Raw genomic sequence first — 288,358 nt, 5'->3', positions numbered from 1 at the left:
AACAAACACATTTTCTCCTAGCCTGGATCAGGTGGGCTCAGTGTGGGCTTGTGCACACATGCATACAGCTCTCTGCCGCAGGCTGCACTTTAACTAACCCTGCCTCCAGCTGTAGCTGGAGTGCATTATTTCTTGTTTTTTTATTACCTCTGTCTTTTATATGTTTAAACACAGCATCCTTTACACAATATTATAGAACACAGCAGTGTTGACCACCACTAACACACCTCTTTGGCCCATTTCCTACCATAAAACTAGAGGGGATACCAAATACTAACACTAAATCAAATTCAATTCAAAAACAGAAGCATAAAATGGAGAATAAGTCACGGTCACTGAATAAAGTTTTATTTCTTCACATAGTTTAAGTTTAAACATAGTGTACATGCTAACAGAATTATCTTGTATTTTTTTCACATGAAGTATTGATGATTAAATAACGTTCTGTCATGTTTATAAAGTTCTACTTGAGATTTCTTATGACTGAAACTTGTCTCTGGGTCTTTAATGTCCAAAGTCAGTTAGCATGCATTCACAAAATAATCATGTGAAAATAAACTAGAAAAGCATTTCCTGAAGAAAATGCAAGTTTGATTGCCGCAGCTGAAGCATTGCTTTGAGTGCTGATGTGAAGGATTGCTCTGAATTGCTGGAGAATCTGCAATCTGAACTTAATTTGCTGAAACACGGTTAAGAATTTAAAAACATGAAGCTCTTATTTTGAAAAGTAGAAAATCTTTGAATATTAGGAAGATATGAAAAAGAAACAGCTGAAGACAAGAACAGTATGAAGTCATGACCTTAAAGAATAGCCTGTGAATATACCATATAAAGGGTCTGAGGGTGGAATAATACCATAAGACTATAAGAAGCTCAGGCTGTGTGATTTGAATGTGGAAAAGTAGTATACAGCTGAAGTATGAGCAATATAATATACTGCTTAAAGTCTGATAAAGACTACAAATATGGCTGATGTGTATGTTTCTTGTGTCAGCTTGTCACCATGGTAACAGCCCTCCCTGCCTGCCTGTATCCATGGCAGCCTGAATGTTCATTTGTAAAAACACCCTCTAAACAACAGCTGTGTTTGTCCAAACCGAAGCCTTCAGACAAAAAAATATGGACACCGTGAGAATCACAAGATATTGCTCTACAGGCGGTGCAATTTTTATGTCTATGATGTCAACGATGTGGAGATGGGGGTGAGTTAGAAAATATGGCTGCTCTGCTTTTCTGTTTTTGCTTTTACATTATGTCTTAATGGAAGAGTGGCCGCCGGCAACAGCCATCAGAAATTTTAAGGCCAAAATTCAACAAATTGAATTCAGATTGCAGATTCTTCAGCAGTTCAGAGCAATCCTTCACATCAGCATTCAAAGCAATGCTTCAGCTGCGGCAATCAAACTTGCATTTTTTTCAGGAAATGGGGGGGGGGGGTAGAAAAAAAATAATTCGTTTTATTGCCGTTGCTGTGCAACTTCAAGTTTTCAAATATTAAGTATTTTGGTGTCATCTGCCAAATGTATCTCCTCCTACAAATTTCAAGCTACAGACCATTTTAGTCTTGAAACGCTCATTAGATGCTGCTCTATCAAACTTGTATTCAGAATTTTCTAATTCCGGATCATTTCTGCACGCCAGGCTCTCAAAGTTGGAGTGGTTTTTGAGGTCTCCTCTGCTGTTACCATGGTGACAGGCTGACACAGAGGCATATGGCACATGGAGTGAAGATCAAAGGGTTCCGTTTCTATGGTTACTGGACAAACTTCCTGCACCAGATATTATACCTGATGGTACTGCAGCCTGCTGACAACCATTATAAGGACTTTCTTTCGCTCAAGAGCTGATAACAGGTGCCCAGCAAGCAGGCTGAGACTGAGCGTTCAATACGTGCTGCTGGCTGGGATCCAACAAGTTTCTACTCACAATTGCAGCTGACACAAGGTGAGTTTGGAAGTGTATTGTAAAAGAGTTATTCGGTTTTTCCCTGAAAGCGTTATTTAAATCACATGTGTCAAACTCAAGGCCCGCACCACTACGTCCAAAACACATATGATCCGGCCCAAATCTTTTTTGTAAATGTAAGATTTAAAATTTTCATATAAATTTAAACTTTCCACAACATTCCGCTGGATAACACCACAGTACTATGAACAAAAATGATTTATTTTGTGCAGCAAAAATAATGGCAAAGATCAAAATTAAAATTTTAAATATATTCAGTAGGCCTCACGAAGTCTAATAATCATTAATTATTATTAATTAACAATTAAATAACAACAATTTACAACTGTTAATTAAATTGGGCTATTTTGAATCATTTTGTTTCAACAACACATTTTTACAAATTTTATGCCTGATTAGCCACAAAAACAGAAAACTCTTTTTTTTATTTTTAAACTGGAGTGCCACTGAGTGTGTGTTAAGGCTTCAGGTGCCTTTGCTCATGATGTAGGCACTTCTCTGTGCTGTGCGTCAAGTGCGCAGGTTAGTTTTTCAGGAAAGTTCTTAGAGCCACAGACAGAAAAAAACATGCTGCTGTGTGACGTGAGGGATTTCAGGTTTCAGAAAAAACGTTTAGCACCCACATTCTGGCAACAGACATGCCAAATGATTTAAATGGAAATCTGGAAGTATTTCTCTTTATGCACACACAGGCGCACAAATGGGGCCATCATTGTCCTGTCTTTTTGCACTTTGAAGTTGGGTGTATATTTTCGGTTCTGTCAGGCGGTGGCAAAGGGAGGAGGAGAAGAAGAAGGAGAAGGAGCCTAGGTGACAGAGAGGAGAAAGAGGTGTTGGAGAGAGCCATCCTGTCTCTGAGCTGTGCCGACCCCTGGACTGAAGTTGCCCAGGCGGAGGAGAGGGACAGTGTCGTCATGGACAACAGCAGCATCAGCAGCAGCTGCAGCTCCGTCAACCAGGACGACAGTCTGACCAGCCTGCAGTGGCTGCAGGAATTCTCCATTCCTGGTGCCAACGTGCCACAGCATGCCCACCATCAGCCACACCTGTTCGGCCACCAGCTAGTAGGATCTAATGCCCCGTCTTTCCCTCTGGCCGGGGACCCTGCCTCCATCCGGATGCCCCTGACCCTGGAGGAGCTCACAGCTGCGGCCTACAGCAGGATGCAGTCCCTCCCTGGAATCGTGGCGTACGGTCACTGCCCAGACGAGGTGGACTACAAGACCAATGCGCACATCAAGCCGCCCTACTCGTACGCCACCCTCATCTGTATGGCCATGCAGGCCAGCAAGGAGAGCAAGTTCAACCTGCCCTACATCTACAAGTGGATCACTGACAACTTCTGCTACTACCGCCATTCTGACTCCAACTGGCAGGTAAAGGAGCACACACAGTCACACACACTGTTAGGAAGCACGTGCGGTTTCTGACACTGTCCACTATTTCAAATAGGTTTCTCACTTTTTCCTGCGCTGTAGTGAAATCACAGCTGAGAGTTTCTATTTTGCTCAGTGAATACATTTCAGAGAAACACAATAGGTCTGGGCCTGCTGCCACACTCTGAGGACTTGGCTTTGTGGGAACACTTCACCTAAATGTACAAAACCTTAACAGAAAACATGAATTATGCTTCACATTCTATTTACATATTCTCTTTTTTTAAAGCACAGCCAACAAACTGAGGTGATTCAAAGTGAAAGGATGGGCACCAGACTCCCACTTGAAACAGAAAAGTTTCATTTTGCTGGATAAATGATTGATGAAGCTGTACTTGTAAGGCAGTACATGGGGCAGATAATATTTAACAAAGGCCACTGGGTCACTGCTCCATCCAGACGTCAGTGAAATGGGAGTGGGGAGTCGGGGGGCAGCTAGATGAACACATGGTTGATATATGATGCTCTGCAGCTGTACTTCCTGTCTTAAGTGGCATGGTAAGCCTACACTTACAGTCCGGCATCCTAAATAGGCATTTGTTTAAAGCTCAAAAGAATTGATACAACATTCTGTTTCCTGCTATATCTAGGACTTTGATTTTTCAGTTATAGATTCATATAAAGACCACATTTCAGTCTTGTCTCATTTTCAACCCAGGAGTGAATTATTTCTCAGATATATTCATTTCAAATCAGGTGTAGGTCACAAAGTGAATTAACTATGTGGGCTTTCAATTTACATTTCTGTTTTCAGAACTCAATTCGATACAACCTGTCATTCAACAAGTGCTTCATCAAAGTGCCGCGGCAGAAAGGCGATCCAGGAAAGGGTGGATTCTGGAAGATTGACCCACACTATGCCGAACGCCTCCTTAGCGGTACCTACAAACATAGACAAATGCCACCTGTCCGGATCCATCACGCCCTCCAGAACAGCCTCCAGCCCCAGTCCACAGGTCCTTGCAGCACAACAGGGGTTCAGGAAGGCCTGTGCATCAACCCTGAATCCCAGCAACGTCTCCAGGAGATTAAAGAGGAAACTTTAGCTGACTGGTGCAGCGACCGCCATCTAGCTGAGGGTACCATGCAAGGGTCATGGCCGGTAGTCAGGGGAGGAGGTCCAATCCAATCCAATCCATCTTTATTTATAGAGCGCTTTTAAAAACAACAAGGTCAGCCGAAGTGCTATACACAGCCTATCAAGTGTAGAAAAATACAATAAAATAAAATAATAATGATAAAACACAGGAATATAAAACAATACAATAAAAACACCAGTCAGGAGTAAGAACGATAAAACAAATAAAAGTCAACAACTCAAACAAAGTTAAAAGCCAGAGTAAAAAGATGTGTTTTAAGTGATGACTTTAAACACATAAAAGAATCCATCTGTCTAAGGTGCAAAGGCAATTCTTCTACAGTTTAGGACCCGCGACAGAGAAGGAACAAGCTGTACAAGCTGCAATCGCAGTGCAGTGCCTTGTTCATGCTATGTTTTTTGTTCCTGCCTTTTTATGCCATGTGCCTGTTTTCCTTAATCAAGTTTTGAAGTGTGAATTTTTAGTTAGTTATTTTGTACTTTTCCTTTTGACCACACTGAGTGAGATTTTTGGTTTTTGTTCATTTTTGCCCTCCTGGCTTTGAATAAAGGAGCTTTTGTTAGTATTAACCACTCTGTGCCTCTGCATTTGTGTCCTCCTCCTGACGAACCCTGACATTACGAACTAGCCAGAACTGGACGCAGCAGACCATGGAGGAACAAGTGGAGGTAATATTTATGTGGGAGGACATTAATGAAGAGAAGGCCCAGCTCCAACAGGCCGTGGACTGCATAGACCACATGTCGTCTCCTCCTCTGGAAAAAACGGAGGTTCGGCGGTTGTGTTCCAACCGCGTCTGTCTGCTGCAAAAGCTAGGGGCCCTTTAGAACGCAACGCAGAAACCACGGGCTCGTATAAAAGAAATCCTGGTTGTCAAGCCTTGGATGAGAATAGACTATGAACCCGTGTTTGAGGAAATGGATAATTTTCATTCTCCGGTGGCTCCGGTGCTCCCTGCCTGGGCCGTTCGTGACATCCTGTCACTGGAGATTCTCTGGAGACGCTCTGACCCAGAAGGACCTTCAATCATAGTGATCCTTAGTTCTGGGTTCCAGTTTAGGCCCTGGAGAGCCTTTGTCTCCTGACTCTAGTTTTGGCTCTGAAGGGCTTTCATCTACAAGTTCCTGCCTCGACCCTGGTTGGCCCCCTCTTTCAGAATCAGAATCAGAATCGTGTTTATTGCCATGTAAGTGAAGGGGGTTCACATTACTAGGAATTTGCCTTAGTGATTGGTGCATACAAAGAACATATAATAATTGACATGCAATAAGATAAAAACTAAGATAAAATTAAGTAAATAAACTACAGTAAGGCTAAATTTACATGACAGACATGGCGTAACAGACATACAATGAACAGAACATAAAATACTTGGCGGATGAAATGGTAAACATAGACCCTTATATGAACGAATGGAACAGTGTAATAATGTAATAATGTAACAGGTACCACATGGGTCGGTGAGGTGGTACTCGTGTGCAAGTAGTGCAAGATGGTGTAAACAGTGCAAATAGTCGTCATTGTGCAGTGACTATACTAAAGTGACCTTCTGAAGACTTCTGCAGAGCAGTGCATTAATTACAGTTTAACAGTCCAACAGCAGAGGGGAAGAAGCTGTTCTTGTGGCGTGAGGTTCTGGTCCGAATGGTGGTTACATTACAATAGTGGTTCAAAGAGTCCGTGTCCAGGGTGAGAAGGGTCAGCTGTGATCCGACCTGCACGCCTCAGAGTCCTGGAGACGTACAGGTCCTCGACAGATGGCAGGCTGCAGCCGATCACCTTCTCAGCAGAGCGCACAACACGCTGCAGTCTGTGCCTGTCCCTGGCTGTGGCCCCAGCGTACCACACTGTGATGGAGGAGGTGAGGATGGACTCAATGATGGCCGTGTAGAACTGAACCATCATCCTGGCTGGCACCTTGAGTTTCCTCAGCTGCCGCAGGAAGTACATCCTCTGCTGGGCCTTTTTGATGAGGGAGCTGATGGTGAGCTCCTACTTGAGGTCCTGGGTGATGGTGGTACCCAGGAAGCGGAAAGAGTCCACTGTGGAGATGGGGGTGTCTGTCAGGGTGAGGGGGGGTGATACTTCTAAGTACTATAGCTTCGACCCTGGTGGTCTTCCGCCGCCCGAGCTCCTGTCCCAATGCCGGTGGTCCTGGTCCAGTCACTGGAGGGTTCCCTGCTCCGGTTTCCTGTCCGGACCCTGGAGGGTCCCCTGCCTCATCCTCGGTTCTGGTTTCCTGCCCGGACCCCTGAGGGTCCACTTCCTCAGCCCTGGTTTCCTGCCTGGACCCAGGAGGGTCCACCTCCTCAGCTCTGGTTTCCTGCCCGGACCCCAGAGGGTCCACCTCCTCAGCTCTGGTTTCCTGCCCGGACCCTGGAGGGTCCGCTGCCTCGTCTTCGGTTCTGGTTTCCTGTCCGGACCCTGGAGGGTCCGCTGCTTTGTCTTCTGTTCTGGTTTCCTGACCGGACCCTGGAGGGTCAGCTGCCTCGTCTTCAGTTCTGGTTTCCTAGAGGGTCCGCAGCCTCGTCCTCGCTGGTGTTCAGCCCGGACCCCGAGGGGTCCTCAGCCCTGTCCATGCTGTGCTTCAGCCCGGACCCCGGGGGGTCCCTGCTGTCCATGCTGTGCTTCAGCCCGGACCCCGGGGGGTCCCTGCTGTCCATGCTGTGCTTCAGCCCGGACCCCGGGGGGTCCCTGCTGTCCATGCTGTGCTTCAGCCCGGACCCCGGGGGGTCCCTGCTGTCCATGCTGTGCTTCAGCCCGGACCCCGGGTGGTTCCTGTCCCCTCTGTTACTGACTCTGCCCCCCAAGCACCCCAGACTTTTCTTTCACTGGACCTCTGTCTCCGCTTCCCCTGTTGGCCCATGGCATGGGCCTTCATGAACTCTGGGACCTTGAGTTTTTTTTGTTTCTGAGACTTTGAACTATGGCTCCCTGTATTTTAGTTTGAACCCTTGTTTTGTGTTTTAGGAACGTCTGGGAGCTGTTCCTTGAAGGGGGGGGGTTCTGTCACGACCTGGTGTTTAGTTCTGGTTTTGTTTCCTTGATTTGGGTTTTCTGTTTATCCTGTGTCCTGTTATCTTTGTTAGGTTGTTGTTCTGTTTTTGTGATGTTGTCTTGTGCTTCCTGTTTTATTTTGATAGCCTTGTCCTCCTTGTGCATTGTCTTGTGTTTTACTTCCTGTGTTTTCCCACCTTGTGTGATCCCCTGCCCTGCACTAATGTGTACCACCTGTGCCTCGTTGTCTTCCCTGGTCCCTTTGTATATAGTCTGTGTCTTCCCCTCTGTCATTGCTAGTTCGTCTCGTCCAGTGTAGGGTTTGTTTCTGTCTATGTCTTGTCCATGCCATGCCTTGTTCCTCGCTTACCATGCCATGTACTTCTGCCTGACCTCGGGGTGCTCTAGGTAGAAGCCTTGTTCATGATATGTTTTTATGTTCCTGCCTTTTTACGCCATGTGCCTGTTTTCCTTAATCTAGTTTTGCCATGCAAAGTGTGATTTTTAGTTAGTTATTTTGTACTTTTCCTTTTTACCACGCTGAGTTAGATTTTTGGTTTTTGTATTGTTTTGCCCTCCTGGCTTTGAATAGAGGAGCTTTTGTTAGCTTCTGCCTCTGCATTTGTGTCCTCCTCCTGATGAACCCTGACATTTGCTGCTGGCAGACCAGTGACACTGGTTGCCACAAATGGTTGGTTAATGGAACATTTTTGTAATCATGTGTATATTTAATGTAAAGTTGACAGCTCCAGGCATGTCAAGACAGGTCTTTACAGCAATGCTAGACCAGAGAACCAAGCACTTTGGGTCGTTTTTTGTATTTGTATTGGTTTAGTGTTTTGTAAATGTTACCTCCTTTACATTCACTTTGACTAGTGTTGATTTACTTGTCTAAATTGTCCTATTTTCTGCTACACTATAATTCCAGGTAGGCAAAGTTAATGCAGATACCTTCCAAAGGAGCTTTTTACAGTATACATACTGTACATTTCAAGAAAGGCAGCTTATTGGGATGAGCCCTTTGTTTATCCAGCCTGTGTTCCTGACCAACTGGTTGTTTCTCTGGATGGGAACATAAAACTGTACCGTTTCCAAAGTAGAATAAGTGATAATAATTGCTGAATACATGTAAAGATGTAAATTAAATTAGATGCTTTTAGCATGATATGCCATGTGATGAATATTGTTCTTGTCACAATATTTTGGATTCATCTGCTGTAATATTTTTTTCTCAGGGATGAGCAACCTGGATTTTTTTTTTGAAGGACTGTTCTTTGCAAAGGATATTGATGTCTCCAATTTTGTTGCTGTTGTCAAGGGTTTAAAAAAAAGATTATTATTATTAGAGATAAAGAAATATTAAATGAAATTTGTCATTTTTTTCTTTATGAAAATAGTCTCATGGTTAAGACGTGTGGGGACTCACAGTGGACCGCAGCAGAGGTGACCTCAAAGCAGAACAGCAAATTGGATGAAGAAGGTGTTGAGATGTCTGTAGGCAAGAACTGATGGAGGAATCAGAGGAAGAACAGGACTGGCAATATGACAGCAGCTCTGGTGGAGAAGAAGATGATGATGCTATAATGATGATAATAATAGTGGCAGTGTTGGTGATCATGAGGTGTAGACTGTGGAAATGGGCAATCTTGTCATGCTTTGAACTTTCTGATGGGTTTTTGAACACATGAGGTATGACAAAACGGAGCATAAGGCAAACACAGAGATGATGTTTTATCACAGCCACATTTTTGCCATTTAATTGCATGTTTTCCTGACAAAAAAATTCTACCAGCTTGCTGACTGCTACAAATGTATAGTGTATAGTTGTTAAAAGATTGATTGATTAAATTTGATTACAGTTCAAAACCTTCATGATTTTCCTGTTTTCTGCTGTTTACCATAATAGTATCACATTGTCAGGACTCAAATCAATTTAAAGTTAAAGTAGGATTGGATTCAACATGTTTTGCCTTCTGTGGTGTTTTTTGTTGTACGTGCTTGTGGACCTCTGTGGGTGGACCTGTTTATATATGTCTATATGAGCCTGAATTGTCTCAAGGCACTTTACAGACCCCCTTAAGAGCAACAGTAACAGGAAGAAACCTTGAACAGGACCTGGCTTATAAAGAAGAACCTTCCTGCTGATGACCCTCATAGGGCAGAGAGGATGAAAGAAAGCGAGAGAGGAACAAACATGCAACAAACAAAAATTTGCAAAGAACAAACATGACAGGTTGTTGATGTTAAGCAAGCTGAAACTTTATTGTATTTATGTTATAGCTAAACAAAATAAACAAAGATGAACAACAGAGACTGGTGCCGACAATAAGTATTGATTTGGTCAGAGGCCAGGCTGCAGGTGAGCATACAGATGTGGAGGGAGAGAGACCTGCAGAGAAACACAAAACTACGAGGAAGATGGTAAAGAGTTATTGACATGAATCTAGCTGATGAATAAAGTGGAGCTACTTGCGGCTGCAGCAAAGTGCACAAGTGACTATCAATACCTAAGTTCTCTACACACTACTACTAGTTATACACCTGACAGCTGAAGGCCTGTCCACCCATTCTAGTTGACACATCACTATATCTTATGTTGGTGATGTTTTTTTTATCCTTTGTATGAATTCTGAATTATTTATACAGGTCAAATATGTTGCTGACCCAAGCTTCCTAAACATCAGACGGTGTTGCATTCCATGCATTTTCATGGCCTTTGTCAGCTTATTGTCTATTCAGGGAGGTGACCCACAACAAGGTGCTGCAGGCCTGTTTCTGCAATGTGTGGTATAGTTCTCCAAGAGCCTTCAAGAACACTTGGGCCAATGTGGTGTGGTGTTTCAGGGTGGCCTTTTATTGTGGGCAGTTTAAGGTACACCTGTGCACTAATCATGATGTCAGATCAGCATCTTGATGTGGCACACCTGTGAGGTGGGATGGATTATCTCAGCAAAGCAGAAGTGCTCACTATCACACATTTAGACAGATTTGTGAACAATGTTTGAGAGGAATGGTAATATTGTGTATCTGGAATGAAGTTTAGATCTTCAAGTCCATCTCATGAAACATGGGAGCAAAAACAAAAGTGTTGCGTTTATATTTTTGTTGAGTGTATTTTAAGCTTTGAATGGTTTTTCTATCTTGAAATTTGTAGGAGTAGCATTTTCCAGAAGACATGCTTTGAAGGGCTCTCTCATTGACTCCCATGTTAATTTGAGGGTGGAAAATGTTTAATGTTTTTAATATTATAATGTTTTTAATTATTATTGAAGGTTTCCGGGAATGTCCTGAATGAGCTGAATCGTTTGATATTTGAACGGTTTGAATCGCTCGATGCATTGTGAAGACAGGCCGAGCCAAAAAACGTACGGAATAATAATAAAGACGTAGAATCTGCTTTGCAGCAATCAAACTAAAGTGGACCTTTCAGTTTAAAAGATTCAAAGTTTGAACTGATTATAGGAGCATTATACAGGGATCTCCGGTTGTGCTAAAAAGAAACCAATGCCAAAGAGCAGGGCAAGATTATACATAATGTAGTTTATATATTAGTTTGTTTATGTGTCTGTTTGTGTAGCGTAATCGGACAAGGTAGTAGTTTTTAGTTTATGCTTTTATTCTGAAAAGGGCGGACGGGACATCCGGCTGTATTAACGTCGAATTAAAAATGGAAGCAAACATACATTGGGACTGCTGCTAAACCCGGATACCACAGTTTCAACAAGGTAAGGGTGAACAACAAATTCTTTAAGAACGCTCTAGTTGGGAATATATGGCACAATGTCGTTCTGTATTGTAATGGGAATCTTTAAAAGACTTTTCTGCTTAACGCTAACTCGAGCGCTTGAGCCATACTACAAATTAGCTAGCTAGCTAGCTAGCGAGTTACCGAAGTAACAGCCAAGAAACTTGTTTTTCCGTAGAAACGGGCGATATATGTGTTAGATTGTGTTGGCTTGGTACGGCAGACCACTGCTCGGGGCCTGACAGCCGACACATTTTACATTATAAAAGTAGTAATGTGCGAAGTTTGCTATGACAGTAGGTTACATCCCTAAAAAGGATCCCGCCTGTGTATATAGAATAGAATAGAATAGAATAGAATAGATAGACATACTTCGTTCATCCTAAACTGGGAAATGTCGCTGCAGCAGCAATATACAGGCACTCACACTAACATATACCTCGAACGGTAAAAATAAACAGACTAAACATTATTTACAGCATATATATTCTATACTTACATAAACTATAAGTATAGCAACAAACGTGTGGAATTTGAGATGTAAAATATAAGTACCAAAACAAGAGAGTGCAATTTGAAGTTAGACCTTGTGCAAACTGTCAGTACAGCAGTCAGTCAGTCAGTGTTATCTGTAGCACAGAGACGAGGAGTTATACAGTCTGATTTCTTGAAGAGGAGGAATTATACAGTCAAATCATTCATTGCAATTTCTTTCACAGTTCTCATGACAACGAAAGCCAAAGTAAAAGAAGAACATTTTGAAAGCAATGGCCTGTATCAGTGTGTCTGTGTACGATGCAGTGTGAGACTTGGCTTGTAGAGTCCCCATAGAACTCTGTGTTAAATGACCATTACTGCAGAAATAAGTATGTTTAGTCTGGTACACACTATTGGCCCGTATATATCGATGATTCTCAGATTTTTACACACCATATTACATAAAAAATCACCAACATTAACTTAAGTTTTATGTCTTACATTCTAGTTGGAAAGACTCCGCCTTTTAATAACCTCTGGTCTGATGTCATGGATGCTGCTTCCATAGTTACATAATATAATATAATATAATATAATATAATATAATATAATATAATATAATATAATATAATATAATACTTGACTTTTGTGTTAACGATATCATTTGTTAACTTTTATCACCCACAGCTATGAATTACAAAGGGATAGCAGAGATTCCCCATCATCTCTCACTAGAGGGCGACACAGTTTGAGAACCATGGCTATAGATAATATTCAATTCTTAGCAAGTTGTAATGAACTGAACTATCCTTTTCTGTGTACACAGAGATATACAAAGAACATGGATGTCCTCAGCAAACTGGAGGTCTACATCCCAGTGGAGGCCGAGGTAAAATGCATCCCTCTGCATAGCTTACCAAATTCAGTGCGCCGAAGAATTGGCCTCCCCCTCTCTGACTCTAAGAGTCTCACAGACCATCCAAATGGCATATGGATTTGTCCGGCAATCATAAGGAAGAAGGGCCAGAAATCCCCCTCACACACAGACAGCAGTGTCGGAGAGAACCTCTCCTCAGCACTGGGCACAGAGGTCCGAACTAAGCCAGGCCCCTTCCGAATGGCTTTTGTTGCATCCAACCATGCAGCTTACACAGTGCTGAAAGACATTCCTGGAACAACAGCATCACAAGCAGCACCTTTACCTCACGGCTCGGCACCACGAGTCAACCAAGATTCTCTTGTCATCTACCGTGGACGCATTTACCTGTCCATCAAGAAGCACAGTCAAAGCCAGAACCAGCGTGAACCAGGGTCGTCCTGCTCTGCTGTTTCTTCCACATCAGACGTCTCATCTAAAAGCCAGAAGGTAACGAGATTACATTCAGTGTCACAGCAACATGGAAACATTCACTTCAGCTTTGGAAATGTGCACAATTGTATTTGTGAAGTTGATCATCCCTCCCTAAATTTCTAATAGACAACGTTGTCCAGTGCTGTCAGGTATGTCAGGCTGATGTTTCAGCTGCTGGATTCCAGTTGTTTCTGTGAATTGCAACAATTCATTTGCTCCTTCTCTCGTTAAATTTCAACAGTCTGTAAAACCAGATCTCAAATATCTTAAATCTATTTGTGCCATGTCACACAACAGCTCTTCACCTTTTTAGATTTGTTTTTGATTTCTTATGGGCCACAGCAGCACATTGCTGCCACTAAAGTGACTTAAGCATCCTCGGTTAAACATTATTCAACATCTGTTGACTCCATCTGCAGCCTAAAACTGTTAGTGGGGAAACATGGATAAATGTGGTGGAGGACCTCAGTGGGTGTGTGGGTGAAACAAACAAAAGCTCTAATAGCCTCATACTTACCTGTGTTGGTCTGACTGATGTGACTGACTGTGTGTCTGGTGTGTCGAACGACCATGAGACTACAGGGGGGCTGTGGTGGTGGGACAGGTCGACAGACCTTTGTTCTTGCTGTGAACATGCGACTTGGAGTGAAACTTCCTGGGAATGGATGGAAGCACTGCATTGTATGTGGTAGAAAGATGACGTCTGAGTCCACCAGAAGGTTCTTCCAACTTAACATAGATGGCTTCCTTGACCTCTCTGTCAAACCAGCAGATATCACTCTTTTAGAAGACATCAGTTGGTGATGGTTGTGAAATGGTTGTGAAAGACATCTTGATTTTTTTCTATGTTACTTTTGTTTACCTTAACTTAAAACTGAGCCCAGTTTTTATTTCACCTACCGAAATAGTGGTGGAAGCGCATGCGACGTAGGCCGCCGTCGGGGTCAATTGTTTTAATGCAATTTCCCCATTGTGGGACTGATAAAGGTTTCTTAATCTTGCTGTAGCTCCAATAGTTGCTGCAGCAAAAAATGTACCTACTCTGCATATAGTCATGCACAGTAATTTCCATGGCCCTCAGACACCCACAGAGCCAATAGTAAATAAGAAGCTGCGTGTCACAAACTGCGACTGCAAATTTTTAAAATGAAAACAAAATGTGCTGTTTAGCAGTATCAGAGTCCGGATTAATAGTGGAATACAAGTGTCCTTTAGCCAAGTGCTTGCTGAATAGTTAAACTGTACTGTTTACTTGAGACAGGATTTTTTTTCAAAGTTTTGTTCTGATAGTAGACTGGTTACACTGTGTGAACACAACACTGCCTTCTTCTTTTTTAAGTCACGACACAGTTCAATATAAATAATTGAGTCAGTATGCACCAGCGTACTAGAAATCTCTGTTGTTGACTGTAGACTTTTATTTTGTCCACTCATACTTTTTATGTTATTTAGGACCTGCCAAAAAGCAAGAAGACGCATTCCTCAAGCAAAGTGATGCACCATGGGAACAAGGAGAAAGTTACACACAAAGGAGATGCATCTTCATCCGTTCACAGTCAGCCCACCGTCACCGCGTCCAGCCAGTGTCACAAGGATACAAAAGAAGAGCCAGCCTCAGAGCCCGAGGAAGATGAAACACCAGAGCTGTGCGCCGGAGACGCCGAGGACACAGGCATTGACATGCAGACTGAAAGCAGAGAGGTGGATCAGAGAAGAATCAGCACAGAGTTTCTGGGTGCAGCCGGTACCTACACCTCAGCACAGAAGAATTTTGACTTTAACGCACTGGAACAAGAGGAGAAGATCGCACGACTGAGGGCCATACTTAGGCAGGATGAAGCCGCCGTCAAAAACCTGCCTTCTTATAAATAGTTCTTTGCTTACTGACAAATGTTAGATTAGTTTGAAAGCTTTTCACAGGCTATTAGACTTTTCCTTACATGTAAGTCTGATGTCTTTGTTTCCCTGAATGACCAAAACTGTCATGGCATGACAGATGGCTTGTCTTTTTGTTATCACCTTTTCCAGATGGCAAACATTTCTGTTTCATCTACGATGTCTATTAGCACTACAGTCTAGACAATGACAGAATACATAGTTTTTTTTCTGGTATGTGGCATAGGAACTATTAAACACTGCAGCAAGCAAACACCAGGGCTACTGAAAGTGAAGGTGATTCTCTTTATTATTTGCTTTTGTTTTGCCTGTTGGCTGAGCTTTCAAGCCCTCTAGCCACTGTAGTCTTACGGCTATAGTACATAGAACAAACCACTGTTCTTTAAGTGAAGTGAGAATGCAAACACACACACATGTAAGTAATGTTTTGTCTTAACACTTGAAAGCATCATGGCAAAAAAGAAAAGTGTAATAAGTAATAATAATAAGTGTAAACTTGGGCGTATAACCCAAAGAACACAGTCAATCACAGTGGTGGCAGTATGATGCTGTGGGGGTGATTCAGTGCATCAGGACCTGGGAAAAATCATAAAAAAGACCTACAGAATTACCTTTATGAGAACAAATTGAACCTTACTGACATTTTTTGGGCTTTAATCTGTGGAGGGGACTCAAGACCAGGGTCCATGCCATCAAATCTGAGGGGCCTAAGAGATTCACCAAAGAAGAATGGACCAGGATTCCTCTGGAGATGTGGCTCAAACTTGTTGATTTACATCAAGTGACTCCAGAGTGTTATTACACCAAAACACACACACAGCAAGCTCTTTGCATCAGATAGCTTCATCATACTGGCCTTATTATTTTTAACTTTTGGGAAATAGGTTAGCTTCTGTGTACGCAGTTTAAATTTTGTAAGCTAACTAAATCAAACCAGTAGGTTTGGAAATGTGTTAAAATGACTTTTCTCCATTAAAGGGAATGTGGAAATATTAGAAAAAAGGATGACATTCATACAAAGGGGGGTAATAATTTTGTGTATATATATCGTGACCTCACAGATGGAAACATTACAACTTATATGAATTATATTCTTCTCCACTGGGTGGCGTTAAAACAAGCATGCAAACTGGTCAAAAGTTGGTTCCGGTCCTTAGAAATGGGTTATGTTACTTCATGTTTGCTGAAGATCTTCTTTGGGGCACAACACAAGCAGAACAAGTTCATCTGCTGTAAAGTTCTTTGATAGGAGCTCTGACTAAGATCTGAGGGGCAAAGGAGGGAGGAGATCTGACTGCTGCAGTCCTGCCCTCCTGCCGCCTCACTATAAGACCGCTGCTGTCCTGACACTCATCCACACAGTCAGGATGCGCTCCTCGTGCTGCCCCCCTTCCAGACCAAGAACACTGAAGGTAAGACCCTTTTGCATTCAACTGGCACTGCTTCAGCTGACACTGTTACAGTAAGGATCTGATTTATATCAAAGTTTTGCAAGAAAACATGCTTTATGGAATATTGGTATAGCTCAGTTAATGAATGAAATACAATATTCACTTAAGTTCATGATTGTTCAGTAAAGTTCATGAACTCATTGCAAAAAGCGGAACTTAATTTATTATTGGAAATAAACGCCAAATAATTATTGTATGGATATTAATGAAGCTTCTACACTTTATTTTGGAATCACTTGTTGGGTTTAGTATGGATTCTTTTTGTGTAAGGACAGATTGTATTATCTCAGCACAATTTAAGATGCATTAAAAAAAAGGCTATGAGCGTAAACACATATTAATTTGTCCCTTGCTCATACTCTGCTGTGGAAAGACATACAACAGTGTGTTCCGTGATATCATGTGCTCTGCTTTAAGTTCAATAACCTTTGAATCTAAAACTGCTTCACAGACAGGAAATGTGCAGAAAAAGGTTGAAATGATATGAGATTTATATAGACTTCCTCTGTTTACAATATAATATTTATTGATTGCACTGTGTACTTAACGTTTCGTTTTGCGTTGCACACCATAGTTGAGGGGGAACATAAGTAAAACTTATGTTTGACTTGGAACTTGCAGATTAAACAGATTAAGGGGGATTATGAGCTATGATGTTTATCTGTTGTATCTATATCTGCTGTACTGTACTGTGCTGTCTACTCTGGACTGTGTGATTAGAGAGCAGTGTCTCTTCGGGTTCTTTGTACTCTTAACTTAATCTCTGGCCTATAATGTTCCACTTTATTTAGGAAATTTGTGACTATATCAAAGAATATATTAATGACATGTAATCAGTTGTAGTGTGATGGAATGTCTCCCTTAATCTGGCAGATAAAAAAACAAGAGGAAAATGATTAAATTGATTGTTATGCTTCTATTAGTCACACCATAGTACAGGAAATGAGGGAAGATGCTGCAGAATGAATATATAATAGGTATATATAAAAAATAAATATATAAAAGGAATATAAAAGTCTGGTTCAAAAATAAATATATTATCTGATGCCAATGTGAAGCTTCACATTATTCAGGTTTACTGTTTATTGTCTTGCAGGTGTTGTGCGTTAGGATGTGCATGCTCTACTTCACCATGTGTCTGGCAGGATGGCCTCAGTCCTCAGAGGCAGCCAGACCCCGCTGTGGCTCCGACCTCCTCAGTGACCTTATATTTGTGTGCGGGGATCGCGGGATCTATCTAGGTGAGTGTCAATCCTGTACATTGTGCATTGTGACTTCTAAGGGAAACTTACGGTGTCAGGCTATGCTCTGAGAATAGTGTGAGCTGCAGCAGGTGCTGCTGATCATCAGTCCTTGATGAATTGATCATCAGCAGGTGTACAGACCTCTATAAAAACAGACCTTTTGACAGTTTGCTGCTCTGGAACATTCAGGTGTGTGTTAACACAATGCCAAGATTATTTAGTAAAATTGAAGCCAAAAACAAAAACAAAAACGTGTGCAACTAACCTTCACCTTTATCAGCAGGAACTTTAGTCATGGTTTCCTGTATGACTTCATCAGTCTCTCACATGATTGTGGAAGAATTTTGGTCCATACTTCTTCACAACATTGATTCAGTTCATTGAGGTTTTTGGACATTCACAGTGCTTGAGGTGGTGACATGGTGGTGAACATTAAGACAACTCCGCTTTGGTCTCATGTGTCCATAGGACATTGTTCCACAAGTGTTCTTTGTTCAAATGCAGTTCAGTGAACCTCAGTCCTGCTTCCATGTGTTTTTTTAGACAGAAGAGTCTTTCTCCTGGTAACCCTTCAAACAAACTGTACTGGTTCAGTCTTCTTCTAATTGTGCTGTCACATTAACACTGAGCATGCTCAGTGAGGTATGTAGGCTCTGACATGTAGCTCTTGGGTTTTTTTTGTATTTCTCTGATCTTGGGCTGAATTTGCTGGGACGTCCACTCCTGTGAAGATTGACAGCTGTCTTGAATGTTTCCACTTGTGAATAATCTTTCTCACTGTAAAACGCTTAAATACTTTGAAATGGTTTTATAAGTCTTTCAGGTTGACTTCTCTAACACCATTGTTTATGTCTTTCTCTCTTGACAATACACAACATACACTGACAAGCTGCAAGTTGGACTCCAGATTTCAGATCTTGAGTGCTGTGTAGATAATATAGTCACCAAGTAGCATAGGAAAAAAGGCTGCTTGTTAAAATACATATATAATTTGGTAAGCGCAGGCACACAGATTTCTTACTGTACATTTACAAATAAACATTATGAAGTTTATTCTACGCTACATGGGCAAAGATGTACAACACAGATATGATCATGGTCATCATAAAAACACAGCAGTACCTCAGACTTACTTTGTTATCAGTCCCACAGCAATAACAATGAAGACCAGTCACAACAGGCCTCTGCAGGACTGCAAGGTTTTTACTTGATGCTAATATCATCTGCTGGATTTGATTCCACTCTTTTTTAATATAATGTTTAAAGACATTGGTTATTATTTGCATGCTATGAAATATACAGTAATCTCTCTCCCATAGGCCCTTTCACCTGATTACCTTTTCCCTGTTGTTCTGACCAAGGCCACCATCTGCGTCTGCTATCTGACCGGTGGCAGTCCAGCAGAATAGCAGCAGAACACAGTGCCTCAGTGTGCGATAGCCTTGTTAAAACACTTGCTATCTGAGAGCAGCTCAACTCCCTCACTAATAACTAAGAAAAGGTGCAGAGAGGGAGCAGCAGCAGCATGAAGGCTGTTTAAGGACAAGTGTGCAAAGTCCAGGAACCTTCAGGCAGTCAGTAGTCAGAAACATTTCTTAAACCAACACACTGAAAATAATAGCAGTTTAGCCAGTTGCTAATGTTGGAACGTAGTTTATACAGCACAGTATGTGTGCTTACTGTGCACAAGTGTTTAAAATTGCAGTTCACCACTTAGCCTCAAAGGGCTTGCTTCAAAAGTCAGCCAATGGCCATACACTCCAATGTTAAAATGTCTGACATTTCAACAGAAATAAATATGTTTACAGTGCGAAAACCAGGAAAAAATGAGGTTATTAGAGAGATATTCAGCAGTCCTTCGTGCAGCTAGGATGCCATGACTGACTGATTAGTTGCAATATTCTGCAATTTTTTGAGCTGATCTGCAGGTCTTTTAGAGTTGGTGTTCTTAGAGCAAAAAAGTCTTTGTAACACCTGTGGACAAATGTTGTACATGCTGATGCCTGTTCTTTTACCTTTTTGTAAAGATCTATAATCAATGTAACCTTTTTAGGGTCTTAATACTGCTCAGTTCTCTCTACTTGCAGCCATGATTGTTTCCATAAAGGTGCAGGACTTTAAACTGCACTGTACGATGAACCCACAGAGACTGAAAATTCTCAAGATCTTTAGAAATAGCCACCCTGTTATTTTTCAATAAAAGGAAGATACTGAGCTTAAAAAGGCATCCCCTTCTCTCCCTGCAGGTAAAGGCTCATGGTCCGGTTACAGAGCTCGGCCAAGGGGGAAGGGGATAGTGGACCAGTGCTGCAAATCTTCTGGCTGTGAACTTTACCATCTGGAGAAGTACTGTGCCAAACCCAAGAACCAGAATTACACCACAGCTTCCCCAACCACGACCACAGCACCGCATTCCACCACACCACTGGTCATGGTGAGACCTCCGCTTTTCAACCTTGTTTTTTTATTTCCTGGGTTAAGTCTTAGTTACTAGCATCAGTGTGGACCCATGCAGCGCTCACGACATGTCACATCCAAGGACAAAGACTGCCCTTGGTCCAAAAAATAACTATTCAATCAGGTTGAGACTAGGAATAATAACTGTGATGTATAATGGGAGTCTTTGGGTCTGTTTCTGCTGTTTCCATTGCTATCACCCAAAAGTACACATTCCTGATCACCACACAACTTTAACTGTTGACCGACTCTTTGTCCTTTGCCTTGCAGTTCCAAGCAGTGTTCCAGAAGAGACTTGTAGAGCACCTGGGGACTCCCAACAGTCCAAAGAGGGAAGCTTACAGAAAGAAAACGCAGTCTTCACTTCCGCGGAGAAACAAATTGTCGTCATCACGTAGAAGGAAGAACACACAAAACACAACCAGCCAGCCTGCTTCAGTGTCCCTCTCAAAAAGCAGTAAAGGATTTAAATCATGACCTAGAACCTTGTGGAAAGCTCCATATTCATATTTCCTGGACTGGACTCAACAAAGTCTGAGAGTTGATGACCAGGAGAACTTCTCTTGATGAGCAGAGATCAGAGGGAAGGAATGTCACCTTTAGGTTCCTGAGAGAGCCGTTCTGAGTGACCATTGCCATGTTGGCAGCATCACAGAATCCTAATACAGGCAAGGAGGTGTACTGTAACTGTGGAAGTCAACAAAAATAACCTACACACTTATTTTAAGACTTAAAATTGCGCTTAATTATGGGCATTGCTGTTTTGAGTGACAGCCCGGTGCTATATCACAGCTTTCCGCCTTCAAAGCCGCTCCCTCAACTTAGCTCCACTCTTTGTTCGCATTTGGAGTTTAGGCAGACTGTGACACTCAAAGGATCCCAGATCCTCCCAGATCCTCCCACAGGGACACAAAACAGGACTTTAGAAACCAGCAGGTTTCCGTTTTACTGTCACAGGCAGGCAGCAAGTGCTGTGATTTTGCTTCCGGCTGTCACTCAAAGCAGCGACATCCACAATCATTCACTGATTACTTTGATTTTGTTTCACGGATCCAGATCCATTTAAACCACTTTAACATTTATACCTTATATATATTTTATATATATATATATATATATATATATATATATATATACACATTAAAATTACTTGGTTAGGTTTAAAAAAAAAACGTAGTTTGGGTCTCCAGATCTTTCTACACAATGATTTGGTGTCTGAAAACATGGCACCTGATGGTGTCGGTTCCTGCTGCTAATGCACTTCCATTGAAGTCTACCAGACTACTATTCACACTAAAAACTGATGCTACCTTTGGCCTCATGATGCAGATCTGGTGCAGTGAGACCACTTTCCATTACTGCCCCACATCTACAAGATGGCTGTAGACACCACAGATACAGGAGTGTTCCTATTATATCAGGCCGCTGGGCGTCCATGTGTCTTGTATATACAGTGAAATTGTATAGTCCACAATGATGCACATTTTCTTCTTTTCTGGTCATTTCCCTGCACATTTAACTGTTTTTATATACTTTTAAAGACAAATTTTATAGATGCAGGCTGTAGTGTGGTTGTGGTTGTCATTGCTGTGTGTTTTCATGTCCACACACACAAAAAACACAGAGATCTATGTTCACCCTTTGGTGACGTAGACCTTTTTACACTTGTGAATGTAGACAGTGCAGAGTAAGATGTATCCCAAATGTGTGGTCACCTTATTAAAATAGTTATTTATTCATATAGCAGCTATGTAGCATGTAGCATTTGGAGTAATGGGTGTGTGTGCTACCTATGGAGCAGATAAGATAATAGTGTCTTTGCTGTAAAGTAAGCTTATAATTAGCTTCATCATGTCATATGTATAATTTGTGATACTGCCTTCATTTAAATGCATTTTGTTTTAGCACTTTTGACTGACTGACAGTATGTCCAGTACTTTAACCTTGTGTTTTGGGTCCAGATAGATGTTTATGTACTTATTGAATAGCTCTGATTTATGTATGTATGAACAATTTTATTTATTTCACATTGTGCAACTTTAATAAATATAAACACTTCTTAAGTCCATTCATGTTGTTATGACTGCATTTAAATCCACTACAGAAAACAAAAAAAAAAATCAAAGTCATTTGAAGTTTGACCACAGCATTGTTTTTAATGTCATAACGTTTTATACAAATATAATAACAACGCTTGACATGACATTCAGCTTCAGTGCGATTATAAACAGCCGGCTCATTGACATGGCTGGAGCTATCACGTCTTTCCAAGTACCCTTAAGGCCATCATGGTCGGAGCAGCCTGATAACACAAAGAGCTCCATGCTTAACACGCATTATTCAGAGATTAGGGAGTAAATTCAAAGATCAGGCAAAGAATACAAAGGACAATGCAGTTTACAGTCATGATCAAAATTTAGGCTTAAAACAGGACAGCCATCGATCCTAAATAAATTGGACTACATTGAACTCCCCAGGCTTTGTTTACTGTGCAGCTAATAGATTTGGGAAATTCAAAATGACTTTCTCTGATTTATACATTTATACATGAAAATTAGGGGGGTAAAAAATCAATTAAATAAATAAATAATCAACTGAAATGTTGTCTTTCTCTCAGTACCCTACTGCTCGCACAGTACATTGTGACACCACTACAAATAGCCTTGCAAAATTTCAAATGTAATGTTCAAACTTCCAGATTACAAGGTAGAAAGTAAAAAAAAATGCATTTTAATTGTTCATTTTAGACTCAGGGGGTCATCTGAGTTCAGAGGTATCCTCTCTGATATGAGCATCTAAACCCCCAGCTGTGATGTAACAGCAAGCTGACTCATACTCAGAGGAGAGTTGTGTGCCTGTGTGGGTGCAGAGCAGATTTACCACAGGATATTGTTTGGATTTTTAAGGAGACACAGGTTAGACTGCAGGGCAGCGGTGGCACCACACATTCTTCAGACTGCACCATAAAAGGCTACAGATGATGAATGCTATCAAATCCCTGTTTGTGTCACACAGCGGAGCACAGAGCAGGTCAGTGTTTCTGCTCACATTCCTTTGCATCAGTTATGTCTGTGCGTGTGTGCATGGTTTATGACAACAATGTAAATGCAGATATGATTTATCCTTAACCTCAGTTAAATACATGTAATTAATATTATTAATAATAAAATTAATAATAATCAGTGCTGCTGAGGAATGAAGGGGTAATGGAAAAAAGGAATAAGTGAGGGTTAAGGGGATAAAAAGATTCCAGGAGGAAAGACTCTGGGTTGGGTCTCTGGTGGCAGATCTTTACAAACTCCACAATTAACTTTCACCTTGCATCTTCATCTTTTCTAGCTCACCTTTCTGCCCCTGGTGTTTCTCCAGCTTGTCTGTTTCTCCTTCTTTCTGAAGTCATTGTTGCTTTGGAATGTCACTGCGCCATTTTTTTTCTGTTTTACCATCACTTAAGTGCAGCTTAAAAAAACACCTTATTTTCAACACCACCCATTAAGTTCCAGACTTCACAGAGCTTCACAAGTTTGCATCACTTTTTAGGGGTCCCCTCTTTCACATTGTGATCATTTGCACCTGCTGTTAAATTGATGTTTTCTTGATTTCATGCTGTTTTGTCTACCTGCAGTGTTTTCCTAAACTGTAACTGTTGAGGTTGAGGGACCTTTGCAACGGTAAATATTGCACATTTTAGGAACAAGGACATACAGAAGTAAGAATGCGAAGATACTTTGTATTTATCAGCTTTTTTCGCTCTCCCTTGGCTGAGAAAATAACAGCACAGCACAGTAAGCCCTAGCTTACTGTACCACAATGAGATAAATACAGCTGGACATACAGCCCCTAGAAGCCCTGGAAGTATCGATTTGCAATAATAACGTGAGGATTGGTATCTTGCAGCACACGCAGTATAACATGTAACATTTTAACATGTTAACACTTGGGAAGTAAGTAATGAATATCTTGAAAGAAAGCCTAAGGCAGTCTGCAGAAACAGTGGGTCTTGGTCATTTTCTCTTTCAACATGACAACAACCTTGTTATGTTTGGTTTTCAGGTGAACCCACAAGCAGACAGCAGCTTAACAGTTATCCTAATCTAGCTGGATTGACTTTCTCCAGTGTGAACGGGGCCTAAATCTCAGAAGTACGAATCCTACTGACCCGTACAAAGTCTCAAATCTACCGTATTTGAAAATCTGTGGAGTGGACCAAGGACCAGGGTCCATGCCAGGAGACCATCAACTCTGGAGGAGCTTGAGAGATTCCAGAAAGAATGAGCTAGGGTTCCGTAAGGAGACATGCATTAAACTTATTGAAAACTACACCAAACAACTCCAATTATTAACTTTAAAGGATACACAACTGACCGTTAGCATCAGGGGGGCTCACAATTTCATTCAAGCTTCCTAAATGAAACTAGTATGTTAAAAACCTAAGTTTCTTTGTTCTTTTAAACAGAACGTATGAATTTTGTCTCCAGCTGTAGTTGACACCAGTCAGATGCAATTTATTTTTAATCCACTGTGTGTTTTTTTTTGGCTTTGAAGGAGGAAAGCTTCTGTTGCTTCTGCCCTTTTGACTCTACAACATAGTAACAGATGTTCACAGCCGGCCTGATAAGACATGAAGGGAACCTTTTCTCCTTGTGGCTGCTCACGTCAAAGCCAGATAGTGATATTTACTCCCAACGCTTCTCATGCTGAACTCCACTAATAAAGTCCCCACTCACGTTTGTTTCTCATGGCCATGACTTGAGCTGTTGTTGGGTGCAAGTGAGGACTGGTAACAATTTGTGCACAATATATTTCTGACAAGCCAAGCACATTTTTTAATGAAGAAATACAGTAACCACACTCTGCAGCATCATCATTAGTCTATAGAGTGGATGGATGTTTCTATCTGCTGTCACTGTTTTCCACAATTTGCGTTTGTTTAATAACAAATAAATAGTAATAAGCCATGATCTACAATGTTTTGTAAATATATATTTTTTAGATTTGTAGAGTAATAGTGGAATCTTCAGTTAACATATCAAACTAAATTCAAGGGCAAACAGACAGAGATTGTATAGTTGGACATTTGGATGTCTATAAGAATTCAGTCACTTTTGGTGAGAGCCCCCAGTGGTCATTGGAGGGACTGCGGTTTGTGGCTTTAATGCTCAGCTCTGGAGGTTGCACTTATGAAAATCTAATTGTTTACTTTACTGTCTGTAAAAAATATGCTCACTTTGAAATGGGACAATCATCGTGCTGATTATGGGTGGGGTCAGCAGGGGCCAAACCCAGCGTTCTTTACACATACATACACAGATACAGACTTTTGTTAGTGACATTTGACTACTGGTAAATCCTTTCTCAGACAGATTTGTTTTGAGCACAGAGCCTGACTGTTAACAGATCCATCTGCATATGACCACACAAATCCACTGTGACTTGTGTTGTGTTGAGGTTAATCAAGGGCAGCAATACCCATTAGATGTGTCTAGTCTGCCTTAAATCAAAGAAGAAAAAGATGGTTACTTAAGGATCTGGGTGCTCTTCTGTTTCCCTGCTGCCATATCAGCAGGGCCATATCTGCTGCAGGGAAGCTGCAAACATAGCAGCTAACAGCCAGCACACACCGAAAACACTTCATCACACCTGGGTGTTCATCACCGTGTTCACCACACAGGTCATCCATTCAGTTCTGCATCAAATACAACAAGACAACACACTCATGGACTGAACTAACCCTTATCTGTCACCTGCTGGACTTCTGCCTGACCACAACTTATTTCCAGTATAATGAGAACTTTTACAGACAGAAGAACCTGTGTCACCAATTGTGGCCAACATCTACATGGAAGAAGTGGAGAGAAGAGCCCTGAGTTCCTTTCCTGGAACCACCCCCACTGGTTTAGATATGTGGATGACACCTGGGTCAAAATCATGAAGAAGTGGAACGGTTCACAGAACACATCAACGCAACAACAATATCAAGTTCAGTTGGGAGGACACCAGGGACAACAATCTGGCCTTCTTGGACTGCACAGTACACATTGACAGATTGAGCCTCAACGTGGGAGTATACAGGAAACCCACACACACGGACCAGTACCTGTTGTTTGATTCACACCACCCATTGGAACACAAACTGGGAGTCATCAGGACCCTGCAGCACAGAGCACAAACTGTACCAACCAGCTCAGAGGGGAAGAAGAAGGAGCAACACCACATCAGGAAGGCCCTGCAAACCTGTGGCTACCCAAAGTGGGCACTCATCAAAGTCACAAAAACAAGACCCCCCAACAACAAGAAGAAGGACAACAGCCGACGGAGAAAGAATGTCTCCATTCCATATGTGTCAGGAGAGTCAGAGAAACTCCGCAGGATCTTCAACAACCATGACATCCCGGTCCATTTCAAACCCTTGACAACACTGAGACAGAGACTGGTTCACCTCACTCCCAGGGAAGTCACATGTTCACAGCAAGAACAATGGACTGTCCAGCTGCCCCACCACCACAGCCACCCTGAAGTCTCATAGTGGTTAGCCAGTCGGTAGACACACTAGGCACAGTCAGTCAGACCAACACATTTAGTGCTTTGTTTGGCTGTTTTACACAGACCCACCCAGAGCCGTCGCAACACGGTAGGCAAACCAGGCAATTGCCAAGGGCCCCGAGCATGAGAGGGGCCCTAAGATGGACGGTCAGTTAGCGCCACCATTCATCTACAGCTGTTTTGATGCATTGACACATTCAGACTCCCCCCTCGCCCCCCGGGGCCCTGTGACAGCTGCTGGAAGCAGAGAGGAGCGGCTCCTTCAAAATAAAGGAAGCACACACTCTGCAGGCTGCAAGGGAAGGAGCAGAGGACAAACTGGGAGAGAGGTAAGAGTCTGTGACACAGCTGAGCATCATCTTACTCCACCACTGTTTGTCTTTTTCACATTTTGTCACTTAAACACTTTTAGAGACGCAGGCTTCACGTCACTACAGCCTCCTTCATGCTGCAGCCTGAATGTTAGCTGTGAGTCGCTCTGCGTACAAACGTCTGCTGAATGAGTTACAAACGTCAATATAATGATGTGATATAAAACGTAAATGAAGCTGTAAAGTAGCTTGTTAGCTCATGCAGCAACAGTGTGTAGCTGCTATGCTAATGCTACTTTAGCTTGTTTAGCATTAAGCTAAGTGCTGCTGTTACAACTTACTGTTAGAGTTAATGACCTCTAAACCACAGCAGGAAAAACTAATGTATGTATTTAGTCTATTTAGTGTTTATTAATGCTCAGGCGTTTCTCTTTAAATGACAAGCTAGTTAATTATTGTCATTTGTGTTATTTTATGGCTTTTTTAAATTCTGTTTTCAGGTGCTGTGCTTAAACACCTGTCTGTGTCTCCTCATGAAGATGCCACAGCCTCCACAGATAAAGGTATGTGATGAATAATCTGGATTATTTACAGTGTTAATTATCAGGCTGATCATTATGGTCTTATACCACACAGGTCATGTGGAGTCCTGTGAGGAAACTCCAGAGGACGTCCCAGCAGCAGTCCAACACCTGAGAGCCTCCACTCCTTCCTCTGCTCCTCCAGCACCTGACCTGGTAACAGAGGAAGGTTCCAAGGTGTCCAGGTCTCACTGATGATCCTGCACTGTGGACAAACTTAATAACAACAATACTAGTCATATCTTGTGTTGTCAGTGGTGGAGGAAGTACTGATGTTTAGTACTTAAGTGAAAGTACAATTACCCAGCAAAATATATACTCAAGTAAAAGTAGATGTGCTACATCAATGATCCTACTTAACCAAAGTCTTAAGTACTTACTTTTAATTTCCAAGAGTTTAAATTGACAGGCAACTATCAAGCAACGGCTCTGGACCCACCCACTGAGGTCCTCCACCACATATAAACCATGTTTCCCCACCAAACAGTTACTGATAAGGCTGCTTGGATGAGCAGAGAAACGTCTTCAAGTAAACTCTACAAGTCTTTGCTTCTACCTTTGTAATGAAAATGACCCTGATGATTGAGAATCTTCATCAACATGAAATCCAACAGAAAGCTGATGTGAAACTTAAATTTCCAGAAGTAAGAAAACCTCATCCTACCCTCTCTTCCTCTTAGTTTAGTACTCCCACAAGCTGTCCTCTTGCTTTATTTAATTTAATTTGACTTTCACATGCAACCAAATTACTCCTCCTCATCATTCTCTATCAGCAGCAGGGCCTATTGCCCTGTCTTTTGTGCCTGCAGTGTAGATGCCTATCACTTAGTGCGTGCACCTACAGTATGAGCAAATGACTGTACAGTACATGACTGATAGTTGATGGTTGTACAATAAATCAAATGAAGTATGTCAGAAACTTCAAGTCTTCCAGACACAGTAATATTGTTTTCCTCATGTAAATAAACACCAGTCAAATGACAGCAAATTAAAAATGCATCATCAAATCAAACTTTATCTATATAGCACCTTTTATACAAAACAACACAAAGTGCTTTAAAATAGGTTAAAACCCCAGATACACACACCCAGAATAAGCACCACACACATATGCACATACACACTTCTACTTGTTGTATAAAATAAAAGAAATAAGAACAGGATAAAACATACAGACCAAGGTTTGTTTTTAAAAATGTCCACACTAGCTGCTGTTCTCAGGTCCTCAGGCAGGCTGCTCCACAGACAAGGGCCATGGAAACAAAAAGACGACTCGCCATGCGTTTTTGTTAAAAGGACAGTGCCAAAGGACCTGAGGGGTCTAGAGGGTTCATAGGTTAAAAGCAAGTCAGAAGATGGGCTAAAACCATAAAGAGATTTATTATTTACCTTCCTCTTCACCTTCAGTGGGACTACTTTGTCCAGGGTAGCTTGTAATTTACTAGTAAAATTTTCCACAGTGAAATCACATGCAGAGGGTGAATCATTAGATGGAGTGTTGTGAAGGCTGGTTGATGTGTTGGGTAAAATTCATGCAGTCCTGAGGGAAAGATTCAATGTGGAGATTAAAATCACCTAAAATAGTTTGCTCACAATAATAGTTTGTATGAACAATAGACAGCAGCTCAGAGAAATCAGATCTAAATGATGAACATCTTCCAGGAGTTCTGTTGACTGTGATGCCAAGAATAGGAGGGCTGCTAAAAACAATGTGTCTCTAAAACCAACAGATGCTGAAAGCATGGATGCTGCCCCACCACCTTTCCTGCCTTTCCTGGCCATGTGTGTGAAAATGTAATTTTTCTGGAGCTGTTTCATTTAAGGTGATACAGGCATCTGTACTGAGCCATGTGTTAAAAACATACAATCAATATTTGATTCTATCTATCAGGTCATTGATCAGACAAGATTTATTTAGGAGTGATCTGACATTCAGCAGTGCCATGTTGAGGGGAGCCGAATTAGCATTCCTTAAATTACTGGCTGGCTTGTATTGACCTGGGATTAGTGACATTTCTACCGGAGTGTTTAGGGACAACCTGTGTTCTGTCTGCGATAATGGATTGTATGGGGGAAAGAACAGGTGTTCAGCGGGTACGGAAAGTATTCAGACCCCTTTAAATGTTTCACTCTTTGTTATATTGCAGCCATTTGCTGAAATCAGTTCCTTTTTTCCTATACACACAGCACCCATACTGACAGAAAAACACAGAGTTGTTGTCATGTTTGCAGATGTATTAAAAAGAAAAAGTGAAATATGCCATGGTCCTAAGTATCAGAGCCTTTGCTGTGACTCTTTCTGATCATCCTTCAGATGGTTCTACACCTTCATCTGAGTCCAGCTGCGTTTGATGATACTGAGTGGACTTGATTAGCAAAGACACACACCTGTCTATTACAAGACCTTACAGCTCACAGTGCATGTTAGAGCACATGAGGATCATGAGGTCAAAGGAACTGCCTGAAGAGCTCAGAGACAGAACTGTGGCACAGATCTGACCAAGGTTACAAAATAATTGTGCTGCACTTAAGGTTCCTAAGAGCACAGTGGGCTCCACAATCCTCAAATGGAAGATGTTTGGGATGACCAGAACCCTTCCTAGAGCTATGTCCGGCCAAACTGAGCTATCGGTTAAGAAGAACCTTGGTGAGAGAGGTAAAGAAGAACCCAAAGATCCCTGTGGCTGAGCTCCAGAGATGCAGTCAGGAGATGGGAGAAAGTTATAGAAAGTCAACCATCACTGCAGCCCTCCACCAGTCACACTTGCAGAGTGGCCTGATCTGCGTTCACAGGTGGTTCCTCAGTAAGACTTCAGTTCAGTCTGTCTGTCTCAGTTCTGTCTCGGCCTCTATCATGTCTGTTCTTTGCTTAAACTGCTGTGAACTAGAATCTGCTGTGTTGATGTCTTTTTTAGCCATTAAACTGTAACTGTGTGTGTGTGTGAGTGTGTGTGTGTCATTCTTACTACTACCAACAAAAAACAAGTCTTAACAAGCAAAGAGGCATTTGAAAGAATTTAGAAAGTGAGGACTGGTAAATAAAATGGTGTCCTTGTATTTCCTCTTTTAGTTTAAGTTGCTTTGTTGTGACTCCTTGTCTGTTTACTTCCTCTTGTTTCCTTCCTCATTGATTCTCTGCTCCTCCCTGATTGTCTTGTAAGTCCTTGTGTATTGAAGTGCTGTGCTTTGTTTTTGTCAGTTCATCCTGTGTTCCTGTTGCTGACCAGAATTAAATGACTCCTGTGTTTGGGCATCTACTGATGCCATGTTCTTCTTTTGTGGTTGGTCTTTGTTTGTCTCTTGATTCTGATAGTTTTAGGTGTTTTGCCCTTTTGTTTTGTTTTTTGCTTTTTTGTCTGCATTTGGGTCCTTCTTCTCTGAACTGCCGAACCATAGCAGTATTGTCTGCACAACTGCATGTACCAAACCTTGTTACACTACCTTAGTTGAGGACAAATGTGCACCGTAACAAAGAGTACAGTAGATTGTATAAAGTGTTTGCAAAGCCTCTTCAGATTAGCTCATATCAAAACACAAACACACGATAACAGACTGTAAAGAGGAGAGAGTGTATCATCTGCAAACATTTTTCATTCACCGACCTCTCTTTTATCTGCTGCTTGCATAACATCTACTAGACATCTCTGGATATCCAGTGGAAGTGATGTCACTTTTTATTTCACACTGAACTGAAGCTGCAGGAGAGGAAACCATTTCTGATGACAGTTCACAAGTGTCCACATGTTTTGTTAGTGACATGTTTAGAAAGCTGTTTCACACAAAATGAATTAATTATGAAAGAAAGAAATGCAGCATTAAATAAATTAATGGGATTATAAAAAAAAGTGGTGGAATACTTAATTTTAACAAATGTATTGCCATGTGTATTTATTTAAGGGTTAATATTGACTATTTTATTTATTTTATTTTATTATTTAGCCTGAAATGTCCCTCCATAATGTGGTGTAAGTGCTGACAGTGTTTCAGGATTAGACTGTACATTCACAGCAACTTTTCTGTGTTAGTACCAGTAAAAAAGAATGATAAATGAATATGGATAACTGACTGTGGCCTCTCTGTGTTACTGCAGTTGTTTGAGCTGACGAGTAAATGAAAGATACAGTCATGTTATATCACACCATATCATAGCCCTGTTGTTTTATATCCAAGTAGTGTAGTATGTCTGACCATTTTTTTTAATGATATAGCACATCTCTACAGGTGTTTGATTCTGATGAGCGCCACCTACACTCTGAATCCATATGATAGTATGTGTCTTGAACAGGAGCTATCAGCTGTGATGTAACAGAGGCTCTGCTGTCTGATGTGATCCTATGTTTGAGCTGAATATCTTGTATGATTTATCATGACATGCGCTTAGTGTTCCATGATGAATGTGGAACAAGGACTTTGTGATTAGTCCTTGTCTCTGACCTGTTTCTCTACAACGTCCAGACTGTGTGGCTCTGAATGACGTTCTGATCCACTATCACATCTGACAGCACCGGATGATCGACAGGAACGAACACATCAGTCTGAAGACTCGACACTGCCGTTATCACATTATTTGGATTTTTTTCTCTTTTCTATCTGTACGCCTTACTAACCTATTACCCCACACAGACGATGAACAACCTTCTGACCCTCAATGATCGCCATCTTGGCATCATAGTGGAAGGGAAGGCATCACCAGCTATTTAGCAGTAAATTAGCTTTAGAATTAGTATGCTGCTTCAGGCCTATGCTGTCGTCGTTCCTCTCTCTCTCTCTCCTTCATCCTCTCTGTCCTGTCTACCTCTTCTTCTCCTCCTACCCTGTCGACTGTCAGCAGGAAGGTTCTCCCTTATCCATCAGTAAGTACCAATATACTGTTGTTATCAGAATGCATTATTATGTCTATTTGTAAACAAAAAATATAGCAGCTTGCAGTTGCTAATGTTCTTTTCTTGTAAGCACACTACTTAACCTGTTCAATGTGAGACAACACTACCATGGCACAGAAGCAATTTGAGCCACAGCCCAGCCAATTACACTGTGTACACTGTTGATCATAAAATCTGAATGATTTTGTGATTTCTTTTTATTCCTATTTTAATGTTCATAGTGACGTGTTTGAAATGGATTGATCAATAAAGTTTTGAGAAGATATACACTTTATCTATTAAGAATAAATAACATTGTCCCAGTCATTTCATGAGAAGAGGTGAAAACAAATATTTCATTCCAACTTTTGGGGCATCGGTGTATATGACATACAATAGACAACTGCAGTCTTTAAGTGTCAAAACATTGAAAATAACTCATGCTGCTATTTATACTTTAAAAGCTAAACACATTAACTTCATTCTAATTTATGGAAAATAAATGTTGTGAAACAAAGAAAGCACATGCTGGATTTCTCATTAATCTATATACACTGCTCAAAAAAATAAAGGGAACAACACGATGTAACTCCAAGTCAGTCACACCTCTGTGAAACCAGCCTGTCCAGTTAGGATCAACACTGATTGTGAATCAGTTTCAGCTGCTGTTGTGCAAATGGAACAGACAACAGGTGGAAATGAGAGGCAGTTATCAAGACAAGCCCTATAAAGGAGAGGTTCTGCAGGTGCTGACCACAGACCAGTTCTCTGCTCTCATCCTTTCTGCCTGATGTTTTGCTCACTTTGCATTTTGTCAGTGCTCTCAGCCTTAGAGGCAGCATGAGGCGGAGTCTACAACCCACACAAGCTGCTCAGGTAGTGCAGCTCATCCAGGATGGCACATTTGGTGACCGGTTTGGTGGTGCGTCAGTAATGGTGTGGGGAGGCATTTCTTTGGAGGGCCACACAGCCCTCCATGTGCCATTAGGTACCAGGATGAGATCCTCAGACCCATTGTGAGACCATATGCTGGTGCAGTGGGCCCTGGGTTCCTTCTGATGCATGACAATGCTAGGCCTCATGTGGCTGAAGTGTGTCAGCAGTTCCTGCATGATGAAGGCATTGATGCTAAGGACTGACCTGCCCATTCCCCAGACCTGAATCCAATCCAGCACATCTGGAGCATCATGTCTCGTTCCATCCACCAACACCACGTTGCAGCACAGACTGTCCAGGAGTTGACTGATGCTTTAATCCAGGTCTGGGAGGAGATACCTCAGGAGAATAGGGTTAATAATTTTGATTTACATTGATCATTGTTATGTTATTTTATCCTCAACATATTCCACTATGTAATGAATGAAGATTTTCAACTGGAATATTTCATTCATTGAGATCTAGGAGGTGTTATTTTAGTGTTCCCTTTATTTTTTTGAGCAGTGTATATAGGCAGGCTTTTTCACACAACCAATGCTAAGAATTCCAGGGACAGTGTCAGATTATCCCACCAGATGGCAACATTCATCTATCCATCCATCATCTGAACCTGCTTTGTCCTGCAGTGCAGGGTCACAGGTGGTTGGAACCTATCCCAGCTATCTACGGGTAAGTATCATTATAATAGTAAATAAGAAAAGACAGGGATTCGAGAAGGTGAAGGTTATGTTCATTTTTATATATATTTTTCCCCATGTATCAGATTGAGCATCTGGACAGGTGACATTCATTCACTGCATGACTATAAAGAAGATATCTGATTTGGACCAGCCTTTTGAACTGACTCAAATCAGATTCTGATATCTAGGCAGATGATCAGATTTGTGTGTCTAGACAGTCCTGTCTGTGCAGACTACATGTATAGTTAGTTAGAGTTGTAATTAACATGAAAACCAGAGAGCTGTGTGGGTGAAAGATGGGCAAGTGTGAAGTTAAAATCAGTCAGAGCCATTGCACAAACATTGGCCACAGTCAATTTGGAATGTCCTGAGGAAGAAGTGACGAACCAACTATTAGTGACATCAGCGACCTCCAGAGGGCAGGAGTGATGGTATCACAATCTACTCTTTGAGAAAGACTTCATGAACAAAAGTTCAGAAGCTACACCAGAATATGCAAACCCCTCATTAGCAAGAATAGGAAGGCCAGGCTGGAATTTGCCCAAAAGTACAGAGACGAGCCTCAGACATTCTGGGACAAAATTTTATCAACTGATGAGACAAAGATGAACCTTTACCAAAGTGGCGAAATAGCAAATGTTTTGGAAAGAGAAGATCTGCTCATGATCCCAAACACATCTGTGAAACACAGTGGAGGTCATAGCTCAGGCTTGCATGACTTCTTCTAGCTACAGGCTCTTTAATCTTCACTGATGATGTCAACAGCAAAACGACCTCAGAAGCCTACAGAAACATTTTGTGTGCCAATTTAAAGAAAGCTTCAACCACACTGGCTGTGAGATCCTTTCTTGGGTCCAAACAAGGTGCTATCTTCTAAGTTGTGTACCAGATCTAGATGTTAATAACTGAAAATAAAAGCTCAAATGTCAAACCCAAATGTTTTCAGTCTATAGCAAAAATAAAGGAATCGGCCTCACTGTTCCAATACCCCCACATGACAGACATGTTACTGATTATCATGAATCATCCACTAGAGTCTACTAAAGTATCTACACACACATAAGATTTGGTCATATCCTCTGATGGACTATTGATTTTATAGTATTTGTCAATCTATGCACTAAAATCATAGCTTCAAGTCAGAGCTAGAGACTAGCTGCTATGAAGCCATTGACTAGACATAAGAAGGACTGAGTATATTCCAGATTATATTCAGATTAACATCAAATAAAATGCATTTGAGCTAATCAGACATCACTCATATGAGTGTCTGACAAAAACACTTACAATCACTGCTGTTTTAAAGTGTCTTTGAATGTCCTTTGTTTGTCTTTAGCTGGGAACATGATATGTGAAACACTAATATATGTAAATTCAACTAGCAGCCTCTGTGTAACTACTGCTGTATTATAAAACAACATCCTTATTCAATTCCAAATACTACATGGAAGAACTTGTTTTAAAAGCTGATGAGCCGGTTTGATAATACTGGACACACACATGCACACATGCACACACACACACACACACGCACCCATGTGTCTCTGTACTTTGGTTCAATACTGAAAGAGGAAATCCTAGCCTGTGACTGAAGTCCGTCAACTGCACATTTCAGCAGCTGCACTTCCTCATACACTTGTTTTACTACTGTGAAGCAGCAGCATATGCCGTGGCAGCTTTAAACTCCTGATTACAGGAGGAAAAACAATGGAAATACAATAAGACGTATGGAAAAGATACATTAGCACTGGATCCTGTGGGTAGATACACTTCAGCTCAAGTGGAGACAAACGGACAAGACATCCCAACAAGGGTGAGTGAGAGCGCTCTTTCCTTAAGCTCACTGTGTGTGGAGTTCAGCGTTACACCTCTTATTTGAATAAGCTCATCTGTGATTCACCTGCCACTCTGAACAAGAAGAATGACATTTGAGCTTAGAGCTCAGTGCTCTGAAGCAGTCTGTAGGAAAGCTGGCACAGAACAATGCAAATATAACATTTCCTGTGAATCACATGACAGGAGGATTACAGAACTTTGATCTTCACTTTTACTTCCTGTGGTTACTAAGGCAGAGCCCTTTTTATGCTCAAATGGGAAGAAGGTTCCTTTTTTACATGTATTCATGAAATGTTAACACACAATGCTACTTCTTAACTTTGAAACATCCTCCACACCCGATCACAGCACAAAGTCTTTATGTTTACATCATACCATCAGAGTACAGCCATGTTTGGTTACAGTATCAGTGGTGTTTGTGTTGACAACTATCTACATTGCTGTGTTGCAAAGTGCAACAATGGTGTCAGAGTGGCTGCTCAAGCCTCATTTTATGTGCTTCCAGTTCACTGTTCACATGAAATGTGGTTAGTCATTAAAGCTTTATTAACTATCGCTAACATTTAATAGAAGCTAATAACAATCGCTTGGACACAGACAGAGCTTTACACAGCTTTACAGAATTTCAAAACCACTCTTGATAAACCTACAAGGATCATGCATTTCTATGGGGGAAGGATTTTGAATTTGCTGAGTTTATTTATATTAACCTCTGCATTCCAAGAAAAGCACAAACTTCCTCATCATTCAGAAATACGTGACGCGGCAATCACAGTTCGGCACCTTGTCACAGTGACGAGGTCTATACACCTACCCAACTAAATAATCTCTAGGAACCACTCTGTACCCATAATTATGGAAAAAAAATATGGAGGGTTAATACCAAACAGATGCCAAAGCCATTGTTCACTAATCCCACAGAAAAGTCAATGTGGTACAAATACCAGAAAAAACATAATGCTGGGGTATAATATTTAACATGCTGCATCAGAGCTGTATGGAATATACACACATATAGCCACAGACAATGTCATACTGGGCATGTGAGTGTCATACCACAAAGTGTAGCATTAACCATTGAGAAATTATAATAAGTTTCATACACACACATTTCAGATGGATCTTACTGTATATAATGGTACAGATGTGTGACAAGCAGCTACATGTCCAGGCGTGTCCTGTCCCCTCATTACTCCATGACTAATCAAACAGACCAGACTCCTGCAGGTGGTTCTGAGTGATACATACATGTGTGTTTAGTAGATGTGTCTATGTAAGTGAAAGAGGCCGTCATTAGACTGAAACAACAAAACAAACCATCAGAGAGACACAAAAACATGGAGAGAGACCAATACAACAGTCTGGAACATTCTAAAAAGGAAGGAATGAACTGACAAGCTCAGCAACAGCAAAAGATGATGAATGCTGACAGATATAAGTAAAGGAACAGCTGATGATCCAAAGCAGCACTTCTCCAGTCAGACATGGTGGAGACAGGGTTATGACATGGACATGTATGTCTGCCAGTGGAACAGTGTCACTGCTATTTATTGATGATGTGACTGCTTATAGAAGCAACAGGATGGATTCTAGAGTGAATAGATCTACACTCTCTGCTCAGATTCAGATAAATGCAACAAAACATACTGGATACTGCAGTTAAAGATGGACAATGACTTAAAACATACAGGGACAGTAGAGTTTCTCACAGCAAAGAACTGGGAGATTCTTCACTGGCCAAGTCAGTCACAACTGGTAGTTTCCACTTTATCCTGTTTGTTATTTCAGCCTTGTTACTCCAATGATAAACTACAAGTTTCACAAAAAAGAATTCTAATGAAAAAACATTTGCAGGGAGGAGGTTCTGTAGATTAGCATCAATGAATGCTGTGTGGTTACTTTATGCAAACTAAGCAGATAAACTGATACAAACAATGCTGTCATAAACTGGTGAGTGTGTGTGTGGCTGTGTGCAAACCAGATGTTTGTATGTCTGTTCACAGGCGTAGTCACTAAAGTGGCCTGACAGCATCTGGTCTTTGACATGACTGATAAGGGCAGTGTTCGCACATTGCACAACCACTAAACTATCATGACACAGGCATGATACATTCTGGTTTTATTCCACATCAAAGTGCATATTCCACCAGCATATCAGCAGATAGCTCTGCCACAGCAGAGTACTTTAAGGACTACCATTATTTCCTTTGGTAAGAAAGGGCACTTTGATGACCTATTGCAACATTAAGTCTGTGTACAAGGGACTTGTGATTGTGCTGCACCCCATGCTGGCAGTCCTAGCTAGTGCACTCTAGATTCTCTGCTAGTAGAGGTGTTAGCCATAGCCATAGTGTGGTACAGTGTGTGGGTGGAGCTCCTTGCCTGATTTCCTTCACAATTGCTTTCTTGATTTATTCAACACCACTTCTACCTGTTCCAGAAAATAATAAACCATGGTAAAGTTTGCAACTTCTGCTTGTATACTTGTATGGTTTGTACTGCTTCGTAGGTGTGCTGTAACTGGGTATGATCATGCTGAAACACGGTGTGGTAAACCAACAGCTATTGCCTAAAAGAAACCAGCTCATCAGCTGCATGGCTGCTGCTTTGTTTTGTCTGTTTACTTTTTGGTGTTGCATCAGAAATACTTGTTCAGGGTTGAGAACACTGGTTTGTGTTATACCTCCACACTTTCACAAAACCCTCAAAGCACTCTTACTGACTGCATAAGGGTTTGAAATTGCAGTTTACCACACAGCCTCTAGGGGCTGGTTTCAAAAGAGTCAATCCAAAGTCCAGTTGACTCGAGCTTCAACCCATTGAAAGAAAATGAGAATCTACATCAACATGTCAATCCCCATAGACTCTCATATTAAAATAGCCAGTTTAAAATGTAAAATAAAGACCAAAACCGGTTTTTGTGACTCTTTTTCTAACACTGCCAAAATGGTGATGGTCTGAGCATGAAGATTCCTACAGGCAGTGGTGGAATGTAACTAAGTATTTGTACTTTGTTACTGTACTTAAGTAAATTTGTATGTATTTATACTTTACTTAAGTAAAAATAAAGTGCATACTTTATACTTTTACTCCATTACATTTTGCAGCTATTATCTGTACGTTCTACTCCACTACAAATTTTAAAATGTTTGTAGTTACAAGACAACTTTTATGAATACAGTTGTGTTCATACAGCTGTGCTGGACTGATGTGAGGTCAGACATGGAGGTGGTGTCACGCTGCCAGCTGTGTTTCTATAATGTGCCTTAATATGATTAAGGCACATTATTAAGGCCGGTGCTCTGGCTCAGTTAGCTGCTGTCTGCTAACACAGATCCATCCATTAATGTCTGATTAACATGAATCTACAGCAGGAACACTGACACAGTAAAAATGGTGAATGCCTGTTTTTTATCAGTAGCCTCTCTGTTCACTTGATGCCCACAGCCTGCCTCATGACTCACAGACCTGTCCATAGCTGCTTCTGGACTGAAAATCCGATAGCAACCAATTAGTTAGGCAGTTTCGCTTTAACACTTTAAGTACATTTAAAAGTACTTAAGACTTTTACTTAAGTAGGATTGTTGACGTAGCATTTCTACTTTTACATTTTGCTGGGTATTTGTACTTTTACTTAAGTACCAAGCTTCAGTACTTCCTCCACCACTGCCCACAGGTGACATCACTTCAGCTTCATCCTTGTGTACTATCTAATCTATGCTCCCATGGACTTGCCAGCATGCATTTATTCACATAACCACAAGAGGCCACTCATGTAATGTAGGTGGTTATGTGTTGAACCCCCCTCTCACAGCACCATCCTGCTAGTTTTTGAAAAATAGTGATCATCTAAACAGATGAAAGTTTACAACTCTGCTAAATGTCACCTCTTGCTGTCAGACTCATCTGGGTTGTTGGCTGATCCTCACTAACTTATTTGTCAGTTAATAAACCAAAATCATAGCCTAAAGTCTGAGCTAGCTGCTATGAAGCTGCTGATTTAGAGCCCACACTGACACTTTACATCAATTCGAGAGTTATCATTACCACAGGAAATTGCTGATGATATGTTCTTACAAATCACCTCCTAGGCTGTGAAAAGGTAACGGAAGCCCTTCTTTGACAATAATTCCAATGAAATCCATTTTTAAGGTGCTGCTCTGGAGGATGTTTTACTAGATATATACATATTTCTTGGTTATATAAGTTTTTGTTCCCTTTTTTCTCAGAATATGGACCGGCAACTGTCTCCAAACTCAAGGAGGAGTTTTAGCTTTTCATCTTTTCGTGTCAAAAGTAAGGCCATGGGACATACAGTCAATTTGTTTGATATTATAAATGTTATTATGTAAATTTTGTTATAACTCTTTCTGCAGAAAGGTCCCACAGTCATGAAGAGGCTGGATTTCCACGCAGAAGAGGGTTGCGGTCTTTTTCATCAGTCCGAGAGACATCAAGAAAAGGTAAGGAGTCCACCTTTAATACCTGTCAGCAGTGGAAAGATGATGTTTGGTAGACTTATTTTGTGGATTTGTATTAGAACATAGTTCATACACAAACTCTCTACACCTCTGCATCTGTTTCATTTTTATCCCTAGAGTCAGTTCTAGATGATGGTAGCACCTTCCAGATGCACAGTGGTCAGGACCAGGTGAAGAAGACAGGTATGTAGAAGTAGCACAAACTGTAAGGGCCTGAAGCCCTGATTGCAGCCACTGATGATCAGCTGCTTCATTATCTGTGTGGCAAGCAGCTGAAGGCTAACCGGTGCAGAGGTACAACCTGGTACTTTTTAACAGACAGTGGTATATAAGACAAACTGCTGTCAAACTTTTGACAAGCTGACTTAATCAGATTAGATAAACATCACATCTGCATACTGGATATATGTCATCCCTGGATCCCCCTCCAGACCACCCATCTGGCCTGACATATACACATGCAATAAAATAAATAAATAACAATAAAATACAAAAAACAAACCCCAAACGTTAGAATATCAGGAAAGCAGCAGAAGGAGTCTAAGCAGGGATGCCCAGATTTCTCTCTCTTCCAACACTTCATCCAGCTCTTCTAGGGGAATTCTGAAGCACTCCCAGGCCAGCTGAGAGACATAGTCTCTCTATTGTGTCCTAGGTCTTCCCCGGGGTTCTCCTCACAATGGCACATGCCAGGAACGCCTCACACCTATTATCTATTTCTATTTAATGTAACTTCAATACTTATAACCCACAGCTCAAAAATGTGAAAAAAAAACCAAAACAAAACAAAAGCCCTTTAATGTATTATTTTGAGTGTGATTAAATGCTAATTAAAACAGTAATAATATTTATACTGTAATAAACAGTATAAATACCATGTATAGTTCAGTGAAGAGAATTATAACCATAGTAAAGACGGTTAACATGACAACTGTCTAGAAAACAATCACGGATGCCCTCTATAATGAGGGAAAGCTCTTTGCTGAGTGCTATGTGGAAGCATTTAATAAAAAATTGGCTAGAAGTGAAGTGTGGTGGGAAAAAATGAACACACTGCAGGGTGATCACAGCCTTGAAAGGATTGTGTGTGTGTGTGTGTGTGTGTGTGTGTGTGTGTGTGTGTGTGTGTGTGCAGAAACAATGTCTCTGCCTTTGTATGTTGCACTTGTACAGGCATGACCCTATGTATTAGGAGTGCACAGCAGGACTTCTAATTGTACAGGCAGCAGTGTGAAAAAACATTGTAGTCATTTGTAGAGCCACTGAGGTTACAAAGTAATAAACAAATGCATACATACTTATGACCTTTGGCTAAGTCCCATTTTGCCGCATCTGAAAGCTCACAGTATACTCTCTGTTTAAAAATAGATCCAGAAATTTCAACCTTGTCTTGTTAAAATGGAATAAAGGTGTCTGAATCAACTGCCTGACATGTAACAGGTTTCTAGGAAAGTAAAAGGCATTCTGATCTGCACTTTCTCAAAGAGTCTGAGTCACGGCCTGCTTGTTTTCTCAGATAAGTCATATTTGCACTGAGTTACTAAGAAACCCTAATGCTGTGTCAGGATGTTAACCGAGTCAGAGAAGAGTGCTGAGTGTGCAAAGCCAGGACTGTTGTGAGCATCCTAGTGAAACTGGAAAAAAACTTCTGGGTAACAAGAGGTTAAAGAGACTGGCATATAGTTAAAAATGCTAGTGTAAGACATTAAAAGTACTATACACAGACCTATAGATAGACTGCACACAAACATTGAATGAAAAAGTCACAGTTTCTCCTCATCATATCGTATCATCATATCAGGCTAACATATTGTCCTGATGATTTCAAGAAATAATAAGAAAGCATCATCTCACATCAAGTGTACCATAATTCTGTCACCCCATGATCAAATATATCTTGTTCATATGTATCAATATAAATTTCAAAAATATCTTAGCTAGCTCGCTTTTATGATGCTAAATATAGCCTTAACTGTGTGAATAGTTTAATTTAGTACAAGCCTTGATGATGTTTTTGCCTCATTGTTAGCAACTTCCTCTTTAAAAACATACATTAAAAATATATTTTTTTTTTTTCATTGAAAATACTGTGAGCTTGTGTTACACAAAGAGCATATCCAGGAATCAAAATCAAAACCTTTATGTGATGGCCTGCTTTTTTATTTACCGGTGCACAATATTGTACTTTAGGTAAATGGTAACCTGCAATTTAAACAAGTTAAACTCAAAAAAGGTTTGAGTTTAACTTTAATTTTACAAAGTTTGGATGATGGTAGTTTAATTGGTGTACATGGGATCAGTGTTAGTGCCATCAGTTTTTAGCCTACATAAACCAGGAAAAGGGATTTCTGTCTTCCCAGTCCTCTTTACTCTCTGTACTTTTGTTTTCATGTGTCAATATTATGATTTTCTTCTTCTTCTACTACTGTAGTTTTTGACATTGTGTGTTTCTGCACTGCATGAACAGCGTACTCTTTAAATGGGGCCCGCTAAGTTCCCCTTGCCCCCATGTATATCCGCCCCTGCCGGTTGTTTTTAAGTTATTATTACCTTATTAGCTTTTGGCAGAAAAAATAGATTCTCCAGTTTAAACTTACACATTGCATATAAAGTCTTAATATGCAGTATAAGTACATACAATGTGTATAAACAGTGTTCGTCGAACAGACGTGTCGACTTTCGCAGGTGACTTGAACGCAGCACGGCCCGGGCACGCTCTCTGCGGAGCGGAGCGGAACACGGCGCGGCGCAGTCAGGACGCCGCGTGTGTGCGGGGATGGAGTCAGTGAAGCGCTGCCGTGCTTTACCTGAGTTTACACACGAAACCCGCTGAGAGGACGGCAGCTTGTCGGCGTGCGTGTTAGCAGCAATGAGCGAGGCGGTAACGAGGAGGAGAAAAGGACCCGAACTGAAGTTACATAGCAGATGGAGTAAGTACAGCAGAAGCTCTTCATAATGTATCAGGGATGTGAGCGGCTGAGTCTGTGCGAAGTGGTCCAGCTAACCGAGAAGCTAATTTAAAGTTCGTTAAGTCATTATTATGTGTTGAACGGTGTTTTGTTTATCGCCTGGTACCTGACGCAACTTTCATTAGTCCCGATTAGGTTGTTTCTACTTTATGTAGCCCGGTATCGGTACTGTGCACTTTACTTAGGTCTCCTTGTGCTAGTTAACTTGATTGTGTATGTTTGCCGTGGATGTACGGCGAAATAGCAAGCGGATAATCGAAGTGAGCAAGTGTGTGAGTAGTGTAACTGAAAGCCTTACAGAGCAGCCGTCACCTGCCAGATTTCAACTATAGTTGACTTTGTAATCCAGAGCAGAGGAGGTGATGATGAAACAGAATGTAGAAGCGAAATATGATTCAAATGTGGATGTGGATGTGGAATTCATGGTTTGCAGGACTGAACAAGAGCATATAAAGAGAACTGAGGCACTTTTCCTTTGCTCTGAGATTTGACAGCGTGGTGTTGTAACATGTTCAGAAGCCTCAGGACCTCGGGCTGTTACAGGGACTGTTATTTACACCCACATCTTAGCTTTAAAGCAGTTGTAGCAGCAGCAGTAAAACCTACTCTGGTGTAACGAGGACACCCGAAATATGACCTAAAATACTCAATTTTTGTGTGTGTGTGTGTTGCTTTTGTGTAGCTGGTTGAGTGCAAAGTTGTGCAACTGTAAAAACCACAGAGTGGAGGAGCGCCATTTCTATTGACACAATGCAAACACCTTGTCCTGCTACTAAAACTGTCCTCAGTAGACTAAAGGTTGTTGTCAGGAACTGGGGAGTTTAGCCAGACTGAAAGTGAAACATGGACATACTTCAGTACATGATATGATTCAATTCAATTCAGTTTTATTTATATAGCACATTTGAGATGTGAAATTGTATTTACAATACTTTACAGAGACCCAGGGCCTGAACCCCATTAAGAGCAACAGTGGCAAGAAAAATCTCCCTTTTAACAGGAAGAAACCTTGAACAGGACCTGACTCAGAAGGAGAACCTTGCTGCTGACAGTCGGCCGGGTAGAGGAGGAGAAGAAGAGGGAGACAGGACAGAGAGGATGAAGGAGACAGAGAGAGATGAGCAAACATGCAGCAAACGTCAAACATTACAGAGAACAAACATGACGGGTTGTTGATGTTGTTGAGCAAGATAAAACAGTTTATATTATAGTGGATATATATATATTTATATATCGTCAGTTAATAAATAGTAATAGAAATTTATACAAGGATGAACAACAGAGATGGGTGTAGTCAATAAGCAGTGGAACGATCAGGGGCCGGACTGCAGGACAGCATGCAGATCTGGAGGCAGAGAGACCTGCAGAGAGAGAGAGAGAGAGAGGGGCACAAAACTACAAGAAAGACAGCAAACAGTTTATGACATAAATCACTATTATGAAACAGACTAATGAGAATAGAGGTAGGATGGTGAGAGGGGGATTTGAGGGGACAGAGGACTGCTCAGTGGATCATGTTTGTGCCCCCCAGCAGTGTAGGCCTGTAGCAGCACAGCTATGCTAAAAGTAAAGAATTTATGGGCCCTATGACACCTGTTATACCTGTGGCTGAGGCCATGTCAACAACTGACTGGATCTATACCTATCAGCCCTACACACTATGTTTAAGTGTACGCTACTAAACAGAAAGGTTTTAAGTCTGGTCTTAAAGGTGGAGACGGTTTTTGCCTCCTGAATCCAAGCTAAAGGCTCGTCCTCCCATTCTACGTTTTTGAATTCGAGGTACTACAAGTAAACCTGCACTCTGAGATGGGAGTGTTCTTTTAGGAACATATGGTACTATCAGGTCCTGCAGATATAATGGAGCTAGACCATGTAGAGCCTTGTAGGTTAGAAGAAGGATCTTGAAGTGTATTCTTGAGCCCACTGGGAGCCAGTGAAGAGACGCTAGAACAGGAGAGATATGATCCCTTTGGCTGCTTCCTGTCAGAACTCTAGCTGCTGCGTTCTGGATCAGCTGCAGACTGTTGATGGAGTAATGTGGACATCCTGACAATAGAGAGCTGCAGTAGTCCAGTCTAGAAGTGACAAAAGCATGGAGGAGTTTTTCAGTTCTAAGAGAGGATGCTCCTGATCTTTGCAATATTACAGAGGTGAAAGAAGGCGGTCTTAGAGACCTGTTTAATATGAGAGACAAACGACATGTCTTGGTCAAAGATAACTCTGAGGTCCCACACAGTCAAACTGGAGGTCAAAGTAATGTCCAATCCAGAGAGAGAATAGACATTAATTTGGCCTCCAGTTCGACTGTGTGGATCGCCGGCGCTCCTGTAGGTTTAATAGGGTTATTAATAGTAAATAGTTGGAGCTCATCCAATGCTTTATGTCCTTAAGACATGCCTGTAGTCAGATATTGTTTGATCGGGCTTCATGGATAAATACAGCTGGGTATCATCAGCATAACAATGAAAGTTTATGCTGTGCTTCTGAATGATTTTTCCCTAGAAGAGCATGTAGAGGGTGAATAGGATCGGTCCGAGCACTGAGCCCTGTGGAACCCTGTAATTAACCTGTGGTGGGCTCTGAATCCAGACTGGAACACTTCAAACAGACTGTTCCTATGCAGGTGGTCATTTAGCTGACCTACAACCACTCTTTCAAGTACCTTTGAAATAAAGGTTGGGGATCAGTTTATAGTTTCCTAAGATGTCTGGGTCCAGTGAAGGTTTTTTAAGTATAGGAATGATCACAGCAATTTTAAAAGCCTGTGGTACATATCCTGTTGCCAGAGACAGGTTGATCTGGCCTAATATGGAGTCTCCTATCAGAGGAGTAACATCCTTGAGGAGCCGAGAGGGGATGGGGTCTAAAAGACATGTAGATGCTTTAGATTTACTGATGCTGGTGGTCAGCTGGGTGAGGTCTATGAGCACGAAGCAGTCCAGAGTTAGATTAGGATCTGTTTCTAGAAGTAGCGGTGTATCCTCGGCGGTCGCCGGGAGATCGTGGTTGATTTTTTTTCTCTAATATTAGTGATTTTATTTGTAAAGAAGCTCATGAAGTCTTCACTACTAAGAGCTGCAGGAATACAAGGTTCAAAAGAGCTGTGACCCTTGGTAAGCCCTGCTACACTGTTAAGCTTGTTCCATACTCCACAAGAACAGAGAAATTTGTTCATGTCCCCGAGGTGGCAGAACAAGAATAAAGTTCAAGAAAATACTTCATGAGAAACTCCCATTGCAGCTTGCTGTGTGTGCAATGCACAAGTTTTGAACATGTTTTGCTGCTGAACAACGGCAGAAAGAGCCATCCAAGTGAGAAAGATTAAGATTAAGATTAAGATTAAGAAACCTTTATTAGTCCCACAATGGGGAAATTGCATTTTTGCAACGGCATACAGACAGCAAGGGATAAGTTAAGAAAAAGATATATACATTATAAAATAGAAAAATGCCCAGACCATGTGTTGAGAACAAGCTGCGATCGGATATTTAAGTTGTACCACTGAGCTAGCCTCTTCTGATTTAGTTTTCTTCTTCAGTGAAGCAATGCTGTCTAAAACTGAGTGTAATGTGTCTGCAGTGTTGCTGAGTAGGTGCTTGACATCAGACCAAACATTGTAGTGACAACAACAAACCAGTAAGTATACATTATGGTGTAGGATGCAGGTGAAAAGAGCTCTTTCCACAGTTGGCAGTTAATTTTGATGGATGCAGCTCTATTACATTTGCCAACACTGGCCTGATCTCTGTAGGTCTCTTATATAGTCACTCAGCAGTATGTTGTGTCACTTTACCAAATAACTGCACTTGTATGGTTTTATAACTGCTGCTATCATTGCCCTGTCACAGATGTGATATTGCTGTACATGTTGGCTTTGCTGATCTGAATAGTGAGAATAGACACAAAGATATGATGTCATCACATAGTTTAAGGTGCTTCACCTCTAGGGTGCTTGCAATACTCTCAGCATGTCGACACTGGATGTAGGAGCTGGGTAGAGTTACTAACATGTTTGTGAAATAGTCTTTTGAAAGTTAATAAATAATGTCAATTTTTCATAATCTAGCCCCTGACAGATGACGTGTTTTGCATGTACTAGCTTATGTATCAATATCTTTATAGTTTACTCCTGAAAGTAGTAGTCAAATTTGGTCATTTTCGTCAACTAATTTTACCCTTCACCTCCACTTTGGTAACTGTTGCAAATTAACCCTTGTAGATATATGAAAAAAGGTGTTTTGTTTTGTGTTGTACAACCCTTCCAGTCTATTGCGCCACCTCTTCTTTAGGCTATTCCTGTCCTGTGTTTCTAAAATACAGTCTATTGCTCCACCTGTCCTCCAAAATGTGCATAAAGTAAAACAATAATCTGCCCATTGAGGCTGTTGTCTTTGAACTATTTTGATTGAATATTAACTAGTTGGCAAATAAATGCAGTCTTTGCATAGGTTTATCAATGATACACCAGGCGTTTTATAGCCACTGAGACACTAGAACTACAGCTGCAGTGAAAACAGTGTTACAAAGTAAAAGTAAGGATTTCCCTTAACAGATAAAAATAAAAGTCCAGCAATGACAAAGCATTGTGTCGGCAAAGGAAGGCACAGTAACTGAAATCAAAAGTAAAAGGCTTGACAATAAATAAAGCAAAAACACATTCCTCAAGGCAAACACAGTCCTGGGCTTCAATCACTTAACGGTAGTGTCTAAGCCATATTTAGAAACTGCTCATTTGGTGGCTTTTATAGCTTTAATAATCGTGTCAGTGGTCCTGTACTGCTTATTTGCTCCACACATTTAATAATCCGTGTCACAAGCATGTCATTTACAATAATGTGTGTGTGTCTGTGCACTGTGAATGTGGGGCGGAAGCGGTTATCGTGGTATACTTATATCAGTTTACTCCTGTAAAACTCCAAGATTTAGCTTTAGATGGAACTGGAATTGTTGACTCACTGTTAGTTCTACAATTGGCATCCTTCTTCCTTGTAGAGTTGATCTCTGTAAATGATTTGCTCAAGCATGTTTGTATAGTACACTATAGTTCTAAACGTGATGAGAATTCTGTATTTTGAGTAGTTGCTGGTAAGAGCAGTTTCCTGTACAAGTCTGGTTTTTCCCCCCATGGCCTGAATGCAGCACAAGTATGAAAATTCTTTCCTTGGTGTGTGAAGTAAACAAATGATTCAGCGGACTGTTAGTGTTGCAGTGGATTAATAGGGAAGACCTGTGTTGCAAAAACTTTGTTGTTAGGCAACTGGGAGGATTTCTTTATTTAACTGTTTGTTACGTTGTAACTGGCACTCTGCATAGATAGTTCTTGTTATGATCATCAACAGCCACACGTCGCAAAATTCAGTTTGAATTGCATCATGCTCTTCTAGTCACATCATCACTTATCACACCCTTTAAACTACCTCTGTACTCCCCCCAGGACCTCCTGATCCTGAGAGCTGTGTCTCTTTTAGCAAAATTTCCCAGCTTGGGATGAATAAAGTATTTCTCTTGTATTCTGTTCTTTTGTTGCTGATGTGTAAAACTGCGTCCTGTCTGTAAAGTGTGCTAGCCTCTGTTGGGACACATGTCTGTTAAGTGCTTGATTTCCACTTATACACAGGCCTCTGTATTTGTCCCTGCACTTAAACTCATACACAGGATTGCTCTAGAGATATTTGGGTATTTGTTTACAGTCACTAGAAAAGCAGCGATAGATTGTCACCCACACAGTGACCTTTTTGCATCCTTTTCTGAAACGCTCTTTGACACGCTTAAAAAAAGGTATTTGGAAGAACAACTTTTGCATGACTTCTTTCTCTCAACCTGGTTTCTACATGCCCCACTCATGTAAACACACAAACAACTTCTTTGTGTCTATGATGTAGCGATGCAACAATAGGGAAATTTGCATAATTGAACGTGTTTGAACTACCCCCATTTTTTTCTTTTTAATTTTGCTATTATAATATGCTATGTACATCCTGCCCTGTAAGCAGTGATGGGACCAGCGGCAGCTTTGCAGATGATTGGACGCAGAGTGGTGTGGGTCTCTTATCTGCTCTGACTGCAGCTGAGACTGCTGCGTGAAGCTCCTGTGAGACTGACCGCCTGTGAGTGCTTTGAGGCGGGGAAGGATCTCGCGGCTGAACCCTCTTCTCGTTGAGGACACTAGCTGCAGAATAATACATGTTTTCACGTCTCCAAAAGTCACCAGAGAAAGTTGCTAGATTTGTTGCTAGTTGCTTTGATTTGACAAGTCACCAGATTTAGTGAGAGATTCGCCAAGTTTCCAACATTCAGCTCCGTGCCAGTGGGGAAAAAGGTCTCCCTGCATTACTTGATGCGCAGTTCGGAACCGAGCAAAACACATGCCCCGAACGATGACATGTGTACCGAACATGCCTAGCCTAGGTTTTTGTTTGTCAAAGTTTAAAGCTTAAAGTTAGGGCATGTTTAATTTGGCCTTCCATGGATGGAACTTCAGTTGTTCTCTACTCCTTCTTGTTAAATTGCCCACAATTGTATACAGTATTTTTGCTGGTTTTTGGATGTCAATGTCTCCATGTTTGATCTACTATGCACTGTAGGGAAAATATCATTGTCAACATCCCTCCTTTTGTAAAGAACTATTGCCACTTACAAATGGTATACATGCTGACTACATCTAGCTTCACTAGCTACTTGCTAGGTTTCAAAGCTCCTGAAACTGCTCATTGCAGATGGTTACCTGCGTGTGTGGTTTAAACACTTCTCAGATGAACAGAGCATCTGTCTTACATTTGTAACAGTGGTATAATAATAACACACCAGTAATAATACAAGTACACCTAATTCTGCACAGGGATAGTGAGTGAATTCTAACATGGAATATACTGCCAATTCTGTTACTCAGAGATTAGGAAATGTATTGACAAAAAATAGTTGCAACATAGCAACAAGTCAAGATAACAAGTTCATTAAGTTCACAATGGTTTAAAACTCATTCCTGTCGAGTCCATATGCAACACATGCATCTTTCTTTTTGCCATGTGTATGTAGGGGCTAAAACGTATGACGTTGTGTTATGAGTCTCAAAATAGTAGCGAAAATCATACATTATGCTAGTGACATTATTATGTGAAAAAATCTGCATGTAAACACAATAGGCAATACTGCAGTCTCAGCCGTATAACAAGGCCCAGCTTGCCATAGCAACTGGTAGAGGAAATGTGTGGTTTTGGTTCTGAGCAGACGCTGATTTGGTTTCCCCAACAGGTGCTTTGCCATCAGGTGAAGATGATGGACGACAAGGGGCCCTCAAGAGGTTTAGTGCCATGTGGTCTTCTTTTCGCAGAGGCAAAAGAGACAGTACCAGTAAGTAACATTTCTCATTTTCCTCCTTTTACCTACTTTCACAAGCACAGAAACTACTGATTGACCATTTTAAGAGCAGAGGTTTTCAACCTGAACTGCCTGAGGTGGAAGGTAAAACTATGTAGTAGTGATCTACAAAAAACAGGATGTTGGTTAGCTGTAGATGCGTGTCACGCAGGCTGTTGTTGCAGCCTTGGAAACCACTGATGTTCATTATGCGGAAATGTCATTATAATACACAGAATAGAGAAAAAAAAATATATGTTTCTTCAGCATCAAAGTTAAATACTCCTTGTGGTTGCATGTCACTGTGTTTTCTCAGTGGTTTCTAAGCCACACAGTGAAAGTGCGAAAATGTCATTAAGATATACAGAAAACACTCCTTATAACAGAATTATCAGCTTCTTCAGTATCAAAATTAAATACTTTTATCAGTTGCCAAATATTAATTATAATGAATGTATTTACCTGAAACATATAACTGTTTTGTATACTTTTTAGAATTAAATGAACAACAAATCTACAGTATGTAAATACATACACACATCCTGCAGCAGGAGTACTGGAGAAAATTAGCTTAAGAGATTTCTCCCATTTTAGCTTCTCTTCACTGGCTCCCTGTAAAATCCAAAATAGAACTTTAGCTGTCGGGCACCTCTCACCTCCACCTCTCAGTTCATAATTTGGCATTATACACTAGGAAAAATCAATATTGTGAAATTGTGGTGAAAAGATCAAATGAGGTGGTAACCCTGTGTAATGCACTATTGCACTATTAACATTCTTTGCACTCTCACTGCACTGTGCCTTCATTTTTGTGCCTTGTATTTTGTGTACCTCATTGTAGGTAATTGTTTTACACCTTATATTTATTCTTGAACTTACGTTCTTAGTTATATGTAGTGGAGTTGAGAGTAACGCAGTCTCGATCCTCTGTATGTCCAGCACATATAGCAGTTTTGACAATAAAGCTGACTTTGACTTTGACTAATGTACCTGTGTTTCTCTGTGTGGAAGTCAAAGAGCCAGAGCCTCCAGGGCCTTCTAGCCTGGCAGTGAATGAAAATCCCAGGCAGCAACGTTATGCCAGTGGTCAGTACTTCTTTGAGTATCTGGTGGTGGTCAGCCTCAAAAAGACCAAGGATGGCAACAGCTACGAGCCTCAGATCACCTACCAGTTTCCCAAGGTCAGTCTGATGCTGATATTCTTACTGCCATGTTTCTGTTTTCTGTGTGTGTATTTGCATTCCTCACTAAACTCAATTGCCCAACCTAGTAACTCTTTCTCTCTCTCTGCCATAGAGAGAAGCAAATTTGGCTCTTAGGGAAGTAAAAACAAATTAACCACTTTCCAGAAGGACAAGTGGCTGAAAAGGCTTAACGTCAAGCCTTGGGTTAACTGTTAAAATCTAACTACAGATGATATGATCTGTTACAGTAGAAGAATTGCTTTTTCTCATCCATTACTGTACACTAGAAAAAACAAAACAAATTGCATATAGGCTATCTTAATGAAACAGATGTTATAAGAGTGGCATTTCTCCTTTAATAGACTGGGCAGTAAGTGTGTGTGTGTACCTGGGAGGGGGGCTGAGCATGCATGAGTGTGCACGACTGTGTGTACGAGGCCGAGAGAGAGGTCGCGTGCCTGTTAGTGGCGAGTTGTTTTAAATCTAAGGTACGGGGTAAAACCATTGACAGTAAAAACTATGGACAGAGCTTCCGTGACGTCACCCGTTTGTTTCTGAAGAGCCGTTCTGAGGCTCGGTGGGAGGTTCCAGGACGTTGATGACCGCCGCCATGTTGGCAGCATCACGTCCGCCAAAACTCCAAATATGGACAAAAAGGGGGAGCACGAGCGGGGTTTAGGGGGGCGGGCGATCGTGGAAGCAGGAAACTCACGTTGTGATACGCCAACTGTCTGTCACTCAAGCGGCAACGCCCATAATTAGGCGTAATTTTAAATCCGAATAAAATTGAAACGAGTGAGTTGCAAAAAAATTCACCCCCCCTACAATTGACACTAGAAGAAAACCTATCATCTGAGACCAGAGTGGTTTTTTGTACCAGGCTGTAAACATGTTTTTTTCTGCTGTGAAGTCGGCCATTTTAACATGGGAGTCTATGGGAAATGACTCGCTTCTGGAGCCAGCCCCCAGCTGTTGCGGCGTGAATTACAAGTTTTGACACTTCCGCATGGGCTTCAACTTTGAGCCCCGAAGGTTGCCGCTTGGGTAAAACAGTAAAACTGCGGCCCTGCAAGGAAGAACGAGTGCTCTGGGTCTGCACTGAAGTTCTGTTGTTGTGTGACGGGGGTTAACCATGAGCATCATTGCTCTGTGGTCTCTGACTGCGGTCGGGATGCTGAAGCAGAAACACAGACTATGTGGTCAAACAGCTGATAGGCCACTCGAATCAAATCTAATCAAAATTAGCTCCACGTGTCAGGGTGGGAGGGTGATACACAGCTAAGAGCAAAAACACAAAAAATAGTTTTTATTAGTTTGTGTATTTGCTAATATGATGTTACCAGAATACATAAGTGATTTGTGAAAAGTCAGCGTGACAATGATCCAGTCTGACATGGAATATAACTGTACTCAAAAGCTGTGTTTTGTCATTCTGACTATTGGTTATTAAGGAGGGCTTTCACAATTATTAGACTAGGTTATTGTCTGACCACATCTAGGGTACTCTCAAAGAGGAGCTATAGATTATGACATTGGAACCTCTCACTATAATATGGTAGAATTATTGCTATAACAGTACGTTATACAGATTGTGTGTACTTTCAGAGAGATGGGATGGCGAAATTTCAGAAGGAGGAGGAAGAGAAGACACTAAAGGCCATCACTCTTTTTTGTTTCCCAGAGGGTATCAACTGGGCTCCTCTAACAGAATACCACAGGTACAATACAGCAGTCAGTGTTCCTCATCCTGCTAGAGCTCAATAAGTAGTTGTTGTTCAGTGTATACAAGTCCCTGTCTTCAGTTTTCTGGGTCTTTTCCTAGTGAGACCTTCTCCTTTGTTCTGACGGAGATTGATGGCAGCAGAAGAAATGGATACTGCAGAAGGTTACTGGTCAGTAAGCAAACCTGTTGTTGTGTTGTCATTTGGAAATTGGTTTTGGTTTTTGGTGTTAAATATCATGTGCTCTCACTCTTCATTTCTCAGCCAGGAGGGAAAGGAGCTCGGCCACCTGAGGCCTACTGTATCATCAGCACGTTAGCATGTTTTGGCCTCTTCTCCAAGGTGACTTAAAGTTTATTCTTATTTCTCCATGTGATTTAACTTTTATTAGCTTGTACACAAGTTTTCAAATATTCCATCAGGTGGAGTATTTAGGTCCATAAATGCACTGCCTTCTTAGAAACCTTCAATGAATCCATGATTTCATGTTGAGAAAGTCACTCTTGACTCTTTGAAAATAACAAACTGACTTCTGACTCTTAGCTCTTATGTTTCCACTGTGTCTGTTAAACAGCTTTCACACTCAAGCTGCTCTGTTTGTGTTGTGGCTTTTTAGGAGAGGATAAATATGCCAAGGGCATCTCGCCCGCTGATTACTAAAGGAGCCCCGCCTGTGTCAGGTGGTGTTCTGTTTGATTAGTGAAGTGAGTCACCTGCAGTAAGTCCAGCTTGAACGTCAGCAGGATCAAAGTGCTGATGCACGATTGTCAGACTCATTGTGTCTGTTCTCGTTTGATTTAGTAACCTTTATTGCAATAATAGAGGCATAATACATCACACTTGTAAATACACTAAATAAAAGAATGACATTTTGGCTACATAAAAGTTCACATTTGGTCAAAATTCCCACAATGGATCTAAATAGTTGAGTAAACGATTTACTCCTTCCAACAGCAGTAACATACCATGGGTGTGTGGGTGAAATATAGTCGATGTATCGAGTGACGGAACCCTTTTTATAAACACTTATATTATAAATATATATATTTCATGTGGCACTTTCATGTTTCCCACTATTTGTAAAAAGTTGCACATACAGATTTCAGCGTGTTTACATTTTTGTAGAATTAATTATGATCATTTTTAATTTGTGTATTTCTTACTGTGTTATACCGGAAAGCCACATGTTTAAAACTTTGATTGTAACAGTGATTGTGCTGTTTCCATAGAGGGGCAGGGCCTTATATACTAGATGAAAAGACAGAAGTGAAAAACACCCACAACCTGCTTTGTGTTCAGAGGGTTAACTAAATAAACAAAATCCTGGGTTCTGCTCTAAACAGGCCATAGTTTGAGTTACTGGGCAACACTGACAGCAGCAGCTCAGGCAGAAGGTTGATACTACAACTAGGTCTTTTATCCTCGTCTAAAAAACAGAGTGTTTTGAACCGTTTCTAATGTGTTTGATTTGAGCTTGTTTGGCTTTCATTGTTTTTAGTTATAGTAGATCTGACGTAAGGCTGTTAGCTTGGCTGTTAGCGTGGCTGTTAGCGTACATTACGATCGTGAATGAACTGCTGACTTTTCGTGCAGCTGTATCATGACTGCGTTCTTCCATGTGTGCAGATATTTGACCAGGTGGAAAAGCGGCGGCAGATCTCCATGGCCATGATCTACCCATTCATGCAGAAGCTGAGAGAGGCTTCGTTCCCAGCTCCGGGACACACAGTGGAGATTAAGAGTTTCATTCCTGAGTCAGGCACCGAGGTCAGTGCAAAACCCCTAATCCTGCTCATAACAACAGCACTTTACGTTTAATGATACAGATACCAAAAGTGCTTTCTCTTCTTAGCTTTAAAGTCTCATCAACAGCCTAGGTTTACTAAGGTTTAACACATACATGCAGTCTGCTGTTAGTGTCATAGTTACATCCAATCATATTTAAAAGACCATAAGAACAGAGGGACATCTGTTGACATCAAGTTATGACTATGTTCTGACGTTATTTGGCCAAATGAACATGAGCACTCCTGACTCCAGCAGGTCACTCTGTTTGCTGTAAACATTAATCATTATTTACAGACCTACTTCCTGTTTCAAGCTTCTGATTGCATTTCTTTCTTACCTTCTTTCAAACAATAAGAACTGATGGGGCTCACAAAAAGATTTAACCCAACTGGCTCTTTAATCACCCTGAAAGGACTTTTACTTTTGAAGATTGGATGTCATTCTCCATAGTGATTAGAACTACCTCCATAAGTGTGTAAACAGTGTGTTGTATGTAGCACCAGTATTCCACACACACGACAGGACATATTTGGCAACGGTATTTGAATGAGCCTTCAAAATGGGACAGCCTTGTCGAGTTGCAGTAACGTAATCTGTCCTCAAATGCGGCCTTCAAAGAATACAGGCTCTCAATTGAGACACAGCTAAAAAGTCAGTTCAGTCACTGCAAAGGTTTTCATCTTTAAACGCAAACTGGAAGAATGATATTCCTGCCCTGACAGGAGCATAGTGACTTTTTATGATATCGTCCAGGTGGGTGTGTTTGTGTGGAGCTGTGTCTGAACCTGTCCTGTGTTATCTAACCAGTACCACAGAGCAGAAACCCAACACTTCTTTCATCAGGCCACATACCATGTTTCAACAGCTTACCATCAGCTCAAGTTTTTACTGACACTGGCCATTGTCTGTACTAGTCACTGTGACAGACCCTCAGGGTGAAGCGAGGGCAATCACATGGTTCTGCCATCCAAAGACGGTAGATGGTAATACAGGCGCAGTTCCAAAGGTGGCAGAAAATCATAAAAGTCTAAAAAAAACGTACCTGCACAGATACATAAGGCTTTAGTGCCAGGCCATTCAGAATAATAATGAGGTGCTGGTGCAACTGTTGACGTACTTTTGACAGTGATGACTCTGATAGATCATCAGGCTGACCAGGCCGCTGGATTCCTGGCTGGAACATGTCGACTTCGCCACTCTCTTCGGCTGCCTGACAGATAATGAGGTGTTGCTGGTGTTTGCAGCAGCCGTCCTGGAGAGACGAATCATTTTCATCGCGGATGACCTGGGGTATATATCACACACTTGGGCACAGATTTGTCATGGAGGGATACTCACATGTAATCATATTTATTCAAGGGGCCCGACACACATCTTGGTCCTCCTCAGGTCCACAACCAGCTCCTTTGTCTTTGCCACATTGAGCAGCAGGTGGTTCTGCTCACACCATGTGACAAAGCTGTCCACCACAGTCCTGTAATCAGACTCTCCACCTTTGCTAATATGTCCAGCTATGACAGAGACATGACTGTCTGGTAGCTGAAGTCAGTGGTGTAGAGCGTGAAGAGGAAGGGAGGGAGGACTGTCCCTTGTAGGGCCCCAGTGCAGCTGACCACTGTGTCAGACAAACACTGCTGCAGACCATTGACAGTAAAAACTATGGACAGAGCTTCCGTGACGTCACCCGTTTGTTTCTGAAGAGCCGTTTTGAGTCTCAGTGGGAGGTTCCGGGGCGTGATGACCGCCGCCATGTTGGCAGCGTCACGTCAATTAAAACTCCGAATATGGACAAAGAGGGGGAGCACGAGCGGGGTTTAGGGGGGCGGGCGATCGTGGAAGCAGGAAACTCACGCTGTGATACGTCAACTGTCTGTCACTCAAGCGGCAACGCCCATAATTATGCGTAATTTTAAGTCTGAATACAATTGAAACGAGTGAGTTGTAAAAAAATTCACCCCCCGTACAATTGACACTAGAAGAAAACCTATCATCTGAGACCACATCGATTTTTTTGTACCAGGCTGTAAACATGTTCTTTTCTGCTGTGAAGTCGGCCATTTTAACATGGGAGTCTATGGGAAATTACTCGCTTTTGGAGCCAGCCCCCAGTGGTTGCAGCGTGAATTACAAGTTTTGACACTTCCACATGGGCTTCAACTTTGAGCCCCGAAGGTTGCCGCTTGCTGCAGACGCACATACTGTGGTCTATCAGTTAGACAGTGGTCCACAATCCCCATGACACATGGGAGGACCTACCTGCATTGCTGTTAGTTTCTCACCTAGAAGAGCCGGCTTGATTGTGTTGTTCAATTCAGATTCAGATTCTCAAGCAATTCAGAGCAATTGTTCACATCAGCCTTCAAAGCAATGCTTCAGCTGCAGCAACCAAACTCACATTTTCTTTAGGAAATGCTTTTCTAGTTATTTCTAATGTCTTCCTACAGAACATTATCTCAAGTCATTCATGCAGTAGCAGCCCTTCTTTACCCCTTCACCTGGCAGCACACCTTCATCTCCATCGTTCCAGAAATCCTCATTGATGTAGTGATGGCCCCCACCCCCTATCTGCTGGGAGTCCAGAAGCGCCTGCTGGACCTGGTTACTGACCAAAGTGATGTTAGTATCATGGAAAAGGACAAGAGCAGTGAAAAACTCCCTGTATATAAAATTGTGTTTGTGTCACACAGCTGCTGGTGGTGGACTTGTCTGAGGATAAAAAGAAGACCTTCATTGTTTCTGTAAGGGCTGGCCTTTACTCACTATTTTCAAATACAGCAACAACAGTAAGTTAATAAATCTGTCTTTCCAGATTGGTGATGAAGACTCCATTCTGCCCCCAAAGCTGCAAAGTGAAATAATAGAGTCACTAAGTAACAGAAAAAAAGCTTCAAGTGAGTAAATCAAATACAGGTGTGTCTTATTGGAATACAAACAAAAGCTGTTCCATCATTGTGCGTGTGTGTCCTTTGTTTCAGCGGTGGAGGAGCTAAACCGGGTAGTGTCAGAGGCTTTCCTGCATTTCTTTGTGAGAACAGTGGGACACTACGCCTCATATGTGAAACGCAGCCACGCCGGAGGGCAAGGGGTGTTTGAAAAAAGAAACTTCTATAAGGCCATCGAGTCAAAAGCCACTCGACATTTTGTCAAGAAGTTCATCCAGACGCAGATGTTTGACCTGTTCATCCAGGAGGTGGAGCAGCAGCAGCCTGGACCACAGCAAGGTCAGCGCTGGGACCACACACACACACACATACACAAAACCTAACTGGTTAGAAAACTCTCAAATCTATACTTTACAGTACACCTGATTAGAGAATATAGTTTAGTTAAAGGTGGTTAATGTCTTATATCTTATATCTTGTTTGGAGGAAGCAAATTAACTGCCTGGTTAGACAGGACAGGAAGAATCTCTGTGTCTCCATCTGCTGGACCAAATGTGTAGTAAAAGAACTGGAACGCATTATTGTTTAACCCACTTCAGACCCACAAAATGGCCTGTTTGTGGCAGCATGCAACAAAAACCCATGCGATAGATAGTAACCTTAAAATGTCAGGCTTGGCCAATCAGATTATTTGCAGATGCGTTAACACTGACTAATACATACTGTCGGTGCATGAAAAAGATGGACAGATACAGTATGTCTGCTGTACGTACAGTTTTAAAAACCAGGTGCTGTTTGCTCACGACTGCTCAGCAGTGGCCATGTTCAGAGACAAATCAAGACAGCATAATATGTAAATAACATACACACTACAGGAAAAGTGATGAAGTACTACATACACAGTATACACATCTACTGGTATCATCAATTAGCCAAAACAGAGGGGACATTAGCATCATTTTGGATACTGACAAAAATCGGAAAATCCAATTAATATGCTATACACATTAAATTCACATTGTGGTCTGTCCTTCGTCCTGCAGGAATATTTCACAAGAAGATCCTTGAATACCAGGAGAAGAAGAAAAGTGACAAAACGAGGAAACACTAGCTATTAGTGTGGGACTGTATATAAATGAGTACATAGGAAAATATGTGAATATTGCACTGTGTGTGTTTATGCCCCGTGTGTGTTTGGTTTTGAATAATTATACATACCGATGTGTGAATTACTGTACGGCTCTGTTGCTGCTACTCACTGGCAGAATGACAGGCTGCAGTTCGTTGTCTTGGTTCTCAGCCTGCAGCCACGGGTTGGCAGGAAAATCATTTAAAATAAAGACTAGTTTTCTAAGTCCATCGATCTGCATCTGGTTTATTGGCCCCAGTGGACAGAAGTTTTTCTGTCTATTCTTCTTTCATTCTTTGTTTCACAGTAGTTCTCTTTCAAAATAACAGTCTGACCTCTCTGCTGTGTACAGGTATGTGAGGGCAAACAATAGTGATGACGGATGATCATCCTGTATCTCACGTATATTACATTTGAGTATACGTGTGATAAAGGCCCTGGGGCAGAAATGTGGGGTGTGGCCCATATGCTTAAAAAAAAAGAGGGAACACTAAAATAACACCTCCTAGATCAATGAATGAAATATTCCTGATCCACTTCTTCATTCATTACATAGTGAAATACGTTGAGAACAAAATAACAAAAATGATCATGTAAATCAAAATTAACAAATTTTAATGCGAAAATGTTTTTGTAATGCAAAAGTGATCAAACATCAGGCAGAAAGGATGAGAGCAGAGAAATGGTCTGTGGTCAGCACCTGCAGAACCTCTCCTTTATAGGGCTGTCCTGATAACTGCCTCTCATTTCCACCTGTTGTCTGTTCCATTTGCACAACAGCAGCTGAAACTGATTCACAGTCCGATCCTAACTGGACAGGCTGATTTCACAGTGACTGACTTGCTAATCAGGTGAACAGAATGGGAAGTTCCTGACTTCAGTGTTTCTGCATAATCCCTTAGAATTGATCTCTACTTGCATGTAACTGTGTATGAATTTATAGGTCAAAAACTTCTAAACCACCACTCTCAAACTACAAGGTCTTACTTAGACACTGGCTGCAAGGCAAAAACACACTACAGGGTCTTTATTACTCAGCTGACTCTCACACTATAAAACAGGTGCACTGACCTCTGCTGGAGAAACACAGACATGAGTTTGCTCCTCAATGCATACAGAAATGCATGTTTGGTAAGGTACAATTTTCTATAATCCAGTGGTAAGATTTAAAGGCAAGGCCTGACCTGAATAAAAAATCAAAAGTGACAGACTAAATAATGTAAAAATATGAGATCAGGACCCTGTTTACTGAGGTAAAAATACAAAAACCATGGCTATATTAGATTTTCACACATTGAATACAGGTCTTACACATCAGTAACTGTTTTTTATTAATTTTTTTGCTTGCAGCAATCAAACTCTTGGACAGAGGACATTCCGGGTCAACTTCAAGTTTTTTTTTCCCAAAATGATAATTTTTCAAATATTAAGCAATTTCGGTGTCATTTTTAGCATACAAATTTCACGCTACAGACTCCTTTTTAGTCTTGAAACGCTCATTAGATGCTGCTTGTATTCAGAATTTTCTAATTCCGAATCGTTTCCACACGCCAGGCTCTCAAAGTTGGAGTGGTTTTTGAGGTCTCCTCTGCTGTTACCATGGTGACAGGCTGACACACAGAGGCATACAAAGCTCTGAATTGCTCTGATTCTCCAGCAATTCAGAGCAATCCTTCACATCAGCATTCAAAGCAATGCTTCAGCTGCAGCAATCAAACTTGCATTTTCTTCAGGAAATGCCCTTTTCTAGTTTTTCCTTGAGATAAAGACCGGTTTGACCTATGCCAGTTTATACATTTGAGTCTAATGTGTCAGTGTGTGCGAAAAAAAACCCTGTGTATTTCTATAAAGATAATAAATGTTCAAATAGGTTTAAGGCTGGCTGTGATTGTAGGCCATTACGTGTGTGTAATGAGTTGCAGCATTACAACACTGCTGCTGGCAAAGCACACACATGCAGTAAGTCAGTATGCTCTCTATGCCGTAGAAGGACAGAAGCAGTTTTTGCATGATGCTGTTCAGGTCAGGTCCTCCTGTATTTGTACATCCACACCTCGTTCTGGTATGTAGACTCATAAAAAATGTGTTTTTTTTGTTTTTGCTTTGGTTTTTGGAATATAAGATAAGCTGTATATTTTTATAGAGCTTTTTAATGGGGTATAGGCTATGATGGTAAGCGTTTTTTGGATCCACATTCCAGCACAGAAGGTGGCGCTAGTGCGCCGTTAAGCTGGATGTCAGCCGCAGTAAAACAAAAAGAAGAAGTGCTGCTGATGACGTTACGCGCTCCGTAAAGCAGAGCAAGAGACGGCAGACGGATACCGCACCTTCGACCAAGGTAAGTGAACAAAGACTAACTCTAAAAAAAGCTCTGAAAGCACTCAAAGTCCAAATGTGGAACTCTGTTTCACTTAACCGTCCTACGAATTAAACTGTGGACGACCTCCGCCCAGTGGTGGTCTATGTGTAAGCAAACGACTCTTGTAGCTAATAAGCAGCTAACGTTGATTAGCTAACTTTCACTTAGCTTATTTGCTTTGGAGAACTTCAGGTTGTCAAGGTAGTGAAATGGAAAGAAGCAGTTTCCTGTAAATGCTTTCAAAGTAAGATGTAGAAGTACCTTTATCTGGGCAACTTCCCTACTATTTATAAATTAGTTTTATTTTGGTAGAAATTAGAGGAACCGCTTACATACATCCCCTGGCTGTGGTTTTACGGTACTAGGAACTTTATTAGCTAACTAGCAAGCTAACTGATGTTAGCAGGTCAGAGCATTTGTTTACGAAGCTATAGTTTAATGGAATCTAAGCGAAACAAAATTTCAGTATCCGTTGCTTTAAATTGTTCTCCGTTTATGATTTCGTAGTCCTTTCCGAAGCTGTGAATTTGTAGCACCCATGGCTACGTGAAACTAAAATAAACTACGTGTTGTTGACGCTGTCTGGGTCACATTTTTCAAATAGAGTGCTTAAACTGGTTCGTCAATAGCCACCAACATGACGTGAAATGAAAGATGTATTTCTTCCAAAAGAAGAAACACGAGGGCCCATCTTTTGTATATCCTATGTGCCAACAATATAACTAAATTGTCAGTTTTAAGGACCTTCTCGTTGTGCATGTAACTTTGACATGTTAGCTAAGAGTGTTCTTGTCGTTTTGGTGATACTAGTCTATAAATACATTAGACAAGTGATCAACTGATGTAAGTTGGTGTTGATATTTTCAAATTTGATGTTTCACTTATTTTTTTTAACAGCACTTAAGTCATTGGCTGTCTACCACAGAAAAATTCACTAATGTATACAGATTCATGAAATAACTACATGTATGCTACTCTGAATCTGTTGTGGGTTGATTTATAATTTCTAAGTTGTTATTAGTAACTTAATTTTGTGCTTTTCGATCCCTGTTTGTCTGCTTATGACTGATACATAACATATTGATTGTTGCTTGGGTGTAAAGGACAGGGTAGGCAGCAAATTAATTGCCTTTTTTGGGATCAGTAGTCTTCTAAGTCTGACTTAATCTGAAAGATGGTGTTGTGGATATGATAAATCTGAATTCAGTAATATAGTAGGTGTAGATTGCATCTAAACTCCAATTGTGTCACAGAATTATTGCATCAGTGATTGCATAAATACATTTCTTCATCATTCCTTCATAACTGCAATGTCACAATGTCGGCATCCTTGCTCTGCTGAGGCTGAAGTGCTAGAAGGTTTCCTTCCTCTTTTTCTGGCCCTCTGCATCCCTTCTTCTAGGCTGCTCAAAGGGTTGGCCACCTATTTTCGTTTGTGTAAATATTTAAAATTGCCTTATCTACCAGCTCTTATTTCTTAGTGGAACTGTATTTTTTTTGTCTGAGTATATGATCTGTGGTCATTGTGTCTTTCCAGATAAAGCATGGCAATGACCGGCCAGAGCTCATGCTCCTCTATGAGTAACCACACCAAGGAGCGGGTCACCATGGCCAAAGTGACCCTGGAGAACTTCTATAGTAACCTCATCGCCCAGCACGAGGAGAGAGAGATGAGGTACTATACACAAGATTCAGCTCTGCACACATGGAATATGTCTGTGTATTTTGGCAACAAATACAAACCGGTACTTGCATTGTACTTCCTGTGTGCCTGTGCCAATTAAAAGGCAGACTAAAGTCTATTGTGTGTTTTGATGCCATTTTGTTGTAGTACACAATATAATAGTTTTTGTGTTTGTTAGTGATTGTTAGCAGTCATTTTTGTTATGACATTTTCATTGATGAAATGACATCTGACAACATCAATATATCCGTTAGGAAATTAGACAGGTTGTTATTGAGCTTTATGCATCACATGGTCCTCACACAACCCGAATGTTTGCATATGGAAACCTACTATGCTTGTATAAAACTGGGTCTTCCAGAAGGCATGGATTTTTGCATGTTATTTGATGGGTGAATTTGCTATAACATTACATGACAATTGTCTCTTGTCAGCATAATGAAATGATTTACTTTATTTATCTTATGTTTTCAGGCAGCAAAAACTGGAGAAGGTGATGGATCAGGAGGGTCTGGGTGATGAGGAGGTGAGTGTTGACTTGCAAAGCAGAATTCAGTCCATGGTTATGCAATCTCCCCCTGGGATTAATAATCGTATGTATTTTTGATTTAATGTGATGGTGGTTAGTTGTTTGGACACCATTTACCAGGGCGATAATGGTGAATTTTACTGGTATCAAAACATCACACAGTATGGTGTATTTTAATATCCTCTGTGTGCTTTTCAGAAACGTATCCGGCGTTCTGAGCATGCAAGAAAAGAGACAGAGTTTCTGCGCTTAAAGCGCACTAGACTGGGTCTGGAGGACTTTGAGTCCCTGAAGGTGATTGGCCGAGGAGCGTTTGGAGAGGTAAAAGCTTTTATGTAATTGTACAGATCTTTGTATGCCTTTGTGAAAGGTGTGATGAAATAAAAATAGTGCACTGATGACTTAAAAAAATTTAGATTTTACAAGTCAAAATCTTGTGGCTGTTATCAGACATATTGCAGGTCTGAATGTGGAAACAGGATGATAACAACAGTTTCCCACAAGTGTATCACAGCTGTAGCACACTGCTTTTAGCAGTGACTCTGACCAGAGGCTCGGTGTACTCTATTTAATTGTGATTTGCCAATCTCTTTGGCCATATAGAGAAAATAGTGAAGACAATTATTCTAATACATTTTCTGATTGTTTGGGAAGTATCTTTTTATTGCTTGAAATGGGACATTACTTAATCCCTGAGTTGAGCCAGCACTTTAAATATCTGACACTCTTTCATGATGTGCTTTAATGACTGTTAAAATTTCACTGTGTACACATTTTAGCTGGATATTGATTGTTACTGTGGTGCACATCAAACATGAGTAGCTTCGATAAATAATGGTAATTTATTAATAAGGTAATTAATTGTCCTACTGCAGGTTCGCCTGGTGCAGAAAAAAGACACCGGCCATGTGTATGCCATGAAAATCCTCCGCAAAGCTGACATGCTGGAGAAAGAACAGGTGCAACAACAGTACACACAGTGGAATGGAGCCTATGCATCTGTTGCACATCTTTGAAACTTTGTGTGTCTGCTGGCTTGTAGGTTGGTCACATCCGTGCTGAGCGGGACATTCTAGTAGAGGCAGACAGTCTGTGGGTGGTGAAAATGTTCTACAGCTTCCAGGATAAGATGAACCTCTACCTCATCATGGAATTCCTGCCAGGAGGTACGACCCTGAACACGTTTCAAGTACTATACAGCCGAAAAGAAATCTATAAAATATACTTGAGAATTCAACAAATGAAACGAACACATTGCAGAGATTTCAGAGATGTTTTGCCCTGTTGACTGATTGTGCTGGTGGTGCAGGGGATATGATGACTCTGCTGATGAAGAAGGACACTCTGACAGAAGAAGCCACTCAGTTCTACATAGCAGAGACGGTGCTGGCCATCGACTCCATCCACCAGCTAGGCTTCATCCACAGAGACATTAAACCAGACAACCTGCTGCTGGACTCCAGAGTGAGTTGGGCCTGTGTGCTTGTTGTTTTCAAGGAGGGAGGTTACTGGAAATTCCATTTGTTAGTTGGATTGGAATTTGGCTTTTTGGATAAAACAAAAGGAATGTTGTGCACTGGCATTGCTATTATTAACATATATAAAAATCTTAATCCAGTTACATTCATAATGATACTCTGGTTGCTATAATAATAATATTATTATCATTATTGTGAGGCGGTAATAAACCCCTCTCTACAGGCAAGTATGATATGTACGAGTGTATGCATGTATGTCTCAAAAGGCAACTTGAGGTAAGTACAAGGTCAGAAAACAAATATGCAACTGTAAGGGCTTCAAATTGACTGTGAGTATTCATTAAATAAAAAATGTAAAAAGAAAGAAAACACATATAGCCCCTGTCCCTCTCCTGACGGTTCTCCACCTCCAGCTCGTCTACAACTTGCATTCAGAGCATAGGTTCCTTCCGTTTGAAAACTCAGACCTTACCTGGCAACAAGAAATTATATTTTCTGATTGGCTGATAGGTCGCTAATTCCAGGCAGCTGTACCAGCGCACAGTAGGCTGCCTTTGACTAGGATAGTCTGTAGGAATTTCTGGTTCATGGATCGGAACTCTCTGCAGGTTGTATCAGAAATTTCCGAGCTGTGTGTTACAATGGTATCTGATCCCGATACCAATAGTGGATCGGATCAGCCCCATCCCTACACTCAATGACTGCAAGGTGTCCAGGTACTGTGGCTGCAAAACAAGCCCAGATCATCAGCCCCACACCGTGCTTGACAGGGGGTGTGAAGTGTTTCTGCTAAATGCTGTGGCTGGTTCCACTCTTATCAAAGAACTTCTCTGAGTGTTCAGATCATCCTGTGAGCTGCAGTTTCAACTGGTATTATAATGTTTTTTTTACAGGGTCATGTGAAGTTGTCCGATTTTGGTCTGTGCACGGGGCTAAAGAGGGCTCATCGTACTGAGTTCTACAAGAACCTGAACCACAGCCTGCCCAGTGACCTCAGTAAGCAAAGTCAGGCAACTCTTTCTACTATACAAACTGTTACTTGCATGCAGCCTTAACTCAATTAAGTTAAAAGACTTCACTGAATATATTTCATGGCCTTAATAAGTGCATTTTGCTCAGTAAACTTCCTGCTCTGTTGATCTTACATGTCAGATATGGTGGCATGAATAAATGAAGCTAAAAGAAAGATAGATGTATTCTTGCATAAATGATACCTCACTGTAATAATGTGTAATAAAAAAGAGCCTAGATAAAGAGTCATACCTTTTAATACCGAACCGTCTTTTGTGTGCAGCCTTCCAGAACATGAACTCAAAGAGGAAAGCAGAAACCTGGAAAAGGAACCGGAGGCAGCTGGTAGGTCTGAAAAGGGATCCGATTACACTTTGACACCTAGCACAAGAGTTTATTCTTTCTCTATGTTATGGAATCCTTCATCAAGAAGAGACAAGTCCTGTCTGTATCTTAGACAGTCTTAGTTCCAAACTATTGCATGTTATGTATAAATACCATTTCATCAAACAGAAACATTTGTATCATAAAGCAAACAGCCTGTCATATGTTCTCTAATTGCCCTCCGTTCCTCTTCCTCCATGTGTCAGGCTTTTTCCACAGTGGGAACCCCAGACTACATCGCTCCAGAGGTCTTCATGCAAAATGGATACAACAAACTTTGTGATTGGTGGAGCCTCGGTGTCATCATGTATGAGATGCTCATAGGTAATGAGTGACACACATAAGCAAATCCATCACATTAAGTTTCAGCGGTTTTAACTGTGCTGTTTTTCTAATCCCCACTGTCTGCAGGTTATCCTCCATTTTGCTCAGAGACACCTCAAGAGACATACAGGAAAGTGATGAACTGGCGGGAGACTCTTACCTTTCCTCCAGAAGTGCCTATATCAGAGAAGGCCAAAGACCTCATCCTCAGGCAGGAATACATCCTCACTAATGACGTTTTTGGACGGACAGTGGTTTGCGGTTAGTACGTCGGTTCTAAAGTATATATTTTGTGCACAGGTTCTGCTGCGAGGAGGAGCACCGGATTGGTGCTACAGGTGTGGAGGAGATCAAGTCCAATCCTTTCTTTGAGGGAGTGGACTATGACCATATCAGGTAAGAGTTATCCCAGAGAGGTCTTTGGTAGATGATTTATATTTTCATCTCTTTGTTTTGTGTACAGACATAATACCAAATCATCTGATCGTAGTGACACTTAGTATTTGGCAAATACAACATCAGAACAAAAACATGGCTGTTTTCACTGTGCCATTATTTATTTAGTAAAAATGAAGCCAGAAAGAAAAAAGTACCCCCATGATCCAATAGCTTGTAGATCCACCTTACGTAAGTACTTGAAGCTGTAACCCTGCGTTCACACCAAGAGCGACTAAAGCTGTAAAAGCACTGAAAGGCATTCACTTTTCTATGGGCGAGAGCGACTAAAGCTACAAAACCTGAGCGACTAGAGCCACTAAAAAAAGTTGAAGACAGCTTAACTGTAAGCATATTAGCTATGGCGCATTTCGACTGTAAAACACAGACAATCGATCAGAGTGTAGACGGTTCGGTTCTACGCTTGCACACGTACAGGGAAACTTTGGTTCCTACTGTACTTCAAATGCCGTGCGAGGAAAAAGGCTCTGGCCGGGGACGAGGTGTCACAGGTTGTTGGTACGCCTGCTACTTGGATGAAATGTGTGAGAATGTGTTAGAGTAGGAGACACGATACATCAAGCTCCTAGCATGCTAGTCTTTCTTGCTAATTAATTTTTGTTCTCTATTGAGAAAATGTGCGTTCATTTGATTAAATACATTTACTAACAGATCCTGCATACTAAATGGAGCTTGACGTAGAAGTGAGACAGATTATTTAAATAAGCACACGGTCTCCTGCTACAAATGACTGCGTTTTCTGTTCAATAGTTAAGGTGTGCCACCAAAAAGTGGAAGCAAAGACCTAGCATACAGCTGTCAAGCTGCCTGTACTAAAAGCATATGGCTCCTTTAAATGGATAAGCAAAATGGAACGTTTAAATTTCTTAGTTCATGAGCGATGTGAGCGACAAAAAGCGATTTTACAGCTTTAGTCGCTCTTGGTGTGACTACAGGGTAAGAGGGGACGCAGCATTGAAAATATGTGTTTTGGCTTCATTATTGCTAATTAAATAAATGGCCCAGTGGAAAAATGTAGTTAGATGTTGTTTTATTTATGATGTTATATTTTTGTTATGTGATTAAAAATGACCACATAACACTGCAGGGTACAACTGTACACCACGTGGTTTAACATTAGCCAGCAGATTCTCACTATGTTTTACTATGTCTGACTGTGTTCTCCAGAGAGAGACCTGCTGCCATTTCCATATATATTAAAAGCATCGACGACACATCAAATTTCGATGAATTCCCTGATTCAGATATCCTCACACCAACAGGTAGGCCGTCCGGTTCTGTCCATTACACGCTATGCTATGCCTGTGTTATGGTGTCTAAAATGGGGATTTTGTCTTCTTCAACAGCCACCCAGGTGTCTAATCAGACTGAGGCCGACCTGAAGAACAAGGACTGGGTCTTCATCAACTACACCTACAAACGCTTCGAGGGTCTGACTGCTCGAGGAGCCATACCGTCCTACATGAAGTCAGGGAAGAGATAAAGACACGACCACTATGAAACGTGAATGAGTTGTCCAGCCCCCTGCCCCCTCTGCTGTGTGAGGAACTCAAGCCCTGGCTCTGTTACAGTGCAATGAGGAGTTTATGTCACACAGCCCTCTGCAAATAATAAAAGGGGCTTGTATTCAGCCCGTGTTTTCTGTAGGAACTTCTCATTTCACCATAGGAACAGCTGCCTTCATCTCTGCAGTTCTTCACTCTGCAATACTTCCAGGGTACTCTTCGCTTCCTGCTCACACCATTTCACTGACGTGGGATTAAAGTTTTTTTTTTTTTTGTTGCACCAGTGGATACAGTGCGATGTCTTCACTCCTGATACCAGCACCATCTACATTCCTTCTCTAAACCAGCAGTCTGTTGGACATACCCAAGGGCTCTTTCTCCTTCCAACCCGGGACATCCTTTCTACTCTTTTCTGTTGACTTATCAACTCAAACATTGCATTAAGATGTCACTTGAAGTGAATCGGGTGCTCTTCAGGGATTCTGTCCAAATACTTGTTACCGTTTCCTGTAAGAGCTCACTCTGAGGCTTCTCTACCATGCTGCTGGCTCCTTAAGGTGACCTAACCAAAGACTGTGAGCTGAATGATGTTTCTGCTTGATCTCAGCTGTTGTAACTTAGAGCTGTCCTTTTTAGATGTGCTTGTTGAAATGCATTTTGTTACATATTCACAGTGATGTTCAAATACCCTCAGCACCTTATGTCACATGGATGCAACTCCAGCACAGTCAGGCCTCCAGCCTATTACAATTAGACATTTGGGGTGAGGGCAGTATCACAAAAGTTTTTATTCCACACACAGATGCTTTTAAATTATTTGACATTTCTTTCAAAACTTAAATCAAAGACCAAAATGTTTTGGTTCACCAACAACATATGAAGCCCTAGAATCCCCAAAACCCGCAGGCGGGTTGGAAAAACTTGCTTTCATTCAGCCTTTCCAATTGTTCTTGAATTCACCACATGATGCAAAGTTCATTGGGAATGCAGGACGCTTACTCTTAAATCAGGACATGTTATTGCTCAGTTTATGCATACTAACAAGATTCTGTCATTCTCTCCTCAGTACAACTAGTAAGCCATCATTGACACACCTGTAGTCACATGACCCTCTTCACAGGTGATGTCTGTGTATAGTGAAAGCTGCTTTATAAAGGCTATAAAAAGTGGTTTTTCCTGCAATATGTAAGATGTTGGTGGTTGGAAAATTGTTGTACATACTGATTCTGGATTATTTACATTTTAGTAAAGTCTGAAACAAGCATATTCTATTTAAGTCATATGTCACGCGCCCTCTGTGGATCCATTACTCCAGTGTAAACGGAAAGGCAGAGCACTGCCTTTGTTTTGGGCTGCGAGTGTAGCAAATGAACAAAGAACCTGAGGAGAACTTTGACCAGAGTCAAAGTGTGACCTGTAAATGATTCACAGGAATATCAGAATGGACAAACAGTGAGGGGGGGGGTGTTTGACATGCATTTTAATTGTTGCTGAGGTCTGACTGTTGGAGAGAATATTCCAGCATTACTTCGGCTGGCTGTAAATCTGAACTTCTGCATGCTTTTCCTTTCTTTTTTTTTTTTTTTTAAAGGGACACTCGGCATGTTTGCAAAATTAGATCCAATGAGAAGTTAGTTTGTACATTTAGAAGCACAGGGGGTTTAAACATTTTCCAGAGAACACAATATCCAAAATGCTGTCATTTTAAAATGAATGTAAATGAAGTTTTGTGGAGTCACAGAGAAATATGTTTTTGCCACAGTAGTTTCAAAAATGCTGTTTGTATGAATGAAACCTGGAGCATACCTGTTTTTTGGGTTTTTTTTATATTCTTGTCCTGACACATTATGTTGTAAATATGGAAGACCATTAGTGCCAGAGATAACAACAAAGAAAAGAGCCAGAAATGTAAAAGTTTAAATTTATACTATTTATTGTTAGAAGTAAGAATAAAAGTTTAAAATATACAAAGATTTAAATGTGGACAGTTTGGATTTATGAGGAAGTTGTTACTTGGAAAAAGTCAACTGTATCTTACAATTCACTTACAATTCACTTTTACAAAACTAATATCATTACAATTATGGCATAAGACGTAACTTAACAGAAGACTAGCAGATTATTTCCTCTGTTAAAATCTGTCGACTGAAAGTCCTGCGGCACTAATGGTTTTGTGTTTAATGTGTAAAGATTCTCAATTGGTTTTAAGGATTCTCAGCATTAATGGTCTTCTGTATCTCACTCTAGGTTTATCTCGTCTTTCATTCAGTGTATGCAGGTAGTGTGTAGATGAAGCTCAGCACATTGTACCACATTTAAGTAAAGCACGCAGTGGAGCTTTTTCTATGGCAGGGGTCTTTTTTTTTTCTTTGTTTTCAACTGTCTGCTGTTGGGATGCTCCTGCGCTGCATGCTTTAACCAAACAGACTAGCTATTTTGAAGCAATAGAGCACATGCAGGTTTTATTGATGATGCCACTTGTAGTGTGTGTGTGTGTGTGTGTGTGTGTGTGTGTGCGCGCATGTGTGATTTCAGAATGCAGAAAGATGCAGTCTTGGGTTGCTCAGAAATATGAATGCTGTTTTTCTACGAGCAATGTGCCTGTGCGTGCGTGTGTGCGTGTGTGTATGCTGTGCTTGTATGCTGTGCTTGTGTCATCATGTACTGCATGTGGTCAGAACTGAGGAGCTTTTGGAAGGTGGGTGTACATTATTTAAACCACGGTTCTTTTTGTAGCGTGTGGCTGTTTGTTTTCTGCTATTTGACAATGAATTACTCTGCACTTACTGCGTCACTGAGTGTCTTTAATTACACTGAAGTGCAGCCCACAGACATTTTAACAGGGTAACACCTGAACTGTGTATTTTCTTTTTAAAGATCAAAGGTTTCTTTTTGCAAAAATGCAAAGCCAGCAACACAAGCTGTAAATGTACTGGAAAGATGCTGAAAATGATCTTGAAGAGATGCAAAACTAAAAGAAAATATGTAAAATTACCAAAAAAAAGGCTCAAAATGAACCCTGGAGAATCCATAGTGCTCAAACACGAAAAAGCGAAACGGACCTCAAAGAGATGCAAAGAACCTCTGAAGGATACAAAACAAGAGACCGAACAAATACCTAAAGGAGAATCTACTTGGCTACAAAAAGACCAAGGTGCTCACAGTTGCCTCCAAAGAGAAATGAAATGATCTTAGTAAACAAAAAAAAAAGAATTTTACCGTTCATCCACAACAAAAACAACCAACTGTTCAAATAAGCACATCTTGAAAGGAGGCTAAACTGGATGTTCTTTAAAGGTGAAGCCAGTGCCCTCACCACAAACATCAGGTGCAGTCAGCTCATTAACTTTTTTGTTCATCTTGTTTGGGATGTAGGCACCTACTCAGACTGAGTGGGATGTTCATGTTAGTGTATGTTTATGAAAGAGGGAGTGTTGGAGAGGTTAGGACGATCCAGCTAAGGCACATCGGGCGGATACGGGCCATGCGTAAACAAATGGAGGATGACACAAGTAGCCCAATATGTATAGGCTGTTGACGTTAGACTTTGAGACAGTCTGCGCCTATGTGTGTGTTACCTACTAAGAAGGTACATGAGGAGGTATAAAAGACATCATCAGTACCTTCAGTGGACTTCTGAAGCTGGTCTATGGACTGTGACGCTGCCAACATGGTGTCGGTCACCAACGCCTCCCAAAGTGACTAAATACAACGCTACAGAAAGGTGACATCACAGAAACCCTGTTCATAGTTTTTGTTTTTCACACAGCCTGTGTCACAGGTAATAACTGCAGCAATGATTGAATTTCCCGGTCCAGGAGGAGGAGGAGGAGGATGGAGAGGAGGAAGAAGTGACAGAGGACATGGAAGAGATCAACATGGCCCATACCAACGCTTTCAGTGTGGTCAATTAGGACACTGGTCCAGAGCCTGCCCACAGGCCAACAGTCATGGAAGCGAGGAGTTTCACCGTCCTGTGACCTCGGACTGACCAGCTGCAGAAGGTGATGTAGACACACACACCCGTTTCGCCTTGCAGAGAAGAGCTGCTTGCAACATATACGGTGTATGTATACACACTACTGACCTGCTTCATGCAGGTAAAGTAGAGACAGGAAATGTTAGCTGTGTCTGTTCAGCAGGCGTATCCGTCTGAGGGCGGAAACCCCCTGCTGACCTACTACAACCCTTGTCTACCTGGGCCAACACTCCCCCTTGTGGCGTAACACAGGCAGGGCTGAAAATCAACAGTCACACAATCACAGTGAAAATAAACATTTCGTGTTATATCGAAGCTGTGACATGAGAGCTGTACAGACGATGAAGATGATCAGTCATCCAGGTTCACTTTCATTCAAGACCTTCAGCTACACTCATTTATGTGCTTTGCTGTCTCACAATCATCATAGACCTTTCCTACACTTGTGTCTAAACTTTAAGCAGGAAGGAGAATTTGCCTTTTGGACCATGGTGTGTCTTGAGCCACATGCTTCACATGTAGGCCTCTGTACTGAAAGTGCTTTGAAAAAACACTTTCAGACAGGAAAGGCGTGACAACAGGGTGCAATGCTCGTCTGTGAGATGTGTGAATCGTTCTTGTTAAGCTCAGCTGGAGTGTTGAGAGGTGGGGAGGATGCTTGCTGTAGATCCTTGAATATTTAAGCAGCTCCCATTCAGTGTTTGTACGAATTTATACTTAGTCACATGCATTAAAACTGACAATGACACTACACATATATCCTAGTGTTGACAATCATGGTGTTCATTATGTGTATGTATTAGTACTAACATGGTGATAACAGCTGTTATCTGACAGCCACCTTTAGTTCTAGCTGATGTGTGCTTATTGTTTCTGGCCATGTGTCTGGGGTGACCACCTGGATCCCAACCTTCCTGGAACTGCAGACCTTTTGTGTTCATATGGGCTGAATGAAGGGTGACTAGGACAGATCTGACATTTGTGACGTGCACATGCTTTCCTACCATGAATTAAACAGATCAAGCAGCACATGGTGTGTTTGTGGAACACTGTAGATGTTAGCTGTAAATGTGCAGAACTAAGACATGACCCACAGCAGGCCCTCATGTTTAAGGAGCAGCAGGAAGTCCTCCTGTTTAGTAACAGCACATTTTATTGTGTTATTTAGTTAAATCTTATGTATTCCAGTCTTGTGCTCCCCTTTGCCTTTGTCCCTTTCAGAGTTTTCTGTGTTTCCATGAAGTGCAAATTGTGGAACAGCTTAAGGTTTCATCAAAAACAGGGATCTGTTCCATAAATGGCTTTCAGCTTCTGACATTTCGACATTGTTAGACAAGCTAACTCTGCTAAAGTCACTTTAATACAAACACTCTGATGTCGTTAGTGACGGCAGTTTTCCTCTGACAGTCTGTTTGCTTCAGTGATGTGAAGAGCTGATGGAGCTGAAGTGTCCACCTCCATCTGAAGGACCAGGGACTCAACAACGTGCACATTTGTTCAGAGAAGAGAGACGCTTTGAAGCAGTGCTGACATCTGTCCTCTGGAGGTTTCTGCATGAACTCCCCCTCCATCATGGTTGGAGTTTTACATTCAAAGAATCATCTCAAACAGTGAGTGTGTGACTCACATCATTTTAACATTCACTGAAACATCCATTGTTTTCTCTATAGAAACATCTGCACGTCACCTGATTATGTTATGTTACATCCATACAGAAGAAAGCAGCAGTGAAGCAATAAAGTTTACAATTTATGATGTTTATTTTCAATTCTATTAATCTTGTTTCTATTGCGAAGCCTTTTTTTTGCATGACCCCCTGTCTCACAGGTCAGTTCTGGGTGCTGCCATTCAGTTTGCTTCATCTCCGGTCAATTCGGACCAGTACCACACCCCCGAGCTGAGTGGCGGCGTCCAGAACTAACCCTTAGCTTTGTGATGCAGCGGTCTAGTGGACAATTATACAGCACGGACTGGGCTTAGCTTTTGAAAGAGCTGCTGCTTTTGAGGCCTCCATGATGCTTCTCTGGTGAGTCTGCTGATGCCTGAAGAGAGCAGACTCACAACAACTCACCTCAACACACAAACCTGAACATATGAATGTGCTTGTAGTCCCAGGTGTCAGTGTAAAATCACGTCACATCACATCCCCCTGCTCTACTGTCTTATTGCACTCTGTCCTTGCTAACCCGTCATTGTTAACAGCTTGCCATGCCTTTGCGAAGCCCAATTGAACAGGTTTTAGTGGCTTAGATGAGAACAGTTGAGCTCTGAGGAGACTCTGATGTGACCTGATTGATGCAAAATGTACAGTGATGGGACTGCGTCACTCAGTGTTAAGTGAATGTGAGGCTCTTGTGGTCTGGATTGTGGTGTCTTAGTGTGATCGTCACTTCTGGCCTCTGTGTCTCTCTGTCTCTCTCCAGTTTTCAGCTCTAACTGTCTCTCAGCTTTGCCTGAAATGAAAAGCAGAAGAAACTTTAAGTTTGGAATCCATTTGTGCACCTTCACCTCGCTCAGCCAACCACATCTGCATCATTAATTACATCAAAAGAAGTTACTCTGATCATCTACAAACTAGTCAGCTTCCTGGAAACGATGAGACATTCTGTGCATCAACATTTTTAAGCTTAAACAAATTTGGCACCGCTAATATATGTACTGTCAATATAATATCTGAAATATCATGTTACACATCTAAGATCACTATTTAACAACAATGACAACATGCACTGCTGCTAAATGTGCCACAAACACACACAGCACGCTCCTCAATGCAAAGAGGGAGGAGTCATTTTCCACATTTTGTACATTAGCATGACAAGTAAACCAGCAAACTGCTCATATGATCAACAGCAGCAGGTGACACACATTAAATCATCTTTACTGTTCAATAATCCTCGAGGGTCACACATGTAAAGACTGTATGTGTTCCTGTTTGTGAAAGATTCCCCTCAAGGGCCAGAAAAAACTACAAAAACTACAAAACCAGATCAGAAAAACTACAACAGCAGCCATGAAAACTACAAACAGACCGTAGAAACTACAAAAGCTGCTCATGTTACACACACATGTGAAACAAAGGTAACACATGAAGCAGAGCTGATGACAATCCTGTTAGAGACAGGAAGTGTTTTGACATCTGCTCATCACAGCAACACACTGACATGTCAGAGTCACACTGTAACTACACACAGTGAGACTCATGATCCTCAAAGTCAAGTCAAGCAAAGTAAATGTCCTCACAAACATCAAGTTTTACAGCTGAAGTGCTCTTACCTCTCTGAAGGCTGCAGCTGGAGCTTCGGACTCTCTGCAGCTCTATGTGTCTGTGACACTCACAGGAGGAGAGTCACAATAGAACACCAACATTCTAATTCTGCTGCTGTTATTGTCACACATTCACAAATCAATATTATCTAAGAACTGATCAATATCCAGCCCTGGGCCTGTTTAAATGTGTAGCAGTGGCTTTAATGAACCAAACATTTCACTGATGTGACACAAACACCTGAAACGTGAAACAAAGAAAAGCCACACACACACACACACACATTATTATTATTATTAACAAAAACTATCTCAAAATCATCTGCAGTTCACAACTCATAACAAGTCTTCACGTAACTCATTTCCACAATGTTCACACTTTCATCACAACATAACTGTATAGTGCACATCACTGCTGTCTTACTAAATGAGAACATTTCAGCCATCAGATACAGCTGTAAGGTACTGCTGTATATTTGTGGCACCTCTGGGGGCAGCGGGGCATCATTAGCACTAGCAGACAACGCCACCTTGTCATTTCACCCAAAGAATTGAAAGTGATGCTTATATGTCCACCTCCCATGTCCTGTCTTATTGTAGGAGTTTACTTTCCTCGTGTGGCTCCCCTCTGCGTCACCTCCTCTTGTTTTCCCTCCTTGCTGATTGCCTTCCCCACCTGTGACCTGTCACCCTCTCCCAGTCTCTTTAAATCTGTGCTTCCTCTTTGTCCTCATCACTTTCTCTGTTTGTTCCTCAGTTGTTGAGTTCTTCCTTCCTGGTTGGTTTCTGTTCAGCTTTGGATCCTTGGACTTCCTTCTTTGGTGTGTTCATGGTTCTGTTTTTCAGATGTTTGAAAGCTTTTGTTAAGCAGGCACTTGGGTCCTTCTTCTCATACCTCAAAGCCTAAGGGAATTAGAACGACCCAGCTAAAAGCTCCATCTGGTGTGGACATGGTCCAAGAGTGAAATACTGCAGCATGTCAAGTAATATTTATAGTATATTGATGTTAGACTTTGAGACAAACACATCATGTTTTCAAAGGAATGCTTTTCAGGCTGTAATTGAACACATTACACAGCTGGCTGCCTGCTGCTAATGATGCATGATCCATCCACTCGCTTGAGCTCAGGGATCAGTGCGAGCCCAGCTGCATCTGCTTCCTCTGACAGCCAGGTTCTCCACAGAGGGGAGGACCTGGCTGTCCAATGACAGCCATGTAAGTGAATTGGCTGCTTGTCAACAGGAGAGAGAATGAATGGGAATGCTGACAGTTGGTCTGGGCCCGGGAAACCTCTGAAAAGTCATTAATATGTACAATTTTGCTGCTAATGACTCTTGAATGACCATCTGCTCAGTGTCGGCAGGATGCAACATCTAGAGGGATTCCATGCTGCAGCTAGTTTCATGGAAGTTGGGACGATAGAACAATAGAAAACTCTTCTCCAAACTCTGCAAAACATCACTTGACTTTCATTTTTACTCATCTGTTCCATCTGTCTGCACCATAGTCATGAGTCCAGCCCTGACAAACACATTTCAATCATGAGAGACTCAGCGAACTGAATGAGAAAGAATTTATTAATACAATAACTGTAAATGTGCATTGGCGTCCTATACCCCGTCGTGAGGACCACGTCCGAAAGGGGGGAAAGCTTGAGCGGAGAGGCCGCTGATTCGAAGACCCCCCCGGGTCTAGACCTGGTGGTGGTGTAGAAGCAGGAGAGCAGGAGAGGGGAGACCTTGAACTGCGAGGATGGGGAGGTGCTTGGGGTGGAGGAGGGTTGCCGGATTCGATTGGGAGACAGCTGGAGAAGAGACAGAGACTTTTAAATTTCTTGCTTCGCTATGATTGGGGCAGGAGAGGGACGGAGCAACAGCTGATTGGTGAGGGAGGTGCCATCTATTTAACACCTGACTATGTGGGAGGTCACTAGACGGAGTGCAGTGCAGTGAAAGAGAGTGCGAGGAGATAAGAGGTGGATGATGTGAAATAGAGTCTTCATGACTGAACTTATGCTGAGAGCTACATTTGATATGCACTCTGTAGAAGCGCTGGGCACCACATATTGACACAGTAGTCATTTCAAAGGCCTGGAAATAAGCAGTGCGTCATTTTTACCATTTAATGCATTGTACTTTGTACTATTTATAAATATTCAGCTTCAGCTCTCTGAGACACCATGATCCTCACACTGACAAAATAACATTAACTCAAGATATATGTATTTATTTATGGAGTCATGTTTGATATTTTAGTGGCCTCCTCTTGGCACTCACCTGGTCACCTGGAATAGATATAAATGAACAGGTATTTGGTTTTGTCGTGACTTAATCTGAGATTGTGCAGTTGTGTGAGTAGTACAGTGAGTAGTCCTTGAACTACTGTTCAATCCATATTATGGCATGAATCAATCATTATTTTAGGACGTGGAGGTCAGATAACTTGGGCCATTTTAACAACTTTGAATGTATCCTCAAGTGCCTGAGGACAACCCAAGGAGAGGAAGACCAAGAGTTACCTCTACCCTCTACCCGCTACCCTGCTAAGGATCAGTTCATCAGCCCCGTCAGTCAGCAGCCCACATTAAACTCTTGACTTCAGACTTGACAGGCCTCGCTAACACACTAGTGTACCCCATCTCCCAGATAACAAAAGATTTGAACACAAATGAATACATATTGGACAATTCACCCATTTTATTAACATCTGTTAACACAAATTATTATAATTATTTAATTATAATTATAATATTATTATATACATTATTTGACTGATGCAATCCAAAATTTTCATTTGACAACTTTTCTCTATGAGAACATAACAGTTAGGTTAGGAGCTAAAAAGCTACAGTGCAGTGCATGTGTTTGTGTGTGTGAATAGCATCTGAGTGTATGTTTAGCTGTAGTTTCTCAGATACACCAGTCTGTGAGGCTGGAACTTCTCCCGACACATGGGGCACTCTGCCTGTTGACACACAGACACACTGTTAACATGGGGTCAGTCAATATGAGAGTTCCTGCCACTAGTATACATATAAAAAATAGAGTCACTCAGTGTAGACATACATGTTCCTGCCAGAATGGGATATTCGATCTAGCATGAAATTCGGTGTTGCATTGTGAGTCAATCTTAGTACCTCAATATGTAAAGTATTGCAAGTGTTGGATTTGAGTTGCTGCTATAGATGGTTTATTAAAGTACAGTAATGTCCAGTTGCCAGTAGATGGTGCTATGACTGTAATTAAAAATATGACTGGGCAAGACCAAATAAGATGGAGAGAGGCTACATCTACGTATTTCTATTCTATTCTATTCTATTCTACATTGACACAGACATTGCTACTGTTTGAAAATATCAATGTAAAACTGACCTTGGTGTTGCACCACTCTGTAATGCACTCCCAGCAGAAGAGATGTCCACAGGGGGTGGAGGTAGAGTGTCTCCTCTCCTCCAGGCAAAGGATGCAGCTGGCTGATCTGGGGCTGGAGCTCTTGGTGTGCTGAGGACTGCAGGCAGACACAGATCAGTGAGTTCAGCATTGAGTCAAGTGTTCCTTGTAGGTCTTAACTCTTGGCATTCACATGATGCTGTACCTCAGGTTCCTGTAGACCTTCCATTCCTGCCGGGCTCTCTGCCTCCGTCTGAAGTTGTTGAGCTGCAGACACACAGTGATGAGCAGCTGGAGGAGGGAAACGGCTCCCAGCAGCCTGTAGCTGCTCCTGATCTTGCTGTCGTCGCTGCTTGGCCCCACCACATGCAGCTGCACACACACAAAGAGCATTAATATTCGTATTAAGGCTAATGTCCTATAACTCATATTAAAGGAGCTCCTGGAAATATGAAATAGAAACAGACAAGGTACGCTGCTGCAGCAGGGGCTGCTGATCATCAGTCCTTAATGAATTGATCAGCAGTAGGTGTACAGACCTTTATAAAAAACAGACGTTCAGTGTTCTGCAGTGAAAAAGACTATGGAAACCATGACTTCAGGTTATTGCTGATAAAGGTGACTCTACATGATACTGAATCATAGAGGTACTTATGTGTTGAAGATATGTTTTTTTTGTTTTTGCTAAATAAATCATGGTAACTTGAAAAAGGTTAGATTTCATTATGTTTTTACACAAACATCAAATAAAAGTAGTAAAAGTAAGAGTACTAACATGACTGTTCTGTTAAATAAGTTGGATACATATGGAATTACTTACGTAACTGATGCCAGCCGCTCTCTTGGACAGGTGGTAGAAAGAGCCGCTGATGTAAAACAGAGCCACGTGGAGCCGGTGCAGAAGGGTAAGACCCTGCTGGATGACAAACACAGCCGGCACACATGCTTTCCTCTGAGGCTCCGACAACAGTCCCACTGCCCTCTGCACCCATCTCCTCAGCCAGGACTCCAGGCTCCACGGCCTGGACTCTGCCTGTCGCCGGCTGACGCCGCCACGGCTCTCCGGCCCTCCTTCCAGCTCATTTTCCAGGCACACAAGAACCTTGTCCAGGAAGTAAGGTAAGAAGGCATGGCAGAGGATAAAGAGGCCTCGTCTGGACTGAGAGGGGATTTGGCGTTTAGTGGGATCCACCTGGACAATGTTCACATACTCCTCACCTAGAGTTTGATACCCTGAAAAAGGACAGTGATATACATTTTTAATCAGAATGACAACATTGATTAAAGTCAGGTCTCCATTGTGTTTTGTCAACAACTACCTGAGAATGTTGTTAAAACATAGTAGGCAAGATCTGATAGCAGCTCTATCTCTTTCCTCCAATCCAGCCATGTTTTGGATCCTGCAGGAAAAAAGAAAGAAAAAAGTTCACAGTTCAAGGTTACTTCATCTCTGCATAATCTACTTGAACAGCTTATAGACAGATAGATATTTATTTATCCCCATAGGGATATTCAAATATTAAAAAAAATATATATTAATTTAAACGTTTTGATTGATTTGGAATTAATAATGATACTTTAACACATCAATAAAGTGTAATTGCTAAGATTAAGATAAATTAAATGAATCTTTAAAATTTAAGCATTAAAATAAAAATCACATACTAACTAATGACTAAATTGAATAACTCTAAAAAACTCTAATTCATCCAGGCCATGCCAAAAGTTCAAATCGAGGCAAGTGGTCTCATAGAATAGTAAATAACTACCATGAATTTATTAATATAATTTGTTTTAAAAATAAATAAGTAGATATGTTTGCATGCTTTGTCACAGGTTTAAAAATATTACAATCCTCAATGCTTCTTCAACGATCTAAATTAGCAGGGGGGAAATCTCTATTCCGCACCAAAACAAAGATAGCGCCCCCTACCGGTAACATGCATGGAAACAACAGCTTTAGTCAACTTCTGCTAGCTTTCCAGCTGAAGTTAATTGAGCTCCCATTAGTCTGGTGTGTTATACATACACCGGATTGAACACACTTACCAGCGAGTGTGTGAAAAGCGTCGTTTGCGTTGTTTCTCAGTATGGTTCGGTAATATTCGTCCTTTTGACTGGACCGAATCAGCTGGGACTGGTTTGTAGGAGCGAGCGGCATTATAAACACGTCACAGTGCCAGGACCGCGCTGCTACACAAACTTTACGGTGAGATATTCACGTCCATGGACAGTTTACAGAGCTGACATGTGCATTCAGCGGGCTCACTCACAACAACACGACGGAGCAAACTGCAAAACAGCTGCAAAATATAGAAACACGGCGAGGTGACAACAGCAGCCTCTCTGCTGGCTTCAATCCGTGATGTGAAACTCAGTCGCTGCATTTATCATAGTCATAATATACACGAATATTCCCTTCTGATAAATGCTCGGAAACATACAGGAAGCTGTTGCTGTCGTAATCTCCCTTATAACTCGCGGATACCCCCTAATGGCTGGAGGTGGTATTACAAGATCACACCATTTCCTGTGTGAACAGAACTAGTAGTGTTCTCACTTGTATACACATTCAATTGATAGTTATTGTGCCTCCAAATCAATTAAGAATGTTGTTTTTAATACATTTACATTTAAATTTTTTTTAATTTTTACAATCATAATTGCAGTCCTCACAAATAATACTACAATTAGAGCATTGCAATAATGATACATAAACCTTGGTGTAATCTACACACTCATTGATTGGAATACATCTTTGACATTTCTTTACTGACACACCCCGTTACTTATATAAGCTTACAGTAATATCCCTAAAAATCATCTTTAGTTATTATTTTATTTTATTATTTTACACAATATTGGGTGCGACCTCTGAGTGATAAGCAGGTGGTGCCCCCCTCAGCTCCACCTCTTCCACCTCTTTGCCTGTATTTGGAGTTAATGTGAAGGTCAAAGCCTGCCCCACGAAGTCCAAATAACTCTTCAGAAACCTACGTCATTGATGATTTCTCCATATTGTGTATAATCAAAACTCATAAGTGGCTGAGAGGAGGTTACTACTCCACCTAGCTAGGCTATTTATCATAACAGGGCAATGTTACTTATATATATATTTTTAACAGATTTTTTAACTTGTGCACAAAATATAATTAGATTTAGTTGCATTAAATACCATTTTTCATTTAAAAACAGGAATATTAGCTACATAAGCTAGCTGACAACTGCACAACATGAATAAAAATAAAAAGTAAAAAAAAGTGTCCCGTCTAACTTCAGGTTGCACTGATCACAGCTGCAAACACACAGTGCTAACAGGGCATCTGTAATATAACTGTACATTTGCCAGAAGGCACTCTTCTATCGGTTTAAGTAGGTCAAGTACATTCATTCATTTCTTCACTCAAAGCTGGGGCTGCTCTGCTGCGATCTGTCTGTAAAGTTGCAGAACCAGTTTCTTTGTGTCCCCGCTGCTGCTCCCTGATCCAGCGAGGTGTATTATAACCTCCACAGAGAAAACATCCCATTATCAGAGCTATATCAATTTACTGTCTTTTTTTCTCAGCACTTGCATCAACTGTTGGATATTCAGCCCCACCATCCTGCACACCAGGAAGTTGAACTTTGCTCTCAGTGTGAGGGGAGGAGTCGGGGTGGGGTGGGGGGGTCCTTTCCCTCGTCCATTTAACTTAGCAGCTACTTGTGACTTGTTGCAGATGGAGGGAAGCGCCACGCCACTTGGACTAAACCACTGACGAGTGCACAGGGGGGAGAGTCTGGGATTGTACAGGTAAGACGCTAACCTGTTATTGTTACTGTATAACTATAGATTCTACAGGCTATGGAAAGGTGTCAGCAACACTTTAGCTGCTGTACTCTGGGTTGAAATTGTTTAATTTGTTGTTGTGACTGAAGTTAAGAGTGTTCAGACAGGGAAAGGTAAATCTCTTCCTTGAATCAGTATGCATCATTCAGTGCAAAGGAAAGCTTTCCGAAGCACGGCTTATGCCCCATGTTTGAGCAGATTAGATTCTTTAAGATAACATATCGCTGTACCTGCAGAGTTATCACAACAGCATAAAAGTTGTGCATTCCTGACATTTTTTTGTATCACAAATTAACTGAAGCTTTTATCTGTGACACAACACATGAGAGTTAACTGACTGGTTTTATAATCATCTGTACAAAATAACAATACAACAGCTGTGGTAGCCGGCGTGTGGGCGGCAGGTTGTTTGTTCCTTACAGGACCTTACAGACCACACACACACACACACACACACACACACACAGAGAGCTGGAAGGAAGCAGGGTGACACCTGCTGAGGCGAGCAACTTTTCCATAATGACCTCACAACACATCTGTTTCAGCTGTAGCAGCAGGCAGACGTCAGGTCCAGGACCTCTTGCAAGACCTAGTGTACAGGCTGTCCAACTCACTTGGCAATGTGTAAATAAAATCATTAATGTTGTGTTAATTTATTATTTTCGATATATATGAATATATGCAACAGGTCAAGAAGCACATAAAAAAGGAAATCAACAGTCCAATGGTGACAGTGGTAGGTGAATATCAACTGATTGATTGGGAAAGAAGAAAGTCAGTTTAACAGATTTACCTTTTAGCATAGTCCACTCCTCCATTAACCCACTTAGTCCAGGGATTGGGCTGTTGAAGCAACAGGAGTCTGCCATCTCTATGTGGCGTCAAATTAGAGGAATTGAATGGATGAGTCCAAACCCTTCACTGTTCATTCACTTTTTAAATCACTCTCTCTCTGGTGTATTTTCGTGATGGCATTTGGCAGGCTTGTTGAAAAATGTACTTCTGATCTCTCCATCAGCAAATACTCTGAGCCACTACATGCTGTGATTGGCCAGATGTTTGGTTACTTTTGCATTTAACCCGTCTGCAACTAAGGAGTGTATAAATGTGTGCGCAGCGATCATCCTCCCGTCCTCCAGCTCCTCCCTCTTTATGACATCAGGCTTGTCGCCGCAGTTCTGAGTGCAGCCATTTGGAGCACTTCTGCCTTTTATTCATGTGGTTGAATCTGAAGCAGACATCTGTATGCATTATTACTGCAGACACATAAATTACTCAGTCTGAATGTTGTGCATTCTTTTTACAACTTGACTTCTGTTCTCCTGATTTACTCACCTGCAGTCCCTCAGGGCAGCAAAGTCATACATCACAGCACAGACAGGACATATACTCACAGCTGATCTTATCACTGTAGTCTATCTGAGTGGAAAACAGGAGAGCAGCCCTGTATGCACACGCTGTATGAAGTCAGAGTGCGGGTATCGTAGCATATGACTTTTTATGAGACCATAAAGTAAAACAAACAGGGGTTTGTTTGGTGCTGAACGAACTGCGCTTTGACCGTGTGTTACATAGTAAAATGCTCAGACCAGGTCAGAGAACTTATTCATAGATGTGTGTATTTTGTTTTAAATTTAAAAATTGCTCAAAGCTTTGTCTCAGGGTGGAGTGTGATCTCTGAGCCTGCAGTTAAAGCGACAGTGTCAAAGAAAAACTCCCTTTTAACAGGAAGGAACCTTAAGCAGGACAGGGTTCATATGGGGTCATCCTCTGGTTGATGGCCACCTGGGTAAAGAAGGAGAAGAGGAGGTAGAAAGAAAACATGTAATGAGGAGGAGAACATGCGGCATGCATGAATGAATTATAGTGGACAAGGACATGGCGTGTTACCGGTTATTATTAGTAATAGGCAGAGAACAATAGTGAGATAAAACCAATAAACACTGGACAGATCAGAAGCGTGGGACTACACACATGCACACCAGGGATGGATTACTGGCCCTCAGTCATATCACATGACCCCTGATATCTGAATATCAAATATCTTGTGGTCATTAGCGTGTAGATTTTGCTGTAGCCACAACCTGTGTACCACTACTTTCCTACGTGCTAGTGCTGAGGGGTTAGGGGACAGAGACAGAGACAGACACTAGGGGACAACATTTTTCAGCTTGCCTGATAACAACAATAATCTGTAAGCTGCCATGTTTTTCTCTCTCATTCGTCCTCTCTGTCCCATGCACCTCCTCTTCACCTCCTTGACTTAGCTCTGCCAGTCTGAGTCAGTCTGAGTGCCCCTAATGACCTCTTTCACACTTGGATCTGCCAGAGTCCTAACATGAACAATTACAAGGATCTTTTCAATATCACTGTTATTTACAGCATTTTTTTACATATAAATACTCTCTATAGTTACTGAGATCCAGAGCATGGCATCCCAAAACAAGCACTAAAGGACTTGTTGAGGTGAGGTTGAATGAGGGAATTGGCCTTAGGTGTGCCTCCGTTTGTCCCTGTGTGTCTTTCTCTGTATTTGCCCTGTTATAGATGGTGGTGCGTGTCCTAGTTGTATCCTAGCTCTTGCTCATTGACAGGTGGGGTAGGACCCAGAGTCCCCCAACAACTCTGTACTGCCCTAATCTGGCTCACTCCCTCTTCCAGTCTCCGTGCTAAGCTAGGCTAACCATATCCGCTAGTCTGTTGACTAAGTTGTCATCTATGTGGACTATATTAATCTTTAACAGAGCTTGTTCAATTGTCATTCCTACAGCTCATCTGCAAACGAACACATCACAGAGTCTGAGTGTGTGTAAACCCCCTCAGCAGTCATTACATCAGACAATCGGTCACAGTTTGAACACAGAGTCGTGGAGGAGCAATTAACATGTCTGAAGTGTGTAATTACCCGTGCAGCACATCTAGATGAAAGTGACTGCATGCTGAAACACGACACTGACATTTACATTCAGAAATGAAGAGATGGTTAAGTTCTTTCTTTGAATATGTCACGGAGGGAATGTTATTAAGAAAAGGAAGCGAACTGCAGTCTGTAAGTTTGGAAAACACTTCCTGACCTTTTCAGAGTTGCAGTTTATTCCTTTTTTTTCTAATACCAAATCATTTCCTGCTTTTCATCCTGCGCATCTGGCCACGAGGCGCTCTGACCTTTTCAGATAACTTGCCCACATGCAGACTGTCTGTTTAACCATATGGAAAGGAGCAAACCATATCTGACTTTAAAATGAGCTTTACTTATGCACTCCCTGAACGCTGCTCACAGGTTTTAATTTTAGTTGTAGTTTAAAAAAAAAAAAAGTGTATCAGTCAGTCATGTTTTAACATTTAAAACATGTGAATATACCACATTAGATTAATTCTACTCAACAATTTGTGAGTGAAAGTTTAGTTGCGTTAGCCTTTTATGTGTTTGGTGCGCTGTTGCTTGTTTTCCAGTTGACCTTTTGTTGTTTTATTTTCTAACTTTTAGTTGAATTGTACACGAATGGTCCCCATACATTACTTTAGCCAACAATACTAAAGTAAAAGCTAGAATAATGTTAATTGTTGCTGTCGTGACAGGTCAATCTGATGATGTTGCAAGCAAAACATGCGTCAAAAACAAGTTTTCAAATTCAGGGTTTGATTTGATGTGTTTTTCATGTCTCTTTGCTTTACTGACATATACAGACTTTATATGTTTACATCTTATTCAAGAGAAGTGAGCCACACATTTAGTTGATGTTTGCAGTGAATGGACAGAAAGGCTCATCTGGCTGATGTCATTTGGCCATGAGGCTTCTCAATTAAATTAAATTAAATTAAATTAAATTCAATTCAATTCAATTCAATTCAATTCAATTCAATTCAATTCAATTCAATTCAATTCAATTTTATTTTATTTTATTTTATTTTATTTTATTTTATTTTATTTTATTTATATAGCACATTTTACAATCAGAATTTGTCTCAAAGCGCTTCACAGAAACTCAGAGCGTGAGACCCAGAACCTGAACCCCCTTAAGAGCACTGTGGCAAGGAAAAACTCCCTTTAAGAGGAAGAAACCTTGAGCAGGACCCGGCTACATAAGGAGGAACCAGTCCTGCTGCTAGTCGGCCGGGTAGAGGAGGAGAAGAAGAGGGAGACAGGACAGAGAGGATGAAGGAGAGAGAGAGAGAGAGAGAGAGGAGCAAACATGATACAGTACAGAGCAAACATGACAGCAAGATGAAACAGTGATTATATTATAATAGACATCTATATATATCGTCAGTCCATGAGTAGTAATAGTAGTTTGATAGTAATCAAAGCAAAGATGAGCAGCAGGGGCTAGTGAAGTCGATGAGCACAGGAGAGATCAGGGGCCGGACTGCAGGTCAGCATGCAGGTCTTGAGACCAGTATGAGCCATATGACACCATCGCTTGTAGTTTTCACTTGTGCTTGTGGTTAGGCATTAAAAACTGCTGGTTTGGGTTAGATAAAGTGAAGTCAAGACTTTCTGCTTTTAATTCAAAGGTTTTTGAGAGACTTGTGGCATTAAACATTGAGAAATTATAGCTATTTGCATACACACACATTTCAGGTTGGTCATATGCAACTGAGCAAATGTCTGACAAGCAGCTACATGTCCAGGTGTGTCCTGTTCCCTCATTACTCCATGACTAATCAAACAGATCAGAGTCCTGCGGGTGGCTCTGAGTTGATGATGATGTGACTGCTTATAGAAGCAGCAGGATGAATTCTAGCATGTGTAGATCTATACTCTCTGCTCAGACAAACCTACAGCACACTGCTTCATACTGTAGATGGACACTGACTTAAAACATGCAGCTACACACGTTTCTCACAGCAAAGAACTGTTCTTCACTGGCCATGCCTGTCACCTGATGCCAGCCCAGCAGAGCTGCTGTTCACTTACTGGAGACTGGAGGTAGACGGAACCACAAACCTGGCAGGATACTTGCACTTTCAGACCTTACATCAGTAGTCTAACCATTACATCTGTTCTTAACCCTTACTAAGTGGTCTCTTCAGGCAGTTGTTCAAAGCTTTGAGGTGAGCTCATTATTACCCCCAGGTTTAGTACCTTGTGGCATCATTCCTCAGCATTTATATTGGGTGTTGATACTGCATCCATTGGCACTGCCCACTGGAAATCCAACTGAAATCCAGACCAGACTAACATTTTGTGCAGAAATAGCCTAGCTGCATGCAGTGATGAGCTCAGTGACTTCTGGACTGTCCTGTGATGAACACTGCACACAGTCTGCAGACCGGCTGTGACTGAGTATGGTTTGATAGGAAAAGCCGGTTCTCTATGCCTTTGTGGAGCCTTGTTTTTCAGCAGGGTATTGGTTTTCAGCCGCTTTCAGCTCAGTCACGGGGGATTTAACGGCACTGAAACCCAGCACCTTACCTGGGATAAAGGCCTGAGAGAGAGCGAAAAAAACAAAAAAAAACAATGCTACAGTACCTCCTGGGAAAGTATGTTCCTGCTGCATTTAGTCATCAGGAAAAAAATTCTGAGAGAAGTAGAAGCTTTCTTTGGATGTAAGATATCAAGCAAAAAATATCACAGGATAGGGCTGAACATCGTGAATAACAAAGGGTATGTTCTTTTGTCTTTTCACAGAAAGATGTGGAAGGTAATAAATCCACTTTTTAAGTTAAGAAGAGCTCATGATTCAACAAGTGACTGAAATACCTTAAAACACAGGAGCTCACAGAAACATCTAACATTATCCTAACATCAGAAATAAGAGTGAAACATACCAATATCCATAATATGGGTAAATAACGTAGTAAAAAGATTTTAATAATTGCAGAAGTAGTACAGATAAGTGTCTTTGCTGTTGGGTTTATTAGATTGTAACACTGATTTTAATTTTGAGTGAGTCCAGCTTCATAATAATAGACAGCCTCAGTTCAGACAGTTAAATAATCTCTGTTAATCTCCTCCTACTGGTGATATAGGGAAAAGCTCAGAGCCTATAGTCTAATGCTTGTATACAGGCTACTGGTGAATCAGCATACATGCTCCTAATAAATACCTGGCACATAGTCTGAGGTTGTTTGATTAACTAGAAAGCTAGCAAAAGGGAAATAAATCCTCCATCAGCGCATCATAAACTTTACATTTCCATTATGTCTTAAGTCTAAAAGTCTGATGCTGAAGCGGCTTCATCATAGTAGAATGATACTGACAGAGAAACTGGTACTGGGAAGTTCATCTCTGATCCCCCCCTTCATCACTGTCGCAATCAGGTTAGCTTGGTCATTATCGCTGCTAATGAGTGTCATGGAGCTAGGGTGAGGCCCGTCTGTGTGAGAGTAGCATTTAGTGCTGATACAGTGGGATGAATTACTGGATGAAAACATTTTACATACACAATAAAGATACAACCACAGGTGTGTGTGCTAGATATACAATATACACACATCATTTAAAATATTGCCTTATGTAATACAATGGAAAAGATTCATACTCTGGGGAGTATCACTGAAGATAGCATTTTGTTTGAACTAAATTGTGAACGTGTGCTTGGTGCTAGAGATAAGATCGGGGTGGCACCAGAACCACCACATTTGATGTTAATGTAACTGCCACAGCAGCACATTACACTTAGCAGGTGAAATTGTGTGTATTGAATGGATTCATTGTGTTGCGTGGTCAGAGCAGTCAGGTGGGGAACGTGGAAGAAAGAGCCATTGTGTTACCTAACTAACCCTAACCCTTTGATTATCAGCCTGTAACATCTGGCTAATATCAGTGTCCAGTAAACAAATACTCTGAGTGAGTAGCCACTTCAAGCTAAACAAACATACTCTGTAGATCTGATGATACGATAGTATCACTGAACATCCAGTGCGGGTGTGTCAGTGTCCCTCCTTCTCAGTGTGTAACAGCAACAAGCTGAAACACTCTCTGCAGAGCACTTACTCATCTTTTGTCAACACCATGGGCTCATTGTTTGAGCCGTGCAGATCTTAGTCATGACAGTTCTCTAAAACAGCAGCAGCTGTGATTGGACTGATGTCACATCCTTTATCCACAGGCTGTGCGGTACATGCGTGGTCGTACCTTTTACGAATGAATGTAAAAGCTTTCTCTCTCGGTAAGTTTAGTCAGGGCTGGTGTTGTGAAATGTAGATTAAGTGCATGACCGTGCTTGAGCTTGTCTCTGACTCGCTGTACTTAGCAACAAAAAGGGTGTTTACCTTTTCTTCCTGCCTTCTTTGTTCTGTTTGACAGGCATTACTCTTCTTAATAGCCTTGTTAAGCATGTAGTGCTGGTGTAGCTATCTGCAGCACAGCACATGTTGTAGTGTAGACATGCTGGAAGTGATAAAGAGTCCAGGCAGTTATAGCTACAGATTAACCTAAACCATCCAACACAGTCATATAATTTATTATAATCTATTACTTCTTAAACACCAACACAAATTGTCCCTGTGAAAGGACAGTGTGTCTATATGCATAAAAACATGTGCATGCAGTCATATTCAAAAGATGCTGCCTCTCTTTTGTTTTTGTTCATAAAACATCATGAAAAATCAGCTGATCATTGTGGGTCATCAGTCCTCCACCACCGTGCTTGACAGTGTGTATGAGGTGTTTCTGCTGAAATTCTGTGTTTGGTTTTCAGCAGACATGGTGGTGATCATTAAGACCAAACAAGTCCACTTTTGGTCTCATGTGTCCATAGGACATTGCTCCACAAGTGTTGTTCTTTGTTCAGATGCAGTCTAGTGAACCTCAGTCCTGCTTCCATGTGTTTTTTAGACAGAAGAGTCTTTCTCCTGGTAACCCTTCAAAAACAAACTGTACTGGTTCAGTCTTCTTCTAGTTGTGCTGTCACATTAACACTGAGCATGCTCAGTGAGGTCTGTAGGCTCTGACATGTAGTTCTTGGGTTTTTTGTGTTTCTGAATTTGCACCTGCTGCTGCTCACACTATTAAATTCCATGGAAGCAGTCAGGACTTAATCTCAACAAGAGACAACAGAGACTAGCTGGAGGCCATATTGTACTTAACATTCACAGAGAGATTTTTTCCAGTAGTTAGAATAAGGTAGAAGTGACCTGTTGTTTGACTTCAGGGGGTGCTTCAGCTGTCAAAACACAATTACGAAACAAGGCCATCTAAGCCCAATAGTGCAAATATTAAATAACCATCTAGTCAGTCCACCATCATTGTCTTGTCCTGGCATGTTTGTGTGGTGACCTAACCCTGAACACACCATCAATACGCATTTTGTTGCACTTTTCATGAATTTAACAAGAATGAACTTGGACTGCATGTCTTAACATAACAATGAAAACAGCGTTAACCTTAATGAAGGCTGGTTCATTCAGAATTCAACCAATTTACAAGCCTCACCTGATGTCTCTGTACTGGCTCTAAAGGAGTTCAGTAAGTCAACACAGTCACAGCAAATGAAAAACAAAGGTTTACACAGAAAATTCAATTAAAAACCTTTAATGCTTCAACTTCAAACATCCTCCTCGGATGTTCAATAAATTGACAATTCTAAGCATGGCCCCATTTATTAAGATGACAACTGGTGGCGTTAGATTGTTTTGTGTTGGTCTTGTGCTAAGGTAGCTTGTGAAACAAAGTTGTACAGACAGTGAAGGCCACACTTTTACACTGATGTTCCTAATTATTTTAAAGGACTTCCGAAGAAATCCTTCCATTGGAATTACCACACCACATTCCAGGTGTAGTCACCCCTCACCCACACACAGACACCCCCACCCCCCACCCCCTTGTGTCCAGGTGGAGTGTGTATAGCTTATTTGTGTTTGATGGAAACAGGTACAAGCCCAGACCTGCGTCTGTGGCAATCTGACCGCCAACCTTTCCTGAACAGTTCTCAACACGTCCTTCAGCCAGCCCACCACGTCTACCTAACCTCTGCCTGACTCCCCCGCCGCACATTGTACACAGACACAATGTTCACTTCATAGCACAGCGGTGGCTCACACAGACACACATGCACAACGTTAGAGCTTTCAACTCTAAAAAGCTGATCTGAAGGAGGCGTTCTCACTGAGAGGTAACTGTATGAGGTTTTATCCGATCCTTACGTGGGAGGAAGGAAGGAAGGCAAACAAAGGAGGTTTAAGGAAAGAGAGGTGAGTCTGAGGTGTGGTGTAACATGCCGGTAGCTGTCAGGATGCATGTGCGTTGACTGTTGGGTCTAAAACTGGAGCAGATTAACGTCTGGAAAATCAGCTTAAAATCTTTTATTGATATTTAAATATTTAATTACAGAATATTACTCATTCAATATTACTTACTTACTTTTTTGTATTTATTTTTATTCATATTTGTTTAACTTCTGCCTTCAGCTTTCATTTCTACTCAAAAAATATTTGTATTTATTTAATTCTAATTTAATGTTTGATATCTAACTATAACAGCATCACTCATGGAAACTGCAGTCAAGTAATTGAGCTTGAAATGATCTCATGAGTAACCTCTGTGGCAGTCTTCAGTCATTAGGGCCGGTCATACTATTTTTTCCTATTGGCTTTTTGTAAATTGTGGAGTCTGGCTGTATTACTATAATATCTTTTGAGGAGATGTCATGGAGGAAAAGTTCTGTTTATGATTTCTGTTATGTAATGGTTAAAGGGTTAGGCTGTCCACACAGGGTTAACGTAAGGTCAGGGTGAAGGTTTGGTCCTGATCTCACATGTTCTGTGTTAAATATAAACAGCAGGATTCACTGACATCTACTAATAACTTAAGTACTAAAGATATATTTTCAGTGCAGGAACTGAAAAAAATCTTTGTTTGTTTCTGAGGGTTCAGCAGGTTTAGGTATTATAGCTTTACCTATTGTCACAGCACTAGCTGAAACAGCAGGAGGAAATATGTCATAAATGTAGTTTTATGGTTATATGAAGATTAAAAAAGAAGAGATAGAAAGCAGTAAAGTAAGTAGTTTCCTCCTGGACTGTGAGAGGAACGTTCACTGAGGCTGTTCCTGTAAATGATCACATCCCACCTCATGCCTTCCCTGAGTCACTGTGGTTTAAAAGAAGCAACAAACAGGGCAGAGTCTGGGATGGATCTGAGTACACTTAATGATGGAGGATTAAAAAAACATAAATCAACATTATGCGAACACTGAAAGGTTTAATTAAAGGTCTGTTCCTGTAAGCAGGAACCGACTTCCTCCAGTGGTAAAAGGCATGTTATTATTATTCTCATATTTAAAACCTTTTTTTTCTTATGTCAGAGTAAGACTTTGAGAGAAACTAAAGGGTGACATACTTTTGTGCGTGTGGACAGATTTTCCTAGAGCGTGTGTAAGAAAAACTTCTAACCTCAGTAAGTTCCATGAACTCTCAGTGAAGGGCCCAAACACCCCAAAACTGAAATGGTTTACCATTATTTAAAATGACACAAATCCTACTCTGCTAACAGATTGTTCTCATGTGCTTGTTTTCATAAACAGCATCATCCCTCATGTGTCTCCCTCTCTGTGTTTTTCTGCTCTTCTGTAGGAGACACTGACAGCTTGGCCTGACTGTGATTTAGATGACTGCACATTTTTTGAGTGAAGGCCTGTGACGGATGTCAATCACCATAATCTGCTCTTGAGGAATGAGGCAGCGCAGTTTAGCTCCATAAGCCACTCAGCACCCATTAACTCTTACAGGGGCATGTCAAGCATCTTCTCTGGATATGTGTCTAGGAATCGTTTATCTCCCCTGTGACATCAGATTGGAATGTAATTTTTAACTTGGGACTGCACTGCGAACTTGACAGCTCAAGATAAGTCAGTCGCTGCCATCTGGATCTTCCCCTGTTGTCCGGTGCTGATCAATCTGAGGACCCCCTGAGGCCATTTCTGCTCCTTCATTCCAGGTTTACGGAAATATTTTTTACTTATTTTTGTGGGTTTATTTTTTTAAACCCCTGGCACTTGTCAACCACCTGTCAGACATGGAGTCTGTGGCAGCTAGGATGGCCATGGTGACTGACTCCCCCAATCCATCACTGAGGTCGAGGACGACTGTGACGACGGACGGTGACTCTGTCATGAGCAGCGGCAGTTTTCTCTGCAGCCACTTCCTCTCTGCCAACCTCATCTGTGTGGGTAAGTGTTTACCACTGTGACCCGGTGTGTCTGAGCTGGTGAGCGCTTGTGACTTGTGTGTGTCTTTACATTGTGGCATATGGCAAAAACTAAAGATTCTAAAAAAGACTCTGAAATGATCACTGAAAAGTCACAGTTTATTACAAGCAGCTGCATGGGGAGAAGCATGAACAGGTCTCCGCTGAGCTTAAAAGTGTCCTTCAACTCTTCAACTTCCACCAGGCATAGTGTGAGACATTGAGGCTGCAAACATACACATGTGGTCAGATTAGCTCTAACAATGCAGTATACAAGGCACACATAATATGATTCAGTATTTTTCCACCACACATTTCTGCTGTTTTACTTAAGGCCTGGCTGTATCTTGGTTGTAAGCTATTGTTGAAGGCTTTAATACAGAGTTCATAGTCTGACAGCATCACATACGGCAAAGCTAGCACTTTATTTTCCAATATATTGAATTGTGTTTTTGCATCACCTTAAGTCCTGCTGTTTCAGAAGCGGCCCTGCACTCTGGTCTACAAAAAATACACGCCAAGTCTGAAGTCAAGTTGAGGTTGGCGCAGCCAGACACACAAATGCAAATGCACCCCATGGGATCCCGACCTCAGAAATAGATGCCATGACACTGTGTAACATTGTTGCTATCAGGCAGTGGATCATATTGTAAAAAGGGGCAGGCATAATGTAACCATGGTAACTGAGATGCAATCTATATTTATGAGACTTGAGTTTTCTGGTTGAAAGTTGGGTGTAGTGATTGGGGCTTTACTAGTGTTGATGACCTTTTTCCACATGTTGGCCTATATGTGAGGCTGACCATGCATCCTATATACTGTATACTGTACTGAATGAATGGTATCGCCCCTCTGTGAGTGTGTAGTAGAGGACAAAGAGGGTTCGGAAAATAAATGGCTGTTGGAATGGTACTCTAGCCTATCTTTATGTAATAGAGTTCTAAATCTGCTGCTAAAGTCTACGTTTACTAAGCTACTTCCTTTTCAGTGGATGGACAAAAAAATCCAAAGGTTTTCTCGTGTCCAGGCCCTTCCAGATACGCTCTTCTATTCCTGATTGTTTTTCCTCTTCTCTAAATGCAGCTGATTGTAAACTCTGGTGTGTGTGTGTGTGCAACTCAAGTGTGTGTTTTGCATATTTCTCTCTGTGTCCTCTGCGGTCATGTGGAACAGAAGCTGCCACAGGGGTTAAATTCTCCTTACAAATATTGACGAAGCCTGAACTGCAGCTGAATACATTCTTTATGTAAAGGAAGCAACGTGTTCTCTCATTCAGAGAGCTGCTGTCAGGCACTGTGCTGGAACGACAGTTTGTAGGAATGATGTCTTATCATGTGCTTCACCAGTTAGTTGTTAGTTAGTCAGTTTAATGTAAAACAAAATGTGCTGTTTATATACAGTGCTAGAAAAGAGCAGCGAAGACACCAAGCGTTTTAACGTTAGCCAGAAAATAAACACTTGAGGTGTAAAATGACAAACCTTGCGTAAATTAAAGTATGTATATTTATTTATTATTTTGGTACTCTTCCCATGACACCCTCTGGGCCCAGTTTACACCTGACATGACCCTGCATCCTGGGTGATCTGGTCACAGCTGTACACACAGGTGTGAACACACCCAAGAGCCAATGGGAAGCAGAATGCTGCAAAGACAGACCTGTTTTGGCTGTTTTAGAAAACTAAATGGTTACTAAAATAAAAATCTCATGTTGTGTCTCTATGACAACAAGCATGCCTAATTTCCCGGTTACACTACCAATTCCACTTTATGATAATGATGCTAACTTGCAATTAGTCATTATCAGAACATTAGTGACATTTGTCACTTTTAAAAACCAAACTGAAACTGGCCTAAACAAATTAGGCTAAATGTTTTATGCACTTACTGGAATCTGTTAGTATCAGCTCTGCTGGTAAAGCTGCCGACAACAAGAATGTAATTAGGCAGTTTATTATGTAATCATAAAAATGACATTTTTAAACTGCATACATGTCAGCAACCAACCAATATGCAGTATTCCCACACCTTCCATGCTCCATACACACATCCATACAAATTCTATCCTTAGGGGGCTCCTGTATCTTCCTGTTTTACAGTCTCATGGTAGGATATGTGTTGTAGTGACAGACATTATGATGTGTCTGGATGCTTCCCAAAAGAGTTACATGTTTATTTGCATTGAGATCTGGTCACAAGGTGCCAGCTGTGTACCTGTATTACACAAGTTACATGTTACATGTAAAACTCTTATTTCTAACACACTATTAAAATGTTGTGTGTCTGCAGAAACGTTCTGTACTGCAGTCGAATCAAGAATGTTTTCGTGCCTCAGAAGCTGAATGCTGCTTAAATAATGAAATAATTGCAAAGGTCAAGGTAGTAGGGGGAGTCCGTCTCTGAACAGAGTGATTTTCTTGCTGTTGGAGTGGCTCGGCTTTATTCATCTGCATGGCTGAAAAGGACACAAATGTCGCTGTGCAGCATTCAGAAAGAACAACTCTATATCGAGGCCATCATCAGGTGAAAGAGGTAATATTCAGAGAAGTAATAAGTCTGTAAGAGAAAAATATTTCCGTGTCTAGTCATAACATATGCAAATAGTGAAGGGTTATTTACTCTTAGTATTCCACATCCTGACTTGTGCTCTGCAGGAATGTGCTCCTGATTAATGCATGTGAGGAATTCGGTGACTTCACCTGTGCTGAAAGGAAAATTAAGGCTTTGATTCACGTAGAAACTTTGTTTGGCTGCATGGATTATTGAAATACCTTTAATGCAGAGGCTGATGACTGAGATGCAGTCCTAATTAACTTGCTGCATTCAGACAGGAGAACGCTCAGGTCAAACTGTAAGTTGCAAGTCAGTCATCTGATTGCTTGTGGTGGTACACACAGAAATAGAAATAGAAAGAAAGAAATAGATGTTTTGGTGTCAAGTTCTATTTTTTTAGATTACAAAATCAACACATTACTACAGTACTGCTAATAAATACAATTACAAGCTAATGAGAAAATATACAAACAAAGCTACTGCTTTCAGCCTCAGTATATTGCTATACATACATACCCCAAGGGTCTTACTATATTAAATTATTTTGTATATTATATAATATATTTTTTAAATTATAACTGATACCAATAATCACCAGGTTTAGGATCCATTCCTCCTGGCTTTAGAAAGCACAGGAAACCATAATTTCCCCTCTTGTTGCCATGGTGACACACTGTAGATCAATTCTCCTCTGTCCTCAAGTTTGCACAAACTCAGTTTTGTGTCTTTGTGCAGACCCTGATCCTTAGGTCCCTTTTCATCTGTTACAGAAAGACAGAAAGTTTCAGTTTTGCTCAGGAAGCTGCTTGTTTATATCGTTTATTTCATCTTGAAGAGCAATGCTACAGAAAAGCTGTTTGATTCAGAAAACAACGTTATTTCACATCACTTCTGGCCAAAACAACTGTTGGTAATGTATTGTCTGTCATCGCTCAATTATGGAATGAAAGTTTGAAAACAACAAAAGCATAAGAGTATAAGAGGACAGACTGGGGATGCTGTGGTCCTATAATGCTGCAGCCAGGAGTCTGGTGTGTGTGTGTCCCAACACTGTTGCTTTCAACACCACTAACTCTTTTGACTGTTAGGTTTCATTTGCATATTGCAGGCTTTACTCACCGTTGGGGTTGGATATTAAAAACTACTGGTTGAGATTAGGCTTAAACAGGGTTATAGGTTGGCTAAGGACAATGGTTTGTCTTTCATACACATCTTTTCTCTGCTGCTGCCATGATGGTGTGTCCATGTGTTAAAATGACACATCACACACTCACAATATGTTGTAATAACTTGCTAAATGACTTTGTGTTATTCATCATGTTCGTTACCAGGCTGAGTGAATGGTATCACTACTGTCCAACATCGCTGACTCTTTATACTTTATATACTTTTCTTCTCAACAACTTCGATGCTTGTTCTCGGGTTGCTTTGTTCACTGTACATCCCCAGAGAGCACACACCATAAGAAGAGTGGCACGTCCCTGCTTAGCTGGTGACCCATTTCCACTGAGCTGCCAGGGTCGGCTGCACTGCATAGAAAATCAGCTCTGCAGAAGTGTTCAGCACGCCGTAATTCACCAGCTTTTCTCACCAGGATCTGTTCTCTGTCACTTAAAGATGCAGTTTGAAATCAAGATTCTCCAAAGTGGGAGCAGAGCCGAGGTAGCCTCTGAATCATGATGTGCTGTGCTAAAGTGATTATAACAGTCATTAAAACATTACCCCCAGCTTTATTTCTGTGCGTACAGTCCATTTAAATTCATGGAGAAAACTTTCCAATGTTAGATTGAGAAGCTGGCTTGTGTGTGGGTGCTCTGTGTTTTGTCTTGTCCAAATGCATTCATTTAGCATCTTACCATATAAAAACCCATCAATATGTTTGCTTCAGAAGTGTAGGGTATGTCACCTGTCACCTGTAGGCTTCCGCAGAGTTCCCGTGAGAGGCTCCAACCTTCACAATTTTTGCGAGTGGAACTGAGACTAGGGGGCATAAAAGCACTTGTCACTCACCCATTCGTATTTTAAGTCTTAATATAATTAAAGTACGGTAAGTAAGGTAGAAAAAAAACATACAGTGATCACAAAAAGGTAACTTTTAACAGGCTGTAAGCATGTTTATCTTTGCTGTAAAGTTGGCTCCATTTTAACATGGAGGTCTGTGACGATTGACTCACTTTCGGAGCTAACCCCTAGAGGCTGCATGGTGAACAGCAAATTCACACAAAAAAAACACTTCTCAGCCCTGCAGGTTGCTGCTTGCTTTGCATGCTAACATTGATAAAAACACAAATACAGAACAAAGAAGTCTGAAGCATAGTGACTTCTTCCTCTTTATTAAGATAGATGTATTATATATTGTACTTTTAAAGACATTGGGCCAAATAGAGACAATGTCATAATGCTAGAAATTTGGCCAGAATGCCACTAACAGGACATCTTTTTAAAGGGCCAAGCCCCTCCCACCATGCAGTCCTAGACGCACAAATCCAGCTTAAAAACACACTGGAAAAAGCACTAACACACTGAGAAGGTTTCTCAGGTTTCCATGCAGGCTTTCATGTGTCTTGCACTGAGGAGAGGCTTCAGTCGGGCCACTTAAAGCCCCGACTGGTGGAGGGCTGCAGTGATGGTTGACTTTCTACAACTTTCTCCCATCTGCCGACTGCATCTCTGGAGCTCAGCCACAGTGATCTTTGGGTTCTTCTTTACCTCTCTCACCAAGGCTCTTCTTCCCGATAGCTCAGTTTGGCCAGCAGCCAAATCGGGTTCTGGTCATCCCAAACATCTTCCTTCATCTTAATCAAGTCCACTCAGTATCATCGAACACAGCTGGACTCAGATGAAGGTGTAGAACCATCTGAAGGATGATCAGAAGAAATGGACGCACCTGAGTTCAATATATGAGAGTAACGGTCTTTATTGTGTATGTTAGTGTAATTTATGGTCATTTATTAAATACTCCAAAATACATGTCAGCGTCTCAAAACTCTGAAAGATGTTCAGAAACATGGCAGCGAACGAGTGTTTCCAGACAGATGGAGTGAGTGAATTGTGTGTGTGTGTGTTTGTGTGTATGTGTGTGTGTGTGTGAGAGAGAGAGAGAGAGAGAGAATTATGCATAGAGGGGCAGGCTGCAGGTGTTTAAAGTGGGTTGGAAAAACAGTTGCTGTGTTTACCTAAAGCTCCAACCCTTCAATTTAGTCTCGGCTGCCTTCAGATGTAATTAAAATCCATCTGCCGAGTCCCAGTGTGGATGGGGAGATGTCAATCAAAATGCTTAAACAGTTTGGTGTGTGTGATGAAGTAGTAATATGGATAAGTGTGATGAAACTGATGCACATTTTAATAAAGTTAAGCAGCATTTAAAGTACTTTCTTTTCCTCTTCTTTTGATATCAAACTCAATCCCATCCTGACATTTTAGTTTTTTCTAATTTCCAGTCTTTTGATGATCATCAGCTAGAGTTAGTATTTAATAAGTCCTTTTGATGTGGGCATTATGCTTCAAAATAAAAAGCATCATTTGTCTGTTTTCAAACATATTGTATAACTAATTAACACAGTAAAGATGATTTAATTATGAGATGGAATTTTTAATGAACAATTTTCTTATTTATTCTTTACTGTTGATTGATATGGCTAAATGAAAGGTGTGTGATACACATATTCATGTTCATTCCGAGCACAACCAGCTGTGCACTCTCCGGAAATGACAACGGCAACATCTGGCTGCCTAATGCACTGCTGCACCTTGGTATGTTGCCATCCCTTTATCATGTAGTATCACTTGATTCAGGCTTATATTGGCTTTAAAAGTAGAGAATGGGAGATCATCTCTATCATCATCTTTCACTCTACAACATACACAGCCAGAGGGGGGCAGTGCAGGCCCCATGTACTATACACACATTTGCAGCATGATTTTCTACAAAGAGAATCTAAGCCTTCATTAAGTCATTGTCTAAGTAAAGCTAATCATCACAATGTTGAGGTCCAAGGCCAATGAGCTCAGATCCTCACTGTTTGATCCACGCTGGAAAACAGTCCATTCCTAGCAACGCCTGATGAGGGGTTTTGATGAATTGTGTAGATGTGTACTAATGATGAGGGAAAAAAAGAACAAAGTGCAGTGATGTATGTTTTTCTTTACACAGCTTTACTTTTATGTTTCTCTGCGGAAAGGGATGGGGGGGCTGCAATGTGTGCAGTGCCATGTTATGTTTAGACATTGAAACTACTTGGTCAGGTTTAGACATTAAACACTGTCACATTTTAATACAATGACACAACAAATGTGACATAGATCCCCTGAAGGGGTAGCAAAGGTTTTGTTGTCCGATATGCTTCTAAAGGTAAACATACATAATGCTCCTTAAAGATAAATTCTCTGGTGGTATTCATCCATTCATCCATATAATATGCATTTTTTCTTCTTTCTTCTTCTTTCTACAGTACCGCACATGTTTGTAGTGATCAGTAGTCAGGTCCCTGGTGCCCCAAAGGATATCTCTCTCTCTTTACCTCCGCTCTCATTATCTATCCAAAGCAATTAGCACCAATAGCACCTCTGGCTAGCTCGGGTACAACTGCTGCCATTTAACAACTGTCACACGCTAGGATAATGAATAATGTAGCACGCAATGATGGCACAATATCCTTATGTGCATAACATGGAACCAGTGGTGGAGAGGTGTGAGGTGATGCTGAGGCTATAGGGAGGGATAATAAAGAGGATATCATGCAATATTGAAGAGCATGCTGGGTGAGGAAGGGGCTCATGAAGGTCTTACTTACATACATAACAGACTCTGGGGATTTTTTTCTTTTTTTTTTTTACCAGTGGAGCATGTCATGTGTGTATTATTTGTGATTGTCTGCATTTAATTATTAATACACTTCACCTTCACCGTGTGAGGCGTTTTCTGTAACATTACCCAAATGAATGTGAAATAAGTATAAGATTCATGTGATAGCTGCTGGTGGCTGTACAGATATTGTATAGCACCATGATGCCCCATTTGCTTGTATCCGTCAAGTATGATGGATGTATGTTGACCTGGTGAATGTAGAACTCATACTGCAGCATCGGTGGCCCCTCTATTTTAGTCTGACTTCCCCTGCTCTACCTTCCCTGTCACATTGAGTTGGTTATGCGCTCCCTCCCCCCCAGAGACATCGTTGTGGTGCGTGCACAGAGTTGATGGGTAGTGTGTGATGCAGTCCATTAAGTCATTCCTACTTCCTGTATTATCGCTGATTACTGTGGCCACAACGCCTCTTGGGTGCTGGGTGACGCTCCGTGTCCTTTTCAGGTGGTTAATGATTCTTATCTATTCAGGATGGGACGCAGATCATAGCATCTTCTAAAGACTCCCAGCCCTGAAGCCATTACGCTGAGTAAAATTCCTTATGATATTACTCTCTATTGCAGTTATGACAGTGATGCTTGGTTTAATAAAAGACCTGTGTCAACCTCAGGTATTAGCAAAACAGTAATTATATCAGTCTCTTTGTAATGGTGTCTGAGAATTCTATATAAAAAAAACGTCTATGTCTATTTCATGTCAGTCACAGCTAATAAATCATCAGTAGGTGTGGGAAGGCATTAAAGTGTTTTTGCTACTAATGCAATATGTGCACCAGTTCTGGACTGTGCCAATATTTGCCTTTAATATTTTCCATTGGTAAAGCCTTGGTGCACTAATGTTGCCTGTTTGCCCTTCCAGACCTCTGATTGTCATGTTATTAAAATTTTGTCACCCCTTTTATGCTAAATCCTCACCTCATTTAACTGAGCTCATTACAATCTGAAATCGGGCATTGACTTATCAAACAGTGGGTGACCACACGATAATGTCTGTCCACTGATGACAAATGGAAGGAGTGGATCGCTTGAACACACACAAAGCGTAACCCTTAGTGCACAATACCACAGGACATAAATCCTAAACCACATTGTTGGTGTATCACAGGTTGCCAAGCAACCCTCAGCACACACACAACATAAATGCACAAACCTGACTTACGCTACAATGACAGATCATTAGGGGTTGGCAGCTTTATGTCAGCCACCTTAAGCTGTGGTGATAGAGGGCCACCGCAAAAATATTTCAGCTGTGTTTCAGCACACTGAAGCTAGTCCTCCAAGATGTTATATCATGCTGTGCATTATTTCACTACTGACTAAAAAATTGCCAGGAGCTGCAGTTCCTCTAGTGTCCACAAAAACCGATTCACTGGCAAAATGAAATATCAGCTTCAGCCAAAAAGATTGAGTTATCTTTACACTCTACTCTGTGCGATTTTTAATCAATCTGATAAGACCATTGCATGACACTATGAGATGTGAATCTAATAAACTTTGGTATGACGCCAAGTTTGATGGGTGCACATTGTACGATGACCATTTACTGAATCGCAGGCGATCACAGGTTGCGACGTACGTCAACGTGCGAGAAGGAGGAGGCCGTGGACACAAGGTGACAGGCTGTAGCAGCTGTCACACTGTTCTATCCTAAATTTCTGACATTGCTAAAATTTTATCTGAGCTTATATTTGGTCGCAAGATGCTAACAACGGCCATCGTGGAACCTGTCTCACAGTGCGACGTAAGCCACCGTCTTAGAGCTACGCACAAAGATATCGCCATGATTCTCCTATGATGGTTGTCTTTCATCTGGGACAGCCCAAAATTGCACAGTGTAAACCGGTCATTAGAGTTGCTTCCTGCTCATTGTACCTCTGCATTGGCCATGGTATTGCATTGCAAAATTAATAACAATGCTTTCATACCTTTTACATGAGCAACCTTATGTCGGTGAAGTCCACCCACTGCCTGTGGACCCTGAAGCACCAAAGTGCACCAAAGCTAAATGTAGAGAAAAATTCAACTTATAGGACTTAAGGGTTGCCTTTACACCATAGCCAGGATCATGGCCTTTGTATTGGAGTTAATTTTTTTAGGCATCATCTTCTTTTCTTCTTGTCACCTGGAGCAAAGAGAAAGACTGCAAAGTTAGAAAAGTTAGGTCAGATGTGAAATATGAAACGGGGGCAAGAGAACAAGAGAGAAAGTGAGACAGTCAAAGAGAGGGGATGTCTGCAGTCTTCTCTGTAGGCCTGGAGGGGATGCACAGCATCTGCAACTGGAGCAGAGAAAAGAGATTTTGTCCTCATCTGCACCATTACATTTATGAGTCACAGTTACTGAACAGGGCTGCAAGGCCCTAGAAAGTTTGTAGTGTGTGTACACAATATACACATGGCAAGAGAGTACTTTACCTTTACTTGCGTTATTTGGGCTTTAGAAGAAAAGAAGCACAAATTTAATTAAAAAAAAGATACATTTATAATCTTCCTATATGTTATATGATGAGTTCAGAGTTAAACTCTGACTTAAGGTGGACGGAAATGTTGATTGCAGAAGGTATAGGATTTACTTGTAAAATGTGTTTAATGTAATGAGTTAAGGTGTTTTTAGACATCCAGATGTTAGACAATCATCGTCTTTGTGAAAGCCCTTAGCCTGGATTTAAATGCTTAAACTTACCCAGTAGTTTTAATGCCTATAACCCAACTGTGAGTATAAACACAACTTAGCAGCAAGTGAAAACAAAACAGCTCGCAGTGTCAGGAGGACTCAAACGCTGGACTCATAGGGGTTTGCTGCCCTGCCTACTAACTTGAACATCATATGTGGGGCGGTATGTCCCTATGTTAGCATGTATCCATGTAACCATGTGTTGTACCTGGGAGATGTTGACCATGAGGACATGTTGGATTTATACCACGTCAGCAAAAATAGGCAAACATATAAGAGGGTAAGTAAGTAAGTAAACTTTATTTATATAGCACCTTTCACAGATCACAAAGTGCTTTACAGAGTGCAGTTAAAACCAAAGTTACATGTTAAAATAAAAATAAAAACAACACAACAAAACCCAGTCAACTAACAGCTTGTCTGAATAGAAGTGTTTTCAGCTGCCGTTTAAAAGAATCAACAGAGTCAGCCACACGGATAGAGAGGGCCAGGGCGTTCCAGAGTCTGGAAGCCACTCCCTGAAAGGATCGGTCTCCCTGGGTTTTAAGAGTCAAATGAGACTACAACCCGTATACTAAGAGAGACACTGTCCTTTATATCAAACACACTCGGCTACATCTGCTCTCCCAGATAAGCTCATGCTTTATGTGTGTGTGCTGTTGTTAAAAAGTCAGTAAATCAGTTGCAGCTTATCCTAATCAACAAAAGGTTGATGTCCTGGATTAACCTCTATTAAATTTACATTATGGGAAAAGAACAGAAGAGGATTAGCTGTAAATTAAATCTGATCACATTCCAGTCCTCTGCGAGTTCTATTGTCTTTAAGTTCACAAGTTTGTTGTTGTTCTGTCCTATTCATTCTTTTATTGGGTTGATGCCCCATTTCCCTATGTCAGTAACTCTTCACGAAACAGCTGTGCTTTCCTACCGCCCTTAAATCCAGTTAAAAAATAATTGGTCTATGATTCTATTAGGGTAAATTTTTCACTCTTACATATTTAGCAATGACTAATACTGTTAAGAAATGATTATCATTCTGATTTGACCTTTTATTTCCTGTTTTCCAGCTCTAGTTAACCTGGCCATATCCATAGCTGGCCATAATTTTGTGTCCGTTGGTGTTACCCCCTGGACATCAACTCAAATCCACAAAGACCAGACTAATGCAGTTTCCCCATTGTGGGACTAATAAAGGTTTCTTAATCTTAATAGGTTTCTTAATTCTTTGTATAAAATAGAAAAAGAATTAGGATGGCTACCCAGGTTAGGCTATAGTACTGTAGGGCTGCCTGTTCTGTTGTTTTGATCGTTAACAACCAATTCGGTAGAAGAAGTTCCGTGTTGTGTTCCCTGTTATGATTGCTTGGCTGTTTTGGTGCAAGTCTGTCTGCCCTGGAGGTAGAGCGTTCAGCTGTACATGTAACTCTCCTGTGTTTGCTGCCATTGTCCAGTAAAGTCAGTGAAACTAAGATACTCCTCTCAAGAGTGGTCCTTCCTCCTGCACATGGACACCTTAATTTCCTGTTAGCCGGAGCTAACAGTAAACCATCACCTTCACAGAGATGAGGTAAAATCAGTGTCCTCCCCACAGCTTCCTTTAAGGTAACACATTTAGTCAGAGCAAAATAACACCAACAAATATCCCAGTCTAAAATTTAGCCTGTGACTTGGGTGAGCAGGACGGCTACAGCTAAAACAAATCATGTGTAGTCCACAAAAATTCCTCCACAACTGATGAAATCACAAGAAAGCAATAATAGCTTCCATTGCTCTGTGTCACAGGAAGGTTGGTGGCTGTTCATGATGAAACGCCATGTGGAGCGGAGCTCTTTAGGCATGCATATGAAACTATATTTGGATAAAAGGGACAACACATTGAATGATTTCTTGAAATTTCATTAAAAAAAATCATATAGTTCAAATTACAGAAACAGCCTGTTTTAACAGAAGTTACTTACGCAATATTGTCCTAAAGGAAAAGTAGATATGGCGCTGAGACTATGACCTCATCTGTGAGAGCACACAACCTTAAAAAATAATTGAATGGCTTCTTTAGCCTGAGGAGTGAAAACATGAATGAGCATGTATACAAATGAACAATAATGGAAAAAACAACAAAAAAACATTCTATGAAACTTGATAGCGTGAAAATATGAGTTCGACTGGAGTGTGTGATTGTGTGTCTGGGTTTGTGCCATCAAAGCATCCCTACCACATTTAGATGAATAAAATCAATGCCTCAACACTGTTCTCTCTTTGGTCACGTTACATCTGGCTGCTCAATTTGAGCTGGAGATAACTAAGAACTAATTTATGTCCCCTCTGGACCACTGAACTGCATCAAAGCTAATTTAGGGGGTCCATGATGCAAGGACAGCTTGAACACAGCCAGCAAAGCAGCCTTCAAAATCACTTTAAAAAAGAGAAAACCATCCACCATAATCTTATTTAGATTTTCTTCAGGGTGATGTTTTCCGTCTCAGAGAGAAGATGAATGAGAGCACAGTGCCTCTGCTTGGAGAGGGTGGACTGTAAAGAAATTCCTTTCTGATCTTTGCACTGACACAACAACCATTGTGTCTGCTTTGTTATTCTCAACACTTTTTGGTTCAGTGCCACCTTAGCTAATTTTCTAGTGTCACTTGGAGTATATTGTAGGGTTTGTAGTTAAAAGCTGCTTTTGTGCCATACCTAGCTATAACTGTATGCTGATGAGCAAAAACATCATATCCATGGTACTTTGTGTAGTGAGTTTCTGATGGTGGCTTGCGATCCTTATCATGTTATGTTAGCAGCAAGGGGTACATTTTGTATTGTGTGTGTGGTCTACTGGATTGCTGTTAATTGCAGCAATAATTTAGCCTGGCTAGCCATACCAATTGACTACGCAAAATACCTCTGCATCTGTTGGAAAAAGAATCAGGAAGGCTTTCTACGCTAGGTTAGCAATAACGTTCTTCGTGTGCTGTATTGATAAAAAACCTGCTAAGGTTTTTTGAGTTGTCCTGTGTTCATAGGTATTATTTTATTGCCTACATATCCCAGCATGCACTGGAAAACACCCACCGTACTGAGAGGGGCATTCCAATTTCCATGCAAATACTGCAGATGTTTTCAGAAAACTATTTATCCAAGGTCATGAAAACTAGCCTGGTTTAACCAGTTTTTCAGTGGTCAACCGCCGTCTCAGTCTTGTTGGAGTTGGTTGAGTAATGCCACTTGTGTTGCTTCCCAGCAACTTCCAAGTTGCACTATTAAAATCTTTATTGATTTGTAAGCAAGACTGTCTGACAAGACCCACAAGGCGACAGAGAGTGTATGGTGAATTTGGCAAGAGACCAATTGTGGTATTTTTGTTTTTAGATCAACCAGAACTGCCCGACTTCCTGCCCGCTCGACCTGGTAGATGCAAACAGAGTGCCAAAAAAGACTGCACAAATATTTTTGCAAAGCAGCAGTAGTGCCCTCAGCAGCTCAGTTTCTGGGTGCCCACTGCTGGCCTTATCCCCTTAGTAAGCTAATGTCAGCTTTTGCTACATTTCTTCAGCTCTGCACTCAGCAAATATAACCCTAACTGAGTAAGCCAGGGCATTTTAACAATCCTCTCCTCCTGGATTCTGTAGTGTGTACTATTTAAAAAATCTCACTTCTTGAACCCTAATGGGTGCCGAAGCTGAGCTCACACTATAACTCTAATGTGTTACACAGCAACTGGGGTTTAATTCAAGTTCATGCTGCCTCAGATCAGATTTGTTTTAGCACCTTGTCATCAGCTTGTCTCTCTAAGCCTCAGTCAGTAGATACATACTGCTGCTGATGAACAGGAGCACCCACAAGCCTCACTGTTTTAGGGACTCACTCATTCGGTAGTCCAGCTATTGTATCATTAAAATCGCTCAAATCTCTAGACTTACTGGGTCATTATATTGGCCAACAGATCAGGAGGCTTTGCAGTTCTCTGCCACATTTCGTTTCATCTCAATGAAAGCATGGTGGCAGCCCACAGAGGCCTTGATCTCTAGAGACGAAGTGAGTAAGGAATGGTGATAAAGCTTCCGTGTAAGGCAATTTTACAGTAGGGAGGATTTCTGAAGTCTAAGCTGTCTTTTTGGAGCATAGACAAGCAGAAATGGAACCCTTTGGAGTTATTAGTTGGAGCTTGGATAGTCTTTGTGCTAGGCTAAGCTAAAAATTCCGGACAATTCTGGAGCTGACAACACATCCATCTGCATTTTATTCACTACACATTTTTCTTCTCCCCATTAGTCACTAACATAACTCCTTCCTACAGTGCTGCAGCTCAGTGGTTTGTGCTGTTTTCTACATTAACCCGGTGGTCATCTCTCAGTCAGTCTGCTCTGATGCTACTCGACTTAACGTGTTACTGGCTAAAAGCAAGTGGTGGCTCATTGGCTTCACAACAGTCTATGAGGTGTGTAAGACAAGGCTCATTAGCCTCTGTCCAATATCAGGACTGCTCAAGTGTAGAGCTCCTCATCTGGGCAGACCACACATGTCCGTGTTTCATTGATTTTACTTTAGATATGTCGTCAGAACCTGCCTACTAACTTGAACATCATATGTGGGGCGGTATGTCCCTATGTTAGCATGTATCCATGTAACCATGTGTTGTACCTGGGAGATGTTGACCATGAGGACATGTTGCATTTATACCACGTCAGCAAAAATAGGCAAACATATAAGAGGGTAAGTAAGTAAGCAAACTTTATTTATATAGCACCTTTCACAGATCACAAAGTGCTTTACAGAGTGCAGTTAAAACCAAAGTTACATGTTAAAATGAAAATAAAAACAACACAATAAAACCCAGTCAACTAAAAGCTTGTCTGAATAGAAGTGTTTTCAGCTGCCGTTTTAAAAGAATCAACAGAGTCAGCCACACAGATAGAGAGGGGCAGGGCGATCCAGAGTCTGGAAGCCACTGCCTGACAGGATGGGTCTCCCTTGGTTGTAGGGCGGGTTTTTGGAACCTCAAGAAGGTGTTGGCAGGAGGATCGAAGAGCGTGTCCAGGGGAGTAACACACCAGCATGTCTGTGATGTACTGGGGGGATGGCCCATTTAAAGCTCTGAATGTTAGGGTTAAAATTTTAAAATCATTTCTGAATTTAATGGGGAGCCAGTGTAAGGAAGATAAAATCGGGGTAATGTGTGACCGTCTGTTTGATCCTGTTAAAAGCCTTGCAGCAGCATTCTGAACCAATTGCATTCGTTTGAGTCCAGAGGCCAGTTTTTGATGCAAGAGACACAGTTTATCAGTTCTTGTAGCTGATCTATCTCTGTGTCTTTAAAAGAACAATACAGCTGGATATCATCAGCATAAAAGTGATAAGACATTTTTAAAAGCACTTATGATCCGACCAAGGGGGCTAATATTTGACTTAAGTTTTGTTCAGTGCCATCTTTGTAACAACCTTTTAGTTTTTATGACCTTTACTAGCCAGATATTGTGCCCTAATGAGGGCAGGGCGGACTAGATGAATAAAATCAATGCCTCAACACTGTTACTGGTCACGTTACATCTGGCTGCTCAATTTGAGCTGGAGATAACTAAGAACTAATTTATGTCCCCTCTGGACCACTGAACTGCATCAAAGCTAATTTAGGGGGTCCATGATGCAAGGACAGCTTGAACACAGCCAGCAAAGCGGCCTTCAAAATCACTTTAAAAAAGAGAAAACCATCCACCATAATCTTATTTAGATTTCTTCAGGGTGATGTTTTCCGTCTCAGTAAGAGAAGATGAATGAGAGCACAGTGCCTCTGCTTGGAGAGGGTGGACTGTAAAGAAATTCCTTTCTGATCTTTGCACTGACACAACAACCATTGTGTCTGCTTTGTTATTCTCAACACTTTTTGTGTGGTTCAGTGCCACCTTAGCTAATTTTCTAGTGTCACTTGGAGTATATTGTAGGGTTTGTATTTAAAAGCTGCATTTGTGCCACACCTAGCTATACCTGTATGCTGATGAGCAAAAACATCATATCCATGGTACTTGGTAATTTGTTATTATGTGTGATAAATCCCAGACTAAATCCCATCCATCGAGTTCTAGATCTGCCTAACAGAGCAGCTGAATTCCGTTGGTGAGGCCTTCAGAGGATTGGCAGTGTTAATGACTGGTACTTAGCTGTGTACCACTGATGGCCAACAAAATCTACAGCAGATGAAGAGACAAATTAAGACAACGTTAACCAAATGGGGATTGAGTAGTGAAATGTGTTGCTGTTGTGTTTGGCAGGGGTGAGTCACAGTAAAAGCCAAGGTCAGACTGCCAAACTGTTCAGATGATGCTGCCAAATTGGACTTCAGCCCTCACTGATCCTGGCTCAGTTGTATTGTCTTTCTGCAAGCTGATGCATCAGAAGAATCAAACGTTACCTGTATCTACAGGGACTGATGATGGTTGAGAGGTCAGGACCTCAACATTTCATTAGATGTTTCATCTTCTCTGTTTCATTCAGTAGCATAACCAACTGAAAGCCATGCCCTCATGAAGACAAAACAGTATTTAAGGTGACTTGAAACCTCTGGCAAAAGCATTTCCTCTGGGATTAAAAAAGTTTTATCTTATCATAGTGAAATGTGAAGACGACCTATTATAACCATTATCCAATCAGAACCAACCATGATCAGTGAAACTGTAAGTGACTACAACATCACAAGATGAATACATTAAGCCAAACACACAAACCCTCAAAAGTCCACTTTGTTCCAAGACTTTTACCTGGGACACTGGAGGACATTTTAAGTGTTTTATGACCTTTGACAGTTGATTACAAGGCTATTAATCAGTCCTTGATGAATTGATCATCAGCAGGTGTGCAGACCTCTATAAAGGCAGGTGTAACACAGTGCTAAGAGGAAATGACATAAACAATGTTCTCACAAAATAAACTGTAGCTGCCCAGCAGTCTGGAAAGGCCATTCCCAAACAGTCAGTCAGTCTTTCTACAGAGAAAAAAAATATTCACAAATGTCCAATTTTCCCAGGACTTTCATATTCCTTAAGATGACAGGCTCGCTTAGAAATATAAGCATTTCATATTGTATGATGGAATATGTCATATTGAGTCATTAATCTGAGGCCCACAGCCCCACAATCCACAATATGAAGGAAGTCGCAGTGCAAATGAAAAAGACTGTCAATGGATGCCACAATAGACATGATGGAAGTTAGCCTCAACAGCTGTTTACAATTTCTGATGAAAGCAATCCTACCTGATGTGAGTCTGAAAGGCCTCTTACACTACTTTCACTGTACTTTCAGATGTAAAAAGTAAAATGCTAATGCTTTTACGTACCAATGTGTATCAAACCCCCAGTGAAACATGGAAGAATTTAGGTTTGCTGCAATTGCTAAACCTGGACACCTGCACTGAACCTTACCTGACCCAGCAGAAGCCTTGGTGAAACACTCCAAGCTTCAAAGACTTGCCACACTTTCTGACTTGCATCTTTGTGGAGGTTTTCTATATCACAGCTTTGAAGACCAAGGAGTGCTGACTGTCATGGACTTTCTTCACAATTGCCTGAGCTCAAACTCCCTGAACATTTATAAAAGGCAATTAATGGCTACACCAGCCAAACAGTTCTGGGCTAAATCTTCTTATCCTTATTCTAAAACTCTTTTAGTGGCAAAACACATCTTGCGCCTGTATTTGTCACCCTATTAATATGATTGACACCAGGTACAGAGCACTGATTCTGATCGGACTTTAATTTGGGTTTCCACTATGGCAGTAATATCATTGCTGTGTGTTACAGCACAACACAGCACTGTGGTTTGACTGAGGAACACAAATGGGAGTTGTGTCAGATGTAGTTGGCGTTCAGAGTTGCGCGGCTCCCCCTGGGTAACTGCAGGTACTGAAGAAATAAACCACAGAGAAAATGAATACGCAGAAAAACAGTGCTGAGGGTTGTGTTGTGTGACATACTGCTATGGAAACAGTCTCATTTCACACTCCAAGTGTTTGTGTGTATGTGTGTGTACATATACACATACTTTCATCTCAGTGTGAAAATGGCAGTAATATGGCAACCAGTGTGGTATTTGTGATATAATCTTGCCTGCTTTTATCCTTTGTTTTCACTGTGTTGCGCATTGTGGAATAACACCAAATTGAATGTGATACAAAAAGTCTCCTATGAATAAAAAGGAAGGGGTTTAGAAAGCCTATGCATGTAGAGTTGAGAGACAATATTATTACCCCCTCTATGAAAATGCTTTAGGTTTTCTCTCAAGACACATTTATTCCTTCCATCCTGACAAGATTCACAGTTCCAGAAACTGAAACTGAATCATCCCCACAGCATTATACTGCCACCACGTTTGACTGTGTTCTTTGTGTTATACACCTCTAATTTATTTATCCAAAGACAACATTTCTGTGACCAAAGAGTTCTAGTTTAGTTGCATCTGATCAGATGAGACACTTCCAGTCTGTGTAATCTGTCTCCATGTTGTCTCTGGCATACTTCAGTCTGGCTTGGAGGTGCCTCTTCTCTTGGGGTTTTCTTGGTCTGTAAGCTTTCAGCTCCTTCCTGTGCAGGACTCTACTGACTGTCTTCTCCGACACTTCAGGTCCAGACTTGGTTAAATCCTTCACTAGTGTCTCTGCTGTTGTTCTCGGCTCTTTAGACACATCTCTCACTAGTTGTCTTTCCAGAATCTTCTAAAGATTTCTCTCTGTCAGTCTTGTTCTGTTTGACTATTTGAACTTCTTGATAAAAGTACTTAGATAAACTTGTATGTACCTATCACTGCTTTGTAGACAAGTACCTACAACACTTTCAAATCCATTACCACCGTGCCTCCCCCTCCTGCTCTGTGCTGACACACAGACATAACCACACATCTTGTAGGTGACCAATCACTTGCAGCTTCAACAGAAAAAAAGGGGAAAAAACCTGCTCCCTGCTGGTTCTAAGAGCTGGGTCGTTCGTATAGCAAATTTGCCTTCAATGGGGTGATCTGGGATCTGAGTATGAAGCAGGGGTCCCCTGTAGGGGGAACAACACTTTTACAGTAAACATTTTTTATTTTTTTTTCATTTTAGATACTTTAGTAATCCCAGAGAGAAATTGTTTAAGGCTGCTGCCAAGCAGTGTTATACAATGACAAGCAAGGCGCGCCACAGGCACAGGTAAAGTGTCTTGCCCAAGGACACACAACAATGACTTAGGGAGGAGTTGGGATCGAACCTTCCGGTTATTGGACAACCCTGCTATCCCACTGAGCCACTGTTGCTTGATTCTTTTCAGGCAACAAATCATTTTATACACAGGATAGGAGCTGTAACTATGGTAACCAAGAGGATTCAAGTTTCAAACTTAACTTCTGCTGGTGTTTCCACATAAAATCATGAAGTGTCTCCATTTAAATTCAGCCAGTCAAATGTTGCATATAGTTTGTACGGTCAGTATTGTGACACAGACAGAGCAGATAGTGATCTGGACAGCAGCTGCTATACCCAGAACAAGAGCTACAGACTTTAAACAACAACACACATTGTCCAGAGAAGCTGGTACTTTGTTTCTGCTCCAGTGCAGTGGAACATTGGCAGTGCAAGCTGGAAGAAGTTGTCCAAAAAATTCAGGTTTTCTACGTTTTAGTAAACTTGTAGCAATTTCTGTCTTTTGACTGTCCTGTCTGTGAAAGCTTTTCAGTAAATCTATAAGTTTGAAAGGTTTTGATTACATTACACTTCATTTATTGAATCTGTAGGGTGCCTCTTCGCAGTGCTACACAGCAACTATGTGCCCACACATATTCCCAACACCATATTAACATGACAAACAACTTCTAATGTTTCCTGGCCCAAGAAACAGGGGCATTACCCTCTCCAAATTAGCCAGAAGCTCCTTTCCAGGTCTTACCATTATTTTTTACATATACGTAAGAACAGTTGTACAAGTGTGTCATTACCACTGTGCCATTATCTGTCACAATGTTATAGATTGTAGCTGCAAACAAGTTAGAAACGTGTTTCCCTAGCTGCATAATAATTATTCCAGCTTCCTGTGGGAAGCAAGCACAGCATCATCATCACTCAGCATTATCACACCCGTCTATCTGTCTCTAGTCACACTCTAAAAGCAGTTTGGGAGCGTCTTTCCTTCATGTGATGTATTTGCAGAGTGAAACAGGATATTGTTAGTTTCATGAAGCTTGAGAATAATTCTGAAAAATGCCCTCTGAGGATTGATTCATCCCTGCAGCTCAGTGCTCCAATGATCATTGAATGACGAGGTGGGTTTATGATGATATGACTCAGTGACATGCCAAATTTAAACCGTACTATCATCTATTAAAACTACTCATGGGTCATGGAGAAGGATTATACTTCTAGCTCTTTTTTCCAGCTCAAATTTAGGAGCCAATCATTAACATGAGGGTATGAATATGAAGATTCTCAGTCATTCATTTCATTTTCTTTCAACAGTTTAAAGCAAGACAAATAGACTTATTAGAGTTCTTTCTCAAACTAAAGGGTTTTGGGCACAGTAATTATTATACAATAAAAGAATTGTACCATTTTTCCAATGTCCGAGGCTTTAAAGATTAAAAAAGTTGCACATAAAAATAAGTTAAGTATTCATTCTTCTCATTATCCACCCAAGCAGTGAAGTCAGTGATTAGACCAAATGCTAACCAGTAGCAATAAATCTCGGTCTTTAGTTTAATTATATGCACATAAAAAAAAATACCACTGTCTCAGGGAGCTCTAACAAAGCCCACAGTAGTGAGGTATGGTAAGAAGTAACAGTAATAATAAGAAATCAGATGGGTCAAAAAATCTGAGTAGTCTGGCCGGATAGGATCCAGTTGAATAAGAGTTCTATTAGTGATGTTTATGATCAAAATGGATCCAAGCACTCTTAGATCATATTCTTAGAACTCTTATCGTTATCACCAGACTGTGTTAACAAGATTAGATTCTTGAAATGGTTCCATGCAAGTATGAAGAACAGATGCTTCAATCTACACCAGATGGACATTTCTTCTGGATGGGGTCACCTGGAAGATCTTCTTTTTGATTTCATTTCTAGACAAAGTGTTCATTTGGTCTTCTTCCAGCCAAAATGACCTTTGGTAACTCTTCAGTCGTGCAGTCATGCAATGTCCTTCTCTATAAGTAATTTATAGGCTGCACATTGCAGCCACTGTGTCTGTAGTTTAAACTGGACCAAATCTACACACTTAAATGTAGCATACTTCAGTCAGCCCAATACTTGAGGACTTAAGGTATGGGTCTATGTGAAGCAAATCTCATGCATCCTCTCTGCATGGACATCCATGTAACCCGCCCAGTTGATGTGTCCAACAGCTACAAAGGCTGTACATGTGCTGCAAAACAAAATCCGTTCCAACTATGTCTATTTGAAATATAAAGATAACTTAAGGAAATGACCCATACTTTATGCATCATTCACGAATAAGCCAACTCTAAGAACCAATTCTTTGTAGCAAACGAGAAGTGCCAACTCCTGCCAGGGAGGGGCCAAATCTTCAGCTGCTCCTGCTCAGCTCTTCTGAAGATCCAGGCAAATGCAGACGCACCAGTAAAAACTGCAGAAATGAGCAAAAACTGAAAAAGAAGCAGAGCTGCATTTCAATGATATTCAAGACAGCAAAGCTAAGTGTAGAATGTGTAAATAGAAAAAATCAATTACAGCAGGGTCAACAACACCTGCCTGGACATAAAACAACCGCCCATCGCTCACACAATAGGAACTGTTTTATGAAAAAGTTTTTATGAAAATAGTGAATAGACATTATTTACCAAGAGACAAACCATTCATACTTGCTAAATCAGGCTGTAATAGAAGGCTCCAAATAAGAAGAGCCATTTGGGAGCTGTAAAAGCCAAAACTTCCCAGCACTACCTTTAGCAAAAAAAAAAGTGTCAGCACAGGAGTTTCTTAGATATGTTTTACTATTTAGTTGAGAACAGGTGAATGTGCCTGGAGGAGCAGTAAAATGTCTTGAAGGTACTAACACAGTCCAGCTGCCTTTTGTGTCTACCTCTTGGTGATCTACTTGACTAAGGGTCATCAGCGAGAGTAACACGCCCTCTGCAGCAGTTGTGACTGTATTCACAAACGGTAACTATAATCCTAGCCTTATTAGATAGGACACACTAGCCTGGTCAGCCATCATACTTCGTTTCATATTCCTTTTAGTTTTAGTCAGCGAAAGTTGCAACAAACCCAGCGAGCTTGCTGATGATTTGGATTTAATCTGGAGTATATTTGCTGTGAGGTACAGATCTGGTTTCCTTTTACTAGTTTGAAAATGACCTCTCCCTAACCTCTCCTGTCCTCGAAGCTGGAACTCCAGCTGAGATCCATTGGTGCTGTGACGATAAACTTAAAAAAGTCAGATATTAATGGGTTAAGTGTGCATATCCACCACATAGATTTTGTACTGGAAACACAACCTGATGCACAGCAATAACTCTGGATAATCCAGACTGCTCAGCATTTAACATGTAGTAGTAGCCTACATGTCAGCATGGCAACCAGGGCTGGAGGAGAGAGAGAGAGAGAGGGAGGTGAGGAGAGGAAGACTCATTACACACAGAGATGGGAAAAGTGCAGAAAAAGAGGAAAATTGGGTTAGCACCACCACGGCAGAAACACATCCACAGCGAGAGATGAAGAGTAAAGAGAGAGAGGGAGAGGAGAGAGTAAGAGAGAGAGAGAGAGGGGGAGGAAGGTAGAGAGAGCTTCGCAGCGTATTACTCCCTGCTCTCTGTCTCTTTGGTGTCAGTTGCTTTAGCGACTCAGCGGCAAGCAGCATGGAGCTGGAGCCTCAGAGATTCAGTAAGCCTCTTTTACTCCTCTTTTACAGCCTTGTGTTTGTTGCTGCTGATTGTTTTAATGTTGATCAAGTAGAAGTGGATGCTTTAATGGGAACGGTGTGTTGAAAACTTAAATAATCAGTGTGATTATTATAGATGCTACCAAGATTGAACTGGCAGTTTTATGGAAGTTTTAATCCGAGCTGCTTCTCAACGGCTCCTTTTCTTTATTTATTGATCTTCATGTTCATTCATTAATATCATCAGTTAAGAGGTTCAGTGTGTGAAGTGCAAATTTCTTAAAGCAAAGACTTTTTTTTTTTTTTAGAATTATCATTAACAGATCGCCTGTTGAACCAGTCGCCTTCTTTTCAGGTCTTTGAATTCTGTCAGCCTTCAGCTTTCCTCCACCTGTCAGTTAGGTCGTCTGAAGATCTGAAGATTTGTCTGTTTATTTTATTTTATTTTATGCTGGTTGAAAAGAATTTTGCTTTCTCCCACCATGGTTATTTGTTTTTATTTTTTATAAATATATCAAAAGTGTAACAAAAGGAAACCCTCCTCACTTCTTTTTGATAATGTATACTGCAGTGCAAATACATAAAAAATGCATTACTTGGTGTAGTTTTGTAGTGTACACATGTACAGATAAGGTTGTGAGGAGTTTAGGGAGAGTTTTTCCTCTGATGTGATCCTTTCTTATATGCTCTGTCTCAGTTCCCTGAAATTGGGAGTGTCACAATGAGCCTTGGATGCGGGAGGGTTCCGTTTTAAGCTGCACACGGGAGATGTGTTTTACATCCCTCCCTTTGTGCTGCATAGTGCATTATGTTTACTTTGCACTCTTTTAGTCAGCACTCTAGCTCTAGGGTGGCAATTGCAGTCAGTTCACCATAGCGAATTATGGGTGGATTAGCATAGAGATTTGTGCAGAATATTGTTTTTGAAGCATAGTAAGCAGGAGCACGGTGTGGCTGAATCACCCTATGTCACTGGAAGTTTGGTTGTACTGTAAAACAGTGTCAGGTCAAATTTTGCATGTTCACAATGAAGCTGGACTCATTGGTAAATATGTTATGTTATGTTATGTTATAGTTAAGTGCAGCTCCTTTCTTAGCAGAGTAGCTAGCTTGCTAAGCAGAAACCAGATAATGGAATGTCTGTCCTGAAATTTGGAAACTTGTTTGCATTAGATCACATTCTGTTTCCTCGTCTTGAGGTTAATAATTGTTTTAAATGTATTTTAGAATATGTCTGTGGATAACATAAACTCAGTATGTACCTTTGAAATTAAATATCAGACTTTATAAACCTTTTTTCTTAGAAAAGGCTTTTCTGAATATTCACTACTTCACTAATTTGCCCACGCATACATTCACACAACAATGGTGTAAACAATGGAAAGGACTTGGGGTTAAGGGCCTTGGCCAAGGACGCATCACTGTTCTAGAGAGCGAAGACTGAATGAGACACTTGTCACAAGACAAAGGTCTTGTGACAAGTGTCTGAGAGACAGATAAGTGTTTTATTATTGGATTTTAATCCCCTCTTGAGTTCTATGATCTGTGTGGTTTCAGTTTTTTTTAGACAGGAGTCTTGTCACACTTTTTAAAGGTCACACCACAGTGCAAAGAATATAATACTTTTATTCCTGCCAAAGCTCCATATTGCCTGTTGTTTAAACACAGAAAAATTCAGTGCTGCAGTCTGTTCATGAAAGAGACTTATGTCTGTATGATGTTCTATACAGTGGTTGTGAAACTTAAGCAAAACAATAAGCTAAAGCTAATAGCTGCTTAAAAACCTGCTAAAGTGCTGGTAATTTGTTTTTTTTTAGTAAGTAAAATAAGTTTTTGTGTGATTAGCCTGCAGCTAACTCCATTTTCGATGGTACTTTGTAGCTTGTTGTCTCTGAAGAAACTAAAGTGTCTGAGGAAACCAAGAAAGGTGCCTGAACATGAGTGAACATGTGTCCTAGTTGCTGTTGGATTAGTTGGTGATAAATTGTCTGCTTAGCTTTTATGTTGTATACTTTAAGACACCCTGTTTAACTGCAGATTGTTGGCTATAGCCTGTGTTTGTATCCGGGGGCGAGTACCACACAGATAAACACCCTTAGCGCTCTATTATAACAGTTGATGTTGGCAGTCAAGACTGCACTGCCTGAATGGATGTGTGGATCTAAGTGAGTGAATGAACAACAGAGAAGTACATGTCTGCGCACGAGTGTGTTGAGGTATAAATATATGGAGATGAAGCAAGTTAGAGACCGTTAGATAAGGACATGTTGTCCCTCCACTGTCAGTGACGGGGCTGCTCTTTCACAAGCTCAATGAAATGTTGGAATCATTGGGTGGTTTATCTGAGGACATTGTTGTCTCTAAGGTACGCTGGTTCCTTTTTTAATCATCACATCTAAACATAGGGGAAACCCAATTGCAATTTTCCTACTTAACTCCATTGTGTCAACTGAAAAATGTAACAGTCCCTTATGATTTATCTGTCCCAAATCCTTGAAAATAGGCATGAGTCATCAATGGACACATATTTAGAGAGCATCTCTTTCTTCCTGTGAACATGGCTGCTTGACTTTGGTATGAAAGCAAAGGCACAGAGGGAGTGATGATCGCAGCTGTGGAGTCAGTGGTGATATTTGGTCTGACCATGGGCTTTATTTGACTTGATATGAGAGAGCTTTAATATTAGATCAGACCAAAGCTCTCTGATGAGATGATGGGAGGAAGAGAGCGATGGAGAAATGGATAAAGGTTAGTCAGTAGAGACTGATCGAGCGGGGGGAGATTCTAATAATGGATAAATGAAAGGACGAGCCAGCTAATGAAGGTGCAATAATGGAGAAATGATTGGATGGAAAAGAGAGAGTTAAATTATTACTGGGGCAGGTAAAACAACTGCAACATTACAGGGCTGAGGTAAAAAAATGGCAGTGATTTATCAGTCAGTTCTGTGCGTTAGAGAAGAGGCTAACTTTAGTGCAGAATTTAGCGCAGAATTTGTGAAATGCACAAACAGATCAGACAAACAGATCCCCTGTGGTAGCGGCAGCTAACGGTGGATGTGAGATGTAAGCATCCTGCGAAAAGAAGAACCATTCTGTGAAAGATTTACTGCTGTGAGCATCCAGCTAAATCTGTGCCTCCATATTTATTCTAGCGTTATATGCAGACAACCTGCAGAGACAGCTGCAGTAAAAAGTGGTATACATTTTTTTAATACTGTACATTCCAAGGCGATCCATTACACTTTCTAGTGCAGGTTCATGAGACTTACTGAATAACACTTTTTTTTGCCTTGTTCACCACTAATCATGCAGGCTGCATTGCTGCTTAGATTTATATGGTGTTTTTATGCTGGTTTCCATCCAGGGTTCCCAGACTTGACTGGGTACCTGTTTCAGACAGGGTCAGGTATAACATGATTTATATTTTTCAGACCTTATTGACCTGCATGGGGCTTCAGGATTCTGTTGTCAGTGCAGGAGGTCTTTTGCATCATATATGCACATTAATTGAGTATTTTCTTTACTCTGGTTACATTGACTACATTTTGAAACAACCCAACCTGAGTCAGGTCCAGAAATAAGGCTTACATGGAAGTATTATTATTATTATTATTATTATTATTATTATTATTATTATTATTATTATTATTATTATTATTATTAGTAGTAGTAGTAGTAGTAGTAGTAGTAGTAGTAGTAGTAGCAGTAGTAGTAGTAGCAGTAGTAGTAGGCCTAGTGGTAAGGTTAGATGTTAAATGTATGACATGTAAGACTTATGGCTTAGAGTCATCACACAGCTCGCATAACAATTGTTAGGAGAAGCTGATTATGTTCATGTGGCTATGGAAGGAAAAATATATACATATATTTTGGCCGATATGTCAGAAAATAAACTTGAATCCAAAAATCAGAATTCCTTTTTTTTTTTATCTCCGAAGGGAAATTCTTTTTTGTTACATACAAGATTCCTAAGAATATGCCACCACCACCATCAGGACAATTGCTGTCTTATTATTACTATTGTTGAAAACATGTATGTGATAAGATGGTTGTGAGAATAATTTAGGTTGTCAAGTAACTGACACACACACAATCTTTGTGAATGGGAATGTGACAGGTGTGAAGGAAGTGTGTAAGACTGTAGTTCTGCCTGTAGGTCTGGAGTCTGGCTTTGGGTGTAAGCTAAGCTATATTTTCTACATTTGACAGACACAGCATCCAAACTGTGATGGATGCTGTATCTTCCAATCAGACCTATTATAGAAACCTATTAATATAGCCCATGTGACCTCAAATGTGTGTTGACTACAGCTATTCACTGCTATTTATATCATCCGTCTTCCACTACCTCCCAGTACGTAATTTCCAGGTTATGTGGAATAAGGTCCCATGAGGCACAAAGAGTTCACTAAAGGCTCACAGGCATTATGAGGGAGCAGAAAGAGTTAAGCTGGCAGAAAGCACTGTGCGACCTTTGTCACATATTGCACGTCTCACAACGAAATTAATACAACTGTGACTTTTGTTTTTTAAATATATGACAGCTTCCACATTGTGATGTTGACTTATAGGAGCATAGACAGGCGAAAGGACAGACATCCCAGAACAGTCTCTCCTTCATGTGTGGCAAGCAGGCAGACCTGTCTTTTGTCCAGGCTGTCCGCCACAATGACATAAAAAAAGGTCATATAGTGAGATAGCGAGCTTTTATTGGTCAGGGGACCAAAATGTAGTTAACTCATATTTTAAAGTCTGATGATGACATTTTTTGACACTTCTGCAGCAAGCTTGCCATTTTCTTGGTTACCATGGCAACAAGTGCCGCCCTGGCTGAGAGATTATGACATGCGCTATATTCCTACAAGCACACTGTTACTCCGAATGATAAATATATAAATAACAAGTGTAACTGTTTTCAATTAAAAGCACACAGTGGTTGGTAGAGCTGTGTGTGTGTGTGTGTGTGTTTGTACTTTCAGCACCACGGTCCGTGGACAGCTCCTGCAGCCAGCTCAGCAGTGTCCTCTCTCCTTATCTCCTTACTATGGCTCCTGCATCTCTTGTGTCCTCGTGCCTCCACTTCCACTGTGTTTGTGCTCTGAAAAACTTAACCCCAATTTCAAAATGTCACTCGGACTTGAACCCTGTAACACACAACTGACAAAAGCACAATACACGCGAAACGTTCAACCTGTTTTGTCAGAGCCAACATATGCATGGTGAGACAGGTCCCACTTCTCCTTTAGCCTTCAGTGAAAACTCACAGGAAGCACAGCACTGCTTACTTTGTTTGCTGGGAGTCAGACATCCAAGATAATATTGGTTTAATTTGATTTAGGCAATATAGCTTTATGGTCCAGGCAAGCTGCAGTGCAGGGACCTGCTTTCTTACACATAGAAAGTACTGAACACAAAGATCTATAGAAATGTTTAAGAGGTATTTATTAAAAAAATAGATAAATATTATTTAACACTAAAAGTGATAAAATACATTTTGAAGATGATAAAATGTGTTTTATTCGTCAGGAATTCAAGAGCTCTTCCAAGCAGACTGAGAATCTACATCGACATTCGCCAGAGACATTTGGAGACATGACATTTTTATTCCAGCACTTAAAGAATGAGACTGTTTTCTGTCAGATGACTCGCACTCTTCTTTCCCCTAGATAGTGACAAAAACAACTTAGATTGATTTAAAGTCCCACACTGAGGCTAACCGGAAGGTTGGTGGTTCAATCCCAACTCCTCCCTAGTCACTGTTGTGTGTTCTTGGGCAAGACACTTCACCCGCGCCTTGCTAGTCATTGTATGACACTGCTTGGCAGCAGCCGTAGAGAATTTCCCTCTGGGATTAATACAGTATCTAAAATAAAAAAATAAAAATTACCCATGTAGTTTAGAGTTTTTTGTAGTTGCTTTAGGGTTAAATTAAATCAATGTAATACGTTGGCCATTATTTCATTTATATAGTCAATTGATGGCTTAATCAAAACTTCACCTTCACATTGACCAATCAGTGCTGTAGCAAAACAACTAAAGCTGCATGAAATGACTAGAACAAACACCCAAGATGAAAAATAATCAGGTTATCGTTCAGTCTTTGTACTTCCACCCTGACCTCCTCCCTTTTCACTTCCTGTGCTGCTGTTCAGTCCAGTCTTTCTTCAACAAGCAAAAAAAACAGACCATGTGTGTATTTCTTTGGCTGCATTTCTACGTGTTTGTGGATCCTTGTAGGATCAAGGCCTTATTGCAGCAGAATAGCTTGTGTGTTCTTATTCTCAGACTTACTGTATGTTGTCTGAAGCAATACACTCCTTGGAGGACATCAAACAAATCAGCTCTGGTGTGCAGGTTCAGACTCGATCCATAGACCCCCAGTGAAAAATTTACCTTGAGTTTCTTGCCTGGGATAGGACCAGACCCAGGGGGAGGGGCTCAGCTCTGGTAGCCCAGTCAGCCCCTCTTGTGGTGGACATATGTCCACCCTCTTGTAGTCTTACAAAGGGGTTGGGTGAAATGTGATTCAGATGGTGGCTGAAGGCTGTCATGTTTAAGATGACATTGGACAGTATGATTGTATTAATGTGAACGCAACATCATGTCTGGCAGTTTTGTCAACCAAATGTGCCATTTTTTGGTGAGGATGTGTTGAATCACTACAGCCACTGGCAGCCACTGTTACAGTAAAACAGACTCTACAGGAGAGGCTCCTGATGAGTGAGCTTGCTGTAAAAAATTAGTAAAGTGCAGTAATTAAGAAGCTACATTTCATCACAGCTCCCTTTAGTTTTAATAGCTGATATTACAGGATTGAGTGGATGCAGCTTTGCAGTGTTTCTTTTTTTTTGTACCTTTAGTGTGTTTGGTTTTGTGTGAAGCCTCGCAGCAGTAAGGAGCAGCTGTGCATTTATCAGCAGTCTGACAGTGCTGTAAGCTAAAAAATTTGGTGTAATCTTTATGATCTGCTGTTTGATAAAAATGCTTGTTTTTGTAGCAAAATGTCAGTTCACAGCAGCGTAAAAGTGAACTTGCGCTTTGTGTTACGATGGGGAAAACACTAATCTATGCCTCGCCTCCACCTTCTGCTGAGCCTTGTATTTCTGTGACTGAATTTGATTTGGCTCGGTGCAACATGTCTTGTGTTGGCAGCAGCGTCTGTTCTGTCAGCCAGCTTTGCAACGACTCCTGAGAGGAGTTAGTAAATAGAGATTGAAGCTGCTAGTGCTGGCTGATCGAAGCTTCCACTGGAGTGTGGCTCTGTTGACAAGTATTTTTGACAGGTGGCGCGATGAACAACGCTTCCTTCAGACGAGCTTTGGAAGCATTTAAATATCCCTAAATGATAAATAAATAGTCTCAAATGAAGATGAAGAATTGTGCAATATTTTGATGGATGGAAAACAAATGGCTAACAGCTAAAGGCCTCGTGAGGGAGCTGCCACATGGTAGCAGAGCTGTGTTTTCCCTGTCAGTTTGTGTGTGTCTGCAGGGATGGCTGTGGGGATGTTTGCAAAGGTACAATCTGTGTGCGTCTGGGGGATAGCTCAGTGCAAGTCCAAGGGTTCATCTGGGATTCATTTAAACTGCAGTGTGAAGAGCAGTTCCGTCAGGTCCTCTCCGCTCCCTGTAGAGAGTTTTAGGGAGCTCAGCTAACTGTGAAGTTCTGCTGCTAAAAAGCAGAAGCTGCGGGTCATTCTCCTTCTCATGCAGAAGACAGAAGAGAAAAGGCTAAAACGTCCAACAGACGATCTTCTTTGCCACTGCAACAATCTAATAAAGTGGAAAATAACTGTCTGCTAAAAATATCTGCTTTTTCTCTCTGTTCCTCATAATATAGGGAGGATTCTACTGATGTCTTCATCAGTAGTCTGCAGTCATCTGGATGTGCGGTGCAGCACCTGTCATATATTTCTTTTATTTGATACTCATTTGTGTATATTCTTTTTTCTTGAACTTGTTTTTGGCACCCACACATAAAATAAGACATGAAAAAATGCTTATCAAGGCAGATCGGTGCATCAGAAAAACATGAAAATATATCATCCAGTAATATATAATATGTATCAACAACATACAACATGTATGTATGGATTAGCAGGCATCATTCAACCATTGATAAAGAAATTAAAATACAGATTATAAATACATATGTTTCCCTAACCCTTTAAGCTTTTTGTGTGCAAGGAGACTTTAACTTTTTTCTTATAGTTAGAGTTAGAGTTAGACTTTTGCTGTTATCACTCACTGTCAGCAGGTACAGTTGGATTCCACTATGAGTCTGATGGGAGAGTTAATGGTTCTCCTCTGGGACCCCCCCTCCTGCTGTTACCAATGATGATAAATAAAAGTTGAGCTCAGAACTGAATCTCTTGACTCCCGTCAGACTGCTATCGTTACACAAGTTGTATCACAGTGGGGGTGTCAGGGAAATAACATGTGGGAGGTGGAGGGGAAAACAAAAACAGCAAAGCCCATGGGGCTGTGAAGCAGTGGGTGACGGAGCAGGAACGCAGCATGGGGGACAAAAAAAAATGACAACGCATGTCTATTGCCAGCTCATCTCAAATATGGCAACAAAAGTGTGCATTATTCACTGTGTTTTCATCGATCTAGTGGTGTCCACAGTGAGATCTATTTTCACAGTTCACAGCTGTTTCAGTAATGGTTCTAGTTTGTGTCATGTCTCTACCCGCCAAACGTCCCATTTCCCCTCTCAGTTTGAACTGCATAAATTAGCAGAGGCTTTATTTTTTTCTACAGCTGATGTCCATGTGTGCAGCTTATATGTGTTCTGATCAGGAAGTAATTCCAGCGCCAGACCATTATTTCAGTCATAATTGCCAGTCTGAGAGAACAACGTGTTTTGAATTGCAGCTTTGGATTAGCATGTATTTTTATGTTTTGGTGCAAAGTGCATAATCTGTTCCTGTAGACAGATGAGCTTAGTGTTATGTATGGACACAGGAGATCGGGGATGTTCGGTGGTTTTAAGGGCTGCTTATCCTACAAACGCTTGATCATGTTAATCCAATGTAATATTTTTTTTGGATAATTCCTGTGAAGATTGACAGCTGTCTTGAATGTTTCCACTTGTGAATAATCTTTCTCAATGTAGAACGTTGAACTCCAAATAGTTTGAAATGGTTTTATAAGTCTTTCTTTCTGATTGATGTGCATGTTTCTCATGTCTTTCTCTCTGTGTTAACACCTGAATGTTCCAGAGCAGCAAACTGTCAAAACGTATTTTTATAGAGGTCTGTACACCTGCTGATGATCGGTTCATCAAGGACTGATCATCAGCAGCACCTGCCGCAGCTCACGTTATTACATCGTATGGAAGTGAATTCATACTCCAAGCACACACACACACACATTAAAAGAGGGAGTACTAGCTTTTGCACATGACTGTAATATTCTATCAGACGTGACATGACATTGTAGTTGTTTATATAGTAAATAGTTAATTATTCACAGGTACCCTAAATATAAATTTACTGCCCTGCATGTGAGTTTTATTACAGCCAGTGGGCCATGACAGAAGCGAGTGGCTGTTGTAGGGACTACATCATCAGCTGACAGTTGCAGTTTACTGAGCTTGTATTCTGAAAGAGTGGTTGTGTTTAGGGTGGAGAGGCTTACAGTTTTCTATCTAACAGTGTTGTTGTAGTTAATTACTTTGCTTCATAATACCTATTTTATAAACATAAAAAAACAAAGCAAAATGATATGAATAGCAGTGGGCTGATTTGGCTAAAAATACACTGTAATGAGCTTAATAAGTCTGGATACAAAACAAAAATCCCTTGGCAGGACTGTTATCTTTTCTCAGTGCTTTTTCTCTCTCCGCTTCTAATTGCCAACTTGTGATATGTGACCCGCGGCATGTGCAATGATCCAAACATCAGTGCAAATTGACGAGACAGGATTCATGGCGGGATTCAGTCCACACGGCCTTAATTGCAGAGGCCCTGGCAGTTTGGCGGGCCTGCCGGTTGTGTTTGATTAGCAAGCAGACAGCCCCCCCCCCCCCCCCCCCCACACACTTTGCACACACTGCGCCTCCTTCTCCACACCCCTACCCCTCCACCGTCCTCCATCACCACCCTCCCGCTTGCCCAGGCAAACATTGCGAAAGGTCCCAGATGAATTCAGATGGATGTCTGCAACCCCGAAGTCTGGTTCTCTGCGGGCACAGTGCAGGAAGTCTTAATTGGAGAGTCTGTCTGGGAGTCTAGGACGTTCTGTGTTGGATTTCATGCCAACAACCCAAAGTTTCAGCACGTAAGTGACCTCTACAAAGTTATTTAAGGCAGTCAGTGCATTATCCAACTACTGCACTCTGCTGCTGTGCACCATCACAGCCCAGCAATCCTTTTTAGCTGCATATACCTACATCCCAGTTAGACAAAACAGGTCCTACAGTCTTTCCTTTTCTAGATTAATTCTGATTTAAAGGTGGGTTTCAGAATTCTGAACAAACAGTTTAAAATCTCAAAGATTTAATCTTAGAATTTTGAGTTTAATCTCAAATGTCAAATGGGTTAAATGTCAGAATTATGAGTTCACATAACCATAAACTAGTGTTAGTATTCTGACCACAAACCTAAATTAATAAGAAAATGTTGAGTTTAATCTCTAAGATGAAATGCTGAGATTACATTTTACTTTAATATTAGAATTGTGTCATTTGTACATTTATTTGGATTTCAAATTTAGTATTCTAAGTTTGATCTATGAAATCTAAACGAGTTCAAAAACCTAAAGATTTTTCATTTTTTGCAAATAATCTCAAAAGATTGGGTCGAAATCCTGGGTTTAATGTTCATATATGAAACCTGCCTTGAATGTCAAAGAACTGGTTTTTATTTTTTAGACTTAATCTCAGAATTATGATTTGAATATACAGTGGGTACAGAAAGTAGGGAGTAGAGAAGGTTTTCGTCCAGGACATCCTTGTACTTGGCCACATTCATCTCTGAGCTCTTCAGGCAGTTCCTTGACCTCATGATCCTCATGTGCTCTAACATGCACTGTGAGCTGTAAGGTCTTATACAGACAGGTGTGTGTCTTTACTAATCAAGTCCACTCAGTATCATCAAACACAGCTGGACTCAGATGAAGGTGTAGAACCATCTGGATCAGGATGATCAGAAGAAATGGACGCACCTGAGTTCAATATATGAGTCACAGCAAAGGCTCTGATACTTAGGACCATGTCATATTTCACTTTTTCTGCAAACATGACAACAACTGTGCTGTGTGTACATTAATGAGGAAAAAAACTTAAATGATTTTAGCAAATTGCTGCAATACAACAAAGAGTGAAACATTTAAGGGGGTCTGAATACTTTTCGTATCCACTGTAATCTTCTGTTGAAAACATCTTTATACTAATTCTGATTTTAAATTTAGGATTCTGACTAAACACTGTTGTTACAGTTTAAAGCCTGACCTAATCTTACAATTCCCTCACAGGATTGAATTCAAAAGACAGAATTATTAAGATAAACATTTGAATGTTTTCACTAACTCACTATACAGTAAGTTTGATTAAACATATGTGCTGTGATGCATTTACACCCTACAATGTATGTGTTCCCATGCTAAATTCATCCCTAAATGTGTCAGGACATTCAGTAATTCTTTAATTATCAATAAAATGATGTTAGTTCTTGTGCCATATGACGGCGCAGCACTGAGCTACACCACCTCTTTTACTTCCAGTCTCCTCTAACACAGTCTTGCCCAGCCCCCTGGAAGCTCCATCCCCTCCCCTCCTGTCTTTGCTCATCACGGTTACCTTACAGGGTTCTCATTTAGCTCCTGTTGCTCTGATCAGAGAGCGTCCCATTTCCACCTGCACTGAATCTGTCAGCCTGCCCAAAGGGGAGAGGAGGACATGTGCTCTGGGAGCAGGGAAGGTTGTATACCTGCCTTCAAAGGATTACACCGTGTTTACATCACTGGAGGTGGCACACAGCAAAGTGCATGGATGTGTGAAAACATGGCGCTGTTGCAGACCATCAACTGGATGACAGACGTCACAATATTGACTGTGGTGTAGAACATGTTTACCTGCACAGCAGAACTCCTATATTAATGAATAAGAGCACACTCAGAATGAAACATTTTCATGTAAACACCCCCTTCTGATTATATTAACCATATTAATGTTAGATTCAGAGTAAGCCTCAATTGAATTAAGACATATTCTTTGCATTTTTACAGCATATTATGGACGTTCACTGGAAAATAATGTGCCTACATCATGATGTTTGTTTACAATGGAAATTTTTCTTGCTGGCACAAAATCTACATTATTCAAAGTTGACATTTTTTCCATAATAATCAACAGCTTGTCATCCTCAATAGCTCATCATCATTTAATTCCAAATCAATGCCCTCTTAAATCCTTCCACAAGCTATAAGTGGTCCAGAACTCAGCCGCTCACATCATCACCAAACCCCCCTCTTCTCACCATCACCCCTGTCCTACAGCTCTAACTCCACTGGCTCCCAGTTCAGAATTCAAAATCCTCTTGTATGCATTCAAGGCCTCCCACAACCCCTCCTTATCTGTCAGATCTTCCTCCACATTGCAAATTCCTCTCGCTACCTCAGATCCTCCTCCTCCATCCACCTCGCTGTGCCCTCCGCTCGCCTCGGCACGATGGGGAGCCGAGCTTTCAGCTGCTCTGCTCAAAATCCAACCTCAAAACCTACCTGTTCCAGTTATCATACTTGCTGTGTAATCGCACCGCCCTGTGACTTTTATCTCTTGTTCTGTTGTCTTTGTATTATCTTTGTTACATTTGTCCTTGAGTTTCACGAAAGACACTTTACTACTTTTATTCAGAGTATGGTGGGTAATATGTAAACAGAAATATTAATTAAATAAGTTAGGAGTATTGCTGAAAGCGAATGGTGAAGGTACAATGCCGCCTGACAGTGCCATGGATTTTTCAGTTCACAGTTAGCTACTGATATGTCAGAGTCGTGATTGGCGCCATGGATTCTAATTCAGACGAAGGATCAATGAGAGGCAGACTGTGGGATGCTGTGGGGGACGGAGAGGTGGATGGCAGGTTAAAGCAAATCCCCCCCACTGAGTGTAGAAATAGATAGCACCCCTAGCTTTCCTGGGCACTGTATATATAACATAAGCGTGTAGAATAATTGGCTGTGGCTCAGGAAATAGAACATGGTTTCTACATCCAGCTCCTCCTGTTTACATTTCAAGGTGTCTTTGGGAGCGATACTGAAGTCCAAATTGTTCCCAGCAGGCCAGAATCCTACATGATAGCTCTGTTATTGTGTCTAAGTTCAAAGAACTGCTAAAAAACAACTGCAGAAGGTATTAATATCAAAACTTCTAGTGAGTAAAATTACCTGTATCTCATAAACACAATCACTGCACAATTTACTTAAAAATAAACAAACCCTTCTCTACTGACTCAGAGCAAAAGGAAGGTGGGATGAGGAGTAAATACATTTCTCATTATTTGCACTCCTCTCTGTTCCATGCCAAGCATAATGAACCTTTATGAGTCAGTAATTTCAATAATGTTCCAATTTATGAGCAGGTGATGGTGAAAGGATCTGTTTTCAAAGATTAGAGAAGACTGTCTGGCTTTGCTGTGATTAGCTTGTGTAGTTTCCTTTTTTTGTCATTCAGCGGCCTGTCAGATGTTTTGACCTGAGGATCTGTAGCTAATTCAGCTGACAGGAGGGAGAAATGTCCACCATGTTCACCTGAATCCATATATCACAGGGCTTCAGTAACAAGGCTTTGACACCGCTGCTCCTGTCGCCTGCTGGTAATCAAATCTGAAGCCAATGCAGGAGAGAGTAATGAGTTTATTTTGAAGTCCACACTCTGCCTGCTTTCATGTCATAATTGAAACATTTCAATAATACAGCCCACTCACACAACACATAGCTGTTCATGCAAATGAATCATATGATCATATTGCCCGAAGTCATCCAACCATGGGACTAATACAGCCATGAATGTCCGCATTGGGGAGTATGGGAGGTAGGGCAGCACTACAGCACAACAGACTTTTTACACAGAGTGTAGGGTTCATGACCCCCTGACACTGCGGGCCGTTTTGTTTTCACTCATGGATACATTTATTTTCACTCACATTACCACCTGACCAAAATAGCTGGAAATATAGACGGAACATTCCTACATCACTTAAAGATTGAGATTAGCAGTGAATGTTATTGGTCAATAAATACATCAGCAAGTTCCCTCAAGATAAAAAACACACTTGACCAAAATCCTTGTTTTCTTCTTCACTCAGCGCTCTGTTCAACACGTCCCGTGGCCTCTGATTCAGTGCGCCATTAAAGCTAAAAATAAAAACCCAGTGGAGCTTCTGAATTGTGGGTTTACTCAGTGCTGTGTTATTATGCTTAATTTGCAGTGTTGCTTCCTGAAAGAGTCCATTAATTCTTTATTGCACAGTGACATAACCTTATTAGCCTGTATGCCAATGTACCATCCGATCGTTGGGGGTGGAAAGTACTGTTGTTCCGAAGATTTAATGTGCAGACACACACCAGTGAGACTAAACAGTGTCCAGTTTATTACTCAGAAACAGACCACCAGTCTACTGCAGCATATTCACCTGGAACAAATCAAACTGTTCTCTGAAGGCAGCTAATCCAACCTGTAAAGAGTTTATTAAGAAGCCTAAACCTTGAAGACCAGGGTCCAGGGTTTTACATTCATCGACCCACTCCTCTGTAAAAGCTGTGCATCTCTAGTGGCAGACCGGAGCTTTAAAGGCAGCAAATCCACCATTGCTTCCCCTCTCCCAGCTTTACAGCAATTTGTGATTTATGTGTTGTTTTTACTCTAATCCAGCAGGAACACAAATAATTAGTCCCTCTGCTCTGTGAAGCTAATAACTAAAACTAATACACTGCATGCTGCAAACAAACCATATTCTCATTTGCATTTAATTTACAAAACAATGAGGTATATGTACACCTTTTATTCACCCGTAATTACCTGCATCCATGTTGGACTTATTCCAGGTACGGGGAAGAATCTCATGAAATCCAATTACACACTGAAACCATTTTTCACACGGTTGAGTGCGTCTACACTGCGAGCATCTGCAAACTACAGATCCTTTGATGCAACTATGTTAATGACCATCACTCCAAATATAACCCAGTTAGAGTGTAATTAAATGCATACCACACACAAGGCCTTGCTCTACATACGGCCTCATTTATCACAGCTTGTGACAGACTGAAGAAGTATGTGTGTCTTCATGTCCAAGTGCAGGGTACACAACACTCTAGCATCAGTTTTATTAATATATTAAAAATTAAATAAGCAGTTGACAGTAGAAGGAAAGACACGAGGCATTGGGGACAGAAAAGGAGATGATGCCCAGCAAGAGGCCAGGAAGCTGGAATCAAACTCGGGCCACTATTATGAGGACTACAGCCTCATTTGATGTGACACCCAAGATACTGGGTATCTATTTTCTGGCACACATTTATTTATGGAATGATGCTCACATTACACTGCATTGGCAAGCGAGCTACAATTAAAGAAACAGGGTCTAACTTGTCCAATCCCACCCCTCACTCACTCTTATATACAAATATGTATATATTACATTAAAGATGGTCCAAGGATATAGGAGACACTGCCTGTGCAGGGTGCCCCTTGTTTATAGACAGCCGGGATAGGTTCCCGCTCCATATGAGTCCACCAAAAAAAAGTGGATGGATGGAAACATTTAATGAACTACAGTTTTAAAGACTGTTCAGGCAGTAAAATCAATAAATAGATACAATTTTTGGTTTTAGAGTGGTCCCTCATTAATCGCGGGGGTTACATTCCAAAAATAACCAGCAATAGGCAAAATCTGTGAAGTAGTCAACTTTATTTTTTACAATTATTTTAGATGTTTTAAGGATGTAAAGCCCCTCACTACACGCTTTATACACCTTTCTCAGAAAGGCATTAACATGTTCACACTTTTCTCTCTTTTTAAACACTCTCAAAGTTCACACTGTAGAAAAATAAGTCCAGTAAAACCAAAGATCAAAATCTGTTTTCAGTGCGCATTCTGCACTTTACAGGAGACATGGCACGGACAATGGTCTACCAGCCAATCAGGACACAGAACACAATGTGCTGTTTTGTTTTTGTTTTTTTGCAATTACAGTCCCCTGGCAGAGGGGGGTGCTGCAGCCCCCACAGCTTGTTACTCTAAGTATCCTTTCATTGCAGTGCTAACATGCATTATGTAGTTGTGTCAAATGGGAGTCTTGGCCTTGACATTTTGAGAAAACTAAGCACACAGATCTACAGCCAGTGGCAGATGGTGTGGGATTGTTAGGAATTAATTAGAACAATGATGACAGACACAAATAAATAAAAAAAGTAGCCTGCTGCATCTATCCAGCCCTGCTTAGTTGAAAAAGGGGAGTCTGTGCAGGATTAATGAGCTCCAGTAATCAGCAGGAATAGGATATAACAAACGGATGCAGTGCAGAAGATGCGCGTGGTCGCAGCCAGGTGTGGTTTGCATGTAATGCAATCAAGGTTCACACAATGAATACCATCACACTTCCACAGATTTATCAACATATGCTGCCTGCAGATGTTGCAGGGATTAAATTAGCATTTTCACACGGTGTAAACGCAGCTGTGGACTCCACTGCATCACCAGTTTGAACCACATTAAGTGCATTTTGTGTGCAGATTTAATCACGTTCTCTGGTTATATTGTTGAATTCATTTGCCGTAGTTGACCGGCAGCTAACTATGTCATCCCTTCATCTAATCTACATTTTCTTTCAGAAACAACAGCCTTTGTGCTGCTTCATTTGAATAAGCTCCCCGCCCCTCTTTGCTCCTTGTCTCCCAACTGTGCACTGTGTTAACTAAAATAACACCCAAAGACAATTCAGGAGGAAAATCAAGAGGGGCGCACCTCAATGTGCTGCAACAAAAAAAGTCTAATATGTGCTTTTGAATGTATGTAATTTCAATAGTTTGGCTGTTACTGGCTGGCAGCTGCAGCAGCAACACAGTTGGCTGACTTCTTTCCTCTCCAGAGAATAAAAGAGGCATCCATTCACATGTACTCTCTCTCTCTCTCTCTCTCTCTCTCTCTCTCTCTGGAGATGGTTCATTGGCTGTGCTTTGATAGCATTGGCTGTAACTTTGCTTAAACTGCAGCTGGCTGCTTCATTTAAAGAGGTCATTTTAATGAGTCACATGGAAGACTGCATATGGTTCATTTTATAAGGCAGTGACAAGCGTTGTATGAACTGTTTAGGTAGGGTTTTTTCGGAAGAGTAAGCATTGCAGAGCGTATTGATTTGGCTCTGGGGGAGTTTCAGCCAACGCTCCTTTTATGGACAGGCTGTCATGTACTCATTGGTGCTTGTTGCAAAATCTCATCGTACTCAAATTCAAAAAGTGAGTGTGAACATGAGACCAGGGGTCAGCGATCCAGAGCCCTTTGCAGTGGTTGTAGCTTTGAAAAAAAAGAAATTTCTTTAAATTATTTTTAAAAATTAAAATTGAGGTGATGTCACATCCCTGAACAGTTTTTCTTTTGTTGTTTCTCAAAATTTAGATGCTGTTTTATTTTAGGGATATTCTTATTCATACTTTGTGGCTCCATTTGTTTCTTTGTTTGTTTTTTTATTTAGTTAAAAAAGGTTAAAATTGCTCTTTTGTTGTTAAAGGCAGCAGATCCCTAATTTAGGCCAGTGTATCACTGGGCACGTTTGCACTGCGTTTAGGCTATGCAGTATTTGAGTCTTTATCTATAAACTATAATCAGTTATATTCAGTGTATGTGCTGGACTAGAGCCAACATTTCAAATAGGATCAAGTCTGCCTGACACAGTACAGCTGGAACACGCTCAGTAAGACTTGAAAAAATGTTATCCTCACTATAATGTAAAAAGAACGGTGTTCTTACAGGACGGGCTAGTGATTCACATTTGCTTTAAAATTATATATAGAGAAATAAATTGTACACAGTGAAAATACTGTATATGCAGCACACAGGTGATTTCCTGTGCTACAATAACGAGGCGTTTTAATTCAATTCAGTTTTATATATATGTAGCACCTTTTACAATCAACATTGTCTCTAGGTGCTTAACAGAAACCCAGAGCCTGATTCCCCAAGCAAGCAGACAGTGGCAATAAACCTACACTAAATATTCGTGTTTATCACTAATATGGATATTCTGACTTCCATTTTCTGCCTCTTCCTGTAAAGGCTGCAGGCAGAGTTGATAAGAAGATGCAGTTAGAGTGGAGGTGATAATCCACCGCTGGAGAGTAGAGGAGGGAAAAGGGATGCAACGAAGCCATAAGAAGGCAGACACAGTTTACTGAGAGATTCTCTACCCAATGGGTTGACTTATTAAAGTTTAATGTGGAACTGTCAGATGGAACATTGATTCTGGTTGTGTGTGTGTGTATGTGTGTGAGTACCTTCCCCTCATGGCCATAATATAAACTAGATAGACTGGTGATGATGAAGCATAACCTGCCCACAGGTGAAATACTCCATAGCTGAATCTTTTAACTTCGCGACAAAAATTCTAAATTCTTGAATCCTTACCACATGCCTGTTCGAATATTGATTACACTAATTACACAAATTTTCAATTTAGACCAATGTTAATAATTGCTAATGATCACAAAATCACTTCAGAAGCCTACCTGCTGTTTTTCTGGTGAGGATGAGGACGGTAAGACCAAACAGATTTCTGAAACACAGAGACAAGACACAAACAGGACAGGTCTCAAACTGAACACACTAGACACAACAAAGCCAGAACAGCCTACATGCCATACATTATATAAACACAGGACTCCAAAAAATCCTGAAAAAAGTGAACATCCAAGGTACTATTAGATTTAGAGTTAACCTTCCAATCAGAACATCCAGACTGATCAAAATCTCAGTCAAAACCTCCTTGTCCAAGTCAGATTACAGCAGAGTGTGAGAAAAGAGAGGTCAAATGTCCCCAGAGTCAGAGACGTCAAAGCGAACACATTGCTAAGACTATGTTCAGAGTACCAGGCTGAGGCAGCTCAATTGATGTTTCAGGTCTGTGTGGACACACCAATCTTATTGTCAATCCTGATTTTTGAATCTATCTTGGGTCCCTTCAAGTGCCAACAACAGCTCCCAAAACAGCTCTCATTCTTCGGTCTTTCAGCTCCACTGTTTGCTGTCCTCTGGAGGTCTTCATCTAAATGAATCATTTCCATTCCTACCATTATAAAACACATTTGACAGGCCTCACAAATCTCACATTTTCTGTAGTTAATTGTGCAAGAGATTTGATGTCCACAGATGCAAGTCCCATGAACGACACTTGGAATTATGAAGGTGAACCATCAGGATATCAGTTCTGTGTAGCTGGTAATGTTAACTCAGCGTAAGATCAAGGCGAGTCTAAGACTAGGACCAAACAGGCGAGTAGAACACCGTGGCCTGGATGTACAGTCTTTGTGATCCCTGCGCTTGTCCCTGGACTTCTGGCTGCACTCTGCAATGTGCCGCCTCAGCTGGCAACATGCAGTCCTGCCCCACATTTAAAAACCACTTGGGATATTACTTTCCATGCTCTTTAACATCATGGGTCTATCGAACTGGCAAGCTGGCACTAATGTTACATAACAATGCTCTTCATGAAAAACACCATGAATAATAGACATATGTTGGACATGGGCATAATTATATAACATTCATAGATGTGAAAGCTGTGAGAGCTGAAAGCTGCTGTACACTATGTGTCTCGTGATGCGTTGTTGGTTTTTATATTGAATCCAATTTAATAACAAACAATTATATTTGTAACATCAGCTGTGTCTCTGACATTGATCGAGTCATGCTGCCACTGAAATTACTCTTCATCTCTCTGCTTCCTCTCGGTCATTTGTCTCCACGCTCAGAGGCTCCAGGCTTAAGCAGTCCATTAAGCATTAATAAACATTAAGTGCCTGAGCTCTGGTGTTAACTCTTCAAACAGTCAAAACAGATCATTATACTGGCACACCAGAAAAGCTGCTGTAAGCACAATTAGCTGTTGTTCTCAGGGCTTCAAGGGTGGGGATCTGTGCACCCAGATACAGGTACACACTGAGCTGGTGTTAAACCAAGCGGCAACCTTCGGGGCTCAAAGTTGAAGCCCATGCGGAAGTGTCAAAACTTGTAATTCACGCCGCAACAGCTGGGGGCTGGCTCCAAAAGCGAGTAATTTCCCACAGACTCCCATGTTAAAATGGCCGACTTCACAGCAGAAAAAAACATGTTTACAGCCTGGTACAAATAACCACTCTGGTCTCAGATGATAGGTTATCTTTTAGTGTCAATTGTACAGGGGGTGAATTTTTTTCGTTTCGTTTCAATTGTATTCGGACTTAAAATTACGCATAATTATGGGCATTGCCGCTTGAGTGACAGACAGTTGACGTATCACAGCGTGAGTTTCCTGCTTCCACGATCGCCCGCCCCCCTAAACCCCGCTCGTGCTCCCCCTCTTTGTCCATATTTGGAGTTTTGGCGGACGTGACGCTGCCAACATGGCGGCGGTCATCACGTCCCGGATCCTCCCACCGAGCCTCAAAACGGCTTGTCAGAAACAAACGAGTGATGTCACGGAAGCTCTGTCCATAGTTTTTACTGTCAATGTGTTAAACAGGGTGATTTTTTGTTTGGCACCAGGGTCCAATGGTTATTTTGGCATGCAATGCTTGGTTAATGGTATGGTAGTGACAGTTTTTGTGGGATGCATAATAAACCCAAGCTGCAGACAAGATGGTTCTGTGGCAAAGACGTCACCTGTAGCATTCTGATTCTGAACGTTTCCATGGTGGCAGCATCATAGTCCACCTAAACTCCTAGTACAGGAGCGTGAGTGGAGCTAAGGTGGGCGGGCAGTGTGAGCAGGAAGCTTGTGCTGTGAGTTAGCTCCTGCCTGTCACTCAAAGTGGTTATGCCCATATGTTTATTAGTGTATTAGACCAACAATTTGTTGTTGTTGTTGTTGTTGTTTTGTTTTGTTTAGTTTTAGACCAGACTGTACACATGCTGTGAAGCCATTTTAACATGAAAGTGACTGATTTTTGGAGCCAGCCCCTAGAGGCTGCAGGGTGAACTGGAATTTTTAACACTTCTGCAGAGGCCCTTGGGTCTGTTTCATTAAGAAGGTTCAACAAACTCTGAGTTGATGTACTCTGAGATGTTAACCTCAGAGTTTTTGGTGTCCTGTTTTTAATGCCTAACCCAACCTTGACTGAAAGCAAAATGAAAGTTACACTTACGACAGCCATGAAAAGCTGATACAGTACTGATGCTGATTTCTCTGTGCAGGGAATGCTTGGAAGAAATGCACACTTTTACACATGTAATGGCAAAATAATGATATCTAATTTAATAACATGCCATAACTGAACCCTTTGGTGTCAGCAGGATGTGTTCACCACATGTGTATTAGTTTGTAATGAGGCACAAAGATTTTAATGCAATTATTTCAAATGAAAAATCATCCATTTAAAAAGTAGCTTCAATATTTTTTGTTGTTCCTCTGAGATTTTGGAGCTTCAGTAATTTGTGGATTCTAATTGGGTTTTTTATGAACTGTATATTTCTGCCTCTCATCTCTGTGTGAACAGAGCAGAGCTATGTTGGTGCCCTAAAGTATGAATCAGCAGCTGATGAGCTGTAGTCAGTGCTCTAGTGATAGCCAAGGGTAAACTGTTATTAAACCCTCTCTAAATTGACCTGAATTGAACCAAAATATTCCCATAGCAGAGAATCAGGGGTGTTACACTGAGCGCTGATTGGATTTCTCTGTCATTTTCTCATGTCGTAAAATATTTTTTACGTTTAATAGCTTAGTTTAATAGCCATCATCTACTCCTCCATGTCTATTTGTGGACTTTTGGCCACTTTTATACACAGCATGGTAAAATGCACATAAACAACATGCCAATGTCTTAGGTCCTATTGTGTTATTACTTTGCAATATTTGTGCATCATAATTTCACACCACAAGGGCATAGTTTCCATTTTTTAAACGTGTCTAATTTTATGAATGCATGTGTTTTAAGACAAAGCTTGACCTTTGACTAACCTACTGTTTTATAATGCCTAACCCCGAACAGTAGTCTTTAATGCCTAACCCCACCCATGAGTGAAAATAAAGGTTTACCATAAGTGAAAAATGTAACATAACCATGAGCAACAACAAAACCAATAGCTAACCAATAACAGCATGACATGGACTGGGGCCTGCTGTACTGGGGCCAATGCACATTTTTGGGCCAGGGATGTCATACTTTATTAAAAAAAGCAACTGCCTAATAGTGAGTAAAAATATAACAGCTGATTGTGTTCAAAACAATGACAAGGGGGGCATGACCCCAGACTCTTGGGAAAAAAGTCCACAGGGTCATCTGACCACAACCATCACCCAACCTGTCTCCTTAAGCAGATTTTTGTTGCTTTATTCTTCCACGATCGGGTGATGCATCAGGTGACGCTAGCCAACATGTCACCAATGTTTTGTTTTGGACAGAAATTATGTAACATAACACATGAGTAGCAGCTTAATACAGGTAAAAATAACACACTTATAGGTCAAAAGCATGCATTGTTACTACCTGGTTAAAAGTCTTGTATTATTTACAGGCTGTTGTTATATGCAGCTATGTAAGCCTCATAGCCAGAATATGTTACCTGCATTATGTCAGATTTGTTATTCTGGCATCCAGGTTGACCCCAAGGTGTTTTGGATTAGGTGAAAATTGGTGTAATACATATAACAGTCAAAACACACCATTGAGTCTTGAGGATTCTGGGGGGACTTCATACACTTAGCTTAAAATTTAGGAATTCATTTGTCAGTAAAATAGCTGCAATAGATGATTCTCTACAGTGTTTTAGTGGAATTCATATATGTGCTTCAACAAGGTCGTTTCACAAACTTTCATTTCTTGGTAGAGTTGGTAGAGTTCTTTGGATCCTCATCATGTTGAAGTGTCGGCTCAACTTCAAAGTTCAGTCAGATCCATGACTGCAAGCTGCTGTGACCCCGAGGCAGCAAACTTATTCATTCAGCAACTCACAGCTGCTGTGAAGTTTAGAATTTCTGCCCAAATGTGGGAAAACATAAGATTTTGATAAAATTTCAGGGTTGTAGGAAACTTATTTTTTCTGCTCTTTGGCTGAATTTGTTGGGTTTTCCAGTACTGGACTGGTAGTTGTTTGCATAACAGCACATCCCGACACATGTATGACGCATTTAGTAAATTTTCTCCTACCTGAAAAACTACCGATGGTCATGATGTACATATGTATCCAAGCATCTTCTCCTGAAATCAATTGAGAGGTGTACCCACCTTTTCAAATATTTCTAAATGTGTTTTTAAAAAGCAATTTTACATGTACTTTACATGGCTGTTTGCGTGGTGCGTTACTAACCAGTTTACCTTTCAGTGTTTAGCCATGAATAGCATTGGTTAGAAAAAACCATAATAATATAATTTCTGCTCCCACAAAAGTCATTATCATTTCTGAAACCTGATTTTCTACTTCAGCAGATGCAGCTAAAATATTCATTATATTCATATTCATTATATTATTATATTCATCTGCTCTGTTTTAGAAGGCTCCATGCCATCACATTATATTTGATCTAATATATTAGATGCAAGCAAAGATCTTGATTCCACTGCATAGGTGGGTGAGATTTTTAAAAAGGTATGAAGGAAAGGAAAATACATCTGACAGTTTCTGTGATAGTTCAACATCTGTCAGGGTTTGTGGAGGAGAGTGGACACAATTACAGGAGGCAGAGCAGTTTTAAAAAGCAAAAGTCTTTATTCTGTGCCAGGAGAGCAAAAAACAAAAATATAACAAAGGGTCACACGTAGCGTGGCAAAAAACTCAATAAGGTAAACAAGATTCTTAGCATAGATTCTAGAGCTAGAGTTCAAAAATACAGAGCATAGCGAGGCATAGTCACCAGGAGATTCCCTTTGTCAAGGCTAGCAGGACACAAACTCATTCCCAAAGTGACGAGACACACAAACTCCTTGAACGACGAGAGAAGAAACGAACTAGCACCGAGTGCAGGGAGGACAAAGACTAAATACAAAGGGATCAGGGTGGGCAATAGGACACAGGTGGGACACATGAGGGAGGAGCAGGTAATCACCGGGAGGAGGAGGGAGAACACAAGGAGGAAGCAAAACTCCAGACAATGCACAGGGGGGACAGGACTATCAAAGTAAAACAGGAAGCACAAGACAAGACACAAGAACTAAACAACAAACCCAGGGAAACAAAACACCAGGACTACAGGAAAATAACAATAACTAAACACAGATTAAACTAAAAACCCAAAACAAGAAAAAATAAAACCATAAATACACCAGGTCGTGACAATATCAGCCAAATGTGTGTGATGCAGCTGTGTAAAACACAGGGAGCAATGTTTCTTTCTTTATTATTTCTAAATGTGACAATGTAATTTCAAATGGTCATCCAGCCCCTGGTTATTAAATGCAGGAAGAGGGGTGTTGATCTTTGGTGACCACATAAAGAAGGATCTGGACCTGATCTGGAAAGGCACCGCAATGACTGTACTGTCTGAGGGTTCTCAGGAAGCACAGCATCATGCAAACACTGCTTGTGTCTAGTGCTGCATCTGTGTCTGCTCTAGAGGGTTGCCACCACCGCCCAGAAAATCGTTGGCTGCCCTCTCTTTTCCCTTTGTGTGAAGAACTTACTATTCAAAGTACCTCAAGAAAGCTCAGAGCATTCTGGGAGACCCAGCTCATGTTGTTGTAAGATGCTGCCTGCAGGCAGATGTTTTAGGAGAATAAGAGTCTAAAAAGCAGTTGTTACCCAGAAGCCATAATTGCATTAAATGCTACATAGTATGCAATATTTCAGTCGGCATCCTGTATTAAATGTAGCGTTTCATTTTGATATGTCTTTTTTTAATTTTATTTATTTTATTTTAACAATTTTTTCCAACTTTGCATTAGTCCATGAATCGTGTCTGATTTACAGTCCAATTTAAACTCAATTTTAAAAGCAGAAAATACTGCATCATTCTTTATAACTAGCCATTAACTCACAACTGTCAGTCACATAATAGATACTTTAAAAATGCCAATAGTAAAATATCAGTATCAATATCTGTTTCAATGCCATGAACAATGAGTTTAACCTGGGGGAAAATGTGGTTTACAAAGAAAGTTGGGCTTTCATAGCTGTGAGGCAGTTTTGTTGTTTGTTGTGTAAAAACAAGACAGATTGAACCATTCTTGTGTTGTTGAGGTCACGCTCGGTTCACCTTATAGGGGAAACGTTTGTGATCAGAGCCCCTGGCTGCAATTATACATGGCAGTTTCATCATTTCCTCAGGCAGCAATGAAATAACATAAAGGGTTGGAGTAATTAGTGGTCAGACAGAAAATTAATTGACGACGAGCTTTGAGTCTTTGTTTTTTAGATGTTTTAATAATCAAATTAATTGTCGCTGGCCCTGCAACAGGGTGTACCCCGTGTCCTGTCCATTGGCAGCTCGGATAGGCTCCAGACCTCTGTCAACTTGGATGCCATGAAGCCAATGCAGAAGTGTTTCAAATTGTAGTTTACTCTGCAGCCTCTAGGGTGTGGCTCCAAAAGTCAATGCTCAATAGATTCCCCATGTTTGTTTGGCCAGTTTTACAGCAGAATGTTGCATTATAATAACTGTGGATGCTTTGTGTATGGTTCTGACCTGCCAGTTTTTGATGTGGTCCCCTCTGGTTGCGCTGCTCCTACTGGGCCATTGAGGCCGTGGAGCGCTCAGTGTGGTTTTGTTCATGTTGATTGACACTTGCACAGTGTCATGTTTGTGCTAAGGGGTAATTGCCTGCTCTGTGGTTGTGGCAGATGAGGGTCAGCATTCTCAGAGTCTCTTGTGTAGTTTTAATCAATTCCTGGGTAAATGAATTGCTACATTATTCTCTGCAATAACCGTCTCCCGACCAGAGACGGTTAATAAAGGCGATGGCAGCATTTAATCCTAAATCAGAAAACTGGTCCATAATATGGAGAATGGAGACTGAGATGCAGAATTGTGATGGTACACAAGAACAATCTCAATGTTAAGAACTGATATTGTATATCAGAATCTAAAATACTTTATTAATCCCAGGGGGAAATTGCTTAATATGGTGTGTTTTCACTGCTGGCCTCCCATTGTGCAGAAGGATCTTTCAGTGGTCAGCCTTCAGGGTACCACTGTGCATTCAGACATCAATCTCATGCATAATGCACCTGCATCAAGTGAAGTCAATACCACATGAAGTGGCCTTGAAAGCTGGATAAACAGCATTGATCATAATACTGTCCCACAGAAAACAGAGAGCAGCTGCTGATCTGCTTGTTGCTGCTTCCCTTTGGTTGGAGATCTTCATGTTCCTTTTGGCGGTCTGTATTTATCTCAAAAACACCAAACTGATTTCTTTTACCAATCCAATATGTAGCACTGGCACATTTCCTTCAGTACTGTGTCTGATTCGTCCTCACAGTTTCATTTCACTTTGCAACTTTACTGAGACAGGCAACCAATCACGCACAAACATGTGGCTTTGTGTAGCTGGGTGAAGATTGACCTGCAACGATGTGACATTCACTCTTTTAGGGGTGAAATCAGAGCAAGTGACCCTGACAAGCTTAAAACACAGTAAAAAAACAAATGAGAACAAGAACATTTGTCAAAAAAGAAGAGCCATTCTGAACTGTGTGCCTCAATCCACTTCTCTGTATTGACTGCACTTTGATGTAAGTGCCATGAAGTCAACACCAAGCTCCTATTCTGCTTCTGTGTCTGTAGCCTTTGTGGTTTGGACCACTTTGTTTGATTTTGGTTAATTAATTGCGTCAATATTCTATTAACAAACACAGACTGCTGCCTGTGGTCCTGAAATCTGGTTAATAACTGACAGAACAACACTGTGAATATAGAAGAATGGGATATCTATGTGTGTGTTGCTGCTCCTGAGGAGTCATTTGAGAGGATTCCACATCTGTTTAGAATGCCCCCTCCATAGCCATCAAGACCACAAGGCCAGCGCCTGACCTGCTGGAGAGGTTACATCTCCCTGCTTGCCTGGTAATAGCTGTGGATCCCCTAGTAATAGCTGGAAGATGGAGACTGAGACTGAGTTCCCTGAGGTCTTTTTCACAAGTGAGGGAAGAATGAAGCAGAGATTGGTAGTTGCATTGGAGCTGCATTCACAGTGATGTAGCCTCTACTTCATTCCATTGTGGTTAATAGAGAGAGCTGAGGCAAAAGACAAGGTTTCTCGATTACCCAGTTGACCTGTGTTCCTGCCCTCAACTAGGGCAACATGGAGTAGTGACTAAATGAGTATGATCACAAATACATGCAGGTAGACGGACTTTTACTTAAGGACAGTGTCCGGGATCTCCTGGCGCCATTCTCCCACTACAATGAGGACAACAAATTCAAACGTTGGATTAAGGAGGCAATCGAAATCAGGAAGCGGGCCAATGGGACGGTGAACTGGGACGAGGGGACATTCACACTGTACTGTACTGAGGAGACCAGACTGCTGTCCCACACCTGGGATACAGTGCTGAAGAAGCCGGACTACAGGTGGCGCTGTTTCCCTACTACCTGGAGTAGTGGGAGAATGGCGCCACAACCTGCATAAAATCAGCTGGCAGACGCGTCACCGGTAACATCAGGTGACTTCTGAAGAAGACTGCAGGAAGCAGTCGAAACATGACAAGGTAAAAACACTCAGCACTGGTCTGATCGAATGACTACTCTTATGGTTTAAAAGGTGAAGACCAAATGAATCTTGTTGAAATAAGAGAGAGGAAATCATGTAATCAAATCCAATCAAACTTTATTTGCACATACACAACTGAACATAGTAACTGAGATCAAGTGCTAATGCATCATGCATCCTGAATGTTACAGTATTATCGGTTGCTTTAGTTTCCTCTAGCAGGAAGCTCTTGATCTTAGCATTTGAATACACACTGGGATTGCCTTTGTGTTGCGTTCTGTTGCTGCCCGTTCAAACAGCCTCAGAGCTGAAGGTCTGCCCTGAGTGGCAACAACAGGCTGATGCAACGTTCAGACACTGTTAAAGAGACACAGATGAGTAGAAGGAGATATTAATATATATATTAACCATCTTGTGCTGCGGTCTTGATTCCATCACTTACGGTTTTTAATAGATCATTGTCATTATGTAAAGGCCATGAAACGAACCACCAGTGTCAGCAGCCCTAATAATAACGCATAATAAACAATCAGGATGTAACTTAAAGAGAAGGGGATTACTGCACACTGTGAGCGGAGCGGAGGAGAGTCTGACTGACAGCTGAAGTCACAGGGGGGCTTCACTTCAGATGCGTGTCAGTCAATCATTTGTCTTTTTTAAAAACACACAGTTAAGCTCCTGTTTATCCTGCAGAGCACTTGTTTATGTGTTTACAAAAGGCCAAAGGATAGGATGGTGTTTTTTTTATTGTCAAAAAAAGCACATTTCAGGCTATTGTCATGTGATATTTAATATATTTATTGCAAGTGGGATATATGCTGCTAATGCTAATTTCAATAGAAGAGCAGCAAGAGTGATGATGGCAAGACACCATCACTTTAAATTAGGCAGAGATAAAGACACAGGTGTTGAGTGTTGCTAAGGGCATAGCCAGCAATCCTTATGATGCATTGTGGGGTTCCTCCAGGTTCCATCATTTATTCACTTCTATATCTATATCTGTATCTTTGTCTATATCTATTTCTATATTTATTTCAATATGGCTACATCCAATCGCTATAATCAGATTAATTATAGACGGCAGGAATCCTCAAAACGTACCAAAGCAGCAGTGGTCCATGAGCATTGAAAATCCAGGAAGCAAAGTCTGAAGGCTACAAAAGCCTTGAAATGAAAAAAGATGGCATGCAGTCAGAATGTAGGGGATCATTGTTCACAACAGCTCCTCTTCTTTTTTGGTGAGTTTATGATTTTTAATATGCCACAGTTTTTAACAGAATGGTACCACTCAATAAGCTTTTCCCATTCAGTAGGTGTAACTACAGTGAGTTCTGCATCCTGTGATATCACATGCACACCCTTTATGGATATAGATATAGATATATGGCAGTTATAATAAGAGCTTCCTGATCCTTCTGCAGAAGCTTCCATCCATCCAGCATCCATTACCCGCTTCATCCTGCAGTGCAGGGTCACGGGGGGCTGAAGCCTATCCCAGCTATCTACAGGTGAGAGGCGGGTACACCCTGGACAGGTCACCAGTCCATCGCAGGGCAACACACAGGCAGACAACCATTCACACTCACACGCACACCTATGGACAATTTAGATTGACAAATTAACCTAAGCACATCTTTAGAATGTGTGAGGAAGCTGGAGCACCCGGAGAAAACAGGGAGAACATGCAAACTTCACAGAGAAAGACCCCAGTCAGAATCGAACCGGGAGCCTTCTTGCTGTGAGTGCTAACCTCTGCACCCTGCAGAGGCTTACTTTGTAGAATTCTAATATTCAGCTTCATTATCATGTTCTTCAGCCATAGCAGCAGCAGAGTAAACTGTCCCACATGCTGCCATCATCAGAGCCAGGGATTATTCAGCGTAACGTTTAATTTCATTCACACGGAATAGCCTAATTGCCTGCTGAAACCAAAGCACCGCTGTCCGCGTCATGCTGTGAGTTGAACTAATAATTCTTGCTGCAGCGGTATATTTCAGTGTCATGTGAAGTCGTGTCAGAGAGAGGAGATGTTCCACTCGGGATGTTTAAATTGTCACAACTCCAAAAGCATCAGTAATGAAGAGAACTGCTGACATCTGCTTTTTGGATTCTTGTGTTTGAAATGTGATGCTGGATAAGACACAGTCCATCAGCTAAAGGGTACACTCTCCCTCTGATTTCACTTGTGTCAAAAAAAGAATCAAAGCAGAGCTACCCTTTCATGTCATATGTCTAAAGGATGATATATGTGAAGGGATTTTCAATATTCCTTTCTTACAATGTTTCTTTGCACTTCTTATATGTTATATGTACTTGTAAGGTTTGTTTAAGGAAGGATCCAAACGCAGGGGTTTTCGGCAGGTGCAAGAAGCAAAGTTTATTTCCAGGTGGAGGCACAGAAAAAACACAAGGAGTAACAAAAGCACACCCGGATTTACCTAAAAAGCAAACTAACAAAGTAATCTCCAGCACTCAGGGAACTCACAAAGACTCCAACAGACACAGGGATCTCACAAAGACAATCTGGCACAAACAAACGGAATCACAGGACTTAAATAGACACAGACATCAAGACCCAGGTGAACACAATCAGGTGGGGCAGGTAATCAAAACAGGCAGAAAACACAGGGAAAGTAAAACACAAGAATACACAAGGAAGACATACAGGGTCATGGCAGTCCTGGGTGTTCTCAGCCTCGAATAGTCTTCCTTTTCAGAGCAATCTTATCTGGGTGGACAAAAATAAAAATGTGCCAAGTGTTGACAGTCCTGAGGACTCAGGGTGGCAGTGCAAGTGTTCATTTGTAAGGACAACTCTGATGTCCTCGATCAAGCTTTCTTCCTGCCAAGACTCTCATGCATTTAAAATGACATTTACATATATCTCTTAACATGAAATATTTCCTGTTATAATGTGATGAACTATATGTTGTAACACCCTGTACATATCTTGTTATAACTTTAATATATGGCTAACATAACATTTTAACAAAATATTGATCCATTTTTTACTTTCTAGTGTGGCACTTCATCACTTCCATGCTTCTCTGCTCATTCAGGCGTCAGTTTTTAATAACTAAACACACACATAAGTGTATAAATGTAAATGATATCTGCCACCTTGGTTCTAGTTGAAGCGCTGCCTTCATGTAACCACTGTAATTTTAGAGTGATTAGTTGTGATGGATGAAGACAATGGTAAGGGAGGAGGGGAAATTACAAATATACTGTACACTCTTATACATAAGAATATTCAATATTGCTGACACGTGCTCTTGCAGTTGAGGACTGATGGCTTGACTGTTTAATCGAAATTCTACTGTCAATCCACTTCATCACTGTGTGATCCCTTGACTGGGATTTATTGAATGACACCACCTTTGAGGCAATTTCTCATTGAAATGCTTAGACTGAGTCTATATTGTGCAAAGGATGAATGATGCATTTGTCAATGTCACAGTTCGAAGAGAAAAGCACAACAGAAATCGAAGAGGCGAAGCTTTTCTGTGTCCATGGTGATCAATCACATTTCAGCAAGCTTTTGATGCTGACACAGGTACTATGCTGTTATGAATGATTAGCAAGCATGGGACATAGTTTGAATGTGACACGTTTAGGCTTTGCGGTTTAGCACAGGCTGGAACTGAGTGATTAGCAACTATAGGCCTACAAGCTAAAGGTTTAAACGCCAGAGCAGATTATAGTGCATATGATGTTTGAAGCTCCAATTTGTGTTGTATATTAGTCATTTGTCAAATGTTAAAGGTGATGATCAAAACCACAAATTCTGCATCTCTGACCGAGGTTGAGATGATGTCGAGGTGCTGGACAATGTTAGCACTCGTAGTTAAGTATGGTGGCCGAGAACCGAGCAAATGCAAAACCCACAGCACGAATACAAAATCCAAAAAATCCAAAATCCACTGGACTAAAGGCTATTGTCTGCTGGCATCATGGCCACATACCTAATGGCATAGATATAACTTCTAGATGGACATGCTAACATTAACATTAGCAGTGAAAAAAGTGCTTTTAATAGGGATAATCCTTACTAGCCTAATTAGCTAATTCTCACTGCTTATCCCTTGCCTCACATACATAAACACTGGAGATGCTTTAAAGGTAGGGTAGGGGATTTTGAAAACTCAGTGAGAGTCAGCCAGATTTCAAAAGTAAACACACGCCCCTTTCTCTCGGAGCTCACCCCGAAGCCACACCTCCAATCACATGGACGTGCTTTACCTGAAGACGAGCTGCGGTCTGTGACGGCCATCATGCACGAGAGTGACAACCAGCAATACTCTGCGCAGGGTTGTCCCGGAGGATTGGCTGATGTTTTTAGTGTTTTATAGCTTCCACAGATGATTAATATTCTTCGTTTTAATGTGAAACTGCCGAACTAATTAGTTGCTATCAGATTGTAAAGAGAAGTTACACTAATTTAACAAAAAGTGCATCAGAATGAAATCTCCTACCCGACCTTTAATGACAGTATTAAAGAAATATTTCAGCAAAATTGTCCTAAATTGAAGTTATGCAGCACACAGCTGCAACTCCCTTGACACAAGAGGAAAAAAATGGCTAAATGTGATTTAATAACGATGTTCCTGCACTTTCACTATACATTCAATAGCAGACCTCACAAGACAGACCTGATGTTGTTGGATGTTCCTGTCATTGTGTGCGCCCCATGTGTGTTCCAAGGGTGTTCTGAATGTCTCAACAGGATGAAAGGCTTCAGATATTTAAAAGCTAATGCCTCAGAGGCAGAGCTCAAGGATGAAAAGTCCTCGACCTCCAACTGAACAATAACTAATGGCAAGTACAAAAACGTCAAGGGTCTGAAAAACTCGAAAGGCTGGCCTCTAAAAAGTACTCAAAGCAAACACATCAAACATTCTGAACAGAATCAGCTCTAACAAGGATATCAATCTAGACACAAGACTTTACACGCACTTTCATTAGCTTCCACAGACTGGAGTTGCAACCATACTTTTAAAATGAAGCACATTCTAACAATCATCAGATTATAGTGGGTTATAGTATTAGGTGAACAACCCTTAGATAAACAACACCATATAACTTTTATCACTGTGCCATTGATTAAAAGAAAAACACATGAACAATATTAAGTACCCCCATGATTCAATAGCTTGAACATGCTGAAATGCTGTGTTTGGTTTTCAGCAGACATGGTGGTGAACATTAAGACCAGACAAATTCACTTTGGTCTCATGTGTCCATATGACATTGTTCCACAAGTGTTGTTCTTTGTTCAGATGCAGTTTAGTGAACCTCAGCCCTGCTTCCATGTGTTTTTCAGAAGAGTCTTTCTCCTGGTAACCCTTCAAACAAACTGTACTTGTTCAGGCTTCTTCTAATTGTGCTGTCACATTAACACTGTAGCTCTTGGGTTTTGTTATGTTTCTCTGATCCTGGGCTGAATTTGCTGGGACGTCCACTCCTGTGAAGATTGACAGCTGTCTTGAATGTTTTCCACTGAATAATCTTTCTTTCTGTAGAACAATGAACTCAAAATAGTTTGAATGGTTTTATAGAGGTCTGCACACCTGGTGACGATCGATTCATCAGAGCTAATGATTAGCCACGCCTCACACTATTAACTCCACTTTGATCAGATGATTTTTTAATTATGTTTTACACAAAACTATAGCATTAAAGCAGTTTTTACCACGACTGGATATACACATGGAATTTAATAATATTGTGACAACATACATTATGTCTCTTTATATGACAAATTATGCTGGTAATGTAGCACCTGTTTACACAGCACATAGCTGAACATAAATGAGTCTAACTAGTAAAACAATGGGTGACAGTCTGTAAATAGTATAGGCTGGATGGAGATGATGGTGGCAGATGGTGGAAGCTGGAGCCCCCCCCCCCCCCCCCAAAATAACCTTTAGAACTACTATTCAAGAAAACTACAGGTTGTGGATCTTATTGGCTACCTCTCCTTTTCTGCTGACTTATGTCGGCTGTCTCTGAGCTTTTGGTGGTGCAGCTTATGCACCGAGCAGCAGAGGTCCAATTAAATGAGGCCCTTTGTGGCTGCTCCAACAGAGCGGATTACAGTTAGGACTTTAAATGTGGCCTGTGTATAAAAAAAAAAGGCTGTCTGCATCGGGGACACTCACTGTGCCTTTAGGTGTGACAGAAGAGTCATTAAGACAATATGTTATATTGCAGTGTAGCAATGAGAACGCCAGGTCTACTTAGTCAGTGTTTTAGGGCAGTGGGTTGACAAATGGGATTTATCTGCTCATTTTCAAGGTGGGTTTGAAGCCCCTTTGAGGGAGGCGGAGGTTTCACAGGACGCAGTTGGAAATGCAGACTTCATTCATTCAACCCCTCTGTTGTACTCCTGCTCCTGCTGTGAATGGTATGAGTGGAGAGTGAAGCAAATTACCTTTAAAACTACAGAGATTGGTTTTTAATCACCTCAAAGCCCAGGACAAATAAAGCATCAGTAGACACAGGGCCTTCGTCACAAGAGATTTCTCTAGAATAAATAAAAGGTCAGCTGATATAGTCTGTGGCCTCCAAACAACTCTGCAGTTTGTTCCTCTGCGCCTCGCTCAGCTAGCACAAAAACAAAACAAGCATGTCTTTAAAGAAGTATGGTCAGTCCTCTGTTCCTTATGTAGTACCATAGAAATAAACATTAGACACAACAGTCAAAAAAATGTCCATGTTCCAAGTTTTCATCTAAATCCATTATAAAATGTAGACTAACTTAAAAGTAGCTGGCCAAGGCCTTGGCCTTCGTACTCTACAATGGTCACAAGACCAGAGTTTTTTTTTGTAACAGACTGTTAACATGTTTATTTCTTTTGTAAACACTACTACATTTGGATATAGGTCTATGAGGCTGCAGGCTGAACTGCAGGTTTTTTAACACTAACCCAACACTATACCAGGTAGCCAGAGGTTAAATGTTCCCCTCGATCAGTGGTAAAAACATAAGAGTGTATACCGATATCAGAACTGGCCCAAAAAAAAAAAAAATAAACATTGTTGACGAATTAGCACAAATTTAGTAAAGCGCTAGGTTGGGGATTGAACTGCCAAGCATACTTAGTGGACAACTGTTCTACCACCTGAGCCACAGCCACTCAGGAGTAGACATACATTTGGGAGACACTGAAACAGCAATATAGCATAGAAAGGAAATTAAACATTTCTTAATCAAAGCCCTTAAAAGTGCTAACAGATCTCTGCTCCTCAATTCTTTATGATGCTAGATCTGTTTGTAGAATCCAAATGAATCACAACACCCCCCTGAGTCCTCACATTTCTATTACCTGGTAACCATTTTTGCACTACTATTGCTGGGACACAATGAATAAATAAATAGTTAAAGACTTTAAGGAATCACATTGTGCACAAACATCCCAATAAAACTCCACTTTCCGAGTTACTGAATGCTACCATTAGCACCAGAAATCAAGTTGATCAAATATTTAGCAACACTGCGACACTGCAGATATACATAAAGTGTTTATTAGAACATTATTTAGACAGTCAGTGGGGAGAAAACAAGAATCTAATTGAGTAAATGCATCATAAACAGAGAGAGAGAAAACATAATACCGTCCTGCTCCTTGTTATGAACTGCAGACTTGAAAAGTAACAGCAACTTTAAGACCAGAGCAGCTGCATATAATTCTTTTAAGATAAAAAGCATTTGTTTGCCTTTTGGTTCTCTGCATAAGGTAATTTTAGGCTCTACTGTGGTGCAGTCAATTTAGTTTAGTTTACAGATCTTCATCCTGCAGCTAGTTATTAGTATGGTCAGACCTAAGGCTGCCTCCCTTTGCATTAAATAGCAAACCTGAGTCTTACATTCGCAAAATCACATCTCCTCTTCTAACTTCAGAAATCATGCTTTCACGCTGTGTATTAATGTGCTTATTCCTATCCTAAATTAATCCCCTGATACGCTAGCAGCTGCATACACATACAACCTCAGCTCCACTCCTACAGTCCTCCTCCTCCTCACTATTAACCGACAAACACCGTACATCGCGTGGATTAAGACAGATTTATGTAGTTATATGTTTATTTCTACAGTCTGGTTTTCTTATTGGAAAGATCAATTGTGTGCAACCATGTTAGCCAATCAGTGCATCTGGAATATCTTCCATCACAATCAGGAACAAAGAAACAAAAGGACATGATGGAATTCAGCCCAGTAAATTACAAGCTTCTGTGCATTTAACGGTCACAGCTTACCACCTCTACTTCTCTGCTGCAGCCCCTCTGGGTGCCTGTGATTGCTCAGTGAGTCTGTAGCCTCGAGGAAGACAGGACAGTATTAACCTGTGTGATTCATAGAAAGCTGCCAGCAAAGCAGGACTTTGATTACCAACCAATTATTCTTGTCTGGGACCAAACCCACATCCTCACTGTCACCATCAAAAGCCCAATCAGTTAAAAGAAGAGTAGAATTCCTTTTCAATGTGCAAATTGCAAAGTAGTTGGCCTGTCCGAAGTAGTTATTACAGGTGAGAAGTGAGTATGTGTAAGGTAAGCTCCTGTGGTTGTATAAATGAAGGCAGGACTTGGTAGCTGGAGCTGGTGGACATGGGAGAACATTGCTCTGTAAAATATGTTAAATGAAGTAAAAGGATCAAGCTATCGTCTCTGCCCACATCAATAAAAGAAAGCAAAAGTCTCACAGGAGGCACTACCTCCCCTAGTCTGGCGTACCGAATGGTTTGTTCGGCAGAAATATCTTCAGTCGCCCTCTGTCATAAGAAACCAATCAGTTCAACCAGTCGCTGAAGCAACAACACTCTTAGGATCTTTGAGAGCTAGCAAGTAGCAGTTAGGATGTTCTTTGACGATTTCCAGTAGTTCCACTAGTTTTCAAGGAAAATAAGCCAAATCAGATGCTCCTTTTCACCACCTCATATGCCATCGACCAATTGAAACAAAACTGCCAGTACTGCCAGTACTGACTTAGCGGATCCCCAATGAACTCATTGTGATTTAACAACCGATCTCCTTCACCTTTTGACCTTCACACACAGTTGTGAGAGTAAAAAAAAACAAACAAAAAGCATCGGTTGAGAAGAAGTCGTGTACACTATTCAGGAACTTTAATGGAGGAATGGAGGCAGAATATTGGGGTCAAGAGTTCACTGCTGTTTCTATGTAGTCTCAGAAGAAGAAGAGAAGAAAAAGACACATCGATATGCAGGGAAAAGGCTGATAGAGGTGTGTGTGTGTGTGTGTGAGAGAGAGAGAGAGGGAGTACGTGTACAGCTAAGACCGGTCTGACCATTGAGGACATTTTTGTAAAGTGAGGACATTTTGGCCAATGTAGTCAATGGATACCCTCACAAAGATGTGGCTGTACAAGGCTTTGTGTGTTTGTGTATTTGCTGGCATGCAGCTGTCTTTTCTATTGCCGTTAGGCATCGCTTTAACCTGCTTGGCTAAAGCCAGACAGGCACTGCACACAGTCCCACCTCAGAGCTGGCGAGCACGCATAGACTGTATATAAAATGCACATATATATATACATCATAACTATTCCCTCCAACCAATTCATACTTGATCCTCTTACAAAGTAGGTTTTAATAGAACATAGTGTGTGCAGTGAGGGCAGGTCGGATTTGAAGTCCTTGAAGAAAGCACAGCCAGAATATTTCTCTCACCTGGTTTGAGCTTTAGCTTCTGTCTGCACAATACATCAGTGAGGACGGTGCTGTGCATGCTGGAGCTGTGTATATGGGTGCAGAATCCACATATTGTTGATGATGAGAGTTTTGCTTTTCATATTGAACATTAGAATTTAAAGCTTTTTACACAGGGTGAAGGTCCTATGATGGCAACAGCTAGCTAAAAAAATGATCAGCCACATTCTTCTTGTGTGCTTGTTAGCTAAACATTATCCAGCTCTGATGTGTTTGCCTACCAAATAACCAGGAGAGAGGAAATCATAGACAAGATAGACATATAACCCCACATACACATTGTTATATTGATGCTAATACAACATATGATCATATTGCCCAGTGTCATCCAATCATGGGACCAATGCAGCCACAAATGCAGCAGGAGCCTAGGTGGAAATGGTGGGGGAGCTTTCACCCAGGTGTAGGGGAGCTGCTTGCAATATCAGCAACTAACACACAAGTCTCTCAAAGAGCTGTGAACAGTCAAGTTACATTATTCTGAGTATCCACCTAGCCTCCTTAAATTTACACACTTGAATATTTTCCTGGATGTAGGCTGGATGAACTCATTACACAGGCAGTTGCTGTCAGACTGGAATGTGTTTTTTTTGCCTGAAATTGGCAATACAGCCACACAAAGCTATAATCATTAAATGCAGCTTCTCATTGTTATAAAGGTTGTTTTTGTCCCTGCTTCAGACTGCAGGTGAATTCAGTTTGTTTCCAAAATCTCATTGTGAAGCCGACAGTCTGCACTATATATTTTTGACAGGCTAATGATGGCATTAGTATGAAGCTCCACAAGGACACTTTGTAATCGTGTAGGCTCCTTTAGCTCAGCCTGGCACCAAAGCACTGCACAGTTGACACTGTCATGTGTTGGGCAAAAAGCAATGTGTACGAAATCTGATTTTAATGGCTTGTATGTCCATACTGAGATGCATCTGTAAGAAAGAAATGTAATGTGGTTTGGATACATTTGTTTTTTTTGCATTTTATATTGTTTGAGTGTTCAGGATAAGTCAAACAAAACTTGACTGGCAGTGTGAACAAGGCCTAATTGATTTTTTTTACCCATTTCTCCACTTCCTATTACTCTCTTTTTTCCCACCTCTCCTCACACAGACACAGATACCCGTATACTAATGCTGTCTATTGTAGTTGATAATTAGCAGGACACTCCTTAAGCCCTTGGCGGAATCAGGAGCTAATCTGTTCCCATTGACTGAGCTGAGAAAGCAAATTAAGCAGCAAATGAGCAGCATGGCATCATTCAAATGACTGTGATCAATCTCTCAGAACAACAGCAGTTAGCACGCTGCCCACACACACACACAGACACAGAGAAACAAATCTTTTTCTTGTGTATCTCTTTTGGCCACTTTGGGTTTAATTTCAGACTGTTCTTACCAGGGTGCAGTTTAAGTATAATCATCTGGCAGTTAAAAAAATGCCACATTTGGTTGATAATAACTTTGTCAGATATGACTCATGGTTACATTACTGCTAACAGAACCAATCATTCCTGATAGGAACTGAAACAGCAGCAAGTGTCCACGTTAGGAGGCAGGTTGGGGATAGTTCGGGTATCGGTGGTGCCTCAGGACAGCAGGATACCGCAAGGTGTTCTGTTGAAGGTGCCATTTTCAGCTACTGTCATGACGGGATTGCCCCTATAGATGCGTACAGATGTGGAGAAATATGCAATAATATTTTAGACATTAGGACTTAGAGATCAGTTGATAAAGAATTATACCCACCCTCAAAAATCCTCATCCACTAAACCAATCCCCAACACATCCCAGGAATCAGGAAGTGGGCCATTTAGCATAAGTGTCAAACTAGTTTGTCAAAAAAAAACTCAGTTCAACTGGATTATATCAGAGACCGACCAAGCAGTGGCTACAGCGTGGGCAACTGCTCAGGTGTTTTAGAATGCTAAGACTCTCTCTGCGTTCTAGCGTTGCAGCCAAGTAAACAGTGATAATTTATGAATAACAAACCAACAAACAATTTAGCAGTACCAGTTCTTCTAGGCTCCAACAGAACTGACACTTTCACTGTCCTTCTGGATTTCAAATGGACAATTTGCAGCTCATTTAAAAAAAAACCTCTTATTTAATAGTTTGGCAAATTGTGTTTCTAAGAACATTGGAAAAAAAAATCTATTTTTTTTAGCTAGGTTTATTTCATCATCATCTCGTTATTTGCCAGATTTTCACATGGCACAAATTTGCTGAACCCTCAGTTTTTTTTAATAAGTTTGATGTCAAACCCCAACACTACGCATAGATAATTATTGAGAATGGTGTAAACAACACGTACCATCAGACTCTGAGGCATCTGAAAATTGTACTCTGTCAGCATAATTTGTTGTAATGGCTAAGTCAAAGCCAAAAAATACCCAAGTGAATCTTCATCAACATGTTGCCAATCACTTTGGGAAGGACACCCTACGATTGGTGAGGGAACATGAAAAGACCTCTAGGAAACTGGCAGACTACAGGAACCACCTACGCTTCAGCCTGAGATGCAGAGAATCTTCATCAACATGTGCTTTAACCTAATAGGTTAATAATAACTGTGATGGTTTTGAAGCTTCATTTAAATCAAGTAGAAGGCTACATTTGTTTGAGTGTGTCTATCAGCACACCACCAGGTGAGCCAGTTCCTGCTCAAGGTCTCATCCTGTGTAAGGGGAGGGGAGATTTTCCTTGCTACGGTTGTCTTAACTGCTTGCTTGGGGGTCAGACTCTTGGTTTTTCCGAAGTGCCTACAGACAGACAGTCATTTCCATGCACAGTTGTCACGCTACTGCTACAGTATGTTTTTCATTGAATTCGAATGAATATTGGCCATATCTGCATTGTCTGCCGTCCTGTCAGGCCGAAGGCTTGTAACTATTATCATAGCTCACTGATTGCCCTAATACAAACTGAGCTATTATCATTAATGGGTGTCTGCATGTAAGCCTAGAGGAGCTTCCTAAAGCAGCCACGGCAGCACTAACTCATTCCTATGACACACAGCGGCTCCAGCTAACATAAAAAACCTATTGGGTCGGAGTTCCATAATAATTATTGACAGTTCCTGTAAATGGCTGTAAGGACATAGAGGAAGGTGGTGGAGTTTATCACTGGGTACATTTCCTATTGATCCAATGTATATGATTTAAACTGATCTTATTCAGTGTAGGTTAAAAATCAATGGTGAGATGTGATTATAGTGAATTACGTGCACCAGATGTCGGCTACAGTAAGGCAGTTTAAAGGCTGCTGTCTGTGACTGCTATACTCTCTGCAGGAGATGGCCACAGTATATTGTGTGGACAGCTGAAAATGCTGATAAGGAATTTTAGACTGAGAGCATATTTCAGAGGTGTTACTTGAGACACTTCAGTTGTTAAGCTGATGCTTTGACTGGAATGGATCATAGTTCACATTGTTCGTAGTAATACATAATGACTTTAAGTAAATTAAACTCTAACATACTGTGTATAGTTGTGGAAATGTGTCAACTAGATAGACATTAGGTTAAAAGTGTTTTTTACCCAAACGTATCAGGAGAAAATTCATTTTGTTGGAGCCTTCTCTGAAGTAGTAACACATACTCCACGAGAACAGAGAAATTCGCTCTTGGCTCTTGATCCGAGAACAAAGTGATGCTTTTTCATATTGAATCACTGGTTTGGGAGGTCTTCGCTTGTCGCATCTGAGAACTATTGTGTGATTGGTTGGAATTGGAATTTCAGAGTGGGTGTGGTGAATGTGGAGAAGCAGAAGAGCTTCTTCAGGTGCACAGAATCCACACAGGTCTGCCAGTCCTATTGTTCAATCTGTTATCATGCTACCATGCTATCATGCCCTGAACATTATCATCCCTTATTCATGTAAACAGATAAGCAAAACAGTGAAATCCCAAATAGTAGCAACAAATCTTGCTCCTCCTCGCTTCAAACATGTTCACCTAAACTGCAGTTTTTGCTGATATTTAGCAGTGAAACGTAATGCGCTGCAGTGGGAGGGCCGCATGAGGAGTTCTGCACACACGTTTCTCGTGAGCCGATACTACTACTACTACTGTGTACTCTGCAATGTTAATGCAAAAATGGCACTGGCAGGAGAGTTACACACTCAAGATCAGCTAATCTACTGAGCCTAATGCTAACTGCTGCCTTTAACCCAGTAAACACACATCTGAAGACAGTGAGGTCCTATATATATATATATAATTGTATAGTGCATCATTATCATTGCAGCTGTTACAGCCACTGCTTCCTTGGCCACCTTTTTTTTCGGCACTTTAGTCTGAGTGAATTTCACGTGATATGACAGAATGAAAGCAGACAGACTTTAGCACACACTGTGAAGCAGTCAGAACATTTCTTTTCACACATGAAAGGATCTCTTCTTTCACATAATGAGCTGCTGAGGGCGGACAGACTGCTGAAACCTCGTGCACACTTTGATCTGACCAGTAAGGAGGCTTACACGTTATTAATGAGGATGCAGCTATAAGATGTTTTGATGGTCTTGCAGATTAACTGTAAGTGCTAGGAGCATTGTCCTGCACGCACACACATGGATGGACATACTGTGATGTGGTGTGCACTAGGAGAGTCTGCAGATTTATTTCAGTGCAATAGAGGGAGCACTTGGTCAACCAAGCATCAAAGGAACCAACTGTCTCTCTCTCTCTCTCACACACACACACACACACACACACATAAACACAGCATAAAAATCATTTTCTCTTGTTTATTGTGAAACTATTACATTAAACTGCTGCTGACATTAAAGTGTAACTACACATACATTTGTTTTCTTACTGATACTGCATATATTATGGTTAACGTGAATTACTAGTTTGCCCTTCAGTGTCATTACCTGTCATCAATCATCATTTAAATATACTTGGAAGTATGCATGAACCCAGATTTTGGCTCTTGGCAGACCCCTGTCAGGTTTCGGTTTCGTAGAAGTGGCGAAGGAACCTGTTAGCTTAGCAGGCAAGGCACAATAAAAAGAAATGGATAATTGGAAGTCAAGTCAAGAGGATGCACAGGCTTCTCTCATTTTTAATCAGCAGTCAAATGTAAGAATATTTCACACATGTCTGCCTGAAGTAAAAAAAAAAAAAAAAAAACAGACCAAGCATCCCAACAATGTGGTGAGCTACATTACAAACAGTGGGCTAGCCATGCTTTGTTTGCAGTTTGTGTGCAGTAGTAATTCTTTTTCTACTGTTCTTAATGGCAAACACTGCCAGCTGCTGGAAGCCTGGACATTCTCCCTAATTGTGTTGTGTTGGGTTTAAAGGGGGAAGGACCAATGGTCGGCTTTATCTACATGTAGGTAGATGTACAACCAAACAGAGAAATGAAGCATGTGACAGACAGAGCAACAACCAGACTAGTATCAACAAAAAGGTAACATGCAACCAGCATGGTATCCCCATTCCAGCTAAATGGTTACAATTGATAGAGTATAGGGTTTGTACAATGTGGAACTGGCAGTGAAGGCAAGGGATCCCAGACCCATTTTATGTGTAATATACACATCAAATATTTTGTTGCTAATACAGGAGGTCTAAAATTCAGCTTAGCAAATCCTCAAGGTTCACCTACCTGATTATTATCAATCATCAAATCCAATCAAACTGGTGACAGAGCTTGTTAGCTTAGCAGACAAGACACCATGAAAAGAAATCATCAACAAAGCACAGTGAAGGGGGAGCGCAGGCTCTATTGGCGCATCAGCAGTCAAATGGCTGTTTGAAGTGAAGAAAACCAACCAGCTGGAGTGGAAACGGTGAGATAGCTCTTTTTATATATGCAGTGGTAATTCTTCCTGTTTTCACTATTTGAATGACAGACTACTGCCACCTGATGGTAAGGAGAGGTTCTACCTTTTACACAAGTGCAGAAAGTCATGTACATTATGTTCTAGTTTATGTAGGTTTGGTGATGTAGAATGTTCACAAAGTCTCAAAGAAAAGTCAAAATCAAAGGAAGCCATATGAGTTCAACCTTTCATGTACAGTCAAGAAAAAAACGAAGAAGATTTAGTCAGTCTTTGTGGCTGATGCTTCTAGAAATAATAAGGTATTTTCCAGCGCTTCAGCAGGCCTCTGAGAAAACACAATATCATTATTTATTTCATCTTTTTCCCTGCACCCTGCACATATATAGCTGAATGTGAATTGCTTCTCCACATTAGGCTAAGTGTGGCTATTGCCTGGGTATTACAAACATCTGCTGTTTGGGCTAATGTCATAATTACCCAGCCTATAAAAGTGGGTCTGTGGGCCATGTGAGGTTAATGACTTCAGAGAGCTTCCATCAGACTGCCGTAAAGCCCGGCACTGGTGACATTTACATTTCAAAGTGGACTGGGTCTGTATTAGCAGCTTAGCATACTGGAGAGTCTCTGTCCAGTTATCTTGATTCTGTATTCTGGAGAAGAGACAGAAGACTGGGCTTATCTTTCTCTGTTTTTAACGCACTGTTATCTGCTGCATCACTCTCAGTCATGCCCCAAATATCTGTACATAATCTACATTTGACATTGAGAGCATTGTGAACAGATAAAATTTAGGAGCGGCTGCATGCAGCATTCATTATTTGGAGGTTTAGCAGGAAGGGTTTGGTCTTATTGGCTCAGTTTCCAGAATCTAAAGTGCAAGAAAAAAATGTCTACAGTAATTCATGAAAAATAGTGTCATATACTTTCAATAGGTTAGGATAGGTTCAACCACTCAAAACAGGTGGAGAAAATAAAGAGTCCCTGGGTGTATTTGTCGGTGACTAGATGAAGATGTCCAGCTGTGCCTCTCTGGTTGTCTAATGTAAATGTTACCATGGTTATATTTTCAGATTAAGCAATTATTGGCTCTATTATCTGCTCAAACAACTTCCCTTAACCACTGCTAAACATGGTTTATGTAGTAATGTTTAATTTGTCTGCAATTTGGCAATCACTGTTAATTATTAAAATACAGGTTATTTGCTAGCATAGATGTGTTGTAGAATAAAGTGTTATTTCAAGGATCTACAAAAACACTATTGACTTCAGAGCAGACATGCAACCAATCAGAAAAGCAAGTGATGTGATGTAGGCAGAGCAACAAGCAGACTAGTGTCAATGAAAGATGGTGTATAGAGGAGAAGGTACACTGGTGAGTGTTCAAAAATTCAAATTCCTGCAGGCCTACATAGTGGAAATGTTGCTTTAGAGGTCTGTACACCTGCTGATGATCAATTCATCCAGGACTGATGATCAGCAGCACCTGCTGCAGCTCACTACTAATACATCCCATGGAAGCAGTAAGAGGGAACTTAGTCTTGGACAGATGTTTTTCCTTATTGGCCCAGACCCACTATGATCAGATGATTCAAGCAGTAGCTCTTGACAGGCCACGGATTCTGGGTTCTGGGGGATCAGGTGGAACAGTGCTGGTCTGTAGTCATCATACCTGGGAATGACTGGGCCCTGTGAATATACCTCTTGACAGACAGGCACTCAGGCCAGAATGCTGACATTTTTATTTCCTGCACCCACCTTAACCCTTCACTCACAAAGCCCTCCTTTGAAAGAACTGAAACTCCTGGTTAGCACATAAATATTGTATTTGTATACATTATGCAACACTTTAACGTTAAACGATACTGATGTCAAAAGAAACTTTCCGCTGAGAGAGTTGCATTTTGAAAACTTCATGACAACCTTAACCCTAACACTACCTTTGATCTTGATTTTATTTTTTTAAAAAAACTATAGAAACAAAGGAGATAAACCTCCCATACACAATGAGGAGATTCATTTATATTCTGTGTTTTAGTCCCAAGATGCATTAGTTTCCTGTTTCACCAGAACAAACACACATTAGCATACAAAGCAGGGCCCTGCTTCTGTTTTAGGAGTGCCTGTATAAAAGTGGTGACCTAGTAAGAAAAGCTGTGATATCAGCTCTTTGTGGAATCATTTAGAGTTTTGAGTCAGAGGTCAGCCAGCGGTATGAGAGACAGGAGGCCTTTGTCAGGGGGGGGGGGGGGTCAACCTGGCTGTGTCCCCAAAGAAAACACATTCATTATTTCCTTCGGAACTGTTGAAATCACATGCATGATCACGGCTCACTGCCACGCTCTGATTTTAAGCGTATTTATGTGTGCGAGCATGCTGACATTTTGGAATTATTTCCTTCATCTAATGCGATGTTCAAAGAACTTACAACTGAAATATTCAAAGCACAGACATTCATACTCCTCAGTATGCTTCAGGTTGTTGTCATGTTGGAAGAGAAAACGACAACCAAGACCCAGTTATATTGCAGACTAATTTAGGGTTCAAAATATTAACATTCATGATTCCATCCACCATGTTTGTCTGTGTTCTTTGTGTTATACATCTCTACTTTATTTACCCAAACAAAGACAACATCTCTGTGACCAAAGAGTTCTAGTTTAGTTTCATCTGATCAAATGAGACACTTCCAGTCTGTGTAATCTGTCTCCATGTTGTCTCTAGCATACTTCAGTCTGGCTTGGAGGTGTCTCTTCTCTTGGGGTTTTCTTGGTCTGTAAGCTTACAGCTCCTTCCTGTGCAGGACTCTACTGACTGTCTTCTCTGACACTTCAGGTCCAGACTTGGTTAAATCGTTCACTTGTGTCTCTGCTAGTGTTCTTGGCTCTTGACACATCTCTCACTAGTTTTCTTTCCAGAACCTTCCAAATCTCTCCCTGTCAGTCTTGTTCTGTTTGACTCTATTTGAGTAAACCTCTCAGCAGTTCTTGATGAATGTGTATATCCCTCCTGCTTTGTATTTACAATTTTTTTTAATTGATGATGATGATGCAAATGTTACTTATTATACACTCCTGATCAAAATCTTAGGATCGAGAAAATTATTCAAAATTTGCTCTGGATTGAAACCCGGTTGTAAGTAGAGCTTTAAAATGCAACAAGAAGAAACAGGAGCAAGAAACAAACAACTCTTTAGTCGGCAATTTATTTTAATTTCACTGAAACTATAAGAGGCTGTTCAGCAGCTGATCAAAATGTGTGCGCTGCACATTTGCTACACACAACACAACATCATTATATGTTAAAAGCACATTCAGTTTCACCTCTGAGTCTGAGCAGTGAAAACAGACAATGCACACTTGGCACACTTCGGATTGCACAGTACCAGCGTGGTCTTTAAAATAATGCACTGGAGAGGCATTACATCTGCTTTGTCGAGGCCATTTCTGTGTAAAAGGTGCTACAGATGGTAGGTTTATTGTTATAGAGCCAGGTTTACACAAAGTGCAACAGTTTATGTCCTGGACAGATTGCTCTGTGTTGTTCTAAATATTTAAAGAGAGAAGCTACTCTACACTATTTCAGTACAGCAGTGTCCTGACATCCTCTAACCTTTGCAACAGAGTTGATGGAGCAAAACTGCCCATGGAAGAGATAGTAGTAGAAGTAGAAAACACAGAGCAGAGTGGATAGATGCGTGCTTCTTCCATGCGGAGAGCTATTCAATTAAAGAATGGCTGTTTAAGCAGGTTGCCTCTAGAGGTGAAGGGGTTAGAGAAGCTGGGCTGTTAGGCTGCTGTCCAAGGTTAGTGCTAGAGCAGGGTGGGATATAAAAAGCATCCATAATTATAATTGAAAGAGTCCATATAATCACATTTTAATAAATGTATCTAATATCTTTTTCATTAAGGTAATGGTAACTTGCATGTAGAGAAACCACTCGGTTAATTGTACATCATGACGTTTTGAATACAGCAGCAGGGGAGAGTGTAGAATCTTGAATGCATGCTCATATAAAACAGGACAGTAACATACAAAATATCACTTTTACATGTCATGTGAAGTTGCATAAAAGAAATCTAAAAGTGTCTTCCTCAGCAGGATGCACTCATCGCAGTGATTTTGTTGGTCACGTCTGGTGAAGTGAGTTAAACCACCATATTTGGAGATCAGATTACACCAGAAGTTAAACAAAGAAAAATCATGGTGAGTTCCTGATGCAACTCATGTCTTACAAAACAGTCAGCTACATTTAAAGGAACAAAAATGTGTCTTTTTCATAAGATTGCCAGGCAACACTTTCTCAAGTCAGTATGCTTGCCAAGACAAAAAGTTTGCCTCAGGATGTGTTTAGCACATTTTTTCTTCCAAATCAGCTAAAGAGCATCTGAACAACAATTTTAAGTTGTTGTATGGCATGTCTCCTAGTGGCTAGATGCAAAAAATTGCCTCATTTTGCCAAGTTTAAATTACATTTAGCAGAAACGTAACCATTCAGGTTGTTATGCCACAACAGGAGCTTGCATGTTCCTTCTGGAGGCCTTCTGCTGGTACTCCGGCCCCCTCCCATGGTGCACAAAGAGGGGTCTTTTGGGTTACTTGGTAATTACGATGTAAATATATACGGTATATGTGCAATGAATTATACATACTAATCAAGTTAAAACTGTCCATTTTAACAATTAACCCACATATCATCAGCAAATTATATAGCATTATTATCTGGGCTCCATGATGTTTGTTATTGTTGCAGACCCCACCTAACTAAGCATTATGGGTAGGCTCTTGTGTTGAGGTTCCCTAGGCAGGTCACCTTCAGATTTTGTGCCATTAATCTTGAATATCTTTATGTTTCCTCATGACATTACCTTCAGCCACCAACCCATGCCCCTGTGTTTGTCTTTCTTTGCCTTTGGCCCTTATACACTGCCTGTATCACACTCGTGCTTTCATCAGCCCACAAAAATATCTTGAAAGCCAACAGTCTGTGCACAGAGGTAGTCATGACTACTATCATGACCACCTGGGATTGACGGGATTGATTGTGAACCTATTCAGTTGTGTCACACAGCTGCAGTTCTTCCATTTAACTAAAGCAGTGACAAACTGAGTAGACAAGACAAGGGTCAGACAAGGTTTACATTAACAGGGACAAATGTTGAAATTGATTTTTAAGTTCAAAGAACCACACAAGGAGTTCAATTGTTCTACAATCATTGCAGCAGGTCATTGTAATTTACCTGAAATAGATTTCAATAAACATCCCATTCAACAGTTCAGTGAGCTACAAAACAAAATGCAAATCAACCAAAATACAAACACTTGTAATCAAGTTAAGATTGCTTTAAATATAGTTTATTCAATTTAGTTAAAACAACACAAAAACAACACATGACATTTTTACAGTGCAGCCCATTAGCAGCTGTTGAGTCAGGCTATAGGTAACAGTGCTGATGATGCAGACTCATTCTCTCCTTAGAGGGAGATAATGAGATGCCTCTCAGCAGAAGGTGAAACGAGATAATGGTTGCTCTCAGATATATATATATATATATATATATATATATATATATATATAAAAGAGCATGTTGCACCACATACATTTTCAAGCTGATGTGAAAATATGAGATGATGATTGACATGGCTCTCCTGGGTCTCCTAACCTGGCCAGCCATCCTAATTCTTTCTTGTAGATTCCTGTTGGATTTTCAAAAAAGAAAAACCGATCTGCATCATGGGTATCTCGATAAGACTGCACCAGTCATTAGATGGAATCATTTTGTCCTCAATGCTGATGTTAGAACCAGAAAAATGGGCAGTTATATGGTGATAAGGTCACGAACAACCATAACTCAGTGATGTATGTGGGGAGTAAAGGCCGCTTCTTATGGTCTGATCAAACAGACAAGCTGCTGTAGCTTACCTGCTGAAAAGTAGTTGTTTAGCTGCAGACCAGTCAGGGAATTCATGCTAACCCCTGTGCACTGAAAGATCCTACAATAAACAGTGGTGGACAGCATGGTATTCTCTGATAGAAATGGTCTCCTCCAGCAAGAAAATGCTCCCTAAAGCTGCAGTGGTTAAGGAGGAAGAAGACAATACGTTCAAGGTGTTGCCTTGGCCTCAACAATCCCCAGATATTAATTTAGGTTTATTATATAAGTATTTGCAGGATGTGCTGGACAAACAAGTCTGACCCATGCCTGTTGCTCCCTTACAACTCTGCTGCTCACATCTTGGTACCAGATACCACAGCACACTTTAGAGTTACCTCAATGGGCCAGACTTATTATTAGACCTATTATTACAATATTAGGCTTTAATGTTACGTTGGATCAGCATTAATAATTTAATGTTTATTTAATATGGACCACCAAGCTAGAACCACCAGACAGCAAATCTGACTGACACCAATCTGCTGACACCAGTCCCCTGTTGTCATTTCAGGCCATGGTTTGTCTGCTCTGCTTGTATGTGTCTGGTTGAGTAATAGCCAGCACACTGTAACACTCCAGACAAAATACGAACTGTCATCCATCCCCTTTTACTGTCCAGTTGACTGCACCATGACATCATCTCTGGGGCCATGTTTTAGGAGATGGCCCACACTTCTCGGGAATTGCCCATTCATGGTACATGAGCTGACAATTGGATGGTATTTTCCACTGTCGTGTCAAATTGATTCTGAAGAAGATGTTTATCTCAGAGCAATATAATAATATCAAACAATGACTCGCAATACACCTGCTGTCAGCCACCAGCTGTCACTTCCACAAACACTAAACTACGGAGCCTGCACATTCATTAATAACCACTATGAGCTAATGTGCTCAACATAAGAAACTCACTTAGGGGCACAATATGTTTAGCTAGCTGTCCCAACATATTAGACTAAGAAAAACATCAGCTGTCAAATTTCTAGTGCCGCTCACTCACATGAAATGATTTTGACAGTTTTGCTCCTCAGCCACTTGTCAGGCCTAAGTAGATGCATACACATAAACACACGACCCAAACTCACAGTGCAGCAGCGCTTAAAGGGGGAGTGGAATGGTTAGGTCATAATCAGCCACCACTGGTGACCGATGTTCCTCAGGCACTCACATGACCCTAAGGCAGATGTGCACATGGATAAAAGACCCAGAGCGCATGCAGCAGATCTCCAAACATAAATAATATAATGATGACAGAATCAGCGTTCACACACAAGGTAATTAGATGCTTGTGTCCTACATTCATGCACATATATTATACATGAGTAACTCATCATGATATATAAAAATCTGTCACATGAGGGGAACACTGTGCAAACTGATTCTGTTGTACACACACACACACACACACACACATTATACATGTAAAAATGTCCAACTTTATAGCAGAAATAAACATGCTGTAAACCCTGGTACAGATTTAGTCTCTATAATTTCCCCATGATTCAACCAATGTTCAGGGCTCAGCTTTATATTGATTTGATAGTTTGATAGTTTGATAGTTTTATATTGATCTCTATCAATCTACAATAAACGAAAACTTCTTGATATACTACAGAAAAATTAGGATTTTATTGACAAAGAATACCAACCAAATCAGGATTATTTTAGTATTCTAGCATTGTGCTGACTTTTTGGAGAAAAGATGAAAGCATGTTCCAGTAAATTGTCCTCTACTGTGCTGTGAATCAATGGCAAAGCTGTCTGTGCTGGTGTCTGTATGGCAGTTTAAACCAAGGTGTCATTGCTTATATCTCTTACGGCACCAATTCAATCCCCTTGACATTATTTCTTCAATGAAAGAGCTTGTGTTTGAACTCTGTGACCCCCTCGGATAATCTGAAAAATTCTCTTTTCCCTTTTCCATTTTGCTTCAACCCACATGCACATAACACACAAAAACACACTCACACACACACGCCTTATAGGAAATCCAGCGAGGCCACAACTGGACCCTCCACTCATCCAGCTGAGGTTATTAACTTGCACCCTCTCCTCCACGATTGAGACCATTTTATTTCACATCACCATCCAGCTGTGGTTTTTATTTTGTGTGTAAATTCTAATGTGGGCCCAGAATTAGAAACACTCCATGAAAATTGTCAGCTTCACTGATATTTCCTCAGCACTGCCAAAATCATTTCACACTTGGTTTAGATGAATAGAGATCAATGTTTAACAGGAGCTGATCTTATTATTAATACATCTATGGAAAATCCACCTTCATTTGTTTGTACGTTCACCCTCTGAACTCCAGTCGGTTTTGGGGGTATTTTTATCCTCCTGTCACATTTTTGTTCACTTTTGTTTCACTGCAGTATAAAACACTGAAAATCCTGTAAACCTATGGCAAAATCACAATAGTATAGCATACATACAAACTTGTCTTTTGTACAGAAAGAACAGATGATTGTTTTTCAACATTGTTTGTGATTTAAGTGAATTTTTATATTTCATATTTTCTGTTATGCTTTCTATGATGAAACAGTGTCATGTCTGAGATTTCTGTATGTATTTTGTTTCATTTGTGGGGTTCAGAGGGTTAAAGGTTCACCACAAGAGAGAGGTGTTTAAAGACTGTGTGGGTTGTTGTTTGCGCCAGCAAAGCATGACCTTCTCTTGTGAGCCGATCGGTCGATACACTGCTTGGTAAAGGTAAAAAAACAACAAAAAAAATGGTCTTAAAATGGAATAGAGACAGGCTCTCTGTGGTGATCCTAACAGTGTCATTGTGGTTTCTAAGACTGTGTCCTGTTTCTTATCAGGCTTCAAAGAGTCCTTTCGGCTCTCAGTGGAAGCCGAACAGCTGGCTATCGACTCCAGCCCTTCTCTCTCAAGTTGTCGCTCCACGGTGATTTTATCAATCCGTGGCTTTTACAAGCTCTCAGGAGATAAGCTGCTGCACTGCCAGATAATGGACAAAGTAGCACAGGTTACCTAGAAGCTACACAATGTAGCAGCATGAGGCTCTGAGGGCCGCATTGATCGGTTGTCCCATTTTCATTTGATGTATAAATGTAGGATTCCTGCTGGTACACATCTTTATTCTAATACAATATCCCATGGTGCCATGGTAATATCTGCTCTGTCCTATTTCTGTGATACTAAAATGTAGATTGGGCATTCCCCAACCACCACCACCAATAATGGAATCCTTTAATACTCCTCAAGGCAATAATACCCAACCCCCACTACCTCTCCAAACACCTACGAGACCATTAGCCTATTCCTTATGGAAGACTCCTATACTCTTATCTAACCTCTACTTGTGCCAGAGATGGCCTGAGGGCCCCGGCTGTGTGAAACGGGTCCTGTTGTCTTACTGTACTATGACTCAGTGGACAGCTACTGCAGCATGCCCAAAGCTCATTCAAGCAGCAGGAGGTGTTGCATGCTAACGTACATGAGGAGACACGGGTGGATAAATGAAGCTTGACGTTGAGTTGAAGCACAGGTTTGGGCGCTGCATTGTGACTCTGTTAGAGGCTTTGTACAACAGAGTGGAGGTTTGTTGTTCCTGCCTCATGAAACATGCATTAGGTGAAAATATTCAGAATGTGTATTATTCATGCACAGGCTGAAAGTTGCTGAAAATATTATAAATTGTGTTCTGTATTTGATGAGGATTCACTGCGGCTTTAAGTGGCTCCAGCTCTTGAAGATGCATAAAAGGAAATTCAATAAAAGTCAAGCTTATAAGAGGTGATTTATTCAGACAGAATTTTGAGAGACAGGAAGGGTCAAGATCACATTTTAGCCAGCTCAGGGCACATTCCTTCTGATGAGTCCAAATGGAGATGCCAGCATATGTCACCACTGTGCCGGCTGACACACAGAAACAGATTCAGGCCCACGCAGAGCATGCTCGCTGTCCTGCAATGCTTTTCTCTTTTCCAACAAAGTGCAAACTCTGTGTATGTAACTACGCTTGGTTGAACACTGTGTCCAGCCTGAAGACACAAAGGGTGTATTTTTATGACAGGAACTGGAGGTCCATACAAAGTGGTGCTGTAATTTAGAGGAACGGCTCCCTAATGAGCACTGGTTCGGGACTCACAAAGGTGATGGAATAAATCACAGGATCAATATAGTGGACTGATATTGATTTGCTAGACTAATAAGCTAACAAAGCCTCACTTCATCACTTGTCAAATTTCACTTCTGTGATGATCCGTTCAGAGCTGAAGTGATCATAGTGTAGAGACAGTAAAGGTCCTCAAAGTCAAGGTGGTCTTGACTGTACAGATTCACGGTCAACATAACATACTGTACTATAAGAACAGTGGTCTGATAGAATTCAAACGAAGTACTCTAGAATTCATCCTGCTGCTTCTATAAGCAGTCACTTGATCAATACAGACATACATGTCCATGTCATAACACTGTCTCCACTATGTCTGACTGGGGAAGTGCTGCATTGGATCATCAGCTGTTCCTTTAATTCTTCATACTTTTATCTGTCAGCGTTCATCATCTTGGTTCTAAAGAATCTTATTCCAAGACTGGGCAGACTTTTTAAGCTGTTTTCTGGTAAAGTCTAATCCGTCCTTTGTGCAGTTGAGTGTGACCAGGGGTCTGCACCTTGTTGTGCAGCCTCTGTATTTACATTCAAAAAGTGTCTCTGACTGTAGACCTTGACACCGACACACCTACCTCCTCCAGACTGTTCTTGACTGGATGTTGTGAGAGGGTTCTTCTTCTTCATGGACAGAATCCTGTCATTGTCCATGAAGTGTCCATGAATGTTTATGAAAATTATTATAATTCTTCAATGGTTAATGCTACACTTTTGTCAGAACCCTTGAATTAAACCAAAAAAGTCTCACATCTTGAGTGTTTCATTTTAATTTCAATGTGCTTCCTGTATTAAGGGTTAAGCTAAGCTAATTACAATTTTGACATTTCCCAGTTTGGGGTTAATAAAGCACATCCATCTATTTTATTCCAGCTAAAGGTATTTCCCAAGTTGTTTCTTTAATAAAGACCTAATTCATAACTGGTCAGTACAAATTAATAAGAGAGTTAAGAAGAGGCAGCTCAGAGGTGTATTTCAAAAACACACATAACCTGACCTTGTCTTGATTCCAGTTGAAATCACCATGCCCTGCTTTACTGACTGACTCTCCTCAAAGTCTGCTGCAGGTCCTTACACTTTTTCTATCAAAAGTTGAAGGCTGCTTTCTCCCCCCAACCGCCCTAACACACCCACCACCACCACCACTCTCTTCCTTTCTTAGCTCACTGCTGGGACAAACCCACCCCTGTCTGGCTGGTCCTCTCTCAGCAACTCCGTGTTGAATAAAACATGCATGCCACACGCTGCTGCTCTTTGCTACTTGCAAATCACAGCCACCTTGCTTCCTTCACGCCTCTCTCATCCCTTTTTCTTCTCTCTTCCTTTATCCCTTCCCTTTATCTCAGCAGACACGTCTCAGTCCATTCCCTTTCTCTCTGTCTTTCATTGCTTTCTCCTCCCTTTCCCTCCCCGCCGCTCCTTTTACTTCCTTCCTACACCCCCCTTCTCCATCTAATAGCGCTCATTCTCCCAGGTGATCAGTGTTGAACCGAGCGCTCTCATCCTCCCCACCCCCCTTACCTAGCTCTCACATGCGAGAACCGTGAGCGGTTGAACTGTACTGAGCGTGCTCCCAAAGCTCTCCAGGCAACACCACCACCACCTCCTCCCAACTCCTCCCCACCCACCATCCCTTCAGTCTGTACAGTAGGAAGAGAAGAAGAAGAAGAAGTGTGCACACAGAGAGGATGAGCTTTCACAAAGAGAAGCAAGGAAGGTAGAATAGAAGGAGGAGAAGTTGCCCTCCAAAAAAAGAAAAAGCTTTTTCTGTTACACCTCAGATGATGATGATGATGATGATGACACCCACGGGGCAAGGCATGTCTGAGTCTGTAGCAGCCCTCCAGATGGTAGTGAGGGTGAAGCCAGCTCCTCCGTCTCTGTTTTAGCAGCACATGGAGCTTTAGTCTCTTTTGGGAATACATCAATGGACTTCAACAATATTCGCAGCCTGAGCCCAGAACAAGGTAAGATAACCTTAAAGCGGCTCATTCTTTTACTTGCAGCGGCTTTGGAGAAGTAGGCCAGCTCAGGATGAGGAGTTCCTGTCAAAATGAAACTGGAGGTGTGACAGGAGAGGAGTTTTACACCCTTTTTCACCTCTCTGAAAGATATTCAGTTTCTGCTCACTTGGTTTTGTGCTTTGTCCCTTATTGTCTCATGTATGTGGTGCAGGTGGCTTGTGTCACTCGGAGTTTTGCTTGTATGGTCTGAAGCTGCTGATTATCAGTCACTTTCAAAGCCCAGCCCTGTTATAAAGGTTGCTCACCTGGGAGGAAGCACGCTAACAAGCTCCCACTGAAGTACAGTTCCCCTTTTTTTTCTAGCATTGTCAGCCTCAGCGATAGATCCTGGTAGCGGAGAGAGGATGAGAACAGGCAGAGAGGGGGGCAGATGGAAAATGAAAGGAAAAGCAGGCAAAATGAAGTCATCTATCTTTGACAAGCCATCAGGGCTTACCGACTCCACCTCCTCCTCCCCCACCTCCTTCTCCTCCTCTCTATCCATGCTCTATCCATGTTTCTTGCTAGCATTTTCCCCAAGCCCCAGTAACCATAGAGCGAGTCATTAGCATTGGATCACCTAAGCTCACGGGAGCAGAAGCGGTGCCGCTGAGCACAATAATCAGACCTTCACAAAGGCGTACAATGGAGCTCTAATGCCGACTCTGCATCTCAGTGCCGGGGCATGCAGCTTTGTAGCAGCTTCTCTCCAGGCTCGCTTTAACTCTACTCAATGGTACACCTCAGTGTGCACATTTCCCCCCCTGCTCCATCACCACTAACAGATGTGACTCCTGAACTGATTACTACTGTGGGAGTCTAATGCTGGCATTGTTAACTGTCTCACCTCATCCTCACTGCGTTTATCTAGAGGTATACAAGCTTTTTTTTTTTTTTTACCATGAATTTAACAAATCATTATAATTATAATATTTCTATAATACTGAATATGTTACCTATAAGCATTCTGTGTTTCTTATTCAAAGAAGGCGTGGCATACATGATATTTTCCATAACATTTGGGTTATTGGGACAACACATTTTATTATTGATTTAAATTATTTTTGCAACTATATCCCTAACCTTTGTGATGGTTAGCTGTGGGTATCACACCCTTTTAACCTTTTGTCCCAATTACCCTGAATTCACACTATTAAAGTGGTCATACCTATGGCTTGCGATGCACATGTGACTCTTGGCAGTGTATTTTTCCAGCCTTCTTTCGCCCAGCAAAAACACCAACATGCTGTACAGTAGTACTTACAGTCCACATTCTGGAACCTCAACATTTGTGAGGTGTCTAAACTTGATTCTAGTGTGTGAGACCATTATCTTCATTTTTTACTGCTCTTTTTGTCCTCATGTTTTGCTGATTAGGGTAACAACACTCGGCTTTTCCACAACATCTCAGATTCTGAGGTGCAGTTCTGAGGAAACCAGGCTAGACCATCTTATTTTCTCTGAGCCTTTAATGACAAACTCCATGACACAATTCTATGGGAAACGAAGGAGGTAGTGAATGGGTTTGGGCTTATTTTAACTGGATGGATTAGTCCACATTTGGTCCAAACTGCAGCAGGGTAATTAAGAAACATGACAAAGGTTTGGCACACTATGGTTACTTCCTATTGGGAATGGAGCTTTGTAGTATAGAAGAATGTCATGCTTTGATGCACACACATAGTACATGCTGGGAATTTATAGATCCATTGTGTGTCCTGACCGGTCACACCACTAGTGATTAAACATTGAAACCAGCTAAAACAACCTGTGCTTGTGTAGTGATGCACCCTTCTGTGGACATGTGAAAATGTGCATGTAAAACAGTGTACAAGCTCGTTGGGGATGTATGTTTATTGCTGTTATAGTGTCTGTTTTAATAAGGTGGTAAAAACTGCAATGCCCACCTAAAGCTGGTTCTAAAAGTGAGTCAGTCCCTGTAGACCTAAATGGTAACATGCCCAACATGTTTACAGTATGGTACAGCCCTGTTCATGACAACAATAACTTATTTTAACTGCATTAGGACTAGAATAATTAGGGTGTATCCACTTGTCACTAAATGACAGGTGTGTTATGATTCATATCATGCACTTTCTGCTTGTGCAGGTGACCACCCAACTCAGTTTCTCTGATGCTCCACCTTCTTGCTCATATTTCATTCATTCAGTCATTCATATTATTTGTTGGCAATGAGACAGATAGAGTCACTAGAGTAATCCTTTAAGTGTTATTAATGAAGTAATTGACCGTGTTATGCATGATTTAGCCTGTGTGTTTACAGCAGGTAATAGTCCAGAGACTTTGCACACAGCAGTGGGTCCTGTGCCTCCTGAGCCTCTAACCTAAATCCAAAAGCCTAAGTGTCTGCCTTGAGTCTTTCAAGTCCTTTGCTACATTTTTAAATAAACATTTAGCAGATAACAGCAGTTTGTTCACATCCGGACATTATGTGGCCCGGACCAGTGTTTTGTGTTTTTACCTTTACATGTTTCGGCTGCTTCCTGCAGTCTTCTTCAGAAGTCACGTGATGTTACCGGTGACGTGTCTGCCAGCTGATTTTATGCAGGTTGTGGCACCATTCTCCAGACAATTACTGGTGCACCCCAAAGACAAGATCGAACCGGATAACAAATGCACCGTCATATACGAAATACCCTGCCTGTCTTGCAATAAAACATACATAGGTGGCGCTGTTCCCCTACTACCTGGAGTAGTGGGAGAACGGTGCCACAACCTGCATAAAATCAGCTGGCAGACACGTCACTGGTAACATCATGTGACTTCTGAAGAAGACTGCAGGAAGCAGTCGAAACATGTCAAGGTAAAAACACAAAACACTGGTCTGATCAAAAAGAATACTCTTATGGTTTAAAAAGGTGAAGACCAAATGAATCTTGTTGAAATATTATGTGGACTTATGTGGTAATCCATCTGACTTAATAAAAGAGCTCCTCCACAAGCCATTGATCAGCACGCCTGCAGGAATATTGATCAGCTATTTGTCCATCTAGGAAATTTCTTCCCGCCATTAGAATAATCAATACAATGAGGCCCATTATATTTATTTTTCTAATTTGTAATTGGTGTTATACATCATAAAGAAGATATTACATTGTGCTGATGCACCACACAGAGCCATGCTGGTGTTTGATGGAGATGTCAGGCTTAGGTTTTTAGCCCAGAATAATGATTTCTAGTGATTGTCAGTCCTCCTTGCTGATGCTTGATAAATAGTAAAAACACTGTCAACACTGGCTGTATGAGTCAGGTTTCATATTCCAAGTTAGAGGTTGATGGATGTTGGTTTCTCAAGGCCAGTACCTGGCCCTGATCAGTCCTTAACTTTGATGAGTGTTATGCTGACTATAAAGGAAACCTTATTATCGTGTCAGAGGGGAAGGGCTTCTCAAAAGCGTCTTCCCTTAGACTTTCTTTTCAGGAATGGATGACAGCAATTCACACTGCAAGGTCATCAATGCCAAATGAATGTATTCTATGCAAGAGCAGGCTCACACAATTAGATTCCAGTCTGCTTGTATGAAGTTGTCTTGCATTCATAAGAGGTGTAGATCTGCATGTGCAAGGTGGTCTTCTTCAGCACTACTAAACACTCCATATCAATATTTGCTTACTGATCTGAAATGATCATCTTCACTACATGCTAAGTTCACAGGGTTGTGTGTTTTTTGCTAACAGTGGGAAAATATGTGTAGAATTGTGGGCAGCTGTCTCATACAACACAACTACAACTAACTACTAATACACATAAACAATAACAAGCAAATATGGCTGAAAATAAGCTACCTGCTCAAATAATCTGCCTGTTTAAACATGTAATGAATGCGCAGAGCATGGACTCCGTGTTTTGCCAACAAATACTTATACACCAATACAGGTGCAGTAGTCTGCCCCAAGGGCAGGTTGGGGACCAAACCATCCTCACCAACAAAATGTACATTTTAGGAGACGTGCTTATTTCTTCAGCCGCATCTCTATATGGTGACCATAGAAAGAAACTGTAAAATGTCTTTGATGTTATGAATTTGTGCATTGAACACAAACCATAATCTTTACATATGATCTCTCCCTCCCTATAACACATTTATGCTAATGAAACATATGATCGCATTTCTCACATCATCCAATAATCGGACCAACGCAGCTGCAATAGTCTGCGCTAGGAGGTAGTTTGGAGACAATAAGGGAATGAGCAGCGTGGCGGACTTGCACTCAGCACTGGGAGGTTCACATTCACCATCACAACAAGCTGTTACATTTTCACTTATTGTTTAATTTGTTTTAATCTTTGCTTAAGTTTAGTCTTTAATCACAGTTTGTGGTTAGGCATTAAAAAAATGGTAATGATTTAGCTAAAGATCATTATTTGTCTAACAACACAAGAATAAAACACATTTTATGGGTTAAAATGAAAGTAAACCAAACCTACAAGTACATTTCTATCAGAACAAAGGCTTAAACACACCCCACAGGAAATAAAGTAGGTTTTCTGCCTAGGATGACCACTGTCAGGTGGATGATATTAAAGGAAATGAAGGCCATATATCATAGACACAATACCAACAGTATATATACTGTTACTGGCAGGGCACCATATATATATATATATATGGTGCCCTGCCAGTACTAATGGACCCAATTATTTCACATTTTTACACTGGGAATAAAAGTTGTGTCTAGCTGTGTTCATCCTTTCTGTCCCTGTCTCAGCATTTAAGAAGTCTTCCTTATTACTGAAAGGAACACTTTGTGCACCATGCTTTAAAATATAAACACACTTCTGATGGTGGATGGAATTACATTTTCCTTTTAGCTTTATTGGCCAAAATAATGAGTTGCCAAGGGCAATTAACAGTGTCGTCTCATCTGTGAGCCACTGTCTGGGAGCTTGTTGTGTTTGACGACAGGCTTATTTTGCAAATAACAAAGAGACAGTTCCTTTTGTGACCCGCCAATGAATAGTACTTTATCTTTTCTTTGCTGGCTGTCACATCGCCAGTTTAGTGTGTTTACCAATGACAGAAGCAGACATTTGTGTGGTATCTGTTGTTGAAACTGGGGACAGATCTTCTGGTTGCAAAAAAAATGCAAAACAAATATCAAAATCAATAAGCAGATTTAGAGGGTCCATCACAGACCTGTGGCTTTTTCATAAAGAATATTGACATTTTACTTTGCCTTACTGTTCTCTGTGAGGTATGTGAGGTATAGAATGGAGGGATGCTGTTCAATCTGGCAAGGTGGATCTGCAGAGACACAACAAACTTTATGAAGTGTCGATGGTGCCCAATATCATTGTCTCTCTCACAGACCAATCAAAGTGTGTAGGGAAGATGTATGATGTCAGTGATGAAGGATTCTGGTTTGAAACTGGCTGGGGCCTTTCTGTGTAGAGTTTACACCTTAGGTTAAGTGAGGACTGTAAATTGGCTGTAAGCATCACACTCTGTCCAGGGGGTACGCTGCCTCTCCCCCATTGACAGATGGGACAGGTGCCAGCCTGTCATGACCCTGTGGTACAGGACAAAGCAGGTCCAGAAAAGTGATGGATGGATGATGCAGAAATGACAGAGTACTAAGAGATCAATAAAACCTGCAGTGATGCTGCCATTATTCAAATTTGACTTAGAAGCACAATTTAATCATCGCAGACACCTCAGTGTTACTAAAGGTGTGTGTGCTATATATGCACAGTCAATGGACATTACTCCAAAAGTGTAGTCCGTGTATTTTCTTTTGTATATTTACATGTTTACACTAGACAGTGATATGGGCCTTCTTTACCCCTTTCAGAGTAGATGGTAGATAAGTTGGCTTAGAAAAAAAAATGTTGGTAGGCATGACAGACCCTATTACATAGAAACCCTTGTAGAAACTCAGGAGTGCACCAATTCAATACAATGCTGTGTTTGGAAAGGGTTTAGTGTGGTATCCTGCAACATTATGTATGGCTGATTAAGATAAAGTCTGGCCACCAAACTCCACATTATAATTAGAATGTTTAACTGAAGAATATGTATAAACATGAGAAGCTCAGTTTATTGACGTTTCTCTCATTAAGGAAAGTGGTGCTGTCTTTGTGGTTCACCACGTATATAATCAACACCAGTAAAATGGCTAATCATATGAATTGCTTGTTGTTTGAGGAAGATCTTTACGTGACCTGGTGCTGATGAATGTTGACAAGGGTTCCATTTTCTATATGTTTACACAGAGAATGATCTAAATTGTGGTACAAAGTAACAACAGCCTTTGTTCAAAACTACTCCCACTGACATTTAAATTGCTATATTGGCTGAGCTGTAATATGACCTGTTTGTGTGTGCAGTCATGCGTGCGTCTGTGTGTGTGCATGTGTGTGTGCATTGTGAAAATGTCACATTAGATCTTGGGTCAGAAAGCAGTGCCAGCAGGCAGCAAACAACAAGAAGCAGCGCAGGGGATTATTGACCAACTTGTCGTAGTGCGTCAGACTGTGTTTTCTCCGCTGTTACATTTGAAAAGACAAGAGATGTTGACACAGTGCACCACTGACCCTGTTTGTACTGCAGCTCTTTTAAATCAGGCCTGATGTTTACATTTAAACACATTGACAATGTAGAACTTGGATTGTATTTTTAAGTATTACAAATCACATTATGAATGCCAGGCTAAGAGACTTCCTGTTATTAAAGCGGTATCAGCTTAAACTCACCTCATCAACTTTGCCTTAATGTTGGAGGTAATGGTCATTCGATCCTAATAGGGTTACACTGACCAGCAACATCCAGAACAAATGTATTTTCCTTTAAAGAGTTAACTTTGCAGCTGATGAATGAAAAAATGAAAGTCCAAAAGAATTTAATTTAAGCACATTGTGTGCTGTCTGTGTTTCAGTTTGTGCCAAAAATAATATCCAGTATAGAGGTAGGAAGTGGTTTGTCCCAAGTCCCAATATAGAAGGTGAGCCTAGATGACAATCAATGATACATATAACAACACATCGATATGACTGGAGGTGCAACAACACAGCAGAATAACAGATCAAAGTTGAACTGACAGATACAAATGTTTCAATGTGACTCTTCCAAGGTAAATAAGCCGATGCTTTGTTGTGTGTAGACAGTGTACATGTTGAAGTATTTTTGGCACAAATAGAATCTTGTAGTATTTTTTTCGAAGAAGTATTTTGTCACACCAGACTGAACAGTTGAGGGCATTGTGATCTCATTTGTGTAGAAGCTAGCTAGTCTCAAATTTGAGAAAAATTCCACATTTTTAGCATTTCCATTAGAATTTTGGGTAGATCTCTGACAGTTGTATTTTTGGATCTGTTCTGAACTATGAACCTGAGAAATAAAGCCAGGTGCTAAGAACTGCAGTTCCACATGGCCACTTCAAGCTGGTCCCAAAAATGTGAGACCTTTTAGCGTGGCTGCCAGTAAGATCAGGTCCAAGCACGATCCATCCCTTTGCCTGTATTCGGGTAGTCCAGGAGTGAAGTAGCAACTTTAAGTTCAACATCTATAGGTGTGTTGTTTCTACAAACTGCACTGGACGTCAAAGTGACTCTTGATTTATGGCCTGGCTATCTACAGTCCTTTTATTCCCTCTCAGCGTCACAGTTAGAAACTGTTAAAAAAAAGTGAGGTCAATCTGACACAATCACAAACATTCACTGAACAGTGATAGTTCTTTGTCACCAGAGTTTCCAGGACATTAGCTGCAGCTTCTTGTCACCTCCTACTCTCTCTGTCCGGGTAATCCTTCATCAGCCCGACTCAAAGTACATAGCTTCAAACTTTGACAGATACTGCATTAAATAAACTTACAGGTCTCTAATATCATCTTCTAAATCTCAGATGCATGACAAACGCCAGGTAGAATAGCACCAAAACTCCCATTTTAGGGTTTGCAGTCAAGGATGGTATAATCCGAGTGCCACCTCACTGAGCAGGCTGTGCTGAGTTGATTCCTGGGTGAAATATCTCTGAAAGCTTCTGCACACACTGGTGTTTCATTAGCACCTATGTGACATGAATGCCACAGCAGAATATAAGACGCCTTTTGAGGTCTCGGGCACGGCCCCGCTGAGAGGGATGATAACAAAGCAGCAGCTTAAAGGTGTTATTAAAACCTGCCCTTTCAGCAAGGGACAGGTCGGCATGACCACTGGAGATCTGTTCCCAGGCCTCGGTCAAAGACGTTAAACCTGGAAAAGTATCATCAAAGTGATACCCAGAGGGACCAAAGAAAGCTGAGGAAGCCGCGGATTTGAAGATGGCAAACTGCTCTCGTTCAGGTACCAGTTAAGTGTTTATTGAAATGTGTTTCAAACAGAGACAGCAGCTTCAGACCTGCACCTGGCTCGCTGACACAATTACAGCTGTTGTGCTGTGATTATCCATGTTCACGAGCATAAATGTACAGCTGTACGTTTAGCAGCCTTTTGTTGTTACTCTGTCTCTTACTCTGATGATCAGTACAGCTGCCGTATTTAACCCGGATTTCAGTTTATTTTTGTCTATGTCACCATCATAAAATATTGATTGCGTCTGTAGCTCTGCACTCAATTATATTTTCCACCCACTCTACATTTGACGATAGAAATAGAAATAAGTAAGTTAAAAATACAGTGTAATCAGATGATTAAATGATGTACCATGCAACATACCAGCCGTGATACCCAGCATTGATTAGAGATATATACATAAACAGTGTGTTTCAAGCTTCGTCTTCTAAATCAAAATCACCGAACTGTGTGAAACCCTTGTGCCACTCCAAAACACCACGTGTGGTCATGTGTCATTTCATTTTTTAGAAAACTACTACTATTTAACAACTACAGCTTAAAGAGTGATCAAGTAGTAGTAATATAGCATTACCTACATAGTGGGCAGGTGACATCTAGGCAGACTGTGACGCCTACCTGATTTCTCAAAAACTGTTTATATAATATACAGGGAGGTCTATGGGGATTGACTCACTCAGCCTCAAGTGGACGTTTGAGGACTTGCAGAATCTGGTACTTCATCTTTTGGAGCTAGCCAGTGGATTCTTGTGAGATTCAAGACTGGAAACGTATTCAAATTCAATGGCCTCCAAGCCATATGTTTGTTCAAATGAGTCGACACTGTGAGTTGTGGGCATTTTTTAGATTGGCAGCCTATGGTGATGATATGTACAGTAGATGCAACTGTTCATCTTTTATGCAACAATTCTCTACAAACGCTAGCTGCTATTTATTGGCTTTCATAGACCCTCTGGCTCTTCAGAGGATGCAGTCTATGAAGGACTTTGCTTCATAATAGGCTGCACCTATGGCTGTTAAAAGGGATGGTCTAGTCTGTGGAGGACTTCCTGTTTATCACCACAGCTCCTCTTGCAGTTGATATTTATATACAATTTGGCTGTTAAAGTTTACTTTGTTAAGAATGTGTCTTTTCCCACTGCACAGTGAATCCTGGGATCCACCTGATGCATACTTCATTACCACAAAACAGAAGGATGCACTTGTTGGCTGTTGGCTGCAGTTGAAGGAACCTTGGTCTTTCAGAAAAGCATCCTTTGAAAGATGCCTTTGATAGTGTGCCACATTAATAGCTTACCTCTTTACTTACCACTTATTACCAAGTGATTTTTCAAAACAAATTCTATAATTGTCTTTTTTATTATTCAAGCTCCACTTTGTTGTTTTGTTCCATTTTTAGCGGATTAGAAAAACCTCTTGTAGATGTTTTTGTAACAGTTTAAGAAGGTTGTGTACGACCAGAAGTGATTTCCAGGGCTTTTCATTAATTGACGTATTATTGAACTTAAAGTTTGTTTTCAATACTCTGTGTTTAGTTAAAATGATTACCTTCCCACTTGCTTTTAAATAGTTCATCTCTTGCCATTGTGTGTTTGTACATAGTTACCACCATTTCTGTTACTCTGCCCTCATGTGTATTTACTCAACCTTGTGTTTAGTGTGGATTTCCCACTCTGTATAGCAACTGCATTGTGCCATCCTTCAGCTAATGAGTAATATCTCACTGTTTATCAATCACTTGCTACAAGCTGCTCAGCCACCCACCAGGGTTAAAGATTTGAAAGATTTGAAAGCCAGCATATGGTTCGAAATTAAACATGTTGTGCCCTCTGGTCCTACATATAATAATAGCATTACAAGCTATTTTCCCTCAGCTGTTTGAGTAAATGCTGTCAGTGAATACAGTCACAAATTAAAATGACATGTCTTAGCTGCTGTGATGAGGCTCTGTGTTGGTATTTGCGTGGGGGCAGAGATATAACCACTGGCTATTGGTTGTTATGCTAATAGATTTAATGAGTGTTGCACTGATGATGAGGGGGTGTGCACTGAGCGCACCTTATTAGGCTGATAAGGAGGCTTCACGCTGGCTGCCCACGCTTTCTTAACCTGCAGCACAGCTAAACACCCGGGTACCAAGTACGTCTCCTATAGTGCATATAGGCAGGTTTTAATAGGGGTTCATCACTGCTCACATGGTTTTCCTTGGAGCATACCTCACAGATTTTCTTTGTTTAGTCTCATCATCAATCAAGTTGCTGCACACTAGGGAGTTCCTAATAATACAAGTGATGCAGAAAGCTGCATGGGTTTGGTGCTGAAAGTAGGAGCAAGAAAAAGGTCAGGCTAATGAGTGTATTGTCATTTTGTGCCAAAAATTCATTGCCCAGAGCTGGTTTTAGCTAGAAATATGAAATTTGGTAACTGGTAATAATGTGTAAATGCTTCCCAAGAAATATGATCAAAAATAAAAGACTCACTTACTGCTCACTGTGCTCCATAAAAATCCTCTGGGACTACAAAAGTCGACTGTGATAAGACAGTGTGGGGTGGTGTCTGTGGATTTTGGAGTACCAAGTCTGGAAATCAGATGTCAGAACAGGGCAGATCAGAAATCGAGCAAAGCTTCTTCTCAATCAGGGTCCCATGTGTTTGCATTGCATTCTGGCTGCATTGTTGAAGGAGCGCTTCAAAAGGTGGAGGACTTCCTAGCACTGCCTGTAAAGATGATTTATATACAGTGTGTGTGCAGGACTGAAACCACTACCACTACCACAGGCTTGAAATGTGCTAACAGGGCCTGTGGGAAGCCAGGGAGGAAGAGGGATTGCTCTAACACCCCTCTTACATCGGTTCCCTTTTTCCCACTCTCAGTGCACACAGTCACTCAGGGGACTTGGTCTGGAACAATTATTGTCCCATGAAGAAGTACTAGCTGTCTTGGCTATTTTCATGAATGCATTATGTGCATACTGACACGCTAACTGCTGCTTGGTAGCTTATAAAGACTTGTTGTGTTTCCTGGTTGCAATTCGTTGATCTGATTGGCTGTACAGCGATCAGCCAGAGACTGACAGTTAACGCAGCCAATCAAGACATGGTTGTGTGGACCAAACCATTTGGGAAATTATTTTAAAGGTTGCACCAAAATGCAGCCTCAAATTCATGTGAAGAGTTTCACCAATTTTAGCAAGAGTTGTATTGATGACAGGATTTTTTAATCAATCATAGTGAAAATAGGCTGCCAGGAATATTTTAGAAATTCAATTCTATCATTAGAGCAGGTATGATTAATTTTTATATGATAATAACACATCTTAAACAAATTGAATCAGCTTAATGATGTGTTAAACACTTTTCTTGCAGCGTGTGATTCTGGGCGCTTGGGCTGCTTCTCTGTATTGGTGTGCATTTATATTTATCAGTGTCTTTTTATAGAAGCAGCTGTGAGCAATAATTGTCAAATATTTTTTCTGTGTGTTTTTTTTATTTCCTCAGAAGAAAATATCACAGTGTAATGTCAAAAGTATTTATTTTGCTATTAGAGGAATTGCCTCTGACACCATGAGGCAGCACAATGCAAGGCTTACTGGTAGAGAATTGCAAATGGATTGATGTACTGGTGAATTGAATTTCCAGAGACACATCATTATTCCTGTGAGTGTATGAAAACTATCAGACCACGCTTCTCACAGATGACAGAGTATTCCCAATTCCTTCACATTACAGCTTCCTGCCAGACCATTCACTCAGCTCACTCTAATAGGCTCTTCACTTCTCTGCAGTTATTGTATTGCAGGAGCTGTGAATTTATTTTATGCACTTTGTTTAGAAGCAAGATGAAATAAACGCTGCTGACTACTAGGCTTCCTGCATTTTTACAGTTGGTAGTTTCTAAATCAAAACTCATTAAAAGTCAAACTTAGACACATAAACACTGGGATGGGGTTCTTTTAGCAGTCACCAGTCCTGCAGTTTAAAACATTTTCAGCACTTTTTGTTGGCTCTCTCTTTAACCTAAATCTGGGTTAAGACTACATAACATCACTCTGATAATCAGCCCGAAAGCCAGATCGGTCCATGGTCCTCACAGTAAAGAAAAAAAAAAAAGTATGATGTGATGGGTGACGGACCAAAATCCAGATGAGGTGACCAAAACTGACAAAATGCAGTTTAGTGAACCTCAGTCCTGCTTCCATGTGCTTTTTAGACAGAAGAGTCTTTCTCCTGGTAACCCTTCAAACAAACTGTGCTTGTTCAGTGAGGTCTGTAGGCTCTGACATGTAGCTCTTAGGTGTTTTGTATTTCTCTGATCTTGGTTTGAATTAGCTGGGACGTCCACGCCTGTGAAGATTGACAGCTGTCTTGAATGATTCCACTTATGAATAATCTTTCTCACTGTAGAACACTGACACTCCAAAGATTGTGTGCACTTTGGATGTATGTGTGTTGCTTGGCAACAGGCCTAGCTTTGCTTGTATTCATGGGGACATGCATTGTAAGACCAGGTTTGATGCACATGGTATAAATTCTCTCTAAAGTAAGATGTTGCTAAGACAAGTATAAGAGTGTGCATGCACCCAGAATGTGCACTTCACACCAGCAGCAAGTTAAGGACATTTAGTCATCCTTTTAAGAGGACCCTTAAGAACATTATTTCATGTAACCCTTTAGGAAACCTGAAGTGAAAATGATCTGTTAGGGTTTGGACTTTTCGATTGTAAAGTGACAGAAATCTTTTTGTGGTGACACCTGTCAAAGCTCTAAGGACCTTGCTTAGCCATAAGGGAGGTGTGTGTCTGTTGTGTTATGAGACAAAGGAGCTTTGCTGTGTGACAGTGATAAATAATGCTTTAACAGATAAAGTAAACCCCTGGGCTTAGGTGATTGTTTGCCTGTCTTTGCAGATAAAAATAAATATATACTTAATTAATTGACATCTGTTGAGTCTGGATGAACCAAATTCACCTACATCACAGAAAAAATACCAGAGAGCCATTTGCCCCCTTTCACTTGGGCAGTGATTATGTGACACAGAGCTCTCAGTGAGTCAGGTGCTAATGGACCCAGTATTAGTTCCAGCAATTAAGCTCATTTCACATAGAGCCTCTGCTCTGACTGGGGCTGCTGTTAGGCTTTAAAATCAGTTTAACATCTTCTGTGGTCAAAAGGTAAAACTTCAGGCCTGTAGACTTGCAGTGAACACTTTTGTCTAAATGCATGATGCACCTTGCACACAGATTACAGGTTACCGGAAATCCTGAAAATGCTATTTCTGAATGTATTTCTTGAATAAGATAATTTAGCATGCTAACAAGAAGATATGTTGTTGCCTTGATAGTTGTTTGAATACTTGACAATATGTTCATGTTGACATGAATAGTCATAAAAAAATCTAATTTCTGCTAAGTCAAATTGTGGGCAATTTAGCAGTAGGGGGCTCCCTTGAGAATGGACTCTGTGACAATGTCCAACAAAAACAGCCTATGACACAGCCCTGATATTGATCAACACCGATCAATAAGGAGCTGTGCTCTGAGCAGCTCAGTTTCTAGATGCCTCCTTCAGTCATATTATCTAGGAAAATATGTGTGTCTGCACCCTCAGCCTCTCTACACAGAATGTTTTCACCTGTGTCCTCTGGCTGAAGTAATGAGGGCCCTGCTCAGGTCTGTTGTGAGAGCTGAGCCAAAACAAGGATCTCAATTTAACGGTCAATTTAAGGGCATGAGCTTTGGCTATTATTCAAAAGACAGGGTGCAGAGCACAGTTATCCAGGAGGATCTCGCTGAAAAGCTGCTGCTTCTCCACATTGAGAGGAGCCAGTTGAGGTAGGTTGGACACCTATTTAGAATGCCCCCCTGACTCCCAGGTGAGGTGTTTGGGGCATGTCCAACTGGGAGAGGACCCTGAGGCAGGCCCAGGTCTTGATGGAGGGATTATATCTCTGAGCTGGCCGGGGAACACCATTGTATCCCCCCCCTGGAAGAGCTAGAAGCAGTGGCCTGGGAGAGGAAGGTTTGCCCTACTTAGGTTGCTGTCATCGTGACCCGGGAGAGTGAGAGTCTGGGTTTGCTTTACTTAGGTTGCTGACCCCACAACCTGACGCCGTATAAGTGGCAAAATAATGTATGGATGGACAAAGAAATCTGTGGTTCTTAAAACTGATAGCATCTGCAAAATTATGTCAAATAGGCCTCTGCACCTGGTGTACAGCAGCACTTCTCATTGTTCCAAGATTTAGGAAACATGACTGTTGCTGTGTAGATGTGTGTAGATATTTGGACATTTAAAGCTGCCCCATTGGTTTTTGATGCTTGTAGATGAGGCAGTTAAATCCTAATCCTAAATTGCACAGACAAAGCAACATGTTTTTTAATCATTGTGTTCCTGTGGAGGCTTGCAGCCATGCATGTTGATGCCAGTACCCTGGGTTCAATATGGAGTCACAGTTGGTTGTGCGAAAATTGCCCATTGGTACACAAGCATCCAAGATTCAACAACTGCGCTGCAAATTGTAGCCAAGTCACCATTTGTGAAGCTAAAAATATGAATGAAATAGAGTCTTATTTCTTATTGTTGTGTTGTTGTAATGAGACAGTGAGCACTCGAAATGAACTGCTGCTGGGCAACTTGAATGAAAAAGCTGAATAGTGACCCAGAACAATGGATGCTCTCTTTTTCTTTCTGAGAGCGACTTAATGATTTATTCAGTCTTTTTTTTTTACTATAATTGGCCACTGGAACGATTTCTGTTTTATTATTTCATCTCTCAGAGTAAGGTAGACGTGAGTACAGTGGTGACAGCTATTGCAGGTGTGAACTTTTGTGGAAGGGAAAGGTCTAAAAATAGGAAGAAAAAAACAAAAACTGAATTGAAGCAGATAATCTTCAAAGGGAAATCTGTGAAACGGGAAGAGTTGTTTATTTGTTCTTTCTCTCCTGGCTTTCCAGCTTTCTCCACAAGCCTCTCTTTCTGAGATCACTGGGCTCAGCCCCTGTCCTTGGGAACCTCTGATAGGTCTTTTACAGTAAATCTTCTCCTCTGTAATAACCCCGCTACTGTAGGGTTCAACACCTGCCAGATGCTATCTCACTTTTTTCCCCCATCACAGCTTCTTTTCACTCCTACAGACACAATGCAAAAGAAATAGCAGATTCTAATTTGAAATCTACTTCTCTTTTAGGAGTTGGTTCAGCTGTTAATAATTTGCCTGTCTGGCGCCATTAATAGAGCAAAGAACTGCCTCGCAAAGATATCATTTAAATAACAGAATAAAATCTAAAAAAGGGGTTTTTTTTCCTGGTAGTTCATCTTTGTCCTACATACTAAAGATTAGCCAGGTTGTACCCCCTCTTAGTCCCCTGCAAAAAGAAACAGATGTAAAATTGGATGGTTACCAGAAGATGCTTCATTATACAGTACGTTTTTCAAAAGTTTGATACAGAAATGTAAAAACAAGTGATTGTTAAGATACTTTAGCATTCATTCAGTACTTCAGTTTAGACTACTATTTGGTTAGGTTTAAATGTTATAAATGCTTGGTCAAGTTTAAGGAAAGATTTTTGTGATGTACAATTGTCTCTTCTCTTTCACCATTATGGTGATCAGTCTGAACCTGACATGCCAAATGACCACCTATAGGTCTTTACAGAAAACTGAAAAGCAGCAACATGTGTGGGTAAGAAATGTAAAAAATAATGTATTGAAAACTGCAGTTCTTCACATGGCCTCTGGGGCTGGCTTTAACAGTGACTCAGTCGCCGTCAACCTCAATGATAAAAGGTCTGTCCTTGTAGCAGATAACACATATTTACAGCCTGGTGATGGTCTATTTTGGTATTTTCTGACAGTTATATGAGAAATTTTTTCGTTTTTACAGACCTCACTCATTTTAGTAGTTTTAAGACAAGCTAACAGCATGTTTGGCCTCTTGGAGAAAGTATCCTCCTACACACACGTTCCCTAAAATCTGACTGCCAGTAATCAGTGACCACAGGTGACCCTGACACTGTAGGGACTGAAATTTTCTAACATGGCTTCCAGCAAAGGTTAAGTTTTAATCAAGCACCAGCAATTTAATTTTCCCCTTACATCACGTGTTCTAATGAACTGTACAAACAGCTGACCCCTGCACTAATACACGGGGATCACAGCATTACAGAACAATGGTGAAGCATCCTTTAAATCGAGCCTGGCAGATTGTGCTGTTGTTCAGGCATGAAATCATTTCATGTGTTCATACCCCATAGAACCTAGTCTGTCCATGACCAATCTCCAACAGTATGCAGCCCATTTGGCAGCCTAACTGTGACAATGAGGTATGAACTATTGCTGTAATTTATCGCACCCAACCAGCCTGACCTCTTCTTGTAGTCAGACACAGTGAATGTTGTGTTCAGGTGCTGCCAGAGGGTTTGGAATATGAAGAATAAACTGCTTCATGTTTGATAAGACCAGATTTTAAATAGCACCACTTATTTTCAGTCATGTTGATGATCCATATAAATATCATAGTGACTTATTTTCAGGCTAGAAGAGAAAGGTATGAACAGAATAAAAGGCATATGAAAGAGGATTAGTGTATGTGTCGCTTTGGACAGTCAGATATTTGTTTGTGTGTGTGTTGGTGTGTGTACTGTCAACAGCAAGAGCATTTGCCAGACTGAGAAACAGGATTTCAAAGAGATACCAACTGTGCATGTGAGTATGAACAGGTTGCTGTGTGTTTATGTGCACATGCGGAGGTTTCAAGGGATTCTGCCGCAGCTAATCTTCTGTACAGACTCCACACTAGCATACACACACATGCACACACACGCAGCGTTGGTTGTCATACCCCTGCAGAGCTAAGCAGCAGGCCTTAGCTTCCTCTGTGCCACATTTGCCATCTGGCAGCTTCAGATGGTTTGGTAACTCCACACCAGGGTCCTGCTCTTTCATCCAGCAGGACCAAGTCAAGTGAACAAACAGAAGTGGCTCTAATAGAGGCGATTTCTTTTTTTCTTATATATATTATCTTATATATATATTCATATAAGGTAAGAAGTCGCCCTAAGATCTTCCATTAATGCGGGTCATGCTGAGATAGTAGGGTATTTCCTCTCTGACAGCTGTGATGAGTCCAAGCTTTTATTATGCTAGCATCCTCACCAGTACCATCTAAAATATTGCTTTTGTATTTGGTCAGTAATGGAGAGTAACGGCATATCTGGAGGGGATTTTGCTGGAGTCACTTCTTTATTGGACTGATATATATACCAAGTGAGCCTCGGAAGGTTGTTAGTGGCAAAAACCCTGCTGTCGACTATCATCTAGGAGGCAGGGTTACGAAGGTTCCCCCTCTCCTATCCTTATCAGGTGCAATAGGCGCATTAGGTGCAAACGTCATTTGCACATTCACTCTGTTATATTTTGCTTCTGTTGTGGCTATGTTTCATAGTCAGGGGTTAGGCATTAAACACAACTGGTTATAGTTAGGCGAAGAAAACGTTAAGAGCACATAAAAAACAATGTTCAAAACAAAACTCATTTTTGACTACCTTGATGATGATGAGTCCACTACTCAACAACACGGTGGTTGTTTCCAAGACATGAAAATGTGAGCGTTACGTTATGTTTCCTGGTGATGATGGTCCTGTTTGTAGAGTCAATTTTAAGATGGCTTCAGAATAAATGTTGTTAAGAAGTTAATGCGAAGTCAAGTGCTGTTGTATTCACCTGTACAAATGGAAACAGAAACTGTCACACTGAGCTGAAATGGAACATAAGGTACACAGACATGAGGTAACAAATTTGAATCATTTATTGAGCAGGTCAGTTCAAAAGAATCCTTGTCACCTGATTGGATATACCACAGTTGCAGTCTATGACTTCAGCAAATTCGATCAACAAAACAAGCTGCTGACCACTCTTAAAGTAGCAGCTAGTAGGCGATTTTCACTGTCTTTGTGTGGAAGATGTATTTATCAAATACTGCTTCTTGTTGTCGCAGACACTTCATGTCACTGATTATTATTGGCTGTCAGATTTTTAGGAAATGTATGTGTACTGATCTTCCTTCAGAGCCTTATGGGATCTAAGGTTATGGCGTGTGTTCAGAACAAAGGACATTGTAGTTAGTCAGCTGATCTAATATGCAGCAGCCCTGCAAATAGGCTGTGTTGTTGGACAGATACCTTGTTATAAATCATTGGGATTTCTGTAAATGTGGGATCCATACTGTTGATGTAATGGTGAGGGGCTCTCTTCGGGCCCCTTAATACTAATCAATCACTGCGGCATTACCACATCCTTGTTGCTGACCTTGTGAATCTCTTTGTGACCACAATTTACCATTATCTAATACGCTTTGTGCAGCTTTGCAATGCATTGTTTCCTGAGCAAGTCTGAGACACATGTTGTCTGAGACTGTGAGCTCAGCAGCAGAAATGATCCAATCATATTAAAAACAGGTATTGTCATCAGATTGCTGTAAAGGACTGTGTTGCTTTTGTCATCTATTTTAATCCTTCAAGCATTTTCTTGCCATCTCATCTCATGTTGGCTCCTTCTATAAACGGATGGTAAATAGAGGTTGTTGTTGCTTCATGTGAACCTGGCACTGAGGATAAGAATTAAAGGAGGAGGCAGGACGGAGCCTCTCTTTTCTTGTTCAAGTGTGGGCAGCAGAAGTGTCCCCTCTTGTTTGTGTATAATGCATGTTGGCTCATGGAAGTCCTAATCCACACTGAGGGGATGTGGGTGGAGTGTGTACTGTACACACACACAAACACACACACACACACACACACACATGGATGTGTAAGAGGGATGCTTCTTTGCAACACTGTGACTGCGTGAAATAATTCTGAACTGTAAACTGAACCAATGAAACCAGAGATAAACTGCAGACAAGTGATAGCTGGGACGTTCTGGAGTGTGAATCTGTATGTTTTTAATTAGCACATCACTGTGAGTGTGAGGACACGTGCGCACACTGAGACACCAGAATAGTTCTATCAAATGAATTAGTGCATCCATGCACTGTAGTGTGAGTCAGTCTAAACACACACCAACTTTGCCACTTTGAAATATGAGAACTGTTTGATCATTTGGTTGTATGTCCAACACTTTTTATTCTGCTAGAAATGAATTTTGGAAATGGAAACTGTCGGACAGATGTCCCTAGAACACTCATATACAGAGGAGTTCATGGTCCACTCAATGACTGCAAGACCTCATAGCTTGTGTTGCCACATTATAAAAAGGCACGTTAGTGCTTCCTGCGTATGCCCTTTGAATTACGGCGGCACACTGACTGCTTGAAACCTTTCATGCAATAAGCAGTAATAATGCTAAGTGCACAAGGGCATTATAAACTCCACTGACGAGGCTGGTCTGGCTTTAATATGTCCTGTGCCCATGCACAGCTTGATGTAATATCCTGTTTCTGTTATTTATAGCTGCCAAGAGGGAGTTGATTGCTGTCTCTCTCTCTCACTCACACACACTCACACTGCTCCATACCGCTTTCTCCTCTTTCCGTCTTTTTGGTCGGGGAACTTTTTTTGTGAGAGGTAAATCTCATGTGACTATCAATGCATCTTTGTGGTCAGGCTTTCACCTTGAATTGGAGTCTCAGTGTGAATTGTGGTTCTTGCCTGGTTCCCCCCCTCATTACATCTAAAAATGTGGATATCTATGTGTGCTGTGTATCACGGACTCTCTCTTTCTTCAGTCCTGTACAAAAGCTCTCTCATTATTATAGTTCATTATTTCTTCTCCCTTTTTTTGATATGCAACTTAGGAGGCATTTCAAAGCCTGCGGGAACCCAACGGCAGACTAAATGACAGAACAAAGCAGGGTCATTGTAGAGGTATAACATGAAGCATCATTAAGTGAATTCTCACACATTGTACTACCCGGGGCAGTTCCTGAACGCTGCAGCTCCACTCCATCATTTGCAGAATATAAACCATTGTCTGTTCTCATTATAATGTAATTTATTCTCCTTTCCATATTAGTCTTCCAGTCAGTTACATACTCACTCTGTTATAGCACTTTGGCTTTTTTCCTGGGATTTTAACCACCTTTACATATTGAATTAAGGAGGATAAAATCTATACTTAACTGACCACAAGGTGCCAACCAGCTGTGGAAAAAAATCATCAATCAAACATCAATCATGTTTGATTGTGTATGAGTGTATGTATGATTTGTCTTATATTACTAGACAAACAAGAATAGGGGGAAATTATTATACTTGACTGGAGAATTGTTCTGTTCAAAGAAACGTTTCTTCAAAGCACTTACATAATGGAGTTTGGACCTAAATACAGCTTCAAGCAGGTAATGTGAACTATCAACCCTGTGTCTGAGTAATTTTAAAGGTATGATTTTGTGCATACAGACAGATTATCTTTTGTGAGGCAGTGAATTGTCTTATACTTTCATTAAAATAATCACCAATGTACTATTTCTTGCAGACTGCAGCCCGTCCTCATGAGGTCAATATTTCAGTCCTTGAAAATGGAACGTCCTGCATGTTTCTACAGCCTCACCTCTATGTGTTTATAGAGCTATCCCAGAAATAATTGTGCACCAGCAATGTCTAGATTCTTTTACAGTACAGGAATACAGAAACAGCACGTCACAATAAACAGGAAGTGTCCGTGAAGACTCTCATTCATCCAGGTCATGTTATATCCAACAGTATAAAGTCCAGGCTGAAATTGACTTTTTTTTTTTTTTTACTTTTGTTCTATTTCCTGAGTGGCTTCGTAATTTTTGCAGGAAGTTTCTTTTGTCTTCCATCTATTCTAGCTCTGACTGGGAAAGCCTTTCCACTTTCATGAAGCAGATGTTAAGTCAATATAACAGCATCCATAAAACGTTACTGAGGCTATACAAATGACAGAACTTTTGAACATTTGCATTGTTGATGGACCAGATTAGACTAGATTAGTAAATCAACCTGTAGACATCGGTTGACTGCATTAAAGCGGCTGCGGCAGAGAACTTAACAAAGTAACTTTGTGATAGTAAGAAACATTACAGAACTAAGATCTGTAACCACCATAGGTGGCACATAACATGGCTTCTACCATGTTATGTGCCACCTATGGTGTTGCTCATCACAGGAGCTGTAATCATGACAGCCAAAAGAAGCTGAGAGGGATGGGAAAACCTTGTAAAATGTATTTTAAGTTACCTAAACCTAAAAATGAAGCTTATGGATACTAGCCTAAGTGGATGTTTAAAATCTTACACATGAATGGCTTAATGATAACTCAAGTTCTGGTTCAATAGACAAGAGTCGTAGTAAAAAAAAAAAAGAAAAAGCTATAAAATTCCAATAAAAAAGAACCCTGAATCCAATTTAGCAGTTTGATTTTGAAATCCATTAATCATTCATCCCTAATAAGGATCAATTAATATTGAATCAAGGAAACAAGGTAACATGTGATGTAATCCTAATTAGGGAGTTCAGCGGCCCAACAGAAAAAACAACAGATATCTGATTGATTAGCATGCAGACTGATACAAAATACTTCAGTTCCTTATCACCTCAGTGTGCACATGCTCTGTGATAAGACTGAAGTGATTCCATTTTTTTCTGCTTTCACTTGTTTTGTAGACACACATGTAGCCTGTGGCACTGCTAAAAATAAAACAGCTGTGCTCTGAAACAACAGCTGTTCTCAGAAATGTCACAATGAAGACTTAGCCTTAGAGAGGAGCAAGCGTATTTTGTGTGATCGTTTTTTGCACTTCCCTTTCATTTTGTTCATAAAAACTACATGAAATGTGACTCAGAAGCAGTTTTCAGAACCACGGCTAGCGCACAGCCGCCACACACACACACAGTACACAGGTTTCTCTCAGCAAACTGCATGTACTGTATAAAAATGACACAATGCAGGTCCCTGAATCCCCCAGGGAGCATCCCTTCTGCTTGTCAGTGGTAATCAGACTCGAAGGTCACCAGTGTGTCCACTCTTGTGGTGAAGTGCCAGCACCCTCTTGGTGGCTGCTTGACTCCAGAGGCAGCTATTACTATCACATAGAGGAACACAATGTAAGGAGACATTTCTTCCAGTAAAATTAGCCACCTGGGCTTTGGCCTACTTTGCAGTAGCCTACTTACACCTAATGGGCATACGTTCGACTTGTTGTTGAAGGTTATGAACTAATTTATAGTCTTAAGTTCTAACACCATCTTGTATTATACTGTGAATTTAGGCAGGACTATGAGCATGTTTATGTAATGAAGGTACTCTGGAATGCCGAAGATGAACTTACTGTCTGGCTTTGATAAATTGCAGTATTGAAACATTCACCTGACCTATAAAATTAGCATTACACATAAGTGTTACATAAGTGTAACACTTATCAGTGTCTCTTGGGAGTTGTAGTTTACAAATACAAACTAGTGTGTCTTATATTTAAAATGACAAAAATGAGTTAAAGCTGATTTTAAAGTGAAATGTGCAGACCTTTCCAGACCTTTTGATATTATATCCTATGACACAATATATGATGTAACCTAGACAAACTATTGAATTTTGATATAGTTACCGACCCTCAGAACTCCACCTATGGGTTAAATATGCATGCTTAAAAACATCACCTAAATTTTACCAGTCATTATAAGCAAATTTTCACTGGTATTTGAATGCTTAAGCTATTTATCCCATTCTGCATTACTCAGTAACATTAAATGTATTTAATTTACTCACAATAAACCAAGAAGTATAATTCTGTAATACTGTTTGTAGAAACAGTATTACAGAATTCTTGGAGTAACTAAGAAGATTGAAAGCAAAGTGCACTACCAGTGAGGGTTAAACAAAGTAATAACAATAGATTGTAGTCTTCACATTTCCCACATTCTTGTGTGTACCTGGATGCAACACAGGTGTGCACGTGCCTGAGCTACGAGAATAATGACTTCCGGTGTTATTTTCAAGCGTTTGACGCGTTGCCGACGTGTGGATATTTATCAGCCAAACGGTCTCCCTACATTAATATTTATTGATTTGATTACGTTTGTAACTGTGGGCCTGCTCTAAAACAGGTTTTCTTCGGTGTTTTAATGAGACCCCACCAGCTGTTATGCCACAAATTGCTAACTTTCACGACTCTGCTTATCTTTGGTATCAAAAAGAGAAGTCGTCAAAAGTTTATATTTATGCCTCCTGGTCCAAGGTGCGCAAAAGAGTAAACCATAAACCCAATTTATTGTCTGTAAACAGCGTTTCAAAATGTCTGCAAGGCAGAAATGCGAAAAGAGTCAAGAACCGAAGCCACGGTGAGTTCCTTTTTAAAGAGTAACGCAGACTAGTACATGTCTGAATAGAGGCGCCATATTCCAGACCCCGTTCAGACTCCTCTTGTTTGAGTCCTCATATCGTGTGACTGTGAAATTACACTATTATTTTATGTATATTTTCCATTTTTTCTGGTCGCTTTTGTTGTAGACATAACGCGCTGTTTATGTGATTAGTGTTTAGATGCATGTCTTATTGAACAGACCATGCCGATGATTCATTTAATGGGTACACGGCGGTGGGCAAATTGGAGTAATGAATGCGTCAGGGTATATAGACCGAGTCCCGTTCACCGCAGCCCTCTATGCTGACACAGACAGGGGCCACACGGGCCACATGGATTACTTGCTTCATTTTTAGGCCAGGCACTCTGTTTAATTATAGATAACACAGTGGGAAGGTAAATCAGGGTTTAACAGTTTCGCTGTGAACAACATCCTAAATTGGAAGTGCTTTAAGCTTTGGCCAGTGGGCTGATCACAGTTGTTTGTGGTGATCGGGGGAAGAATGTAAAGGTTTTAGTTATTTATTTTAGTCAGAAATAAATTCTGCTGAGGTGCTGACACATCTGCAGCATGACATGGTCCCTGGACCCTGTGGTTGTATCTGCTTGCTGATGTGAAACGGCTTGTAGGTTATGGAGGTCAGTGGCTATCCTACATAAATGTTGTTCTTTGTGACAAAATACATATCGTTCATTGTCATTATCACTGAGAGATAATACTAAATGTGCAAATAAAGCTACAAGCTGGAGTTTATATTTAATTTACATTCAGATCAGAAAAGCAATTAACAATTTTCTGTTTGGTAAAAACAGTGTTTTTATGTCATTATGTCAACATGGTTTTATTAGAATTCTTCTGTCCATAATCAAATCAGATGTCTGTTTCGTTTATTCTTGCGTGCACAGCAAAGTTAAAGTTTTGTAAAAACTATGCCTGAGTTGAGTATAGATCAGGGGTATTCAAAGGTCCAGTTAGAGAAAGCAAAGGGATGAATATATTGCATATGTGCTTGGATGGATGCATGGAACCAAACGGTACAATCCAGTACGATTCAAAAACTTTAACAATAGTTTTGTCACATAAAACAGAACTGTAGAATGTTCTTTCATTAATTACATAAAAGTAGGGTTGCAAATAAGAAAGCAGGGGGTGTGTGTTTGTTACTTATAATGTTCACCATAATATTTGTTTTCCTGTATGTTCATCTCATGCTGGAAATACTAGCACTTCAGACAAAGTTTTTTTTAATTTACTTAACTTGAACAATACTTTGCTACATATCCACCTCTCTATAACATGACAAATAGCATTTCCATTCCTACCGTAAAGTCAATGAAAGCTGCGCCAGTTAAAATAGAAGCACCCCGTCAGGTTTTAAAGAATAACCTGCTGTTTTGATTGTAAGTTTGTCCCAGAGATGGTTTCTGTCAGTTACATATTAATGTTACCTTAGAAGCTGTCTGATGGTTTCCTCATTCAAACGGTTGATATCACAGCACACATCAGAAGATGGTATTAGCTTCATTATGTACATACATCAGTTGCATTTTGATGTTACTGTTTACTTGATGGCATAGTAATTCCATTGGTCTCATTCAGGGATTGTAAAAATATGGAAGTCTGTTTTAGGTCTGTGCGGGAGGATTTAGCAGTCGCCAGGTTGACTCAAATTTTTCTTTAATCCAAAAAAACAAAAATGACCAGTGTTATCTAACTGATAATGTTTAATGCATGATAATTGGTTTCCCAGTGTGCCACTTCAATCAGCCATTCTATAGTATGCGTACATGAGTAGCTTCAAATCAATTGAGAGCTATTTGGATCAGTGTTTTCTGTTTGGAATTGCTTTTTTACCAGATTAAAAATAACTCCTAAAAGTTGAGTTAGTACTGCAGATTCAGTGTTTCACTCCAGCTGGCATGAAGTTGGCTCACGTCTGTGTCAGACTGTCTCATTTCTCAGAGATGATACTGATTCTGTAGAGCAGAAAATCGCTGATTGTGAATGTGTCTGTTCAGTGTGTGTACTGTGACATCTGCCGCTGCATGGCTTTCAATCTCAGTCTTTTGGACTCCCTAAACCTGTACGCAGTTTTTATCTTGTGATACTCCTTCTGATACATATTAGAAGGGTTATGTCTTTATATCCTTGTGTGTGAAAGGTGTTCTACTGAAGAGCAGTTGCAGATGTTGCTGTAGTAAGAACAGAATTTTCTTCATAGCTGCTTTTCTTCCTGTTTGTGGAGACATAAGCTAAAGTTTCAGATGATTTGGTCCTTGTCTTCACCTTCAGTATCACAAACTTCTTGGTGCCACGCTTAACAGTAGATGCTAAAATTTACAACTACTTTGTTAGCACTAACTTAATTATGTTTGTGAAATCCACATTTTCTGCCCACTCTTTTTTCTTGTTGTCCTTATTTATAGTATATTTTACTCAGATAATATGTGTTACTTAGACATTATAAAACTGCTATAAAACCACTTATGTTTGTTGTTGCCATGCGTTTGGGACATGTTCTTCTTTTCTTGTTGTTTGTTGTTCATCTGCCTGCTCTCATTGTGCTTTTGCAGGTGTTCTGTCAGAGAAAGCATCAGGAGTCATAAATATTGAACATGTCTTATATTTACAAGATTTTGGAGTCACTGACTCTTTCATGAGCGGTAAACTTTTTATTGTTTTTCTATACAAAATATTCAGCTGCAACAATCTACACATCCATGCGCTGCACCTCGACAGTTGTGGTGGAAGGGCAGTCAGCCACAAAACTGTCCAGTGTGTTGCCAGCCTAAGCTTAATGGCCAATCAATGTGATATCTCTTACTGAGTTACCATACCCAGATAGCTAAAACAAACTTCAACAGGGCAGACTTGTGCAGATGAATTGTTTCAGCTTTGTAAATGAAGTGTTTCATATTCAGTACCAGGCATCTGTTTTGGCAAGTAGAGGTCTGACACTGTTTGACACTGCTCAACGTGCTTAGACTGCTGGACAGGGGTCTAGGCATGAAGCTGCCCTCTTTCACTCCACAGTTTTTACTGTTAGGGAGGTATGGTTGACATGTAGTTTTGGCAGACAGAGTACATTTTATGAAAATAAAGCAGGACCTCAGTAAAAGTGCCAAAAAGACTGGTTGATACAAGGATTGGTAAGTGAGGAGCTGTTTCATGGACAGGTGTGAGAACATCAGACCTCGCTCTGTGTAGACTCCTGGAGGAAACGCTGATATCAGAGTAGTTGGAGCAAAAAACAAAAGCCCCATCATCAGGGGTCCGTCATGCCCTATTGTCCTTTCTCTCGTTTTTTTCAGCGGGTCATTGCATTTCACTCTACACATTTAGTAAATCTCCTCGAACAGGATTACTGCTTCCTAGGGATTTAGGACTTCTGCCCGCCCAACACATGTTGCAGAGTTACCGGTGTGTGTTGTGTGCTTTCATGCCTTTTATGCGTTCCATCACAGCGGCTGCAGTGTCTCTCTCATAAAACTCCAGATGAATGCAGGCTGGGGAAGAAATGAAGAAATGATGGCACAGCATGAAGACAAATTGTAGCTTTGAAAACATACTGCCTCATTTCTTCAGTCTTTGTGAAGGAAAGAATATTGAAGAGATGGGACTGCAATAAGCAGGTTTGGAGCAGCAATAACCTTGGCAAGATTATTGACCAACTGTTGATACGTTTTGGAGATTGAGAGGATTTTTTTGCTAAACTTTAAACTCAGAAAGAAAAGCAAGTTATAGTATTTTTTTTTAAAGAAGTTGAAGAAAAAGAATCTCCTTAAAAGGATCTTACTCCAAAGAACTTGAGGAGGGCACCTGTCTTGTGTACCTAGCCTTTGTAAATTTGCATATACTCATCACTGTGAACATCACTGTGATTCAAAATGAACACATCCAAGAAAACCAACTTCTTCCCCATTGGCACAATGTCGTCAGCCTTGATGCATTCCGCTACTGCAGCAGCCACCGGAGACAAGCCTGGACCTCCGATTAGAGGGGCTTTCACCACAGAGGAAGATAAAGACAAACAGCAGGAGGTGATGCAGTGTAAGAGCGAGCAGCAACAGCCCTCCCTGTCCCGTGTGGTGGAGGAGTTTTTCTGGATAGGCACCAGCATTGTGGCCTTTTCCAAGTGGCGGCTTGGCTACATGGGTAAGCTCAGTGACATATAATAAAGTTGGAATTCTGATATAAAAGCTGAAAGAAACAATCCTTGTTTAGTTAACAGTTAAGAAAACACAACCACTAGATTCAGTTTTGGCCCTAAATAGAGAATTGTGGTACCATTGATCGGACTTCATATTTCCTTGATTCTACTTGATTTGCAAGCCATCAACTTACAGTTTTTAAAAGATCATTAGGCATTGTGGTTTTCACAGGGATCGACATTTTGTTGATGTCTAGTTCATCCATCCTAGCTGGACAGTGGTTTATTGCCTTGGTCAAGAACATCTCAGCAGTTACTGTTAGTATTTTTCTATCCTGCTATTATAGCAGCATGTGTTTACTTTTTACACTCTGATCGTGTCAGCCTTCATTATGCTTGCTGCTTCAGTGTCAGCACATTGGCCATCTGCACTGTGGAATCACCTGTGTATGTTTCTTTGTTGGGTGGTGTGGCTGCAACATATGGCCTCTAGACAATCCCCCGAGCTTAACCTACTGCCCTGACAGAGGAGAGTAGCTAACTCCACCTCCCTGGCCCACATTGTGACTGTGGCAGCAGGTCAGCAAGCCACTCAAATCACGTCAGTGAGGTGACACACACGCATCTTACTGGGCATCAGCTCTGTTTTGGAGGAAAAACTATTACCTTGGCCGTCACCTGTTGTCTGCCTCTTGATTTAACCTCTTTAAAGCAACAGCTGTGGCCTCCAGCTGGACCGCTAATGCCTGTTAACTACTGTAGTATTGAAGTAGGTTACATTACTTGGACAGCTTGGTCCACCCAGAAAGAGGTGTGATCAACTTTTAAGACCATTCAACTGCTGCTTCAAAATATAATTTTTCTTACTTCAGATGATGTCACGGAATAGACATAGGAAAACAGCTGTAGAATTAAACCGAGTTAAATGTGGACTAATGAGATGTTTATATAAACATGAAAGAACCTAATCAGGCAGATTTAATGCAAACATGGATATATCTTCTGCTATTGCTGTTCTGAACTCAAATTGGACAAAGTGGTTTGGAAATAAATGAAGGAATATTTCAAAAATCTGTCAGCAGATTTTCCTTAACATCATCATTTTCAGGTGGATAAATGGGGGGGGGGGTTTGTTTAGCTGTCACTCTTGATAAGGCTGCTGTGCTCTCATTAATTAAGCCCTCCCGAACAGATCTGAGATTGTTTTCAGGCTTTTGAACATCCAGCGTTTCTCCACAATAGGTTTTTTCTCCACATCCACATACACACACTTAAAATTTGACGAAGTAACTATGGCAACAAACCCAGACCCCCACAGATAAAGAGTGTACAGATTGTCTGTGTGTCTCGTGCTCCACTTTTGTTTCTTTCCACCTCTACATGCTGTTGTACATGTGTGCTGCTCCTGCTGTCTGTGTTCTCTGAACAGTTTGTTCAAAAGATTTGTCAAACAATCGGGAACAGTAAAAAAGATTGTCATCCCCTCTAGCTGATACAGATTCAGCTCACATTTCTAGATATGATTCTGATTGCTAAATTTTAAGTGTGTTTCATATGGAATTTGGATTTCCAGGTTCCAGGGTTAAGTAGGTATTATGCCTCCACAAGGACATGTGGCCAAGACTGTATAATGTTTATGGTAGAGTAGCAAATTCATTTTTGTGCTTTATGTGCTTTGTGCTTTCATCTTGATGTTGTCTCTATGCTGTTGACAGATTATAGGGAATAGCATTTCTAGTTCTAAAAAAATGGCTCTAATAGTCCATTATGAATTTATTTTGCTTAGTGAACATTAGTTTATACTTGATATCATCAGTTCTCTGTCCCTTTTAAATGCTCTATAGACAGGACAGGAAGAATTCACCACCTCCTGGACCCTCATGTCCCAAACCACTGGACTGATGGTTAATTGATTACTGCAGCCTACATTATCCATGCTTAATCAGCCTTCCATAGGCTGTGACTAACCTTTCTAATGGGCAAAAACGGCTCAAATGCATTTTTCCACCACTTACTGCTAAACGGTCTGAGCGTTTTGTTTGCTGTGTGTCGTGTCTTTCAGTGAATTCAGTATGAAATGGTGATTTTTGTGTTGCTTCTCTTGCAGTGCATTACACTGGCTGGTTGTTGCAGCAGCGCACAGTGTTTGACCCCCCCCCCCCCCCCCCCCCCGTTTACTCCCCTCTTAAGCCCACGAAGCGTCCATGAGTTCTCCTTGGCCAAGTGTAGCGGGAAGATGTTTTAAAGATTAAGATGACTTCCCAAGGGGTTTCCCACGCAAAAGTAGCACATGAGCAAACACATTCTGTTTTTAGCCGACTGGCTGGGGATGTGAGCAGAGCGTGGCCTGCTTTGCTGCCCTTTCATCCGTAAGTTAATTGTGTTCGAGGCTGCCACAAAGAAGACTGTGTTTCTACTGAAACAAGTCTCTTTGGTTGCACTCTGATTGGCTTTAGCTCCTTGCTGCAGTGGTGATGTCAACCATTACGGTGTGGAAAGGACTGATAACTGGCCAGTAACCTCTTTTATAAAAAAAAAGTGCTTGTGATTGAAAGTAAAATTGTACATGTGAGTAAAAAGCGTACTGCTAAAGTGAAGTTTACCTTTCAGTGTGCATGAAAATATTCACTTTATCGTGATGATTAACCAAATTTTTGGTGACATGGAAAAAATGAGAATGATTTTATTTTTGACAGTTGAGAGGTCATTCTGGAATAATTACCGCTTATTAGTAATAACTTAAGGTTTGCTTTGTGGAGTTTTTTTTACATTTTCATATCTGACCATCAGTCGGTTTAGTTCTGTCTGTCACAAGATTTTGTGGAGCAGAAAAATCAGCTTGATCTGCCTGGATGTGGTGGCTCTGTCTCCTTTGTTAGCGGAATTCACTTCATCACTCAACAGTGTCAATTTGTTTAAGCTGTGATGTTGAGAAGTGCTTTATGAGATTTGAATTGTTTGTAAGTGATGTGGAAACACACGTTGGGCATAGTGCATGTCACATATACATGCTTTTTATCTCAGTGAGGGAAAACTAATGTTTGTTGTACCTTCGGATTACTTTGGTTTAGCCCGACCCACTAGAGACAGAGTACCAGCCCTTGCTGAATATTTATTTAGTTTTGACCCCGTCATTTAAGTCAGTCCTCCTCTACCATGTCAGAGACATATAATGGAAATAGACAAAAAATTGTCTAAATATTCCTCCACAGGTTTTGTGCTGATATCACTAGATGAGGGTATATTTTTCAGAAATCTGTGATATTGCACAGATGCACGTGAATCAAATGCTGTCAGAGCCGACAGACAGACTCAGTGTGTGATTAATTTCAGCGCAAAATAATCAAGACAAAACGATGTAATAATAAGCAAATAATTTACTAGTCTTTGTAGTCTTTATGTTACTTAATTTGTTAAACTTTCTTGCTTCAACATACCCACCGTAATCAGGAAGCACGCTTGTGCAGAGGAGCAACACACGCGCGACTAGTCGATTTTTAGTCGAAATTTGAGGGTTTCAGTCGACCAAGACTTTCTTTGATTACAGCCCTACATGTGTGACCTCTTCTTCGTTGGTGTGTGCGACTTAGTTTACCATAAAATTGTCCTCTACCTTAGGCCTTATATAGTGCAATGATATTTTCTGATCAGTATTTTTGTTTTAGATATACTCATTTCTGTTAGAAGACCCTCTAGTGGTAATATTTATACAAGAGGCCCTTGGGGTTCTCTTTCTCGAATCCAGTGTGAGCTGTGGATGTCAATGCTGAGATACTGAGCTTGTGTATGTCCAGGTGATATTTGACAGAAGGATGAAGCACTCAGTTCAGTGTCAAGCATGGTGCCATTCTGACCTGAGCATCTGCACAGTCTGGATGTTCTCAGGCCAACCAAACTCTGACAGCAGGTCATTTCATGGATTACTGCCCCCCTCTCTAGCTGAGGGAGAGCAGATCCTTAGCTCTTTTCCAGCCTTTTTTTTCAGGCTGCAACTGCCCCAGAAATAACTCTCCTCTCCTGAAATCAATAAAAAGCTGCTCCATAGCTATGATGCATTAATGTTGCACATAACCCAGTGTAAAAACATAAAGGGTCTTTGTGGTTATTGATCGCGTTTCTCCACAGACCACACAATGCATTGATGGGCTGTTGTTTTGTAATTTCATTATTACATACATTATAAAATGAATCAGACAAGAAATGAAGGCTAGTTAATGGTCATTTTGGTGTCAGGGTATTTGAAACACCTTGATTGTCAAAATTTGTACTCCAACTTCTCTGAATGATTCTATTTTTGGATTTGCAATGTCTAATCCACACTGTTTAGTAAAGAGCTTATTTTGTATATGTGTGTGAGTGACCCAGTCTGCATGTGGGATCAATAGGATCCTGTGACGAAGGGTTTTTTCTGTGGGCACAGTGGTAACTACAATATTGATCCTTCCAAAAAGGATGATTGTCCCCTCTGTGTTTGCTGGTTAAGTCAAAGGTCATGTCAGTTCTTCTCCATCTGACCTTAACCTCCACTGGCTCCACCACATTACATGACAGTTTACTCTTTGCAGTAGATTACTTACTTAAATGTGTTACTTTAAAGATACAGTTTGTTTGCTTTATTGATACCCCAGCAGCTAAAAAAATAAGTTACCCTTTCAAGATACTAAGCATCATAGTATTGCACCTAATGACAACTTGATGTGTGGCGTTCCCCAAAGTTCAATTACGGGGCACCTAATATTTTGTTTTCACATATATCCATCAGAAATATGTGAAACCTTTTGGTACCAGTACAATGCCGTTTAATAGCGATGCGTAGTCCCTCTCTTAACTGTCATTTCAAACATCTAAGCTTGTTATGGCTGCTAAGACTCTTTAACCTGTAGAGAGGTTCATTAGCAGCACATTTAATCAGTGAGCATGATTCTTGTGTTTATTGTAATGCTAATGTTGCTAGTGTTGCATTATGTTGTGGAGTTGTGCAGTTTGTTAGTATTTTTTTTTTCTTAGCGGGAATGTAAAAGCAGAGAATGGCACTGAACTACATTAACAATACCCTGGGGATCACTCTGTAGTAAGACAGCAGCCGGGTCAAATCAATTCTCAAATAAAGCGATCTATTATGCCTGGTTTGTGCTACTTATGCAGCATGTCTGTATATATGTTGCATTCAGGTTAAAGACCAAGAGAGACCAAGTCTGATATAGGTTTATTATTTTTGTGAACTAGGTGTTACTGATCAGTGCTATAATAAATCAAGACTCTTAAATAAATAAACAATAAAGTCACATTGGTTTTTTTAACATTAGGATGTTGTTGTAAATTGACATTGTGTCAATTTTGTGTGTTGAGCCATTTTCAGTGAATATATTATCTTTTTTGAAACACCTTAAAAAGCTTTGAACGCAGCCTGACTCACAAAGCAGGCATGTTGAATGTCATGTGTGTCAGAAATCTACTAACCATATTTAGACATGTGTGCGTGCTGATGTGGCCTGATTTCGTGCATGCTGCAGGGAAAGTGTTTGATAGTATGTGATAATTGATAATACAGCCACACAGGGTGGAAGCCCAGGGGCACATGGCTGCCCACACATGTCAGGCTGCACCATTAGCTTCCTGTGGAGGAACTTTCAAATACTACTTCAAAATAATCACAAAGGCTCATACAGTCCCGTCCATATTTTCAATGTGACCATCAACACTGAGGATTTTAGCACAACTCATTAAAGTCAGTCTCTAGGTACTGGTGTATTCCTAGAAGGTGTAAAGGGATTCCTGTTGGGTCACAATACAAATCCTCACATCTAAACAGAGCTTTTGGTTTTATTGATCATTGCTGCTGTTGTTCTGTCACACTCTAAGGTGTGAAGTAGAGATCTTGTTAAAGGGCTTTTGGTTAAGAAATTGCCTCTCGCTGTCGTCTATCTTCACTCACTTTCTCTTCCTCCCACAGGACAAGCAAAACCCTGTCGGCAGTGACAAGCATATCCAATGTGTTTGCTTTGCAATGCTGTGCGTTCATGTGAGCGTATAAGTAAATAACTGTGCTCTGCATGAGAGGCCAGATGGAATCTTGTGAAAATACACACAGTCTTTTGAATAAATACATGTGGAGTATGCACACACATGCATACACATTTTATTTTTTATTTATTTTTTTGCTGTGTGCACTCAAGCAGTTTTCCTTTCTGACAACTTTTAAACCTTTTCTTCCTTTTTTCTTTTCTTGTCTGTCTTGCCTACAGTGGAGAAATGTATGAGCTCCATGCAGATGGGGACCCAGATGGTGAAGCTCCGCGGCGGCTCCAAAGGACTGGTGCGGTTCTTCTATCTGGATGAACACAAGTCCTGCATCCGCTGGAGACCCTCGCGCAAGAATGAAAAGGCCAAGAGTAAGTGTCGCCTCATATTTCACATCTCTGTAACTCTAACCATACTTCAAATGTCATATTTTATGTGACTCATTGAGCTTTAATTTAGAACACTCATGTTATTTACTAGTATTTGTTGGCAATATTTCAATTTGACTTCTATGGAGATTGTGGAAAAACAAATATTTATAGACACATAGAAAAGTGTTTTCTTTATTAATCTTTATTTTTCCTGGAGAAAAAGGATTATGTTTGTTTTAAAAATGAAAGAAAGCAAAGGGACTTTGTAGCACTAGCTCCTAGTAACACTGGGCGTCTCATGGGGGCTTAGGGGCTCAGTTTCCTGTTGCTCTCCCTCCTCTGTAGCCCTCTATTTAATAAGCTTCTTAAGTCGCCTTAATTATTCATCAGCTTTAATCTGCCCAAACAGTGTCTTACACACACGTGGCCCTAAATGAAAATGACACGCACGCTTCACTAGCAGATCAGAACAAATACAGCTTTGTTTTTTATGTTGGTCAGAGGTCTTTCTTTAAATACATTCAAATCTAAATGGTGGAATTTATCATAAATCTTAAAGCTTTTACGGTTGAATGAGTGAACAAAACTGCTAGAATTCTAATTGAAGGTGCAATAAGCTACTTTCACACATCAGGGTGGAGGCAGACCTCACAGAGTATGGAGTTCCAGACTTTTTTTTTTAAGCTTCAGCTAAATTAATCAATTAAAAATTCCTAATGTTGATGTGACAGTAAGTAAACAGAAGAAATTCTTTGATTCTAATTTATTGTACTTTTTTTAATCAGAGTTAAATTCAGAAAACAAACCCTTCAGAATGTTCAAGTCCTGAAAGTAGACAAAAGTAAAAAAAAGAACCTAATCAGATGAATTAGGAAAAAGGAACATTAGACTCATTAGAACAATGATCCAACATTACATGTATTTGTGAGTGTGACCTCCTTGTGCAGCAAGAACAGCAACTAAATGTTTTCGGTAACTTTTAATCAGTCTTAAAAATGTAGCCAATTCTTCAGTACAGAAGAGCTTTGAGTCTGCTTAATCCCCTGCTTTCGATGCTTCCCCAACATTTCAACTTTATTAAGGTTAAATTCATTAATCTTGTGGTCATGGACTTGCTGCCTGACATTCTCGTGAGTTTCCAGGATACAGACAGATGTCTTGACATTTTTCTTTTCATTAGGATCCACTGGTATAATGCTGAATTTATTGTATTGTAAATTATGGTAAGCCCTACTGGCAGAGATGCAGCAAAACAGGCCCAAGCTGAGATACTATAACCACCATGTTTCACAGATGGAATAAGCCTCTTGTTGGATAGTGTTTTTTTTTTTTAAACTAACGATTTCTTTACGTGAACTTTAGAAAAACTGCAAAGACGCAGCAGTGTGACTTTCTCCTCGTAGTTTTGCCATGCACACTATAATTGTTCAGTGTTCAGTGGTTTGTTTAAAAATATTTTACATTAGCCTAATTTGGTCGGCTTAACTTTCAAGCACTGTAAATGGATGACATGTGTTTTTTATACAAAAGGCTAGTTTAATTGGAGTTTAGAAGGATACAATTAAAATGCATAGTTTTAAGCATACAACAAGAAAAATTTGGTGAGACAGGAGTCATCCCCATCATGATGCCCACCATGATCAGCACCACCATCATCACTAGCTCATCATATATTCAAGATAGTTCTACCAGATGCCTGGTGTGCCCTAGTGTATAATTTATACTAGTGCACTTATCTGCAGAAGCACATGTAGCCATTATTGTGTCTCTCGCTGGTCGCAGAGCACACTGACAGGCACAAGGCAGCACACACTACCTGCCCAGCATGTTAAGTGTCATTCAGATGACATTTTTGACAACCAGTAAATATCCATGCAACTGCCACAAACCCACAGGATCTACTGTGTAAAGCCTGGGCTAGATAGTGTGTGTACATGCATGTCCATAATGGAGAACTCTGCTGCTATGTCACTGCATTATAAATGAGTGTGTATGTAAATAGCACTCCATCCATGTAGAATGTTGTAGAGCTGAATGTTGTAGTACTGTGGAGTCAGTATTTGTGGTGTGATTGCTGTCATGGGGAAAACTAATGGATGACTTGAGGCATTGTTTTCGGATAACATGTCATAATTATCTCCTAAATGATGTATCTTAATAAACGGGATGCTCCTGGCACAGCTCTTTGAGTTTAGCAGCTTCTCCCTGCTTTGATAAAGTTTGAAATCAGAGCGAGATTTCACACATTAGCTTCCTCTCTACCCACAGCAATTAATACATAATTTTGCCAGAGGCATAGACTACATAAAAGTAGAAGCATCCAGTACTTCTCAGGTGGCAAATAGATTCATGTTGGAATGTTTTATTGTCTTCGAATAACAGTAGCTGGTTTTGGGTGATGCTTATTTTAATACCTTTGTTCTACTCTTCATCTGCTGCTACAATAAGGTGGACTCAGGGCTTGAGTGGTGACAAAAATTGCTTGGAATGCAAGCAATTTCCCCCTGGGATCAATAAAGTATTTCTGATTACACTTAATGTAGTCATATGAAGTCATACTAACTCAACATTTTTTTAGGTAAATGTACTTTGTTACTTACAACCCCTAACCTGCTGATGTCCTGTTTCCTCATCCAGTCTCCATTGACTCCATCCGGGAGGTGTGTGAGGGTAAGCAGTCAGAGATCTTCCAGCGCTATGCCGAGGGCAGCTTTGACCCCAATTGTTGCTTCAGCCTGTACTACGGAGAACACATGGAGTCCTTGGACCTGGTGTCCGGCACTGGAGAAGAGGCGCGAACCTGGATAACAGGCCTCAAGTACCTAATGGCGGGCATTAGTGATGAGGACAGTCTGGCGAAGAGGCAGCGCACCCGGGATCAATATCCTGCATTTCTGTACAGTGCTGATGTCACTGTGACCTTATGAATATGTTTAACTTTAAATAGCATCAAAAGCCATTTTTATAATCGTAGATTTGAACCACATTTAGAAGATGTGGCCTGATAGAGCGGAAAGGCATTAAATCATTAGTGGAGCAGAAGAAACCCATGTCACTTATATCCCTGTAAACAAAAAGACTGTAAATACAGCGTTGCAGTTGCTTGAAAGGCATACACAGTAACATTTCATTTCATGGCATAGTTAAAAGTGAAAGAATGCTAGATTGAGTTTTTGCCTCTGTGGGACTGTGCAGTCTTCTGTTGTTGTGCTCTGACTTTCTTCAGAGCTTTTATTAGTATTGTCCTGAAACTTTATGCTGAATTTCCCTAACCTGTGTATCATCACATGGCTAAAGCAGACCTTCACAGAGGCTGACAAGAACGGTGATGGCAGCTTAAGCATCAGCGAGGTCCTGCAGCTCCTGCACAAGCTCAATGTCAACCTGCCCCGGCAGAAAGTCAAACAGATGTTTAAGGTAAAGAGCTATTTTATTACACAGGATTTTGATGAGATTTTGATCCTACCTTTTGAAATTTCCAGTTTGTGAAAATAAAACAGAATGGTGCATCACCACCAAAGTTCAGTACATGTGTTTGGCCCATTTAAAGTCCACTACTCAAACCACATTCTGCTATTTGCAGACTTGTGAGGCAGCAATCGGAAATGTTTTTGATGAAAAATATTGAAAGAAATTGAAGCACATATAAGCAAACATTTAAGGCAATTCATGTGAAAATCCACTTTGGGAAATCTTCAGGGAGCTTATGTGCTGGGGTGAAACTATGCCACATTGAAATAAAGTGTAATTCTCCTTAAGAGCTGTAGCTTCATAAATTATGTATACAATGAATAAGACTAGATTGATGTTTTCGGTCCAATGAGAAGATGGTCTCTGCTCCAACTACTTTATCCTCTCGGGACTAGAAGTGTCCCAAATAAGGAGACAGCTTCTGAAAATAACAATGGATGATGTAGGCTAACTTATGTTTTTATGCAGTATTTCCTCATCAGTGTTTTAGGGATCACTCATCTTTGTAGATATAAAAGGAATCTGTATCACCGCAGACTCTCTACACTGGTGTCTGCCTTGTGCAGTGTCTGGTAAATCTTGAGTATGAGTAATACTTTCTATGTGTCATATAGTCACAACTTAGCAACAACTAAGTGATATGAACGCTAAACCAACACTTGAGTCAGATGTGAAGTTGTCTTGTGTCTGAGTCATCTGTGCATCGTGGTTCCGACAGTTGGAAGGCTAAATGCGTGGGTGTATGTCAAGGTTTTATGTTGTTGTTCAGATGACTTGGATGGCCTGTGTACAGCCTCTTTTTGTGTAAGTGGCTCCAACAGTGAGTAATTCCATATTAAACCCTCTGATAATGAACCAGCCCCAACCCATGCCCAGCCTGTACAGCCAATAATAAGTCCAAAGAGATGCCATGACATTAAACAAGTTGAGTTTAAGTAAAGACAGCATGTTTGTTGTTGAAAATTATTCATGAGAAAAGTTAAGTTGCATAAATGGCAACTCTGGTTGGGAAAGCAGTGACTTGCTTTCAACATAGTATTGTATTTATTCAGATAATATCATTCTGTATACATAGCCAGTCATGTATGTAAAATGGTAAGGTCAGCATTGTATCACAGGCAGAGCAGATGGTCCCAATGTCCCTCCAGCAAAATGACAATAAAAGGAGCACATCTGTTTCCAATTAACTCTTAAAAAGCATGCTTACACTTTGTCATGTATTAAATACTCTATTCTGTAGTTTATAATCATCAATCTTCATCTTTAGCTTCTCTGTGTCCATTTATAGTCATTGAGTCATGGCAGACCAAACATCAAAGAACTTTATAAATATGAATTGTATCTATTGTGTCTTGTGGAAGACTATAGGATTGTTTATATAAGTAATATATATGCTGCTGTGTCTCTGGTTAAACCTAATAATAAAATAATGTAATGAACTGTGCAATAGTGGGCAGCTCTTCCAGAAGGGGGACCCAGCCAACACTTCATTTAAAGGAGAACTCTGGGACACTTCACTTCCCATAAGGATAACTGAACAAAATTACATTTCAGTCCGATGCATTCCCAAACCATGCATCTGATACAGCCACATAATAAAAAGGATTTTTGGTTGCTTAGTCATATTCGTCTACAGTATGTATGTATGTATGTATGTGTGCTTATACCAGCCCAGTGTGTATAGCACATGGAGCTACTCAAAGGCCAAGCTCCAACCAGCACACATGTCATCGCCCTACAGTGCATGGCTGCCTCCAGTGCTGCTTGGCATATGGAGGCATTATACGGATTATACGGGTTGTGGTGCTACTGACTGTAATTCTCTCTTTAACCTCGTTGCAGGACACAAACATGGACTGACTCCGTTTCTCTCCAGCTCATTACAACTAGAATGGATAGATTGTTTTTTGGCCTCACTAATGACACACATACACAGAATTATTTATGTATCTTGATGTTAATGTGTCCATCTTGGTGTTTAAAAAAAAAAAAGATTATTTTTTATTAGTTAATGCCAATGTGACATTCTGCCTCTTAGTCTTTCGATGCTGCTTTCAAAGATTGTTTGGATGGAAAGGCATGACACTGCAACATCCTGTGCAGCTACCAGATGAAAACACATTCAGGTTGGAGCAACAGGCTACCAGCTTTAACTAGGATTGGTTTGGCATTCACCAAAAAACTCTGAAGTTATACACAGAAGTACAATGTTTTGGTCTATCATATGTTGAAAAGCTGTCAAAAGTCTGAATTTTGAATTGAGCCAGTGCTACAAATCTAAAAGATTTTCTTCCTAATGTGTAGGAGGCAGACACCGATGACAACCAGGGAACGCTGGACTTTGAGGAGTTCTGCTCCTTCTACAAGATGATGTCAACCCGGAGGGATCTGTACCTCCTCATGCTCACCTACAGCAACCACAAAGACCACCTCGACACAGACGACCTGGCACGCTTCCTGGAAACTGAGCAAAAGGTACACACCGTGTCAGACTGACAGTGACAAGTTAATCTGCAGACGTATCTCTGCACTGTCAGATCATTTGATTTTTTAAATATTTTTCTTTTTAAACCCAAATCCAGCTTTTCACATCTTTTCACATCTTTATCAAACTATGCCACAAACTAATGGCCCACTGGCATCAGCCATGCCCTCACACTCAGTACACTGATGGCTAAGTGAGCTCTGCTTAGATTCACTGCCAAAAGTCAGGGCAACACTTAGGACACAGGAGAGAAAAAGAAACACACAGCCTACAGTCGCTTTCTGAAGCAGACATTTATTAATGATGAATGTATTAATGATTAATGGGCTGCTGTACAAACTCTTTTTGTGCTCTTACATGGTTCTGTTGTCTAAGTATCCAAAAACCTCTATTTTTTTTTTAAGCTTAGATCGGGGTCCTACAAGCATATTACTACGAGTAGTATCACTTAAGATTCAGTCTTTTTTTATTTGAACAAAATACATTTCTATGCTAATGATACAAAAAAGAAAAATTAGCTAATAAGCCCTCTGTTTCCTGTAAACACACAGTGTGTGCCCCTTCAGCTGATGTGCACACTAGCTTTTATACTCTGCGTTTTTGTTATACTTCTATTTTTCTTACTAAAAATAAACAGATGTGGGTTTACATCTGCAGAGAACAATAGTTTAGCAACATGATGTGGACGTACGCTTTCCACTCTCTTATTTACCTCAGAGTGCTATGTGTGTCAGAGTGTGCCAGTGCTGAGAGAGTGGCCTGCAGCCCGGGAGCTTTTTTCACACTAGTAACAATTGAGATGGACTGACCTCCACAGAGTGTGATTGGTTACACACTTTCTGATTATGATGAGATAGGTGGCAAATGTAACAAATCACTCACCCTGCTTAGTGCTTTAGATGTGGAATGGAGCATATTGTAAAATGTCTCTTACACGGGTAACACTCAAACACAGTGACCCAGTATGAAAATGCCCTGACCCCTTTAACATTGATAGGAATTCAATTGACCAATCGGGTGCCAAGAAGAGGAGCTACCACACTAACCAGCAGCTCTTTTCACCCTACTGTCTTTTATTCACATCAGAGAGACTTATTTCAACTTAGAATATGAGTATTTTGTCATTAGTACGTATATAGTGTGTCTGACATGCATTTCCTCCTCTACTTTGTAGATGAACAAGGTGATCAAGGACCATTGCCTGGAGATCATCAACAAATTTGAGCCGTGCTCTCAGAATCAGAAGCAAGGTGTTTTGGGAATCGATGGTAAGTCCTTTCATTTCAGTACTTGTACTATAAAAAACAACCAGGGTGTACCCTGGGCCTCTCACCTCTAGACAGCTGAAATAGGCTCCAGGCCCCGTGACCCTGCACTGCAGGACAAGGCGGGTTCTGCAACTTAGCATCTCTGTTTGTTACTTGTCTGCTGCTTTTGTTCAAGCTGTAATGAATTATTCAGAACTACTTTTGTGACGTGCTCATAATCATTCAGGCAAATAGTACAGTATTTTGAGGTATATGCACAGGTGTTTTTTTGGCCTTTTCGCCCAGAGGAAGTACATTTTTGTTTTACTCTTTTAGACTTTGGCATCATTTTAAAACTCATTTTGAACTTTGTAGCTATGAGAAGGCATCAGTTCAGATCCTCAGGCAGTTACTAGTACATTACTTGACCTTGCATGTGCCACTTTGACAGTTTTACTTTATTTAGTTTTACTTTAAAAGTTCATGAATACAAATATAATGCTTGAACATCAGAAACAACTGATGTTCTTTCTGTGTCTGCTGGACTAAAAAAAAGCAGAATACTTCTTGTTTTTGTATTCCGCTTAAACAAGGTCACACAAATTCCTTCATTTTTCCTTCTTTCTTTACTTTGAAAGAGAAATCTATTATCTAATCATTTGAGACAATACACTGCTGATGTTTACACAGAAAGGATGTGCAGTTGTGACAGCCCATATTCAACCACTGTGACAGAAAAACATCCAATATCAAAATATTTTGAGTTAGAAATTGCACTGTTATTGGAATGTCATTAAAGGAAAATTGAAGAATTTTATGAAGGTGAATGGTGGAGAATTCAAACACAAAAATGGATCATGAAGTCCCAATAACATCAAACATGATGTTAAAAAATAAACTAGGACAGCTATTGTTCTTTCTGATTTAACACTGATGTTCGTATTGATAGATTTCTAATTCTTTTTATTCTTTTATACATTGCATTATTGGACATTTTAAGCAATGTGAAAGAAATGTACAAATGTACAAATAAAATAACAGTTCATAAACTATTTTCGGTAAAATAATATGCTAATCTTTCTTCCAGGTTTTACAAATTACATGCGCAGCCCAGCAGGGGACATCTTCAACCCAGAACACTACAGCGTGACTCAGGACATGAACCAGCCTCTCTGCAACTACTTCATTGCCTCATCACACAACACATACCTGATGGGGGACCAGCTGATGTCACAGTCCAGGGTGGACATGTACGCCTGGGTGCTGCAGGCTGGCTGTCGCTGTGTGGAAGGTCAGCATAGATGTTTTATACTCACACATGCACTCTCTATTCCAGACCTCTGAGATTGACAGCATGGTGTTTAGACCCTGAAATGATGGCAGAACAATGGTGATTGTGTGGGTTGTTATATTAGCTGAGCTAAAACAGGGCTGTGAGCAAAGGGTTCACATCTGCCAGGAAGACTGAAATTTTCTGTTTTAGGTTTAACCAGTTCATAAATCCAAGGGTTCACTTGTGTTTCCATCATCATTGTCAGTCAAATGTTAGTCTATCACAGGTACATATTTATATGAGAGCCTATTTACTGTACATGTAGCAGAGTATGCATCAAAGCTGAGCAAATGTCACCTTTTCTTAGTAAAACTTTTTATGTCGCTGACACATTTGTTCAATGTGTTAGGAAGGTTGCTAGCCAGCTATGGATTATTATTGTTATATTTATCACCTGAGAAATCCACTTCAGAGATGTTACTTCCAGGTGTAGATTCCAAAAAACTGGGTTCTGAAAATCCAATATTGGTCAGGTGTGTGTTTACTCCGTGTCCTGCCCTTGATGATCATCCTGCTCGTGCTGTCTCTTTGCTGTTCACAGTGGACTGCTGGGACGGTCAGGATGGTGAGCCCATTGTTCACCACGGCTACACCCTAACCTCCAAGATTCTCTTCAAAGACGTCATTGAGACGATCAACAAGTATGCCTTCATCAAGAATGAGTATGTACACACACACACACACACACTTTGTCACTCTCCTGATTCCCTTTATGTGTTTTTTTTTATTATTCCAACATATTGTGAAGCCTAGCACTATATGGATGTGTGTGCAGTCAGTATATATTACTGCTTAGTGGACTGTGTAAACATGAAGGAGAAGATTCAGAGTTGGGTTTATATTTAAAGGTGAATGTACTGGCTGGTTGTAAAGGCTTTCCCTAACAGGCTGATGTATAGCATAAGTAAAATATACGTTTGTCTATCTAGTCCTTTGCCTTGTCAAAGAATATTTACATAAAATTAAGCTCATGTATAACCCCAGAACTCAATCTGTTTCTGTAGCTCAGTAGGTGGTGCTGGGCTGTAGTTTGTAAATATTAGCCTCATGCTGCCAAAGTCCAATAAACAGTCCATAACATTTAGCACTGCAGACTGTGAGTGCCATAGCATAACACTGAGCCATCACCGTTACACCTGTGCAGACACAGACACATAAGCACCCACACCAACATCAGCATCTGCATCAAAAAGTGATAATCCCATAAACGCATGCAGTCTGGAGGATGCAGAGAGAATGTCAAATAAAACGAACAAGAAACACTTGCTTTGTGTGTGCATTCACCCCCAATGAAGACATAATTGTGGGCACCGTATTCCACAGATAAATGGCTACAAAAGAGCCACGGTGAAAGGCTGCACTCAACATCAAAGAGCAATTAAGTTTCCCTGTGTGCTGAATAAAAACAGGCTTTGCAAAGGGCCGTCTGGGATGAAAAGCTTCCATCTGACTGAAATATAAAACAGTCACTATGCCGGGAATGAGTCGTCTGCTCTTCTCTGTGGCTCGTCTTTAAGTTTTATTCTACAAGCGAAAGTCCGCTCCAGTTCAAGCTGCTTCTTGACTAAATCGTGGCATTTATCCAGACATACTCATTTGTTAAATTGCAATATTCCACAGAGAAGAGCCTCTTGTGAAACATCAAAGTGTTGTCCTCTTGAGGTGGACATTAGGTGTATTTCTGCAAAGTACACTTGAGTGTGCAAGTGCTGGTTGTTGAGTAAGTAGCTCTATACCAGCGACTATTAAAATGTCAATTTCCTGAATAATACTGGTGTTGTGTAGCTAGAACTTCTACTTTATAGTGTTAGTTTTATTGCTATGTAAATAGGGAACAGACTTTGTAACAGTATGTTGTAATATACTCTAAGTAAAATTAATGATGATTACAAATTCATACACAGATTTGTTTTGTGGAATAGTGGACGTTAGTGGAATAAAAACTACATTATTAATAGAAGTGTAGCTTCAAATTGGTCGAGTTAATGTAAGTGTCTTTCTGCAGCCTTGCTACTTACCCCGAATTTACCTGAGGGACCTTCGCAAAGGGATTAATAAAGTATATTCTATTCTACTCTACTTTACCAAAAGCAACAGCAACAGTGGCTCATGTGGTGAAGGATGCAATGGGTGGCTCCTTTGCAGCTATCAGAAATATTAAATTGTTTGCATTTGCATTATGGTTTGTAGACAATTGACCTACCAGCTGAAACACAGCCACCCACGCTAAAAGATTTATAGCACCCTGGTGATTGTTGAATTTTTTAACAAGAAAATACAGTTGATTCCATAAATAGACCTCTAACAAAAGGAAACAAAACGTTTAAATTAGCTGTCAAAGTTGCTAGAGAACTCTAAATTCCCTTACACCACATTCATCAACATCTGGTGTGACCCACTAGACCATGCTTCAGGTCGATGGAGGTCTCTCCCTAAACTAAATTCTGAATGGAGATGCAGATAAATTATACAGTATGAATCTGAATCTTTGACACACTGTAAACTCCAATCTCTGCTGTGTGTGTGATTCTCCCTCAGCTACCCAGTCATCCTGTCCATAGAGAACCACTGCAGCATCCCTCAGCAGAAGAAGATGGCCCAGTACCTGATTGAGATCCTGGGGGACAAACTAGACGTGTCCAACATCAAAGTTGATGAGTCTGGACGGCTTCCCTCTCCAGAATCACTCAAAGGCAAAATCCTTGTGAAGGTAAAGCTTAAATGTAGATATACAATGAAGCACTCCGAAGTACAGTTTGGATGTTGAGGAAGTGACAGATTCTATTTGTGAAAGGCAGTCCTCAGGCACTTGTCTCCTCTAACTGTTTTATTATCTGGAGATTGAACCTCTCAGTGCAACTTCAAAGGCAGGAGATAGTGGGCCCGATTGAAGTGGTGAGATTAGAAAATGTTTTGAGTTTGACGTGTGGGAGATGAGAAGGAAAAACAATACTCGACTGTAGCAATGAAAAGCTTGAAGTTGTATACGTGTGTGTTATTTAACAGCAGACTGGCTTATTATCTGGACATCAGTTCTGTGTTTTTATCGAAAGTTCTGCTGGTCACACATCATTAGTTATATGCATTGATGGCTGCAGGTCGAAAGCAGTTCAGGTTTATCAGCTTCATTTCACAGTTTAGAGGAGCTAAGAGACCATGAAAATCTTGATGTTTTCATCTATGCAGGCTTCCTACACTGCAAAGTACAGAATGTCCGCACCAGAATAGAAACAAAAGTATGGAAATGTATCTGCACACAAGAATAGCAACTTATGTCATATTGGCAAGAAAGTACATATAACCAACTTTAGATCAGGCACTCTGCTGGGCAAGTTTAGTTGCAGACACAATGGTACATGGATGCACACAAGGGCTACTACTACACGTACACAAGGTTAACTCAGTGTCACTGAAATTGCTCAAACCTGTGTATGGATAACTCATGCACGAGGTTAACTCAGCCGCTCACATAGCATACACAGATGCATACGCACCAACATCAGCATACACGTTGGTCAACTCAGACACTCAGGATGACTCCTCCTCTTGTCTTGTTTACCATATATTGTGCACAAGGCATAAGAGCATGCCGCTTAGTGTATTTAACATTTATGCAAACAACAGGGTAACAATGATGACTCAGATTGTATATACACAAGACTGGGTCTCATTTTGTTGCTTGCCTGTCACACTACTTCTTTCTCAAAGTACTCAATAGAAATCTGAGAAAGGTTGGCACAAATGTTCAGGGTTTTTTTTTCTTTGAAAGTTTAGTTACATTAAGTAATTTATTTCAACAAGTCCTAAAACAGTGTGCACCCTTTTGTGTAACACACTGAAACACCTCCTATAGATGCCCCACCTTCAGCTTTGAGCATTAACAATCTAATAAGCCAAACGTCTGTCCAGTTTGTAATGTGAACTGTTAAAGCAAGGATTTTTACACATTGCTTTAACCAACAGAGGCAGGAGAGCAGCAGCCTGCTGGTAGCGGAGGAGCAAACAGTATTGAAGCTAATGAGGCTTTATTAACACCAGATGCTTTCACTATAGAGGCACCTCGCCAGTACCTGGCACGCTAACGACTGCTCGGCCAGCTGTTACAGTGACACTAAGCAGGGAAGCCCAGTAAGAGTGTAAAATGTTGAAATGAGAGCCTCAGATTAATGAACATTAATTGAAAAAAAACTCAGTGGCTGTAAACACCAGTTATCAATTTATTATTTATTTATTTTTTTAATCGCAGCTCAGTTGTTGTTTCTTCAGTTTTTGAAGCATCCCAAGGAAATTATAATTCATATTGCAGTTGTATCACTAGAGACTTGTTGTGACCAAGAATTTCCTAAAGCTGACTCCTTTCTTTCTCTGACAGGGGAAGAAACTGCCTCCCAACATTGATGAGAATGCAGAGGAGGGGGACGTGTCCGACGAGGACAGCGCTGACGAGATGGAGGATGACTGCAAGCTGATGAACGGAGATGTATGTACACAGTGTGGTCTCCTACACACAACTTTGTGTCTGCATCCGGCAGCGTATATGATGTTAACAGCAGCTGTGATTGTCTCCTGCTTTTTCTGCTGTTTGCTTCTTTCTCTTTCTTTCTATGTGCATATTTGTTCTCATTTCCTGCTCCTCTCTCTTTCCTGTTTGTCCTTTCTTCTGCTCTTCAATTGTTGCTTGCTTCTTTCAAAGTGGAAGGTACTGTATATAAAACTCATACTTAATCATCTCAGAAATCTCACCCAGTCATGTGCCATCCGTCACCCTGCTTGTGAAAGTGTGAAGCTGCAGGCCCAAGTCATCCTTGTCAGAAACAGATCAGGCAAATTGAGAACTTATTTTTAACTTTATTAGGTAATTATTAGTATGTGCTCACAGTAAGTATTGAAAAAATGAATAGGCTTAAGCTTGCTTAAGCTAAAGGTTTATATAGTATGATTCTGTAAAAAACATGCATCATTGCATCATTTCAGAATCACAAAAATGCCACATTTAAAGTAAATTACCCTTACAGTTCCTACAAATGGTATATATACTGCAAATAGTTTAGTGAATGCAGCCGCAATCATGGGGAAGACTGCTGACTTAACAGATGTCTTTGCTGTAAATGCTGGCTGTCGGCAGAGTGCTACATGGAACAGTGTGGTAGAAAAAGGTGCACAAGCTGCAGGGATGATCACAGCCTTGAGAGGATTATCAAGAAAAGTGGATTCAGAAACCTGTGAGAGCTTCAGAGGAGTGGACCGAGGCTAGTGTCAGTAGCCACATTAGGAGGCAGCATGCACAGACATCTTCAGGAAAGGGGTTACAACAGTCGTATACCTGAACCAGAGAGACTGTCAGAAGGGTTAAACAACGGTTTCATTTCTAACTGGAAGAGCTGGGAGGAAGAGTTTTAAGTGTCCTGTCTGTGGTGATTTGGGCTGCCATGTCATCTGCTGCTGTTGGGCCGCTGAGTTTTATTAAGTCCAAAATCACCAAACCTATCTGCCAGGAGGCTTTGCTTCCATCTGCTGACATGCTGCATGGAGATGCTCATTTCCTTTTCCAGCATCATGAAGCCCATAGAAAATCTATGTTATGTTGTCAAATAGAAAAATATAAAGACAAATATAAATATACAGACGAGCAGAAGGCCGCCATCAAAACAACATGGGCTTTGATGACACCTCAGCAGTGCTAAGTGATGGCCCCGTTCCACTCAGCATTGATGTACAATAGACATTCCTGGGAAAAGAGCCCCAAACAACTGACCTTAGAAAATATTCTGTTTCTGATTCTGATTTGATATGCTGGATTTGCCCTTACATAAACAAATACAGTTTCACTTTCTTAAATAAGTGAATTTATTTATTTATTTATATACAATATTCTAATTTTATTAGGAGAGGCACATGTAGGCTGTGATCTTAAGTTGTTTATAGACACGCTCTGCCACCTTGTGGCCAAACTGAGCATGTGCATATTACTCCATGTGGAGCATTGTGCAACTCTCTCCCTGTAAGGACATCCCTTCATGTATCCCTCTTCATCTGTACTGTCTCATACATGTTAAATACATAACTCCCATGAAAAGTTATTGGGGGGATTCTGAAAGATTCTGCATGTTTATTTTTCTTAGTGTGGTCAGACACAGGTAAGATGCACAGTAAGTGTCAAGCAAAACAGCCTCAGGTAACAGCAGTCAGCTTTAAGGGATGGCTTCTTTAAAGCTGAGTTGTATAGGGTCCTTAGCAACAGTCAGTGTGTTGCCTACAGTCTTGCAATTAAGAATATTATCTGTACCATCACACTCCATTGACAAAAACATTTTACTTGATGGAACACTGGAGTTTTGGATCTACCACTGTGCAACTTCAGTGTTGTCCATCATTTTTTGTGGATAACAAACTATGTATGGAAATACACACTTAAAAGAAATCATATAATCTCTTTAAATGGTCAGTTCACCTTCAGAATATTACTAGAACACATTTTCTGCCTTGATCCATGGAAACTAGTTTTCACCCAACTAGACTAAATAATTGGCAGAAAGTTTAAAAAATTCTTTCTGTGTTCTGACTCTACTGACTCAATTGCTTAAAAATTGCCATTATTATGATAGTTAGTGAACTGACATATTATTTGACACAAAGAAAAGAGGAGCCTTCCTCACGTAGGCTCCTGTTAGCACATCTGGAAAGGATTACATTCCATGAAGCAGCCTTTGCTGGAGTTCATGGAAAGTGTATGCAAAAAATAATGTATTGCTTCATCTTTGCTTCTTATTAAAACTGATTTCTGTTCAGGTTTTCCATGATACATGTGTACAACCATGTCTTCATCTGTTTAGATCAGAGTACATTTACTGCTGGGCCTTTTTGTTTTGTGTTCAGAGTAGATTCCATCTGTGTTTCTCTGGCACAAAACATTCCATCATGCATTGTGTAACTGCTCTGTCTTTCTCCAGACATCAGCCAACAGAAAGCAGGTGGAGAACTTGGCCAAGAAAAAGCTGGACAACCTCATGAAGGAGTCCAAGATCCGAGACAGGGAAGATCCTGACAGCTTTACCATTGCAGCCCTACCCCCTGCTGGAAAGCCCACAGACAAATCCGGCAGCAAGGTAAACGCAGACATGAGTCCCGCCTACTTCAGTCTGTGTTCACAGCACGTGGACAGCAGCTCTATCACTCAGACTGCACATTCAGTTCAGAAAAACACCATGGCTGTGAGCGTTGAACATTGATATCACATTTAACAGATTTGTTAATTTGTAAAATCATACAAGGTTATCCTTCTACTTACACGTATGCACCTATTGCAACAGCAACAAAACCTGGAAAGGTTGATTTTCTGATGTTTAAAATAACTATGTAAGCTAATGAGTAACATCTTCAGCTAGATTATATATAACATTTTGTTTGCAAGTAGCAAGATAATATACATTCCTAAGGGAAAGCTCTCTTACGTTTACAGGTCAATTCAGCCTTGTCTGCTGCTTCATCATTTTCAATACTTGGGCCATTAGCATAGAAATGGCTTTTTCACACAGAAATAGAATCTTTCACATCCCATTAAAATCTTTGAGCTCCTTTTTCACCAGCTAAACCAGCCCACCATATTTATCATGAATTATTCTTTTCCTGTCATCATTGTCAGGGTAAAAGTGAGGATGGGACGGACACAGCAGACGAGGCCTATCCCAGCAGCAACAAGCGCACTGGCCGGTCCTTTATGGGGAGCTTCTCTAAACGCAAGGTTGGCCTTTTTCTCCCATCACTTCCCATTTCCTGAGTCCTGATGTGAAAAGGACACTTACCAGTATTGTGTTGGCCCTTATTTGTTTGCTTTTTTGTGCAGAAAAAGACCTCCAAGTTGAAGAAGACTTCAAGCTTTGAAGACACAGATACAGACCAAGAGAGCACAAGTAGCGCCTCCCGGGCCCCGTTACATCACAGCAAGTATGTTAGACACACTCACACACCTCTGGTACAGCATTTTATACATTTAACTCATACAACAACAATAACAAAGCTTATCAAATTTATTATTTTGACCTGTAAACTCAATATTATATTTTCCTGTGTCACATACCAAACACAGTAGAACCTTTTTTTCAGTTGTGCTGGGTTGAGAAATGTATTGACCCCAGTAAACCCCCAGTCCAACTTAGGACAATTTGTAGGAGTAGGAATAATAGTCTTGAATAACCATTTATGCTGTTGTTGTTATAAAATGTATTTGTTTTTTAATTATACTGTACTTTCTTTGACCTGCACTCTGCTTGTGTAACCTTTGAACTTTGTTGAAACCACAGAAAGCAAAAGAAGACTATGAAGCTGTCCAGGGCTCTGTCTGATCTGGTCAAATACACACGGTCTGTGGGTCTCTATGACGTCGAGGCACAAGGTAAGTAGATCTGTTGGCTGGCTATTGTAAATTTTACTCACTCCTAAGCTCTACTAACACAACCACATAACAGTGAAAGTTGGCATTTAAGGTTCAGGCAAATTTATATCTTGGTGACAGTTTTAATTGAAACAACCTTTGTACAGCTCTTGTGGTGTTACACGAGTCTAGTCTAAAATATATTAGCAGTTAAAACATAAAAAACAACATTAACAGTGGGGATACTCTGTTTTGAACATGACTATAAGTTATTGTACATCCCTGTAAGCTGAACCCTGCATAAAGACATTTGAATTGAACAGCTGTGAGTCTGGTTTTCTGTTGTCTGTGGTAGCCAACTGCAGCTGGCAGGTCTCGTCACTGAGTGAGACCAAAGCTCACCAGGTGATGCAGCAGAAAGCTACATCCTTCATTCAGTTCAACCAGCAACAGCTCTCCCGCATCTACCCTTCATCTTATCGTGTGGATTCCTCTAACTTCAACCCCCAGCCCTTCTGGAGCGCCGGCTGCCAGCTTGGTACGAGCCACTGTGTGCTTTATGAACATTCAGAATACACATTCAGAATGTCAGTGGCTGCAGCCACAGACATTATTAATCCTGCCAGTCAGCAGCTGTCAGTGGTGCCTTTTGCTACTCTTGCAGTAGCTGAGAATAGTAAATTGAAATGCTGTGATTTCAGTGGCACTCAACTACCAGTCCGAGGGCCGTGTCCTCCAGCTCAACAGAGCCAAATTCTACAGCAATGGCAACTGTGGCTACATCCTCAAACCCGCCTGCATGTGTGAAGGTCAGCATCCATATGATATCTGGTCTGTTTGCACCATCCTTAGAATGTCAGCAAATGTTTGATGTCTGATTCTTGTCCACCTTTTGCAGGTGCCTTTAACCCCAACATGGAAGACCCACTGCCTGGTCAGATGAAGAAACAGCTGGTGTTGAAAATCATCAGTGGACAACAGCTGCCCAAACCCAAAGACTCTATGCTGGGAGACAGAGGAGAGGTAAAACACACCTGTCCATTTGTAGGGTTCTTCATCAAGCCACAAACACACAACAAATATGTCCCTAATATAGACATTTATTGGGTCATCAGTCGGTCAACATGTGATGTTCTTTTGTCATAAATTCATTCTTTTGGCAAGCTCTGATCCAATATGTATTTTGCTGTTTAAAACGGAGGGATAGAATGCAATCATTGAACGGTTCTAGAGCATCAGAGCAGAAAAATAAAAAAAAAATAAAATAAAATGTAGTATGAAATAAAATCTTAATGCTAAGCACCTTCTTTCTGTCAGATCATTGATCCCTTTGTGGAAGTGGAGATCATCGGCCTCCCAGTGGACTGCTGCAAGGAGCAGACCAGAGTGGTGGACGATAACGGTGAGTTGGTGTCTGGTTGTGAAATTATTTTTTTAAACCAAGCTCAGGTGTATTCTGTACTTGAATGAAATGTCATTGAATCACGTTGTTTCAGTACTAGGCTCCAGTTTAAGCTGTAAAATTACAGGCCACTTTTTTGTGGACACTCTCACTACTGACTGCTACTCAATACTTACCTGAGTCACACATGATATCAGGAAGCATGAGAAGCTGTGGTTTGTTGTGGTTTTCCTTGCGAATAATGTATGTATGTATGTATATGGGGCTTGGAGCATTGCTTTGGTTCAATGTGACTCTCACTGTCTGTATGGCTTCTGATCTATAATTAATGAAGTCAGCATGAAGCGACATGCAACGGCAGCACCTCACAGTCCACGGTGTCTCTCTCCCACAAACTCTGAATAATTGATGAGTGCTTAGCTCAGTCTCTGTCTCTCTCTCTCTCCCCACCCTCCTCATGCTCTTTCTTTCTCCTCTGTGTACTTGCCTACCTTCTTCTTTTTATTTATCACATTTTTTTTTCTGTCTCCTTCAAATTTTCTTATACTCTTACCTCCTTTTACTCCCTCCCCCTCTCCCTCCATATCATTCCCCTCCCTTTTTTCATGACCTCTCTTGGGACTGCCCGGTAGGGTTCAACCCAATGTGGGAGGAGACTCTGGTGTTCACAGTCCACATGCCGGAGCTGGCCCTGGTGCGTTTCCTTGTGTGGGATCATGACCCCATCGGCCAGGACTTTATCGGCCAGCGCACCATTGCCTTTAACAGCATGATGCCAGGTAAGAGACTGTGGAGGACCTATTTTTCAATGAAGCCGATACCCGTGTCATGTTACTTGTGTCCTCCAAAATGTGTTCTTGCATTTTCTTGTGGTATAATTCCATATACGCTAGAACCAGAATGGTCTGAGTCTACGAAAAATATGAGGCCAAGGTGAAGATCTAATGTCAGACGTTTAACATCATCTCCTAAATGTGTAAAATCATATAATCCTACACTGATTAGTAGGCTTTTAGGTATTATATCATATTGTGGGGAGAAGTGTTTGAGAACTAGCTGTGTGTTTTTAGCTACAGAACCGTATTAAAGATCTGAGCAGGGGGGTTTCTGGAAACAACTTTTAAATTTATATTATGTCTCAGTTAATAATATGTTAATGTGCTCTGGGCAGCTGATTCAGCATGGAATCTCTTTTAGATTGGCACATGCCCAATATTAGTGAGCTCTGATCCAAGCCAAAAAAAATGTAAAAAAACAAAGCAAAAAAAAAAATACACATTTTTGGTTTGATTGTCTATACATAGATGATGGATAGAAAGAGAGAGACAAACATCTGCGTAGATGAGATGCTTAATCAGCAAACCACTGAACAGAATGATGGAAAATGCTTCCTTGTGGGGCACCATAGTTTGCATCATTGGGATATTTAATGATCTTGTGACTTGACTGTTAGACACGATCCATATTACTAGGGATCTATATACTCCCCTTATAATTTGTAATTTTGACTGATGGAGTAAATGGTTTTTAATGAACATAAATATGGATATCTATACAGATTGGCCTTTAGCTCATTGCTGATCGATACAATTTCCAACATGACTATAATGCATTTGAAACTTCATGCTTCATGCTGGCTGGACCATGACAGAGACCATACAGGCCAATGACAGATCCTTGGCTGGAATGAAATCCTTGAGATCAAAAACACGGTGACTGGAATCTTGGTGTGTAGTGCTCTGTAGAGCCATGTGTGAAAACTGGGTGCAATAGAAGTTCCATCATGGTGTCACCTTACAGTACACTCGAAAAGGAGGAGTGTGGAAACTGGCTAAAGTTGGGTACCTGTTGGCTGGCAGCCAAGTAACCTTAAGCTGGCGGAGGCACATCTAAATATCTACATCTGTTTTCATGTAGATCTATAAATACAGGATGTAAATAAACCATAATCCGGGCTTCTGTGTTTTTTTAACTCTGATAATGTACCTGTCTCTGTGATATATCTGCATGCAGGCTATCGCCATGTGTACTTGGAAGGGATGGAAGAGGCTTCCATCTTTGTTCATGTAGCTGTGAATGACATCACTGGTAAGGTAAGTACTAAAGGAGGGAGGAGAAGGCAGCTAAGAACATCTCACAAGTCTCTTTACTTAGTGCTAACATCAGTAGACTACATCACCTTTGTGAGTTGTTCAGGCTTTGCTGATGATTACTATTGCTTAAAAATGCTGCTGCTAATAAGGCACAAAACACTCCTCAAGTAAACAAAATCGTGGTTTTCTTACACCTTCAGTTCCAATACACTCAACTGTCTCCAGCCATGTTGTAACTGACTCTGTTGTTCACATTGTCCTTGCTTTGAACTTCCTCTTTCTCAGCTGTTGCCATGTGCTCTCTGTTGTTTTTTCTCTTTTAACCCCCACCCCAGCCATCCTTTCTCTTGTTTGTCCTCCCCCTCTCTAAATTTTCACTCTCTTCCTGTGTCTGTTTGTGATTTCAGTGGACCGCTCTTTTACCAAACGCTCCATTTAGAGGCAGGAAATTTTTAGGAGCCCTGAAGCTGCCACACAAAACTCAGGTGTAGTGAGACCCAGTCGGCATCTTGCATGAGCCACATGCTCCACCCTCTCTGCCTCCTAAGTGACACCCTCCCCCATGCACACTCCCCTCTTGTCAGCCAGCTGCAAGCCAAAATATAAAACAATAAGGCCAACTCATGCTTTTCATGAGTTATGAAGGCTGGGCCTGCGTGCTTTTTCATTGAACCCTTCCCAAGTAGATCCAATGTCACCAACCTACAGAGCTGGATGGAGAACAGAGCAGTGATTTAGGGAAACCTGCCAGACTGCAGTGAAATGTCTGTTTGTTCACAAAGAGCATTTTTTTCTCTCAACTTTTTTTTTTGTTTTTTCCTTTCCTCATCTCTACCCTTGAATTTTAAACAGAGAGTTTTTGCCTGGGCTTTTTATTGTCAGCTTACTATGCAGCCAAAATATTTTCACTTTTTGTGATAAGGAATGTTGCGGTAACTGGAGACGTAGCACTGGTTGGAAGATCGATCTGTTAGCACCAGAATGAAATACCTGGGAGTATAGGAGGGACTGCACTAAAACTCCGATTAATTCAATCTCAAGATGAGTTGTAGCATGTACAGTCAGGTTTAAAAGTTAGTACCTCCTATTATAATTTTATGGTTTTTGTGTAAAAACATACTAACAATCAACTGATTGAAGATAGTATTAGATAAATACAACTGCAGAGGAACAACTTTGATGATATGCCACTATTTATTTAGCATAAATGAAAAAATACCCCCATTAATCAACAGCTTGTAGACCCACCTTTATCAGCAGTAACTTGTCATGGCATCCTGTGTGACTCCATCAGTCTGTCACATCATTGTGGAGGAATTTTGGTTCATTCTTCTTCACGACATTGATTCAGTTCATTGAGGGTTTGGACATTCACTTATGTACAGACCTCCTAAGGTCCCAGCAGAGGGAGCAGAGTATTTCAACCTGGCTGAGGTCTGGACTTTGACCATTCAAAACATAATATTTTTTTACACCTGAATGATCCAGAGCAGCAAACTGTCAAAATCTCTGCTTTTATAGAGGTATGTACACCTGCTGATGATCAATTCATCAAGGCCTGATGATCAGCAGCACCTGCTGCAGCTCACACATTTAAGTACAATAGAAGCAGGAAGAGGGGTATTGAACACATTTTTTTTTATTTTTGATAAATATATTAAGTTATATATTGTTGTTCCTCTGAAGTTGTGTTTGCCTAATACCTAAGACCCACTACAGTATGATTGTATTAGAGCAGTTAGCTTAGCTAGACTTAATGTGCCAGGACCTACACCAGTAAGGTTTAAGAGGTTCTCACCCTCCCTTATCTCCCCTCTTGATAAAAGTCTGTAAGCGTGAAACGGTTGGCACTTTTACCATTAGTGGTTTCAGCAACTTGTGAAGATTTGCTGTCCTGTTAGTTGTAGGAACTACTAGGCCGCACTACTAGGATTTTCCCTTCAGGAGCTTATTTCAGGGGCCAAATAAAAACAAAAAGAAAAACATATTATATATTATGGGCAAGGTACTTTTGGTGACCCTAAAAACTGCAACATGAGACTTGGCTAGATGCAGTGTTACAGCTTCCTTCTTTACTACCGATTGAAAAATCTGCAGGGCTGCATCCTCCTGGCAGTTTCAAAAACAAGTGCTGTGCCAGCACTACATCGGTCTGCAGTACTGCAAGGCCCACATCTATACTGACCCAAACCAGAGACCTTTATTACATTGTAATCTCAGTCCAGAACTTTAATTTAGACCCACAAAATTATACAGGTAGTTTCTCCAAAGGTTCCTGCATTATCCATATGGATGTGTCACTAAGTTGGTTTGGCATTTGTGTGCACTGGTCCAATGTTGTCTGCCAAAAAATGTCAAAGTGATTTCATTATCATCACTGTCATTGTCTAAATGTTCTTATCATAATTGTATCAGTCATTGTGACTTGACTTATGCCATATATCACCTAAAAAACTATCCATGTCTGTGCAGTCTGAGGCAAGAGTTCAGGTTTCGTGTGGGTTACACACAAAGCAGCTGCAGGCTACTATTAATACAGACTGTATGTAAGTGTGGTATTGTACAGGAAGTAAAATATGCTTGCCTGTGTGTTGTGCTTTCACCGTTTGCTGCAGTTTTCTAGTTGTCATCCATCCACTCTTGTGGTTCCACCACTAGCTAGTTTATCTAACCAATGTCTTAACACTGAGACCCAAGCTTTTCTACACAAATGTGCAGGTGCTCCTCAGATGTCTTTGAATCCAAGTGGAATTCAAAGCTAGTCAGCATGGATTACAGCTGAATGATCATGGTCACGTGGGATCTTTGGTTGATCATTCACACATGTTTTTACGGGAAATGTTGAAATGTATATCGCTGGGATTGTTTTTAGTTTTAAGCATGCTCACTGTACAAAAACTGTCCATGTGTTATGCAATAATACAGGGTGGATACATGCCGCCTGCATTATGGCCCAAAATGTTCTTAAATCTTGTGAATCATTACTTTTTGACATTGATGGGTTGGTGTTTTTTTTTTCCTCAGGCCAGAGCAGCCAGCGGCATAAAAGGGCTGTTTCACAGAAACCCAAAGCAGGCTTCCCTGGACAGCCATGCTGTTGTACATCACAGCCATAAGCACCCATTTGGTGCCCACCTCCTGCGCCGCACAGCCAGTGCACCCACCAAAGGTCAGCCCAAAATCAAGAAGGGCTTCCCAGAGATTGCCATCGACACCAAAGACTACAGCTCAGCCAGTGAGGAGCGAGAGTCTGAGGACAGGGACAAGGCCTCTGCCGCCACTTCTCACCAGTTCACACCACCACAACACCGCAACGGGGATTCGCACCAAACCAAGGGCGCCTGGGACCGTCCTGACACCAACGGGGCTTTTCACCCTGAGGAGGGTAAAGGTAAGAGCTCACTTTTTGCTCAGCGACGACCCATGAGTGAGCCTTTGAAACGGGCCAGCCGGCTCCGCTTTCATGAGCCAGTGGACATGAAGCCAGGGGTGTTCGCTCGTGTTGCACTTAACAGCTCAGGAAGGGTGGGGATGTCCTCCAACTGCATCACATGTGTGATTGGCACAAAGGAAAGTCCAGAGGCTGACAGAAAGGGTCAAGTTGAGGAAGGAAAGGGATGCATGTTAAAAATGGCAGATGGCGAAAAACTGGAGAAAAATAACCAGTCCTCCTCAACCAAAAGACAAGTTCAGCCAGAATCTGATGCCAACCCCCAGCCCCTCGCTACCCATCCAGAGTCTCTGCAGTCCCTTCCCAAAGCAAAGCCAAGCATGGAGGCCCAATTTCAGTGCTCACCCCAGGCTCTCCTCAGACCTAGCCCTTTGCCCCGATCTAAAGCCAGGCAAACTTTAGCCGCCCAACACATCCGGTCCCATCCAGATGCATCACACAGGAAGAGACGGTCCTGCAGTGTTCCTCGCAGGCTCTCCCACAACACTGTTACGCCAGCACCCAGCGTTGCCCCAGACTGCAGGACCAACCTCTGTTGGCAGCAGGCAACGCCCACCTACTATGGCAGTGTTCGCAGTTCGGCGCTCGCTCCATTCACAAATGGCAACTCAAATGAAGGTCTGTCACTCAGCGATAGTAGCAGCTGCGACAGCTTCAGCAGTCTGAGCAGCTTGGAGTCACCTCCTATGCTGCCTCCACGCTCTGTCCTCGACAGCCGCAAGAGGGCTGTGGGCACCCTGCAGCGAGAGATGAACGCCCTGTTTGCCCAGAAAATGGAAGAGCTGCGCCATAAGTCCCCCATGTTCTTTGCTGGTAAGATGCATCTGAGGCAGCCTTAGTGAAAACCCGGTAAATGCACCATAGACTGTAGTATCCCAGTTAGCATCCTAACACCATATCTATGTCATAGCATGTACTGTCAGAATGTCCCCTGGAAGTCATCCCACATGCCCCCAAGGCCAAATCTAAAGCTCCCTCCACACTTCTTTCCAATTCAGAGTTCAGCTCCAGTTTGTAGACCTTTCATTTAATAATTTATTACAACATACAATAAAATAAGTTGATGCCTTTGCTTATCTCCTAAAAACACCTAACATGCTCAACAGATGAGCAAAGTGGTAAGTTTTTAACCTACAATAAACAGTAGTTTCAGTTTGGACTTGTCATTGTGCTGCTTGTGATGGTTAGATATGTACATATTCAGACCCACCATACCCAACTCCAGCTATCAACATAATTACAAAATAAAAGGTAAAACAAAGTTCCAGCCCAACACATGTGGGAACATCTAAACAAGGTAAAAACAGGTGTAATGATTTTCACATAACAAAATGAGGAAAAGGCAAACATGCAGCATCTTATTTCTATCTTTGCTAAAGCAATGTCATTTACCCAATCTAATCATAAAGTAGTTATCAGTACATTTTAGACATTTTTCCTCACATGACATACCTCAGGTTTCTGCCGCACAGCTGCTATTCTACCCAGACCCACTTCCCTTCAGCCTCTCCCTCCATCATGTGATAGCAGTCAGGGGGTTTTCCTTCTAAATGACTCTTGCGGGGGAAACAAATATGTTGTATCATGATAGTTGCTGATGTGTGCTAACATCTGCTGGCAGTTACTGTATGTACTGTGCTTGTCCTAGGATTATCACATGACTTACAGTCTTTCTTGCAGCTTGCCTGTCTATTGAGAGTGAAAACAAATGTTGGTGCTCATGTGGGTTTGGGTAACCTAATGTTCAAGAGATGCTTTCTCTGACCTGAAGTTGTGTCCTTGCCTCCTCTGTTCCTTCTCTTTCCTGTTTGGCTAAATTCCTTTTTCCTTTCTGTCCCTTTTGCACGCTCTCTCTGTTCCTAGTGCAGAATTGAGGGGATGACCAGAGCCAGGTAAAGTCGCTGAATGCATGCAGCCTTTGAATACACCGGTCACTCTTTCTGTCTCACCTGCCTGCTCTCCACACTGTTCTTGTGATGTCATACACCTTGGGGGATTGGCTGGGGTTTGAAATCTATGTTCTGGTGAGGGCACCATGCCAGCTTTGTTCACATCACTGAAGTGTTTACAGATCCACAGACACTCAGTGTGGGCCAGTGGAAAACGCAGTCACCTTTTGCTGTATCAGTGGGTGTACGATGTCTAGAGTCTACTATGTGTACAAAACTTGTAAAGCTTCAGAGTTAATAACTAGGGCCAGTGCTCATGCTCAGATTATATTTTGCGCCTGTCCTATTCTTTACCATCTTAGTCTAGAAGTCCTGTGTTTGTTTAAACAATGGTTATTCCAAAACTGCAGTATACATTTTGTTGTAAATAGTGCATTTGCATGTTTTTGCTTCCCAGAGCTCATCGGTTAACTTGGCAGTGCATTGCTGTAGGTGAAGCAAATTACTAGCAGGCACAGTGAGCACCAGTGTAGTTGAAAGTCAGTTATTCTGTCATTTTGAGTGACATTAATAGCTCTGTATGTGGGTCTAATATGCGAGTTGCCCAAAATACAAAATAGATTTTATATACATAAATATATATTAAATTATCCTTTAATGTTTCCAGTAACTTTTGGGCAAATAACATGTCAAATCATAGGCATAATAAAACACTGTAAAGTTTCCAGTTGATGTAATATATTTATCTTTAAGTAACACATGAAAAAGTATACATTTTTGGGTGCGCAATATTGAAATATATGAAATTTCAGCACTTTTAAAAAACGTTTATTAGTTTCTCTGTCTTCAATTAACATGCCTTCTAGAGCATACAGAAGCATTTATCTGGACACAATTAGGACCCCACATCCTTGACTTCTTTTTCTATGTCAATAATTTTATGCTTACATTTGTAACTGCATTTTTGTAATGTTAATAAGAGCATTCAGTCTAAACCTTTTCACCTTTTAGAGACCACAGTAAGCCTTTGGCTTAATCTGCCAACAGTTAATCAGGTGCAGCAGAAAAGAGGCGGGAAATTAAATCAAGTCTTCCTGTTATTTACTCAGGAGTTATTAACAATCACAGAATGATACATTTTGCTGCAAAATGTGATGAAGACAATATGAAAAGTAATTAATATACCAGAATTTGTTAAAAGTTTGTTATACGGTTCATCTTAGTGGGCAGTGTTAAATCTTTTTGCTGTCGCTCTCTCTTCCACAGACTCTTCTACAGTGCAGAGACCAGCTGCCCCTCCTCCCTTTCTTGCCCTTAAGTCAGAAGACACCAGGAAAGTCTGTTTTACCCGCTCTGCCTCCGCTCCAAACGAGAGCCTGTCTTCACACCAGTCCTCATCCACACCACTGCACTCGCCACCCACAGCAATAAACAGAGACTCTACACCATCCGTCTCTTCTGATAAGGTGGTACAGGGTCCTATAAAGGCAAACGGGGACACAAAGAAACCTTCTGCCTTTTCCAAAACCTCTTTACCGCCGCCACACCCTGCTGAGAAAACAGTTCCACCACAGTGCAGCCACAGCGCAGACACCCAGGCCAACGGAGGCACTCATTCATTTAAGGAACATGCAGCAATCCAGAGGATCAACCAAGAAACTCGGACAGAAAAGAAAACTGATGCAATGGAGTTGAGGTCTGACCCCAAAACGGAGCCTCCCTCTACTCCATTGTCCACTGGAACTCCTGCAGCTCACACAGTCCAGACCAGGAGAGCACTGTTTGGCCATCTGCCGTCACACGCACCAGTAAGACGAACAAAAAGTGAAGGTCACGTCCGGGCAGATGCAGCCTTAGCTGGCCAGGCAGTACCAGAGGTCTGTACTGATGCTACCATGAACGACCGCCTGTGGAGCAAACTAGAGCCAGGCAGCCACCGAGACAGCATGTCCTCTTCCTCTAGCATCTCCTCCAGCGACACCGTCATCGACCTCTCTCTGCCTAACCTGGCCAGAAAGAGCCTCAGCAGCCTTCCCACAGCCAGCAGCACCTGCGACCCCTGGGTCAGCTGCCGCCACTCAGCACTGGCATCCACCGATGCCCTGCGAGTCAGTAAGAGCAAATCAAACCCCAACCTTCAGCACAGCCAGTGCCACGATGACGAGCTGAAGCCCCGCCCACTGCAGCCAGGCAGGGACGTCTCTGTGGATTCACCCAGCAGACTGACTCAGAGGAGACACACTTGGAGCCGGCTCTACATGGAGGGCCTGAAGCAGTCATCAACCAAAAGCCCTTCCACTGCAGCCAAGGCAGCTACAGCTTCCATGTCCAAAAGCCTCGGTGATCTCACCTCTGATGACATCTCCTGCAACTTTGACAGCAAGTACCGCAGCATCAGCCGCAGTTTCATTGTTAGGCCAACCAGAGATCAGCTCCGGAAGGGCAGCCCACAAAAGTCACCCTCACCCAGCAGCCTGACAGAGCAGCTGCGGAAGCTGACGGATGTGGAGCCCCTCACTGCTAGTGACTTTGCCCCAGAAAACAGGCCAGAGACCCAGGAGGAGCCTGTGGATGATACCCTGGTACGAAGGACCTCCTCAAGGAGCCAGAGTAGGGTGCGCTACATTGCAAACAGAGCCAAGAAGGCTCAAGAAAGGCTGAGGCTCCAGGGCTTGGTTCAGGGCCGGAGTGCAAGCTTTACCCTTACTGGTAGCAGTGGAAGTAGTGCCAGCCCCATTGAGGAGCGGGGGAATCCCGAAGGGGCTTGTTGCGTGGCTCGGAGTCCCTGCAGCAGCCTGGATCTGCTGAGTCAACTCACCCCAATAGGATCCCCCTCCCCTATACAGCCCCAGTCCTCCCCCAACTCTGAAAACAGTGAAGTCTTTTTCATGCTCAAACTTTAAGAACTGGCCATCTTGGAACTGAGTGTGAGAAACTTGTTTGGAATACAGTGCAGTTCTTCTCCACTACAAATTTTTTTTTTTTTTTTTTTTTTAAGAAACATTTGCATATCTCACAGAGAACTAGTCCAAAATATCTCACAGTCACAGAAATCTGTGTCCCTCTGAGCTCATTCTTGAATCAGTTCTACAACACGAGATCCATTTTTTTTAACCCTGTGCAATCCTGAAGCAGCTCTGTCATCCGTTTGCACCAAATGTTATATAATTGCCAGAATGTATTTAGTAAAAAGTTTTTATATGCTGTATATGTTGAACGTCATTACTCTCATGTTGAGTATTTTTGGAGCATTACAGTAGCAATAGATCAAAACAGGACAGAATTTTAAACCATGCGTTGTTTTTATTGACTTGAACTGGAATGATATACTTTTAACTGTGTCGAAGACTAGCCCATCCATCCACTAGCAATATTTTGAGATGATGGCATGGACTCATATTGAAGATAATGTACAGTTTGATGCTAGAAGCTGAGGCTGAAAAAACGAAAAAGGAATTATTCATACAATGCAGGATTACCTGTCTATTCTTTGTGTAGTAGTTACATTGTAATTTGACCAAGCTGCCAATATTTTGCTGACTTCCCTCATCTATGGCATGTCACAGCATTGAGATCCATGCTGAGCTTTAGCCCCTTTCTTTGTTGAATGCATGTCTTTTATGCACTGTAACGTTTCTCCCGAGGCTGTGCTTTTATTTTACTCAAATATTTATATAAAGATTTGTTAATATTCTACATTTTTTTTTCTGATGAAGAGCATCATGTCTGACAGCGTGTCCTCATTGGTCTGTGACACCAAAAACAAATGATCTGTATCTGAGCACGTTTACTTGTCGACCTGCTGTATTGTTTGCCCTGCCATGTGCAGAAATGTTAGGGACAATATGTAACTCCAACAATGTGTAATTATGACCTGAATAAATCTCAAATGGTTATTACTGAATGTCTCAGAGCTCATTCGTACCTATTCTCTCTGCAGCTGTCTCACTTAAGAGACAAAGACAAGTCGTTAACAAACCAGTTAAAGTGAGCCTTATACAAGCTGACATGAACTGTAAAAGCCTTTGGCCTCTGTTCTGGCAGGGGCCTCTGGCTGCACTAATTATGGGCTCTGCTTGGGTCTGTGTTTACCATCCATCACCTTTTCCAACCTCTCTGGCAAAAATCCTCGAGACCCCCTGCAGACAGGGAGAATATTCCAGAACAAAGACTAGAGTCTGCACAAGAGACGACAAGCTCAACCAGTCATTAAAGGACAGAAAAACATCTTTTCAGAATAACTCGCCACCCAAGAGGCAACACAACTATTGTTTACTTAGACTTGTAGAGTGTGGAATAAAACCTTAAACATATGCTAAAGAATTCATTGTTTTGAGCGAGTTCTTAAAAATATTACCACAGGGAACAGCACAGAATGTCCACTGAATTCCAATGCATACCCCTGCTCACCTGATGTGCCACATAGTTTGTACCATCTGGAACGTGGCCCAAGGAAACTGTTACAACACATACACATACATACAAAGGAGTTCCAAAAGGAGCAAGTTGTCATTTATCACAGTTGACCTTCAAACAACATCAGGTCAGCAGATTGGTAAACAGAAAATACTGCAAACCAGCAGGATCGTTGGATGGGACTAGTTTTACATGAGAGACGTCACAAATCATCACAAGACATAATGAAAGTTATTGTTAGGTGATTAGGATCACTGATGAGACCAGAGGCTAAAACTAATCCTGCGCAAATGTGTCACTTCGCACTGAAAGTTTACAAAGGACTTCTCAGTTTACGACTTGAGAGGAAAGATAGATTTGTGTGAGTTTATGTGAATCCACGAGTCCAGCCTCCTCACACGATAGCTATTCCATGGCATTAGCTTACAAAATGTGTTGGTATCTACGACCTAAGAACCCCTGCTTTACTGATGTGCAAAATATTTTTTGGCCAAAGTTTATCCTAAACTCTCTTTTTGAAATTCTAAACCTGACTCTGGAACTCTGGGAATCCATGCAGCCTCTCCATGCTTTCTCAGGACACTGGTTTGTCAGTCAAAAGTCTGTCTATTTTCAACTCTGTTGTTTCCTGAAGCGGACAGCCACCTCTGGCGATCTGTCAGACACTGCCAGGCCTCTTCTTTGGCTCTATGAGACTTTGTGAAGCGCGACATGCTCATTTAAAGTGCCACGGACTCCGCTGCAGCCAGCACACAAAAACAAAAGACAACTTCATTAGGATTCCAAGAAAGCCTCCGAGCCCCTCTTAAAGCCGTATTTATCCCAGACAATTTGGCACGTCTTGGCCCCTCAACTGAAACCTCCAGGCCCTGTCTAGCACTTCAGGCCTGAGAGAATGTTTTTGTCTCAGGGAGTTGAATGCAGTCCCTCCTTTCAAGATGAAATCACTGCCTGTTTTTGTGCAAATATGTTCGGTCGACGTTGGTTTGTAGGTTTATGCTGCAGGAATTTCACTGAGACTGTGATTATGTAACTCTTAACCACATTGAGGTCAGGGGGTCTCAGAATATGACATGATTATGTTTTATTAATTCAGCACTGTGAGCTTAAGTTGCAGCAGTTGTTTATTTTTATTATTATTGTTTTCACGGTAAAGAGTCATTGAGGGAAATCCCTCCGGGTAGGTCAGGAGGAAAGGAAAATGTGCTCCAAAACAGATTCCCTTCCTCTGGCTCTCTGGGACCTCCATATGTAAGCTGACTCTCCCGCCAAACCTCCAACCACCTCCACCCACCCCCTCAGATCCTGTTATGTAACTCTATGAAAACATTGCTTACTGTTCACACAGACGTCTATGAGTACAAGAACCAAATCAGACCCACTGATCTGGCTCAGTGGTATAGCAGGTTGTCCAATAACCGGAAGGTTGGTGGTTTGATCCCACCTTCTCCCTAGTCACTGTTGTGTGTCCTTGGGCAAGGCACTTTTCCCGCATACCCTCCAGTGTACTCACTGGTGTATGGCGCTCTTTGCTGGGCTGCCTTAAGCAATTTCCCCATTGTGGGACTAATAAAGGTTTCAAATTTAATTTAATTTTAAATAAAACAACATTATATTGGAGTTCAGTGAACATGTTAGCATCATTGGACCATGGTTAAATCTATTTATATATAAACATGTGCTGTAAACCTTTGATGGAAGTATACAGTGAAATGTGAAGGAATTTACAGTTAGTAAAGTTGGGAAAGTGGAAAATGACACATGACAAATGTGCTTATTTTGCAGACATTTTTATCCAAAGCAACTTACAAAGTAAGGATTATTATTTGAGCTACATTGAAAACAGCAAACACCGTTTTGGAAGCCACAGCCCTACCAAGGGATGATAGTGTAGGAGTTCAGGCATCAGCGGTAACATGAGGAGGAGAACAAAGAGTATTTTAAGTGCATGTTAAGTGTGTTGGGTTGATAGAAGAGGAAGATAGAAACGGATGCCTGTGCACAGTGGGAGCAGACACAGCAACAATCCCTTTTTGGTAAACATCAAGTTTTTGGAGTCAAATAATCAACCGGGTAGCACTGTTTCATTCTGGACCATCTTCAGTGGTTTCATTGCACACGGCCTGTTAGGAGGGTGTTAGTAGTGGTGCTGGTGGCTGGTTAGGTTAGGTACAGTTTGGTGTTTCTTATATTGAATTGTGATAAGAGGCATAACTATGAGGCAACATGGTGGTGATACTGGCCAGCAACCCTAACACAGAGATGTTCACAAGTCATTTTTTCTAAGTCAAGTCTCAAATCTTTGTAGTCAAGTCCAAGTCCAAGGACTCTCATAAGACTGAAAGCATCCTGTACTATCATCTATTATCATACAGTAATATGGCAGTGTTAATGTGTCAATGAAAACGTTTCGACCTTTTATATTGTGACGAGAAGGTACATTTAAGAAGCACTGACAACACAAATTAAAACGAAATCTCTGCTCATTGTGAGTAAAAACATGACGAAAAAGACGACGCTAACAATTAAATTAAGTTCATGGCCACATATTTAAAAAAAAACACTTTTTTGATCTCTTTTTTTAGCTTTTGTAGTTTTGAAATGATCTCTTATATTAAAGTTAAGCACTTTTTGTTTCTTTACTTCTATTATTTCTATTGTTTATCTTTTAGATTAGTATTATTATTATTATTAAATGAGTAATGAAGGAGAACACAAGCTGCTCCAGTGATCTCATCTCCCTTCAGACCCTGTTATGCCAAACCCTCAGCCCAGCCTTCACGGGTTGGATCCCCCTTGGTCCTGTCCTGTCTCCACCCTCTTTGTGCTCCTCATATAAACCGCCACAAAGCCCCCTCACACTGCCCACTCGCACAAGACTTGTGGGGAAATTCTTCCACATTTCCTTGGGAGTCCAAATCTGGTCCTCACTCCACCTGACGTTACAGGTAAGACGGCTCATGTTGTGTGGAGTGTTTGTTAACACCTTGTGCTCCAGACAGATACAGTTAGTGTCCTGATAAAGTCTGACATATCTATATATTTTCAGGGATGAAAATGAAAGTCTGCCCGGTTTTGTTGGTCCTCGTGGCCGCCCTGTCCTCGTGGGGCACCCCTGCAGGTATGACTACCACACACTACACAATGGAACACACTGTGCAGTTGCTGCACAGCACAATTTGTGCACATTTTTTTCACACAGACACTGGGCGGAGTTATCCATGATAAATAAATCATACTTTTTACATATGTTTTTCTGATTTTGTGTGTGTTACACAACATGATGTTATGTCAGTCTCTTCCTGCTATATTTCAAAGATAAACACAGCATGTTTTACTGCCACATAAATCAGTGGTCATGTAGGAAGTCAGACTGAACTTTTGTTTGTTTGTTTTTGTTTTTTTTAATCTTGGCTCTGCAGACCTTTGTTGGAGGTGGAGCTGCAGTGTGGGTTACACACAGTCTGAAAATAATCAGATGTTAAAAAAACGCTTACCAAAAAAGTGTTTGTGCAAAGAAGATTGTTTCTCATGCAGCCACAATCCCAAAAATTTACTATTTCGCCGAGCCACAGACTTTCTACAGCAGATGTGAAAGCTGGTGTGTAGGAGCTGTTTCAGCTTCCATGTTGTGTATATATTGATTCCAGTCCAGACGGACAACAACCAAAGGAATGAAATGTGACTTTTTGGTCTTTAAAACTTTGTCTTACAGTGAACAAAGTCTGGGTTCCCTGTGCAGGTAGCCCTTATTGTGCTACTTCTCTATACAGGCTGTTTGTTTGTTTGTTTGTTTGTTTGTTTTTGTTTGTTTGTTTGTTTCACAGAAGTGTAGTTTGGATTTTAAGATGACAAAAAGACAAAAAGATTTGGTCATATATTTTCTCATATTCAAAAAGAACAATGTCATTTTAGAAACAAAGGTTTGTGGATTAAAACAAGTAAAATGTTTTCATATATTATATTTCATTATATATATTATATTTAATTTATCTATTGATGAGACTTTTTAGCTGTGAGTACAGGCTGGATTCAAACCTTGAGGTTTATAGGTCCTGACTTATAAGTGCTTGATAAGGCATCACTCTCTGTGTTACTGTGATCAAACTTCATTTGGTTGAATCCTGTTGGCGTCCAGCACCGACAGTGCCGGTCAGTTAGCACACTCGCTTGCTGCACTGTACAGCAGGCTCTGGCTGACCTATGAGACTAGGGTCACGCTCCTAAATCATTCCTCACATCACAGACTCTCTCTCGCTTTTTACCCCCCGCTGGCCCTGCTGGACTGCTGGAGTCCTATCAAAGCACAGAGGGAAACACCATCCGCTGTGGCAGAATCCCATTTCTCACCAGTGGAGGGGCTAACATCTTGCTGTGATCCAGAAAGCACTGTGATAAATCAATTAACCGTGTGTGTGTGTGTTGGCCTGAAGTGACAGGCATCTCCGCAGATCGTAGGTCCTGCCATCCTCTCCAGAGGAGGCTGACAGAGTGTCATAGGGCTTTTATATGACCAGCTTTTGTAATGGCCTGCAATTATGAAGAACTTGCACCCCTGGCACCTCCACAGCCCTACCCCCTCCAACACCCCCAACCACCCCCACCACCCCTTCTCTGACCGACCCTGGCAGGGCATGTTAGGTCCTGCTGGACACGCTGGGAATGCCATTGGTCACAGTTACAGCAAAACAACTGTGAGAGTCATGAGTAATGACAGGGTATAGGCTGGGGCCTTCATCCCCCCCACACCCATAAGGACGGGTCCCCACTTTGATCGCTCCACAGTGACACCCCCCAACCCCCCTTCTATTTCCTTGTACCTTTCTACAACAAGGCTCGCATTGTTCTCCAGTGGCTGTTTGGCTTATTTACTGCTGTGGCTGAGAGAAAAACACATGAAGGAGACTCAAGACAACAATATGCTTCATTAGGCTTTCAGAAGCCGCTCTGCACATAAGCTTTTAGACGTGAAAGAGAACCACTGATCAGCCGGGCTTACACTTAATCCTCTCATTTGGTGCCGATGCTCAATGCTGGATTATACTGACAAAAATGTATTGTTTTTTGTTTTGTTTGTTCCAGATGCCAAGGAGTTAACCATCACCACAATAAAGGTATTCTTCCTTTGTGCCTCTCTTCAGGATAACGTAAACATAAAAAAGAGAAGGCTCTTATTTTGAAATCTGACCATCATCTCCCTCATGAGGAGTTAAATAGTGATGGTGGCCATTAGTGGTAGCCAGAGTGACACCTACAGATACTGTAGGTGAAGGTGCTGGTGAATACATGTGGTGTAATGTTTCTATAAATCATTCCATTAAAGACGTGGCATGAATCAGGGTAATGTGGGACACAATAATTAACATTCAGTAATTCTAATTCTGACAGGATTTCCAATTAAATCTAATGCATTCTATCAGCATTTCAGTCTATTTAATTTGTTTAATTATTCATTTTGTATTAGTTTCTATTTAATGTATATTTTTATTTAAATACCGGTACATTTATTTTTTTATTTTATTTTTTTTTAATTTACATGCATACAAAAATATTGCTTCAAATAAAAATATTACATCAACAATACCATTTCCACAATATTATTGCAACATTTGATAATGTTGTTTTATATAATTTATTTCTTTTCAATATATGTAAATAATATTTTATTTACATCAGATAAATCTTTAACATTCATTTTGTCTTGTTGCTGGACTTCCAGCACCCTGACCTTTGACTCGCTCACTTGGACTTCCTGTTTGATGTTTTTTTTTCCACTTTCAAGAACATATTCACTTTAATATTGTAAAATAAGAGATAAATGCAATGTGTTACTCTAGTGTCCCACATGTCAGCACACCACATTACACTCCTGCACTGCAGAGCAGTAGTGATCAGAAACCTGTAGTGATCAGAAAGTGCTGTCATACAACAATACTAACTAACTAACAATAATACTAATGTGTTTCCTCAGCAAGAGCCGTACATCATGAGCAAAGGCTCGGAGCTGGAGGGTTACTGCATTGACCTGATCTCAGAACTTGCCAAGAAGGTGGGCTTCAAGTATAAACTGCAGCTTGTCAAGGACAACCGATACGGAGCCCTGGACTCCAGTGGGAACTGGAACGGCATGATGGGAGAGATTGTTAGAGGGGTAAGTCGCACAACATCACACACAACATCATATCTACTTCATTGTGTTGTGTGCCACTTTTTGGGGGTCCACTACTGAATTGGACCCCTTTTTTCCTTTAGAAATTCTTGGGTGCAGAGATCCAACAAGTTGCTGGAAATATTCCATAGACATTTTGCACCATGCTGACGTGACAGCATCACGTAGTTGTTGCAGATTTGTTGCTGCACATCCATGATGTAACCCTTGTGTTCAACTACATCCCAAAGGTGCTCTCTTAGAGTGAATTGGCTTCTGAAATCCAATATGTGCATCTCAGTTGTGCCAACACATAGTTGTCCACAATGGCCTGTTCTTTAATGTATGTCTCTCAAGAACAAGGTTGCACCTTTGCTGTGTTTGGAAAGAATTGGTGGATGTTTAGCATTTTCTGGCATAGCAGGTTTGTTATGTCTCCCACCAACCTTTAACGTTGTGAAGAACTCGGATCTAGTTTAGACAAAGCACTGCTGCGACTGAGCTGTGCCCTTCTGCAGGACTTTGATTTCCTCTCCAAAAAGCCGTCTTTGACTGAAATGTAACTCAGCAGTGTCCAGATCATCCAAGGTAAGTGATTGCTTTCTTAGGCAACTTTTAATTTCTTCATGTGTTGTTTTAACTTTACCCCTTCAGGGTTCTTTTCAGCTTGCTTGATTGTATTTAAAGAATTTTTTTTTTCTTCTACTTTACCTTTACAATCCAAGCCACTGCTCGTTTAAGCTTACTCCGATCCGAGTAACAGCTGATCAGCTGGTTCATTGGTTCTGCATTTTCTTCAACCTTCACTGTGTTGACTGTGCTCTTGAACTCTGGGTCATTGTCAAGGATTTCCTTCTTTCAAATGGGCTGTTCTGGCCAGTCATTTTCATTCAACAGAATATCTGGTTATCCATGTCCCTCTTTGCACCAAGCTTTCGCCTTCAGGCCTCGGCTTGCTTCATCTGCAGAGTTTTCGCTTGTTCAGACATACTTCCATTGGGAAGGAATAAAATTCTGTTTGCAACAAATGTTTTGAAATGAGCAGTTTTACTGTCCATGTATCTGAGCACCATAGAGACAGATTGTTGCAGTGGAACTTGAAGCTCTTGTTGCAACATCTTGTCGACTTTCACCACGACAACCACGGCGGTCAACCCGAGTCCAGGGATTTTGACTCTTTAGAGTGGAGCTACTCTTGACTTCCCTATGTGGAAAGCGCAGTGTTTTTCACCCTGTTTATTCTCTACCAGTAGAAAAGACACAATATTGTACGCATATTCTGAGACATCTGAAAAATGATGTAACTGTGCTGCAATAGTGCTTCCAAACTTGGTGGGTTTAAAACATCTACTCACATGGAAGTTGGAGAGGTGAGTAACATCCATCGTTCATCTTTTCCACTTCTCTGCATGTTTTTCACAAATGTTCGCATCCCAACCATGCTGCTCTCTACAGAGATCTTTCAACGAAAGCTTAGCATGCAAACCAAGAGGGTCGTAGATGGAGTTGACGACAGGCAAAATCTCTCCTCTGGTCTTTGGCTTGTCTCACAGCTTCATACTGTATCCATGAAACTTGTGTAGTCATCAAAAAAATTCGGGATTCTTTTTAAACTTCCTGAGCAAACATGCTACATGTTGTTTTGCCACACAAAAGTTATTAGACATTTGAAGATTCACATTCCTGAGTGGCAACCCAATGCTACAATGTCCGTTTTCAGAGATTGTCGTTCGAATGTTCTTTTGAATAGTTTACTGAAAAAAAACACAAAAATACAAATATGAATTCTTATTAATTCATTATTTTCACCATATCTTAACATTTTAGCCATTTTATTACTACAAATGAATTAAACTATAACTGGATCTTACAGTGTGGTTCAGATTTTTATTTGTAATTATTGACAGTGCTTACAGTCGCTGTGTTTTAACAGAACTGGAAATACTCGGAACTGACACACACACACACACACACACACTGCCTATAGGCTTTATTTGTTTGCTGTTGAATGCATTTTTGTTTTAATGCCGTTGTGTACTTTTATGTTTTCTGCTGGTTCTGGGTTCTGGGCTTTATTAATGTATGTATTCTTGTATGTTTGACTTATGGTGAATTATTGCCATTTGTCAGACCTAACTCTGACTGGCACCCTGCACAAAACCACCACACAACCAGCTCACCGCTTTCCAAAGATTACTTTGAACTTCAGCAGGTCGTCTTCGCCATGTCTAGAAGGTGTAATGCACTGAGCTGCTGATTAGAGTTTGGGTTAATGTCAATGTGTGTGTTAATGGTTAAGTTATTAGAAATGTTTAAAGTTTTAGTTTTTAACATCCATTTTAAAATTTAAGTACATTTAAATACATTCTATGTGTGCCTTTACCCTCTTCAGGAGGCCGACCTGGCTGTGGCTCCTCTGACCTTGACTGCTGCCAGAGAGCAGTATGTGGACATGACGACCCCCTTCATGCAAACAGGAATCGGCTTCATCCTGCGAAAAGATATGGCCTCTGAAGAGAGCTCCTTTAGCTTGTTGTCACCCTTCTCCACTGACATGTGGGTCGGCATCCTGGTTGCTTTCCTGTTAGCAGGTCTCACCTTGTTCCTTGTGGGAAGGTAAGTGTGTGTTTCAGAATGTTTTGCTAGAGTCTGTGAGCTTTTTCCATCAGTTATATTGTCAGCTGTCAGGTATCTGTGTGTGAGACAATTGCAATGGCAGGCTTTAATTTACTGTATTAACTCAGAAGGTTTTTAGCACCCTGCTTTAGGACTTCAGAACACAAGAAACTTTGCTTGATTGGGTGTAAAGGCTTTTGTGTATGAAATGCTGTTTTAGTCATAATTGAATAAACATAGACATCACTTCGGTTATGGTTCTACCGAAAGTAAACACGCTTTTGATAAGATGAAAATAACATTGCCATTTTTAATGGCACTTAAATAAAATAATAAATCTGTATGTACTTAATTTTTAACTAAAATGCACCCATAGTCAAATTGTATGGCTGCAAAGTTGGTCAATTTACTTGCACCTTTGGCATCCAGGGATTATTATATTTGCAAATTAAGAGCATGCTTTGACTTTGTCCTTCAGATAAGACTATGATTTGACAGACTGCAGGAATAACAGAGGTGGCATTTTATTATCGACCATTCACCCATTTCAGTTCCACTTGCACTTTACCTCTTTGTCCATATTTGTCATTTAAGTACATGTGGACTATGATGCTGCTAACATGGCAATGTCATAGCCGTGGTTCCACTTAAAGTCAACATATTTGCCAAGTATTGGTTTAGTCTCTTGAATTCGAACCTGTTGTTGAAGACAAGAAATACCAAAGAAAGGGAATTGTCTGTGCAGAGGCTTGAACCCTGGACCCTCAGACTAAAGGTCTGATTCCCCACTGACTCCACTTGGAAACAACTACAGGCCTCATTCACACTGGAGAAAGTCCGTCCAGATAGTGGGGGTGAATCCAGATAGCCTTTAAACTGGATACGTTCAGATCTATTTCCAGGCTCAATCCAGCTTAACCTGGCTTCTTTGTTGTCCTTCAAACCGCGAGGCTTTTTGTAACACCACAGAGCCTGGGTAGCTCAGTCGGTAGAGCATCAGACTTTTAATCTGAGGGTCCAGGGTTCAAGTCCCTGTTCAGGTGAGTCCCATTTATTTACATTTCTTGGTACCTGTCTTTGATTGTCTTGCACCCTCCAGACACTGTCCGCATTAACCCGGAAGTATGACGCCGCTAGATCCACCTCTGAGGCCCCGTTCACACTGGGGAAAAAAATGTGGCTTAAGCAGGATTTGGCCGCATCCAGATCAATCCAGATGTGTTTTTTTCCGAGTGTGAACACCTCCAATCCAGCTGAATCCAGTTTGATTTCAAGCCGGCTAGATCCACCCTCGAGAGGTGGATCTAGCAGGATTGGCTCAAATGTGGCTCAGGTGTGAACGCAAATGTGGCTAGCGAATCCAGCTTGCCACATTAATAGCCATATTACAAGGCGCCACCTAGTGGTTTGGAGAACAGCAAACACGCTGGATGAAGCCGGATTGAGTGCGGACACAACTGTGTGCTAGCCAGATTTGAAAATAGGTCTGAACGCATCCAGCTTAAAGGCTGTCTGGGCTCAATCCTACTCTAGCTGGAATGACTTTCTCCAGTGTGAACGGGGCCTGAGAGGTGGACTGAAATCAATCCGGATATATCCAGATTTGCGTTGTTCAGACTGGTTAAAGAGTATTCTTTCAAAAGAAGGTGTGAAGTGAGGGCTCCGGAAAAGATAACACTGGTTGTTTGACCCTGCTTTGTATTTCCTGGTGTCTGTATTTTCATGTCATACATCAGATCTGTTTGAATTAGAAGCAAAACAAAAGACGGCTTTGTTCAGGCAAAGTATTATGTCTCCATTTCATATTGTGTTCCTACATGAAGGACTGGACACAAGAAAGTTCATTACTGGATAACATTAATCCCTGTGGGTAAAACCCTACGTATGTTGACTACTGGAGGATAAATAGCCAATGTTCTTGCAACAAAAAAAAAATAGTGTGAGTTGTGGGCTTTGAAAATGTTAACACCTGGCTCTCCCCTGTAATTCCTGTTGTCTTGATTTTTATATAAGGAGTTGGATGCACATTTTTTCATCTTTTCATAACACCACAGAGCCTGGGTAGCTCAGTCGGTAGAGCATCAGACTTTTAATCTGAGGGTCCAGGGTTCAAGTCCCTGTTCAGGCGAGTCCCATTTATTTACACTTCTTGGTACCTGTCTTCGAATGTCTTGCACCCTCCAGGGGTGAGACATGAAGCCAAGACAGAGGTGTTTTGGCAGGTCACATGTAGAAGCTGGTTCCAAAAGTGAGTCGATCCATATAGACTCTTGTTAAAATGTCTTATAACTTCACAGCACAAATAAACATGCTTACAGCATGGTTTAACAAGCAGGTCTGGGAAAGTTTTGGAAACAAAAACAACTTCGTCTCGGTGTGGATGTGGCCTAAACGACTGATGTTCTACTTTTTGAGTGATAAAAGTGGTGTTGTAAATATTAACATTTTACCTGTTAGCACAGCTGTTTATCAGGCCTTTTATTTTTGCAGGATAAGCCCTAGTAAATGGGTTGAACCAGAGACAGATGAACACAACTTCACTCTGTTGCACAGCTTTTGGTACATAACTTGTCTGTACAGAGACTTGAACCCTGGAACCTCAGATTAAAAGTCTGATTCCCCACTGACTTGCCTTGAAAACAACTACAGACCAACCTCCTGGCATTATAAAAGCCATTGTAGGACCAAGAAAAGTTCATCTCAGTTGACTATTAGGCCCCATTCACACTGGAGAAAGTCAATCCAGCTAGAGTGGGGGTAAATCCAGATAGCCTCTAAACTGGATACGTTCAGACATATTTCAGCGCTCAATCCAGCTTAACCTGGCTTCTTTGTTGTCCTTCAAACTGCTAGGTGGCACCTCGTAAAACTCAGAGTCCCTTCAGGACAGCATGCGCTAGCTTTGTGTGTTTTTTTTCCCGTGTTGTTTGTTCTTTTGTTTTTTTTCGGTTCAACACAGAGTTTATTCCTTTGTTGCCATGTTGAAAATAGACTCGGGGCAAAGCTGTTGTAGTTCGACGGTTGTTTACATACGGCTTTTGTACGTGACTCGGACACTGTCCGCATTAACCCGGAAGTATGACGTCGCTAGCGGGATTCGCTAGCCGCATTTGCATTCAGACCTGAGCCAGATTTATGCCAATCCAGCTAGATCCACCTCTGAGGCCCCGTTCACACTGGGGAAAAAAATGTGGCTTAAGCAGGATTTGGCCGCATCCAGATCAATCCAGATGTGTTTTTTTCCGAGTGTGAACACCTCCAATCCAGCTGAATCCAGTTTGATTTCAAGCCGGCTAGATCCACCCTCGAGAGGTGGATCTAGCAGGATTGGCTCAAATGTGGCTCAGGTGTGAACGCAAATGTGGCTAGCGAATCCAGCTTGCCACATTAATAGCCATATTACAAGGCGCCACCTAGTGGTTTGGAGAACAGCAAACACGCTGGATGAAGCCGGATTGAGTGCGGACACAACTGTGTGCTAGCCAGATTTGAAAATAGGTCTGAACGCATCCAGCTTAAAGGCTGTCTGGGCTCAATCCTACTCTAGCTGGAATTACTTTCTCCAGTGTGAACGGGGCCTGAGAGGTGGACTGAAATCAATCCGGATATATCCAGATTTGCGTTGTTCAGACTGGTTAAAGAGTATTCTTTCAAAAGAAGGTGTGAAGTGAGGGCTCCGGAAAAGATAACACTGGTTGTTTGACCCTCCTTTGTATTTCCTGGTGTCTGTATTTTCATGTCATACATCAGATCTGTTTGAATTAGAAGCAAAACAAAAGACGGCTTTGTTCAGGCAAAGTATTATGTCTCCATTTCATATTGTGTTCCTACATGAAGGACTGGACACAAGAAAGTTCATTACTGGATAACATTAATCCCTGTGGGTAAAACCCTACGTATGTTGACTACTGGAGGATAAATAGCCAATGTTCTTGCAACAAAAAAAAAATAGTGTGAGTTGTGGGCTTTGAAAATGTTAACACCTGGCTCTCCCCTGTAATTCCTGTTGTCTTGATTTTTATATAAGGAGTAGGATGCACATTTTTTCATCTTTTTGTAACACCACAGAGCCTGGGTAGCTCAGTCGGTAGAGCATCAGACTTTTAATCTGAGGGTCCAGGGTTCAAGTCCCTGTTCAGGCGAGTCCAATTTATTTACACTTCTTGGTACCTGTCTTCGAATGTCTTGCACCCTCCAGGGGTGAGACATGAAGCCAAAACAGAGGTGTTTTGGCAGGTCAACTGTAGAAGCTGGTTCCAAAAGTGAGTCGATCCATATAGACTCTTGTTAAAATGTCTTATAACTTCACAGCACAAATAAACATGCTTACAGCATGGTTTAACAAGCAGGTCTGGGAAAGTTTTGGAAACAAAAACAACTTCGTCTCGGTGTGGATGTGGCCTAAACGACTGATGTTCTACTTTTTGAGTGATAAAAGTGGTGTTGTAAATATTAACATTTTACCTGTTAGCACAGCTGTTTATCAGGCCTTTTATTTTTGCAGGATAAGCCCTAGTAAATGGGTTGAACCAGAGACAGATGAACACAACTTCACTCTGTTGCACAGCTTTTGGTACATAACTTGTCTGTACAGAGACTTGAACCCTGGAACCTCAGATTAAAAGTCTGATTCCCCACTGACTTGCCTTGAAAACAACTACAGACCAACCTCCTGGCATTATAAAAGCCATTGTAGGACCAAGAAAAGTTCATCTCAGTTGACTATTAGGCCCCATTCACACTGGAGAAAGTCAATCCAGCTAGAGTGGGGGTAAATCCAGATAGCCTCTAAACTGGATACGTTCAGACATATTTCAGCGCTCAATCCAGCTTAACCTGGCTTCTTTGTTGTCCTTCAAACTGCTAGGTGGCACCTCGTAAAACTCAGAGTCCCTTCAGGACAGCATGCGCTAGCTTTGTGTGTTTTTTTCCCGTGTTGTTTGTTCTTTTGTTTTTTTTCGGTTCAACACAGAGTTTATTCCTTTGTTGCCATGTTGAAAATAGACTCGGGGCAAAGCTGTTGTAGTTCGACGGTTGTTTACATACGGCTTTTGTACGTGACTCGGACACTGTCCGCATTAACCCGGAAGTATGACGTCGCTAGCGGGATTCGCTAGCCGCATTTGCATTCAGACCTGAGCCAGATTTATGCCAATCCAGCTAGATCCACCTCTGAGGCCCCGTTCACACTGGGGAAAAAAATGTGGCTTAAGCAGGATTTGGCCGCATCCAGATCAATCCAGATGTGTTTTTTTCCGAGTGTGAACACCTCCAATCCAGCTGAATCCAGTTTGATTTCAAGCCGGCTAGATCCACCCTCGAGAGGTGGATCTAGCAGGATTGGCTCAAATGTGGCTCAGGTGTGAACGCAAATGTGGCTAGCGAATCCAGCTTGCCACATTAATAGCCATATTACAAGGCGCCACCTAGTGGTTTGGAGAACAGCAAACACGCTGGATGAAGCCGGATTGAGTGCGGACACAACTGTGTGCTAGCCAGATTTGAAAATAGGTCTGAACGCATCCAGCTTAAAGGCTGTCTGGGCTCAATCCTACTCTAGCTGGAATTACTTTCTCCAGTGTGAACGGGGCCTGAGAGGTGGACTGAAATCAATCCGGATATATCCAGATTTGCGTTGTTCAGACTGGTTAAAGAGTATTCTTTCAAAAGAAGGTGTGAAGTGAGGGCTCCGGAAAAGATAACACTGGTTGTTTGACCCTCCTTTGTATTTCCTGGTGTCTGTATTTTCATGTCATACATGAGATCTGTTTGAATTAGAAGCAAAACAAAAGACGGCTTTGTTCAGGCAAAGTATTATGTCTCCATTTCATATTGTGTTCCTACATGAAGGACTGGACACAAGAAAGTTCATTACTGGATAACATTAATCCCTGTGTAATCCCAGCTGTTTATCAGGCCTTTTATTTTTGCAGGATAAGCCCTAGTAAATGGGTTGAACCAGAGACAGATGAACACAACTTCACTCTGTTGCACAGCTTTTGGTACATAACTTGTCTGTACAGAGACTTGAACCCTGGAACCTCAGATTAAAAGTCTGATTCCCCACTGACTTGCCTTGAAAACAACTACAGACCAACCTCCTGGCATTATAAAAGCCATTGTAGGACCAAGAAAAGTTCATCTCAGTTGACTATTAGGCCCCATTCACACTGGAGAAAGTCAATCCAGCTAGAGTGGGGGTAAATCCAGATAGCCTCTAAACTGGATACGTTCAGACATATTTCAGCGCTCAATCCAGCTTAACCTGGCTTCTTTGTTGTCCTTCAAACTGCTAGGTGGCACCTCGTAAAACTCAGAGTCCCTTCAGGACAGCATGCTCTAGCTTTGTGCGTTTTTTTCCCGTGTTGTTTGTTCTTTTGTTTTTTTTCGGTTCAACACAGAGTTTATTCCTTTGTTGCCATGTTGAAAATAGACTCGGGGCAAAGCTGTTGTAGTTCGACGGTTGTTTACATACGGCTTTTGTACGTGACTCGGACACTGTCCGCATTAACCCGGAAGTATGACGTCGCTAGCGGGATTCGCTAGCCGCATTTGCATTCAGACCTGAGCCAGATTTATGCCAATCCAGCTAGATCCACCTCTGAGGCCCCTTTCACACTGGGGAAAAAAATGTGGCTTAAGCAGGATTTGGCCGCATCCAGATCAATCCAGATGTGTTTTTTTCCGAGTGTGAACACCTCCAATCCAGCTGAATCCAGTTTGATTTCAAGCCGGCTAGATCCACCCTCGAGAGGTGGATCTAGCAGGATTGGCTCAAATGTGGCTCAGGTGTGAACGCAAATGTGGCTAGCGAATCCAGCTTGCCACATTAATAGCCATATTACGAGGCGCCACCTAGTGGTTTGGAGAACAGCAAACACGCTGGATGAAGCCGGATTGAGTGCGGACACAACTGTGTGCTAGCCAGATTTGAAAATAGGTCTGAACGCATCCAGCTTAAAGGCTGTCTGGGCTCAATCCTACTCTAGCTGGAATTACTTTCTCCAGTGTGAACGGGGCCTGAGAGGTGGACTGAAATCAATCCGGATATATCCAGATTTGCGTTGTTCAGACTGGTTAAAGAGTATTCTTTCAAAAGAAGCTGTGAAGTGAGGGCTCCGGAAAAGATAACACTGGTTGTTTGACCCTCCTTTGTATTTCCTGGTGTCTGTATTTTCATGTCATACATGAGATCTGTTTGAATTAGAAGCAAAACAAAAGACGGCTTTGTTCAGGCAAAGTATTATGTCTCCATTTCATATTGTGTTCCTACATGAAGGACTGGACACAAGAAAGTTCATTACTGGATAACATTAATCCCTGTGGGTAAAACCCTACGTATGTTGACTACTGGAGGATAAATAGCCAATGTTCTTGCAACAAAAAAAAAAATAGTGTGAGTTGTGGGCTTTGAAAATGTTAACACCTGGCTCTCCCCTGTAATTCCTGTTGTCTTGATTTTTATATAAGGAGTTGGATGCACATTTTTTCATCTTTTCATAACGCCACAGAGCCTGGGTAGCTCCTCCGGCCGCCCGTGTGTCGAGCAAGCCGCCTCCTCCTACAGCCAATCGCGAGGCCGAGTGCTACCACGAATCTACCACGAATTGACCAATGACGGAGCCGCCCTCTACCACGATTCGCCAGCTCCCGCCTACCTCCGCCGACGGCCAACCACGAGGCCGAGTGCTACCACGAATTGACCACGAATTGACCAATGACAGAGCTGCCCTCTACCACGATTCGCCAGCCCCCGCCCCTGGCAACGAGCCGGCCAATCACAGCTCGGACCACTGCTTGAGGCGGATGTGGCCCGGTCACGACGCTGTTGCTATGGCTTCGTCATTGCCTTTTACCGAGCTACGTCGCCGTGGACGGCTATCAGGATAATTTACCCCAGTAACCGTCTGCAAGATTAATTTCTACCGGAGATTCCGACGTGTCGGTGAGTGAGTGTCGTTGTGTACATGCTGGTATGTGATTGTAAAGCGCTACGTTTGTGTAGCAATGTATGTATGAACGTACCTAGCCGGTGCTCTACTGGCTAGGATAAATTCACAGTTACCGACGGCTCAGATGGAATAATTGATCATAGACTGGCCTCTGTGTTGTTTACACCTATAAAGCATTTGACTGGGAGAACGCTACATTTAGTGTGTTTTAGCAAACATTTCCATTTACAGCGTTAGCTTCGGCTAATCAGCTACAGACAAGCCTCTTGTTATTGTTAGCTTTAGTTAGCTCTCTCTTTGTCTTCAGTTAGCGTAACTTTCAATGGACTTTTATTACTGCAGTGTAGTGTAGTATTACTGTGTCATAGCATCACTGTATTGGTTTTCAATATCCTATGATCATGTAGTTGTTATAATTAAATTATTGTTTTGTGTTAAAGTGAGGAACTCTCTCTTAGTGTTCTGATAAACATTATGCTTCTCCTCCTTGTTCTTCTATTGTTGTTCTTTTAGGACTAGTTACTGACAGACATGGATCCTGAAGCTGGTGGACTACACACCACCAAGGAAATACACTGGTACAGTTTCCTAATGTCTGGAAAAACTCATTTGTATTTAGGTTTAGTGCATATATTAGTACATGACATATGATTTGATGTGTTTGTGTGTATGATTTTCAGGAGAGCTTATGGGGTGGAGTATCTATATGACCAGACAGGCTACGCTTTGCTGGAGCCAGAGGAGTTTGAGGACGGCACTGTCCCCTTGCTGGATGCTCCTCCACTCACTGGTACATCTGCCACAGCACCTCCACTCACTGCAGGCTTTATAATTGTGAATTATAAGACAGCTACTGTAATATCTGGTCATTATTTTTCAAACTAGCATGTACACTTATCTTTTACTGCTATATTTCACACTGCCTTAATTTTCCAGGTGTTTCATCGGGTCCCAAGGGCAGCCAGACCTGTTCGACTCCATTCAAGAAAACTCTACAAGTCCTTGCCTTGCTTCAATCATCTCTATGATTATGACCTGGATGACTGAGACTCTTCATCAGCATACACCAGTGTGTTGTCAACAAAGCCTGTGTGATGGCTGAGACCACCATCCAGCTGCCTGAGGTGAACACAGCAATGCTGGCATGACGGTGAGTAAATCATGAAGTATGTGAACCATGTCAGCTGTATTTGTGAAATATATTGCTTCTGTAAAACTACTGTTTTGTTGTTGTTGTTTTTTTCAGGTACAACAAGCAGAGTCGGGCTCGGGAGACCGAGGTGCTTCAGCAAGCCATTGAGTCTCCAAAGCCATCCACACCTCAGAGAGAAGCTCTCTTGACCATGGCTGCAGGGGACAACCTGCACAGCTTTACCGTGCCAGCCAATACAGCAGAATGGCCAGGTTTAAAAGGCAGCTGGTGTTTGGGGGAGACAGACCCCCATCTCTTCTCTGAATCTTGAGGCCAGCCCGGCATCTGCTTCACTGCAGCATCCTGCCACCAGCGCAGCATCTTTGCTGCAGTGTATATCAGTGTGTATATAGTGTAAACAAACACATTCTTTTGGTATCAGTTTCCCCCTCTGTGTAATTCAGTTAATGATAATGTTCAGGTAGTTGGGCATGTACAGCTTCATAGAATGATAGTAGATTGAACAACAGGTCTGCCAGACAGTATTGTTTGACCTCTGGAATGTGTGGATTCTTAAAACTGTGAATCTGCCTTTATCACAATTAAATGAGGCTATAAACATTACAAAAGCTTTTGTTCGGTTTTTACAGGATTTGTAAATACAGTCTGATTTCAGTGTTTGTAAATACCATTTAATTTCACAAAATACTTTGATAAAAAATGATGTTTATCCAAATATGAATTTAGACTAATATTAAGAGGCTTTATGAGCAGTAAAGACTGCAAATAAACTCCTACTGGTCCTTTACATGTGCTCAATGTGAGCAATATTCCCCCCAAAAAGTTACTGAAATGGTAATAACACCTAAAAGGTTTTTTTCCATTGTTCTTATATATTTGGGTTTGTGGGTGTTAATCAAGAGTCTGGAGCCATTGATGAGCCTTATATTGCAGACAAGGTCGGTATACAAAAAAGGATGTTAAGAAAAATGCAGATTAACACATTACAGCTTGTTACTAAGGATACAATTATTGTATGCAATCCTGTTCCTCTCAAGCTCTTTCCATATTAGCTAAACAGCGAGCAGATTGCATTTATCCCATTCAATGCATGCATGTGCAATTGGACTATTACAGCAAATGACACGTGAAATTTGTCACATACAAACGGTGTGCATCACTCTCCTTTCGCTTTGTTTTTAATTATAACGTCACCTCGGTAAAATGTCATACAACGACCGATATGTTTCGCGTAATTTCAGTGCAAAATATTAACGCACCTAGCGGGATTCGAACCGGCGCTCTCGGCGCGATTTGTGGCGCGATTTGTGGCATCAACGTCGACACATGGGCGCTAGCCTTAGCTCAGTCGGTAGAGCATCAGACTTTTAATCTGAGGGTCCAGGGTTCAAGTCCCTGTTCAGGCGAGTCCCATTTATTTACACTTCTTGGTACCTGTCTTCGAATGTCTTGCACCCTCCAGGGGTGAGACATGAAGCCAAAACAGAGGTGTTTTGGCAGGTCACATGTAGAAGCTGGTTCCAAAAGTGAGTCGATCCATATAGACTCTTGTTAAAATGTCTTATAACTTCACAGCACAAATAAACATGCTTACAGCATGGTTTAACAAGCAGGTCTGGGAAAGTTTTGGAAACAAAAACAACTTCGTCTCGGTGTGGATGTGGCCTAAACGACTGATGTTCTACTTTTTGAGTGATAAAAGTGGTGTTGTAAATATTAACATTTTACCTGTTAGCACAGCTGTTTATCAGGCCTTTTATTTTTGCAGGATAAGCCCTAGTAAATGGGTTGAACCAGAGACAGATGAACACAACTTCACTCTGTTGCACAGCTTTTGGTACATAACTTGTCTGTACAGAGACTTGAACCCTGGAACCTCAGATTAAAAGTCTGATTCCCCACTGACTTGCCTTGAAAACAACTACAGACCAACCTCCTGGCATTATAAAAGCCATTGTAGGACCAAGAAAAGTTCATCTCAGTTGACTATTAGGCCCCATTCACACTGGAGAAAGTCAATCCAGCTAGAGTGGGGGTAAATCCAGATAGCCTCTAAACTGGATACGTTCAGACATATTTCAGCGCTCAATCCAGCTTAACCTGGCTTCTTTGTTGTCCTTCAAACTGCTAGGTGGCACCTCGTAAAACTCAGAGTCCCTTCAGGACAGCATGCGCTAGCTTTGTGCGTTTTTTTCCCGTGTTGTTTGTTCTTTTGTTTTTTTTCGGTTCAACACAGAGTTTATTCCTTTGTTGCCATGTTGAAAATAGACTCGGGGCAAAGCTGTTGTAGTTCGACGGTTGTTTACATACGGCTTTTGTACGTGACTCGGACACTGTCCGCATTAACCCGGAAGTATGACGTCGCTAGCGGGATTCGCTAGCCGCATTTGCATTCAGACCTGAGCCAGATTTATGCCAATCCAGCTAGATCCACCTCTGAGAGGTGGACTGAAATCAATCCGGATATATCCAGATTTGTGTTGTTCAGACAGACCCACCTTTGGCATCCAGGGATTATTATATTTGCGCCGGGTTACACCAGAGAAGAGCTCATGGACATCAGATTTACCATACCTGTGGACTTATCACCAGTTTTTTTAGCATCTGCTGCCGAGTTACTACACGTTTTAGTTAAAAAGGTGAGACGCCGGCGCAGAGGGAAGAGAGCTGGTGCGCTAGTGCGCCTCCGGAGACGTGGGACGCGCACACCGTTAACTGGGATTTTTCTCTCTAACGTCCGCTCACTTAGCAACAAAATGGACGAGCTGACACTGTTGATGGGAAGGAACAGGGACTTTTCTTCATCTTGTGTGTTGTGCTTCACGGAGACCTGGCTTTGTGAACAGATACCGGACTGCGCGCTGCAGCTGGAGGGATTCCAACTCCTCCGAGCGGATCGCCACAGGGAACTCTCTGGTAAAACCAAAGGTGGAGGTGTCTGTTTCTATATCAACAGTGGTTGGTGTACTGATGTGACTGTGATCTCCCAGCACTGCTCTCCTGCTCTGGAATACTTATTCATTCATTGTAAGCCATTTTACTCTCCACGTGAGTTTGCTTCATTCATTCTGGCCGCTGTTTACATCTCGCCCGGTGCGGACGTGCACGAGGCTCAGCGTGCACTCGCGGATCAGATCCTGTGTTTGGAGCAAACATATCCGGACTCCTTAATTATTGTCCTTGGTGACTTTAATAAAGGAAACCTGAGCAAAGAACTCCCGAAGTACAAACAGCTGATCAAATGCCCGACCAGAGAGGAGAACACACTGGATCACTGTGACACCACAATAAGCGAGGCATATCGCGCAGTGCCCCGTGCTGCTCTTGGACTATCTGACCATGTGATGGTCCATCTGATTCCTGCGTACAGACAGAGGCTGAAGCTCTCCAAACCTGTGGTGAGGACATCTAAAAAGTGGACCAGCCAGGCTGTGGAGGAGCTCCTGTTTTGAGACAACGGACTGGGAGGTGTTCAGGGCTTCCACTGATAGTCTTGATGAGTATACAGACACTGTGACATCATATATACAGTACTGTGAGGACAGTATTGTGCCAACACGCACCAGGGTGAGTTATAACAATGACAAACCCTGGTTCACAGCTAAACTCAGACAGCTGAGGCTAGAGAAGGAGGCTGCTTTCAGAAGTGGGGACAGAGACTGCTACAAACAGGCCAAGTACAGGTTTAGCAAGGAGGTGAGAAGTGCTAAATCACTGTACTCTGAGAAAATCCAGCAGCAGTTCTCTGCTAACGACTCTGTGTGGAAAGGACTGAGGCAGATCACCAACTACAAGCCCAAAGCCCCCCACTCAGCTGACGACCTGCAATTAGCCAACAGTCTGAACGAGTTCTACTGCCGCTTTGATGGACTATCAGCCAGCCCTGACACCTCTCCACACCCCATCAACACGGACATCCACATCAAAGATACCCCATCAGAGTCCTCCTTGCCCCCCTCCTCCTCCCCCTCAGCTGCCCTCTCAATACTGGAGGAGGATGTTAACAGGCTGTTCAGGAGACTGAACCCCCGCAAGGCTCCTGGACCTGATGGTGTGTCCCCCTCCTCCCTAAGACACTGTGCAGATGAGCTGACTCCAGTGCTCACAGACATCTTTAACACCTCTCTAGAGTCATGCCATGTGCCAGCCTGCTTCAAATCCTCCACCATTGTTCCAGTTCCCAAGAAACCAAGGATCACTGGTCTTAATGACTACAGACCTGTGGCACTGACGTCTGTAGTCATGAAGTCCTTTGAGCGCCTGGTACTGTTCCACCTCAAGACCATCACAGCCCCCCTCCTGGACCCCCTGCAGTTCGCCTACAGAGCTAACAGATCTGTGGACGATGCTGTCAACCTGGCTCTTCACTACATCCTGCAGCATCTGGACTCCCCGGGAACCTATGCTAGGATCCTGTTTGTGGACTTCAGCTCTGCTTTCAACACAATCCGCCCAGCTCTCCTCCAAGACAAGCTGTCCCTGCTGCATGTTCCAGACTCCATCTGCCGGTGGATCACTGACTTCCTGACAGACAGGAGACAGCATGTGAGGCTGGGGACGAATGTCTCGGAAACAAGGACCATCAGCACCGGTACCCCCCAAGGCTGTGTACTTTCCCCTCTGCTCTTCTCCCTGTACACCAACTGCTGCACCTCCAGCCACCAGTCTGTCAAGCTGATTAAGTTTGCTGACGACACCACCCTCATTGGACTCATCTCAGACGGGGATGAGTCTGCCTACAGGATGGAGGTGGACCGCCTGGTGTCCTGGTGTGCTGACAACAACCTGGAGCTGAATGACCAGAAGACAGTGGAGATGACAGTAGACTTTCGGAAAGTGCCAGCTCCATCACCCCCCCTCACCCTGACAGACACCCCCATCTCCACAGTGGACTCTTTCCGCTTCCTGGGTACCACCATCACCCAGGACCTCAAGTGGGAGCGCACCATCAGCTCCCTCATCAAAAAGGCCCAGCAGAGGATGTACTTCCTGCGGCAGCTGAGGAAACTCAAGGTGCCAGCCAGGATGATGGTTCAGTTCTACACGGCCATCATTGAGTCCATCCTCACCTCCTCCATCACAGTGTGGTACGCTGGGGCCACTGCCAGGGACAGGCACAGACTGCAGCGTGTTGTGCGCTCTGCTGAGAAGGTGATCGGCTGCAGCCTGCCATCTATCGAGGACCTGTACGTCTCCAGGACTCTGAGGCGTGCAGGTCGGATCACAGCTGACCCTTCTCACCCTGGACACGGACTCTTTGAGCCACTCCCCTCAGGCAGGAGGTTACGGTCCATTCGGACCAGAACCTCACGCCACAAGAACAGCTTCTTCCCCTCTGCTGTTGGACTGTTAAACTGTAATTAATGCACTGCTCTGCACTGTCTTCAGAAGGTCACTTTAGTATAGTCACTGCACAATGACGACTATTTGCACTGTTTACACCATCTTGCACTACTTGCACACGAGTACCACCTCACCGATCCATGTGGTACCTGTTACATTATTACATTATTACACTGTTCCATTCGATCATATAAGGGTCTGTTTACCATTTCATCTGCACAGTATTTTATGTTCTGTTCATTGTATGTCTGTTACGCCATGTCTGTCATGTAAATTTAGCCTTACTTTAGTTTATTTACTTAATTTTATCTTAGATTTTATCTTAGTTTTTATCTTATTGCATGTTAATTGTTATATGTTCTTTGTATGCACCAATCACTAAGGCAAATTCCTAGTAATGTGAACCCCCTTCACTTACATGGCAATAAACATGATTCTGATTCTGATTCTGATTCTGATTCAGATCTATTTCCACACTCAATCCAGCTTAACCTGGCTTCTTTGTTGTCCTTCAAACCGCGAGGCTTAAACCGTGGGTAAAACCCTACGTACGTTGACTACTGGTGTTTTGGCAGGTCACATGACAGTTGGTGAGTCGAGCCATATAGACTCATGTTAAAGTATCTTATAACTTCATAGCACAAATAAACATGCTTACAGCATTATTCAAAAAGCTAGTCTTGGTAAGTTTTGGAAACAAAAACAATTTCGTCTCGGTGTGGATGTGACCTAAACGACTGATAGATAAAAATCAGTGGCCAATTCAAGTCAAATTTATTTATAAAGCACATTTAAAACAACTTTCCTTGACCAAACTGCTGTATACAGGACTCAATCACAAATCAAAGTAAAATAATACAAATACAGTAGACAAGATAAAACACATAAGAGATAGTGATAAAACCCAAGTTGAGCTGCCTATTTAGTGTTAAAAGCCAAAGAAAAATATGTTTTGAGTGTGCTTTTAAACTCTTCTACAGATTGAGCAGATCTGACTTGAAGAGGCAGACTGTTCCACAGCCATGGGCCAGCCACTGCCAAGGCTCTGTCACCTCGAGTGATAAGCCTGGTGCTGGGGACTGCCAGGAGGAGCTGGTCTGCTGATTTTAATGCTCTAGCAGGGGCATAAAGGTGCAGCATGTCTGACAGATAAAGTGGTGCAGTGCGATGCAAACATGTAAAAACATTAATAAAATTTTAAATTGGGCTCTAAAAGAAACAGGCAGCCAATGTAGCAAGGCCAGCACTTGGTGATGTGCTCCCTTTTTCTTGTTTCTGTTAAAAGGCGAGCTGCTGCATTCATCTGGTACACTACATCTTTGAGACAGTCCTGGAAAGTTTTAATTGCAGAATGATCATGGGTGCTCAATGGGAGGTAGACTTAAATGTCATCTGCAAAGCAATGAAATGCCACATTGTGCTTTTTAAGAATTTCCCCTAGAGGGAGCATGTATATTAAAAATAGAACAGGACTTAAAATTGCACCCTGCGGCAGGCCAAATTTCAGTGGCATTTTTGATGCTGTCCAAGATGTACCGAGAAACTTCAGTTTGATAAAAACGACCTGAAACACTCAAGAACAGTACCCTTAATGCCAACATAATGCTCTATGCGAGATAAAAGTATATCATGGTCCACAGTGTCGAACGCGGCTGTTAAATGTAAACGCAACAGAACTGTAGATTTGCCCGAGCCAGCAGCTAAAAACAAATCATTTAAAACTTTTAAAAGGGCCGTTTCTGTGCTGTGCTGAGCTTTAAAACCAGATTGAAATATTTCTGTGATTCCATTCGCATCAAGGTGAGACTGTAGTTGGTCGTGTACAACTTTCTCCACAACCTTAGACAGTAATGGGAGTTTAGAGATTGGTCTAAAATTTGATAACACTGTGGGATCAAGATTAGTTTTTTTCATGAGTGGCTGGACCACGGCATGTTTGAAGGCAGCTGGGAAGCAGCCAGACATCAGGGAAGAATTGATAAAATCCAAAATGAGAGGTCCAAGAGTCGGCAACACCTCTTTAAACAGGTGAGGTGGAACACAGTCCAGTGGGCAGTTTGATGGTCTCAACTGCTGTACTACTCTAGATAAAAATGATAGAGATACAGTCTTGAAATGCTCAAAAACAACATTACATGTGGGGAGTATTGGAGACTCTAAGACACAGGGAGTGAGGGAGGACCTGACAGTAGACACCTTCTTGTAAAAGTCCACAGTGATGCAAGTGATACAACACAGTGGTGTTGTATGTATTAACATTTCACAGCTGTTTATCAGGCCTTTTATTTTTTGCAGGATAAGCCCTAGCGAATGGGTTGAACCAGAGACAGATGAACACAACTTCACCCTGTTGCACAGCTTTTGGTACATCACAGGAGCCCTAACCCTGCAAGGTATGTTCCCCACAGGCACAGCAACATACACATATACACTGCTGCTGACTGGCTCTTTCTGTCTGTTCCTTGTCAGTACAAGCATAACAAAATGTAACTTATTTTAGTGGGTTTTATCAGTAAGCAACAACATAACTTTTTCTTTACCCTGTCATATTTTACACAAAAATACAGAAAAGAGAAAAAGAATACTTGAAAGTTGTGGCAGAAGGGGAGAAAAAGGAAGGTGTAGCTCAGCTGGAGAAGCAGGAGGAGAGTGAGGGGTTAAATCAGAGCACACCCTTGAGTTGAATCAGGAGTACTTCGTGGTTGATTGTTCCCTGATGGTGGGTCGTTAGCCATTGCTGTTGTGGACCTGATGGGTGTGGCCTCCCTGTCCTCCATTCAACCAGTCACTGTCAGTTAAGTTTGAGTTTCCCATACACTCTCCTGGCCATTTTTCCTTCGAATGTCTTTAACCCTCCACTTCAAATTACTTGAAGTTGTGTGTGTGTTTTTTTTTAATATGATTGAATTTGGGGCATTATTGTTTATTATTATATTTTTATTTTGCTGTGTTTTCTGATTCTTCTGTGACTAAGGGTTTTGCTAACTTGGTATCAATTCTGAAAGGAGTAGCTGCCAATCTTTTATGCCTCCAGTGGAAATTAGGGATTCCTTGTCTGGCGCCCAACCTTATTTTTTGTTACTTTTAGAGCCCTGCACTACAAAGTCATCAGTCCTCCACCACCGTGCTTGACAGTGTGTATGAGATGTTTCTGTGTTTGGTTTTCAGCAGACATGGTGGTGAACATTAAGACCAAACAACTCCACTTTGGTCACATTAACATTGAGCACAGTGAGGTCTGTAGGCTATGACATGTAGCTCTTGGGGTTTTTGTATTTCTCTGTGATCTGGCTGGGGCATCCATTCCTAGGAAGGTTGACTTCCCTCTTGGCATGTTGTTAACACACACCCCAATACTTCAGCAGTCTTGTGTAGAGATCTGTACACCTGCTGATGATCAATTCATCAAGGATCATCAAAATGTTATGTTGTTTGCCTGAAGTTGTATTTGTGTCCAATATTAACAGCTACTATTGATCAGTTCTTTTTATTATTAGGTTTCACACAACAAATTAGAGGTGGTACTAACTTTTAAACATGCTTGTATATATAATTACCTTCACTTTGTTTTGTGGATTTTCAAAACTAATTATTAAAATCAAATTCTGAGCACTCAAAGAATATGTTACCACTATAACTATAACACACAGCAACATACAGCAGGTGTTGAACAGTAAGCCATGTCTTTACTGGAGCTCTGTTCAGTAGTCTGCTTGCTTTGTCCTCTCAGGTGCTGGTCCTCACCCCAAAGCCCTGTCTGGACGTGTCATCAGTGCCATCTGGTGGCTGTTTGCTGTGCTGCTGCTGGCCTGCTACTTTGGCAACTTGAACTCCCTGCTGCACTCCAACAGCAAACACGTCTCCATCAAGAGCTTTGAAGACCTCGCTAACCAGGAGGTGATTGATTATGGCACATTCGAAACTGGATCCACTGCGCAATTCTTCAAGGTACAATCAGAAGCATATGGTTATCATACATAGCAAAAATCATATCTGAGAATGGTTGGTGTCAATTTTTTTGTCATTCCTCTCTAGAATTCCAACAACGCTGTATACCGGCGTATCTACGAGCACATGGAGCGTAAGAAGAGCTTCGTGACCAGCATGGAGGAGGGTATTCGGCGCACCCAAGAGGGGAACTTTGCCTTTATTGGTGAAGCAGTGTCCTTGGACTTGGCAGTGGCTCGCTATTGTAAACTGACCCGTTCACAGGAAGTCATCTCTATGAGAGCCTATACCATTGCAGCACCTCTGGGTGAGTCTGGCAAGATCTTCTTAAAGACATAAAGCAACATAATCAGTATACTAGAACACAGTTGTTGAAATTCTTTTTGGTATTTTTTTTTTGGTAAGTTAATTGAGCACCTCTTTCTTCTGTCACACCATGATCCCCCAGGTTCACCACTAGTGAAAAACCTAACCATTGCCATCCTCCAGCTCAGTGAGTCTGGCGAGCTAACGTACTTGCGAGACAAGTGGTGGGCGAGCAGCTGTGTAGGCAGCGACAGCGACCACGTCTCAGTGGCCCTGGAGCCCCACAGCCTGCGAGGCCTCTTCCTCCTCCTCGGACTAGGACTTGGCATTGGGCTCCTGCTGGCCCTGCTTGAGCTTATAACCAGGGCCCGCAGCCAAGCCAAGGATGGCAAGGTAAGGATGAGTATCACATGGTGTGACCTTATCAACGATGGGTTTTATTCTGTACTGCTACATCCGTTCTTCCACAGAAATCCTGCTGCTCGGTGTTGACGTCAGAGCTGAACCAAAGGTTCGGCAGAGGACAGGAGAGCCCAGAGCAAGACAGTTCAGACAAAAACAAAGCCTAAATGATGCATGGTAGCATTTAATGAGACCGTATCTCCGTCCTTTTCTCACTAGCTTTCTGTATTTGGATAGTAAAGCCATGTGTTGTGTTTTGTACTTTTTTTAGAAATGCTATTTAGCAATAGCATATTAAGCAGCAAACCAATGACTGTTGTAGAACCTTAGCTACTCACCCTTCTGTTTTGTTTGCTGTTCAGTGTTTACAAGATATCTACACTCTCAGCTAACGTGTTAACCCCTTGACCTCTAATAATTTGATAACATCTACTGTCTTCTATCTTCCAAATAAATTCCTTAAACTCCTCTCCTGATTCGTCTGTCATCTTTATGATAATGTGCTATCAAAAGAAAATGCATCTATATTATTATTATTATTATTATTATTATTATTATTATTATTATTATTATTATATATAATTATTATGTGCGTATCCTTTAACCATCAATGATTACAAGTTTATGTGTCAGGCATATATATACACACACTATTTAGGAGAGAATGCAGAGGAAGATCTGATTCATCACAGATTAATAATATACTCATGTACGATATCTGTAACACATACATAAGAATTTATCAGAATCATACAAAGGTTTGAATCTGGCTGGGGTCTTCCTGTGTTGGTTTTCTCTTGGTACGCCGGCTTCCTCTGACAGACCAAAGGGACGATCCTATAATTAGAAGGTCAGGTGGGGGTGTAGTGCAGCGAACTGGAAGGTAAATATTCTACTTTAAGAGTCAGTGCAGAGTTAACTGCAGTTTAACAACTGTGACAGTGCACCTGCCTGAAGTGAAATGTTGGATAATGAAGGTACACATCTCTATCTCTCTCTGCAGTAAATAATGTCGACTCATATGCTACATGAATAATTTCTAATAATATGTAGTTTTCTATATAGTTTCTAAAAATTTCTAACATTTTGATCCTCTGAACAGTTTTAGCTTAATTTTAAATACATAATACAATGTGTCAATATAAAGATAGGGTGTGGCTTTCTAACATTTATAATAAAATAATTCAAAGTGTGTTTTCAGCCATCTGTTTTCTGAGCCTGGTTTGTCCTATACTACAGGGTCGTGGGGAGAGAGTACACCCTGGACAGGTCAAACAGTCTGTCCCGGGACAAACAGAGAGATGGTTTTGTTTTCCAATATTTAAAGCACATAACCTGGGGAGCTCAGTTAGGAGAGCTTTAGCTTCAAGTCTACTGATAAGTTTCCTTTGTTCTCAACTGTTAACTGTTTTAATTATATTACAACCTAAAATTCATTCCACTCACAAGTGGACGTTGATACTGCTAACATGCCGACAGTTGGATCCTCCCATAAAGACTCAAAACAGTGCTTCAGAAACCTAGGTGACATGGTGACATTTTGTTTGTTTGTCTGTTTGTTTGTTTGTATGTATGTATGTATGTATGTATGTATGTATGTATGTATGTATGTATGTATGTATGTATGTGTATGTATGTATGTATGTATGTATGTATGTATGTATGTATGTATGTATGTATGTATGTATGTTTGTTTGTTTGTTTGCTTGTTGTTGTTTGCGTACAGAGCCTGGATAGCTCAGTCGGTAGAGCATCAGACTTTTAATCTGAGGGTCCAGGGTTCAAGTCCCTGTTCAGGCGAGTCCTATTTATTTACAGTTCTTGGTACCTGTCTTCGATTGTCTTGCACCCACATTTAAAGCCTAAAGCCTGAACAACCCCCATGTAATGATGCACAATATGCACAACATACACCCCTACAACCACTTGGAGGTGCTATGGGACTTCGTTTGGTGCGACATACAGTAGGGTTTGATTCACCTTTTGGCAAGCTGCTCCACTGCCTTCAGAGCTAAAGTGGTAAGTATAATTTCACAAAACCTAAGTATGTGTATGCTGCATGTGAGCATGCACTTGGTTTGCAAGAATAACACTGCAGGGGCCCCAAAACGGGCCAAATGACGTGTCCAATTCTCCAATGCCGCTATTGAATTTTGAAATAATTGAGCTGTCAAGGCTCTGTATGCACATATACTTATGAGTACTTATACTTATTAGTATAGGAATTATTATTGCAAAGAGCATGCTTTGACTTTGTCCTTCAGACAGGACTATAATTTGACAGACTGCAGAAAATACAGAGGTGGTACATTATTTTCATATTGCAGTCTGATGCTCCACCAACTGAGCCACAAAGACTGTGAAACACTCAGAAACACACTTCAGAATGTTCTCTTACTGAAATCAGCACTTTAGTTATGGTTCCACCGAAACTATTGAACTATTGGTTTAGTCTCTTAAATTCCAAAGAACTACCAAGATTAAAAGTCTGATGCTCTCCCGACTAAGCTTTCCAGGCTCTGCTCAAAAAATGTAAAACCAGGGTGTACTCCACCTCTTGCCCGTAGATAGCTGATTAGCTCCACTTGTGACCTGTACTACAGGACAAAGTGAATTTAGAAGATGGATGGACATGAGATCTTTGTGAATTAGAGGCAAAACGAAACAAAAGGGCTTTCAGTCTGATAATGTTCTTCCCTGGAGGGAAAGGTACAAATGAGTAGACATTCAGTGGAACCAAAGCTGAAAGTTCAGGAGGGGGGAAATGAAATCTATAATGGCTTTGAATATGTCAGGATTTAGATGTGTTGGTTGTGTTTTTTCGCTTTTTGGAGCTGTTAAACAGCCTGGATTCAGTTCTCTCTGGTTTTGTTTTCCAATATTTAAAGCACATAACCTGGGGAGCTCAGTTAGGAGAGCTTTAGCTTCAAGTCTACTGATAAGTTTCCTTTGTTCTCAACTGTTAACTGTTTTAATTATATTACAACCTAAAATTCATTCCACTCACAAGTGGACGTTGATACTGCTAACATGCCGACAGTTGGATCCTCCCATAAAGACTCAAAACAGTGCTTCAGAAACCTAGGTGACATTTTGTTTGTTTGTTTGTTTGTTTGTATGTATGTATGTATGTTTGTATGTTTGTTGTTTGTTTGTTTGTTGTTTGTTTGTTTGTTTGTTTGTTTGTTTGCCTACAGAGCCTGGATAGCTCAGGCGAGCCCCTTTGTTATTTCTTGTTGGATGTCTTCTACAACAGCTTGGAGTTCATGACACTAAATCAATAGTTGTCAAGTTTGTTGACTTTCAGTGGAACCATAACGAAAGTGTGGATTTCATAAAGAGTGCTAATGATGATGTTGTTGGGTATTGCGTTGTTTATCTCAAATTCTGAAGTGTTTCACAGTCTTTGTGGCTCACTTGCTGGGTCCAACAGTGCAGCATTACAATTTGACTATGGTTGCATTTTAGTTCAGTCTTCAAGACATTAAGACTTCAATTATGTTACAGTACACACAATGGATGGACTTGGTTTGCAAGAATGACACTGCAGGGGCCCACCGCCAGGGGCCCACCGTCAGGGGCCCCAAATGCCTCAGAGTCATGTGTCAGTTTCTTTGTAGTAGCTTGATTAATCTGAAATCAGTTAGGAGGTGAGATCCACCACTGGCGGTGAAGCAGATGCTGTATAATATATGATGCATGATGAGCTGCAAGGAATAAAACACATAAAGCACATTCCTTTTTTTAAATGAAAGATTATTTAAGGAACCTATTAATTAGACCAAACTCTACATTTAATTTAGTTATTTAATTTAAATTGTATTTTCTTTTTTATTTATTTAACCTTTTGTTTTTTGATTTTATTTTACTTACTACACTAACAGAGCACATTATACATTTTAGTTACAAAAAAGCATGAAGTCCCAATAAATACTTATAATTATACCTGTGTGAGTTACTTGCTGCAGTTATTATTACTTCGATATATTAGGTACGGTAAGTGAAAAACTAAAATCCATCAGAAAAAGCCTAACTCGTTACAATAATTGAGTAAATGTAGAGTGCATTTTAGCTCTCATGTAATTTTGTAGACACATTTAACAAATCAGTGGAAACATGTTTTTATGTGTAGGCTACATCTTACTAAAACCCCAAACAAAGGGATTTCTGTGTTTTAAATTATGACTTACTTTTTTGATGATATATAATATTTTACAGCTAAAAAACAAAGACTGTAAGGTAGGTTTTAGCTGGAAGTATAGCAAATGATATATTATACACTTATGGCACTCTGAGGCAGGATGTAAATGGGTGGGAGGCAGTGAAACCCACAACTGAATGGAAAAAGTGTCCAAAAAAAGCCAAACTATATAATTAATAAGAAGATTAACATTATATTGAATCATAAAGGATCATTTAGCCCCCACATTCTTGGAAAGTACAGACATCAACAACATTCTTGTGCCCACGGTGTGTTCTACAGTAAATATGATTATGTTCATTGGTTAAAAATGTCCTCAGGCTGTGTGAAATGACCTACGCTTGAACCTGCTAATAAGCTTCAGGATTCATTGATTTAGTGCTGGCAGGAGGAGAGGCTGAAGGCTGAGGCTGAGCAGGCGGCGGCGGCGGTGGTGGTGGTGGGGGGAGGCATGAGAGAGAAAGGTGGGGTGGGGGGCGGGGGTGTATCGATTTGGTGGCAGGCAGCTCCTGACAGCTGCGCTAAGCTAGCACATATACTCCTCTCAGCTCACAGTCTGCAGCTCGGCCGACAGGGAAGTGCCTAAGCAGATTAAACTGTAAATCCCACAGATTTCCTGTCCAATGCACCCCACCACCACCCACCACCACCCACACCCCACTCTCCCTTTATCACTCCACAGTCTCCTCTACATTCAAACATGATCCATGATCCTGTTATAGGTTCATTTTGGGAACGCCCCTGAAGGCCACTACTGTTTTCCTAACTATAAAATTAACTTTGCCTAAAATGTGGCTGCCTAATACACCACTCACTGACAGTTACCATGGTAACAGATAATCAGTCTTATTCACCTGTCTCAGCCATGGCTGATGTGAGTGTGCTGATGGGTCTGGCTCACTGTCTTGCTCACTAAGGTGTCGTTATGGTCCTCCATAGCTGACTACACCTGCTCCTAGTCCTGTAATCAGCTCCTCAGCATGTGTACCTGGAGCTGTCTCTCACCTACCAGCCAGCCAGAACCTTTTCACAGCAGACGTACCAGGAACATTGCAGGTGTAATTAATATCATTATAATCACACAGTTCTGTTTAAGTTACTGCAGTTGGCACTTTTGAGTAATACAAAGACTTTCAAGTTATTTCTCCTGAGACTAATGCAGTCACATATCACAAGGCTGAAAGCTCAGATGCTGGCAGTGAAATTACAAAAGTCTTGTCACCTCACATCCAATTCATTTTTGTGAATGCAGTTTATAATAGGACCACTTCAAGATGCACAGGCTTCACATTTCTGCTGAAAATGAGTAGAATATTTTAGATCAAAATATTACTTCACTACAGGTTTCACAGCTGTTTAGTCCTAATTCCCTGAGTTCACATTGTGTTTATAAATGTTACTCCAATGTGGTGACTGTAATCCTTCACTAGGTGGCACTGTTGTTAATTGGGGTGTGTGGGTCCGGTGTTCGATCCCGGAAGGACAAAGTGTGAGCGCACAAACATTAGCGCTGGTGACGGCTGTATTTATACAGTATTCTGCGCGCATGTTTGACTCGCTCACATGGACATGGAGATTCACATTATTACCTGGAATGGAATAAACCACCAGCTGTGTTACTGAAGCCGAGTCTTCACACTTTCTGCTGAACACAACCGGTAGGCTAGTGAGTATATTAGCATCAAATTTAGCGTGTTAGCCCGGTCATTTCTGGGGCCCAAGCACCTCACCTAATATGTATACATATTATGCAAGTTTTGTTTTGTGGCTTTGCAGTCTCTGGCACACCGGAGCTGGGAGCTGCCGACAGCTGTCAGATAACGTTGTGGATAACTTGTTTGGATTTGACTAAGGACCTGCAATGACGCTGGAGCTTCGCGTTACTGAAGGCCGAGCATCACCACCATCCGCTGGCTGCACGGCGCCCAACGTCAAAGGTAATTGTAGCGCCACACTGTTGAACAGCCTCTTAAAATGTGAGTCAGCTCTATGTGCATTCCATGTCTTTGCCTATATTTGGACTTTTGGCAAACAATATTCAGATATATTGAAAGCTGGCATATAATTGATTGATTATGATTGTTTGGTTGTGGTGAACTGTCCTCCAGAAGATCATGGAGAGGAGTAACATGAACATGGTTACAGGGACTGGTGTAAAACACTAGTAACACTAGCAGTGTGGGCTATGTTGTTGCCACACAGTGTGTTACAAAGTGTATGGCAGGGTTCCAGGAGAGGAGCTAGGGTACTGTATAAGGCAGGGGTGTCCAAACTATGGCCCGCGGTCGGATTCTCTATGGCCCGTGGCTTCTATCTTAAAATGTGTTATTTTTGGCCCGCCAGCCAAACAGAGTAAATCAAACAACTTATTGTGTAACGTTTCAGATAACATTTTCTGATGTGTTCATCTGAATGCTACGATGCTATTTTGTTTGCTGTGTAAGAACATATTACAAAACGGCATACACAGTTTTTATTGTTTAAAATAATGACATCGGGGACTGTTGGCCCTCGGAGAGTTTCGCATTATCGAATCTGGCCCTCCCCAAAAAAAGTTTGGACACCCCTGGTATAAGGAGTCAGGAGTGACAGAGAAGTTCTTCAGAATATGTATGACAGGAGTACAGCAGTAGTGAGATCTGCTGTAGGTCAGACAGAGGAGTTCGAGTAGGCCTGTCACGATAAGCAATACATCAATTAAGAGGCTGGATGACAAAAGGCGTCACTCCGGTGCGTCGTAGCGTATAAAGGGTGCAAAGTCCGGCCGTCAGATTTAATAATGCCCGCGGCTTCTGTCTTAAAATGTGTCAAATCAACAGGTAGTTCTTATTTTTGAACTCATTGTGTAACATTTACGGGATGTTCTGAGCAGACCGTTGTCAGCTCGCTGGCTGCGTCGCCATGGTGCGTCCCAGAGCTGCAGGGCTTGGACGCTGGTTACAGCAACACAGAGAGCTCTGAAGGAGCACAACACCGGTTCAGCACTTTGACACAATTCACCACGAGACTAAACATGCTTACGTATAGCTACAGCTCGCTATCAGAGAGAGTCCACATTGTAGTAGTGAAGTGTACTAGTGAAGTTCTCTGCCTTCTTACTGGCCGCACTCGCGGTACCACCACCCATTCTAGTCCTCTTGTGCCATCTCTGCTATCAATTTCTTTTATGTGGTTTCTGTCTACATGGCGTTTTTAAAATGTACTGCAGCTGTCTGCGCACAGCGGCCCGATGCGCATACACAAACACACACAAACACACTTGTGCACGCAGGTGAGCCCACTCCCACCAGCAGGTAGAGAGTGCGTGTTGTTTCGCTTTCTGTTGCTCATGACATGCTAGTTGGTTAGACTTAACTTAGGGATGCACCAAAGATTTTTCCGCCACCAAAAGTTTTCGGCCGAAACAGGACTTTGTGATGACGCAATCAGCATGGGCTTGTCTGGATGCTCCAACATGTCTGCGGTGTCTTTTTCTTGCCCCATTTGAGCAGCTAACTAAAGAGATCAGCTACTCTGATGCATCTGCAGCTGACATTATTCCTTTAAACGCAGCACTAAAGCGTCTTCTAAGCAAAGAGGTGGAGATGGACCACGGAGTGAAAGCATTGATCTGCGTTATAAAGATCATACTTGTGGGAATAAAGCAGCGCGCACAAGAAATGATCCAGGCTGTGTGGATGCGTAGAACCCACTTAGAGACAGAGAAGCGCACAGCGCGCCCTCGTTGTCTGATGTGTTCAGTGAGATCCTGCAGTGCCACCAATCATAGACAGGCTATGCTGTTCTGATTTACTATTTACTACTATATGTGACTATCAGATTTAGAATTTTCATTTCGGTGCATCCCTAACTTAACTCCATTGACTATGCTAAGATAAGCTATGGTAATAGGCCTACCACTACTCATAATAATATTAACAATGATAATATTATTTTTAATAACAATGATAATAATGATTGGGGGCCTTTCCAGTGTTAAATGTTCTAAAAAAAGTTTATTGATCTTTGAAAAGGTGTACTTATTATGCATTATAATGTCGTTATCATTATATTAGTTGAAAATGGTCTGAAAAAGACAATGTTATCGCTTATCGCAATCATTTTCTGTGGCAATTAATCGCTGAGCAAAGTTTATCGTGACAGGCCTAGTTCAAGGTGGAGGTGGTGTTCCATCAAGTATCAGCTTTGAGTTACCTTCTTGTTTTCTATAGTGATGGATGAGGTCAGATGGGAAACTCAATGGACATTATTTGCAGAGAACTGATCTGTTTTATCTGGTGCTGCAGTTTCAAAATATAGTTGTTAATAAAACTGCCTAAAAAACTGTTAATGCTCTCATGAGATTTAATAAGTTTCTTTGATGGAGTGGATGGCCCTATCATTTTCCCTCTGCCTAAGTTGTCTTGCTAACCATTTCTGCGGCTTATTCAAAATATGTCTATTTAGTATACATAAAGGCATGATTAACGTTCAGACAAAGGACCCTCAAACTGATAAGAGAGAGGGTGCAGGGACCCCCTTACTATGTACTGTATATATAGGCTATATGTATATTGTGTTTGATGTTAAACCTGTCTCTGAGCTCTTCGGGCAGTTCCTTTGACCTCATGATCCTCATGTGCTCTAACATGCACTGTGAGCTGGACTCAGATGAAGGTGTAGAACCATCTGAAGGATGATCAGAAAGAGTCACAGCAAAGGCTCTGATACTTAGGACCATGTTTCTTTTTTAATACTGCAAAAATCTCAACAATTCAACAATTGAAAAACAAGTGTTTTTCTGTCAATATGGGGTGCTGTGTGTACATTATAGAGGAAACACAGACTGCCCAAACCCATCTTAAACATTTTTTGACAACATTTTTTGTTGTCTCTCCAATCTGCATCTTGTCTGCAGTAAGTCTGGAGGTGGTGACACTTAGTGGTGGCGTTCACTGCACTTGGCCTTCCCTTGTGTTGGCTCAGTAAAATGCTGTCATAACGATTAGGTTTCTGTTCAGCCATCACACTACAATTATTAAAATAATACATGGTTATAACAAATTACTTGGTGCACTTAGGACAAGCATTGTTGGCATCAGCTCCAGAAAAGTGTAATCACTCTTTTGGACATTTATTTTTTTTAAACATCTGCCTGTCGTGCTCCTGCTTCAGTTTGCCTGCGTGTGTGTGTGAGAGTTGGAGAGCTGCTCCGCTCTGCACACCAGGGACAGTAAATTATCTACTATCAATAACATCACAGCTAAAAAATACTACGGCCACTCAGTTTGTGAACTCTCCCACCAGGGAGGGAAGACCTGTTGTAAGGGATGCTTACAGCTCTTCCCCCCTCCCCCCACGAGACAGGTCAGATCAAAATCTGACTCGCCTCTCCCCATGTGGCCAAGCAACTGCTAACATAAGTCCATCATCAATGACGGGCCGATATATTGAATTTAAATTAATTAAGAAACCTTTATTAGTCCCACAATAGGGAAATTGCTTAAGGCAGCCCAGCAAAGAGTGCCATACACCAGTGAGTACACTGGAGGCTATGCGGGTAAAGTGCCTTGCCCAAGGACACACAACAGTGACTAGGGAGGAGTTGGGATCACCAACCTTCCGGTTATTGGACAACCCTGCTATACCACTGAGCCACTGCTGCCCACAAAATAATATATAATAAAAAATATAATATTAAACTAAATCTTTGCAAGCTGTCAGCTAGTTTTATCAGTTAAGATACACAGTACAAATAACTAAGTGTGCTTGTTTTTTCTCTCTGTGAGTGGAGATGAGAGAGTGAGGGGAAAAAACCTGTAGTTTGATGCCCACGACTAAAAGCAGCTGTGACAGTTGAATGTAAACTCAAATATTGACGATATAGTCATTTTGTACATTCCACAGGGGACGAGCTGCGATACATCGAGTGTATTCGTTATATTGCTCAGCCCTAATAGGTGCATCTTTCAAATTGAGTAAGCCTTTTGTCAAATTATGGCTACCCAGTAGATGGTCTCTTTGGTCCTCCTCGACAGGAGTTTTGATTTCAGTATGTGCAGTGAGTTGTAAGAAATGCGATTCCCAGCACTGATTTTGGTACTTGAAGCGATCGACTTCGAATCGAATACACAAAAGGTGTATTGACTGCAACTGGGTTATGGGTCACTAGCATATACTTGGTCTTCTCTTCATTAACTTTCAGGCCAGCTAATTGTGATTCAACATCCAGCTCCTTAAAAGCTTCTCTTATTTCTCACCAGTAAGTCAACATACTCAGCATAGCACAGTTCTGTTGAGTAGGGTTCCTCCTCTATTGATTACAATGCTTCTAATGATGATGAGGAGTTAGGTTGAACAGCTTTTTAGGGATGGCTAGTAGATTGAGAGTATCGTACTGATAACTTTGTTTCGTGGCTGTGAAACATGGACTCTTATGCAGAAAAGCCAAGAAGTTCTAAACAGGTGGGAAAGGAAAATTCTACGTCGCATTTATGGCAGGCCCTACCTTTGCATCCCAAATTTATTTAATTCAAATTTTGGACATACATCTTAGAAAAATGTTCAGTTCAAATAGATAATTTCCCCCACTGGGATTGATGTAGTACAAACAAAACTTATTAAACTTAACAAGTTTACCACATATGCTAATACAATGCACCTTTTGTAGATAAAAACCACTCCGTTTTAATACTGAAGGTGATTTCAGACAAATTTATTTGAAAGCTATACTGAAAGAAAGTTTGTTTGTTGTACTGATGGAGCGGAGGCCATGGTTGCCGAGTCTAGAATGCTGCGCTGAGTTCACTGTGCCATGACAATGTCGGCCATGCAAACACTGACAGTAGAATATACCATAATGTGTTGACCCAATATTGCAATTGTTACCAGGTCTGTTTTAAAACATCTTGCCTGGTGTCAATGTTCCACAGCTGGTCATGTCAGTACGATAGATAAAATGAGTTTAATTAACCACGACTAGCCACCATGTCTAATGTTCCCTGAAGGCACCAGCCTTCATTGTCATGCTGTCACTTAGCAGTCCATACTGCCATAACCTTAAAAGTGAAAAAAAGGAGAGGTAAAAGTGAAGAAGACATTTAAACCTGAAAAGTAAATCTGAAAACAGAAGTCCTGAACTTGAAGAAAAAAGATGTGAAGCTGTTAAAAATTAAGATTTTAATCTGAAATCAAATAATCTGATACTGAAAATAATAAAATGTTAAATATGTTTGTTTGTTGAAATGAAACCTAAACAACAAACAATTTATTCAAAAGAATTTCACTATTGAAACAAAAAATTATATCAACTGAAAAAAATCTACATTAAAACATTAAGTTTCAGTTTCGATTTGCACCAAGTTGTTCACAAGGTGATTCTGCCCTGCACGGTGTTTGGCTGTAAGAACAAGCCCCACTTGTGGATGTCAGGCCCTCATACCGCTCTCATGGAGTCTGTGGCCATGTTGCAGGGCTCTGGCAGTGCTCTTCCTGTTCCTCCTTGCACAAAGGAGGAGGTAGCGGTCCTGCTGCTGGGTTGTTGCCCTCCTACGGCCCCCTCCACATCTCCTGGTGTACTGGCCTGTCTCCTGGTCTCTCCTCCATGCTCTGGACACTGTGCTGACAGACACAGCAAACCTTCTTGCCACAGCTCTCATTGATGTGCCATCCTGGATGAGCTGCACTACCTGAGCAACTTGTGTGGGTTGTAGACACCGCCTCATGCTACCTCGTGGGGTGAGAGCACTGACAAATGCAAAAGTGATCAAACATCAGGCAGAAAGGATGAGAGCAGAGAAATGGTCTGTGGTCAGCACCTGCAGAACCTCTCCTTTATAGGGGCTGTCCTGATAACTGCCTCTCATTTCCACCTGTTGTCTGTTCCATTTGCACAACAGCAGCTGAAACTGATTCACAATCAGTGTTGATCCTAACTGGACAGGCTGATTTCACAGAAGTGTGACTGACTTGCAGTTACATCGTGTTCTTTAAGTGTATTATCGTTTAATTAATACATGAGACATGTTTCACATGGCAAAACTTTCCCTTTCTCCCCTCCATTCCTGGGCACCATGTTGAAAAGTCCTGCCCCAAACAACACATTTAACACATACTATGTATATGTGGATGGGCACCAGTGTATATTTGTTTCACCAACATGAATTAATGTGTGCATACTTTTCAAGACTCATTTGTTAATTCCCCAGTTTTTAGATCGTCTTTCTCTCTCCTGCATGGAACTGCCCTAGATTCCTGTCAGTTCTCTCTCTCTCTCTCTCTCTCTCTCTCTCCGCGCTGCAGCCGTAGACCTGTCAATGCGATCAGAATTAGAAATTCTAATGGACGTGTCACCACTTTGAACTGCAGGCTTGAAGAGCTTTGAGTCTGGCGCCCCTTTGGATATGCCAGGCAAGGTCTGCACATTGATCCCTCTGAATTTGTTTGACTTTGACAGTCTCTTTCTTTCTGTTCTCCCTACTCCATTCATTTGCTTGCTGGCTGGCTCATTCTCTTTCTTCTTCTTCTTACTGCAGCACTCTGCCTGTTTAATACGCAGAGAAGTCAAAGATGTGAACACACACACACACACACACAGAGCATCTACAGTACAAGTGATGCAGACTTCAGCAGTTTATTGAAGCACAGCTCTTATTAGACATTCAAGGAGGTGTCTCCTGCTTCTCAATGGGCTCTTTGATCGCCAACTTGAGCATACAGACAATATTCATTTTCTTTTAATATCCTCATATAATAATTATGAAAAATAGTTTTTTGCTCTCTGGTGGATTAGTGGTCTTGATAAGTGGCTTATATTTTACCTCATTAAAAAATCCTCCAATACCAGAATACCAGAGATGAAAATGGAATGGATAAATTGATAAAGATTAAAAAAAAAACAAAAAAAACCCAACATGACCAAATCATTTCTACTGGAATCTAACATAATGTGAAACCACGCTGCAGTTCCTTTAGTGGCCACCTGAGGCTGGCTCCAAAAACAATCCTAAGTAATCAAAGCAGAGCTGATGTCACTGGAGCTTCTGAAGTGCTCTTGAGAAACCTGTGGGTGACACTGAAGGTTTATCCATTCTTATTTGCATTCTATAAGTGGTACCCAATCTGCAACTTCTAGGGGCAAAAAAAAAAAAACTGCAGTTTGCTATGCGGCCAATAGGGGCTGGCTCAGAAACTGAATCCCCATTTTAAAATGTTCCACTGGACTGGAGAATCTTACCTGTTTTAATGATACCAAGACATATTATTATGGACATCACCACTTTAACTGACTTAAAACACACACCTCCTGCTTCCATTACTGCCAGCTTTCACATTTATGCCTGTAGCAGTTTTTAAGTGGTCTACAATACAACATGGTGACGGTTGGATCCTGCCATACAGACAGAAAATAGTTTTCCAAAAACCTTTTGAGTGACATCACAGACACTGTAGTTAAGTTGACTGGCAACATTCCTCATTTCTAACCATTTGATGTATGGGAGTGTACAGTTCCTGAAGTCAGTGTCGAAGGTGGATGATTGGAGTGGACCCAAAAAGCAGGGGTCAGACTTGTTGACAGTTTAGGTGAGGTTTAACAGATGGAGGTACTGTGAGAAGTGAATTTCCTGAACGAACAGCCGGGCAGCCAGCAGTGGAGAAAGCTAGTGGTCCAGAGGCAATAACAAGGGTGTCAGTCAAGCACAACTTCTCAGAATTTACTACAAACACTGGCCTCACGCTAGTATCACTAAGGTGATTGTACAATTTGGGGAGGAGTGTTAAGAGCTGACGAGGCAAATTAGACACAGGTAATCCAGGTGGAAGGAGGGACCTGTAGCAGCCGTTTTAACCAATCACCGCAAGTTTTCAGCAAATTTGACCAAGCCCTGTCGTTCAGTCCCATGTTAGCAAATTAACTTTCTTACTTTCTTGTTACAAAGAACTTTTAGAAGATGCAGCAGACATGTCATGTGTGATACAAATGCATCACATTTGCCTACAAAAATATATAAAATATATATACTTGAATCATAAATGAATCATAAATAAGAAGGTAAAATCACAATTTGGTCGCACATGTGATCTAATTTCTCTATTATGCAACCAAAAAATATCTGAGGTCGCACCGGTGCGACCAGCTGTTAGAGGGAAACACATTCTCCGCGACTCTTAAAGTCTCCCTGTGGTTCAACAACAGAAACACATCAGGCCCATATCGTGGTCTAAACCAATCAGAGACAGTGAAGGGTGGGACCTCCCGTGTTTATGTTTAAAACGTGTCTGCTGCAGTAAGACCGAGACTGTCTGCCGGAGCGGAGGAGAAGTTGTTGCTACTATGCGGGTTTTGCTAATTTGCTGTTGACCTGAATGACAGATGATAACGAGCCGGTCATGTTCAGGGAGGGGGGCGTGACGTGCTCGTAGCATTATAACAGACTGAACAACAGGTCGGATGGACAGTGTTATCTGACCTGTGTGGTAAATATATATCACAATCACAACTTATTTAATAAATAAATGTGTATATGATTTTAATAATTTTTTAATTCACATTGGCAGATAGATAAGTGAGGAGCGACAGCCAGAAAACACAGAGAGAAAGCAAATAGGGAACTGAAGAATGCTGTATCAACTCAAATCTTGTTGGCTAGTTTCTCCATAATTTAAACTATCAGTACATTAAAAATAAAAACGCCTCAGGATCCCCCTGGAGGAGCTGGAAGAAGTGTCTGGTGAGAGGGAAGTCTGGGTGTCTGGCTGCTGCCCCCGCGACCCGGCCCCCGATAAGCGGGAAAAAATGGATAGATGGCTGGATGGATGGGTTGGATTATTCAGTTCATATGTACAAAATGTACTGATGTGTACAAAAATATATGGACAGCGATAAAAATAAACTGCGGTGTGAAGTGTGAAGTGGTGCACCTAAATTTTGTGCCGGTGCACCTAAGAAAAAAAGTTAAGTGCACCAGTGCAAAAACTTAGTCTAGAGCCCTGACTAAGTACACTCCCATGATACTGAACTATTGGATGAGCTTCATAGGCACAGTGATTAAATGCCGAGCTGAGGGGCCTGGAGCTATCCCAGGTATCAGTAACCTAGAGGCAGGGGAAATCCTGACTGGTGATGTTACATAAATGTCTCACTAATCAGCGTGTCCCGCAGCGCTTTATAGTTAAGGTAGTCCTTTTACAAAAAATATTTTTTTGTACAATTCTCATGACCGTGGAATAGCGTAAACTTCTCACAATCAATGCAGTTAACACGTCATGCATGAGGAAAGAAAATACGGTCAAATACCGGAAACCGTTATAATAATAGAAAAATACTGTGATATAGAATCTTGGTCATACCGCCCAGCCCTATATGTATGCATAGACAGTAAAATAAGCCTGTGTCACGATGAGGCCGAATAGCAGCATCTGCTGGTTAAATATCTTACTGCACCATCTATCACACGTCAACATTATTTTTTTTGTTGGAAAGTTTCTTAGTATACAGAACCTGTCATTGTCGTGGGAAGGACATGTGGAGTAAGTAAAATAATTCATCTAAATGAAACATTTGAATAGAGCGTCCTACTCGACTGCTTGTCCACGTGTTCTGTGTTAACCGTTTCTGCTTCAGCTTCCAGACACTTCTAAATGCATTTCTAACCCTTCTGATATTAAGTTGTCATAGCAGCTAGTGGGTTAATGTATTTTGCCTTTACAAGGTAGTGCAACTACACAACATTTTAGTTTAAATGGTTGTTTTGTCTAAATACAATGTGTCATTCTAGAGCATCCACCTGCACGTGGATGAACAGGAGGCTGCTACATGATGTGTGTCAATGTGTATTATATGTATTATATGTATATGTATATATGTATATATGTATATATGTATATATGTATATATATGTATACTATGTATTATATTATTATATGTTACTCTACTCTTGGAAACCATGTTTTTTACTACTACTCTTGTTGCCATGACAACCAGTGCCATCACAAAACTACTGCTGTTCATGCAGTTCGGTGAGCCAGTTCTCTGCTCTAACTCCAGTAGTAGTCATAGTGATCAAACAAGAGTGTAGTGTTATATTACAAGGTCAGCTCACTCCTTCCTTCAACATGTTTTCTGCTGTGCACCACTAAGAAGTTAAAGGATCATTCCACCCAAATAACAATTAAATTGCAGTTTGTAGTTGAGTTATTTTTTCAGATCACAGAACAGAACAGAAACCGCTTTTATCACTATGAATTGTACTGCTCTAAATATTGCACAAACAAAAACATATTTTCCTCTGTTATAACTGCTAGCCTGAAGACCCGTGGAATGGTTTTCCGCTGTCCTTTAGGAAGTGAATTGCATGGTGAACCAGTTTCAGTTGTGTTCTAACATAGAGCCCTGGTGCACATGTTTTGGAGCTGCTCTTTGGCCCCTCTCCTGTTAATACACATGTCCTAGAGAGGCCCCTTGCTCTTTTCTTCAACCAACAACAGACTGACTGACAGCCGTGGTGGAACGACGACAAGGAGGCGCTATTTGTTGTGGGAGCCCCCCGTGAAAGGCTGTGACAGTCTGAGAGGAATCCTGCTGACACCAGAGGTACCCCACAGGGGGTGACCCTGGGACCCCTTCGACCCCCTGCCTTACTTATTGATGTCTGCAGATGTGCCTGCCTGCATGATAATGGTCTCTACTGGAGGAGCCCCTAACGGTGCCCGTCTATAAATCACACAGGGGACACTGAGTGAACTCAACCTTCCTTGTGTGTGTGTGTGTGTGTATGTATTTTCAAGACTGTGTGTCTGGGGCTTGTTTGTGTATATTGGTGTGTATGTGTGTGTGCATACGCTGCTTGAGAAGCTCCACGTTGCATTATTGATGGCCCTCAGGGAGGGATGAAAGTGTGAATAGTGGCAGCAGAGGGAGGAGGGAAAGGGGATTGGAGTCGCTGGAGACAGATATGAGAGTGCCTGGATGCATTTGGCAGACCTGCTATGAACTGACGTCCATATCCAGGGACAGCTACGCGTTTCTATAGAATCAAATGCTGACAGGTAGGGCCCCTGGAGGACAGCAGGGCATGAGGTTAAGCAGGTGGAGACCAGAGCAGGGCTCCAGGAAGTATGCTGATGTGACATCTGAGAGACTACCTATGATATGAACCAACATAATCACAGCAACTGATGCATATTGAAGTAAATTTTAATGGGGCAGTGTTGCTTATGAGTCCACCAGTGAAGACATGTACAGATGTATGAGAAACTGTTACATACTAAATCAAAAAAAGTGTGGATTTAAGGCTAGTGCAGGCTAATAGGTATTTCATGCTCACAAATGTCCTGTCCAAGCATCAACGTCTGGGGCCCAGACATAAAACGAATCAATCTAAGGGCTGTGCAAAAAAGGGCTGTGCTTGGTGGCTGTGTTTTCACCAGACACCAAGCACAGAGGAAAGCGCTGCAGGATTTATTCTGTGTTCCTCTTGTACAACTCAGGTTTCTTAAAATGGCTCATCCCTATCCCAGCATGCATCAGGTGTGTCCTGGGTATGTACATCACTGTATGCCCATATGGTTACTACAACATTGTACAGAGTATGAATGACCAATATTGTGTGCAGGAGTAGTATGTTAATGCAGTGTTTATTCCTCTGTGTGCACACAGGGAAGGTGTCAGGTGGGCTAAGCTGCACCGCCCGACCCGTTGGAACCTGCACAGACATGACAGGGGTGTCAATTGCCAGATTAGGCTTCCGGCAGCCATGGCATCTGTTGGCACTTCATGTTAATGATTGCTGTCACCAAGGAGACATCCCCCCCCCCCAAACCTTTACCGTGGTTATTGATCTTCCGTCCCATTTCTTCTTATTATTTTCCTGTTGTTTTACAGCCTCCGCCCCTCCACTGGGCTGATCATCATTACTTATTATGAGTCCTAATGTCTGCTGCACCTGTTCTCCTTACATTTGAGTTGCTCAGAGTCTTATAGGTTTGTCAAACTCAAGACTTTTCATGTGGCATCACAGACAGTTTGCTGCTGCTGACTGTGTAGGCTGTCTGTGTGTGGACTGGTTTGTGGCAGATTGATGATCTTTGAAGAATGCAGCATGCGTAGGACTTTATGTGCCGCATACAACAAATTGATTGTCTCATGTAAATAACACAAACTGCAGACACACATGTATTGTATTGTAAATGTGGAAATATTAAATATGGACTAGAAATGGTGTAAAATCATGAAAAGAAATTACCATTGCCTACAACAGGTTAAGACAGCTCAATGTGCATCTAACTATTTTTAAAGTGCATTTGAACTTTAAAAGGAACTTAATAGGTCACTCTCTCTACCTTCTGTTCCCCAATTTTAGGAAGGTAGGAGCTCCTGCTGCTGTTGGGGTGAGCAGATGTGCAGTCGTGTGGGTACAGGGTGTAGAGTGGTAGAGAGGTGGTCTCGCTACATTGGCTGCCTGTTTCTTTTAGAGTCCAATTTCAGATTTGATTATTTGTTTTTAAATGTTTGCATCGCACCACGCCACTTTATCTGTCAGACATGCTGCACCTTTATGCCCCTGCCAGAGCATTAAAATCAGCAGACCAGCTCCTCCTGTCAGTCCCCAACACCAGGCTCATCACCCGAGGTGACAGAGCCTTTGCAGTGGCTGGCCCACGGCTGTGGAACAGTCTGCCTCTTCATGTCAGATCTGCTCAGTCTGTAAAAGAGTTTAAAAGCAGACTCAATGTTCAACTGCATGTTTTATCTTGTTTACTGTACTTTTATTATTTTACTTTGATTTTATTAATGCATGACTGACTCCTGTATTCAGCACTTTGGTCAAACGAAAGTTGTTTTTAAATGTGCTTTATAAATAAATTTGACTTGACTAGAGGAGGGGGCTCAGCACACATCCTTAAGAAACTCGTGCTGGGGGTCAGGGTTGAGGAAGTGTCCCTGTCTGTGGGCGGTCACAGGACTTTCTTAGTCAATAAACACACTTGGTTGCTGATACTCAGCTCCAGCATTTTTATGACTAGCCTACTGGGAATGGAGTTTATGTTCTGTTTTCCCTGTATGCATACTGATGTGGGTCTAGGGGAGAGTGAGAATTTAGTCTTTCAAAGCAGTTTTGCAATAATGGGTGTAAGTACAACTGACCTGTAATAGTTCAAAACAACTGATGTTGGTCTGCTTGGGCACAGGAATGATGGCGGAGGTTTTTAGGCAGGCAGCAACACTGGTGTGTGCCAGGAAGAAATGAAAGATGTCACACTGTAAACCCAAATAAGTTAGCAGTAGCAGTTAGCAGAGTTAATGAACTCAAAAATAATTGTGAGCAATGCTTTAACATTAAGAGTTTCTGATATATGTAGTCAATGATTGCACCTAAATTAATAATAAACTAATTAACTTAACTCAAATATTTATATGCAACTCAAAAATATTGTTCATGTCTCTAATTATAATAAATAGTAAGTAGTGAACTGAATTATGTGAAGGATTTTTTAAAAAAACAGATCGTTCACATTAAGTGTACATTTTAATAATCTCCACCTAATTGGCTTCAAGTAAAAATGTTGACTTAATAAAACTCAAATGCATTTTCACACAACTTAAAATATTGGCGAGTTTGGCGAATGATTACCTTACATTAAGTAGAACAGACACGTCAACTGTCATGTAAATCAACTTCAACAATTACATTGAGTTATTGTTTGAAATGGTAATATATCAAAATTAGAGTGATGTAATAAAGAATTCCAATCTGTAAATACATTTATGGGCACATTACATTGGGCATCTTTAAACCTGTGCCTTCAGCAGCTCAGCAGTGTCAACTGATTTATTACTTTTTTACAGTCAGCCTTAAAATGAAGCCTAAAATCTCTACCATTGACCAGAAACGACTGTTATACAAAATTGTGTAACAGTGAACAGTGACTTCCTCTCTCAGATAAACAGGAAGGGCATGTAGAACTGTCAAAAGCCTTGTGGTGATATCATGGAACTCTGCGTACACCTGTATATAAAAAAAATTAAGAGGACAATAAAGCAACAGGTACTTCAAGAGTAATTAAAATTTGTCCAAATTACTCACAATTTGACACAAAAACTGCCAAAGTAAAAGTCTGATCCATTCTACCTCAGATTGAATACAAAGAGCAGGCCAGAGGCTCCACTCTGTTTCACTGGTGGGCAGGACATAACTATGTTCTGTCACCGCAAGGCAATGGTGGTCTGCATCATTTTACCAGAGTGGTAGGTGTCTTTCTGTCCTTTTTCAATTCATCAACAAAGGCTTGCCTCTGATGTTCAAGACATGATGAATTCTGTCCTTCACGGAAATTGGGCAGAAACTTGACTTCAGTTCGCTTTGGTCTCTTGATATTTGAGTGAGAAGCCTCGTTGTCTGGGTTACTTGGGCTTTTCCCAACATTTACAGTGACCTCCTGACACCCAGCCCTTCTCATTTTGGTACTGCTGTCCTTCCAGCCATTCCATCCAGTGTCAGATCCTGCTTATTTTACACAGGGGTGTTTAGCTACAAGAGGCTCAGCTGCCTTTGCCACCTCTTTATTACTAGGATATACCTTGAACATATATATCGTAGATGCATGTTTTTGTAAAATATCATGCTCTTGGTTCCTTGTCAGTTGAAGAATTTTTCTTCTCAAATTCCACATTCCAGTCTCAAAGTGTCAGCTCAACATCAAATGCAAAGTTGGGAAATTGAAAAGGACCTTGAAGCCATCTACTTAGACGTTGTAGTGATGACACATCTGACAAGGTTTCAGTTGATGCTGCAGAACTGAAATCTTGTGGAAGTAAAATAACTAGAAAGGTCATTTCCTGAAGAAAATGCAAGTTTGATTGCTGCAGCTGAAGATTGCTCTGAATGCTGATGTGAAGGATTGCTCTGAATTGCTGGAGAATCAGAGCAATTCAGATCTTTGTATGCCTCTGTGTGTCAGCCTGTCACCATGGTAACAGCAGAGGAGACCTCAAAAACCACTCCAACTTTGAGAGCCTGGAATGCGGAAACGATTCGGAATTAGAAAATTCCGAATACAAGTTTGATAGAGCAGCATCTAAAGTTTTAAGACTAAAATGGAGTCTGTAACAAAACGTTAGCATTGCTATAACTTTAACAAATGAGGAAAGAGAGGTAATAGTTTCCAAAGTTTTTTACTTTATAACAGTTTCCAAACAACAGATCCATGATCAGTAAGCACAGGAGTTCCTTCAGTGACGATGCTCTCCACAGACAGATCTGCATTTTCAAGTCCTCCTGGACACGGCTCCATTTTTCCCTGTGTGACATAAACAGAAAAATAATCAGCAACAGAGAAAAATGTTCACACACACACACACATAGCCTATACATATTTACACATTTTTATAATACCACGCTGCACAGCGAGAGACGCGCTTAAATATAGGATGTCCTCATCTTTTGCAAACATGCAGGGACCACAGTGACTACCAACCCAGCAGTTAGCGTCACTTTTAACCCGACACGTGAACCAGGACCAGAGGCCGTGCTGCTAGCATCTGCTAGCTGGACAGCGGCTAACATTTCAAATGAGTGACTTGAGAAAGAACACTGACCTCAGTTCTCTCTCACTTGTTTGAACCTCTTTGGGGTCAACAGCAGCAGGGCACTTATCTTGTATGGATGCCTGTATTTATGGTTTGAAAAATGATGGTCTGGTGATGATTGTCTGCCTCTCTTTAGGTTGTGTCTGGCAGTACTGTACATGTCTTTATTGCTAGGTAGGCTGCATTGCGATGTCTCAGAAGAAGCTGAACCTTCTTTGACATCCATAGCTTCCTGTTTGGGATGCATTTGGTGATGGTGACAGTACCAACACACCATCTAAGTGAACTGTAGATATGCACTCCTCAAGGTCTTGGCTGGAAAACAGACTCAAGTCAGTGCACTGAAAACAGTCCTGCAGCTGCATGGATGCTTCCCCAGGCCATGTTTTAATTGTTCTTATTGTTGGAGTTTGAGGGTAAGCAGACTGTCCAAGTTGAGGGAGAGGTGAGGCTCTGTATGCCTTAGGGATGTTGGTGTAAACACGGTCAAATGTCCTTTCCACTCCGGTTGAGCATCTGAGATGTTGTTCAAACCTTTAAAACACAGTCTTCATGTCAATGTGGTTAAAATCACCAGTCATGATAAAAACCCTTTAGGATATGTATTCTGTTGTTTGATAACAGCAGGTAGCCGAGTGCTACGTCAGATTGAACAGTATGTAGAATATACACAGCTGTAACAAACAGACATCTCCTGCTGCAGATAGAATGTCCTGCATTTCACTGCCAGCAACTCTAAATCAGGTGTCTCTTCTCTCCTGTCAGTTGTGGGTCTTCTTTTTGATGCTCAACCAACGTCAGGCTTGACTAGGCTTGTGCAAAATCGTATCGTGTGCAATTAATCGTCAGAAAAACTGTAATCGATTAATATTTGCCACTTATCGATTACGGCCATTAGTGCCTCGTCATGATGACGCATTTTTGTGTGCGGCGTACTCTCACCATCACCCGCGCACATGTGAGTCCACAATAACAATAATGGTGGAAGGCAGTGGTGTTCAGTTAAAAAATGCGGAGCAGCACGTTCCTAACATAAGTTCAACGTCTGTCACCATAAGCCCGAGCACGAAGAAAGCCCAAGAAAGCCGAAGAAAGCGCAACGAGGACACAACACTACACTACACTACAGCTGTATATAGTGCCGCGACATGCATTAGGTGAAGCGTGGAGCGTTGGTTGTTGCCATAGTAACTGAATTTTTGCTCGTATCAAATGAATAAACTCCGATCTTTATTTACGGAGTCCACAGCAAGATAGGAAACATTACAACAGCGAAGTCTCCTCCAGCAGATATTGGAAAGAATTCCACTCAGCCGAGAATCCGCGA

General features: G+C 41.2%; 9 protein-coding genes and 4 non-coding genes across 22 annotated transcripts in view; 12 read left to right on the top strand and 1 right to left on the bottom strand.

Annotated features, from left to right (window-relative positions):
• The window catches only part of lrif1 (ligand dependent nuclear receptor interacting factor 1), a 7,808-nt gene extending 7,480 nt beyond the window's left edge, over positions 1 to 328 (top strand). The window contains exon 3 of the mRNA XM_028411032.1: positions 1 to 328. This exon is cut by the window's left edge and continues 939 nt beyond it. The gene's annotated coding sequence lies outside the window, so the exon portion shown is untranslated.
• Positions 329 to 1,712: 1,384 nt separating this feature from the next.
• LOC114438283 (forkhead box protein J1-A-like) lies at positions 1,713 to 5,586 on the top strand. The gene is made up of 5 exons (XM_028409506.1): positions 1,713 to 1,793; positions 1,854 to 1,944; positions 2,848 to 3,341; positions 4,156 to 4,519; positions 5,396 to 5,586. The coding sequence occupies exons 1-5, from the start codon at positions 1,713 to 1,715 to the stop codon at positions 5,584 to 5,586; spliced, it is 1,221 nt and encodes a 406-aa protein (XP_028265307.1).
• Positions 5,587 to 11,151: 5,565 nt separating this feature from the next.
• LOC114438654 (uncharacterized) lies at positions 11,152 to 15,818 on the top strand. Of its 2 annotated transcripts, none has more exons than XM_028410157.1 (3): positions 11,152 to 11,223; positions 12,547 to 13,086; positions 14,524 to 15,818. In XM_028410157.1, exons 2-3 carry the CDS (start codon positions 12,562 to 12,564, stop codon positions 14,941 to 14,943), a joined length of 945 nt encoding a protein of 314 aa, XP_028265958.1. In that variant the 5' UTR covers positions 11,152 to 11,223; positions 12,547 to 12,561; the 3' UTR covers positions 14,944 to 15,818. The 2 variants fall into 2 exon arrangements, with proteins under 2 accessions (XP_028265958.1, XP_028265957.1); XM_028410156.1 differs by lacking the exon at positions 11,152 to 11,223 and adding an exon at positions 11,967 to 12,045.
• Positions 15,819 to 16,334: 516 nt separating this feature from the next.
• igf3 (insulin-like growth factor 3) lies at positions 16,335 to 20,596 on the top strand. Its single transcript, XM_028409505.1, has 4 exons — positions 16,335 to 16,379; positions 17,515 to 17,659; positions 19,909 to 20,096; positions 20,390 to 20,596. The coding sequence occupies exons 1-4, from the start codon at positions 16,335 to 16,337 to the stop codon at positions 20,594 to 20,596; spliced, it is 585 nt and encodes a 194-aa protein (XP_028265306.1).
• Positions 20,597 to 35,634: 15,038 nt separating this feature from the next.
• dennd2da (DENN/MADD domain containing 2Da) lies at positions 35,635 to 59,394 on the top strand. Of its 4 annotated transcripts, none has more exons than XM_028409344.1 (16): positions 35,635 to 35,845; positions 40,098 to 40,164; positions 40,245 to 40,331; positions 40,467 to 40,532; positions 50,573 to 50,671; positions 51,686 to 51,858; positions 53,467 to 53,579; positions 53,684 to 53,753; positions 53,847 to 53,924; positions 55,209 to 55,349; positions 56,512 to 56,660; positions 57,815 to 57,986; positions 58,058 to 58,108; positions 58,180 to 58,261; positions 58,346 to 58,591; positions 59,296 to 59,394. In XM_028409344.1, exons 2-16 carry the CDS (start codon positions 40,101 to 40,103, stop codon positions 59,361 to 59,363), a joined length of 1,659 nt encoding a protein of 552 aa, XP_028265145.1. In that variant the 5' UTR covers positions 35,635 to 35,845; positions 40,098 to 40,100; the 3' UTR covers positions 59,364 to 59,394. The 4 variants fall into 4 exon arrangements, with proteins under 4 accessions (XP_028265145.1, XP_028265146.1, XP_028265147.1 ...); XM_028409345.1 differs by having other exon boundaries at positions 35,637 to 35,845; positions 51,689 to 51,858; XM_028409346.1 differs by lacking the exons at positions 35,635 to 35,845; positions 40,098 to 40,164; positions 40,245 to 40,331; positions 40,467 to 40,532 and adding an exon at positions 43,017 to 43,279.
• A 2,250-nt stretch (positions 59,395 to 61,644) lies between these two features.
• stk38a (serine/threonine kinase 38a) lies at positions 61,645 to 71,897 on the top strand. 2 transcript variants are annotated; one of them, XM_028411040.1, is made up of 14 exons: positions 61,645 to 61,719; positions 63,278 to 63,415; positions 63,899 to 63,950; positions 64,152 to 64,274; positions 64,829 to 64,912; positions 64,996 to 65,119; positions 65,263 to 65,417; positions 66,325 to 66,427; positions 66,726 to 66,787; positions 67,033 to 67,150; positions 67,238 to 67,361; positions 67,451 to 67,546; positions 68,774 to 68,868; positions 68,953 to 71,897. In XM_028411040.1, exons 2-14 carry the CDS (start codon positions 63,285 to 63,287, stop codon positions 69,087 to 69,089), a joined length of 1,404 nt encoding a protein of 467 aa, XP_028266841.1. In that variant the 5' UTR covers positions 61,645 to 61,719; positions 63,278 to 63,284; the 3' UTR covers positions 69,090 to 71,897. The 2 variants fall into 2 exon arrangements, with proteins under 2 accessions (XP_028266841.1, XP_028266840.1); XM_028411039.1 differs by having other exon boundaries at positions 66,325 to 66,436.
• Positions 71,898 to 79,085: 7,188 nt separating this feature from the next.
• Positions 79,086 to 82,212, bottom strand: pex10 (peroxisomal biogenesis factor 10). Its single transcript, XM_028411041.1, has 6 exons — positions 81,797 to 82,212; positions 81,067 to 81,147; positions 80,568 to 80,980; positions 79,953 to 80,119; positions 79,730 to 79,865; positions 79,086 to 79,322 (listed from the first exon to the last, which is right to left on the bottom strand). Exons 1-6 carry the CDS (start codon positions 81,906 to 81,908, stop codon positions 79,254 to 79,256), a joined length of 978 nt encoding a protein of 325 aa, XP_028266842.1. The 5' UTR covers positions 81,909 to 82,212; the 3' UTR covers positions 79,086 to 79,253.
• A 1,223-nt stretch (positions 82,213 to 83,435) lies between these two features.
• plch2a (phospholipase C, eta 2a) lies at positions 83,436 to 236,826 on the top strand. Of its 5 annotated transcripts, XM_028411038.1 has the most exons (25): positions 83,436 to 83,537; positions 94,092 to 94,687; positions 207,092 to 207,238; positions 209,876 to 210,119; positions 210,526 to 210,655; positions 213,014 to 213,184; positions 214,369 to 214,462; positions 215,529 to 215,732; positions 216,316 to 216,436; positions 218,313 to 218,484; positions 220,147 to 220,254; positions 220,468 to 220,473; positions 222,725 to 222,880; positions 223,417 to 223,515; positions 223,618 to 223,718; positions 224,075 to 224,166; positions 224,501 to 224,683; positions 224,847 to 224,954; positions 225,044 to 225,168; positions 225,463 to 225,547; positions 226,180 to 226,326; positions 227,561 to 227,640; positions 230,665 to 231,031; positions 232,955 to 232,983; positions 234,247 to 234,379. In XM_028411038.1, the coding sequence occupies exons 2-24, from the start codon at positions 94,534 to 94,536 to the stop codon at positions 232,963 to 232,965; spliced, it is 3,105 nt and encodes a 1,034-aa protein (XP_028266839.1). In that variant the 5' UTR covers positions 83,436 to 83,537; positions 94,092 to 94,533; the 3' UTR covers positions 232,966 to 232,983; positions 234,247 to 234,379. The 5 variants fall into 5 exon arrangements, with proteins under 5 accessions (XP_028266839.1, XP_028266834.1, XP_028266836.1 ...); XM_028411033.1 differs by lacking the exon at positions 232,955 to 232,983 and having other exon boundaries at positions 234,247 to 236,826; XM_028411034.1 differs by lacking the exons at positions 83,436 to 83,537; positions 232,955 to 232,983 and adding an exon at positions 92,532 to 92,711 and having other exon boundaries at positions 234,247 to 236,826.
• Positions 236,827 to 240,226: 3,400 nt separating this feature from the next.
• On the top strand, positions 240,227 to 265,733 carry LOC114439089 (probable glutamate receptor). The gene is made up of 10 exons (XM_028410840.1): positions 240,227 to 240,344; positions 240,446 to 240,517; positions 242,479 to 242,510; positions 243,368 to 243,547; positions 245,937 to 246,160; positions 262,904 to 263,001; positions 264,339 to 264,556; positions 264,644 to 264,863; positions 265,005 to 265,255; positions 265,333 to 265,733. The coding sequence occupies exons 2-10, from the start codon at positions 240,448 to 240,450 to the stop codon at positions 265,429 to 265,431; spliced, it is 1,392 nt and encodes a 463-aa protein (XP_028266641.1). The 5' UTR covers positions 240,227 to 240,344; positions 240,446 to 240,447; the 3' UTR covers positions 265,432 to 265,733.
• On the top strand, positions 247,131 to 247,203 carry trnak-uuu (transfer RNA lysine (anticodon UUU)). The gene has a single exon. It is a non-coding gene; the product is annotated as a tRNA-Lys (tRNA).
• On the top strand, positions 248,216 to 248,288 carry trnak-uuu (transfer RNA lysine (anticodon UUU)). Its single transcript has one exon. It is a non-coding gene; the product is annotated as a tRNA-Lys (tRNA).
• Positions 250,230 to 250,302, top strand: trnak-uuu (transfer RNA lysine (anticodon UUU)). Its single transcript has one exon. It is a non-coding gene; the product is annotated as a tRNA-Lys (tRNA).
• A 1,258-nt stretch (positions 265,734 to 266,991) lies between the features above and the next one.
• trnak-uuu (transfer RNA lysine (anticodon UUU)) lies at positions 266,992 to 267,064 on the top strand. Its single transcript has one exon. It is a non-coding gene; the product is annotated as a tRNA-Lys (tRNA).
• The last annotated feature ends 21,294 nt before the right edge of the window (positions 267,065 to 288,358 follow it).

The sequence above is a fragment of the Parambassis ranga genome, chromosome 7 (genome assembly GCF_900634625.1).
Source record: "Parambassis ranga chromosome 7, fParRan2.1, whole genome shotgun sequence".
NCBI lineage: Eukaryota > Metazoa > Chordata > Actinopteri > Ambassidae > Parambassis > Parambassis ranga.
This window is presented reverse-complemented; position numbering and strand designations above follow the sequence as displayed.

Coding starts and splice junctions, on each gene's coding strand:
- LOC114438283 (XM_028409506.1), top strand. CDS start 1,713: ATGGCACATGGAGTGAAGATCAAAGGGTTCCGTTTCTATGGTTACTGG. Junction 3,342..4,155: donor ATTCTGACTCCAACTGGCAG/GTAAAGGAGCAC, acceptor TTCTGTTTTCAG/AACTCAATTCGATACAACCT. Junction 4,520..5,395: donor GCCGGTAGTCAGGGGAGGAG/GTCCAATCCAAT, acceptor GGATGAGAATAG/ACTATGAACCCGTGTTTGAG.
- LOC114438654 (XM_028410156.1), top strand. CDS start 11,968: ATGACAACGAAAGCCAAAGTAAAAGAAGAACATTTTGAAAGCAATGGC. Junction 12,046..12,546: donor GTGTCTGTGTACGATGCAGT/GTGAGACTTGGC, acceptor CTGTGTACACAG/AGATATACAAAGAACATGGA. Junction 13,087..14,523: donor TCTCATCTAAAAGCCAGAAG/GTAACGAGATTA, acceptor TATGTTATTTAG/GACCTGCCAAAAAGCAAGAA.
- igf3 (XM_028409505.1), top strand. CDS start 16,335: ATGCGCTCCTCGTGCTGCCCCCCTTCCAGACCAAGAACACTGAAG. Junction 16,380..17,514: donor CCAGACCAAGAACACTGAAG/GTAAGACCCTTT, acceptor ATTGTCTTGCAG/GTGTTGTGCGTTAGGATGTG. Junction 20,097..20,389: donor CCACCACACCACTGGTCATG/GTGAGACCTCCG, acceptor TTTGCCTTGCAG/TTCCAAGCAGTGTTCCAGAA.
- dennd2da (XM_028409344.1), top strand. CDS start 40,101: ATGGACCGGCAACTGTCTCCAAACTCAAGGAGGAGTTTTAGCTTTTCA. Junction 53,580..53,683: donor CCTCTAACAGAATACCACAG/GTACAATACAGC, acceptor GTCTTTTCCTAG/TGAGACCTTCTCCTTTGTTC. Junction 58,109..58,179: donor AGAAGACCTTCATTGTTTCT/GTAAGGGCTGGC, acceptor CTGTCTTTCCAG/ATTGGTGATGAAGACTCCAT.
- stk38a (XM_028411039.1), top strand. CDS start 63,285: ATGGCAATGACCGGCCAGAGCTCATGCTCCTCTATGAGTAACCACACC. Junction 65,120..65,262: donor CATGGAATTCCTGCCAGGAG/GTACGACCCTGA, acceptor CTGGTGGTGCAG/GGGATATGATGACTCTGCTG. Junction 65,418..66,324: donor ACCTGCTGCTGGACTCCAGA/GTGAGTTGGGCC, acceptor TTTTTTTTACAG/GGTCATGTGAAGTTGTCCGA.
- pex10 (XM_028411041.1), bottom strand. CDS start 81,908: ATGCCGCTCGCTCCTACAAACCAGTCCCAGCTGATTCGGTCCAGTCAA. Junction 80,120..80,567: donor GAGCGGCTGGCATCAGTTAC/GTAAGTAATTCC, acceptor GTGTGTGTGCAG/CTGCATGTGGTGGGGCCAAG. Junction 79,323..79,729: donor CAGAGTGGTGCAACACCAAG/GTCAGTTTTACA, acceptor GTGTGTCAACAG/GCAGAGTGCCCCATGTGTCG.
- plch2a (XM_028411033.1), top strand. CDS start 94,534: ATGGAGTCTGTGGCAGCTAGGATGGCCATGGTGACTGACTCCCCCAAT. Junction 218,485..220,146: donor AAGGCAAAATCCTTGTGAAG/GTAAAGCTTAAA, acceptor TTTCTCTGACAG/GGGAAGAAACTGCCTCCCAA. Junction 224,684..224,846: donor GAGCGCCGGCTGCCAGCTTG/GTACGAGCCACT, acceptor CTGTGATTTCAG/TGGCACTCAACTACCAGTCC.
- LOC114439089 (XM_028410840.1), top strand. CDS start 240,448: ATGAAAATGAAAGTCTGCCCGGTTTTGTTGGTCCTCGTGGCCGCCCTG. Junction 240,518..242,478: donor CTCGTGGGGCACCCCTGCAG/GTATGACTACCA, acceptor TGTTTGTTCCAG/ATGCCAAGGAGTTAACCATC. Junction 264,864..265,004: donor TACCATTGCAGCACCTCTGG/GTGAGTCTGGCA, acceptor ATGATCCCCCAG/GTTCACCACTAGTGAAAAAC.